At 35.7% G+C, this 288,358-nt stretch overlaps 3 protein-coding genes and 1 long non-coding RNA gene across 6 annotated transcripts; 2 read left to right on the top strand and 2 right to left on the bottom strand.

Moving 5' to 3' along the window:
• Positions 1-24,084: 24,084 nt before the first annotated feature.
• On the bottom strand, positions 24,085-74,527 carry LOC145665776 (uncharacterized). The gene is made up of 3 exons (XM_081732900.1): positions 74,432-74,527; positions 34,328-34,516; positions 24,085-24,618 (listed from the first exon to the last, which is right to left on the bottom strand). The coding sequence occupies exons 2-3, from the start codon at positions 34,458-34,460 to the stop codon at positions 24,134-24,136; spliced, it is 618 nt and encodes a 205-aa protein (XP_081589026.1). The 5' UTR covers positions 34,461-34,516; positions 74,432-74,527; the 3' UTR covers positions 24,085-24,133.
• Positions 47,843-58,853, top strand: LOC145665775 (uncharacterized). The gene is made up of 4 exons (XR_014127643.1): positions 47,843-48,420; positions 51,613-51,772; positions 53,195-53,313; positions 56,674-58,853. It is a non-coding gene; the product is annotated as an uncharacterized LOC145665775 (long non-coding RNA).
• Positions 74,528-87,581: 13,054 nt separating the features above from the next.
• Elp1 (elongator complex protein 1) lies at positions 87,582-250,668 on the bottom strand. Of its 3 annotated transcripts, none has more exons than XM_081734001.1 (26): positions 250,651-250,668; positions 242,037-242,223; positions 233,471-233,620; positions 226,310-226,472; positions 220,223-220,408; positions 212,334-212,548; positions 207,798-208,009; positions 202,620-202,735; positions 196,290-196,526; positions 191,379-191,661; positions 186,460-186,634; positions 170,427-170,610; positions 169,324-169,507; positions 168,024-168,182; positions 165,139-165,250; positions 158,605-158,716; positions 156,617-156,765; positions 142,553-142,774; positions 136,469-136,632; positions 128,158-128,351; positions 126,276-126,419; positions 123,863-123,962; positions 120,177-120,313; positions 101,986-102,146; positions 97,188-97,272; positions 87,582-89,150 (listed from the first exon to the last, which is right to left on the bottom strand). In XM_081734001.1, exons 2-26 carry the CDS (start codon positions 242,181-242,183, stop codon positions 89,083-89,085), a joined length of 4,059 nt encoding a protein of 1,352 aa, XP_081590127.1. In that variant the 5' UTR covers positions 242,184-242,223; positions 250,651-250,668; the 3' UTR covers positions 87,582-89,082. The 3 variants fall into 3 exon arrangements, with proteins under 3 accessions (XP_081590127.1, XP_081590125.1, XP_081590126.1); XM_081733999.1 differs by lacking the exon at positions 250,651-250,668 and adding an exon at positions 250,420-250,552; XM_081734000.1 differs by lacking the exon at positions 250,651-250,668 and adding an exon at positions 250,340-250,443.
• Positions 250,669-250,751: 83 nt separating this feature from the next.
• dbe (KRR1 small subunit processome component homolog dbe) lies at positions 250,752-272,097 on the top strand. Its single transcript, XM_081734002.1, has 2 exons — positions 250,752-250,910; positions 270,966-272,097. Exon 2 carries the CDS (start codon positions 270,972-270,974, stop codon positions 271,998-272,000), a length of 1,029 nt encoding a protein of 342 aa, XP_081590128.1. The 5' UTR covers positions 250,752-250,910; positions 270,966-270,971; the 3' UTR covers positions 272,001-272,097.
• Positions 272,098-288,358: the final 16,261 nt, after the last annotated feature.

Here is a 288,358-nt window from a genome sequence, read left to right as displayed (position 1 = left end):
ATTTCTTCAGAAATATTATGTAAAACAATTGAGAACACATCGCACGGTTTGCACGTTGGAATTTTACGAATACCTGGATTTGTTCTAGTATTTCTTTCTTCTGTGTTTATCTGTACTTTCAATTCATAAGCCTTTATACTTAGATGTCCAACATATTTGACTATATCGCAGAAAACAACACCGGAGATTCTATACTTGTGTTAATTTAACATACGGTACAGGCTGTGTGTCATTTTAACTTCCAGCATTTGGCACAACTCCAAATGGAGAGTGAGTTGTTCTAACTACCTGTTTGTGTTATATTTTAACACAATCGTGTTAACATATAGGCATGTCGTTGAAATAACAAAACAATTTTTTAAAGTGTGAGTCTAAAACACTTAAAAAAAGTTAAAAAGTGCCCATATGGACATGAACCACCCACTTTATGATTGCGAACCGCGTGTTCTTCCGACTTCGCCACGGAGACGATGAAGAAAACATCGCTTGTAGAGAGATAAATCGTTGATTCGTTTTAATTTGTTTAGTCAGAGTGCTCCTTTAACTGTGCATATTCGTTGATGACCGTTTGGGATCATATCAAATGCATTCGCCATGTAATTTTATAACAAAATGGCACACGTCTGTTTACTTTATTTCATAGTTCACCCATATTCACTTTATAATAATCGGTGACAGTCACAGTTGCCATGTAAAGTCATACAATTATATGCATTCGTCTCAAGATTTTTCATGTCATGATGTAGAGGTAGGTGCTACTCTTGACTTCTGGAGCTTACTTTACGAACAAATCGTCTGGGAAAAATAATATATAATAATAAACGCATACACATGACTGGCGATAGTGTGTGTTGGTCCCTTCGCGATTCTCTGCGACGAATCGAAGGAGCGCGGACCAAAATGAAGTCCTTGCTGCTACTCGGTAATAACTTCAACACCCCGACTTCGTTTTGACTCGAAGAATCCCTGCCCCTAGTGGCATACTAGCAGTAATCCTTCGACTGTCACTATATCGACGATCGATATTTACCGGCAAATATGCCACTAGGTGTTGACGACGTTTACGGCACCTTCGACACTGTCTTCCGCCATCTTGAAATGGCTGGAATTTTTTTAAAAATGGGAACCTATCCTGTTATATATCAAATAGGATTGAAATATTTCCAGAAAGCCAGTAGTGAAATGTTTTTGGCTCTAAGACCAACCGTTCCAAAGTTTTAACCGATTTCGTGCACTTACCTGGATATAACACTGCGGGCAATGCGTGGCCCACTTTACAGCAATTGTTCAATATGCTGTCCCTCCTGAGCAATTGTTAAATGAAATGAAATGAAATATTTGAGTTTTACGTCCCGCGATTATGCAATTGTTAAATGTATCAATTGTTGCCAGTCATCCATCACTCTGCTCAGGATGTCCTCAGGAGTGCTAGCACACGCGTCAATAATCCTGCGTTGAAGGTGGTTAATGTGCCTGATGTTGAAAGCATACACAACGGATTTCACAACGGGGATAGCCCCACAGAAAAAAAATCCAGTGGAATTAGGTCTGGGGAACTTGGTGCCCATTCCACAGGTCCTCGCCGGCTATCCATCTCTGTGGGAATTGCTCATTGAAGTATTCACGAACACATAATTCGAAATGAGTAGGTGCCCCTCATGTTGATAGAACAAAGGGATAGAGCCATCCTCTAATGCGACGGACGGCAGGATCTCCTCAATCATGTTATGGTAGGTAATTGCATTTAAATTTCTCTCGATGAAGAATGGACCCATTACACGGGTACCTCACACACCACATCACACCATCACTTTGTGAGAACGAACGACCCGAGAATCGTCGTACCAGTGTGGATTGTTGTCGCACCAATATCGGTGATTTTGCTTCTTCACCTCGCCCGACACACACACACACACACAAAATTGGTCTCGTCCGAGAACAGCACGTCATATGCGAGTCGAGGATTCTGTCTGATTTGTTCCGCGGCCCACTCACAGAACTCGACTCGGCGGTCTGGATCATCCTCGGTTAGATATTGGAATAGCTGTATCTTGTACGGGTGCCACTTATGCACAGATACAATTCGCAGGATGGACGTACTGGATACACTACATTGTTGGGCTAGGCGAGGGGTACTGCGGATGGGACTTTTTACGTGAATGATGGTAACACAGCAGTGGATGTAGCTTCGTAGCTTCGTCAGCAGCTGTGCGAGGCCTCCCTGATTTTGGTTTGTTTTTCACCAACCAGATTTCTGTAAATTTCGCTGTAACTTTCCACACTGCGCTATGGGAAATGGGTTCCCGTTCTGGGTGACGAGCGTTGAAATCGTCTGCGATCGGTGTGCTGCTGTACTCTCCTGAGATCAACACGATCTCTATAAGCTCATATCTTGTTAGTGCCATTCCATGTTACACCATTTGAAACAAAAGAAAATCAGTTAAAACTCTACAACGGTTGGTCGCAGAGCCAAAAACATTTCACCACTGACTTCCTGGAAAAAAAATCAGTCCTATTTGATATTTCACACGACAGGGTTCCCATTTTAAAAATTTCCCGCCATTTCAAGATGGTGGATTTCATGACGGCGGCCGATGGTGCCATTATGTCTCAAAAGCCTTTTCCCTCTTGTCTGTTATCATTACTTTTCCCTTTTTTTTCCAATTCTGAACGGTTTGAATTTTATTTGGATCTTTCCATACTCTTGTACCATGTTGTAGTATTAAATTTCTAAATTCTATCTTGCGAGCCATCTAGTGACTGAGGTATGACCTACTGCTAATTTGGAATAATTTGTCGATTTTTGCTTACTTTTCATACTTGGTTACGATTTTTTTTTCAAAAACTCGACGTTTCTTAAGTTTCGACGTATGGAAAAAGAGCCCTGGATCGATCTATTTAAGTAAGTTGAGGGCTTTTGGGATAGAAAATCTTTTGTTCCCCATTTGCCATTAAGACTTTTAAGCAAATTCTAATGATTATACGCTGTTCACACTATAAACAAAGACTGAGAACCCTAGGTATACTGTGAACCGCTGGTATACTGTGAACAGCTTTCTCTTGTTCTTACAGTTTTAAAAGTATTAAGAATAATAAGTCAGATTAATGCAACGTATGGTTTTTAATATTTTTTTCGACCAAAATAAAAAATTACAAATTTATCGTATGTATTTTCAGGTTAACATTCTGATATGACAGAAACGAAACTAATTTGTTTGTTTCTTTCTTTCTTTCTTTTCTTCTTTTTTAAAGTTCCTAATGTGCCTAATGTAACAAAATAATCCTTCAAATTATCTGTGACTATGGTTTGCTCCTCTTTCATGCTAACGCTCGTATCTTTATCAATATCGTCCCATCTTCTGCTTGAGATTGTCTTCTAAAGTTCATTTCATTTTTTAAAAATAATTACTTCTCCATTGCCTGGGCTTTCACAAGTGTTTACAATGTGTTCAACAATGCATTCACAATAACATCTTCTTCAAATACAATAAATTAAATAGAAGCTTTGAATGCTTCTTTACATACAAAGTAGAACAATCGATTAATACAATGTATATCAACATCCACGTGTGATGGCCAATTCATGCAGAAGTAACGTTTTAATTCATTTCTGATTAACCTAATTGAATAATTTCTGAGACGATGATTGATCATTCTCCACTTCATTCGTTAACTAATTCTCCACCAGACCATCATATTACTATTATTTCAGGTAAGCCGAAATGATATGATGTAGGTTAGTTCAAGATAGTTTTCCTCCTAAACTTCTTTTTGTGTGCCAAGGCTCGGCAACTACAAGTCAAATTTTTCTTTCTTTTTTTTAAAGGTGCCAAAAGGATTTTTAGTGCAATAAGGATTGAAGTATCAGGGAAATTAACTCCTCCTTAGTTTCGGCATTGCTGTTACGTGGCCAAAAATGTTCCCTGTTGTAGGCGTCTGTAGTTCGCGTAGACGGCTCTAAATATATCTGCAGACTTTCCCTTTATTCACTACTGTTGAAGCAGCAACACAGTAACTTTTTCCACCAAGTTCTCGTTGGTGCTTGTGACTTTCCTGAACTATCTATGCTGACTTTGAGAAGGAGTCTGTCCAACTCGGACTCTGAAATGTCTCGGATGTCATGTTCAGATATTTCGCTTCGAAGGTCGTCTTCACCCCTCCACGAAGATCTCTTTGGCGCTTGTGATTGTGCTACACTTCCTGTGCTGCTGCTAATGAAGATTCGGTCTAATTCAGACTCTGTTATGTCTTCAAGGATAACATGTTCTGATAGTTCATAATCGGATCCAACAGTGGTGCAGGAGTTGTGTGTATGCATTCCTTTAAGCAACTGGTCTTCTACGTCGAAAATATCAACTTCTTCCTCTTCTTTTCCTGTGCTTTGGCAACAAGAGCGACTTGATTTATTACTGTCTTCGCTATCGAGAGAATTCAGGTAGTCTTCTAAAGCTTGTAATTGGAGTGATGGATCCTTATGAATCTCTCTAAAGCGGCGTAGATCAGTTCTCACACTGACATAAGGAAGTAATCCTTTCAGACGTCTTTCCTCTAGCGAGTACCAAAACACAGCAAATGCTTCTAAGGTATAAATGAAAGCTGTTGTCACTACTTCTTCATCAAACCTGTATGTATAGACAATATTACCATTCGCATCACAACTCTGATACTCCCGACACCTCCGTTCACAACTAATTGTAATTGACGGATCATCTATATAGGGAAACATCTGCTTATATTTATGTAGAAACGACGTCTTTTCCCACTTTTTCCATTTTCCACGTGAGGTCATTTTTTTGTGTTTAAAGAGCATTTTTTATCAAGAGCAAAGTATCAACACGTCTTATCTTCAACCCTTTTTCGCTGCACTGAATTTTCCAGCTCTTAGTAACGACAACAGTGAGTTCAAGAATAGAAACTTTTAATTATCTAACAATGATTTACAATAGTTTGTATTAAGCATAATATATAAAGAATAGACTAACAACATTGACATACTGAAGACAGATCAGCACAACATTGTTGACCTTAATGAATGTACGTATATGTTTGCATATGAGTGTTCTGCTAGAGAATTTTTTTTTATAACATTTGCCGAGTAGGATCAGGTGGGCCATTAGGAAAGTACAGAATGGCTAATGTAGTACTGTTTGTTTCACAGTAATTTGGTTCTGTGAGAAAGTAGAAGTTAGTAGTCAAGGGATAGCCTAGAAATTAGAATCAGGGTTTCCATGTATATAGAAACTGAGAAATAATGAGTATTTTACCCTTTTCTTTTAAATTATTGTGTGTATGGGGAAGGGCAGTGCCGGATTTACGTATAAGCTAAACAAGCTATAGCTTAGGGCCCCATACCCTTGGAGGCCCAAAAATTCAAGGAAAAAATTGAATGCACATTTCCAAAATATAAGAAAAACAATAAATAAAGTAAAATCTACATATAGCAACAGTGCTTCGTTTGTGTAGGCCCCTGTGATGTAAGTAATGGGGTCCCTTCTGTTAGCCTGCTTCCTAAAATATCACTGGTTTCTTCATTTCTGTATATAGGGTCCTACGTTCATCTGGACACGTATTAAAGGGTCCCATTATCTTCAGTAGCTTAGGGCCCCACTAAACCTAAATCCTGCTCTGTTTTCGGGTCCCCTAAGTTGATTGTTGACACTGTCTATACCATTTAAGTCTCTAGGTTTTGCTTCCATTAGTACCCTGGGTTGGTGGGAACGGTTGGCATCAGGCCCGTGCTGGCCCACCGGGACACCGGGACGTGTCCCGGTGCGCCCTCCGAAATATCAAAGTATAAATAAAGGTAAAAGTTTTACTAATAAATTCTCAGAGTTTTATCGGTAAAGAATCCGTGAAAGATGCAGAGCGCCCTTTACATTAGGCGCCCTTCCGAGACCACATCAAAGATGAACGATTTTATTTACTCTTCTGTATAGCACAGTTCCGTACAATAAATACACACAGTTAGTGTTGGCGAAGAACCGTGAAAAGTACAGTGCGCCCTTTACATAAGGCGCCCTACGAAACATCACATTATAGATAAGTGGTTTTAATTATCTTGTGTACCAGCTTTGTTTAATAAATTCAAATACTGACTGTTAGTACAGAACCTGTGAAGAATACAAGGCGCCCTTTATATAAAATGCCCTGCGAAATATCACATTTTTTAAAATTTTATTCTTCTGTATTTCAGTTTTGTATTACAAATTCATACAGTTGCTATTGGCAGAGAACAGGTAAACAGTATAATCACTTACAAAAATATTATAAAGTTATATAGCTATAAAACGAAACAATGTGATACATCAAGAATAGTTCCGACAGTCAAACGTACGATGCATTTATGTAATACTACACTGACACTAGTCTCTAATTTACGATTTTTACGGCATCGAAGCTTTCACAGTCTTAATATGCATCCATATATCCGAGCATATAGATTGTTCCTGTGTGTTTTAAAGCAGTGTTCGGATAATCAGTACCTGTTGTATTTCTGAAATATAGCTGTATTAATTTCCGTAAAATGTGGTCTTCCTGTCACCACGGCACGGCGCGTCCTCAGGTTGTGGATCGAGGAGAAGGCCTCTGGGATATAGAGGTTAGCTGAAAATATACTGAGTAAGCAGTCGCGGACAGACAAGGGGTGATAATCCAGCTTGAGAATTTGGTGTGAGGCTAACAGCATCATCTTGTAAAAAAAAAAAAAAAAAAAAAAAAAAAAAAGGATTGTTCAGATAAGTTCGCAGAATCCTCGGATCAGAACTGATAACTTGGCACGAACTCCGCAAAGTAAAATCGACATGAGATTTGGAACATGAAATATAAGACAGGAGCGTTAAAATTTGTAAAAAATGAGTTTAGAAATTGAGATTGGAGCTAGTGGGATATCAGAAAGTTAGATGAGAAGGAAATGGAGGAGTCAAGTCGGGAAATTTTACGTTCTTTTACGGGGAACAAATTAAAAATACCAACAAGAAACAGGGCTTTCCGTTCACAAACGAATACGTAATATCAGCAATTACATAGGTTGAATTTATTAATGGTAGATTTTCTTTTACTTCTCTTAAGAGTCGGAGGTGAAATATTATTGTTTTAGATGTACATGCCCCAACAGAAAATAAGGATGGCGATTTTAAAAATACAGTTTTTACGAAAGAATAGAACGGGTATTTGATCATCTCCTGCAATACCATATGAAAATTCTGTTAGGCTGTTTCAATGCGAAGGTAGGACCAGAGAGTATTTTCAAACCGATTATAGGGAACAAATATTTACATAAGGAAGGTTGTGACAACGGCGTTAGACTCGTGAACTGTACAATATCCAGAAACCTTATCGTGAAGATTACAAAATTCCAATATCGCGACATTCATAAATGTACTTGGACTTCATTAGATGGAAAAACACATATTCAAATTGATCATGTTTTAATAGACAGAAAAGAACACTCTAGCACAACTGTTTTTCGGTCGTTCAGAGGAGTTGATTGTGATAGTAAGAGAGACTATTGTAGAATAAATGAAATATTCAATATCTGAAAACGGAGCGGTTTATTCTTTTTTAAATAGAGGAGAGTCAGGTGAGAGGGGAGCCAGATTGAAGTGTCGAATAGATTTTCGGTTTTAGAAGGTTCGGAGTGCACTAGTGTTCAAGATACTTGGTTGAAATTAGAGATAACATTAAAATTTCAGCAAAAGAAATATTGGAGCATGCAGAAATTCGTAGGAACAAACCTGGAACGTACTAAAGTAGCAGAGAAGAGAAAACAGAAGAAACTGCGTTGGCTACAAAATCCGAACAAAATAACTACATAAAATTTCATTGTCATCTGGCAGAAAACCTCTAAAACTTTTAGAACAAAGAAACGCGACTTTTGAAATAATAGTGATAACAATAGATAATAGTGAAAACAAAACATTCGGGACATGTATAAATGCATCAATGAACTTAAGAAACGCTATCAACTTCGTGCTTATATATTAAAGAAACCTAAAGGATCAGTTCTCACTGATACACATAGCATCTTAAATAGATGGAAAGGTTTCTTTGGCGATTTGCTTAACATATAGCCAAAAACTAATGCGCGTGGAGAAAGTAAAATGCATGCAGCATAACCGTATATCCCAAAACCTAACCAGACATAGAAATCGCTATTTAAAAAATTTAAACACACATCTCCGGGTGTAGACGAAATTCTGGTTGACTTAATTTTAGCTGGAGGGGAAAAATTGTAGAGCAAGATACACAAACTCATTCTCATTATCTGGAACAAGGAGGAATTATCACAAGGGTGAAGAGAATCAATCATTGTTCCAGTTCAGAAGAAAAACAACAAAACAGCTTTAACAATAATTATCGAAGCATTTCTCTTCTGTCAACATCCAATAAATCCTTTTAAACATTGTATTAGCAAGATTGACTTCATACGCAGATGAAATTATTGGAGATTATCAGAACGGATTTAGGTAAAATCGATCAACTATCCACCAGATATTTACCTTTTGACTAATACTTGAAAAGAAATTAGAGAATACAACATCCTGGCACATTAATTATTAACTTTAGACTCTGGTAGGAGGGAAACATTGTACAACATGCTTACAGAATTTGCAATACCGAAAAAGGTAGATTAATAAAGATATGTTTAAATGAATCCTAAAGTAAGGTTCGAATAGAAAAATTCTTGTTCACGAGCTTTTACGTTGAGAATGACCTGAAACAAGGAGATGCGTTGTTGTCATTATTATTTAACTTTGTTCTGGAGAACACGATAAGGAAAATCAAAGACAGCAATCAGGTCCTAGAGCTGAATTGTATTTGCCAGGTTATGGCGTATGCTGATGATGTAATAATAGAAAGGAATGCAGAAATCTTAATTAACGCTTCCAGGGATATAGGCTTAAAAGTAAATGCAAAGAAAACTAAATAAATGGAAGTTTGTCGAGATCGTAATACTGCATTTTATGGATGCGTTAAAATATCAAATAATATTTTCTTTCAACAAAGTGGATATTTTCAAATATCTAGGTTCATTATTAACAGACCAAAACCATAATGACTAAAAAAGTTGATGTCAACTGAAAGCAGGGATTTCGTGATATTATTCAGTTAAAAATCTTTTGTCGTCGCTAATTCTATTGAGGAATTGTAGCTCAAAATATAAAACGATAATCATGCCTGTTGTGCTGTATGGTTGCGAAACATGGTCACTGACTGAGGGAAAATCGCAGACTGAAAGTATTCTTAAACCAGTCTTAAGAAAACAAGATTTTTAAACCAATATTCGAACTCCAAAAGGAACGGGAATGGGGAAAGGCGGAAACTTCATAAGGAGGAACTGCATAATTTTATACCGTTTACCAAACATTGTTAGGGTCATCAAATCTAGGAGGCTCAAATGGTCAGGTTATGTAGCCAGAATGGAAGAAATTAGAAACGCTTTCGAAGTTGTAACTGGAAGTTCAAATAGGAAAATGACCGTTAGGAAGACTGAGGCGCAGACGGGAGGACAATATTAAAATGGTTCTCGCAGAGATTGATATATAAAGTAGAAACTGGGTTCAGTTTTCTAGGGACAGAAATCAATGGAGAGCTTTTGTAAACGCGGCAACAAGCCTCCTGTGTCCATAGGCGTGCTATATTAAGTTGTTGATACATTTAACTTCTTTTTATTTGACAGAAATGTTATTACAGGAACTAAAAAGTTGTTCTTTAGTAAAGAGGATTTCGATTCGAGGTTAGCTATTTACGCTAATACTAACGTAAAACAAATTTGGTGTTGATTTTGATATAAAATGGCACCCATACTTTCTTTCAAAGTCTCTCTCTCTCTCTCTCTCTCTCTCTCTATATATATATATATATATATATATATATATATATATATATATATATATATATATATATATATATATATATTCCCATTTGTATGGGCGCCCTTTTAGTAGACTTGTCCACCGCCCTCATTAGTATCCCAGCACGGCCCTGGTTGGCATGTAAAAACAATAAGAGGCGACTGATATTAGTGTCGAATCCATAGTTCTTAATATCGCAGAGATTAATAATTACAATGTCAATAGTGTTAAAGTACAAGATCAACTCTCATCGGTAAGGGGACAAGAAGGGTTGAGAAATAAAATGTCTCAAATGACTGTGATTAGTGTCGAATTCATAGTTTGGATTCGTTAAACTATTAAATTACAATCGCATTGACATTTCATGCCGCATTTAGGATTTTAGCTGGATTGGGAATTGATACGGCAGCATCGAAGGTGTTGGTCGGACAGCTATAGATATTTGGATGTATTTATATAAAGATCCAGTATAACTCCGGAATACCTGGAAAAACTTCGACCGAATTTGATACACATGGCACTTTCAAACTGGGAAAAAATGCTGTGGTAGTAAGATAGGGATGAGACTTGGAAGGAATGACATGTAAAAATAAAGCATAACGATTGATACTAGTGTGCAACCCATAGTTCTCTCGGTCGCTGAAATTAATAGTGCCGCTTTCAATGCTATTTCAGTCCTAGTTCATTCTCATCACCATATGATGAGGGGATGGAGAGCTGAAAAATAAAACGTCAAAAATTACTGATTTTTTTTTTTTTGTCGAATTCATAGTTTTTTTTTTTTTTTTTTTTTTTTTTTGGTCGGGAAAAGGTTTGACGTGTTTCTAATAACTTTTGGACGGTAGCTTGTACCATTTGAATCTGAGCTTTTGGGTTGAATCAATTTCTTAAAGGCGTATTTTTTGGCGGTGTAGGATCTTTCAATTTTTATGTCAAAGGTAGAGTATCTTTTTCAATAAACTCTTATTGAAATCAATATTCTAACAGGAAGAAGAGTCAAATATTTCCCATAAAGGTTTTCTCACCGTAGCAAAACCCATCATTTCACCTATCATACAGGGTGTTTCTAAACAACACCGACAACATTTGGAAGGTGATTCCTGACACCAAGATAAGGCGAAAAGTATAAACCAACCTGGTTGTATAAATGCCTCTTTTCGGAGTTAAAGGCTCCCGAAAACATGAAAAAATGAATTTATAAAGATCCATAGGTCCTAAACTATGGGACCTACCGTAGTCGAATCAAGACCACTAAGGAACTAATATGTGCCCTATCCAAAAATGCATGTTTCAGAATCCTAAGGTGCTCACGCAACAATTTTTGTAGAGACTGTTTGCCTACGGGCATACAGTTTGAAGTAATCACCAACTAAATCTAAAAATTGTAGCGAAAGTACCACGGATTATGAAACATGGATGTTGAATAGAGCACAAACTAGTTCTTAAATAAAGTCTTTGACGCGACTACGCTATCTCCCATAGTATTAGAGCTATGGACCTTTAAAGTTCATTATTTCACGTTTTCAGCAACCTATAACTCCGAAAGGAAGCATTTATGCACTCAGATTGGTCTATACTTTTCGTCTTATCTTGGTGTCAGGATTCACCTCCCAAACGCTGTCGGTGTTGTTTTGAAACACATTGTATATGCGAAAGTTTATTCAAGAATGCAAGTGTTTATTGATGGCTGTGGGGACTATTTTGATAAATATTATGAAAGGTATTATGTAAGATCTAGTTTTTTAAGGAGTCTGTAAAAACTTTTGGCATGTCCCTCGCATATAGTTATGTCGGTATTATCACCAATCTCCTTTCATGCTGATTAATTAATTATTGACTCTTTAGCGTATCTGTGAGTTCCTGACGATGATTGCTATAGATTGTGGTAAACTAGCTCCGAACCATTATGTTAAAATTAAGACTCCTACGAACTTTGAATGTGGGCCCACGCTCATTGTAAAAGAGCGCAAGAACTATTTAATTTGGTTTACCTAGAGCCCTTCTCCGCTCTTTCCATGTTATTTATTTATGTATGTCATCGTGAGTGTCACAAGAGCTAAAACTTAACAATAAATGGAGTCACTGAAACAATATCTGAAATAGTTTCTAACCATCGGCGCAAATCTGTCTTCAACATTGGGGGGGACGGGTAAGATGTTCCCATATATATATATATATATATATATATATATATATATATATATATATATATATATATATATATAAGCGATGTTCAAAATATTTATGAAGTTAAAAAAAAAACAATGCTGTGAAGGATCAGGGGAGCTGAATTGTCTTCAGTGGCGTATTTAGAAGGCTATCGGGATCAAGCTCCCTCCTAAATAAATTTGTTAGTTTTTCGCATTCCGCGTACAACAATAATCCTTCCTACCTTTTCTAAGAATTTCATTGACTTTCCATTTTCTTATGCTCTTTGTTCAGAAATAATACTGTATTTGTCAAATTTCATTCTATGTAAGAAGAACTGCGTCCTTAATTGTTCTTTCTTTCACCCTTTCTACTTTTCTGTTTTTTTTTCTTGACGTTACTACTTTCATTTCGCCTATCATACTTTATCGACCGTTGTCAGTTGTGATTCAAGTTGGCCATCATCAGTAACACCAAAACTAAGAGGAATTGATAAGCAAAACTGGTGTTTCACAATAACTTGCGCGGATATCACATGACAGGACTTTAGTTATTATAACAAGGAAAAATTATATCGTTTAGTCATTTTTAAATGAATGAAATGTTTGAATTAAAGAAAATCAAAACGGGGGAATAATTAGCCCGGGAAATTAGGAAGGCCAAGAGGATGCTTCCTTTTTCTTGTATGAATAGAATAAAGGGTTAGATTCACTCCTTATTTTTTGTATCATATCACATAGGATTTATCGGTCTGTAATTCTTGCCATTATAACTTCAATTTATGCATAAATTAAAATATATTTAATTCGCGAACTTAGGTGGGCAATTGCCCACTTCCTTCCTTGTGTTGGGCATAGCCCCTCGAAACAAAATCCTAAATACGCCATTGGTTGTCTTCAACATTGGGAGGTGGCCAGATTTGAGGCTTATTCTAGAGAAGGGAGATGAAACTCATATTACGGTAGATGAATCTGGTCAACTGTTGTAGAGCATATTATATATTACGCGATGTAGATTAAGTAGTAGTACATATCAGTATTACAAATCACTGCCATGAACACATTCTGAAATCTGAATACATGCATATTTATAATTGGTATGTTTCTAATTAGGCATCTACAAAGATCCACGCTAAAATTGTTTTATAATAATATAATAATATAAATAATGACTTCCCCAAAACTATAAAGAAAGAATATCAATTATGTATGACGTAACAATACTCTTTGAGCAAAATGAGTATAATCTCAATAACATTACAGGAATCGGTGAGAAATCTGACGCATGTCATACTCTTCACTTAACAGATGTAACCTTAAGATTATGGAGGAAAATATTCCAGCAATTGAATTCTTTTCTTTGCTTACGAAACATCCTCTCTCAAAAGAAAAATTTGGACACGCGGAAATACGTAGGAACAAATCATGGTTCGAACTAGCAGTAAAGAGATAACAGGCAGTGAAGAGAAAATTACGTTGGCTACAAACTCCGAATGAAATAACTACACAAAATTTCGTAGACATCAGACGGGAAACTTCCAAAACTCTTAGAACAAAGAAACGCGATATTTTGAACTAAAATTTAGGAACTTGAAGATAGTAGTAAAAATAAAAACATTCGGGACATGTATAAAGGGATCAAGGAATTTAAGAAAGGCTATCAACCTCGTGCTTATACTAAAGAAAGCTGATGGAACAGTTCTCACTGAAACAGATAGCATTTTAAATAGATGGAAAGATTTCTTTGACGATTTGCTTAACACGCAGCCAAAAACTAATGTGTGTGGAGAAAGGGAGATACACACCGCAGAACCGTATATTCCAGAACCCAACCGAATAGAAGTAGAAATCGCTATAAAGAAATTAAAGAAACACAAATCTCCGGGTGTAAACGAAATTCCGGTTGAGTTAATTTTAGCTGGAGGCAAAAAATTGTGGAACAAGATACACAAACTCATTCTCCTTATCTACAACAAGGAAGAATTGCCATAAGAGTGGAAAGAATCAATCATTGTTCCAATCCACAAGAAAGGCGACACAACTGACTGTAATAATTATGGAGGCATTTCCCTTCTGCCAACATCCTATAAAAAATTGCAAACATTCTATTAGCAAGATTGACCTCATACGCAGATGAAATTATTGGAGATCATCAGTGTAGATTTAGACGAAATCGATCAACTATCGACCAAATATTTACCATTCGCCAAATACTCGAAAACAAGTGGGAATACAGTAGCCCGGTACATCAACTATTTATTGATTTTAGAAAGGCTTACAACTCGGTTAGGAAAGAAACATTGTACAACGTTCTTACAGAATTTGGAATACCGAAAAAGCTCATTAGATTGATTAAGGAATATTTAAATGAATCCCAAAGTAAAGCCCGGGTGGAAGAATTTTTGTCCACGAGCTTTCACGTCAAGAATGGTCTGAAACAAGGAGATGCGTTGTCGCCATTATTATTCAACTTTGCCCTGGAATACGCTATAAGGAAAATCAAAGATAGCAATCAGGGCTTAGAGCTGAACGGTGTTCACCAGGTTATGCGTACGCTGATGATGTAAATTTAATAGGGGTTGATAGGAGAAAAATAGAAAGAAATGCAGAGGTCTTATTAAACGCTTGCATGGACATGGGTTTGGAAGTAAATATAGAGAAAACTAAATACATGGAAGTGCGTCGGGACCGTAATACGATAAATTATGGATGCGTTAAAATATTAAATAATACTTTTGATAAAATGGGTACTGTCAAATATCTAGGATCAATATTAACAGACGAAAATCATATTCACGAAGAAATTAAATGTCGACTAAAAACAGGGAATTCGTGTTATTATTCAATTCAAAATCTCTTGTCGCGAATTCTGTCGAGGAATTTGAAGCTTAAAATATATAAGACGATAATCATGCCTGTTGTTCTTTATGGTTTCGAAACATGGTCGCTTACTGAGTGAAGAGCATAGACTGAAAGTATTTGAGAACAAGATCCCGAAAGAAATATTTGGACCCTAGAGGAACGGGAATGGGGAATTGCGGAAACTTCATAACGAGGAAATACGTAAATTATACGGCTTACCAAACATTGTTAGGGTCTTCAAGTCTAGGAGGCTTAGGTGGCCAGGATATGTAGCGAGGATGGAAGAAAGTAGGAACGCTTTCAAAGTGTTAGCGGTAAGATCAATCGGAAAACGACCATTAGGAAGGGCTAGGCGCAGATGGAAAGACAATATTAAGATGGATCTCGCAGAGATAGGAATACAAAGTAGAAACTGGATCCACTTGGCTAAGGATGGAAGTCAGTGGAGAGCTTTTGTGAACGCGGCATTGAACCTGCGGGTTCCATACAGGCCCGTAGTCACGGGGGGGCTAGGGCGGGCTCAGCCCCCCCTAAATTTTTTGCAGCCCCCCTAACTAAAATCATAGTTCGAATTAACGGGGGATGCCGGGGAAATTCCCCTTCGGTAAAAATTTATGTCCGGCTCGTATCACAGAAGTAACAAATTTTCGCCTTCTACATTTACAGCAAGAATACATAAGCATCCCCCTCTCGTTCGAAAATTTAATTCGAACACTGACTGAAATGTTGGAAGAAATGTTATTTCCAAATGTACTTTAGAGTGCTAAATTAAAATTTACTTTTATTATCCTCATTTAAAGTATTGGCCTATTTATGCGCTACGCTTCTTTGAGTTGCTATTATTTCTTTGAATGTGAGATTTTTTTTTAATGTTTCATGTGTAAACGACCCTCGCTGCAGGAGAAAAATAATTTATGGTTATTCTATCGGCAAACATGTATTTGTGTTCAGAAACAACATACTTTTACCTTAATCTGCGGACGAAGAGTTTACTTCTTCCTTTTTTTTTTTTTTTTTTTAAATAATAATTTGCAACTGAAAACATCCTTTTGCTGTGAGTCATTGGCTTTCGGTGAATATGCGAAAGATTGAAAAGACAGCATCCCTCAACAGGGGGTCACAACTGCTTCGCTCTAATAATCACACAGGTGTATGGGTTTGTTTTGTGTATATTGGACATGGATAGAGAGAGGGGTGGGGGATTTTGACTACGTTTTATGACACGTGATAATGGAGTAAGAAAAGTTTCCTTTTCTGAATTGTATTTACTCTTGTTGTGTTGTGAATTGAACATGGTTGTAATTGAAAGTTGGTCGATGCTGGTTTCTGAAGATGCACCGAAGTTCACTTGAAGAATGAGAATTGTAGTGTAGCAGCAACTTGACTGTTTGTTAAATAACTTAGAATAATATATCTTTAAACTAAAGATAAGTTCGATTCACTTAATCCTTATCGGGGGTGAATAATTAGATACTTATATTAAAATAATTTAATAATTGTTGCCAATTTTTGGTGCCAGAATCAAATGTTCAAGCAGATCATTAGACGTAAGCCTAATCATGCAAAGTTACTATTTTGTAAATGAATACCTTGCAATCTTCTGGTATGTAAACAAAAAATGCAGCGGACTAAACGGAGGTAGTAGTTGCACTTATAGGAAAAACAGAATTTTCAATAAAAATTGAACCTTATTGGATGATACTATGTATAATGCTTTATAAATTTGAAGTTTCACCTTTGACTTAAAACAGGGTGCGTTGGGGAGTTTAGCGTCCCTCTTCAGCAGGGAGGCTATAAAGAAAAGGGACCTATAGCTTAAAGTAACATCCAAATCACTATCGGTTTGAATCCGAGGACTCCCAGTACGATTTGCACCCGAAACCAGACGCGCCGAAGGCGAGCGCTGTACCCATGAGGCTACGGGGTAGCCCACAATAGTAACAATTTGTTAATGTAGTTTCATTTTGAAGAAGAGATATCTTCAATAGAAATAAGTAAATAGCTGTTTAAATAATTAGTTCTTAACTTAAACATTTTAGTACCTACAAAAGCAACTGATCTCGAATTCTTATTTGTACAATGTAAAGAAGAATTTCATGTATACTTTGATATGAATTGTACTATACAAAGAAAATTTAATGAACTGTTACTTCTCTTATCAATTTCGTCTCGAGAAAGAAGGTAACTGCGCTAGAACAGGGAACTTTTTTTGGAGTTATTTCTTATTTGAATGCTCGAGTACCAGATCATAACAGATTATTTTTACTTAAACATGACTTTAGTAGCAATCATCCTAAATGATTGTTGATAGTATGTTCCAAAGAGTCTAGAGCAGTGGTTCTCAAACTGGAGTCCGCGGACCCTAGGGGTCCGCGTGACCTGGCTACGGGGTCCACGTCTAAAAATTGAAATGTGTTGTGATAAAATGGAACTCACAGCTGTTATGCAAAAAGTATTTTTTCAGTTACTAAAAAGAAAGCAATTAGAAATTATACGTTTGTAAATTTGAATATTTTCTTTATCTGCCCTGAAGCCGGTCAACCGTTATATAGCACTAATTCAAGTGAGAGGAATTCCTTCTTTGTTAGGGTATTTTTTCAAACGGAGTTGTACATTAACTGCACCGTGCCGATCTTGTTTTGTTGAGTTACAACAAGGACATCACCAGAAACCTCGATCTGGACACAATTGTTTTAAGATTGGCAGCATCCAAAACAAGGAGACTTATACTGTGATTGTGTTGTTAGTGATTCTTCAAATGTTCAACTTGTTTCTACTATAGTGTTCCAACATGAGGAGTGTATATATGCGTGTTGTGTTTGTGTTTCTTAATCTTATGAAATTTATAAATTTGTAGATAGCAAAAACCCATAAACATATCACTATTTCTTTCGAACATCACCATAAAAAAAAAAAAGATCAAAAAATGTTTAGAAGTACAAATGTAAAATAAAGCGCGTGATATTTAAAGAAATATAAAGTTTCATATCTAAGGAGATGTAAATAATAATACAGGTAAAATGTTAATTTCATTTTTCCAATATGCATATATTTGTTTAGGCCACATGTATTTCAAAATATTGATTTATGATTCTGAGACCCTTCTCTGTAGAATCTCTTTGAAGATAGTACTAAATCTCATTACTCTCTATAAGTTTTCAAGTTTCACAAATATTTTTTCAGTCATCAAAAATTAAAAAACGTATTTCCTGTACTAATTCTTTGGAAATTTTAATGATTGGTTCGTTCGGCCAACTATTTTTTTTTAACATTTTTTTTATTTCCTTGAAGATGAGAAAACGGAAGAAATATTTTGTTGCCATAACAAATAAAATAAAAAGGAGACACATAGTGTTCTAGCTTTCAGGTACAGTTGAACTAACGCTATAGGGGAAAATTTTAATAATAATCCCTTCACGCTGTAATTTTAGTTTTAAGAGCATAAGAAATTATTCATCATCATATAGGCCTATATATATATATATATTGTATAATGTCTGTGTCTCTCTCTGTGTGTGCCCACCCTAATTTACATTTAGCCCCCCCTAAATTTGGAGGCTGGCTACGGGCCTGGTTCCATAGGCTATAGAGTTAGTTAGCTCACGAAGCATGAGTAGATGCCTAGGCTGATACTACAAATAGATTAAATGCGCATTTACTGAAAATATGAGTTCTACTGACATTGGATAGTCTATATACTCTTCGTGTGCTAGGGCCTAGGGGAGGGGATGAGATAAGATTTTATATCAGGTTACGTCACGCACAGGCGCACGCCTTTATTTTCATTAAAAATGGAAAAGCCAAGAGATCCAAATTTCATCTCACTTTCCTTTGTGGCAGTCGGACACAAATCATCACATTTATCTGCAAAAAGCACTTTTCAAATCCGATTATTGGGAGAGCCTCCAGTTCCAATGTTGGGGGACATGTCTCTCCATTTCCCCGGAATTTGTGCCCCTACCTACAGCTGAGACAACTTTCCAGCATGAGGAAAGGGCCATATCCTCCTCTGGCATTTATTGCAATTTGTGCTCAAGCTGCGGAGGTGGAATTAACACATATTGATGAGACTACTAAACGCACTACAGCACGAAGTTCAGTTTGAAATACTACAGAATACGATTCTTTTTAAAAAATGGAAAAGCCAAGAGAAATCAATTTCATCTTACATTCCTTTGTGGCAGTCGGACACAAATCATCACATTTATCCCAAAAAGCACATTTTAAGTCAGATTATTGGGGGGGACAGTCCCCCCAGGTCAAACATTGGGGGGACATGTCCCCCTCGGCCCCCCGGGATTTGCGCCAGTGTTTCTAACTAACTACTTTCACTGAGATGTAACAGCGTGATCGTGAGTCCTTAATGAAAAAATAGAACTCTATTCAGCTTTAGCGTCGCTAAATTTTAATCGATAATCAAGGTCACTGAACTGAATTCTTATTTTTTTTCTTTGTCTTTCAGTTAGGTGCTATGATAAATTCTTGAACTGGAGAAAACTAACCAAACGGAAAAGACCTGCTAGTACCAGAGTGATCATATTAAAAGTGAAGTCACGAATTAAGGTAGTGAGACAGTCATGTCTCACACTAAACCAAAACACAGAAAACACCATCTGTAGTGTTCCTCATTATCCATTTTCTAACGAGTGTTGGGTTTGATATCTGGTAGGGATACAAGTGTTTCCAAGTTAAACTGATTATCCTAAACGTAGAAGTTCAAAACTTCTTCTGAACAGAACACCCGTCAACATCTAATTATTCGCACAGTAAATTCCTATGCTAAGCATTGCGTTGTTTCCTTAATTCAAATTTTCGAGCACCCGTATTGGTTATTTTCTCTTACACGGTAGAAATGCATTTACTTCAGTAATTATCAACCAGAATGCGATCACACATTAGTGAGTCTCGATGACTGATCAAAGCCACGAATCTAAAGAAATCGTCGGTAGTCTATTGATCTCACATGAGCACACCCTTGAGAATTCTCGATGTGCAGTAAACGTTTCTACCATGCAAATGGTTCTTACAACTATTGGCAAAATCTGGGATATCTTGACCATTATACTGCTTTTGAGACTACTTCTCTCTTACAAGGTGCGGTAATTCCCCTCAGGATTACTTTTGAGAGTGAAAGGTAAGGGTGTTTCCTGGAATATTATGTGATATGTGCATATATATCATCATATAAAATATCAGTCAAGGTGACAGGCAGCGGATAATACCAATTCCGAGACGTTAGCTACTAGACTGCATGATCAGGATAATATGGTTTCACGTTTTAATGTATATACGATTGGGAACCGGTCAAAACCCCCAAAGCCAAAACCCCCACACTCAAGAAATGTCAAAACGCCCACACAAACGGTCATAACCCCCACACAAATGGACAAATCTCCCAAATACACGAACGGTCATAACCCCCACAGCCAAAACCCCCACACTGGTAGTCGGTCATAACCTCCAACGGTCATAACTCCCACACAAATGCACAAAACAGCCACACATAACAACGGTCACAATCCCCACATAAATGGACAAAACCCCCACACAAATGGACAAAACTCCCACATGCAGAAATAGTCACAACTGCCACACAAATTGACAAAACCCCCATACTCATGTATTGCCCTTGTATTTTTTAATAACACATTTTATTCCACTTAAACTGATGTTGCAACTATTCTTCTTGGGCGTCATAAAGATCCGCAACAAAGACGTGAAATGACGATCATTTTAGAGTGTGGGGGATTTGTCCGATTTTGTGGGAGTTTTGTCCATTTATGTGGGGATTATGACCGTTGCTATGTGTGGCTGTTTTGTCCATTTGTGTGGGGGTTATGACCGATTGTGTGGGCGTTTTGACTTTTCTTGAGTGTGGGGGTTTCGGCTGTGGGGGTTTTGACCGTTCGTGCGTTTGGGAGATTTGTCCATTTGTGTGGGGGTTATGACCGATCGTGTGGGCGTTTTGACATTTCTTGAGTGTGAGGGTTTTGGCTGTGGGGGTTTTGACCGTTCGTGCGTTTGGGAGATTTGTCTATTTGTGTGGGGGTTATGACCGTTTGTGTGGATGTTTTGACATTTCTTAAGTGTGGGGGTTTTGGCTGTGGGGGTTTTGACCTAGACCCATACGATTTATTCCAGTTTCAACATTTCTGTAAATGTGAGATTTTTTCTAGTGGGTGATTGTAACTTTGTTACATATTTGTTTCAGTGACACAGAATCATGCAATTTTAAGACTGTTGAACTATTTACACTTAACCGGAATCGTAGAATTTGCATTTAATTTGTAAGTCCTTTAGGCAAGTTTGGCTCAGGCCGGCCGGATAATGAAGAAATGAATCAGTGGAATGAAGAGAGTTGGCGAGAACGGAAAGACCGCGAGAAAAGCAACTCACGCGCTATCCAGAAGCCCAATGAAAATGCGCTTGGACCAACAGTTTGTCTTTCTCGATGTTATGTAGAGAGTACACATCTGGTCGTGACTATCAACTACTTCCTTGTCCTTATTGTAGAACTGGTTGATTTCTTCTTTCCCACTTTTATAATTTCTTTCACTATCTGGATGCATCGTAGACAAAAAGATTATCTTTTTGTTTCGGTTTGGTGTAATTGGCAGAAGGATAAAACCACTTGCATTATCAAATGCGTACTGCACTTTCCCTTCTTCTGACCTTTCGAGAAAGGATAGCAGTATGCATCTCTTGTTTTCTTCCATGTTTACAACTAGTATGAGGCCTCTGACTTGAGTTTTTTGCCACAGGGATTGACATGTTTTAATTGTCCGTTATAATGTTCCGATTTGATTCCGCAACTACTCCTATCAACTCGAATATAGCTTGAGTACGGACTGGCAAGTCAGGATCTTGAGTACCTTTGCCGATGTATACTTTGGAATACAACGAATAGAAAGTCGTGCTGTCACCTACCACGTAAACTTTTATCTTGTATTTACGAGACTTCTTTGGAATATACAATCTTCATACCAATGTAAAGTGAAAGTTTCAAAGTTTTTTGCAATACATTATAAATGTTCAATGTGTTCACCGTCTGCTGCACGGCAAACATCTATGCGGTAGCTGAACTCGTCTCACACACGTGCAAATGTATCTACTGTTACTGAGTGCACGGCAGCTGTGATACGGTTCCTCTGATCGTCCAGAGTTATTGGTAGAGGTGGGACGTAAACACCTTCCTTAACATAACTCTATAAGAACTAGTCACATGGGGTGAGATCAGGAGATCTCGGTGGCAGAAAACCTTGTGCTCCACGGTAGCCATCTCACTTACAACTGATAGGGAAACGAATGGGGGCCAATTGCCGCGCGAACTCTACCAGCCGCTTCGGGAACCATCATTACCTACCGAATCTTTCAACCTTCCTCTTTCCATTGGTATAAAGATTGTTCATTTTGGATTTGTACTTTAATTACTACGAATTTTTAAAAATGGGTCCATCATTTATAATAGCCCTGTATTGTTTGAAGTTGAATCTGCCACAGAACTCCAACGCAGTACACCCATTCCCAGGCTTGTAGTTCACCTGGCAGGCTCCCACAAACATCTCAAAAACTTCTCTGATTGGTGACAATTTATCGGCAGCTCTGTGCTGGTCTCGCGTGGTTCTGTTATGCACTCTCAAGCAATAGAGGAGAAACAAAAACCACTTCTGTCTCATGACAGCAAAGCAGAGCTATTTTCCAGTGCCGTCCATTGTCCAAATGCTTGGTGCACTTTACTTTGAACTTTTGGTTACACCAAGAAAGAGCCAAAAGAGCTTTCCGTTCTTCCTCGTTTGTGTCGTAGGTGAATCCACATTTACCCTTGTACTTGCTTCTCACTCATTTCGAAATCACAGACATCATTGGGAAAGACATGAATAATTCATATGCTTTAAGGGAACATCAGCTTCACTTCCAGCTCCTATAGGACCTGTTTTTCCACTTGCCAAGTTTCTCGCTGGTCTTCTCGATCATTTTAATTTTGCTGCCCTCACGTATCTATTCTTTAAAAGTGCCTTCCCATTACCGTTTTCTTCCTCTGACTCAGACCTGCTTGCACTTTTCTCATCCTCAGAATCAACCACTTCGTTAACATTATCGTCATTCTCATCCTAGCTCAAAGTGTCCTGATATATTGTCTTCCTTGTCATTGTTTAGCTCGTTCAATATGCTAGCATTTCCTTTATAAATAACTTATCACTACTAGCCATTATTTCGATTTCTTGACAACTGCTTGGAAACAATGTGTCTACTGCTACTAGCGTCGCCAACCCTAGAGGTTGAAATGTTACCAACCCTGGCGAAAAATTATCTCATATTCCACGAAAATATACTAGACACAAGTGAGTATAACATAGTAAATAATAAATTATTATTATTATTATCTCTATGATATACTTCAGTATAAGTATGTGATACACAAAGCATACCTAAGAATTTTAATTTAATAGGTAACATTGAACAGAAAAGTACCATGAAACCTATCGTAGGCAGGTCAAGACATCACTGAGAGACTGGTATGTGAACTATCCAAATATCCATCTTTCAGAACCTACGGTATTTGCACAATCAATTTAGAGAGGCTGTTAGGGAGTACTTGATCACTCTTCACCTACCTCTCTAAAAATTGGTATGCAAGTATACTGGATCATTCTTAAACATGGATATTTGGATAGTTCACATACCAGTTTCTCAATGATATTTTGACCCGACTACGATAGGTTCATACTAGTAGAGCTATGAACTTTTAAAGTTCGTCTAGTATTTTAAGTTCCCGGGACCCTATAACTTCGAAACTATCCACTTTTGAGCACATGCTTATTGTGAACTTCTTTTCTTATTTTGATATGATGAATCTGTTCCCAAAATATTGTGACACATATATGTAACACCCTGTATATTTTCATAAAGAAAAAGTCTAGCAAAATTTAAGAAAGTCCAAATTTTTTAACTTGTCTTAGTCTGCTAACAAATTGGTCTTAGCTTTTTTTTTTTTTTTTTTTTTGCAATATTTATTTCTTTGTCATGTTATGATTTAGCAGGCTGTAGATATGCTCAATAGTAGCGACAATTTTCACCTAATATTAGTGACTCATAATGATTGTTTCTCACGTCAATTGATATTGACTGTCTTGAAATGTATAAGAATCAGTTCTATAAAAATCGTGCAAACTCAGCTCTGTGCATAATATAATATATAAAAGGATAAGAAAGTAAACACGTTTTTACATAGTTTATACATTTATAAACAAAACAATTCGACAACATTCATCACACTAGTTCACAAGCATGACTCTGTACTTTTTGAATTTTACGTTTATTTCCAAAGTTACTGCAACATTGTCCCGCATTTGTACTCTGCTTTCGCTCACTGTTTGCCTTCACGACCACCGACAAAGTAGTGGTTGTAGTTCTTGACTGAGACACAGCACCATCAACTGCCGCGATGGTAGTGGTGGTTGAATTAGAGACGTCACTTGCATCAACAGCTTTAGTTGTCGGGGATAAAGTGTTCGAAAAAGTAGGTGTAGAATTTTCTTTGGAGTTGTTGCAGTAGTCCTCAGTTCTGGCTTCCTCGTTTCCAAATTTACGATCCCAAATGGGTGCCCGATCACACAGCTGGATTGGAGGTGTTGGTGCCCGCATCGGTAGCTCCTCACGTTGTTCCTTGATCTTTCGTTGGGTCTGTTTTGAGAGGGCACAACCAGTAAAGTAGGTTATGTTCCGATTACCATCAACAGAGTTTGATCTTGAATCTGCAAGAGATTATAGTTATTGCCAAAATGTCAAAAATACAAAATAATTTGACATAGAGACATACAGTGCGCTAATCTTCCGATAAAATTTCTTGTACCAAGAACATTTGAAACGATGAACAGATAGTAGTATGTTAAGTGAGAAAAAATTGCATGTCTAACAGTGTGGAGTTTCTCATCTGTAAAAAGTACTTAGAACGCAGAAGTAAATGGGAATAGTTGCCGTGCTAAAAATGAAGATGTACCTGAAGGCAAAAGTTAACCGCACGTTGAGGTCTGAGCTACAAATATTTATTTACAAATGCTTATCACTCATATTAAAAAATGTACCTTGTTCACTACAAGGTAATACCTCACACGATCCTGCTAATCATTATATTTATGTACTCTTTCAATCTTTCCATTTAAACTATTCCTTTGTCACGGTTGTTTTGCGGATGTTTTTCAGGCAAGAAGACAGACTTTGTTATGGTTGCATTTTCCTTAACTCTGAACAGTTTTGCTGCAACATTAAAAGAACCCACAATATGATGCCAGTATTTATGTAACAATAAAGTTCATTCTGAACATATTGTGAAGACTGGTCAAGAATTTGACTTAATATTTACAAAGATCTCATGAAACAACACATTGAAATTTTGTAATAGTCATCAATTGCTACCACGCGATTGGCTTAGAACTATGTACATTCTCGCTTGTATATTGTTGGCAAGGGCGCAAATCCCAGGGGGGACGAGGGGGACATGTCCCCCCCAATCTTGGATCTGAGGGGGACTGTCCCCCCAATAATCTGACTTAAAAAGTGCTTTTTGGGATAAGTATGATGATTTGTGTCCAACTGCCACAAAGGAATGTGAGATGAAATTGATTTATCTTGGCTTGTCCATTTTTTTTAAAAGAATCGTATTCTGTAGTATTTCAAACTGACTTCGTGCTGTAGTGCGTTTAGTACTCTCATCAATATGTATTACTTTCACTTCCGCTACTTGGGCACAAACTGCAGTAAATGCCAGAGGAGGATATGTCCCACTCCTCATGCTGGAAAGTTGTCCCAGCTGTAGGTACGGGCACAAATTCCGGGAAAAATGGGGAGACATGTCCCCTCCTACATTGGAACTGGAGGCTCTCTCAATAATCCGATTTGAAAAGTGCTTTTTGCAGATAAGTGTGATGATTTGTGTTCGACTGCCACAAAGGAAAGTGAGATGAAATTTGTTTCTCTTGGTTTTTCCATTTTTAATGAAAATGAAGGCGGGCTACTGTGCGTGACGTAACCTGATATCAAATCTTATCTCTTCCTCCCCATAGGCCCTAGCACATGAAGAGTATATAGATTACCCAATGTCAGTAGAAACCATGTTTTCAGTAAATGCGCATTTAATCTATTTGTAGCATCAGCCTAGACATCTATTCATGCTTCGTAAGCTAACTAATTCTATAGCCTATGGAACCCGGAGGTTCAATGCCGCGTTCACAAAAGCTCTCCACTGACTTCTATCCTTAGCCAACTGGATCCAGTTTCTACTTTGTATTCCTATTTTTGTGAGATCCATCTTAATATTGTCTTCCCAACTGCGCCTAGGTCTTCCTAATGGTCGTTTTCCGATTGGTCTTACCGCTAACATTTTGAAAGCGTTCCTACTTTCTTCCATCCTGGCTATATGTCCTGCTCACCTAAGCCTCCTAGACTTGATGAACATAACAATGTTTGGGAAGCCGTATAATTTATGTAGTTCCTCGTTATGAAGTTTCCGCCATTCTCCATTCCCGTTCCTCTTGGGTCCGGATATTCGTCTGAGCATCATGTTCTCAAATACTTTCAGTCTATGTTCTTCCCTCAGAGTAAGCGACCATGTTTCGAAACCTTATAGAACAACAGGTATGATTATGGTTTTATATATTTTAAGCTTCAAATTCCTCGACAGAATTCGCGACGCCAAGAGATTTTGAACTGAATAATAACACGAATTCCGTATCTAGTCGACATTTAATTTCTTCGTGAATATGATTTTCGAAGAAAATCTGTCTGTTAATATTGATCCTAGATATTTGAAGTATCCACTTTATCAAAAGTATTATTTAATATTTTAACGCATTCATAATTTACCGTATTACGGTCCCGGCGCACTTCCATGTATTTAGTTTTCTCTGCATTTATTTCTAAACCCTTGCCCCTGCAAGCGTTTAATAAGATCTCTGCATTTCTTTCTATTGTTCTCCTGTCATCATCTATTAAATTTACATCATCAGCATATGCCATAACCTGGTGGACACCGTTCAACTGTAGGCCCTGGTTGCAGTCTTTGATTTTCCTTATAGTGTATTCCAGGACAAAGTTGAATAATAATGGCGACAACGCATCTCCTTGTTTCAGGCCATTCTCGACGTGAAAGCTCGTGGCCAAAAATTTTCCTACCCGGACTTTACTTTGGGATTCATTTTAACATTCCTTAATTGATCTAATTAGCTTTTTCGGTATTCCAAATTCTGTAAGAACGTTGTACAATGTTTCTCTCCTAACCGAGTCGTAAGCCTTTCTAAAATGAATAAATAGTTGATTTATGGGGCTACTATATTCCCACTTCTTTTCGAGTATTTGGCGGATGCTAAATATTTGGTCAATTGTTGATGGATTTTGTCTACATTCACACTGATAATGTCCAATAATTTCATCTGCGCATGGGGTCAATGTTGCTAATAGAATGTTTGAAAGGATTTTATAGGATGTTGACAGAAGAGAGATGCCTCGATAATTATTACGGTCATTTTTGTCGCCTTTCTTGTGAATTGATTGATTCTTTCCACTCTTGTGGCAATTCTTTCTTATTCCAGATAAGGATAATGAGTTTGTGTATCTTGTTCCACAATTTTTCGCCTCCAGCCGGAATTTCGTTTACACCCGGAGATTTGTGTTTCTTTAATTTCTTTATAGCGATTTCTACTTCTATTCGGTTGGGTTCTGGAATATACGGTTCTGCGGTGTGTATCTCCCTTTCTCCACGCACATTAGTTTTTGGCTCCGTGTTAAGCAAATCGTCAAAGAAATCTTTCCTTCTATTTAAAATGCTATCTGTATCAGTGAGAACTGTTCCATCAGCTTTCTTTAATATAAGCACGTCGTTGATAACCTTTCTTAAAATTGTTGATTCTTTTATACATGTCCCGAATGTTTTTATTTTTACTATTATCTTCAAGTTCCTAAATTTTAGCTTTCAAAAAATCGCGTCTCCTTGTTCTAGAGTTTTGAAAGTTTCTCGCCTGATGTCTACGAAATTTTCCGTAGTTATTTCATTCGGATTTTGTAGCCAACGTAATTTCGCCTGTTTTCTCTTCTCTGCTAGTTCGAACCATGGTTTGTTCCTACGTATTTCCGCGTGTCCCAATTTTTCTTTTGAGAGAGGATACTTCGTAAGGAAAGAAAAGAATTCAATTGTTGGAATATTTTTCTCCATAATCTTAAGGTTACAGCAGTTAACTAAAGAGTAATTATATGACATGCGTCAGATTTCTGTAACGATTCCTGTAATGTTATTGAGATTATCATCAGTTTGCTCAAAGAGTATTGTTACGTCATACATAATTGATATACTTTCTTCATAGTCTTGGGGAAGTCATTATTTAAATTATTATAAAACAATTTTAACGTGGATCTTTGTGGATGCCTAATTAGAAACATACCAATTATAAATATGCACGTATTCAGATTTCAGAATGTGTTCATGGCAATGATTTGTAATACTGATATATACTACTACTTCATCTACTAATATATAATATACATCGCCTAATATATAATATACTCTACAGTTGATCAGATTCATCTACCGTAATATGAGTTTCTTCTCCCTTCTGTAGAATGAACCTCAAATCTGCCCACCTCCCAATGTTGAAGACAACCAATGGCGTATTTACAATTTTGTTTCGACGGGCTATGCCCAACACAAGGAAGGAAGTGGGCAATTGCCCACCTGAGCTTGAGAATTAAATATATTTTAATTTATGCATAAATTGAAGTTATAATGGCAAGAATTGCTGACCCATAAATCCTATATATGATACAAAAATTTAGGAGTGAATTTAACCCTTTATTCTATTCATACAAGAAAAAGGAAGCATCCTCTTGGCCTTCCTAATTTCCCGGGCTAATTATTCTCCCGTTTTGATTTTCTTTAATTCGAACATTTCCTTCTTTTAAAAATAACTAAACGATATATTTTTTCCTTTGTTATAATAACTAAAGTCCTGTCATGTTGATATCCGCGCAAGTTGGTGTGAAACACTAGTTTCGCTTATCAACTCCTCTTAGTTTTGGTGTTACTGATGACGGCCGACTTGAATCACAACTGGCAACGGCCGATAAAGTATGATAGGCGAAATGAAAGAAAGTAACGTCAAGAAAAAGAAACAGAAAAGTAGAAAGGACGAAAGAAAGAACAAAAGGACGCAGTTCTTACATGGAATGAAATTTGACAAATACAGTATTATTTCTGAACAAAGAGCATAAGAAAATGGAAAGTCAATGACATTCTTAGAAATGGTAAGAAGGATTATTGTTGTACGTGGAATGCGAAAAACTAACAAATTTATTTCGGGGGGAGCTTGAGCCCAATAGCCTCCTAAATACGCCATTGAAGACAATTCTGCTCCCCTGATCCTTCACAGCATTGTTTTTCAACTTCATAAATATTTTGAACATCGCTTATATCTATATCTATATCTATATCTATCTATCTATCTATCTATCTATCTATCTATCTATCTATCTATCTATCTATCTATCTATCTATCTATCTATCTATATCTATCTATCTATCTATCTATCTATCTATCTATCTATATATATATATATATATATATATATATATATATATATATATATATATATATATATATATATATATATATATATATATATATAAATAAAATATGGGAACGGGCTTACCCGTCCCCCCCAATGTTGAAGACAGATTTGCGCCTATGATTGTTGGTAAGGTATGATAACTGGTTAAGGTGCACTTGAATAGTGCTGGATAGAAGTGTTTTATTTACTTATGATCTTTCCCACTTTGTGTTCCAATATGATCTTTCCCACTTTGAACTCGTATAAGTCAGAAAAGGGGATAGATAGAAAGGTAAACTTTATGACTTAATGTTCACACAGTCTTAAAGATTTGTTCTATAGCAACAGGTCCAATAAATCTTTCTTCTCTAATTTCTTTTGTATTTGTCCTTACAAATGAGGCGTTCCAGGAGATGACCTTCCAGGAGATGGCACAGTATATGAAATAGTTGATAGAGATCAAATCTGCCACCCAGGTCCAGCAGAACCGCCGGACGCGTTACAGACGCACAGCCTCATTACGTCCAACCATCGATAATGATAAACAAGGTTCAAAGAAACCGGCAGTGTCATCATGAAGAGGATGAGTTCTGGACGTCCGATCACGAATGAAGTAGATGTGGAACGGCTGCACTAGACATATCTCCGGAGTCCAACTAAATCAGTCCGTCAAGCGTCTCGATAGTTGCAGCTACCATTGACACGGTGCACAGGGTGCTACACAACGGACTGAAGATGCATGCTTATAAGGTACAGCTGCTGTATTCGCTTCAAGCTGATGATAGGCCATCGTTTCCATTTAGATGCTGAATCGCATCGACGAGAACCCAGATTTTCAAAGGTGAAGTTTTCGGACGAAGCGTGTTTTTGTGTGTCCTGGAAAGTAAACCAAAACATTGTCCGGACAAGAACTCCCGCGTAAGCCTGGAAATCGTCGTGTGGTGTGTTTCATGAAAATTTGGTGGGACCTTTTTTCTTTGCAGAGGCGTCAATCCCTCGACTGTTTACCTGGACATGTTGGAACAGTTTCCATTTCCACAGGTCGAACACCTGCAGCCTGTCATTCTGCTGCTGCAGAACAATGCCCCTCCTCACTGGGCTTCGATCATTAGGAGAGCTTTGGACGACATATTTTCAGGTTGTTGGATTGGTAGAAGAGAACTCATTGCCTGGCCCCCAGATTTCTGGACATCACCCTACTAGACTTTTTCTTTGGAACTTTGTGAAGGATATGGTCTAAAAGATCCCAGTGCAGGACCAGCAGGAACTGCGAGCTCGTATCGGCTCAGCACTTGAACGCGTTACGGAGAACGTACAAGGCCGAACTGGGTGGAACTGGAATATCGCTTATATATCTTGCATACTTCAGGAGGCATATACATTGAACTCTGTTAAACAAAGAGTAAAACTTTAGGTATGTGTAAACATTATGCCCGTTTCTGACTTATACGTAATAAAATTTAGAAAGATCATTTTGGAACACCCTGTATATCACTAATTTACTTTCGTTCTTATGTGACCATTCAGCGTGTGCTTTTAGATTTTTGTTTCCAGTAAGTATGTTGTAGGGATTTGAATATGCGTTCCAGAAACGAACTTTGAAGTTTAGAATAAATAGATTATATAACATTATTGGAACGTCAGTAAGACATATTTTGATAAAATATGTGTTTAAACTCCAGATTGTGGATTGGTAAACCTAAACTAGCTGTATGTTGTTCTTATACATTAGTCAGACAATTTCATTAATATTTTGGTTGTTTTATTGTGCAATATGTTGATGATAGAGTTATGATGTTAAGACTTAAAAAAAAAAAGGATCTAGTAGTGATGCAGACATATGCATCGACGACTTCGCATACAATCGAAGAAGCAGAGGAAAAGTATGAGAAAAAAGAAGAAATTATAGACAGAGAGAAGAGAAGTGCATGTGTAATGGTAATGGATGATTTCAGTGCAGTTGTGGGAGAAAATCAAGAAGGAAATGTCGTAGGCAAATACGGTTTAGGTGAAAGAAATGAAAAAGGATAGGGACTGGTCAATTTCTGTAGACAAAATTCACTAGTAATTGGGAACACTTGGTTCAATCAGAACAAGAGAAGAAAATATACATGGAAATCCCCAATAAACGGCGGAAAATATCAGTTATACTATGTTATGAGTCAAGACAGGTATGGAATAGCATGAGAACGCGAAGACCCTTCCCGGGCCCGACATTTTGTGTGATCATAACATTGTGCTGGCTGGAAGTGGATATTCAGCTGAAAAATGTAGGCGAAAGAAAAATAGGCAACAAGATGCGGAATACTGAAAAGTTATAAAACGAGGAAGTTAGAAATGTTTTCGTATTGACCTGCCAATACTGACAGAATACCTATGATGATGATGATGATATTCTGCAATTGAGAATTTCAAAACATATTTTTAACTATTTACATAGAAATAAAAATTCCCAATACTCCAAGAGAATTTCAAAACATATTTTTAACTATTTACATAGAAATAAAAATTCCCAATACTTCAAGAGAATTTCAAAACATATTTTTAACTATTTACATAGAAATAAAAATTCCCAATACTCCAATACTCCTAAGGAAATACAACCCCATTTCGCATTACTTTCAATCAGTTGTATATATATTGTATATTTATACCAGCGTTCATCTCATAATTCTTTAATTCTACCAGAATGCGTTTCTTAATACTAATTTATGGTAATTGGATCTAAGATTTTTTATAAGTAACTGTTAAAGTTTAACATTATCTTTTTCTTTCAAGCTTATATCTGACAAGGAACGGACATGAACGTGTCATCCGGACATCAGAAACGAATCTAATCCATTCGATAAACATAACAAAGATATGTTCATGCACAAAAAATTAGGTGCCATGAACAACAGAGTAAGTCCCTGGGGCCCATTAACTCTGTTAGTAAAAAGAAAATCATAGACTCGCAGTGAAATAGCTATTGCATCAACATTGTTCATGGGAAGCTCATGGTTTATAGTTCATTCTCTTCAGCATGAAACAAACTTTCAAGAGATGCTATGTGTTGGGGTCCATAACGTACTTGAACAGGGAAAACTGGCAGGATGTCCCCTTACCAATACACGCTTTCCCCTCATACCTATTCTGTCTATCAGTACAAAACTTGGTACACGCATTTCTTATCCTCTATAGTATTTTTCGAGATACGTTTGGATTGTGTCCGAGGCCACTCCAGAGGGGTCCAAAGTTGATGGGAGAGATTTATGGAGGGAATTTCCCCGACATTCTCCCAATTTTCCCTGTTTATGTATGTTTTTGGTCCCAATACGTAGTACCTCTGGAAAGCTTGTTTTATGCTGAAGAGAATGAACTGTAAATCATGACTTTTCAATGAACAGTGTTGATACAATTTCACTGCGAGTCTACGATTTTCTTTTTACTAATAGGGTCAATAGGCCCCAGGGACTTACTCCGTTGTCCATGGCACCTAATATTTTGTGCTTGAACATAACTTTGTTATGTTTATCGAATGAACTAAAGAGTGACAAACATTTGGTATTTCAGCTAAACGAATAAAACGCAAGCTCTGAAGCGACGTTGCCGAGTAAGAAAGAGGCGTAGCTAAGCAGCCGAACTACAGCGCAATCAGGTGGCAGGGGATGAATGTATACAAAATAAACGTGACAATACTGCAGCTCTCTCATTTGCTAGCAGCATTTAAAGGGAACTTGGAGCTCCGCCTTCAAATGCCAAGATGTTTGTCACACCCGTCATAGGTTTGATTCGGATGTCCGGATGACGCGTTCAGGTCCGTTTCTTGTGAGAACGAAGATAGTTCTTTATTTGTAAGGGCGGACTTTCATGCAAGCGTCAGTTGCTTTCGTTGCTTGCGATTTCTACGTGTAGCCAACAGAAAGTTCTCTTACATGTAAAACCGTACTTAAACAACTTTCTCAATTGTCTATTGAGCCACATCGCAAGCAAAGAACGCAATGGACGCTTGCATGAAAATCCGCCTTAATTGTGAAAGGCAAACTCTTTGTCAAGAACAGCTCTTTAACTTGATCAATATTTACATTCGCTTGAATTGACAATTTAGAAGAGTTTATGTATTATGTTAGAAGAGGTAGTGTGCTTTATTTTCTTGTGACCATATAACAAAACGCAATATTGAAATGTAAAGAGTAGCTTCATACAGCACAGAAAACCTATTGTATTTTAAAAGACTAATATTTTCTTTTTTAGATGAGTTACTTTTAAGCTGGGAAAGCTACACCATATTTCTCAAATGAAAAATAACATGTCAAGAAATTTTACCTTTCTATCATATTTCACTGAATTTCCTATTTTCCCAATATTAATCTTGCGTTTTTAGGAATTACACGTGCGATAATTCTTAGCAAAAACTGTATGTCAAATCATAACATTGCTACATGAATATTATCTATTTTACATATTTTGATTATCTAATTTAGTTGGTGCTGTTTTGCATAAACTCAATTACAGTGTGTACTGAAACAGTTAGATGTGAGTTGTTAAGGGCTCTTGATGTGTATAATAACACAAGCCTAGCTAATAAAGCAAGTTTCAAAATCAACACAAGTAAACAGCACAAAAACTATATCAATATTATAACGATTTAGATGTAAGTTTATTCAATGTCGGTTTGTTTGCCGCTAATTTCTATATTTCTGATCTAAATAATATTGAAATACATTTGAATAAAATATCAGTAACATGAAAGCATTAAAATTCTAGTTGGTTTGAAAGAAAGTAGAAAGAATAATTCCCTTTATAAGTTAATGGGTTAACAAAGATGGCGTAGATATAATAATTAGAGAAGGTTAGAGAAGATGAATGTATGAAGACAAAATGTTTTACCTTTCCTGATGGGAGAATTTCCAATCGATCGTCGTGCTACGTCGTGGAATGTGACTGGCGAGTAGACCCTGCGACTGAGGGCGTCCACTCCTTCCTCGTTGTGCCTGGGAGAAATTGCCTTCAGAGGAAGCATATTGGTCAGCGGTGTCCTGTTCTCCCGAGACAAAAGCCAGTAAGTCTTCACAGCACCTATGCAAATAGAATAAGATATTTATAATCGAATGTATAAGAATTTTTAAAAAGAGTCTTGAAATTAAGGTTTTGGAGTTCCTTTAATTGTATTTTTCACACCCTTCTACATGTGTATACCGTTATATAGCCTAAAAGATTAAAAATGACCTACTTATCATCAATTGCTAAGAAATACCACCGTGGCGTTCGCTGAATTTAAGCAGAGGGCGGAATTCAAGTAGTTAATCTCGTATTCCTTGACGTCAAACACTTAGCCTATATATGCCGAGTTTCATTTTCCTTTTCAGCTTGGAGGATTTGTAAGATACTCTGCTACTGGTAAAAGATAAGACTGCCTTCCTTTGAGAAAGGTATTTTTTTAAAAAAATCCTTTCCTATCCTCTGAGTTCGTGACAAAGAGAACATTCTTTTCTAGTTATAGTGGTTTACACAAGACGAGGATTAGGCTAGGCCAATTTTTAGCAATTTTGGAATTTCGATTTGGAATTGTCGGGAAAAGTTTCCTTTCGGTGAGACAAGAAAAATATTTATTTTCAATTTTTTCATAAAATTTCATCTACCACTCTCTACTGGAGCTTGAAAGTTTCAAAATTTTGGAAATATTTTATTTTGGAGATTTCATTTGGAATGGGGTGGATGGGTTTTCTTTTGCTGAGACAAAGAAAATATTTATTTTCAAGTTTTTTTTTTTTGGAGTTTCAGCTTCCACTCTCTACTGGAGGTTGAAATCCTCAAAAATCACGAAATATTAAAATGTTAGAACTTTCATCTGGAATAAGATGGAAAAGCTTCCACCTAGTGAGACAAAGAAAACATTCATTCTGAAGCCCCTCGTAGAATCCCATTATCCACCCCCACCTGGGGCTCAAAAATTCGAAAGCCTTGAAAAATCCAAACCATGGAACCCCGATATGCAATAGGGTGGAAATTTTTTCTTCTAGGGACAAAAATTATTTATATTCAATTTCTTCACAGTATCCCATCTCCCATCTTCCACCGGGGTTGACAATTTTAATATGTTGAAAAATTTAAATTTTTGATTTTTGAATGGAATTGAGTGTTATTTAGTGAGACAATGAAAATATATAGTTTTTTTTTCATAAAAATGCATCTTTTAATACATTCAAGGATTTAGCAAAATCAGAAGGTTTTTAATTTTTTCAAGTAGGTACTACTACGAGCAAAATAAATGACGCGTCTCTTTATTTTGAAGTTTTTTGAAAATATCTCCGTTTTCTTTATATGTTCTAAATTTCGGAAGGTTTACCCAACAGGACAGGTTAATAACAAACCCGTTTTTAATATTTGTATTAGATATTAGATTAAAATAAATAAATTAGAAGCAAAAAACATTAAATCGACAGAAATCTCGAAAATTACCAACTCTGCTAAAGTAAGAAATTTTGAAGAACGCGAGGGAATTCTGCAGTTCAAAACGAAGCAGCGACATCTATATCATTGAGAGAAACGTGGATTAGATCTACAGACGAAACTTTTAACGACACATTTCTAATATGTCTTACTACATGCATTATCAGCGAAGCAAATAGTGGAAATTACCTATGGAAAAAGACGAATTCTTAGCACAATCGTAATGAAAATTTCTCTTTAACGCAGAACAGGTTCATTTCACGTTAGAAAACAATTAGCTCAGGCAGTTAAAGCAACTAGTCTCTATGCCGAAGGTAGTGGGTTCGAATCTTCCTCGAAGTGCCGTTGTCATTTTTATTAGTATGGTTATTTATTTTTACTTTTTATGTGGGAAAGATTCAAATTGTAAAATATGTGTAAAACTCATGACTCAACCCAAAAAAGAGAAAATGTTGTGGCACTTGCATTAGTGTTTCTAATTTTTGTTTGCAAACAGTTTCGTAATTATTTCCCCTGTGCTCACTGCTCACTACATGCTCAATGGTGCATAACGAATGTTTTCCAGTAAATGGTAATTCTAATTTGGAGAATTTTTATAAAGATTCACAATGTTTCTCACTTCATAGTCTTCTATCTACTTTTTTGGACACTTTGATAACAGATTTCCCTATATATATTTAATTACGGAAAAGTTTTACAATGTATTTGTCTAAAATTGAAATTGTTTTAAATTTACCACATGAGGTAAGTAGCCCGAAGGAGGAGAACTGAAGTAACTGATATTCTACGTAAAAGCAACCTGTTGTAGAATGATTATGCTTCTTACCTTCAGAACATAATCTTTACGTTAGAGAGTCATACAGAGAAAAATCCTGTTTTTTCCTCTCCTATGACCACTCATCTTAAAGCTCTACATGTAATAATTCGTGTCACATAATTTCGGCTCTCCGAAGACATTCATATTTATTATTATTATTATTATTATTATTGCTGAATATGCCACCCTTACATAATGTAGTAACTTTAAACATCTTAGTTTAAAGTGCTTTCTTGAGTAATAATTTGAGCAACCACGTAACAAAATTTAAGATGTATGAAGAGGCACGACGTTTTATTTCCCCCCTCTCTTTTCAGCACCGTCCCAACAGAAAGTATATAATTTCTGACAAGCAGGGCAGACAAAATGAATAAGAAATATATTTAGAGTATCCTTTCCTTCTTCGTGAATGAAATATCACGTAGCATTTTTTATTCTACCGAAGACGACTCTAGGCCGTTATGGTTAGGTAACAAAAGAAATACCTAATATATTTATAGCGCCCCTTATCTGTAATATTACCTCTTCTTTATTTGTTCGAGGCCGCCCTACACAACCAAGGGTGACAAAAAGAATAGGAAAAGTGTGTAAAGATTACAAAGCACTTTATATTTTGTCAGAAACAAGGAAGTGTATACACAGCATTGCTTTCGTTAACAAGTGTTTCACCCTTGAGTCGCTTATAAAATTAGGCAGAATAAACTTTTGCCGATCATTGTTATAGAGGAATTTGTCCAGGATGGTTTGGCGTCGGGTTAATAACGACGAATATCCGGTATGTTTATTTACATCGCCGTTAAAGAAATAGCAAACTTTCTGAAAGGAACTTACTTAGGAAACATCAGATCCTCCTTCTACTTAATTTCATCTAGCGTTCTGAGTGAAAGTTCTATGGGACTATTGGAAAAATATATATTCCCGTTTCCACGCTGATTGTAGAATTTCTTAAGCAGTTATTGAATTACGTTCGAAGCATAGGCGTAAATACCACCCCCGCAACCCTGTGGCGTGGGGACCGCACAAGCTGCAAGGCCAAAAAATATACAGAAAGTACGCAGTGGCGGACCAGGCCAAATTTTCACCAGGGCAAAGTGACTTTTTGGCGCCCTCCCCCTGGTACTAGCCTATATTTTACATTTTACCATAGTGTTTTAAATATTTTAAACCCATTTTTGAAAAAGACATTCATTACCTAGGAAAACTTCACAAAGGATATGGCCCGCTATAAACAATACGAACTCCGGCCCCCCGTTTGGTCTTGTGGCTAGCACGCCTGCCTTCTGTGGTACCGGGTCCAATTCCCGGTGGATTACTGTTGAATGATAAAAGTTGTTCGGATTCCACTATAATTAGTATCCACATCTCCTTTGGCCTAACATCGTGTGCATGGGTTTTCCCGTTTCCTCCCACTTTCTTCATTCCACCATTTCATTCATTACTCATCATCATTGTCTCCTTTAGCCTAACCGGCATAACCTTGGGACGTAAAACTCAAAGATTTCATTTTTTCTCCTTTAGCCATTAAGGCATAACCGTGGAACGCTGAACTCAAGCAAACAAACAAACAATGCTTACTCCCCCGCCACTCTTTATTCTACATGCCATCTCTCCATTTTTCGATACAGCCCCCTTACTACTATGAAAATCTCCTCTTCCATGGTTATGTAATTGCCACTACTTTACAAGAATATAAACCAAAAAAGTCAGTAGAAAACACGCTATAAAATTTACTTTTTGAGGCTCGTTTTGGCGCCCCTCTTTCTCTGGCGCCCCGGGAAGTCGCCCGGCCCGTGGTACGCATAACTAAGGACTGCGGAGGAGAGGTTAACCTTCATGTTATGCCACTGGTTTGACGTGTTTGAAATGTTCAGTGACTGATCGGTTAGTGAAATAATTTCGACGGTTACTGATGTTTAAAGTTTAGCTAAGACAAAGTTACCTAACCAAATACATTTGATATCGCGATGTCACAATTTGATTTTCCTCACATAAAAAAGATAAAAACAATAGTAATAAAAACCCTTACTCGTACTGGGCTCTAACTACCAACCTAATTCGTACAGACTAGTTGCTCTGACCAACTGAGTTTCGATTTCTTACGCGAAAGAAGTCTGTTATATTACGAAGCATGCTTTTCATTCTCAAAACTGTTCGAAGTAATACAAACATGGCTTAAGAACAGGGACGTAACTGAATTACCACTCGATTGACCTTGAGGGCAAATCACCAAAAGGTAGCTATAAACGTAAGTTCAGTATGCATTTCTGTGGAGTTCTGTTCAGTATTCCTATCTGCCAATCACGCTTGTTCGTTGGAATAATATTTTACAAACGTAACCTTTCGATAGAGCACAATGGCAGACCAAAGAGAAGGAATTCTTGACCTTGTGAACGTTGGATACCACAATGTGCAATAAAATTGTCGCGTCTCCTTGAAGTGATATTTTATTGAAAATAACTGTTTTCCTTTATATATCCGAAGTTTTTGAGGGTTTCAAAAGGAGGAAACGTTACTGTCAAACAAGGACACATTTAGGGGTGGGTCCAGGGGGTCCGGGCCCCCCTCTGAAATCCCAAATTTTCTGTAAATTTAGCCTAGTTTTGGGGATTATTTCTTAAAATTTTATTATAATTTATCCTAATATTGAGGTCGGACCCCTCCCGAAATAAATTACTGCATACGTACCTGCTGACAATTTTCAATATATTCGTTAAATAATAAAGTAAAGTAATTAAATTAGGAGCAAAAAGCTTCAACACGAGCTAACTTTTGTCCACTGCCAATATTTTTAGAAGGAATATTAATAGCAAAAACTACTAGTCAATGCTGAACCTTGGAACTTTACCCCGAACAGCAAGTCTATTATTGAGAACTACGTATGAAACATTTTATCAAAACTTATCTAGTTTTTATCTGGCATGTAATTATGTCTCGTCATTGGTATGCCGTTAGTCATTGTAAAACCTTTCAATTGGAAGTGAAATGACACAAACTAAAACAGTTTTAAATCAATAAATGTCTATGTGTAAAAGTAGGTGTCTCTTATCTGTAGTTCTGAGTTCCTTTTACTTTGATCATGTGGTTCGAATTCCACGTTAATCAGTAGGTCCACGTCTCATATAGCCTCGCTGCTGAAAGGGACGCTAAACTAAAATCAACTCAACTCCTTTTACTTTGAAGTGACAAATGAGAGAAGAAAGTATGGTGTTCGAAAAAAATCAAATTTGAGATTTCAACGAATTTACACGTATTATAGCCCCTAACACCGAAAAAGTTATTTTTCGATACATGTCCATCTGGGGTTCGTCCGTCCGTTCCCTACACTTTTCTGTGCACTCGTCTAGAGGCCATACCGTTCAACTTATCTGCACCAAATTTTAGTTTAAGATTTTCATAGTATTACCTATAGTTTCTTTTATTTCCCTCCTACTCCCGACACAAGGATAGTTTCCTGTACGATGAAAATAGAACAAAATATATTTTCTCATAACAGGCTCTAACGATCTTGTTTTCTTTCTTTTCTTATAAATCAATATTTAATTAGCAACCCTACTTTGTGGTATAAGGCATTTATCTGAGAAAAATCTACAAGGGGTAGTTTATACTTAAGGGTGAGTTTTTTCTAAGTGATTTTCTCAAAATGGACTCAAGTGTTTTCGATCATATTTCATAAATAAATACTTCATTAATAACTTAACAATATGGCATAACTCGTTTGTCCAAAAAAAATGCGAGGGGTAGTTTATTCTTGGTGGAGTGTGTTGTCTGGGCGATTTTCTCAAAAACGACTCAAAAGAGTTTATTCATATTTCAAAAATATATATTTCGTTAATAACCTAACAATATGGCAAAACTCGTTTGTCCTGAAAAAAATACGCGAGGGGTAGTTTACTCTTGGGGGTGTTTTCCCTCCACGGTTTTCTCAAAAATGAGTCAAGCAATTTTGTTCGTACTCAGAAATAAATATTTCATTAAAAACCTAATAATATTGAATAACTCGCTTACCCTGAAAAAATCCTCAAGAGATAGTTTATTTGGGGAGTTATTTTTCCCTCACGATATTGTCAAAAATTACTCGGACAATTTTATTGGTAATTCATAAATAAGTATTTCATTAATAACCCTATATTTTAGTATAAGTCATTTCTATGAAAAACAATTACGACGGATAGTTTATTTTGGGGGTCAAGGTTTTTCCCGACAATTTTCTCGAACGACAGGCGATTTTGTTCAAATTTCGCAAATAAATATTTCATTAATAACCAAAAGTATATCTTAACTCATTGTTCGAAACAATTCACAAGAGGTAGGTTGCTCCTAACGTGTTATTTTTGAACGACTTTCTCAAAAATGCCTAATTTGATTTTTTTCATATTTCATAAACAATTATTGCGTTAATTGTTCTATTATATGTGTAATGAAAATATGCTCAAAGTGTGACTTAGTTTTGTAGTGTGGAATATTTATTTATGAAGTCAATGGAAGTTTTTTATTCGATAATCTGACATTCGATGTATTTGAATAATACGACAATTTTATTCGTATTATCCAAATACACACTTCAGTAACAACTGCGGCCTAACACAGTTAAGAAATTGAATTGAAAAAGTTTAGTGCGGTGGCCCTGTAATTGAATATTTTTTGGTAAACTTCCTAGTTTTTTGTGGTAAACTCAGGCTTTTCTTTTTCGAGAGACAAAAGAGAGAAGAAAATATGGTGATTGTGAAAATAGTATATCAAATTCAGATTTCAATAGATTTACATACTTCATAGCGTCTACATACCGAAAATGTGATTTTTCGATACCCGTCCTTCCGGTTCGTCCGTTCGGTACACTTTTCTGTGTACTCGCCTAGAGGCCATACCGTTCAACGTATCTACACCAAATTTTAAACTTAGGGTTTACACAGTATTTCTACAGGAGATTTTCCAATTTTTTTCCTACCGCCTAAAATAAGTGTGATTTACTAACAGCCGAAAATCGAAAAAAAAGCTATTTTCTCCAAAATGGTTTTAACAATTTTGTTTATTTTTCATTAATCAATATTTAATTAACAACTCTATATTGCAGTATCAGATATTTCTCTTAGAAAAATTTACGAGGGGTAGTTTATTCTTGGAGGTGACTTTTCCTCGACGATTTTCTGAAAAAAGACACTGGCAAATTTTGTACACACTTCATAAATAAATATTTAACCTTGCAACATGGTATAAGTCAATTGACTTGAAAAATATATGAGTAGTAGTTTATTCTTGGCGTTGAATTTATTTCCTTAATTTTAAGGCAGAGAGCTATTTTTGAGAGAATAGATCTTGAAAAATAATTTTAAAACTTAGACTTTTGTTTTCGAGACATTCCAGACAAGACGAGACATTTTAAAAGCTATCTCATGTCCAAAACATTTGTCACGTCTCATTTTGGATGTCACAAAGCGCGTCTCTTCTCTTCCTCGAGACATGTCTTATCTCGTGCGCATTCGTTAACACTTGGAAAGGATTATCTTTCTACTCAAAGAATTGTTTTTATAATGGTTGCATATTTATGATAATTGCCGTCAACATAAATTACAGTCCTTTCAGTTGAATTAATTGTTTATTATTATTATTGAAATTAAAATTAAATGGAATATCTAGTTGCACGATTATGCACCTACGCTAAGGAAGAATGATGATGAATGAAATGGTGAAATGAAGAAAGTTTGAGAAAAATGGAAAATCCCAAGAAAACCTATACCCATGCACACGGTATTTGTCCACCTCAAATTTCACTTGGCGCGAAGTGGAATCGAGCCGCGGACCCCATGCACCAAAGATGAATGCTCTATTATTATTACTATTATTATTATTATTAACAATAATAATAATTGAAGTGAGCTTAACGAGTTTCAACCGTCCGACTCAACCAATGTTTGGGTGCCTGTTCGTTTGTCTGCTCCATGACAAACTCTCATAAAAGACATTTCATTTTAATGAATCTATGTAGCAAGTGCCTTCTTTTAGCTTTGAGAAGTAACTATTGCTTGGAATTTGAATCTGCAAAATATAAGAGGTAAAATTAACCAAATAGTGCAAGTTTCCACTCATGTATACAAAACAATTTTGCAATATCAACTACGAGAATCTTGTCCCATAAGGAAGCCGAAACCCTTACACTGGAGAGCCCTCCGAGATTTGATCATTGTCCACACGGACTGAAATTGTCATTTGTAACCAACACTTTAATACGAAGCCCAACATTTCTTTAAAATAGACCAAAAATTCGAAAGTTATAAACATTTTAATATTTTTGCCTTTTCTCATAAGGGGGCCGTATTAGCCTACACTGAAGAGCCCCACGGGATTTGATCATTGACCACTTGGACTGAAATTCTCATTTGAAACCAAAACTTTAATATGAAGCCAAAAATTAAACTTTTACATCAATTTAAACTGACTGGGTTCCGGTTCACCCCACTATTATGTTTAGTTTAGTTAAGTGGTAATTTGTGACAGCTTTACATCATCAAAAGAATCTTTCACCCCCCCCCCAGAACTTTGTGCTGGATCCACCACTGGAATCAATAGGCACTTTTCCTATTCTTTTTGCCACTCTTGTAGGGGCTCTCTCGTACAAATAAAGAAGCGGTAATATTACAATCAAGGGGCGCTATATATTAGGTATTTCTTTAGTTACCTACCCCTAACCGCACAGGGCCATCTTTGGTAGAATAAAAAATGCTACGTGATATTCAATCATGCAAGGGGAGATGATGCTGTAAATATATTACTTATTAATTTTGTCTGCCCTGCTTATCAGAAATTACTTTCTGTTGGAAGGATACTAAAACGAGAGGGGCAAAATAAAACGTCGTACCCCCTCCTACATGGTTGCTCAAATAATTACTAAAGAAATCATTTTAAACTAAGATATCTAAGATTTAAACTAAGAAATTAAGATATCCTTACATTATGTAAGGATGGCATATTCAGGATTATTATTATTATTATTATTATTATTATTATTATTATTATTATTATTATTATTATTATTATTATTATTATTATTATTATTATTATTATATAAATGTTTTTGAAGCACCGAAATTTTGTGAGACGAACAGAGGAATGTAGAGGTTTAAAATGGGTGGTCATAGAGAGGAAAAACCAGGATTTTTTTTTCTGTCTGACTCTCTAACGTAAAGATTATGTGCTGAAGGTAAGAAGTATCATCATTCCACAATAGGTTGCTTTTACGTAGAATATCAATTACTTGAGTTTTCCTCCTTCGAGCTACTTATCTCATGTGGTAAATTCAAAACAATTTCAATTTAATACAAATACATTGTAAAACTTTTCCGTAATTAAACATCTAGGGGAAATTAAACATTTAATAGGAAAATCTTTTATCAAAATATCAAAACAAGTAGATAGAAGACTATCTAGTGAGAAATATTGTGAAACTTGATAAAATTCAGGGGCGGACTGGCAACCATAGGGCCCATCCTGCTAAACTGAAATGAGGGCCCACTGTATAAAAATGTAAAAAATGTACTTGGCATTCTTCATATGTATTACATATAAAAGTCCATCTTCGAATCCATAAATAGTATCCCATATATTCATACAAAAACAAAACATTAATTACAAAAAATCTGAAGTAGGAACATTTTAATAGTAACTCATACAGTGTGTAATTGGCATTATCATTTTTTATTGTAAACACACACAATACCGGAATTGGTGCTTTCAGTTATTTATATAGTGCTGTTGTTTTTTATGTAATGAATTTAAACCAGTTATTTAAACAAATGAATGAATGTCATGTTTTAGAAAACCCAAAATATATACATGTGTAATTTTGACATGATTTTACCCATGTCTGTTGGAAATTCCAAAATAAAGACTGGTGTTTCAGGAAATGCCATCAGATTAAAAAAGAAAAGCAGTAGAGGAGATATAGACATTTGGGAAACGTTAATTAATTTTGAGGCAATTTTTATTGCGTTTTCATGTAAAATAGCATATCTGGAACTTTTTTTTAAGTAACCAAACCTGTAACCTCCCTACTTAACGAAGATCCGTATTTTGTCATAGCTTATCTGGGGCTCCCCTCCTCCTTGATACGTAAAAATATCACTTACTTCAGTCGGGAGTCTGCTCGCGAATGTGCTGCAAAATCTCTCTGTACCTGTCTTTTTGGCGAGAAGAAAATGTTGTAACCCACATACACAAACTCGTATAAATATTGCTGTATAATCTCGAGGAAGTACGCCCCGCTCTTAGCAGACAACTCCCTCCCCCCAAGCGTGTCAGGTGAGACAACAGACATGGCGTCAGTGTTGGAAACTTGAAAAGGCTGTAACTTTGTGGCCTCAATGCACCACAAAGAATGCGATTGGAGGTAAATTTGCGATAGATTTCGAAACGCAAAATTTTCCTTGACATAAGTAAGTCATAATATCATATCTTCATGTCGCAGGAAGATTAGATATTGTCTATCGTCTAGTGTAGTCCGCCCATTCCTCGGCTGGCCCCAACTTCTCTTTTCATATGAATACCTACTTTGCACATCACAAATAATTTTTACATTTTACTACACTTTTATTTTAAATTAACTTTAAATAACTAAAGGGAAGTTTACATTTACACGATATACACACTTTGACTAACAGCATAAGTATTCAGCACTTTTAGAAGTTACACCAACGCTTACTGAGCCCAGTGCCGGCAGCTAGTGCTCTCAAACGGGTCAGGTCAGGCTTCGTCGGGTCAGGGCTCGAGTCGAACCTCCTTGGGTCACAGGTCGGGTCAGGGCTGCTCTAGCCACGGGTCGGCTTGGGTCAACTTTCTTATGTGCTGTTTCGGCTAAATCTTTCTCGGGTCGAGAGGGTCGCGTCGACTTGACCCGACCCTCTCGACCCGAGAAAGATTTAGCCGAAACAGCACATAAGAAAGTTGACCCAAGCCGACCCGTGGCTAGAGCAGCCCTGACCCTAGCGTAGGTGACCTGACCCGACCCGTGTCTCAAGCAGGCTTGACTCGACTCCTGACCCATGAAAGCCTGGTCTGACCCGTTTGAAAGCACTACGCGGCTGCAAACAATTCAGTTAATTTCGTGTTCGCCTGTTAAAGTTGTGTATTTTCAAGTAAAAATAGCCATAAAAGATAAGCCACAATTGATTGAAATCATCCAAAGACGTGGTGTATACATTACAATTTATAAAAACCTTAGACAGAAAAAAAAAACAAACAAAAAAACCTGGCAACTGTCCTGCAGTACTCGAATGAGTCACATCACACTCACTTATTTCTTGAGGCTTCACATTTTCAAATAGCCTACGTTGTTTTGGGTCAGGTGCAGCTTTTTGTAAATCACATCTTCCTTTGTGTTCTCGCTTTTTAGCACCACTTTTATATATTTTTTTTACAGTAATCTTACAATCACTCCTACCATCCATACTGACACAACCACATCTGTCTTCCACGACAAACGACACGTAACTGGTGTTCCAATTATTGAATTGCTGCTATCGGATTTCTCTTCGATGTAATATACAAATAAAACACGAGCCGAGGGCAGCAACTTCATAGTAATTGTTTGAGGTTTGTATAAAACAATCGTTGATAGTGGCGACTAATTTCTTTTCGCTTTACCGCACTGAAAAAGCAAAAACAAAACAAAAAAAAAAACCAACGAAGCTTGATCCGATTTCTTTCTTCGAAGCTTGGTCTGAGGACAATGCAGTTCAAAAGCGTTCCGGCTCCACCTCCACTTTTCACAATAACAATATCTACGAAACTATTGTTTTTTTAAAACATCGCCACTCGCCGGCTTGTAAAAGGACCGGAGTAGGCAATGGTATCCAAATCTAATAACAGCCTGAAATCTACTGTGTTTCTTATATTTTAAAAAGTAGTAATTAACGTGCTCGTTTTTAACAGGTGCTGTATCACAAACCCCGCAACGTTTTAGGGCCTGATCGTCTCATAGACGGAACCTTTTCAAATCGATAAACGTGAAAAAGAATAAGGTCTGTTCATGAAAGTTTAACTTTACGTCTTTTTTATGCAAAACACAAGTTTGCGGAAGTTAACCCTGCCATATTTTTTATGCTGGTAGGTTTAATTGAGCACATCTTTTTAAAATTGGTGGAGGGGGAACACCTGTTTGGGGGCCCTCCCTGCATTTGCAGGGTAGCAGGGTGGGCCAGTCCGCCCCTGATAAAATTCTCCAAATTAGAATTAACATTTACTGGGAAACGTTCGTTATGCGCCAGCGAGCATAACGTATAGTGAGCAGTGAGCACAGGGGAAATAATTACGAAACTGTTTGCAAATAAAATTAGGGACGCTAATGCAAGTGAAACGACTTTTTTTTTTGGTATCGTCATGAGTTTTACACATATGTTACAATTTGATTCTTTCCCACATAAAAAAAAAATAAAAATAAATAACCATACTAATAAAAATGACAACGGCAATTCGAGGAAGATTCGAACCCACTACGTTCGGCATAGAGACTCGTTGCTTTAACTAACGTGAACTGAGCCTGTTCTACGGTAAAGACGACTTTTCATTACGGTCGCGCTACCATCTCGTCCTTTTCCATAGATAATTTCCACTTTTTGCTCTATCTTTACGTTAATACTTGGCATATATTCATATATTTGGAGTTTGCAGATAATGCACGTAATAAGACATATTAGAAATATTTCGTTAAAAGTTTCGTCTATAGATTTAATCCATATTTCTCTCAATAACATAGATGTCGCTGCTTCGTGTTGTCCCTCGCGTTCTTCAAAATTTCCCACTTTAGCAGAGTTGGTAATTCTCGAGATTTCTGTCGATTTAATGTTTTTTGCTTCTAATTTATTTATTTTAATCTAATATCTAACACAAATATTAAAAACGGGTTTGTTATTAACCTGTCCTGCTGGGAAAACCTTCCGAAATTTCGAACATATAAAGAAAACAGAGATATTTTCAAAAAAGTTCAAAATAAAGAGACGCGTCATTTATTTTGCTCATAGTAGTACTTACGCCGTCGCTTTCAACGTTCTCTCACCAACACTCTGCCACCTGTCGGTCATTAAGTGCAACTTAAGGCATATTACTGCTACATATCGAAGCAATTATCCAACTTTTCGGCATTTGATTGCATTTTTAGGGCTTTTATTTGATCCTTCCTCGTAGTACTATTGAAGTACGAAAATGCGTTAGTATTGAATGCCGTAAGAGTCGCTGAAAACCAGTGGGCCACTGGCAGGGAAATGGTCGATTCGTCGCCACAGCGACGTATCGAAGAGTATCGCCAGTGGGCCGCTGGCAGCGGAGTTCCGACAAGTCGGATAGAGATATGAAGCAGCGGCATAGTGACGGTGCCACCACGTGACAGTGTGTACTTCGTTGCAGTCCGAGCTTCTTCGATTCGCCGAGGAAGGAACGCGTCAACATCGCCGCGTGCATGCGGAAGGAGGACTTCATTTGTTGTTTACATGCGGGTCTCAAGTGTGGCGGCAAGTGGCAAGATGTGCAAATTATTTTTGTTTTATTTATAAGGAAGAAGATACATTAGCTACTATACCAAACTGTTGGATATCTGAACACGAAGGAAAAGAAATTGCAAGATGGCCATCATATGCTGGAACAAAACGACGAAGACATATTATATTCCATGAAGAACCAGATGAGGGAACATGGGATACCTACGAAGTGGCAGTAAAATACACTGATGGTAAGATTTTTAAATTTACTTGCTATACTCGCTAGAGCAAATTGAGGAAAATTGTAAACTTTGCGTAGAATAGGGTTTAGAAATGTACTAAATTGTTTGCAACGTACTAGTAAGACACTAAAAAAAGTATAGCCTCGAAATAAAAATATGCACATACCTCCTGTATATTGTGAATCAAATAAAGGCGAAGGGTGTAGATGCCCGACCCCCATATAGGCTACATAGTACTGGCTTTAGGTTAGGTAAATTTTAAAAAGTTTGGTTTACAAATGATAAAATGAACTCCTTTATGGTTTGAAGATCATTATCGTAACACATTTAGGATCTTGTACTTCGAAAACTAATAGAATTCGTACTCGTGCATATATGGGGTCAGTTTATTTTACACCCTTGTCAAATAAAAGTGTGGTCAATGTTCCATTAAGGGGGTCCAGTGTCTTTGACACCGCTTCTTTCTATTGATTTTCGTTTGATTGCATAATACAACGTTATATTAGGTTAGGTTAGGTTAGCTTAGCTTAGTTTAAGGGGGTCCAGTGTAGTTCTGGACCCCCTTAACGGAACATGGACCATAAAAGTTAGTTAAAGCTGTTCTAGAACGCAGACCACATATTATAAACTCATGAAAGGTTATAATTGTGGTTCGCTTGTCTTACGCAGGAGCGTTGACCAATTGGACCTGTGTCTTTCTGTATGCAAGGACTATGAGAGTTCCAAAAAAGGTGCTAAACCAAGTGAAACGTGAGTGAAAGGAGAGGATGGAGAGTGTAATTCCCTCCTGTTGCAGCAACCCTTAAAGGGAAGGGGCATTACTCGAGCAGACGCCTCTATCAAATTTTCACACTTTTATTGCATTTTGCGATTTCTTCTTGCAGAGCATGCACTAAATGAGGAGCTAATGCTTAAACCATGAACAAACTTGTGCTAGGTGGCCACTAAAAGTACGAATGCCATCTAACCGAGTCAGTGCAGGAGCGCAGCAGGGCGGCCCGATGGGTACGTCTGCAGGGAGCAGGCGCGTCAGCGAAGGGGGGCATACGCGTAAACAAGAATGGAAAAATACTTAAAATGTCCGCAATAATTTTCACCTTCAAAAACACTTAAATAATCGAAATAACTCTTACTTTCAAAACGGCTTCACTGGTTTCCCGGGTACAAATGGCCCCCTGCGAGAAGTAATTCGTCTGTTTTGAATTTTTACGTCTTTTCCACACTTCGCATAGTTGATTTCACGTTTCAACATACCATGACGCTGCAAAAACTTTATAATATGGTGCTCTTTATCACACAATTCTTTGTAATAAAATAGTATGTTTGCACTATATTCATCGCAAATTGACCATTGCTAACACGAACAGAACATTCCCGCCGTTTATTTCCACCTTTTTCGCATTCTTGTATTCTTCCGCTTCATTAAATAGTTACACTTATAATACGTTCACTCCCATTCAAAATGTATTTCAATATGATATCTAATGGCAGAAATTACTTATATTCACACTCTACTTCGTTTACGAAAAGTGTTTGACATCGTATTTTACCTATAAATTTTGTTTTTGGTAGAGCCGTCTGCTCGAGCGAACCCACGGAATGTTCTAGATCACTGGTCCGCAACACCGTCACAAAATTGCAGCCCGTGCAGTCTTCGTTGAAACTGCTTAAAGTTACCTTTTGGACCTGTAATTTCTACTGTTTTGTTTCGAGTTTTTTTTTTTTTACTTCTTTCTTTCTTCTTGGAACTCTTAATTTTGAATTTCAACATAATGGTGAGTTGCCACAATGTTGTATCTTCATTAATAACCGATAGATTTTTAAAAAATACGTTAGCCATTTCCTTAACTTATGTCCGGAGACAGGTAATATCCTCGGATCGTTCTGTAAGAATTCTAGCTTGAAAACAGTTAAAATTAGGTTCGTTTGCTTTAGTAATCGTAAAATACAGTTTCTTATAATGCGAAAAATGGGATTTATGCCCTTGTACTTAAAAATGCAAAGACTGTTACAAAATATAGGTGATGGTAAACGCTGTACTAAGCTGCAAACTTAACGTTCAAAAAATTATATCTTATTTGTTAATAATGGTACAAAATAATGGCAACTCACACGTTATGTGGAGGGTGCAAATTAAGATTTCCAAGTAAAAAAAAAACCCCTCAAAACAGTAAAAATTACAGGTCCAAAAGGTCCCCTTGAAACTCTCAGAGCCCTGGTAAAACTCTAGAAGAACTCCTCTAGTTCTACCATGAAGAAAATGCATGAAATACCGCATTTTCAAAATGTAGGTTCCTTCCCACTACCATCAGGTTTAAAAATTAGGGTTCACTTTACCAGACGGTCTACTAAATAGAAAATTTGTTACAACTTTAATTACACTTGCATATGTACCCAGATAGGGACTCATTCGGACACGAGTGCAGAAATGTTTTGTTTAGCCATGATAATGTTATCAGACAAGAATGGTTTTTATATTACTGGATTGGCCTTGAAAAGTGCAATTCACAGCAGTCAATACCGGACAGCAATTGTTCGGAATACAGACATGCGTATCGGGCTAATAATATATATTTTTTTTTTTTTCGTCAGCAGGCAACAGTGTCCAAATGATGGATATTAGTTTTCAACATACGTTGTGTATACATCAGTGGATGTATTGTAAAGTGGGTTTCCTCGTAGTCTGATACTTAGCGCGATTGCCTTCAGTGCGCGTGGTCGCGAGTTGGATTCCCGCTGGGAGCTCACCGTGAATGGAGTGGTTCGAAACCCACTTTAAACTGTAGGTTCACGTCTTATATGGCTCTCGCTGCGAAAAAGGGGCGAAATTTTTAGCGTTGCACTTGCGTAGCTGATTCCACTATAAGAAGTACACATTCCTCAAAAACTTCATTAATATTTTTGTTCCAGATTTTTGTAAGTAAATAGTCATTATTTGCATATCTCGTTTATAGAGTTAAACCTTTTTTTTTTTTTTTTTTTGCGTCTGCACAGTCTATTTAGTTATTAAGGATTTGGAATTGATACATTAAGTCCTCAATGAGTCTTCCTTGTCCTAGGATTAAAAAAATTTATGTGTTTCTCGGCTATTTGCTGAGTTAAATTTGTGTTTATAACCTTTCTCTAACATAAGTCAGAAAGTTTATCTGTACCTTACCAGTTTGAATACTTACACAAAAACGTTGTTCGCTTGTGTTTCAGATTCGGTTGTTGACCGCAGTGGGTGGAGAAAATGTGGAACAGTGTGCAAGAAATGCTCTGAGGAAATTGATGACAGGCGAAGCAGCTCTGAGAGTTAACATAACTGGCAGTAACGCCAAGTTTTCCTTTGGAAAATCTTTGTTGGCTGAGATTCTTCGAGGTAAGCAAAAAAAAAAAAAGTCTTAAACCATTGTCACATTTTACTATTAATTACGTCTAGTGTATGTTAGCAGGTCCTAGTGTTGATGGAAGGTAACAAAGAGATTTTTAACTAGCTTCTGCTCTCTCGTACAACAGGAGGGGGGGGTGAAACTCCCTGTAGAGGGGTAAAAATATAGAAAAACGAGCATTTTTATTAAAAACTACTTTAATGGATTGTTCTCTGTTATAAGAGCCTTATAAATGTGCAAATATAAATTGAAGATTCCGGGATATTGGTTGGGAAGGAAGGGGGGGGGGGTATCGGACAAGATGAAGGCAGAAAATGAAAGGGAGTTGCTAGAACAATGGATTTTGATGAATCTGAACGACACTTTCAAAGGTTTATCGCGAGGTCTACTTTTCGAAGAACCTTAATACTAGTAATAGTAACTCGTGTAACGGAATGAGCTTAGAAGCCTACTTCAGTGCTAGCTGTTAGCAACTATAAGGTCAACACTGCGTGTCACTGTCTGATGGCAAGCGAGCGTACCCATGATAGTGTTTACAGTCGGGGGAAAATGGGAATTCTCTGAATATACAAGAAAATTCGGGAGAATGGTTTATTACTGGTTTAGGCTATGAAAAATTACTTTTTGATGTTGAATGAAGAGTTCGTGGTTGGCAATATATAAATTATTTCCAGAAAAGGTGCATTGCATTTCCTAACACAATACCTGTAGATTGGTACCAATTCTCTTTCTTGTACGTTGTGTTTCGGATACCCTTTATTAGAATACATGGATGAAAGTTTGTAATTGTTTGTGTGTTTTCACATAAGACATAAAATAACTACTATAAAGGTTCTTCGAACAGTAGACCTCATGATAAACCTCTTATGACATAAAAAAATCCATTTAAATCGTTTTTAATATTTTTTCTTTTTTCCGCATGTTTGCCTCATAGTTTTTTTTGTTTTTTTACCCCCTTCTCCTTGTCCGATTTTCTTCTCCAACGAACTTGTACCTAACATAGTTTTGTGAGCATTGATGAAAATATCCTGCAGTATTTTCGAGATTTTACTTTAGCTTTAGTTCCCTTTCAGGGACATTTTCGAGGAGAAAAATAGTAATTGGTTTCTCGAGTTCAAGAAGTACAGCATGGGTAAAAGCATTAAAAGAGCTTTGAAATATGCTTCATCTACCTATTGTACCTATATTAAATCTCTCCTTGATAGTCATCGGTAAGTTCTTTGGACCACTTTTAGCCAATTGCATTTCTGGTGTTATTTTGTCTGAAAAGCTCAATGGAAAGAGAACGAAAATAAAAATGAATACTACAAGGGGATTATCTTTTACTGTTAGTTAGTCAATACTAATATTTTACAGTGCGCCATTTTTGCTCTACTTTTGTACTCCTAAATCAAATTCTCTGCATTTTCCAGATGTTGTCGCCGCAAACCTCCCAGGATATAATGTCACAACACACCGAATTATACACATTACACAAAGGTGGTTAAAAGGTGCGGTGGACAGGAACGGAGGAAGGGAAAGAAGACGTCAGGTATACTTAAGCAGTATATTTTCTAACTCTTTAGGCTGTAAAACATGCATAGCTCAGAGCAGTAAAATTAGTTACGGGCCTAGTATTTTTAAAACTAGTAACATTTGTCTTATTTTATTCACCGTTTGACTCTAAGCTTAGAGTTCTTGTTCACGCTGTATCACATTTAAGCTCTCTGTTCAAATGTTTGTATATAGGAAAAGAGTACTTACGAATATACACACGAAGATATTGGAGCAAGCTTTCGGTATAAGAAACCAGAATCACGCAGACGAAAACCCTTAGGACGTAGAGCCTCCACCGGGAATGGAACACATGTCGCTCGATTAGCAGTCGGTCACTTTACCGACTAGATTACATGTTAGCCCAAGGTCAGAAAACAGAGATTATAAATTGCTTTATTATTATTTTTTTAAAATAAAGAAGCTTTTTTGGGGAAGAATTTAAATGTTGGTAACTTAATTTTTTCCTTTGCAAATTTACTGGCTTATAATGTCAATCTTTTTTTTTTTTCAAAAACTGCTCTATTCAAAGACAAAAAAAAAAAACAGCTTTTGGCACAAGGCCGCAAAGGATAGGTAAATTTCTTTCTAGCATGTATTTTATTGATGCGCGACCTATTGCACGGACTTCTCTTGATAGATTGAAATATACAAATACTGAGAAAATATCTTCTTCCCTCGCGTCACAGTTTCCCGAGTGGAGAAACCTCGGTGGTCGTGTGGTTAGACGCGTTCGGTTGCTTTTCCCTGGCTGTGGGGCTCGTGGGTTCGATTCTCGTCTTGGGCTTGGGTGTTGCCTAGTGTCGTGGTTGTTCTTGTGGAATGTATTAAGCGGAAATCAGTAATCGGTAATCACAAATCAGTATATGTGGTATGAGTGTGCAAGAAATTATATTAAAAAAAAAAGTGGTCTAAGGCATAGGTTGAGTAATGCAAGGGTCACTAGTTCGATCCTCGTCCACGGAAAAATCGCTTTTTCTTTTTTTAATTTTGCTTCTTTGAACGGCCACCACTTTCTAACGGTTCGTTCTGATTTTCACACACATCTAGTATATTGTTAACCTCGACATTTTGTTCAAATATGGTGCAGATCGGTTCATAATTGTAAAAATTATGAATTTTTCGAAAGTTCAAATGGCCGCCGTTTTCAAATGTTTCATCCGATCATTGTGGCTAACGAACTCATTAATACGACCAATTTTTGTGCCAAGTTTGGTTTCAATCCGTGAAAAATTACGGCAGCTAGAGCATTTACAATAAACGTTATATATATATATATATATATATATATATATATATATATATATATATTGGAACTAAGGGTGGTTTTAGTGTCAGGGAGTCATGATCGGCAAAATATATAGAAATTTTCCGGAAGTGCCGACATGAGAGTCTCTGCAATAGGCAATTTATAAGAAACTACCTAAAAATCAGGGGAGGGGAGGGGGGTACAAAGAAAACTTTCCCTAGTACAAACTAAGAAATTCTTCAAATATCTTTGTTCATGTGTCTCAGACTTTCTAGAACATGCTTAAGGAAGCTCATGTGCACAATTTCTCCTAGTGTGTACTAAGAAAAGCTTTCTTTTCATCTTCCTGAAAAGTTTCGTTTTTGGGCAATGGTTATTACTATTATTATTTTAATGCTACGTCCTGGAGGAAGGAGTTACGTAAATGATTAAAATATTATGATGATGATATGATGCTGATACCGAAAGGTAGCTACATTTTCTTTGCGAGCATATTCATAAAAGCTATTTCCCCTATTTGATTTACCAATTTGCCTTTAGACACCTTTCGTTTTTCTGTATGTACATATATGCAATTTTAGAAACAGTTTAAAATTTTCCTGTGGTAATAATTGTCCAGCAGTTAGTAAGCGCAGACAACAAAGAAGTATGTATTAAATGAGTCAACGAGACAGATGCACGGGTTTGTATCATTTTTTCACAGAATATCTTCTAATTTTTCAATACCGTAGGGATAGTCTGAATCCTGGTTAGCCCTCTGTAGTTCAATGTATTGTTGGTGTTCGTGACCAATCATGCAGGATGTAGAAGAAAGATAGATTAACTCTGTATCTGTCATCACTATTTATATGTACTGGGGTATTTCCCTAAGAATAACATAATTTTAATTCGGTGTATAATAATAAATCACAGCCATATTCGATCCACTACTGGATGAGGCCTCTCCCCAGAGGGAGGAATTGGTTTACTGCTCCCACGCTGGGACCAGACGGGTTGGGAGAGGAGAGCCGAAGCTTTCACTGTGATCGTCACTATCTTCATTCATAACAGTTCCCCAATTGCGTTACGATGCTGGGTGGGCATCGTTCCAGACCCACGCCTTGGAAACCATCGCAGCGCCTGGTATCGAACCCGGGAACCCTAAGTCCGTAGTCAGCGACGCTAACCACTAGACCACCGGGACGGTCTCTCTCTCTCTCTTTCTGAGAGAAAAAGAGAGATTCTCACCATTCGGTTTATTTGATAATATATTTTTAGTAGTTTTACTGCTTAAGCACCAGGTTGTAATTGAAAACTAAAAATGTACTGTTTCCTGAGAAAATGGCTTCTAATCTTGCTAAATGTCTAAGTTTCTCAGAGCTTTACTTAGTTTTACCAAATCAGTGTTAAAACACTATCTTTACAATTTTTTTCTTAACACTACATTCTTAATCATTGCAGAGGAAAAATAGCCTTTTCTGAAGTTCCCGTGCACGATAGAACTGTACAAACCTCAGTCGTGTTCTTAAAGGTTGTAAAGCAATTTCAGAAATGTCCAACAAACATTTAATAATACTATTTTAGCCCTAACTACTTTCCAATACTTAAAATTGTAACAATACATTTCTGATACAAAAATGACAATTTGATTGCGAAAATAAGACAAGTAAATTCAGCATTGTTAATAAAATTAACTTTTGCAGCAACTCCAGTAAAATCTTATGATTTAGCACCAGTGACACCATGATTTGAAAGGGCCCATGATGTAACAAATGAGGGCATTTATCCAATTTGCCAACTCTTTTTAACATTATTTTTCATTTCTTCGTGATTGAGATTTTACAAGTGTTAGTTTTTATCCCGATGTGAACTCCCATCTTTCCGTATACGTATACGTCCATGTAACGGCATTCTGTCCTATTTGTTCTAGAGTCTGCAGCACTTGCTGCTGGCTTAAGTGTGGGTTTCAGACTTGTTTGGATCAACTTTTATTCCCTTAGATGATTTAAAGAAAAAGTTCTAATACACAGAAATTACAAATAACTGGTCTTGCACGAAATTTGTTGCTAAACTATACTTAATGAAATCTAGAGTTAATGTGTAATAGAAGCATTTATATTTCTTTTACAGAAAAAAAACTCCTATTGAGTACAGATGCCTAAAAGTCAACACCGTGTTTTATCTTCAACTGCATACAAAAGAATAAAGAGAGAGGTCAACCGACAGTTTGAAGATATAGTGGCAAATGTTGAACTCTCTAGGAATAATGAATCAGACAGTACCATTGTTTGTGACAAAGATGATTTTCATTCCGTACAAGAAAACAGCACATGTACATCAGCACGTGAAGTTAGTGTTAGTGACATCGTGAAGTCGTCTTATTTTGGCATATTTAAAGTAAGAGAGCTTTCAAAACTTCCAGTGTTTCAGGTTGAGAATAATGTAAAGAAATGTGTTCTTTTGCCTACAGACTGCGACAACTTTGTATGCATTCCAATGTGTCATGAAATGTAAATGTAAAGGTATTATTGACAATTGGACTTTAAGGTGTTGTCATCATTGCGTAACGCAAACAAAAATAGCTTAATTGTACTTAAATACTATAGTGGATGGATGTACTTTGCTCACAATATGTACAGATTTACGTGTCTAGAATGCGCATTTTTTCTAAGATAGCGAGATGCGTGCTATATACAGAGTGATTCGAACAGCGTTGTCCTAACGCGTTTTTTTTTTCTACATTCCATATGTTTAACATGCAGATTTCGACATGTTTCACTACAGATGACATGTACCATTGGTTTAGATCTGCTTTTGTCTCGACGTTTGCTTAAAATTATGTTTAATTCCGGTTAATACTAAATCTTAACATTATTCAATTTCGTGTGGGGTTATTTCTCTTTCTCGCGTTCGTACACTACTCTGAACATCGTTTTTAACATTTGGACTATAGTTTTGAATTTTGGCATTACACAGGAAATTACAAAAAGCATTATACGTTCTTAAAACAAATGGAAAGCACTGGTATTTTAAACAATGCTGCGCGATATATATTCAAGATACAATTTGTTTTTCCGACTTTACCGTAGCACAGCCAGATAGGCATATGCATGCACATGCACGTTCTACACCCGTAAATCTTGTATTATTTTTTCAGTCGTAAAGGGCCCTGCCCTTTTCTTATGGAAAATGGATCTCGGTCAATTTGTTATTTCTAACTGTGCCACTGTTCCCACCCACCTGGAAAACCGGGAAAAGTCAGGGAATTCACCTTATTCGTGAAAAGTCCTGGAAAAGTCAGGGAATTCCATGAAAATCTGACAAAACCTGAAAAAGTCAGGGAATTTCAATATGAGTTTATAACTTTCAAATCTAATTTTTAACGTTTTATAATGCTAAGCAGGAATTCCTTCTGGTTCATCGCAAGACGAGCCAGTAGTTTAACATTTTTTTAAATGATGTTACGGCGTTTAAACGACGAATATAAATGTGCATGCATAGTATACCTCTGGTCCGAAGAAATAAAGTTCCTTTTTTACATTATCTGTAACCCTGGAAATTTATAAATTGCGTCCTGGAAAACCTGCAAAAGTCAGGGAATTCGTGCTTGCCAAATCAGTGGAAACCCTGTATGCACAAACGAAAGGTCTTGATGTGTAGATAAAAAGTCTCTATGGGCACAAATCTCTAACAATTATATTTCTCGAGTTATGTGGGTTTAAAGTCACGCGATGTCATGAAAACCGCGTGATACATTATTCGTCAAAAAACTACTTCGGAGGATACAGAGCCAGTTAGTCAATGACATCAAAGCTAGCAGAAACTCATAATGGCATTGGCTAACTGGCTTTCGATCCCCTCGAAACTGCATTTTCGCGAATAATGCATCACGCGGATTGTCGAAGTAGCTTGTAGTTCACGATGCGATCCCAGACGTTGCGCAGTCCCTCATCTGTGGCCGTATTGTGAACTACAAGCACTTAGACAAGGTCAGTCCACTCATGGGCACATTGCAGTTTTATTTCACGCGGTTTTTATGACATCACGTAACTGTAAACCCATATTACTCGAGAAATATAATATTTAGAAATTCGTGCCCATGAAGTCTTTTTATCTACACTTCAAGGCCTTTCGTTTGCGCATACTTAGAAATAATTTGACCGAGAGCCATTTTCCATAAGAAAAGGGCGGGATCCTTAGAATTATATTTTTCTTGTGATATAGCTTGAAAATAATGACCATTTGCACTTTTCTTTAGATTTCCTCTTGTTTTGTGTTTATAAATAAGCGTTTGTTTGAATAAAGTGAGATTTTAGTTGTAATTACTTTCTTTGGTTCTTTCCAGATCTTATGCCTTCGTATATTTACTTTAAAATTCATTATTAACTTCTGTAACACTCGCAGTGATGCACAATCAATGCATTATTTTCTAATAAGGCTAGTTCAATTTGCCACACAAATGGAGGTGAGAACTCGTGGTTCGTAAGTGCAGGATCTCTCATAATTTATATTTACAGTTTGTGCACTTTAGTCTCTACAGTCAAACATTCCAGCAGGTAATAGCTTACCAACATGTATATCTTAAATCTAAAATCGAATGATGTGTGTCACGATTGAAAAGGGTTTATTTTTTAACTCTGCTTGGCAACACGTCTTAATTCTTATCTCCTTGATTTATTTTTTACACTTATTTGTTGCTTCAACCAAGATCAGTTCAAGAAGTTTAATTGTTGAAACTTTGCATTCAAAAATAAGAGAGCAGAAGTAAAAAAAAAAAAAAAAAATTAATAAAAAAAATGAAACATCAGACAATGAAAGCAAAATATAACCTTGTGGAATTCACCATGTCTGACAATTTTAGCATTCTCAGTTGACATTTTTATCGACAGCGACGAATTATATTTTAGAGTAAAAAATACATTCGGGAGATAGAAAGATGCAAGAGCGACGGAGGAACGCCTATATAAGTTCATTTTTGTCTTTATTGGATCTTTTTAATTGGTGTCCAACAATTCCCCAATATCCTGAATAGTATAAATAATAATTGAATTATATTTTGCTTCAAATTATGTGAAATTCTTTGTTTATCGTTAATAATTGTCAAAACTCCTTCGTCAGTTTGTTGTCCACGTCCTCGTCCCACTTGCCATTTGTCCGCCTCCTTAATTTTCCACCAATTAGCAGATCCTTTTTCTGCCAACATGGAACACCGTATTTAGTAGCCCAAAAATTGCCTGATGTGATTGAATTATTGTAACCATAGCTTAAAATAAAAAGAAGTAATTGCTTGTTCTTGAAGTAATGGGTATTCAAATGCACTTTCTCCCATTTTTATTCATAGAGATTTTGACTCAAAATCTGCAGAAACGGAATGAAGCAATTGATATTCCTGCAGATTTTGAGCCAAGGCTGTGAAACCTCTATAAATAAAAATGAGAGAAAATGCATTTGAATACCCATTACTTCAAGAACAAGCAATTACTTCTTTTTATTCTAAGCTATGGTTACAATAATTCAATCACATCAGGCAATTTTTGGGCTACTAAATACGGTGTTCCATGTTGGCAGAAAAAGGATCTGCTAATTGGTGGAACACAGACGTTTCGTCGCGGCGGGACCGCCGATTTCTGTCACTGATGGGCCACCCAACAGTAAAATTGGAAAAACGGAAACCGGGCCGCCCGCGAGCGTCGCCACTGACCCACCAATTTCTAGCGACGCGTCGCTGGTGGGCCATCCAACTGTAACATAACAAAAATATATAAGCGGGCCGCTGGCGATTATCGCGGCGGGACCACCGATTTCTGTCGCTGGTGGGCCACCCACCAGTAAAATTGGAAAAACGGCCACTGGGTCGTACGCGAGCGTCGCTTCCGGGCCACCACTTCTTAGCGACGTGTCGCAGGCAGCCCATCAGTGGCCCACCGGCGTTTACGGCATGGCCGGTATCCCATTCCGAAATCAAGAACACGCCCAAATCGCTAATTGAGGACCTGCCACATTATCCTCCCTGTAGGGATTGAATTCGCCCCCCGGGCACACCAACTATCCCTCTTGCATGCGTGTTCAAGTACTACGTAGTTTTACCCCCCGAATCCAAGGGTATGACATAGTTGCATTTTTCGGAGACAGAATGTGAGCTTTCAACGAGGAGATGAGAACTGATGGAACATAATGCACCCGTTATACCAATATGATTCTATATGCATTCTTTAAGAGTTGATACGTAGCTGAACGCCATGAATAGTTTGTAATTCCCAAGAAGTTCGCCTTCGATCGTGATGGTGTGAGCGTTTGTGATCACTGCGGCGTATCATTTTTTATTAGGTGTTCATGATGCAAGTTAATGATTTGTTTTGAACATTTCGTGAATGTCGACGATGTCCATTTTGTAAAGTGTAATACATACATCCCATAGTAGGTTGATCTCTGCACCTCTCGAACAGGTACTTTCTGTCGCTCTCCGCTGCACATGGTGAGTCATTAGCAGCTAATATTTTTCCTGTCATCATTGTTCACACTACACTTTCAAAAGAGCCTTACTAGAGATTGCACTTCCGACCTCGCACTCAAGGGGTTTCTTGTCAGATCCAATGCCACTGATTAGTCACTATTTAGATATCCGGTCGAAACCTTTATTCCCCAATAGGTTGTTCTCCAGCCTTAACGTGCAGTCCATAGATAGAAAGCATTACCAGCTGGAAATATGAGAATAATGTGTTTCCATGAACTTCCCAAGTTCTATCCCCCCCCCTGTCAGCACTACAGACACCATAATGCATGTGCCCAGAAACAACTCCTCTTCCTTTCTCAACACAGGTTTGGGACCGGCCATGGAGGGGTTGGAGTTAGGATTTAGATAACCTGGGCATTTGTAGGTCCAGACCGTCAGATTCTCGCGCAGTATCTAGTACGTGCATCGTCGATCCAATTTTCTTCTTTCGCCATTACACTTTGCTTCTGCAACGGTTTATGTTGGAATCAAGTGCGCGTATTTATGTTGGTCAACGCAATCCTTGCAGCACGTGCGCTACTCTGATGTGAATGATTCATGACAGTGGACGCCTGTAGGTCTATCTCTATGGTAAAGATGACGAATACATTGGTAATTACAAATGTCTGTAGGTCCTGAGGTTGAATATCTCATTTGCACTCTTACCTAACTTATGGAGATCTACAGACATTATCTTTCTTCTCCAACTAAAATTAACAAACAGGGGGCAAGTAAAGCACTGTAATCACATATCATATTCTATATCACCTCTAACTGCCATATTCATGGTAACTTTAAGTTGATTACTTATGATTGGGTATGATTTTTTTCAAAAAATTATATCAAATCCAGGGAATGCTGAAAAGTGATTAATCTTATTGTTTTTCTTTTATGTGTAAAGACTGAAGTTTAGTGTAAAACAAACGCATGTACACTAATAGAATTTTCGCTATAGAAATCAACACTTTTTTGCCAACGTGTAATCAGTTTCATAATCACATTATTATAAAAAAAATATTCATCTTGATAACGAAACCACACCCTGACTTCATGCTTCACTGTATTGTTAGACTCAAAATGAAGTCCTCTCAGGTGTTCCTTAACTTTCGGAGAATAATAGAAATCTGATGGAGCCAGATCTGAACTGTATGTAGAATGAGATATGACAGTGAAACCAACAACCTGAATCTTCTCAGTTGCCTTTGTACTAGTGTGAGGGAGAGCATTACCGTGTTAAATTAGTGAATTTCAGTTACCAACAAACTGGTAGATTTCATGCTTTCAGTTTTGTAAAAGTATTACAGGACTGATCAGAATTGCGTACCCATATTCACTATACCATAAAAGTCCCAAAAGACTGTCAGCATAACCTTCCTGCTGGTGACACAGTCTTAAAGTTTTTCGGTGCAAGCGATCCTTTGTGTCAATATTCATGGAGGCGCCAGAGTGGATATGGTATACATAAGTTTCATTATCTGTGATAATATCGTTCAAGAACTCATCACCTTGACGCTGAAGCAACTGTTTGCAAATATTCTGTTTCATGTCAGAAGTCAATTTACGCCGCACCCGCCATTCATAAACTATTTCGTAATCCAGATCTACGATTAATGACCGCATTAAATTCCTTGAGATACCACGTTTATAGCAAGTTCTGCTTACATAATGTACTGATTCTCTCTAATCAGTTCATCAACAATATTGAGATATTGTTCACCCGTTGTACTGTGTAACTTTTCACTTTGTTATTTGTCAACCGAGGCGAGGCTCGATCCCATGCAGTTTTCTGGACAAGCACGAACAGCACAATGTATTGGCGTACTGATATCTTCACAATTCTCCGCGACATCAACTACTATTCTTCGATGCTTGTAAAGAGGGACATACTTCCTGTTTTAAGAAATTCGATCACCACATGCTGCTTCGGCTCCCCCAGCTGTTGGACTCCAGTATGATCAATATGTCAAGACAGAAGTGCAATTAATATAATGCAACAGTACTTTCAATCAAATATTTGCTTACATTCTGAAAAACAAATGAGACATTATTTTTTTAGCATGGCCTCGTACTTTTCTCTACGTTCGGTACGCCGATTTTTATATGATACATAATTTGGAATCAGATTAGTGTTCGTAGTGAAAAGCTGCTTAAAATGGCATCACATGAACCCTTCTACTAAATTGTTGGGCCTGAATCTAAGCTGGTGGGCTTTAAGATGACTGCTATTGTGGTATTATACAGTAATAGATAGTTTTACCTCCATTACCTTTATTCAAGATATGATGCCACCCCTCTAGCCGTTCCAAACTTACAAGGTGCCTTTGCCTCATATTGTATACTGAAAATGCATTCAAAACTTGATGTTGCTTGGGGTATATTATTCAGTTAACCTTTTTCTCCTCAGAGAATACTTTGGTCTGATATGGGACCATTTTAGCGGACGAGACTCGGAAGAAAAAAAAATAAGGATCACTTTAACTATCTATCTATCGATATATATATATATATATATACTGATCACCAGTTGAATTAGAGACACTTACCTAATACCTGGTAGTACCACCTTTCGCTCTGATAACGGCGGCTACCTGCCGCGGCATTGTGGCATATCAATACATATCTACTGTAAAGTCTCCCACAGAGTTCGCAGATTGGTCGGAAGATTGTCCACAGCCCGGAGACGTCATTCCATGGCGTTCCAGACAACGACGCCGACTTTCCTAAATTTATGGGTGCGTATCAATGGCGGGACGTGTTAGCCTATATGTTTTCAGGCAAGTCTCAATATTTGATTGGTTTATTTTTAGTTAAAATCTTTTATGAACACTGTCATGAAGAGCTGTGCTGTGATAAAGTAAAACATGCCGGTACTATTAGGATAAGTTGGGGCTGCCCTACCTCAGTCGGTAACAGGACTGACTTAAACGCAAGAGAAACGGATCCAAACTAAAATTCTTGTGATGCGATGCACCCACAAGATTATTTTTGTTGGTGCCAGAGCCCCGGAGCACCTCTGTAGTCGGCGCGCATGGTTCCGGATGTGTTCGATGGGATTGAGGACCGGTGACTGTAATGGCCAGAAAATTATTACCTGATCAGAGGAGTGCTCATTAAACCAGTCTGCTGCCATCCTAGAGCAGTGGGCCGGCGCATTGACCTGCTGAAAGAAGAGGTCACCACCTGGATGTTGCAACCGAGCGAATGACATCACATGGTCATCTAGAAGCTTGTGGTAGCGTTCACCTATGAGGGACCGTGACCTACGTGTTAAGAGACCCATTTCAGTCCATATAAACGTGTCCCAGTTGAGAATACCACAACCACCGGCCTGCACAGTTCCCTGCTGACATGATTGATTCATTACCTCGTGCGGTTGGCGATGCACCCATATGAGGCCGATGGCTACTATACCACATGACGAGTAGGTGATTCTGAATTGTCTAGCTGCTAACACGGCGTACTTGTTCTGCATTGAACCTCTCGCGATTTGACACATTGTAGCCCGTCTGTCGGCTGCTACGATGCTAGCCAGTCGGTTCCTACCAATGTCGTCGACACGCCTCTCTCTGCAATAATTTGCCCGTGAGAGTGCGGTTTTACCGAAAGCCAGGTACTCGTGATACACCCTTGACAGAGTTGCCTGTGAAAATCCGAGTGCCGCAGCGATTTCCTAAATCGAGCAACCCAGTCGTCTGGTCCCCACGATTTGACCACGGTGAAATGTACACAGGTCCTTCGTCTTGCTCATCACACTCTGCACTGAAACTCATACCGAGTGAGGAAGCACAAGGCAACAGTACACGTGCGATGCATTTCATTCATTTGCACTAGCGGAGCATCCGCAGGGCGGTTTCTGCAACTGTCCTGATGTCTCTAATTAAACTGGTAATCAGTGTATATATAATAGCTAGAATATTGTACGAATCGAATATCAAAAGAGGAAAATCGTTTGACATACTCTGTGATACCACCAAATTCACAATGATATCAACCCTACTAAAATTGATTTTTTTCAAATGGGGCTAGACACATTCTATATTTCAAATCTATACGTTGCATCAATACTTACAATACAATATTTACTATTCAGTGATACAAACTAATAACACTTCAATATCACATTCTTTCAAATTTTGGAGCCTCCTATAACAGTAATAACGCAAGAGAGAAAGACGAAGCAATTCACGTCCAAAGTATCATAATGTCGATACTATGATCATAATGTGACGCATTTGGGGTAAATAGAAACAAAGTTACAAATGATTGAAGATTTGACTTTCTTTCAGTCTTCTTTTTAAAAGCTGCAATGCTTAAAATGACGTATATGGGTATTTTTTTTTTAGTGTGATTATTGCTTTCCTATGTTTATATAACAACATTACACCAAATGCTTTCTGATGTTTGTAATCACAACAAGCTTTCTTAATTACGTAATTTTCTGGCAGCAGTGAAATCGGTGCATTGGCCAACATGATTTCCAGACCTCATGCATCTGGAATTTTACCTGTGGGGGCAAACAAAAGGAAAGGAACATAGAAGTGTGATTCTAGATTTTAAAAAAAAGTTATGGTGTTCTAAATTTCTTTCCATCAATAAAACATAGAAATAAGCCTACATCCGAAACTAAATCTACATATAATTGAATGGAAAGTAGCAAGTATCTACCAATTGAATCAACTAGCACTTATGTCCATCCGTCTGTCTGTTTTATCATAACTCTCTTAAACTCAGTGGCTACGTGTAACATAGTCGCTAACACTCTCGCCTTCGGTGCAAGCGGTCCCAGGTACGATTCCCGGTGGTCGAAAAGTGTAAAATGCTTTTTCAGACCAGCCATCCTGAATGAGGTTTTCGTGAGTTTTCCTCATTCACACCAGGCAAATGCCGGGGTGGTACCTAACATATAGGTCCCAGGCCTCTTTCTTCCTTCTCTTTCCCCGGATAGTGTGCTCCTCGAGGGATGTCATCCCTCAAACGTGACGGGCTAACGTGGCCATAGATGCCGACAGCCCAGAAATCTAAATACTAATCCTAATCTTGTAAACTTATTCGATTTTAATGAAACTTGGTATATGCCTTCCTTAATCTTTAAAAATATCCTTATTGTTTGATGTTTCAAAAATCTATCAAAAATAATTGAATAAAGGGATTAAAATTCTCACCTTGCTGCACGTTTTAACACTCAGGCACACGCGTCTATTTCTTGCCATAACCACACGCGTCTATTTCTTGCCATAACCACACGCGGTACGGGAAATCCCTTACTCTGAAAATAACTGCCCATGGATTTCTACTTTAAAGGCATTTTATTTAGAACTTTTTACTACTATAACCTATGTATCTATTTGTTAGAAACATCAAGAAAGTTTCGTAATTGTTTTCGTGCGAGTGCCAAAAGAATCTTCTGCAAATATGTTGAAAAAACAAGGTAGCTAAAAATCAAGCTATTTTTTTTTTAAAAAAAAAAGCAAGCACACGCGGTGACGTGGATTGCCTGCATTTTAGAAAAAAAAATCTCATTGTAACCTCTAATACTGTTTTACCAAAAACTGTCTTTATTTTTACTTGAAACTACGTATGCAGAAATAGATTATACTAAATGAAAATACATATAAACATTGACTTTTAAGGAAACATTTCAATTCTAAGAACAATTACCAATTATTCATTTGACAATTCACAAAACTTAATGATGAAGGAATGTACCTCTTCCAAAATTTAAGATTGGTGCACAAATATACCTCTGTTTATGAAAGGTAATAAACCCTGTACTCATTCATTTAATCATATAAGATAATAAAGAAGGATCAAAGAAAAGAAAATATATCAATAACCTTCGAAATTTGAATATTTGGCCATTTTTATACCCATAAGAGATAACAAGATAGACACCAAAGCTTACAAGGTGGGGTGCTGACTGCCACAGCCAATTAATGGTGCTGATTGCCACGACTGGCTCTGATTGCCAATATCAAGGTGCTGACTGCCACGATGGCGTGCTGACTGCCACGAGCCTAAGAGAAAGTTGCTAGACGTAACATTACCGGACGCCAAGAAGCATGAAAGATACTAGATGATCCTTAGGATCGTGTTGTTCAGACCAACACCTAACAAAGGTAAACAAGTCTCTGTATGTACACTTATGTCCAAAATTATTGTCACATGATTATAAATATGTTGTTCTAGTAATATAATTTGATAACGAATTCGCCCGGTATTTCTTATAATGTTAGTATGTGTATAATCGGCTAAGACAAGCATGTGGTAAATTTCATGTCAAAAGAGCAGTAAATAAGAACAATAAAACGAAAATAAAATTTTCTTATCCGTTTAGTTACATTTTATTTTATTCATTATGATTTTCGTATTTATAATTCTTTTCCTATGAAATTTATCACAAATATAAATTTCTTGATTATACACATAATATAAGTATTAAAAGTACTCTACAAAATTATCAAATTATATTCTTACAAGAAGATAGTTATAGATATGCGACAATAATTTTGGTCATGAGTGTACTTTCAGTTTTGTCAGAGAGCGGTGCGTATAAAATTGGTACGATTTATGTATTCTCACTTGAACTCCCTATGTCAGCATGAACTGTGTACAGCTGTGCAAATTGTTTCGAGCAGCTCTTGAAAGTTCCATCAAAAAAGCACTGCTGGCTGTACCTCACAAGGGAAGTTCAGGAGAAAGCACTCGCCTGCAAAGAAACTAAGCATGCCATTTGAAGTCCCAATTCATGCTGATTATAACAAGCTAATAAAATTCCTGTAGGTTGAGAATGGTTCGAAATATTCAACTTGGAAGTTTATATGAGAAAATGAGGATATAGGCATTTATACGCGTTAAGTACGACGTAATTAGTAACGAATATTGACATACGAATTGAAAGCTATCGGAAGTAACAGAAAAAAGTGTTTCGCAATAGCTAACGGGTTTGTTAGATACAATTAGTCATTACATTGTTCACAGTAATCATAGGTTAGAGATGAAAATTGATCACTGTTGTTCTTCTGTTTTATGATGAAATGACGCAGGCAAAATACTTCCTTGCATTATGAACATTTTATATGTGCAATTGTGTTGCATCCGTCAAAAGAACAGTTCGCAGGACGAAAGCAAAAAGCAAATTCGACAAGTGATTCAAAAGTTACAGGCCTATAATTTGTTCGTAACCTGTCTTGCAGAACGCAAACTGAAACAATCCAATGTATCGCGGTGATCGGAAGTGATTCGTATGGACACGAACTTTATTTGATTGTTTCGTTGGTACATTATAACGTCCAGATGAAGAAGATTCATACTATGTACACATCTCCTGACATAATCTTTGATTGATCGGAATCATAACACATCAAATGGTTGCACAAATCGTGTGCAATTTTTTGGTATCTTCTCAACCATTTGGTCTTTGCCATCCGTCATGCAACTTGTAATAGACAAATTGTCTGTGAATGGACCCCAGTGATCAAGCAATAGCAAGTTCAAACCATCAGGCTTCGTCATGGGTGAGAATACTTAACGCATTGAAACGTGCATCCACTCATTTTCTCATATAAATTTCCAAGCTGAATATCTGTTCGAGGAGTTTTATTACCTGTTGTAATCAGCATGAATTGGTCTTTCAAATGACATGCTTATTTCTCTGCAGGCGAGTGCTTCTCCCAAACTTCCCTTGTCAGCTGGCTTCAGACACTCATATCCATTAAATAATACAATAAGACAATTAATATAAACAATGAAATGTGCAAATTGTACATAGTACAGAAAAGACAATCCCTTTATAAACATCCAAGTGTATGTCGTTCCACTTAGTGAGCAACTTTGTAACTTATAGGATGCCACATAGATTTGCTGTAATGATTACTAAATTAATCCCTACTAAATTAATTAATAATCATAAATTTAGTATGAGGGATTAATTCCTTTCTTTCCAAATACAGTTTCTCCCAGGTTCGTGGCAGTCAGCACGCCGTCGTGGCAGTCAACACCTTTATATTTGCAATCAACGACAGTCGTGGCAGTCAGCACCAATAATTGGCTGTGGCAGTCAGCACCCGTGGCAGTCAGCACCTATCCTTTGGCATATTATCACGAAGCTTTACCACAATATAGGTCTTAATTTATTTAATTTCGAACTTAGTCAAATTCGGTCCAAAAATTAGCTATTCACAACACTCTATTCTCCAATTCAACTCAGATTAGGTTATTTTCAAAGTAAGTCAAACTATTCTGAACGACTGGTTTGTTTAAATTTCACTACATGTTGGTACAAACATCCAACTGCTTATTAAAATTAACTGAGCTACCCAATCTTAGTTCAGATTTCTTTTTCAAATGAAGTTTAAACTGTTAACTCATTAAAGACACTTTGAACCAAATCCATTCGTTCGTTTAAATTTATTATTATTATTATTATTATTATTATTATTATTATTATTATTATTATTATTATTATTATTATTATTATTATTATTACATTTGTTGCACAACTTATGAACCAATGATTTGAAGCAATCTATGTCGGAAGAGTTTCCATTTACTGGTTCAGAAAATAAACAGATTTGTTTTATTTTAAATTTTCATTTTTCTCAGTGTAAAGATCCGTCGAATTGTATGTTTTTAATACTCATAATTCTTGTATTCATTGAATAAGACATATTTCACTGTAAGAAAGCGTAGTTATAAGGAATTAAGCAGAAAGTAAAAAGAAAAATGTAAACAAACTTGTATGTTATACGAAACTGAAAACAATTAAATATCAATTAATTTCGAAGCTCTAGTAGTAAAAATGACACTAAAATAACACTATTAAGTAAGAAGTTGTGTCAATTATTATATAAATTCTCCTGACACTGATGGACATGCTACTTATAAACATAATAAAACGATTAAGTTGAGTTTGAATTTAACGTCCCTTTCAGCAGCGAGGCTATATGAGACGAGACCTACTGATTAACGTGGAATCCGAACCACATGAGCTCCCACCGGGAAGCGAACCCGGATCTCCCACGCCAAAGACACGCACGCTAACCGTTTAGCCACAGAGGAGCTCAGTAAAATGATTGAGTTGTTCGTGAAAGAAATTATTTAAGTGTCAGATATTCATTGTTATTTAATATTGTGTGGTAATAGACCTTAAGTTAACGTTTATCTGGGAAGAATTGATAGTAACCACACCACAAAAGTTGAGAAATGCTTTAATGGCATACTACAAGTTAACATGAACTATTATGAGTGTAATCCTGTTTCCTGCAAATGGGTGTCATTTCAATTTTGGTGTTAGGTATGTTCTGTTTTGAGTCTACTTAAGCTTTTCAAATAAGTGTTGGCACAGTCTCCATCATGACGAGATATAATAAAATGTTGAAAAATATTCAACATAGCTGGTACCCTGGATTGAACTAGAACTTTTAGGCTGAAAAGCAAGCACACTAAAGCGAGCAGTACAATGATTGTGCTATTTAGACTTAGTATGTGAGCATTAATGGTGAAATAGGATTATTAGGTCTATTAAATTTACATATATGTACAATCTGAGGTGTGAAATAATTCACAAAGAAAGAAACATTAGGCCATGTATTGCGGTTTCTCACATTTTCTTTTTCACGAGTAATGTTAAGATCACGGGGAAAAAAAATAGTGACTTTCTGAACCTATTTTGTTACAAGTTCTTGTAAAATTGAGAAAGTACTTAAAATAACAAGCAGCAGGTGGTCGAAATAGCAAAAAATTTTCACCGAATTTCGATAGTCAAACGCAATTTTTTGCTGTTTTATCAGGCAGATATCGAGATAATATCTTATTGAAGGTCAGGATTATTACTTTTTATTCTTAAATATACCTAACATGTTAGTAAGTACCTGTAGCCTCTATGCTGGTAGTGATTTCTTTCAAAAATATTGTACGGGTAGCGTGGAACAGAACAAAATATCAGAATGCTGAATTTGAACATTATTTGGTGAAGGAGTGTTCTTCATAAGAGTGAAATGTAATTTATCTTTGCTACTGGGGACATTTTTATTCATATTCGACCGGAGAGAACCAAGTGAACGAGAAAGTATGTCTGGAAGTAACATTTTATGTTGGTTGCCAGGGACGTACGCAGGGGGTGGGTCTTGGGGGTCCGGACCCCCCCCCGAAATTTCGACTTTTGTGTAAATTTAGCCTAATTTTAGGGACAATTTTAGGAATTTTAATATAAAATACCCTCATATTGAGTTTGGACAGCTCCCGAAATAAATTCCTGCGTACTCTACTGTTGGTTGCCCTAACCTTCTTTCCCTTCTCTTGCTTTCTCTCTCTTTTCTAAATAGCATGACATTTTTAGTTTAGCGGGAATTGGTCACATGCTATTAAAAGTCATGTTATACTTCTTTTTTTCATATCAGAATATGAGCAACTCTAAAGGTGTGACTTCATTTTTATAACCATCTTGACCTCTCTCTCTGTGTGTATGTGTGTGGGGGGGGGGGGCTAATTGTCAAATATTAAATTTAATGTTAAATTCGTAGTCGAAAGACATCATGTTCGATTGGATTGGGTTTGAATTTAGCGACCTCTCAGACAGCGAGGCTATATGAGAAGTGAGATTTAAACTGCGTGAGCTTCTGCCGAGAATCGAACAGTATGTCCTGCGCCGAGAAGCTTACGCTGATCATATAGCCACGGAGAAGCTCTCATCATTTGGGAATTCTAATTAGAAAGTATTGGATTTAAATACCTTTTCCTCTATGTACTGAAAATTAATTATGAATTTTAATTAGGAAATAATATCTCGTTTTGTACAATAGAAAATATTAATTTAGCCGAAATCATGTATTGTATAGAAAGACTGAAACTAGATTGGAATGAAGATTTCTGGTGAGTCTACCAGCAAACCTCAGCAACGATCCGCGAGGACAACTCAAGAACAGGTTTTCTCTTCTGAAAACAATAAGACCAGGCCAGGGAGAAGGCCGTGGAAAGGGCAAGAGACCACCTGCTGCTCGAAAACCCTTTCATCTGAGCCGTTTTTACGCGCCGTATTTACGCTCGAAGTTAAAAGCAGCCAGACTTTTCAAGCGTATAAAAATTCGGTACGTAAACGTACGCCAGGTCCCATACACTAACGTATTGACAGCTGCTAACAAGACTAACGCATGAAATTTTATGGCTACGGCGGAAAAATACGTCAGTGTATGGTAGGTATAAGTCTACAAAACGTAACCCAATAGGTCTACCATTAAAATTAAAATGTTTGGAGAATGTGATATACTTCTCAGTGCTTTCAGCAATTACAGATACATTGCCAGGTGTGCAACCTAGTTCTTTCACGAATAAATGTGCATCATAGGCAGATAAATTATGGAAGAATACAGGGATAAAATTACTCTGACATTTAATTTGCAAATTACAATTATTGCACACCGTGGCAATATATGTTCCAATTAAATGGTCATGATGTTTAACCTTTCTATTGTTACTCACATATTTACTATCGCAAACAGAGCATTCAGTGGATAGATTATACTCCTGTAACTGAGAACTATTTAATGGTATTATTGGTTTTTGTTAATCTAATATATTTATTATTTTTCTTAATTCATTCTCCATAGCAGACATAAACTTAATCGATACATTTTCTCCACTATAAATAACTAAATCTGATTTTATATATTTGTTACTCCAACACACAATATAACTAAAACTGCATGGTATATGTTCCTGAATTTGTTTTGTATTAGATCCGATTTGTTTATTTATAGGTTTTAATGAACTTTCGAAATCTGCAACTATTATGACATCATTCTGTAATAATTTTAGTTTTCGAAATTTTAAAACATCTTGTTTCGGCATGTTAATTTTGGCTGGAGTGTGTTCTTTACATAATTTCTCATATTCATCTAATTTTGATTTTTTATAAAAAGATACTAAACATCGTCTACAAATAAATGCTTGATGAGTACCTAATTGATGTCTAACTAAACCATTTAAATTTGTAATTACACAATAATGAGAGTTTAAATATAATAAATCAATATGTTTACCTACAGCTGTGTTTTCGCTTATACGTAACGGAAAAATTGTTTCATTATCATAATTAATGCCATATATATTAATAGAAATTTGTTCCTTAGTAAATACGGAATTATACATATGTTCAAATTTGCTTATGTGTGCTACTTCAACGGGGAATTTTATATTCGTTTTTTCAAATAACGGTAATAAAGTATTAATATATTGTATGTAATTATTTACACGATGTGGATGTTCTTTTACTGGATGTAATGCAGCTAGAATGGAATACACAAACATATATTATCGTTATTTTCAATATTTAAAACACATTTTGTGGATAGAATCCATTGAGGCAATTTTATATAAGTTTTTTCTTTATGACTTTTCAATAAGGCATTGAGATTTTTTATAAGACAATAATGACTATTGCAATTTTCTTCACAATATAATAAATCAATATGTTTACCTACAGCTGTTTTCGCTTATACGTAACGGAAAAATTGTTTCATTATCATAATCAATGCCATATATATTAGTAGAAATTTGTTCCTTAGTAAATACGGAATTATACATATGTTCAAATTTGCTTATATGTGCTACTTCAACGGGGAATTTTATATTCGTTTTTTCAAATAACGGTAATAAAGTATTAATATATTGTATGTAATTATTTACACGATGTGGATGTTCTTTTATTGGATGCAATGCAGCTAGAATGCAATACATAAAACATCTATTATCGTTATTTTGAATATTTAAAACACATTTTGTGGATAAAATCCATTGAGGCAATTTTATATAAGATGATGCTGACAGTGGATCATATTTACTGATTTTATTTTCTAAGAGATGGTTAGGTTGAGACCATAAAGACCACCCTGATTTCTTAATTGCTTTGTTTTCTTGTTCAACTAAATTTTATTAAATAGTTTTTCAATTATAGCATTCACATCTGTACTCGGTAAAATAATTTCGTTGCCACTATTTACAAAGAATCTACATGTTTCTAAATCTACTGGTTTTACAAAAGTTGTAGCCAAAGAAAAATTTACTTTAAAAGATGTATTATGTTGTTCCTGTTTTAATATATCTAAACAGTCTTTTCTTTTATTATTTAAAAAGCATCCACTATCCTCATTTAAAACACTATCACATTTTAAAAATATTTTTTTAAAATTATTATTAAATAGAGGAGCAGTTGGTAAATTGATAGTATTTGGTTTAACCTTTTTCGTTGTCATTTTTTAAAATAACGCAACGTTACTATAATAGTTCATAAGTGAGTTTTTTATAATGATGTTATTGTTATTTTTTAAATAACGCAACGTTACTATAATAGTTCACAAGTGAGTTTTTATAATATGATATTATTGTTATAAAATGTCTTACCTATAGACAACTAAAAAACAAAACCACACTAATATAGACAAACACACAAAAAAATCAGAACTTCAATGATAAGATGTTTACACTGTAAACACCAACAGGGAACTGATTAAAAAAGAACTTCTCGATTAGTCTTTTATACCTTTGTAATTGCATTGCGCAATAGGGATGATGTCACCGAGTCACGGTCAGGTTTGAATGACAAGACAGATCGCGAGCGATCAACATATACCTTTGTGATTGCATTGCGTAATATTGCGCAATAGAGATGATATCGAGTCACGGTCGGGGTTTCCCCCTTTTTAAAATCTTATCGTTGAATGACAAGTTATCCCGCGAGCGATCAATACATACTATTAAATCAATATGTCTGTTAAAGAAAAAAAACTAGCACAATGTTTTTAAAATCCGGATGAATGACGTAATGAGAATTATCCACATATGGCGGAAGTTATTATGTAACTGATAATAAAACACGAAAGTTTGCATTCCTTTGCAATCTTTAAATATTGTCTCCTTGTAAAAGAAAATAATCTCTGCTATGTTCAAATAAAGGTTAGAACAAGTTCACTCCTTAAAAGAATCTTTGCTATAGGGGGTTGGAACGAGTACACCCCTGCTATGTTAGTAGTCTTTGCTATTTCTGTTATGTTTAAATAGGGTGGAAAAAAATGAATACACCCCCTGTGCTATGTTACATAGGTATTCATTGTCCGCTATGTTTAAAATATGCTCATAAAAGAGAACGAGTTCACCTCTTAAAATGGACTATGCTTAAATAGGGGTGGAAAAATAGGCCAACTGCTATGTTACATTGGAACGAGTACACCCCTGCTATATTGATAGTCTTTGCTATTTCTGTTATGTTAAAATAGGGGTGGAACGAATACAGTTGTGTGTTCACACCCCCTTTGCTATGTTACATAGGTATTTATTGTCTGGGGTTGAAACGAATACACCTCTGCTATGTCTTCGTAGTCTTATGCTATGTTAAAATAGTGGTTGGAAAATAAGTCATACTCTTTTATTAGTTCTGGTTAAAATAGGGGTTGAATACACCCCTGCTATGTTTCGTAGTCTTATGTATTCTCTGCTAAGTTCGAATAGGGGTTGGAAACGATGCTATGTTCGTTATGTTAAAATAGGGGATGGAAAATGTGCTCATAAAAGAGAACGAGTTCACCCCTAAAATGAACTATGTTTAATCTTCGCTATGTTTCGTAGTCTCTGTTATGTTCAAATAAGGGTGGAAAAAATGAGCCATACTCTGCTATGTTCAAATAGGGGTGGAACGAGTCTTATGTTAAAATAGGGGTTGGAAAATAAGCCATACTCTTGTATCAGATCTGCTATGTTACATAGTCTTATGCTAAGGGGTTGAAAACGAATACACTTCTGATATGTGTTCGTAGTCGTATGCTATGTTAAAATAAGGGTTAAAAAGGGAACGGATTCACCCCTAAAAAGTGCTCATAAAAGGGAACGAGTCTTATGTATTATCTGCTCTGCTGTGTGTTCGTAATTTCTGTTAAGGGGTTGGAAAATATGCTCATAAAAGGGAACGAGTTCACCCATAAAAAGTGCTCATAAAAGAGAACGAATACACCCCCTAAAAAGTGCTTATAAAAGGGAACAAATACACCCCTAAAATGGAGGTCGTAAAAGACCGTGGGTTGACGGTTCACGATGCTCGATTTCCCAGGGGCTCCTGAGTTGGCCAAGTATGGCCTCATATGGCCCAGATCGATCCATTTTCTACTACTACTACTACTACTACCAATAATAATAATAATACTAATAACAGAAGTCAAACAGTGTCCACATAATAATTGATTTAGCAAGTCTATTGGCGTTAATCATTGGTCGTCGAAGCCAAATAGAATTCTACTTGCAGTAGACAGTAGCGAAGAGGCGGGTAATTATGGTGCACTGCACTTCCCTCGCAACCCTCTGTGCATGTGCTCCTCAACACCTTGTCACAATATAAATCTAGATAAAGTTCAACAATCCGATTATTTTATTCCCTTTAATGAAATTCTTACTGTTCAAATATTCAAATTATTACGGGCGAAAATTCATAACGAATTTATTTCATTGTAAACGCATATTGTAAAACTCATCATTTTCTGTAACTATTTCAAACAACAAGAAAAGATCGTGAATTTATAGTAATTAAAGTCTTTCTTCACAACATATGTAAAATGAAAATTCATTAAAATTTATACTAAAACGAAATAAAGGTATGCATAAAATAAGTTTTTCATTATTATTTTCTATTCTGTTAAAAATTTCCCCCATCGGGGAGGGGTAGTAAACCCGCGACTAGGGCAGGCACGGAAAGATCAAGTGTGCCTGTTTCGTCTGATCAGCACCTTTTTTTCTTTCTTTTCTTTCTTTTTTTTTTTTTTTTTTTTTTTTTTTTACAACATATACATACATTGGCATCGAGATACACTGGTAACCTTGTGCGGTGACCGTCACTGCAGTGTCCCCGTACGAAGTCTACAATTTAAAGCAATGCTTTTCCTCGAGTGGTGGACACTGAGAGTTGCCCGAGACAGTTGCGCGAGAGCGGTCGGTGACGGCCACCGTTTTAGTGCAGCAACTGCAGTTACCTCGTACGAACGTAGCAATTTAGAGCAATGCTTCACAAGGAGTGCGCCACTGCAGTGGCTGAATATGAAGGCTCGGTAAGACTTTCATGTTTTGTACTAGTATATTGGTATACAATTGATTAAAGTATGTGTGTTCCTCAAACACTTGGGAAGGCAATAGTCCCCTCCTGCCCCCCTAAATGACGCCCTTGGCATGGATACCTGGAACGTACGAACTCTACTACGCACAGTGGTGGGGAACTTGAAAAAAGCGGACAAAAATAGTTTATTCCGAAACTATGGAAGATGATGGACGTCTCTATCGTTCTATACGTAATTGTCCTTTCTAAATCGATTGCAACTACTGTGAAAGTGATTCGAAAAACCCCTGCTGCAATACGTGCAGTTATATATACAGGGTGGTCCAAAAGTGTGAAAACCCCTCGCATAAATGCCAAATACTGCAAAATATTACCAAAGAAACAATGTAGGGGAGTAATAAAAGTAAGGAGAACTTGGGGAGGACACAGAATAATGAAAGCCACCATCTTGAAATCCACCATTGTGAATCATACATATTGTTTATAAATTGAGAACGTAACATGTTGACGCATTATGTGAATTGGATGTCGCTAGCAAGTACGAAGTGCGGGTATGCATTCAAGAAGCGGTTACATGTTTAATGTGCTCTCCCTCTGATTGTATATGCAGCTAATAAATAGACGTGTAAAACAAATTTGTGTTTGACCTTAGGGTACAAAATTAAAGTTCGCGGTTTTGCACTCGCGCCATCTTCGAAAAAACAGTAATACTTACTGGAATGTAATTTAGTTTAGGATTACGTTATTTCGGTAATATTAAAAGATTCAGCATAGAATCTTGTATACTACTGCACTGACGTGTAATATACAGCAACTCCACATGACTGGTAGTGTATCACTGCAATATACATGATGGCTTTCACTACAACTTTGATTCAGGGATGAAGGGCAATCCAAATTACGTACCTGACAATATGTCTTTTCAATTTTACGGCTCAGATAGCAGATTTTGAGCGCGACCACAACAACATTGCTAATCACGCATTTCTAGTTAGATAGGGCTGAGTCCTCCAGGAGCAATTAGGTGCAGCTATTTCCAATGCTCAACCTTTGCATTATTCATGGACAACTCAATAAACCTTATTTTACAGATAAACAAGGATAAGCTTAGAGTGCAGAGCTAGTAACATCAGCGTATATGTAGCTTGTAGGTAACACTAACAAATATATCATATTAATGATATGACAATAAATAACAAATAAAACTCTTCAATAAACACAAGTATTTGAGTCCGATGTACTATCCAACCTCTTTCATTGACCTCTGAAACGATATAAATGATTAAAACATATATTGTTTGGTTAATATTTTACTGATGTTTCGGGACTTTTATTTCTTCATGTTTACATGCATTTTATAGACAGCGAAAATATACCTATGTCCTGAAATTCCAGATTTGGAAGCAGGAGATATTCTTATAATCAAATATCAATACCAATTTCATAGGAGGCGAAGTCGACAAAATCGATTTTTGACCGCCTTTTCTCAGTTTCGGACCACTGTGCGGGTAAACTTGAGAACTTAAAAATGGAAATGGACAAATGTAAAATGGACATAGTGAGCTTGAGTGAAGTGAAATTATCATGAAAAAGTGAGACAATATCAGGAAATTACAGAATATTCTATTCGGGTGGCGTTAAGGCCGAGAGTGGCGATATGAAGAACGAAGTAGCAAGAAGTGCAACCAAAGTGGAATGCTGCAGTGACCGATTGATATTTGTGAAACTTGCAAAACCGGTGGATATTATTGTGATAATACAAATGTATGCCAACAACCAACCATGATGACAATGAAGTAGAAGTAATGGATGATGAGATTAGTGACATTTTGCATCAGGAAAGAAGAGGTAAGGTAACAGCATAGTAATGGGAGACTTCAACAGCGTCTGCGAATAAGACAGTGGGACCATTTGAACTAGGTAGAAGAAACAAACGGAGTCAAATGCTTATCGATTTTTGCAGGCAACATGATCTGGTGGTTTAAGAAAAGAAAAAACAAGCTATACATGTGGAAAAGTTCAGAAGATAAGAAATTCTACTAAATAGATTAAATTCTTGTGAAGCAACGTATCAGGAATAGTGTACGAGACGTGAAGACATTGCCAGGAGCGGACATTGATTCGGATTACAATCTCCTGGTGGCAGAACTGCAAACCTGGTTAAAGTCGATCAAGAAAAATGGGAGGAGAAACGAAAATGGAACTTAGAGCGACTAAGAAATATCGACAGCGATGCGAAGGAAGAGAATGCAGAAAAATCCTTGCAATGGGTGATATGGACGACAGTGTAGAAAATTGTTGGGGAAAAGTTAAACAGATTCTACTACACACTCTCCACAATAACGTTGGCAGGATGCAGAGAGTACCAAGAAAGCCACGGATAACTGAAGCGACGATGTTTAAAAAGACGGAGGAACGCAAAAAAAAAAAAAAAAAAAAAAACAAACACGGACATCAATGAGTACAGAAGGCTGAATAATGAATTGAGAAGAGAGACGGACAAAGCCAAAGAAAAATACATGAAACAGATATGTGAAGAAATAATGGAACTTCAAAGACGCGGCAGATGTGAACTCATGTATCAGAAAGCACAAGAATTAGGAGGAATACCATCAAGGAATCCTTAGAATTTGGGAGGAATACATAAAAGATCTGTATGATCAGAAGAATCGCCCCAAAGATATTGCGATCGAAGCAGAGGGAGAGGTGGATGATTATGAAAAAGGACCCAGTATATTGAAAAGTGAAGTAATACAAGCAATCAAAGACATGCGGAGAAAAACCACTGGAGACGACGACATACCAGTAGATTTGCTCAAGGGATTAGGAGATAATGCGATGAAAGTACTGACTTCACTTATTAACAAGATTTACTTGAGTGGAGAATGACCAAAGGATTTTCTTGATGTATCAATGATTGCATTGCTTAAGAAAATGCAAGCAAAGAAGTGCAGCGATCACAGAACCATTAGCCTTATTTCCCAAACTGGAAAGATTATTGCACGCATACTGAACAGGCGGCTAGAAAGTAAAATAGATGAGAGGTTAGAAGAAGATCAGTTTGGATTCCGGAAAGGAAAAGGCACCAGAGATACTATTGGGTTGATGAGAATTATATCAGAATTTCTTGATATGAAAGAAGAACTATATTTGTGCTTCATCAACTGGCAAAAAGCTTTCGATCGGGTCAATTAGACGAAACTTTTGAAAATACTTAAAGAAATTGGGGTCAACTGGAGAGACCGACGACTCATTCGAAACTTGTACATAGGACAACGAATGAAGTTACGCTTGAATGAAGGAGAAACCAATAGTGTGGAGATCGAAAGAGGAGTCAGACAAGGGTGGAGTATGTCGCCACAATTATTCAACATCTACAGTGAATGTCTAATGAAGGAAGCATTAATGGGAATTGGAGATTTCAAGATTGGCGGGCAGATCATTAACAAGATTAGGTATGCGGATGATATAGTTATTTTAGCTAGAACCGAAGAAAGGCTACAGGAGATGATTGACAAAATAGTTGACACCGGAAAACTATATGGAATAGAAATCAACATCGAAAAGCCGAAAGCCATGAGAATATCCCGAGGATACGCGCTCTTACAGGTCAGGGTAGAAGAAAGACAACTTGAAGAGGTCGAGAATTTCAAGTGTCTGAGAAGTATTTTGACAAGAGACGCCAAAGAGGCAATTGCCATAACGAAAGAAGCATTAAACAAGAAAAGATCATTCTTAACTAGCAAAATCAATATTGGGCTTAGGAAGAAGTTGGTCAATTCCGTATGGTTCAGATACTTGGACATAACGAAAGTTAGAGAAATGTTTGGAAATATGGTGTTGGAAGGAGATGGAGAAGATAAGATGGACAGAGAGAGCAACAAACGAAGATGTTTTAAAACGGATAGGGGATTAGGGGACATCCTTCGTAGAAAGGCCAATTGGATTGGAAACATCTTGCGAAGAAATTGTCTTCTTCATACCGCCATAGAAGGGAAGATGGAAGGAAAGCGAGGAATAGGAAGAGCACAACTGATCGATGATTTGAAAAATAAAAGAAAATATTGGGAGTTAAAAGAGGAAGCTGAGGATCGAAAAATGTGGAAGAAACATTTCCAGGCCTAAATCTAAAATTAAAAAAATAAAAAAAATCTTTAGTCCCAGGATCTGTCGAAAGGCAGAATAAATAATAATAATAATAATAATGAAATGACAATCAATAAGTGGTTAGACAAAAAGGATGACTTTCACAGCTTCGATGATTTCTCTTTAAATTAAAATTAAAAAATATGGAAAAATCTCAAAAGGACAGTGATTCAGTTGTTTAAAGTATTGCAAAAAATGAAGACAGTCTTCCTGAATTGCTTTCTTGCAATGATAGTGACGGCTCTTCTGAACCAGAGGAGCACAGTTTTCCCAGTTGCTGCACGCAGAGCAAACAAGAAATTAAGTCCAAAAGTTGATAGATGCATTGAAGATACTTGTCTAAGTGAAATATCAAACAACGAAAGGTGCTATTTAGTACAAAATTTCATGGTTTTGTCATTGACAACATAGATTTTTCTTGTACAACCAGAGAAAGAAGGCGATTAACTCACCACAAGTGGTACAAAATTGTTCTAAACGGGGAGAAAACCAACCAGTCCTGGGCCGTGTATTTAAAAAAAGTGAAAATGCTCTCTTTTGCTTTCCCTGTAAGTTATTTTCTGACTCCAAACAAATTGTATATTCGTCTTCTAGTTCCATGTCAAAATTAGTAAGTTCTGGGTTTAATATCTGAAAGGATACCAAATCAAGAAAATTCGATCTTCCATAAGAAGTTTGTTGTGCAACGGAAATTCTACTGAGCTCCCTCAATTTAGACAAAGGAGTGGACAAAGAACTTCAAGAACGCACTTGAACAGAAAAGGAGGAGTGGAAGGAGGTTTTATCGATAATTATTGATACGGTGTTGTTTTTATCAGCAAGTTGCTTATCATTCGTGGTAGTAAGGAAAGGAACATCAGATCTACGTTGGTCTGACCGTTTAGACCTATAAAATGGGAACTTTTAAAGCCTCACTCTTATTCTCGCAAAGCATAATCCTACTTTGCGAGAAAAGGTACAATCTGTCTTTAAAAAGGCCAGGTTTCGTACATTTTGCACAACATTCATTCCTCGGCTTAATAAAGGAAAAAAAAAAAAAAAAAAAAAAAAACTTAATGAAGTAAGGAAGGCTAAATGCTACTCAATAATGTTTGACTGTACCCCTATGCTTAAAAAATTGCGCGTATACTGTAACTCACGATTTTTCACAATTATTCCGTTTTATTTACGTTTATGGGTAAAATTCAGTTATTAGTAAGTGGAGATAATAGAAAGCAATCCATCTAAGGATATATTTCCAAAAAATATAATAAAATAATAAAAATATAAAATATAATAAAAATAACGACGAATTTGGGCCTGAAATGGACATATTCAAAGCTCTTAAAAATCTTTATTATATGTTGCGTGCGTGTAACTTTCCACTTGATTTGATCTACCTTATTCGTAGTTTGTACTCTACAATTACTACCAAAATCTACGTCAATAGTTTCCTTCAAAGTTACAAGGCTGTCCATTATCTAGTCTCTTGTTCACTCTCATGTAGCAACTAGCTAGTTATAATACACATCTTTTACGCCTCTTTCAACGAATTAATCTGCAAACCTATGCCAATGACATCACCATCAGTTTTACGCACAGTTCGCAATTACAAGATATCTTACAAACTATTGATCAATTTTGTGCAAGCGGTATAATTGTTAATTACTCCAAAACAAAAATGAAGATTAGCGGCACCCGGTCTTCGATGTTTCTCTGTTCAACAACATATTTCACTATATCAACTTAAAAATCTTAGGCACGGTTACCACAATCATTTATAATCGATATGATACTGTGTGGTAACACAGCTTTCAAAATATCAAATGTTCTATTGCCAGCCTTACATGGCGCTTATTCCCTTTGATTCAAAGGATATAGTACATCAACTTTTACTTGTGTACTAAATTTTCGTATGTGGTACCAACTTACCCTTCGTCTCAGTATTATGTAAGAATCGGAAACACTGCTTCTGGACGGTTTATCTGGCATGAGTATTATTTTTGCACACATCGTACCATATTACTACTGCCGAGAGGACGCGGAGATCTCGATATCATTGACATTCGTTTTCCAAATGGCAAGTTATTTCATACATACAGCTTATGAGCAGAGTCAGATTATGGCTCAATTACCGACTTGTGGTGTCTGTCCAGTATTTACGTAACAATACACCAGATATATAAGAGCAACAGCCCTCGTTATATACGTCTATTATTTCTTCAGTGGGCTTACCTTTCACAATATGTATCAATCAGGACGAATCGGTCAAAAGTGTTTATTCTTACCTAAGAGGTATAATATTTTACGTCACTATATCTCACGTATTATACAGAATTTATCTCAATTTAACTAGTGTCGTATTTGGCATAATATTCATACATCTGTCCTTTCGATCTCCATTCGTAGTCTCTGATATTCTGTTATACATAATACATTTCCATCTTTCTCCTCACCTTCACCACATTAATCTTTAGTGGATCCAAGATGTTCTTTTTGCCACAAGATTGACACAACTTTTTGTCTTCAGTGTGGTGCTATAAATATAAGGTCAACCGTGAAAACTGAGTGATATTCATTATTAAAGTAGAATTGAAATTGAGTGGAGAATGAAAAGAGTATAATTTTCTCTTTACTTTGTTTTTCAATCACAACTAACAACAAATAAGTTTAAATTTTCAAGTGCAAGGCACGCCGATTTAAATAGTTACTTAAAACCGCATTTCTATAATTATTATCTTTCATTTATACTGATACTTAGTTACAAATTTACTAGCTGTAATTCGAAACGATTTAAAAACAATCGATTGTATTTTTCAACCATTTTGGTGTTATGATTTGGACTGCGAGTCAATACGCAGTTTTTCCATCTACCAAACGCTTTAAAGGAAGCAAGAAATGTTTTTCTTTTAGGTACCCTGAAAACCATGATGTCAAAATGAACACCATTTATGTAATAAATATTCATCCATTTATTTTCCATCTTCCATAATTTAAAACAAACAAACAAACAAACAAACAAAAAACTATACAACACAATTCTCCACATTGATACCATGTTTTTTTTAGTCAAATAACTAAATTTAAAATTATTAAATCGTCCATCGTGTATTTTTATTTGAAAATCAACATAAAAAGTTTTATTTGAAAATCAACATAAAAAAGAAGTAAACATGACTTCGGAATGTCACTCAGTTGCGCGCTCTCTGCATACTGCATTTCACGTTCTGTACACTCCCACTTTCATACTTCCATATATAATATTGTGAGAGAAGTAACAATGAAACGATTTGTGAAACTATATTGTGCTCTCACTTTTGTAATATTTATTAAATTACTAATACTTTCCTCATAATAATAACAATAATAACGGATGAAGTGCAAATTACTTACTGTGATTTTGTTGTTTTAACTCGCTTCCCGATTTATTTTACTCTTTACATACATCAGAGATTATTTTACTTTTCATGTGGTACGCAAACGCGATTCAAAGAATCAGCCTACGGATTGCCATATACCATTGGAAAAATTAAACAGATATAGATCAGAATAAAATAAATTCAAAGAACTGAAAGGAATATCCATATTAAACTTGAATTATAAGGCCATTTCTTTTCATAAACACACTTAAAACGCGACTATAGGTAAGCCTAACTTTAATTTAGACTAAGTTCTAGGTGTTTATACGTCTTGCTCCATTTCTTTTCAGAATAGAGTTGTCTACGTATTTGTTTATTACTTCGATCACTCCCTTAATCATCTTTATTCTCATCATCATAATTTACATCTATTGTATCTGCTAAAAATACGAATCAAATATTATTATTAAAAAGAAGAGTTTTCGTTACAAGAGATTCAAAAAGAAGACACGGACGATACAAATTTAGAACCGTCAAACACCACTACTGATACGAACATTTCTATACTACCTGATGATCGAACTCTTGACCCACAAACCCACTCTATTTACGCCACTGTTACAAAAACAATAACACACGATCCACGCACCAATGTCCATTGCTTGGTTCTTTGTTCAAATGGCAGCGAGTATTTACCTTCCAGCGATGATTTACCGACGCCACCGAGAAGTCCTATGGTGTTTATATTGGCGAGTATCAAGAAAGAATTTCTCTACATTACCGGCGCAAATGGAAAACACTTTGCAAAACCCAACAGCGAATTCGTTTAGAGCGTTATAACGCAGTGAAATCCACAATCAAACAACCTGGTCCACAAACAAATCTTATTTACATGGCAGATTTACCAATCAGTAAACAATAATTTCAATTATAATGTATATTATAATTATACTCACCGTAATGCATCTATCCAGCGGCTTGAAACACTATTAACTTCGAAACTGAACATTCCTTGACTTGGGAGCCGTGTTTCGGATATCATCTCCAGTGTTTCAACATTCTTTCATGTTCAAGTGTTGTCAGTGATTTTATTTTTGGTGATATTTTTCTATTACAGTGTTTTGGTGAAGCATATATATATATATATATATAGTGTTACTATATTTGATGGCGAACTATGGTTATTGTATTTTATTTCAAGTGTTCTAGTGTAGTGTTCCACATTCTATTCACCAATCTTCAAGATGTCAGATGGAAACGATGTTGTATACCTTGCAAGCCGTGTGAATAATATTTTCCGGACATAGCTTCGTAAGCACTTTGCTGCTCAGAGATATTCTTTGGATCAATTGTTCTCTGTTTCAGCGACATGCACAGACTTCGTTATGGCTTTTGAGAATTAATTTATTTCTTTGCAATTCTTTATTTCAGTTTTGCAGTATTTTATTTTAAAATTACTTAATGTGTTGATAAACTTTAATCATATTTGCTTGTGTTGCGAGACACAAGCCAAGGACTGGTAAACTTTATTGGAAGTGGGAACCTGTCATTTCATCCATTGTGAGATGAACAACCGTTGCAGTGGAAGTTAATTACCTTCGTCGGCTATTGACATCGTTCGTTCACTCGTCGCTGACATGATGACATCAAAATTCAACATCTATTAAAGAATTACTTACTGTTTGTTTCAATAAGGAAGTCTTTGTATTTGTCAATAATTTATAATAAATTTTAGTAGTAATTTCCTATTACCTTTGCCCTCACATTACTTTCTACCAGTCTCACACGCATCACCTTTAAGTTTGTTTTTATGATGAGATCAGTCGTCACTTCTCAATGTTTTTGTGTTTTACTGTCCCCTCATTGTCATGTCCTCTAGGCATTGCCGCAGCGTTCATCTGCCTAGTGGTCATCGCCTCAACAAGGAAGTATCGATTAAGGAAAAGTAAGTTCCTTGACTCATACAGGTCTCCCCTTTCCTGGATTTTAATATGTATTTCCAGCAAACGTAACCTTTAGTGGCATACGGAAATGTGGACTTTGTCCGTGTCAAATCTTAAGTAAATGACCACTCTCAGGCGATCTTGTGAGTGTAATTTTCATCGATCAATTCATGACGTCAGAGGTATAGTCGGAACAAAACCCATTGAGAAGGCACGATCGTGGTCATTCTTACATCGATTATTCACCGAGCACTTCTTGGTCACTTTCCAAATAGTAATTTTGACATTTGTCTTCAAAATGTTAGGAAACACGGTAACCTCCTAACATTTGGAACTTCTAGAACGACACCTATCTTCACAACACGAGAGGAGGAGGACGATGGAGCTACATGTTGGTGGTGAGACTGTTCCACAATTAAGTTGCATTACCTAGCTCTACCATCTCATCCCTTATAGACCTTTTGCTACCAAAAGTATTCACTAGAATTGTGTGTTTCATTTCGTGCTCATTTGTCAAAGTTTTTTTTTCTTTCTTTCTTCTGCAGCACGAGTGACGTCAGATTTTCTAGTAGAGGTATCACGGACTACGTTAAACTCATTTATTAAACTTTTGTTCGTGATTGTATTTTTAGTTCATCACTCTTTAAAATGACTTGCAAAGGATAGTGAAAGGAAACTTGGGATATTTCAAACTTATGATTAACTTAAGAATTTTATCTGTAAAAACTGCTCTGTAATTATGTCTTTGAATTTGTTCCCACGTATCGAAGTCAACTACCTTACACAACTCATCGTGTAAGTTCATGCATTGACGAACATGATAATAGAAGGTAGGTACACGTACGTACTATTTCACCACAAGTAAATAAAGTGCATGACCTCAGCACTAGTCAAAAAAACAATACGACTTGGATTCCCGAAGTCGTGGTATTGCAACGATAGTTATACTGGAAGCAAGACTTTATATACAACCGGGGAGCCAATCTGAAGTAGGTCATCTACAAGACTTGAATTAGATAAGTCTCCATCAATAAGTTTAAGAAATGTACTCACTTCATATTTATCAATATATAGTCATGACACGGTACTTGGAACATTTTAACAGACACAAATAAACATAAATTACAGTCATTAAAAATATTCTCCGAAACTCGATTCTTTTATAAACAGAATGTTCATGAATATTAGCATAGGAATTATGGATGTGTAGATTTCTAAGGAAATACTAGTTAATGCTATGAGTACGATACCTCTCGCGTAAGTCTTTTAATATGTTAATCATAGATAACTCATAGCACAACTGCAGTACTTTGTAAATTCCTATTATTTAAAAAATAAAATTAAAAAATCAATATTTTGAAAACAGCATGAAAAGCAAGGGTATATAATGATGTCCCGTTTATATTTGCGATATGTATCTTTCTTCTTTATTTCTTTTAAAATGCAAGTTGCCATACAGAAATGTAACTTATGGAAGTACACAACAAAAATAAACTGAAATTCAGAATATTATTTCGGCCACATTACAGAATGAGTAGAAATATAAAACAATATTACAAAGGTGCAAAGGAAAGATATATTTGCAAACTGATTTGAAATGTTCAATTGTACATACATTATAAATTATCGGGTGTTCTAAAACTGGCGCCCACGTACCACAGAGCACCATTATACAACTGAAAATAAACCATATATATATATATATATATATATATATATATATTTGTATACCTTTCGGGTCCTCGCGAATTGCACTATGTGGCAACGTTGTAGACAAAGAAGCATAGATTAGATCTACCAATCCATCAAATAATTACATTGATTTTTGTCAGATGACAGTTAAAGTCAATAAATGTTGATACTAGCATCACTATTACCTTAACAATCGATATAACTGATTGATAATTTGTAGAGCAATGCTAATGGTTCCAACTTAATATACGATGTTGCCACATAGTGAAATTTGTTTCCTCATAGCAGCTGAAGGAGGCCCCGGAGGGCATTTCATCATATAACATTTTCGCTTTATTTTGACCTGTAGAACTCTGTGGTCCGTGGGCGCCATTTTTAAAACACCAGAATATAATTATATATACACACACAATCATATACAAAACACAATTCATATAGAATTAAGTTATCTCAACGTCATAATTTCAATTACATTCATGATTAAAAGGTTTTTTTTTTTTTTTTTTTTTTTTTTTTTTTTTTTTTTTTTTTAATGTACCAAAAAGCTGAGACTGGAAATATTTCAAATTACCCATTACACAAATTCTTGTTAACAAAAACAACAACTCCTGTTGCCAACTGATTTTCTTATGAATGTTTCACTTTGGTTGCTTTTATTTCTTCTTCATATAACTTCTGTAAAATCTAAAACAAGAATAAATACAGCACTAAAATACGTTATAACAGATCACGATATATATATCACAGATTTAAAAGTTTGTCTCGTTGATAGTATACTTCACTTAATTAGCACTGTGCATTTTAAAAAGTCTTAATGAAGACCTATTTATTAAATCTTCCTTACTTCAAAACTTCTAGTTTCCACTTAGCGTCTTTTGATGTCTGTGGTGGATACCTTAAATGCACATCTGCAAAATAAAACGGATAGTCATACAACTAATAAATTTACAATAAAATTATACACAACATACCATGAGCCAGAGTCGTCTGTACAAGATCTATGCTATTTATATAACAGACAATTTCTATTGCAGACTTCTAAGACCTGTGCTGTAGAGTAAATTTTGAATAGGAACATACGTATCTGAAAACATACCGTTTACCTGTTACATGGAAAATAATAGCAAAGCATAGCAGGACTGAAAGAAATCACATTTTTTTTATTTAAATCTATTTTTTAAAATTTAAATAACTTGTACCTGATTTTTTAAAAACGGAGTACAATTTAAATTATATTGGTTTTTAAATGAAAACCTAGGGGGTTTCAGGTTTCTTTTGTGTGATGTTAGAATAAGAATCAAACCGGAGATCCCTTATATTTATGTAATGTGTTTTCCAAAAGGTGGTTTTCATACGTGACAGTTACTCAGTAGCAGTACATTATTGTTTTCCCAACATATATAGGAATGGGCAGTCACAGTGGTCCTCGGAATTCATTTCACAATAATTGGACGAAAGAAATTATGGTAATCTTAGCACGTATTTCATTTTAAGCATCTTAATCTATAAAGAACGAAAGTAAAACATACACGTGTACAATACGTTACGATTTGCCAGACTGTAAAAATTTTGCATTGCGTTGCACAGCGAGTATATATATATTTTAAAAGTTTTATATACTTTAAAATAGTAAAATTATTCAAGATAAACTTACGTATCATCATGAATTGTATATGCATATAAATATCCTATGTCAAGTTACCTGCACTCAGTGTGACAAAAATAATACCAAAATATGTCAGATATTTTAGTAGTAACGTGTTTCTAATCAAGAATGATTTCTTTTTAAATATATATTTTTATTTTTTTCCTATTTACATTATTAACAACAAGCTGCAATGTCCGTTCGTAGTATAGAAAGCATATGTTTATTTCAAATATATGAAAGGTACAATACAACCCTCTTTTTGAACTCCGCAGGATGCGCATTTGAATCGAAATAAAAAGACAGAAACTCAAATCGACACAAATAATAACTATTTTCTAAAAATTCTTTCAAACGATGCAGCCGTTCTTGTTTGGTAAAAATCTATTCTCTCCAACTTAGAAGACGCCTTTCAATCAAAGTATAGAACTAATTATAATAAGTATTCAGATTAACCCAAGTTGTTTACAAATTCATTTTAAACGGTGCAACCATGTCCTCACTTTCGAATACAAAATAGGGCAAATTTAGATATTACAGAAATGTTCCTCCTTTAGAAGCAGAATTTTCGAAAACCCTTGGACATGTCTCAACTTATTTTCAATGAGGATGTTATATATAAAGTTACATCTGCCTAAATTGAAGGACTTGCGAGATACAAATTTTTGTCATAAATTTTGAACCCGCCTCCCTTTAGGATATCACTTTGGTGAAAGTGACAAGGTACAAATTCTGCTAAAGTCAAGTTCTAACCATGCTTAAAAATTCATTACAAACGGTTCACCATTTTTCCGTGATGATGAAACAAACAACATGAATGTTTATTTATATACTGTTTATTTATATTCATATTTATATACTGAGAATAACATAGAAATTGTTTTCCAAACCTAGAAACGGAATTTTCTATGGCTGGAGCACATGACCACCTATTCATAATAAAGAAGTTATATTCAAAGTTTTATCTTCCGAACATGAGGGGCTGGTGAGATATTCTATTTTTGGAATACATTTTAAGCCTCCCTCTTCCACTTCATTTAGGATACACATTTTAATGAAAGTAACACGATAAAAGTTTACTCGATAAAACTGATAGTTCAAACATTCATTTCAAACGGATCAGCTGTTTTCCTGTGATCATGAGACAAACAACATCGATTTGAACATGGAGGGAAAAAATATAAAAATATTTAACTTCTCCCTTTTGAAGCAGAATTTATGTAAACGTTGGGACATACGAAGGATTACTTTTAATGAGGAGTTTATATATATCAAGTTTTATTTTCCTAACTTGAAAGGCCCCTGAGACAGCCTTTTTTTGCATAAATTTTGATCCCCCCCTCTTCTTCGTTAGAATATGTATTTTAATCAAATTGACACGATAAAAAAAATGTTTCCCTGTCTTAATTGAGATCTTGAAATTAAACTTTTTATGTCGCCCTATTAAACGAATAAACAAAAAAAGTGGCGTTAAATCAGGCGAGCTCGTAGACTGCGTAATTGCGGGACCTCAGCATTGGTTGAGATGGTCATGGACAGCACAAGCAAATGTAGTGATGCAACAAAATGTTCAAATTACATTTGTTGGCGAAAGTTCAATGTCCCAAATAAGTTGGGCAATACGTCCTGCAGGAAGATCATGTATCTGCCACCTATTGGGTTGGCTAGTTGCTGTTAGCCATAGGACTGACTGGCATGAGGGTTTTGTAACCCCAAATATGTCTGTTGCGGAAATGGAAAACAATTTCTTGACAACGACAGGTAGGAGGAATACAAGACATTTAACATCAGGTAATCCTCATCGTGTGACGTCAGTATTCAACCCCTTTGGAACGTACAGTGCATACAATACCCAGATACATCCACATCGTGTATTCATTTTAGGTTTGTCTTCTTTTATTTTCCATGGAGCAAGCAAATAGATGTTTCCGGACATGAGTTTTATTCAAAATTTAATTTACTTCGTACTCACTACACCCCTAGAACTATACGTCATATCGTGATCATAGTGCCCGATATGAAACTCTTTTGTGTGCATTGCTCCGTCCATCTCAGTTACGTTATTACTGTTGTAGAAGTTTTTTAAATTTGGATTTTTGTGATACTGTAGTGTCCTTAGTTTCGTAACATTGAATAATAAATGCTATATTGTAGTTTTCATTTAAAATGCAATGTAATAATCTGATGTAATGCCCTTTGAAAAATTACACAATTATGTTAATTGGCAATACTGTTAATCCGGAGATATTGCAGATTATGTCAACAACTCCCTTCTGCCAATTTTTGAATCGTTCATCATCCTGTTTTTTTTTAATCAATTAGTTCAAAAGTTACAAAAGTATTTTAAGACTAGTCCAGCATGTATATATATAATCTACAGGGTGGGCACAAAGTTCCATTACTCCTTGATAAATGGCCTTAATTGATACCCGTCGACTATGCAAAAGCACATGAAACAAAACTTAGGCCTGCACCCATATCGACCTACCCCCGTGTAAGAATTACCGGATGCAAACATGGATCCGAGAGTGAAGGCATTTGCGGCACTCTTTCAGACGTTCGACACAATACCAAAGTATTCTTTACCGATCAGTGTGCAATTTACAGAAGTTTTCGCGCACCCAATGTGGTCTTTTGGTCCAAAGACAATCAACACTTTTATGAAGATTTGGAACAGAATTCCCCACATGTGATAATATGGGCAGGCGTGGACACCAGACGCGTGTTTGGGCCGTTCTTTTTCGACGATGTTGTGAATCACCAGCGATACCTGGACATGTTGCAGAACTGGTTTATTCCTCTCTTGGAGAAGCACGGAAACAAAAAAGACATCTTAGTCTCAGCATGATGGGGCACCTGCCCATTGTGCCCTCGCCGTACGCGAATATTTTACAGAAGTCTTCCTTTCCTGGGCGATGGATTGGTTGTGGTAGTCCGGATTTGCCAACACTAGTTGCCTGGCCACCACAAAGCCCAGACCTCATCTCCTGTGATAAAGTTCTATGGGAGTTCATAAAAGGCATCGTTACACAAAATCAATACGACACCACTGCTGAACTGACAGAATCTGTAAAACAAGCTTTCACTCAAGTTACACCTGCAATGCTCCGCAAAATGTCGCACAGAACCTGGCAGTGTATTATCATTTGTCATGAGAATGATGGTCCACAGACTGTTCCTTTGGACACTTAATGTTTCCTATCCCAATAAAACTTCTTAACGGACTTTGTGACCATACAAAGAGAAGTGACTCATTCATCATCGCTCAGACCATACTACTGTAAGTAGAAACGTGGAATTTGGATAGAATACTCCTTTTGTCAAGGAAGCGAGAGATAGAAAAGGAATTTTTTAAAACATATATCCTACGAAGGGTACAGGCGGATTAAATTTTCTGCCAAGAATTGTGTATCTCATGAATCCCTGAAGTTAGAAAGATGAAACTCAACATATAAACTCTTCAATAAAAATAAAGGACAACGTGTATCAGCGTTTTCTAAAATACAGCTCCTGACCAGGGAAAGGGGTAATTTTTATAATTGTCATATTTCCTTTATTCAGAAAGTGCCGAATGTGAGATTTTTGTTGAGTTTGAAGTGTGAAATTCGGTATATAAACTCATAATTAGGGACAAAGAAATACATATTTAAGCTTTTATTATTATTATTATTATTATTATTATTATTATTATTATTATTATTATTATTATTATTATTATTATTATTATTATTATTATTATTATTATTCAGAAAGTGCCCAATGTCGGGATTCGCCTAAGTTCGGTGCACAACCTCTTCATTAAAAATGACCGAACATGTGTTTCAGTATTTTGAAAATTCCGTTTCTATAGAGTAAAGGAGGTAGGGCTCCCACATTTCTAGACCCAGATACCCTATGAATATCTTCATACGTAGTTATGTATCTGCTCCTTGCCGAAATAACCTTCAGGACAGCGGATTGGATAACGTAAATCCGGGACTGTCCTGGCTAAACCGGAACATCTTGGAGCCCTAAAACGGGAGCAATTTCTACGATTTTCGAATTTCCAGTTTTATACTTGTTACATCCAAGGACACTAAAATGATAAACAGTGCAATTCCTCGACGTATGACGTGTGCCGGCAATGGATCTGGAAAACCAACCCGTGACAGGCCAGAGCGTCACAATTCAGTAGTGACAGAGTACTGGCTTAGTATAAATGTTTCTGGATGGTCGCGCAATGCCTCGTCATCGCATGCGGCAACATTTAAAGCAGCTTTTCGCTTAACCACGGTTGAATTGTGGCGTATCAAAACTGTGGATTATTCTTCCGTAAGAATTGTATCCATGTTGGACGGAATGTTGCTATAATGACACGACGGGTTCATTCGGGACAAAGCATTTCTGTGAAGTCTCATACAAAAGTACAAGAATTTGGTGTATCTTTTAAACAAAGTCTTTACCTTTTATACAACATTTCACATTTTAATATCAAAGTTGGTTTGCGTATTGTAAAAAAAAAAAATAACGAAGCGAAGCTGTGTTTTAAATTGATTAAACCGAGGAAGAGTCAACAAGTTCTTTCTTGTTATTGTATTTGACTATTCTGAGGATTTTCTCGTGAAAGTAGAGGAACAAAATACAATGAATAGATGCTTTACTCTAAGATTCCGGAAAAAGAAAATAGTTTCTCCTCAAAGGGGAAAAGTACTACAAAGGAACACATCTTACACCTTATACGCACATATCCATTGCAGCCAACATTAGACTAGAATTCGAGCGCAATAAATACGTGGTCATTTCCCGCTTATCGTAGGTTTTGAAAATAGGTATTAAACCATAAAAGCAGACATGCTCCTATCATCTCATAAGACACACAGAGGATTTCGACTGCTGTCTACCTATAGTCAATTATTACACGAAAAAGTAATGTAATTTAAATTTCTTCCCTTACACGTTAAATCTATGGCATTTACTGACCAACCGGTAGGCTAATTTTGCTTTGATTTATAGAACAACGTCTAAAATAAATTCGTAGTTTTTCAACATTTTGTCTTCACAGTTGATGTATTGAGGAAATAATGATTTTATACCACATCAATTCATCTATACGTGCGAATTCACTGATATACAAAGAGTGAGAGAATGAACGACTGGATCAATAATCGAATCCACGTCTGCGATGTGTTAACCACAGCCATACACTCTTCCACTCTTGATATGTTTTACACCTATAGAGGAACTGTGGTGTGATATAAAATTGTCATTTCCTCAATTTATGAACTTTATTATAAATTCAACTGTCAGATGTTTCTTTAATGTAGACTCAGAATTGTGGTACAATCCATATGGTCTAGAGAGGTTTAGCACTGATAAAAAGGATGAAAGAATATATGGTTGTTCAGACCAGCGTAATGGTTATTAATCATCGGCAGGGTAACCCGAAGACGAGTTTGAATCCGGTCCAGGAGTGCATTTTTCACTCTTTGCATATTATATTTTCTTCAAATAAAAATAAGTAATAGGAGTTTTGTAACATTTGGATAAGTGGAGGGAATGTTTATAACTAAACATGTTTAATAGTTAAGTATTAGTCAAAAACTGAATAGCGATTATATAAATAAAATCAAAACAAAATCAAATCAAATCAAATCAAATCAAAACAATCCTCATTCAGCCTGGACTTAATCTAGTCGAAATCTCCTTTCTTCTCCGCAGCAACATATGTGTTTCTGCAAATGTTATACGTACAGGGTGTTTCACCCAAAAAGCCGTGATTTCAAGCCGCTTCAAAATTTATTTAAATAATAGTATAATAGTATATATGTAAATTCAGAGCAAACAAAGTATAAATTTTATTTTACATTTTTTTTTTTTTTTTTTTTTAATTTTGCATAGCTTAGCAATGGAGGACCGTAGACTTACGTTGCAGCAGAAAATCTCCTTGGTGAATTGGTTCATTGAATCACGCTCCCTTGTTGGCGTCCAACGACGATTCCGACTGGAGAATCATTGTGCATGTGCACCATCCACGAAGTCCATATAACGCTATTTTAATCAGTTCAATAAGACTGGTAATGTTACAGGACTTCAAAGAGAGGGATCTACCAAACTGTGTGTACAGTACAACGTATTGCAGTAGTGATTCTGCAACAGCATCTGTTGTGAATAGCCCGACTAAAAAATCTTTGCGACTTTTGTAGGCGGAAACGCAATATTCGTAACATCATGTTGGCGTATTCTGCGGAAAGACCTGCAAATGTTCACCTACAAAATGCAGATGCTTCAAAAATTAAGAGACATTGCAAAAAGAAGGCGTCTGCATTTTGCAAATCATTCAGTGCGTTAATTGCTGATAACCCAGACATTATTGAAAACTTGTGGTGTACAGACGAATGGTGCAGAGGTGAGTGTACTTTTATCTGTCAGGTGAAGGAAACAAACAAAATATAAGATTTTGGGCAACAGAAAATCCACATGAAATGGTACACTCACCTCTGCATCCGGAAAAGGTTTTGATTTGGTATGCTGTATCAAAACGTGGCATAATTGGACCTTTCTTCTTTGATGGCTATATCACATCAGAAAATTATTTGGAAATGCTTGAGCATTACTTCTATCCTGGTCTTCGGCATAAAAGGTGTCCACTTCGTCGCCAAAGAATCCAGCAGGATCGAAATAAGCCGTATACAACAGAACCTGTCCTTAATTTCCTTCACAGAAAATTCGGCAATCGTGTGATCTCTAATCGCTATCCATTGTTCTTTTGAACAGGTTTAGAGTGGCCGCCATGCAACCCAGGCATTAACACTTGTGAGTTTTTATGGGGTTACCTCAAGCAGGAGGTATTCAAGCATAAACCCGATCTTTAGATAAATTAAGAGCAAACATTGAGCAGTGTACAGCAGCAGTTAGTTACGTCACCCTTGGTAAGATTTTTGATAACATGTGAATCAGGGTCAGGGAAGTGTCCAATCGTCAGGGTGGAAACTTCGATCATGTGTTACGCTAAACTTTACTGTTACATTAAACTTAAGTATTTCACTCACCATACCATGTAAATTTCTCTTACTATAGTCATCAATAAAATACGTTGTTGCACTTCAAAATCATGGCTTTTTCACTGAAACACCCTGTATTTTGAAATATATTTTTTTGTCTTCTACAGTTAAAACTTACAACACTTCAGTAATATATTTAATACTTTTTCACTCATTCTTATGTATGATTTCATATTTTCATAACAAACCATTTTATACCTTTGCACAACACTTTAAATTCATTATCTGGTCTGGCTGATATTTCATTTCTAAATACTTACCCAAACCTGACAAAGATAACGCTTCTCTATTTCGTGTCTGCATTGATGCAATTATTGAATTTGTAGTGGTGTGCGGGCCAAACGTCTGGAATTAGAAGGGAATCTTCGTTAACAATTATATTAGAACTGGACACCTTTCTTAATTACTTCTAACTTTTATGCAAAATCACTATCATTATCATATAGATATGGCACTTATAACGGTTTTATATGGGATTCGAACCCTTAAACAGCACTTATACCACTGACGCTGTTTTTATAGTAATTTACCTGATTTTGTTGGGTAATGCATCAAACGCAATAATAGAATTACGATGTATAAATAGACCAAATAATATTGAATCTGGGTAACTATTATTCAAAAGAGATTGCGACGACGACGGACACGTTTCGACGGCAATTAACTCGTATCGGACATTAATGGGCTACATTATAACTAAAACATATGTAAGATATATGACACTATTGTAGATTTCATTTCTAATGTAAGAAAATTATAATAATAATTATTATTACGTATCCCCTTCTTAATTGAAAGGATTTAGGGTTTACCACGATACGTGCCTGTAATCACTCTACAATGATCACTTAATATGATAAGGTGAGTTTTATTTACAAAACGGAAAAGAACACGAATAAAAAAAAATAAATAAAAAAAAAATGCAATCAAACATTTAATTTTGCACTATTAGTAATTAAGTAAACATCTCATTAACAGGTTAGAAAAAAAAGCATTTTATTATTAGCGGTGTAGTGAAATATGTATGAGTAGATCTTTTTGTCAATGAAGTTACATTATTCTAATGAAAATTACATTATAGATTTCATACTTTTACGTTCTACGGATCTTTACACGTTTATCAGCTAGTAGATATGCCAGATACATTTTGCTGAAATTGGTGAAGACTTATCAACATATTTCTCAATAAGAATTCTAAGCAACCACTCTTACTGGACAAGTCTTGCTTTCTGCATCACGCAAAGAACTAAGCGTGTGATACTATACTACTAATAATGATACAGTGTAGTATTCGTAGCATTCAAGACGCGTTTTTACACAGTAAAAAACGTTCCTCTCCATTCTACATTAAGAAGCAAGCGCGACCAATGCGTGCTAATCACGGGATCGTTAATACGGCGGCAAATTCTTCTTATTTAGGTGTATTGCAACTATCTTGATCAACAGAGAAGAATTAAATGAACAAAAGCGAACACAGAACAGAATTAAATATGTAAAAGAAAAGTTTTCTCTCGTTTTTTTTAACAAAAATATAACTGAAATTGCTCACAACACACTAAGCACATTTAAAACAATTTTAAATTATCGCCAGATTTAGAAATCGTCAGATATTGAATTTTTACATCTCTTGGAGAGTAAAGGTTGTTCAACTCAAATCTCAAATTCTGGAAGCTTACTGAAGTTTCGTAGATTTTATCCACATCTTAATATAAATATTAATTCATATTGGGGTTCAATTATTCATCTTTACAATTTAAAACATTATTTTCATCGTCTCTTACCATACTAATTAGTTTTATTATTATTATTACTTATATTGTTCGAAGGAGGAGATACAAAGTCAGATGGTTTAAGATTTGGTGAATTTGTAACAAAATCAAAAATAATATGGTAACAAAGTCAAAAAAATATCGTAGCCTAGAAAAGAATATACCTTATTACTTTTCAAAAGTTATAAGATAACAAGGGAAAAGGAACTGATTACCTTATCCCTGCTGCCAGTGAATAAAGATCATTCGTTAGGTGAATCGGCTATATTCTGCACTCAGGCAAATACTCAGACAAGACAAAACCATACAGAAACTTCACGATTCTGAAATTATTACATCACAGATCCATTCATGCATTTCTAGACTGTAAGAAAACTAGATTTAGATTTACCATTTATAAACCCATGTTGATTTACATCCAACTGATCACGTACGGCATTATACAAGTTGTTGTACATTATTTTTTCAAAAATTTTGGGAATAACATTCATTATAGATATTGGTCTATAATCGTTAATTTTGTCACCTTTAGTCTTAGGTATTGGTGTTACGGCTACAATTTTCCAGGCTTCAGGATAAATATTTTCATTTAAACTCCAATTAAACAAAGATGTTAACACTGGTGAGATTACTTCAGCTACACCTTTTATAATAAAAACAGGTATTCCATCTATACCTGACGCAGATTTAGTCTTTAAGGATTTAATAGCATCTCTTACATTTCTAGTTGTAATAGGATGTATTTTCGTTTCACAAAAAGTTTCTGATGATGTTGAACAATTATTTGTATTGCTAATATTTGAAAATGTCTGGTAGACTGATGCGAAGTACTCTGCAAACAAATTTGCCAACAACTCGCAGTCGGTAACCAAAGAATCGTTAACTACTACTCCAGTTGCAGTCTTGTTATTACCCTTAGATACATATCTCCAAAATTTCTCAGGATTACTTTTTAATTGATTTTCCATTTTAATATAGTGAATACGTTTATCATCTTTTAACTGAGTCTTAAAAGCCTTGCGGTAGTTAGCAAATAATAAATAGTCTTCATGTTTTAATGTATTTTTATACTTTTTATGAGCCAAATTCTTTGCTTTTAATAAAGAAACAGATTTTTTTGGAGTACCAACACGGATATTTAGATATTCTTGGCCTAGATTTCGGAATATTGGTTTCCATAGCTAATATAATTGCTTTTTCAAAATCGACAACAGCTTCATTTATATCTGGTTTTAACAAGATATTATACCAATCTATATTAGCCAGTTGTTGATATAATGCATAATAATCACCTCTAACAAATTGAAAACGTTCAGAAAACTTATTTATTTTACAACCTTTAGGTAGAAACACAATGATTTCAATCGGATAATGAAAAATATCAGGATAGACCATACACTGATTGGTTTTTCTTGACATAGAAGTAGCATTTGTGATAACAAGATCAAGAGCAGAAACTGAAGGTTCAACACACAGGTTAGTATTTTCCAAAAAAAAAAACAGACAATTGCTGAAACTTCAATTTGGAGTAATAATGTATTCCTGGAAGCTGTTCATTATTTAACCAATCAACTTTGGATATGTTGAAATCTCCAAGAATCAGTATATCATTATCCAAAGGATTTAACCTACTAGAAATATGGTTCAAATAATTTTCAAAATTCACAGGGGAAAAAGTTGGTTGAAAATAAACACACGATATTAAGAGATTCTTTCCAGTATTACATTTTAATTCAATCCACACACATTCACTTATAAGTTCAAGATCAGGTCTGCGATTCACCATAAAGTTTTTCTTTATTGCTATCAAAGATCCACCACCTCTTTGACATGATTCTTCACTATATAATCTGTCGGCTCTAAAGCATGTATAGGTATCTGGGAAATAATCATAGTCTCTATGAATATCGGATAACCATGTTTCTGTTACTGCAATTATATCATATTCACAGTCAGAAATTGAAGAGAAAAAATCACTACTTTTAGTTCTAAGTCCACGAACATTTTGATACCAAATTTTAAGGTTTAGGTTCATCATGCTTAGTAGGAGAATTTCGATTAGTAACTTCGCCATAATTCCGCAATCTACCATAGAAAGGACCTATGAGAATACCTGTAGGACACACTATAGGATCATTAATTCGGGAAAAATCTGATTCATTCACCTCTATATGAAAGGAGGAATAGGAATTATGTTTAGTCTTCAATCTGGTACAAACCACTTCTTTCACATTGAGTTCCTTAACAATTCCTTCAACTTCTTCACTAGTAACTAACGGGTTAAGTCTTGTTACAAACAGTGCTTTTCTTCTTGATTTGGATACCAGGTTTGAATTACCTGCGCCACAGCCAACGGTGAGTTTCCTTGGTTCTCTCCTAGAATCTGAAATCGGCAAATTGTTAGCTCTCAGAGCTTGAAATGGTTTATTATTTTTGGATATTACTTGAGACCAGAGGGAAGGTGTAGATTTAGAGGATATTTGCTCATCTTTTCCAGTTTCACTATTATCCGTTAAATGTGGGAAATGATTTTGATCATTGATATTTGGAGTCGGTGTAAAGTCTTGTTCAAAGTCCTGATTAGAAGTTGAGATCTTACGGGTGTAGACTTGTTCTCCAATTAACAAACTTCTCAACAAAGAGTTTTCTTTCCTCAAACTTACAATTTCATTTTTAAGTTCAAAAAGTTCATGTAAAAGTTCACTCTTGATCTTGTTTACACTAAATTCAAGTAATTTTGATATCATTTCAAAGTCCATAGAAGAACCCTTACAACAAGATAACTGGTCATCTTGTCTCTTTTCATTTTCAGAGATGCGTAGTTGCCTACCACTAGTTGAACTACCACAAACAAAAAAAATATCTTTTTGAACACAAGCACTACATTTAAATTCACTTAATTGGATATGTTCCTTTTTACTAATTTGTTCAAAACAAGCTGTGTGACATTTTCTCTGACAAGTATTACATTTGACAGTTTTCTGCTTTCCATATATACATTGATTACATTGTGGACAATCATCTGCTAGAGGTGCCATTTCATATAAACATAATAATACTAAAAAAAAAAGGAAAAAAGAAAAAAATAAATACAATAAACGCACACACAGACGTACAAAGACTTCAAACGGCCAAAAAGGAATCTGTTCACAAATTAAATAATAATAATAATAATAATAATAATAATAATAATAATAATAATAATAATAATAATAATAATAATAATAATAATAATAATAATAATACGGGAGATAGAATCGTAACTAAGTATTAAATGTCTTTAACTTACTAGGTCACTTTCCATTACATTTGTCATTGTCTCAGGCGGCCATATTTCATCTTTACTCGTCTCCATAATACTAAGAGTACTTTCGAACAAACACTGAAGCTGTGAAGCCTCCTCGTCTTGACCAAATTCAACGAGAGCTTTGCACAGCCCGTGTACTTCATCTGAAATAAATAAGAAATGCATATGTATTAGTTTAGTTTAGTATGTGACATTTAAAAATTTATATATATATATATATATATATATATATACAATGGACTTTCTCTTAACCTATTTCTTTTTAACAGTCCGTCGGTTTAATCGCTCACTTTCCAAGAAATAAGTAATTTTCGTTATCAAATAGGCCTACGTCATTGTTTCACAACAACATATAACCACAAATTATACAGTTTTTAAGTAGAGTTTTATATTTTTAAGCCCAAATGAGTTTTCTTTGTTTAGTAAATGTGTTTATAAAATACAATACTGTACACTCGAAGAAATGAATATTTTCCATCTCAAAAACGTTTGGCAAAACTGAATGCACCCAAGGGTAAGAGCTTCAGAAGATACTGCAAGAAAGGTGACGTATTGCTTGTAGCTTTATGTATTTACCTTCTAGCAAGGCTATATACACAACGACCTATCTCTCTGTTCTGGCTGCGTTTGCCAATGTATTGTTGTTTGTTTTCCATGTTCTGCACTGGATTTGTCATATTAGACAATAATCAAAGAACTAACTTCTTCAAATGGATACAAAGTACGTTAATACGGAAAATATATCTAGTTAGCAAATGATATAAAGAAATAACGCTGCTCTTTTCTTGTATGATTGAAGGTGGATGCTTTCGAGTTCCATATATTGATAATTCTAGATGCAATCCTCGTTGAAAATTCTGATTTGCTATCTTCTAAATTTTCTGTCTGTCTTATTTATCTAAGGTGAATAATAATATTAATCAAATTTAGTTAATTAACTATTAGCTAATCAACCAGAATATACGTTGTTTTCTTTTCACTATGTCTATTTGGTAAACTAAATAGATAAACGCTGTTCTTTGAGACCTGATAACCTGAAAGCTTTTAAACTTATAATTGACAAGATTAATTCTACGTATGTAAATTAGACACATTTCATGATAGCAAGGGAGGAACAAGAAAGATAAAACACAAACGCAATCTACAATGGATACAGAAAAGTATTTGCAGAACTGATCTACAATCTCATGTGTACGGAATCGGCTATGTGCGCTCATTCAACAGGAACATAATTCGAAACTTTTAGAATCACTGAATTATATTTCTACTCTATTGATTTCTTTTAATGATACACACACACACACACACACATTATATATGTAATTGAAACATCTAGAGTCGGAAACAAGTTAGAAGTCTGAGCTAGCAACTGTCAGGCTGTGTAAGGTATAAAAAAAAAAAAAAACTTATTTCTATATTACTATTATGACGACTAGATTATGATTATTATTATTTATTTATGATTATGCTCTCCTTCTGATCGCTACGGATCTGATCGCTTTATCTCAATTTGAAAATATGTTCCTAATCGATATTCTTTATCTCACCACTCTTACGAGTCTGCCATTTTTACCTTACAACAAAAAAGAAAGAAATTCCAAAGAAATAATTCGTCCGCTCGCTGTTGTCTAGGTAACAGGTTCAAAAATACGATTGAGTTAAAAATAACACGTCAAAAGATTTACGGAGAATAACTAGATTTATTAAGCTTAATGTTTCTCTAATTTAGGTAAGGTGAGTGACTAGAAATCTGAGATTCAAAGGACGTTACTTCGCCCTTGTAAAATTAATCCTTAATATTTTGCTCGACTTTCCAAAAACTCATCATGAGAGTTCAAGGAGCACACACTCTAATTTAAATATCACTAAAAACATAAAAATAAAAGACTTCTCTAATAATTCTTTGGGAACTGCGGTAATATGGAAACTAGTACTCTCTCTACTCTAGGTCCATATTCCTTACTTTCAAGGACTGCTTAACTTCATTTAGTAACAGTCCGGCCTACACCTGGTTTGGACTCTCAACACTCTGAGAAATCCAGAAAAAGGAAACTAGCTAAAATTTTAGGGATAGGTAACTTAGGGAATTAGGAGTAGCAGCCGTCACTCATGGCCCAGCTATATTACGTCTTCCATTCAAGACTCTAGGTTAAAAGGTGAACACACACTCTAATACTTTCAAACCCGAAAGTCGCAGTGTGAAAACAACAAACACCAGCCAAGCCTCACTACTGCCTGACTGTACGGGAAACGAAACCAAATCGCAACTTGGATTCTATTTTAATGGGAAAAACCTCCAGCACCTGGAGAGTTTCAAAACCTAAGTGCCCTGGGTTCACTCTCTCCCTAGGGTCACCCCAAGAGCAAATTACTTTTCACTCCTTCTAACCTTTAACTAGAGCCCAGTTAAGTCATTACTCTGACGTAGAGCTCAAAAATCCTACTTCATTCTTTAATTCCAATTCCTAACTCTGGAATTCACCTAAGTTACGGCCAGAGACCACTTTCTCTAGCGGGACTGGAAGCCACGGACTAACATATCCACTGGACAACCAGTAACTAATCTAAAGGACAAAACTCCCAGGAAAAAGCTCTCTTGCTAATTCCCTTCGGACTGAACTGCCACCAGCATAGCCCTCTACTCTACAGGCCTCCTTAGCTGAAACAGCGAAAGCCATAAAAAAATTCGCCTTTTTATATGTTTTGCCGGGGACAGAAAAAATGAAGAAAAAATTTAAGTATTAACGGTTCTAGAAGCTTCTACAGCAGTGGAAAATTACTGGAAAAGTATGAAAGAAAAGTGAAATCTTCAAAAAACTAGCCTCTCTACCAGGTTTACAATAAAATGGGAGCGAGAGTAATACTCGATCTACCTAACTGAATTTTAATCTTTAAAAAAAATTGGCTTATATAAATGATTGGGATAATGCATTAATTGATATTTACATACATTTACATATATTAAACATAGTAATATTATATATTACGCTATACTTATTAAACAGATAGAACCAAATAAATGCGTAAGATAAATACGTGTCAGGCCTGACTTATTATTAATACACACAACTTAATTATGTATAGATAGATTTAATATTAAAAATATAACCTGAAATATCAAAGCAAGGTAACGAAGTGCCCCTTGCAGCTGTTGGTGGTAGTACGGTAATCTTCTGGGCAAAAATGTTTTTAAATCTGGCACAAGCCACGAAGGAATAAAAAGAAGAAGAAAATATAATAGTTATATGGATTTGCTTGTTTTTTTTATGATATAAAATAGATTATTGCTGTTGTTTACTAATCACTCAGACAACGGTTTTCTTTTTTTAATGGTTGCTGTAGTGATGACTTCGTTATAATTGATTCGTAAAGAGATAAGCATATACAACGAATAGAATGTAGAATTATAATGACTTATATAATTTGTAAAAGCCAAATAAAAACTTCCAAAAATATATAAATTTAAAAGTCACTTTATTCTGTGTGGTATCATTTGGACATTTATTGTGTGAATTACGTTTTAAGTAGTTTAATAATTCTATTTTAATGAACTTAGAGCAAATATATAACTGACTACAAAATTTAAGGTTATAAAATTCATTTACATTTGCGTTAGGATCGATGGCTGATCACTAGACTTCGGATCGATATGCACTAAAAAACGGCAAAATATGCATGCAAAATGCACTAAAAATCACGAAAATATGCACTGAAAATATGCAAATATGCACTAAAAATAGTAAATATGCAGCAATCAAAAGATAACGTTAAATGAGGAATTTTATCTTTGGAGAAAAAAGCTGTATTACTTGAACTGCATATATTTGTGTATAACTATGATGTATTCATGTTACAATAAACAACTATGTAGTTTTCGGTGTTTTCTAGCGAAAACTTGCATTTATCAGTTAAAACATTACTGTACATCGAAAATGTTCCTTCCGTGTCACGGGTCGTTACGGGACAGTATTTCAAAGAAGCAATGTTACTTGCTGTTAAATCTGAAATTCGTGCGTCGTTGTTCCCAGGAACACTTTATTCACATTAGACAAGAATTTTATGCCAGAAGTTTTCGCTTCTATTGCATGTGTGTTTCGAAGAAATGCTTGTCCGATTGGTCTTGGGGGCGTCTGCTTTGTTATTGAATCAAACAGCTCAAATGCACTTTAAAGTCCTAATCATCGCTCTTCTAATCTCGTTATGAACTGAAATGAGTACTGATAAACGCAGGTCGCTTTTATTGTTTTCAGCTCCGCAAGTGTCCAAGGCTTCTTAAATAAATTTGGTTACTTCGGGTTCAAATAGCTCACAACAGTCAGAATGTGAAATTAAAATACCTCTACTTATATATATATATATATATATATATATATATATATATATATATATATATATATATATATATACAGGGGCCCCCTTGACGCTCAGGTACAAATATTACAGTATTTATTTATGCTACGAATTAATACACATAAAACTTACAGTGAACAAAAAAAGAGTCTACATATGGTTTCAAAGGCCAAGACAAAAAGTAGTTGCTATTCCCTTTTCAGCGCTCCTCCCTCTAGTTTTGGCTCCCTTTTGATCTATTATGTATATTATGCTCCTTGTTCCTGTCTCTAGAACAGCTAGAGAACGATTGGTATTTGGAGATAACTATGTAAATTACACTTCGTACAAAAAGGCGCACAGTATCTAGGGCCCAGCGCCGTAACTTAGATTTTTTCTGGGGGGGGGGCAAGAATTAATACGCGTATTTGGGTCCTAGAAGAAGTTGTTTTTCTAATTCTTGGGCCCCCTCTTTCCATTTTTCTTTTACTCTTTATGGGCCCCGGAGTCTGTGGGCCCTCCCGCGTAAGGTCTGCGGGGCCGTTAGTTAAGCCCCTGGGCCCGTTCCATAATAAATTAGTTAAGTGGACAACATTGACAAATCCCAAAGCCATACGAATAAATATTATTTCTAGGGCCCCTAATTGTAGACATTTCTTATTGAAATGTGCCCACGACTCATTTTTGTTTTATTTACCTTTAGTGTGTTGTTTTGTTTATGTAATGTAGTGATCATGTTTGATGCTTCATTTATAATTTAATGTTCGTATCGTATATGGAGTAAGAAAATTTTGTCTCAAAATGGGCCCCTCGAACTGCTGGGAACTTTCCTGGAAGGGCAGTTGCCCCCCTGCCTCCCCATAAGTTACGGCCCTGCTAGGGCCTTACATGGTGGTGGACTAAAGAGTAAATGTGTAGGGCAACAAGTAAACGAAGACCTTTACAGACAACATAGTTCATAAACCTAACCTCTCACAGAATGCCTAAATTTTTTTAAACACTGCATTACGGAACTTGATTTCCATTCAAAAGTGTATTTTAACATCCGTTGTTCGCAACACAGGTTTCGCCTAATCAAGAGAATTTAACACATTTTATTTTATCTTTAAATTCATGGAATTCTTTAAATTCGTGAAATATTTCCGTTTAAAATAAATTTGTTTAAAAAGGGGTCTTTTAGGAAAATTTTACTGTATTAAAAGCCTATATTAAAAACCCTTATGTTCTTGTTTAAAAGAAAATAAATCCACCTGAAATTATTTTTTGTATCCAATTTTCTCCTACCGTAACACTGTCCGTTTCAAACAGCAATAATTTACAATGTATAATATTGATACTTTAAATGGAATAAAGTGATTTGAGCAAGGAATAAATGGGAAGAAGGTGAAGTTATCGAAAACATAACAGAAGACTTAGTAGGGAATTTACGTTTCGAGAGACAGAACTGTGTATGAAAGCAACACAAGCTTACATTTAAATACTCATATTTAGAGCTAATTTTAAAAAGGTGGTTTATTTCTTCCCGAAATACATTTTTCTACGGTTTCTTTGGGATAAACTCTGTCAAGTATGCAAAAAGAAAGCTACATCTAGACTGTTTCATAGTTGCATAACTTCTTACCAGACTTGAAACTGAAAATATAAGAAGGCAAAAAAGCTGAAGTTTGAGCTTTTGCTGTCGAACAAAATAGAAATGTCATTTTCTGAAAACAAACTTACTTTGAAAGTTTTACTTGTTTAGCATACACTTTGCAAAATATATTTTCATCTTGAATTGTTAACGTCTGTCAACTTCAATTCATTGCTTCAGAAGATAACTTCTAGAAGATTTTTCGGGCTCATTTAGTTGTAGTGTGACATCTTTGTTCATTTTTTTGTCAATTTTTGTCCACACAAGAAAACAATTGTACCATTTAAATTAACAAAGGAAGGCCATTTAAAAGTTTCAACCACTTCGATCACCTGTAGTGAGACATCTTCAAAATTGAATTTTAACTAGCTAACAAGGAACGGACATGAACGTGCCATCCGGACATCCGAATCAAATCTAGTCTATTCGATAAACATAAAGATATGTTCGTGCACAAAAAATTAGGTGCCATGAACAACGGAGTAAGTCCCTGTGGCCCATTAACCCTGTTGGTGTAAAGAAAATCGCAATAAAATAGCTATTGCATCAACACTATTCATTGGAAAACGGTTTATAGTTAATTCTCTTCAGCATAAGACAAACTTTCCAGAGGTGCTATGTATTGGGGTCCATAATGCATTTGAACAGGTGAGAAAATGTTGGGAAAATTCCCTCCAGAAATCCCTCCCATCGACTTTGGACCCCTCTGGAGTGGCCCCGGGTAAAAGTAGACTATCTAAATGTATCTCGGAAAATAGTACAGGGGATAAGAAATGTGTGTTCCAAGTTTTGTATTGACAGAGAGAATAGGTATGAGGGAGAAGTGTGTATTGTTATACCTGTATACTTCTATACTTCGATCACACGTAGTGCGACATTTTCAAATTTGAATTTTAACTAGCTCAGAATTTTGTCCACCCAAGAAAAAATTGTACCATTCAAGTAAACGAGGGAGGTCCATTTCAAAATTTCAGCCACTTTCATTACCCGTAGTGCGACATTTTCAAATTTGAATTTTAATTAGCTCAGAATTTTGCCCAATTTCCTTACATATTTGTACTATAAAAAATTGTATCTTCAAATTAACAAAAGAAGGTAATTTCAAAACTTTGGCCACTTCAATCACCAGTAGAGTCACATCTTTAAATTCGAATTCTAACTAGTTTAGAATTTTCCCTATTTTTTGCAGATTTTTGTACCATCGAGATAGCTGAAATTCGAATTTGAAAATGTCTCACTGCAAGTCATTTCAGTGGCCGAATTTTAAATGACCGTCCCTGGTTTATTTCAATGGTTCAGAATTTATTCTTGGTGATACAAAAATGTTTTAAAATTCGACAAAATTCTGAGCTAATTAAAATTCCAATTTTAAGATGCCACACTACAGGTGATTGAAGTGGCCGAAATTTTGAAATGGTCCTCCCTCGTTTATTTGATTGGTACAATTTTTTTTCTTGGGTGGACAAAAAAGGACAAAAAATTGGACAAAATTCTGAGATAGTTAAAATTCAAGTTTTAAGATGCCGCACTACAAATGATTGATGAGGACAAATTTTAAAATGGCCTTCCCTCGTTTATTTGAATGGTACAAATTTTTTTCTTGGGTGAACAAAAATTGGACAATATTCTGAGCTAGTTAAAATTCGAATTTGAAAATGTCGCACTACAACTAAATGGACCCAGATTTTTCTTTTGGCATTCTTATACTGCCACAAGACCACATAATTTCAAATCCCCTCCCACACACACACACACACAAACAACAGTAGCAACTTTAACTTCTGAGATGTACGACGTAGAAATTTTTTTGTAGGTGATTTGACACTGTTATTTATATCTTCTTCCAAAAAGGTGACAGTCACGCATCATTGCCGGGAGGATGAATCACTCACCCTTTTGTTATTCTCCTTTCACATGACCTTGGAAGATGTTCTAAACCGAGAACAATAAACCATTTTAAGATCTTGACTCTAATTTATATTAGGAACTTGATATTCCATTTATGAGGAAAGTTGTTGGACGTTAAAAACTATCAATTTGATCGTTCCTTTAGATATGCATTTATATGCAGTAACGACATAAACATGCACTAACCTCCGAAATATGCAAATATATGCACTATAAAACTCTGCTATTTTACCCCAAAACACTTGAAACGGATTTCTGTTTAAAGAGCATATCAATATCACATCAGGAAAAAAACATGCAAATATGCAAAAATCCGAAGTCTACTGATCACACATCACTGAACTAAAAGCAATCTAGTAAACCTAGAAGTTGGGAAACTAAAATCATTCTCGTAGGCTTAGAAAACCAGTAACAACCCCATTGGAGTCAATTTGCTGACCTAGGTCTAGAAACTCAGTAACAAACGCGTTTGGGTCAATGCAGTGACTCATAAAACTCAACAAAATGCTATCTCGTTAGTCTAAAAATCCAGTAAAAATCGTGTTGGCAGTCGATGTACTCACCACACATCACTCAGCTGAAAATCGTTTCTAAGGCCACAGTTTGGGGCTGTAATGTCAGGGAATTTATAATTATTATTGGTAAGTGAAGTACAGCGAGCTGGTTTTACGAATTGCATGCTGAAAAAGGACCCGAAACTTTAAATTAACGAACCTACTAATGACCTCCCACGGGGAGTCGAAACCAGGAGCAAGCCACGAGCCTGGTCTCCAAACTGCCACGAACGCATGCATTTTCATGTTGATTCCGTTAGCAATATTGGTCACTAACTGGTACACAAAGATTCGGATCGCTACCCATGTTATAGAGAAAGGTGTTTATAGCAGTTTCCTTACACATTTTTTTTAAAATAATGAGAGCTATCCTTTCTTCCCTTCGCAATTCTGCCTGAGTAGTGCGTTCTCAGGCAGAAAATGTCTTTAAACATGCTTATTATTATTATTATTATTATTATTATTATTATTATTATTATTATTATTATTATACTACTACTACTACTACTACTACTACTACTACTACTACTACTACTACTACTACTACTACTACTACTACTACTACTACTACTACTACTACTACTACTACTACTACTACTACTACTACTACTACTACTACTACTACTACTACTACTACTACTACTACTACTACTACTACTACTACTACTACTACTACTACTACTACTACTACTACTACTACTACTACTACTACTACTACTACTACTACTACTACTACTACTACTACTACTACTACTACTACTACTACTACTTCTTCTTCTTCTTGTGCTTTAAAACACTCTTCACTTCTTGGCCTTCTGTTTGTTTGCGTTCGAAGCTCGTGCATGGTTCGTGCGCTGGGCAAGAGAAGGTGCAGGAGACGTCATCCGCACAGAAGCGGTGTTGCCAATAGTAGATTTACTATACTGAGCAGATATGCTTAGGCCAAAGGGAAAATTATAAATTCCGTCAGTGTATTTCATTCAATATTTTAGGGTCAATCGTAAATAAGAGTGTGGTTCGTGTGATAGTCTACTGTATAAGCGTGTAGCACTTCGTTCAACTAAGTATCACTGAAGAAGCTTGTGGTCAAAACTTTTGATTTTGGTAACTTAAATTAATTAAACTATAATACAGTAAGCTTTCTTAACCATTATAGAGTTGAACAATTTAGGAGCTATTAAATAGTGATTTTCGTTTTAATCATTTTTGCGTTATCCGACCAGGGACTAGTCTCGTGGTGGTCGATTAACAAGGAGTCTACTGTATATATCAACAATAATCATACTCGGGCTGGTTATCATAGTGTCGATAGTATTATCGTGACAAAAATAGTACAAATATATACAAAAGAGATCGGCTACAAAGTGAAAAATATTAACGGAATGGTCAAAAGTTATTTAAAACAAATTACAATTAACGCGCTAATTTTGATCAAGTGTTGTATGACAACTAAATTTATGGCTAAAATCTCTATTACATTAAACTAAAACCAGTAAAGACATGGCATTTTCTATTTTCTTTTTGTATCGTCTAGCGATAGTTGATCATGCTTGTTTATATATTCTCAATTATTAGTAATGTTGAACCAAAATATTAACCTGAAGCAAATACTGCAATATCTATAATGTAGATGAGTTTATTTATTATTTGCAGGCAAGTAAATTATTTAATATTAGTAAACGAACGAATAGGATTCGAAGGTCAGTGTTTGTAGACATATTTGATTAGTAGAGTCTTAGATATGGTTTTACAAATTTTTGAAATTTTAAATTTTATTACCTTTATTGATACCATGGTCCGAATAAACTTTTTTGTTGTTTTTAAATCTAGAATTAGCGTTTATTCGTTTTTTTTTTTTTTTTTTTTTTTTTTTTTTTTTTTTTTTTAAGTATCTCTCAGAACCTAACTTTAAAACCCTGCTGATGGTATTCGTGATAAACAGGTTGAAAATCTGAATGATCACAACTTAGACGGAAATCAAAGGTTTGTCTACAAATACAAAAATTAGTTGGTCGGTTATTAGAAATCTTACTAACATTAAATAACACATCACTAACAGTAAATATAACATAAGGATATTTATAAATGCATAAAAAAGACGTCGGAAACTTTCACTACATGCATACTCTTGTGCCATTCATATTATTATTATATTTAAACTATTATCTTATAAACATGAATATCTTACAAGGTATCAATGAATAATCTTTAAAACATATTTCATAGTTATGCACAATAAAGATCTGAAAATCATATTAATGTTGAGCTTCATATGGATTTAATATGAGTAACAAAAGAGCTCATATTTAACAAGATTACATGTTTCGAGAGGCTAATTATTCTATATCATGTAATTTATAACCAATCTACTACTTCCTTATTCTTCCTGTAAACCTAACCCAACCGAAAGTTGTAGCTAATGGCCAAAAATTATGTTGAACATTCTCCTCAAAAAAACGTTTAAAAGTGAGTATTACCTTTACAAACATTAAAAAAAAATCATTAAATTTTGTCCTATTATCTACCATGACCATATTTTTCATTCAGTATTATTTCACCACACTGACGAGTGAATAAACGAGGAAGACATTTTAAAAAAATCAGCAACGTGCAATTGTTTTCTAATCTGCATTTTAAAATTATTGTTATTAATATTATTTTCAGTAATCATCATATTGTATGTGAATGCTTGAAGATAAGAAATTATCATTCACTAATTTTTCGTACACACAATCCGTTAGGGAATTGTAATACTTGACAGCTTACCTTCATTAACTTCATCTACACGATTACGCGCAAGTTTTTGTTTTACTTTGGCAATATATTTTACAAATAAATTTAGATACAAGACAAACTGAAATAAAATATGTATCACCAAAATTATTAATTTAGAACATTCTGGTAAATTTAAAAAATGAAAAAAATTCTATGCCTAACATTGCAATTTAGTTGTTTTGCAGAGACGATCTGGAATTTCTGAAGGACAAAATTCTGTTATTTATTAACATTACACAAAGGTTTGGAAGTATCAAACAAATCTCTTTTAATAATCAGTTAATCACACAATTTCAAAAACAGATAACAGGGGACACTGTGGCTCACATGTACACCACTTATCCATAGTGCAAAGAGTCAATGGTTCGATCCCAGGCCATGGGCAATAACATACAAATTCGAATGACATGGTTACAATTCTTTAATTTGAGTTTTAGCAAACGTCCAAAACACATATAACTTAGTAATAAAAATTATATTTAGCACGTCTTAATTATCAAGGATAAAGACGTCACTAGTCATCCCGTTATTAAATCACCTTACCTTAATAATAAAATAAAAAAAAAAAAAAAAAAAAAAAAGGTATAACTATTCTTCTCGTTACAAAATTCAAAACTGCGAATTGCCATGAAAGATAAATGCACTACCATACGTGTTTTTATTCTCTTTCACTATATTTGTCATTACACTATATGACTAATATTTAATTAAACCTCTGATGCAAGGAGTCGCTGGTTCGATCCATTTCATGTGACTATGATGAACAACATCGTGTCCGTAGGTTTTCTCGTTTCTTTACCCGTTTTCATTCCGTCAATTTCTTTCATAATTATTCACTTTCATTAATCGCCCGTCTCCTTTAGCCAAGAGTGTGAAACCGGGGGCGTAAAAATGGAAGCTTTTTTCCTTTTTCTTTCTTTGTTCAATTAAGTACTTTTAAGACTCAAGGCTTTGTGTATTTACAGTCTTGTAAAAATGAACGCCACTAATGTCCCTTTTAAAAAAAAAAAATCTCACTTAATGTATTTTAATATTTTGGCTGAAAATAAATATTTCAAACGGCTAATAGGGATTCATATTTGTTTGATTTCATGCTTACAAATAGAAGTATAATAGGATTTATAAAACCTGTAAACAGTACGGTCTTACTATCATTAAACCAATTTTAAGCTTTTCTTCCTTGATTCCTTGTGGCGGTCAACCGGAATGAATGAATGAACCGTACGTTTATAACCTATTATGAAATTTTTTGAGGAAACATGCAATGTTTTGTACATGGAACTGCCTGTAAAAGCCTGGCAGATTTTGACAGGCATTATACAGGCGACTGTTTCGGCGAAAACACATGTAAAGAAAATATAACAGGCTCATTGTCTTCAGGTGATATGCATATCGAAAAAGTATTAAACTTCTGTTGGAAATTTTGCACGGAAACACGCATTGTACAGAGCCTGTACATTAAAATGACAATATGCAATGTGCACGTAGTCACTCACATGCAAGTAAATGGAGGGAATATATGCATGTAAAGTACCTTGAATGGATTGTTGATAACATTCGCAATACAGTAAGAATAAAAAGTACACGGAACGTGCCTATTTATCAACATGTAATATACATGTGTGACGTTCGTATTACATGTAAATACCATGTATTAGTGTATAGCATGGAAAACGCATGATGTAGAATATGTTATTTTACATTTATCATTTTCGTGTATATGTGAAGTGTGTAACTCCCCTACGTGCAGTGTACAGGCAATGTATAGATGAACGGAAACATGCAATGATCTTGATTGTCAATAAATGAATTAAACAGATACGTGTGGTGAACAAGGTGGATTGGAGCTAAACATTCACGTTATAGGCATAGGAGACATGCAATATTCAGGCACAAGTCTTCAATTCGACATTCGCTATGCAAGGCCTTGACACATGTATAATACATGGGATTACAACTGAATACATTGCCTGTATTATCTCCGTGTATATGCGAAGTGTGAACCCACCTATATGCAATGTACAGGCAATACGCAGGTAAACGGAAAATGCAATGATCAATAAACAGGTGCATGCAATGAACAAGGTTGATTGGGGTGAATCATTAATGTTACAGGAGTAGGAAACACAATATTTAGGCACCAAGTCTCCAGTTTGTCATGCACATATGCAAGGTTCTGACCCATGCGATGTACTTTACATGTATATTCCGCTAACACGCCCACTAATTCGCTGACACCTGTATTTAACATGTCAATTACATTTTTATCAAATGAAAAGCAGCTGTCGTCAGAACCTCATGAGGTAACGTATATGTCAACTACATGAAATATGCCGGTTACGCACATTTCTTTCCACTCTCTACATGTTGTTTACACGCATTTTTCACGTGGCAAGTTTGCAAACCTATCAACATGGAAACTACCTGTTTCCGTGAAATGAACATGCAATGATCGTGAAAAAAATCGATACCTGTCTCATGCGTTTAAAAGTGTTCCATTTTCAGGCGCATGTACAGGCGCCTGTAAAAAATGCCTGTTTATGCATGTTTCACAGGCGCCTGTAAACCACCTGCATTTTCTGTCTGAGACCTCATACGGGCCAGAGGGGCTTTCTAGCATATCTACTACTTTGCTAGCGTCTTGTAGTATTGTTTTGGGATTTGTTTGATGTTGTATCTTCTCTATATTCTCATGCTGGTAGCTTCCTCTGGATGTGGTTCATTAGGCAAGTCTTGACTAGTAAAGCTTTTTTGTGTGCATTCTTGCAGTCCGTTTCATCGTGGTACCGATCACTTCACTCACGTCCCCAATGAAATTTAAACACTATCACTGTATAGTAGCCGAGTTTTTTGAATGTAGTGATGAACTATGAAAATGAAATGAAATGAAATCTTTCTGAGTTTTACGTCCCACGATTATGCCGGTTAGGCTAAAGGAGACGGTGATTATGAGAAATGAATGAAATGGTGGAATGAAGAAAGTGGGAGGAAACGGGAGAACCCCGAGAAAACCCACGCACACGGTGTTTGTCCACCACAAAGTTCACTTGACGGGGGCTAGGATCGAACCAGGAATCCCATGCACCAGAGGTGAACTCTCTACCACTGAGCCACTGAGGCCCCGTGATGAACTATGGTTTACTCTACTTAAGAGAGTTATAAATGTCTCTGCGGCCATGTCTTCTATGAGCGGTTCCTGTTGGTTTTTGTTTTGTTCAGAGGTAATTAGCTGCACATGCCTGCAGCTATATGTATATGAGAAGCGTTAGACACCATCCCTTCAGATATATTAGCTGAAGGATATCTTTGTGTAAGGAATGTTCAAAAAGAAACGAGCCGGAGGCCGAGGAATAGCAACTCTTACCTGCACGTTAGAAGTATGGCCCTGGCAGTTGAGGCACTTGTCCCACTGCGGCACAAGGCGGTGAATGGTTGTCTCGTACAATTCCCTGGGTTGCGTTGCAAACCAGTTCCGAACGTACTGCTGCACATCGTCGTTTGAGGCGAATCGTTTGCCCCTCAGAGCCTTTTTAAGGGGACCAAAAATGGCGTAATCGCAGGGAGAGAGGTCTGAACTGCATGGAGGGTGACAGAGAACCTCCCACTTGAATTTCTGCACGACTGCCCTATGTTGGCCGTATGAGGTCGGGCATTGTCATGTAGCAAAATGGCCCCACGGGTAAGCTTGCCTGGTCGTTTCGATTTGATCGCTTGGCGAAAGTTGGTGAATGTTTGCGCGTAACGCTGGGCATTCACTTTTGTCCATGCTGCAGGAAGTCTATCAGAAGGGGGTCATCCTGGTGAAAGAACGTCAGCATAACCTTTCTTACACTTGTGTGGATGGTCTTGGAATTTTTTTGGTGGTGGTCACCCTGGATGCTTCCACTGGAGACTTTGTCGTTTCGATTCTGGTTCGAAGTGATGACACCAAGACTCATCTCCAGCCACCACTGTGCCAGAAACTCATTCCCTTCCCTGGCATAAAGCTGAAGATGATAAAGACAGTGGGCCATTCGACATCCTGTTGTGGTTGAAGACTGTGGGGCACGCATTGCGCGCACTTTGCGCCAGTTCAGTCTTTCCGTCATGATGGGTGCACATTTTCGACGCTCAAGTTGACCTCGGCGGCTACAGCTTTCACTGTAAATATGCGGTCCTAGGTAACGAGTGCAATTCAGATTCATTCAGATTTTCGACCTGTTTATCATGAATACCATCAGCAGGGTTTAAAGTTAGGTTCTGAGAGATACTTAAAAAAAGAAAATAATAATGAATCAATCAGCTGGACGTCACTGGTAATGCGGTGTGGTGTTTCAGACGTGCATCATCTGCTAACGACACCCGTCCTTCCCTAAAGCGCTTGTGCCACTCTTTGACCCTTGCAATGAACATGCAGTGTTCACCGTACGCTTGTGACCTTCTTCGATGAATGTTCGTTCCCCCTACTCCTTCCGCCGTCAGAAAACGAACATCACCTCTTTGCTCTTCCTTTAACGCCTCTGTTTCACTGTTGCACTGCTCACAACTCAACTGACCGCGCTGGACGATTGACGTCTGCTTCTGCTGGCTTTATAAGTCACGTGGCTTGCACACGTAACCCTCTAGCGGCGGGTTGTTAACTTCCGCGCTTTTGTCAGAACGCCTAATTATTGCACACGGAACAATATTACCATTCTATCACCAGTGCTTATTATAGCCTTCGGCTCGTTTCTTTTTGAACGCTCCTTATATATCTGTGGTGTTTAATTTGTGGGTTATTTGCTGTCTGTTTTTTGAGGTTGCAGATTGTGTTTCTTGTTATGGACATGTATATGTTTTGTTGTTTATTTCTTGTGCAATATGTATGTGCCTCCTTGTGTGGTGGATATAATGTTTAGGTGTGCGTGGAGCATTTGTTTAGATGTTTTGTGTGTTGCAGAAGTGAGTACTCTTTGCTGCAGGGAGGGAGAGGAGGAGCAGGAGCATTATCAGGATGGAAGCTACCCATTTCTTTGTTTTTATCTTGCTGCCTCTATGAAGTGTTTATCTTCTATCTGGCGGGAATTAGCTTGGTCTGGAATTTGCTGGTTTTTCTAAACGCCTGGGTGTTGAGTGATATTTGTGGTGGGAAGAATGACGGTCGGAATTTTTCTCAACTTAGTAATGTTTTGCTGTATTGTTTTGGGGCAGGAGTTGCTACCAGTGCGACTATCTAATATCTTGAAAGTGCACAGTTTTTATTCAGCGGCTTGTTACACTTCAGTTTGTGAGATTCGCCACGGAAGTTTTTATTTAGCGGCTTGATACACTTCTGTTTGAGAGATTCACCACATCTGAAAGAACAATTTGTTGATGGCGCATGTGTGTGTGGAGTGGTTATACTGGTAGCAGTTCTAGCACGGTAGTGGGCAAAGTGTGGAGCGGGAGATTTTTACATGATGGTGTTTGTTGTGGATACAGATTTCCTCCGTTATTAGCTTGTTGATTTCCTCAGGATTCAAAGAGAACAGTCTGATGAGTCGGAGGGAGCTGTGGTCAGACTTCAGGTGTATGGAATTGGAAAGGTGCAGATGTTGATGTCTCTGTTGATGCTACTGATGGACTATTCCATGTTCGCTCCTCTTACGAAATGTATGCAGATGAGAAGTTTCTTCCTTGGTTTGTGTTGTGGCATTCTCTATATTTGTTCTTAGTAGATTCATTTTGGAGAGGGTGGGGTTGGCTTTGATGGGACGCCTGTGACATTTTCATCTGGGTGCGGCTGCTTCTCTTCTTTTTGCTCGGCTGCATTTTCATCTTCATTTTAAAGTTTCTACGTCTGCCATTTTTTTTTTTTTCATCTGTTACCCAGAAGGGGTAGGTATTGTTTCCGAACTCCGTAGACGAGAAAGATGGGAACTAAATCACAGCCTGCAAAAATAAAGTACCCTTGATCCTTGGTGAAGTTGCTTTCAATTGTTCTTTCTCTGGTACCTAGTTTTTATCTTATTTTGTTTCTCAGCTTTTGGAGGTAGAGGCTGAGAAGGAAGATTTGGAATTCTCAGAGTTTTGCGAGGGTTGGAGACATTTCTTCTTGAGCATCAGCGGGGTTTGTTGTTCGTGGCAGTAGCGGGGGACCTTTAATCTTTCCTTAACAAAGGTGAATAGCGGCTGGTCCTAATAAGGGCCAGGAGCTTAAACAGTGGACGCTGTGGTTTTCCCGTAAGCTTCGTGTGTATACAAAACAATCTACACTTGGGGAAACGGTTCCTTTGCAGCGGACTTTCGGTAAAACTGTACAATGAGAGGCTGAGCTGTGTCCTGACATCTCATAAGGGTCTCGCTACAAGGAATGGTTTCATCACGCCAAGGTCTGCCTTCCAGAGTGTTTTAATTGCTGCGTGTGTACACACCGCAAATAACGTCGTTTGTGTTGTGTGAGATGCCTCAAAAATACACTCTGCTCTGTCTTCTTCTGCTTGTCCTTCTTCTGTCAACTGATTGAAAACGCACTGCTATCTTCAATTTAGTTTACAGTACAAACTCGTGCTCTGTAATAAACTTTTTGTTTTGAGGAAACGTTTTTTCCTCGTCGGATACTCAGCAATCAATCAATCTTATTCCGCTGGCAGACGTGGAATAAGATCCGTCTCTCTCTCTGGTTAGGAACTATTGGCTCATCTGCCGGTCAATCAGAAAAAATTACAGACATATATATATATATATATATATATATATATATATATATATATATATATATATATATATATACCTTCAAATTATTTTTTTTAGATGTACCAGGTTTGATCTTTTAGCTCGATTATCTTTGGGTAGGTGTCATATAAGCCAAAGAATAAAATAGAGATAGAAGGAACTCCCATAAAATTGTTTTTCCAAATTATGTCTGAAATGGTTATGTCAATAGGGCGATTAATAATGAAAGAAAAATAATGAGGTTTTACGCTTAAATAGGATCATACCACAATAAATTTTCTTAAATTGCTGTTATTGACACTAACCTCTCAGCTTATCTGTGAGAATAATCATCTCATGTAAAGCATTAATTAGTGCCAGATCTTCATACGGATTTCCCTCTTTCAGACTAAGCTTCTTGCGCTCTTGCTTCCGACGGTTTTTGCTTGACCGATATGTCCGCCTGAAATAAACGACAGGCTTGAGAAAAGAGATAAATCACTATATTAATACATGAATATTGCACATGTACAACACAAATGAACTTTTTCTTTTTTTACTTAGTTGCAACTATGTAAACAAATCAGGTTTCAATATTTACTAAGACCTTCTAGTTAACAACTCAAAATGGATGATGGTATTACAATGGTACGCTGAATTCATTAAACATAAAGCAAATATTTACCTGCAGTCTCTCTACACAAAGTGGAACACAGCAGCAACTATAATATATTTCGATATGCGAGAGAAACCAAAGTCACTAACTGAAGAAAGATTAGTAATTGTTCCACTTTTTAACAAAACTGCAGATTGCCAGTTACAGTCATTCGATTAATATATCACGCTAATATTAGGTACCAATAGAGGAGTGTAAATAATGCTAACAACTCTCTAATTTTCGCTTTGAGCTTCTAAACATACTGCGCTCACGACTGTTTGTCCTGGAAATAAGCAACTAAAATATCTTTTCTTCACACAATTATAGTCGTGAAATTTGTATCATTCTAACTTCAAGAATACGACCAACTTTACAGCTAAATTAAGAGTCAAAAAGACGAGTAGTTTCCAAATAAAATAATAAACATTTAAGGCTTATATATACGACGTCTGACTAAATATACTGCCACAAATCTACAAGTTATTCGTGGTTCCATTCACATAATCCCCACCCCATCAATATACCTTTCAATATGAATCTTTCATGTTTGAAGCGGAAGCAGTGTTACTTGCTTGACCATTAGAGCTGTTCTCTATTTTATTTTTTAAACAGTGAAAATCAATTCCACTTAAGGTGAGTTTCAACTTCGGAAAAAGGGGGAAAATGCATTTGCTAACTCCGGCAAATAAGGTAGGTATTCCAGTAATAGAATCTTACCTGCCAACAACTGCTTCAGGGACAAAGCGCTATGTAAAGAAGCACTGTCGTGATCCACAATTCATTTATTGATCTGCAACAAATCGGATCTATTCTTATTCACGCATTCTGCCAGTTTCGTCAAAAACTGCAACTAATACTTCTAATTTACTGTTTGACCTAGCGGTACTCATCCAAGTACGAATTCGACATTGATTATAATTATTAAAGAACATAATGAGCACTATTTTCACCTTTGATTTGTTCATATGTGCCTTTTATATCCGCGGTAATGAGGGGAAAATAAAAATGAAATGGAATTTCGTTTCACGTTCCACGCTTATGCCCTTTAGGCTAAATGAGACGGATGATTAATGAAAGTAGATGATAGTTAGAGATACGATTTTGTGGCAAATAAAAATTCATAATTTCGTTATAAAAATATGCGTAAAGCGGGATAAAATCGCTGAATAAAAATTCAATGTAAGAACACTATTTTCCTTGACAATTATCATTAGTTATCTTTTATTTCACCTTATCTCCACTCATTACTCATCATGACATGAACTCATGCATGACTACCTTAAACAATATTTGATTTTTAAAAGATAACTATAGGCATCCTCATTCAATAAAAGTATAAGCATCCTCATTGAATGAATAAAAGTATAATTTCAAAAAAACACCGCAGAGAGATCATTAACAGAAAAAAAAAAAGAACTTTCGTGTTCACAGCTTACTTATGCAAATAACAGAAGCACTGTTTCAATGTTTTCTGGTGTTAAATTTGTTATTTTATCGGTAAGTATGTCATTGTAACAAGAGCGAGCCTTCTCCACATCGACATTCGAAACAGATACATATACTAGTTGGAGACATTTTCAAGCGATTTCTGAATGCTCATCTAACGTACCTCGGAACACACTTTCCACACTATCCACTTCACCAGTAGATACCGTTTGGAGCTCATTTTGTAATTGCATGTAAAATTTCAAAAATTCATTGTGGTCTATTTCCTTAAAAATTGGAATTTTCATCACATTGCTACAAAACTTACCATCAGGTTTTGAAGTTTGAACTGAGAAGAAGGAAATAATGATGTCAATGTCTTGAAGATCTCACCAGCTGGATCCTTTTCAAGCATGTCAGCCAGTTTGTTGCTGAATGCCACCTCAACTTTCTTGAACTTCTTTTCGGCACTCTTCTGTCTTTCTTTACTCAAATTCCCTATTTTTTTTGTTTGTTTGTTTGTTTGTTTGTTTCTTCCTTAAATATAAGTTGTGCCACAAGTTTATATTCGGACATCAGTTCATTTACTCTTGGTATAACATTATGGCCAAAAGGATGTTGGAATTTTGGAAGCACGTTATTAAGTCAGAAGTGGAAACACAATGTTCTCTGACAAATGTAGCCTCGTTGCAACCAACAGAACAGACAAACTGAGGGAGGACTGGCGCCAGACATCCAGCAGTCCCATATTTCATTGTGATAGACAAATGACGAACTAGTAGCGTTTACTTAGGTCAAGTATGCAGAAGGAAGAAATAATGGTAATGAATAAATAGTAAAAGCGTCGAAAAATTGTCACTTTTGCATAAATTTCGTGGAATATCGAAACTTGTTGCAAATTTCGCTAATTCGACAGAATTTCGCATTTAATCGCGAGCGTTATATGGTAAAAATAGTAAAAAAATATATATATATATTTTAGGTACACAACATTTTCGTACAAAACTGATATATTTCGCGTTTCCGAGTGTTACCAAAAAATCGTTTCTTTAATGATAGTACATAATTGGTGGAATGAGAATATGGAAAAAACGAGAGAACTCAAGGGCACCATATTGTTCATCACACAGTCACATATCCTACGAGTGAATCAAGGACTCACTGCAACTCTGTCACTAAGTCAGCTTGCTTCCTGCAATGATGTGAGAAGTGTATAGATTGTCCTGTTACTAGACCATACTGAAATATCTACGTCTTGTCGCTAGTAACGACTCTGTCTAGTAAGTTCGGTTCTGCTCTCAGGCGTTCCCTTGTCATTCCACACATGTTTATTTAGTTTAGCGTCCCTTTTACCAGCGAAGCTATATGAGACGTGGACCTACAGCTTAACGTGAGATCCGAACTACATGATCTGCCGCCGGGAATTGAACCCGAGTACCCCATGCCAAAGGCGCGTACGCTAACTAGTTAGCCATAAGTGAGCTCTCCATATGTATTTAGCGAAGTAATTTTGCTCTTGGGTGAAATTTTCTGATACCATTTTCCGCATGTTCAAGTAGTTGTGTAAAGGTTGTCAGACTGACGCTTTATCAATATTCTCAATCGTTCCGAACTATGATGTTAATTTTTCCCACAATTTCTTCTGCTGTTACTGGGAGAGGATGGCTCATTCTTTCGTCATTTTCAATACTGTCACATCTTGCGGCGAAGAGTCTGTGATACCCAAATATACGTGCACATGACCATTATTACCTTACACTCCACCTGCATCAATTTTACACACACTCGGTGACTCCTTCAATTTCGCTATGATTTTCAGATTAACGCGCTGCTCGAGTTTCTCATTTGCTGTTCTCCTGAGACAAGATTGCTTCTTTAGTAAGTTATGTTTTGAAAAAGTCAGTAAATTTTTTTTCACATATTACTTACCCTGAAACTTGAGAACTAACTCTAGTACTGCACTGAGAATCTGTGATGCTGCTTGTATCAGAAAACAAATCGCTATCAGGAATGTCTCCATCATCTTTTCCTATACAGTAAAAGACAAATAGTCGTATAAAATATTTGTTCGAAACAGTGTTATTGGTTTCTTAAGTCATTTTTATTCCAACATACTATAGTTTAACTTCATGAATGGATGTAGTTGCAACAGCGAAAGTAGAATTTCATGAAAATTAGATTCTGAATATATACCGGTATGGAAAATTTTTGGAGTGGCAAGTTTGACTATTTTCCTCCTCCTTTGATTTTTCTAAAAAAGAATCAGTATCAGAAGAATAGTATATATCGTAAGCAATCGATGAAAAACTCATCCGACCTTGACTAAAATTGAGACGGTGATAGAATGTAACAAGTTTAGTACACACATGAAATACTTTGCTGCGCAGGCTTTTAGTTCCTAAGTTACTGATAATCGAAGTTGAGTTACTAGAACGTGTGCTATGGATAACACTAATCAGATCTTGACCCAAATTGGTGATGACAGACCATCATGAGCTTACTACCCATATGCAACATTATGTCGCGCAGATCTCTTGCCCTGAGTTATTTGCCATCGAAGTTGAAGTTTGAACTTACTTGAATTTAAACTTCGAATTCGATAGCAATGACTCAAGAACCAAGTGCCTTCAACCACGGTATTTCTCACGGATATTAAAGTTATTAAGGTCTAACATAATTTCAAACTCTGTCAAGTGACACCCGTTGTTACACCCGAGTTATTGACCACCAAATTTGGGACTTGTACTTAAACAAACATGTAACATGAAGTAAGCGCAGTATATAATCAAGATTTGCTAAAATTCAATGAAGGGTGATTTTTTTTTTTTCTGCTGTAGGGAAATTTATGATGACAAGCTACTTCTAACCAAACTATTTGAAGAGTTCAATGACCATATCACTGATTTCGACTATGGTCTGACTTCGAATAGATGTATTTTTTTTTTTATCGAAATGTTTTCTAGCAAGTCGAGATGCGTAATATAAGCAGAAATTTTTTCTTGAAATAATTTTTACTGAAAAATTAATCCTTATCATGATTCTTAAGTTCCTTATTTCTCTTTACATTTCTGTTGAAGAATAAATATAAATAAGAATAAAGGATTAATTTTCTTAAGTGTTAGTAAAACATATTGTATGCTCACTCCTATTTTGTATTTATTTTATTTATTATTTTGTTTCTTTTGTTTGCTATTTCTACACATATTTAAGTTATTCTTCATTGAAACTTCTAATTTTTATATTACCATCAAGTTTAGTTTTAATTTACGTGTACTAGCCCTATGTAGCATAATCACTAACGCTCTCACCTTTGGTGTGAGCGATCCATGGTTCGATTCCCGGAGGGGACACTCGGTCGAAAAAGTGTGAAAGCTTTCTCAGGCCAGCTATTCTGAGTGAGGTTTTCTTGGGTTTTCCTCATTCACACTAAGCAAATGCAGGGATGGTACCTAACTATAGGTCCTAGGCCGCTTCCTTCCTTCTCCCAATCCTTGCTTCCTTCCCTTTCCTCGGATAGTATGATCGCCGAGGGACGTCATCCCTCATACGTGACGGACTAACATGGCCTTAGATGCCGAAAGCACAGATATCTAAATCATCAACCTAAATTTACTTGTAATTACGTTCAGAATGTGATATGTAGAAATTTTAGTGATTATAACTCTCAAATTAATTTCACGAATTTGAGAGTGACTAATATGATATCTAAACATTATAACAAAAGGTAGGTTAAAATTTTTAAGTTTTAACATGTCTCTTTACAGAAAAGTTTAACAACACATTGTCCACAAATTTATATTTAGGAATTTCTTTGTCAGTTCATTTTTTATACTACCTGTTTGTCGTATACAAGTGCAGCCTGGATTAGAACCCTGTACATTTATTTATTAATCATGTCTCAGATTCATGTCGCAGATATGGAGCCATTTTAACGGAGTAATATGAGTAAGCGATGAATTTTATGAAGGACTTCTGAAAAAATATATTTAATTTAGATATCATCTCGGCATTTGTTTTATAAGTCTGACGAAAACTCCAAATCTAGATGGCTATTTGTGACATTGGAACCTAGGACCTCTCAGTTACAAAGCGAGAACGTTAATCATCTACCTCTTTGCAACTTTGAGTCAATTATAGGTGAACGTCTTTACCGACTGAATTTCAATGGCTGGAAAGCTACTTACGTAAGTTTCCTGCTGTAATGAACTGTTATTTAAAGTTCGTTAAATAGTTATATTAAATATTTACTGAAAATACTTGGTGTTAGATAACTCTCCAACTTAACGCAAATTTTCGTAACTTTCTTTTTCTTAGACTTTAAAAAGATGAAGAAATACAATACCTTCTGATTCTAGCAGACGTTTCTGCTTCTCTTCTCGCACTAGAGCAAGTCTCGCTTTATGTTTCTGGAAAGTTCCTTTACTTGAAGTCAGATGATTCGTAAGGTATTCATGGTGATCCTTGACACCTGGTTTAATGTGCGTTTCTGAAACAAAATTGAAGATAATAAATATTAGAAAATAGTAAATGGAGAACATCCTTCAATCAATGTACTTCAACACTTGGTAATTAACTTGACTCACTTGCATTATATGCTTTTTGAGTTTTGTCTATTAGTCTGAAGTACTATAAGTAACTGAAACATTCGTTTGTTCAATTGTACTCCATATTAAAATTGACTTACACTATTTAATCCATAATATATAAGTCTTTAAAATATATGTTCTCTTTTTCTTCACCTTTTTACCCAACGTTAGTTTTTTTTAAAAAAAAAATAGAATTATTTAATTAAGGAAAAAAGTGTTGTAACTATGAAAATAAATACAGATATTCTTGTAAGTGTTTTCTAACAAGTATTTTGTTTGTATTACACAGCAATAGAACATAATTAGAAATATCCGAATAGCTTTAGAAATAAGAATATCCACTTTATAATACTTGGTATAAGAGATCAAAATAAATGAATTATAGGCAACATGATAAACAGAAACAAAGTAAAAAGAAACGGGAAACGCATGGATAAAATGCCTTCTTCAATAAATAAATAAATAAATAATCTATCTATCTATATATATATACACAGGAGAGTGAATTTTTTTTCTCTTATTTTTGAAACAAATGTTGTTTCAGTAAATTAGTAAACACAATATTGCACAGCAGAGAAGTCAGTGACAAAGTCAACTTCGTCGTATGAGAATATATATATATTCGTCGTATGAGAATCAAAGGAACGTAACTTGGATTATGAACATAATTCTGAAAGCCCCACTTGGTGTTATTTGAGTATTATTGAAGTTGACTTTGTCACTGACTTCTCTGCTGTGCAATATTGTGTTTACTAATTTACTAAAACAACATTTGTTTTAAAAATAAGAGAAAAAAAAAAATTCACTCTCCTGTAAACCTACAAATATTGAGTTACGTCCCTCTGTTTCTCATACGACGATATATAATCATACCTATATCCTAAACGAGCAAAATTAACACAGAAAATAATAAGAGTGCACGATGTACAACATAAAAATCTGATCACACTGCATGTCAAGATACGTATGTTAAATTATTACAATATTCATAATAAGAATAATTACGTTTCTCATCTTCATGTCGGTTATGTAACAACAAAAGACTACTGATATTTACCGTATTTTACGGGCTTATAAGACACACCTTAATTTTTAAGCATTTTTTTTAAATAACGTAACATTTCTACCATTTTTATTAATAGATTATAATTAGATTTTTATTATTTGGTGGGGAACGATGTTTCGTAAGTGGGTTGGCGCTGCCATCGGTTTTCGAGCGTGACGCCATGTTGTCAACTAGCAGATCGACTTGTTAATTCCGTCGTCGCATGTTAGAGGCGTTACAGTTCGCCTTGTTTCCAGTTTTTTGCAGAGTTTACGGTCTGTATATTCTAGTTTGTGGTTTTGGGTTTGTGACGGCGGGGCGGGAGGGAGACAGTGTTAGCAAGCATGTGAATCCCCGCAACTCATGTTCGTAGCATCGGAGCACTGCTGCTGCCAGTTGAATCCAATGTTGCCAGATAGATAGGTTTCCTGCGGCATCGAACATATGGCAGTTTTTAAGACTGGCGGGAATTTTAAATCAAACACTGGACATTTTTATATTAATTTCGAGAATAAGACGGACAGGAATTTTAGAGGCAATTTTCCGAAAACCTGCGCCTTATAGTCCGTAAAATACGTTATACAAATACTTACCAATAATATCCAGTCGACTGTGTTTATAAGCCACCAATAACGCTTCTTCCCACAAGCGTCCCATTACTAAGGACATAATGCTTTCTTCTTCATTTCTTAGATACTGCTCATATATTATTGCAGCTTCTTGAAACCTTTTTGTATTTTTCAATGTATCTACTAAGCTGTAGCACAATTCTTCTATTTGATTCTGGCTGTAACGAAAATCAATAGTCAACTGAAATCAAAATTCTTAATTTTTTTAATTTTTAAATTTGATGTGTCGTAGATCCAGGGACACAGGACAACTCCGTTATGAATAAAGATACGGAGAAACGGAAAGAGAGATAAGTTTTGAAAATAGGCGGTTTCCAATCTAAAATGGTGGAAATTCCCTAATCATACCATGTATTTGGGCTCCACACTAGTAATGCACTCTATGTTAAATGAAAAAGTACTAATACTAACTGTCCAATAATACTATATTGTTGATATGGTGCTCTTTCATTTAACAAAGGGTGCATTACTAGTGTGAAGCCCAAACGCCTAGTGCGATTGGAAAATTCACATCATTTTAGATTGAAAACCATCTATTTCCAACAATCTCCCTCTTTTTCTACTCTTCTTGTACCTTTACTCCTAATGGAATTGGCCTACGACTCCAGACTTTTGATAACGCGATGGAGTACATACCATGACGATTTTCTTACACTCCGGGCTCTAAGCAGAAGCTTCAACGAAAGTTTACCTAATATACACATGAAATATACAATAGTTTTAATGTCACATACTTCTCTTTTACAACCAAGCACTAGTCCACGCTTACACGCGATGTTCTTAGGTGAAAGAATACTGAAAAGCCAGAAGAGAAAAAAAGATGAACTGAAGGATGACCCGAGGACACAACGCCTCGATAGGAAACCGATAAGACAAGACAGCGGGGTAATATCGGAAAATGAAAAAGCGGGTAAAACCACAACAAAGGACAAAAGCATGGACACATTGGAAGAAAAGATGGCAAAAGAGGAAAATAAAAAGAAAAGAAGTGGTGAGTGGAAGAATAAAACCAGTGAGGATCCTGGATGAAAGAAACTACAAAAGGCATTATAATAAGCGAGAACTAAGGAGACAAACAACTTCAAGATCTTGGACACGTGGTACGCAAGCTATGGCAGCATAAAGCTGTGTTGAAGACCCCACTCACAGACACAGTAGAACTGTGTAAGGAGAAATGTGTCAAATCGTTCGGGAATACTGTCAGTCGGTTTTGTCAACGAAGTGTAAGCCAACTTAAGAGAAAGAAAAGAAATTGCATTTTTGTTTCTCGGTGCGTCAGATGAAGGTTGTCCAAGAACAACAACATTTCTGGTACAGCATTGCTTGAATGGCTTAGCCCCAACCGCAAGAGTGAAAATACAAAGCTGGTCAGGAGACGGACTGAGCTCCTCCGTGGCTAAGCGGTTAGCGTACGCACCTGTGGCGCGGGAGACCCGGGTTCGATTCCCGGCGGGAGCTCATGTGGTTCGGATTCCACGTTAATCAGTAGGTCCACGTCTCATATAGCCCCACTGCTGAACGGGACGTAAAACTCAATCAATCAGGAGACGGACTACGTTGCTTAGTGATCAGCGTATCAGCACGGTATGCCGGAGACCCGGGTTCGATCTTCAATTTACTCGTCTTTATATTTTTCGAGATGTGCCATAATTGCAGGTTTGGAATTTACTATGGTGAAGAAAGGATCTGTTGTATCCTCCTATTCAGGCAAGTATTATTGGAAAAAGAAATCTTTTATAAGAATATCAATTTTTAACTTAATTTTTCACGAATAATTTATTTACTTCTTTGCAATGCTTCTTTCCGCCCTAGATATGAATGTAAACTTATAAAAGAAGACTTTTTTTTTTCGTATGTAATTAAAAGAAATATTCAGTTTATATTTCAAGGTTCGCTGAAGATCCAGTTATGTCTCAAGTTTGGAAATAATGATGTTCTGACATTTAGTGACTAAGATGTAAATATACTTGATGCGATACAGAAAAACCCTCTGTTAGATGCACACTTACCAGCTTCATATACAGTCCGGAAGTGAAACAGTCCACCAGTTATATAGATTATTTAATTAGCGATGGAACATTTCTTATATATTGTTCTATGTAAAAATAAAGTATGTATATTTATTACATATTAATCTATGAACAAATAAAGCACATTTAGTATATTTTAAAAGTTAATTTACGACAGAAGCTTTTAAAAAATAGCTTATCCTACAGGATAAACGAAATAAAACTATTGAGGAAATGAACTACATGACCCTCTTATACCCTTACGGGATTTTTTCTTCTTCAAGTATTGAAGTACGTTATACAACGCTTTAAAATTTATAAACCAGACAATATGAACGAAAATGGTATTCACGCACATACGTATAATAATAATAATAATAATAATAATAAAAAGAGAGAGAAACAGTTAAAAAACAACTAAATACTCTCATACTGATATTACACTTAAATACTGATCTTATTTCTGACCAATCTAATAATATTTTTGAAACGGCATATCATTTCTTATAAGTTATACCTGTAGCGGCCGACCTGTGGCGCCTTCAGGCCACACTAATGTTTTTTGCTTTTCTTATTGTTATTAAATTCATAATTAGTATTTAAAACCGTTTAATTGCTTGATTATCAACTAATTACTGCAGGTATTATTCAATGTTAAATTTCTTTCTTTATATTTTTGTTCTTTCTGTGAAATAACTAAGCCAGACGAATACTTAAAGTTAGCTGTTGTCTCGTAAGAGGAAACTCATATCTTTTTCTCCCCTCTTTGCATCTTGAGAAACAGATCTGAATTGGTAACCTATAACCTTCGATTCGCTGCACGTGCGAGGGAATATCCAACCCTTGTGTCTTATCTGAGAGTCTGATGTTATTTTCTGAATACTCTCATTGTTCTCTGTTTAAGCCCAGATGTTTTCAAAAACATGGTAGACGTATAACTAATATTTTGGCGCCGAAGTTGACACTTCAAAAATACTAAATATGTCTATTTTGACACCGTATAAAATAAGTGTCTTGGGAACACTTGTATTTTTGGTATCATTGTGAGACTATTAAGAAACCTGTAAAATCCTGATAAAGCCTGATTTTCTTTGTAATATCAAATTAACCTTTGACTTTTAATTTGGATATTATGTACTAGATGACGCTAAAGCCTTATACTGTTTGTAATAATGCGCATGCGTGACTATTCTAGTTAACACCCTAAATAGTCGTTTACATTATCAGTATCCAATCTAAACGTAAAGATTAATTTCATTGCACACAAGTATCCGCCCTTTTGGAAAGATACCACCCTACTATACTCCCACGTACGTAACGTGTGAAAAAACTCCCTGAATACAAAATAGCTGTACAAGCTGTTCTCTGACGGGGAAAGTTACTGTGCCGTCTTCGAGGCCCGAGCCTCGTGCTCGTCGCCGGGGGCTCCGGCCCACTCTTCGGGCTCAGACTTCTGCCCTTCGCCCGCCGGACTTGCGTTTCTTCTCTGACTTTGTTAGAGTCATAGAGAGAAGAACTTAGTACATTATCAGAGTGTGTTATTACACTCTGTTAGTGGAGAACTCCGTCATCTCCGTTCTCCTACTAAGGACCATCTCTGCTTTCGTTTCGTGTGTGCAAGACTGTAAGAACTTTGTTACTGTGCTGAACTTTGTTACTAGTAAGTTTACTACTACTACATGCAGGCAGTCGTAATCCGATCTCTTCATTGAACTGCCCTTATTTCTCTTTTATCATTGGTCATATTCTGACCCCTCATATTTTCACGCATACGCCACTGGATTTAACGTCATCTAACGTTACCTCTGCTGTATAACAACTTATTGCTTATCGACTCTTCTGTGCTGTACAAAAGCAACTTACAATAAAACTAATACTACTTTTAACTCGGCGTTCCAGTCATTTAAAACGCCTGTCTAAAGTTTTCAAAGGACGATCTCACCTACTCATACTATCTCAGAAAGTCCTCCGAAGAAGCCGTTCGTCGAAGTCTATTATTACCACATCTCTTTTGTTCTTTGGTTCCTACGTGAACCACTACACCAGTTACGCCTGCTGAGGACTGAACCCTTCACCTTCTGTTGATTGGGAAGTTGGGTGACCCATCAACCTCCTGTGTGTATTCTGCGACTCCAGTACTATTCCTGCATTCGCCGTGAGAATTCCGATTGGAGAAAGGACTTCACTCTCCGTAGGAAGTGGAAGCATCTTGTTGGTTTTACCGCTCGAACCAATACAGACATCTTCTGGTAATTCTTGGTCGCAGCGAACATCTTGTTGCCACGCTAAACTCAACTGAACTTATACAGGACTCGACGACAATTCCAGAGGCCACTTGGAACTCTTTCATCTCCGTAGGTGTTCAACTGCGAAGTGAGTGACTTAAATTGTTTTAGTGATCTTAATTGTGCATCTTGATTCCTCGCATCGACTCAGAATCACGTCTACTTCTGTGTACCCAATATCCGATTTCAATGTTTGTGTTTTTATAAAATGATTCTACAACTAAGGTTGTTAGCGATAACTATCTCTTCCATTTTATTGTTTTATCGATTAAATTGTAACTCGGCTGAATTATTTAAGTATAGCCAAGCCTGACCTTGTCTTCTGAAGTTTATGTATTTGAGGTCCATTAATTGTGTTAATAATCTTGTTTACATTGCATTAGCTTTATTTTAATTCATTGTTGTATAATACGTGCCTAATTATAAGTTATCGTCCCGCTACAAATATTTATTTGTTTGCACGAGTCCTAGTTGTCTATTATTTTGGTGTGCTAATTAATCTCGTTGTTGTGTGGGCTTCACGTTAACTAGTGACCCCCCCTTCGGAGCCGCCACTGCCCTAAAGTGCTGGCAATTACCTGCGGGACATTCATGAATCAAGGCTCCCTTAATCTCGTAAACTCGTGCTTGAACTTTGTGATTAGTTATTGTCAGACATAGGCACTCATCCTGTTCTCTCTCTCTCCCTATCAAATCACCTGGCCGACAGCCTTGTTGGTCGGACATTGTTTGAACAGGACGGACCTCCTCTTTACATTACTAATTAACTGTTGAGCTAAGAGACTGCTCAGCTCCATTACATTTTTAATGTCAGGCAACTCTCTAAGTCAGTGATATTCTTGAGACCTTCCGTGGTCCTTTATTAATTATTCTTTTAGTTTGATTCGGGCAACCTTCGGTAGAGATAGCATCGTTAATAATCTCTTTTTATGTTCGTGACCTGTGGTGGGACGCCCTCACAAGTGGCCGCAAAAGTTCTGATCGCCTCCTGCCACCGGCCCCGACATACCCAAATATATACATAAAATATCGAATTATCTAAATAGAGAAAGTAGAAAACGTTTTGAAATTATCTGTTTACTAAGCTCTCCATATGCAGTAAGGGAAGTCTGGTTTAATCTTTACTTATTGTGCTGCAACGAAGTGTACCTTGTTCCAAATGTAAATCAGCGTAGCTTCGTAGAGACATATAGCATGTTTAGATAGTATCACTTGTAGGAGAAAAACCATATTCAACTGATAACTAGAGTGCGGATTTTGCATATTTATTCCGGTCCTCCAATTAATATGCAACCGGGTTCTAAACTTCTTTCATACTATTACCAACCGAAGTAAAGGAGTTTTATAGTGCATATAAATGCATATTACATAGGGCATAATTAAGTTGAGGACTATTCACAGTTATTTGTCTCCTAGGTTAATGTTTCGTCCCTGGAGTGTTTCTGAGTAAAATTTTCAAACACAGGTGCATCTCCTCCCCTGCCTTCTTCCTTGGCCTATATGATATCACAGATTTTCCAATGTGACTGTCTACAGACTAAACCACAGATTCGTGTGGTCGATATGTCGCTAATGTAGTCGTTGGAAAGCTCAGTCAAAGTGAACCAGGAACACCGCATTTGATTTTGACGAAATCTTTGGAACAAACAAATCATTCAACTATAGCAAGAGCAGTTCGTAAATACGATTTTCGATTGTACTCTCATTTGTAGTCCCTCTCCTTCATAAAATTACTTAATTTTCTCGATTTCAAAAATAATTTTAATGAATGTAATTCCTGATTTGCAGGCCTTTAATTTTCAATACAATTAACACATTTTCCCGATATATATATATATTTTTTTAAATTGACAGGACCCTTTACTTTTTTTTTGGGGGGGGGGGGGGGATAACATTTTCAGAACTTAAGTTATTTGGCTCGATTTCGTGGAACTTAGTCTGTTTCTTTTACCAATATTATTTCTTAATTCGTGTATATCTTATTTTCAGAAATTGTATGGCCGACTGAAGATAGAGAAGACAAGTTCCTAATCTTTCTCACAGATTCAACACCTTATATGTTTAAAGTAGGAAAAGCATTACAAGTTTTCTGTTCAAAGATGACCCATTTAACGTGCGTTGTACATGGTCTTCATAGAGTTGCGGAAGAAATTCGTGCACAGTTTCCAGTTGTAAATAATGTGATCTCTGCTGTGAAAGAAGTATATCTGAAAGCACCTTATAGAGTGAGGATTTTCAAAGCAATGATTCCCGACACACCCCTGCCCCTTGAATCGATATTAACAAAGTACGGCACATGGACTCAGGCGTCACTGTATTACAGTAGGCATCTCCAAGACATTGAACAGGCGAGTAGTTTTATATATATATATATATATATATATATATATATATATAAAAGAACGATGGTAACTGAACTATATATACTTTCGTAACAATGGTAGAGTACTGTCGGTGTTAATATATACATATTTTATATTTCAGGTACTGCTCGCACTAGATCCAAAGGAAGCAAAGTGCATTTCAGAAGCGCTAGATGCATGCCAGAAAGAAACTGTAGATTAGCTTTTATAAGTGCACATTTTGCATCCCTTTGGGAAAATTTCAATAGAGAAATTGTGTCCGTTTCAAAATCAATGGGGAAAATTGTTGCAGAAAAAGTAGACAAAGTGGCTTCCAAGAACCCAGATTTGAATTTTATGTGCACAGTGAAATTTGTGCTACAAGGTGAATCAAGAGAAGTAATACGAGATCACACGCCAGAGGACATAGCTGCATTTAAATATTGTCCAGTGACAAGTCGTAGTGTGGAGCGTACCTTTTCATTATACAAGGACATACTATCGGATAAACGAAAAAAATTTACACTAACAAATGTTGTAGTGCACTGAAATTTAATTAAGTTCAAAACTAGTTAACGGTTTTTATAAGATTGTGCTTAACAACTAGAGATTGTGAATTCGATTCTAGATTTTGCAAGCTAACTTGACATGGAAGCTATTGTTATTTCATCCTTATCTTCAATTATGTAGTGGTTTGAAAAAATATAGATATTTCAAGTAATTCTTTTGTGCATATATATATATTTCCTTTAGTTCATATTTTGCATATTTTACTTGTTTTTAGTGCATAATTGCATGCATATTTTCCACATTTTTAGTGCATATTGATCCGCACTCCACTGATAACAAATATATGCATCTACGAGTATACAACAATCAATTTCTGATTAAATAAGACAATTTCACACAGAGATAAACCACCACAAAATGATGACATAAGAAATGAAGTCAAGAATTAAGTATCGTATATGCAACTATGTAAGACTCATCCTATTTTCTCTATTCAATTTTGAGGAAAAAATATTTTCATTGGATATTATTAAGATTTTAAAAATATTAAAGTGGTATTTGTAACAAGAAACATATATGGAGATACCAATGCTTAACTAAATGTACAGTCGTACGTGCTGGGAATGTCTACAACGCATGCAGTCCTGAGAAAAGCATATCACTGTGAAATGGTAAATAGAGTGATTGTATCCAAACTGTTTTTACTGAATCACTGAACTGTATGTAGCTACAATGCTGTTGCATATCTTAAGGGAAGAAGGAAGTCATCAAGTAATACAGAATCAAGAAAACTCGCTAAACTAAAATAATCCAATTCCTTGTACCGGTGTATAAGACGCATTCCATCACAGCTTTTGTTCTCTGTAAGATCCATTTGACGTGACCATGGAATTCTGTGACAAGAACAGAGTGCTTAGAAGAGAGTAACCATTTGAGCTTTTCTAGTTATGAACCTATAACTAACGATACTAGACACTTTATAATATACAAAAGCAAAATCTATCTGTTGTTAAAGTGTTTTAATAAGGGTGACAATGTACCGAATTCACAACATATTCTTCGAGAAACTTGCTTTTTCATTAACAATATGTCACATATTGCTTATATAAATAAATAATTAAAAAAGTACCTGTATTTTAATATAGAAGCACATATTATTGCTTGCCGCCAATTTCCAGTTTTTTTGAACGCTTCTACAGCTAGCAAATAGTTACCACCTCGTTTAAACATCAATCCAGATTCTTCATACAATCTCTTGCTTAGTAAGTATTGTCCGTATTCTTCACAGATTTTCTGAAACAATAATATACTGTGTTTATATTTTCTATGAAATAATTACGAGTGGCTTAAGTTACGCATCAAGTATTTTTGAACAAAGGCACATTAAATATACAAGATTACATCGCACTTCTTTATTTTGATTTAAATGAGATACATACATATACCTACTCTGAAAACTATCAATCAGAATTATTAGAATTTAAAAAAAAATATTGAAGCACTAGTGTCGCCGCATATTGACATAAAACGCACATGAATTCTAGAAATGAGTGATTTTATATTAAGTTAATATTAGCTGGAACAAATTCTCAATGTTGCCCGTTAAATGTTCATTATGATTTTCAGATACATTCCTCTAATTTCGTTACTTCATATGGACTCCTTATTAGTTGAATGTTTAGCATTTTCGTCTTTGGTTCCAGGCTTCATTTCTCAAGTAATGTCTAGTATGCCAACTTACAGCACAAACGTCGAACTTAAAAACGAACATAAATAAATAATATTCAAATATAACACCTTTCTTTTCTTTTCCAAGAAGACAATTACCCATTACAAAATTAAGGAAAGTTTTTAGTTAGAATTTTTCAAAGAAGGAATTAACAATAACTGTTCAACAGTTCTTCGTAGTTAAATCTATATTTGCAGTTTAAACTCTTAAATTTGTGATATTGTGTTTCTTTTAAGTGCTTTGAGTGAACAATAAATGGAACAGAACAAAAGATGCGTTGATAGTAAAAACTACTATGAAGAGTTAGCGACCTCCTTTTGTTTGATAAATGTGACACTCACAACTAGGTCATTTAGAATTCTTACTAAATGATGACTATAACAAGACCTGGTCAATATTCAGATTGTTCTGCATGCATGGCTGTTTACAAAGATGAGAGTCCAACATTTACCGAAAGTATCCTTATGAATAAATGTGTTCACATGTGCACGAAGTCCCGGGTTTTACTCCCAGTGGGAAAACTTTTAAATCTGAATGCATTACGATAGTCCGGATTCCATATCAAATTGTTGGCCTACCTCTCATATAGCCTCGGTGCTGAAAAGGGAAGTTTCAAACAAACACCAACAAGTGTGTTCACATGGATGATTAAGTTGACTTTTCTTATTATTACGTATTTCCCCATGACAAAAATAGCCCATCTTAAACCACTAACCTTGCTACTAAATCCCCTTTCTTCACCGATTGTGTTCGATGTGATAGCAATGGGCCCGAACGATTGAACGGCAGCGTAGTTTCCACTGCAGCAAACTCCTGCATAGAATAGGGGGCGGGGGGGGGGGGGGTAGTCTCGCCACACAGTTTTGGCAACTCTCCTACACTCTGCAAGATCGAATGATCGAGCGATATGGCTGGAGACCTAGTCCATGTGAATCCATACATTTGTGGTCTCGTCACCGTACAGGCAGGGGATGTGTAGTCAGAGAGTCCATCATGTTCACCTGGCTTCGGTGTTGGCACTTCAACGAACAGCAGCGTTCCACAACTGCAATATCCCGCCACCACAAAAAATCTTGTTGGAAAACTTTTCCTTGCACTGCAGTACAAAGCTAGAATGGCTCTTGTGGTCTGTTCGACAGTAGAAAATGGATCGAATTCTGTCGGTTTAATCTACGTAGAGCTACCCCTAATTCAGGATACACTAATCCCCTACGAGGTATGTTTCATATAGTTTTCTGGCGTTTATGAATCCTTCTTTGATGTGGTGCTGTGAGGCCGTGTCTGCGGGATTTGTGACGCACTTCCAATGCGAGGTTTTTCTGGATGATGTTAGAAACAGTGTCTTTTGAAATACTGTGTTGAATGCTGAAACTTCTCTGCGTTGAGATTGTTCTGTGTCACTCTCTCTTTAATAGCACGCACAATATTGAAGGTTGGATCGGGCTGAGGTGGTGCTCTCTTTACAATTTCTATGTAGAGCAGCGTCTGTTGAGCACATCGTCGGATGATGAGACCATACCAGCTCTGCTGGCGATTAAATTCCATTCTTTGCACCGTTTTATTATTCCTGAGTGACTATAATGGGTGGCGGAAAGTTTCCCTCCCTGAAAGCTGTTACTTTTACCTTAATCATTTTCTAATTAAGAGGGATAACTAATACTGTTATCAAGTACGGCTCCACTGTAGCCAGTAATGTATCCGGACATAACAGTGGTTAAATGCATCGTTCGGGAGGGTCAGTGAATCGACTATTTTTATCATGGGTAACCTTTGGTATTTGATATGCATCCTATTGTTATGCTAAGTAATGGTTGTTTATATTCATTCAATAAAAACAAAAACGGTATTTACCATCTTCCCTTTATTCGTAATTTTTAATATTACGTTTCCATTTCAGAAGAAAGTCTTCTTCTGGTAAAGGAAAATACATAGAAAGGCATATATAACGACAAGTAAAAGCATTTATTTCTAAGTGTAAAAGTTCCTGAATGGATTCAATAATTTCTACAATAATTACAGATAGGATAAGACTATTTTCAGGAACTATCGGGTGCATCCTATGTGTAATAATCACACTACATTTCAATCAGTTTCAATTAGGACAAGGCATAATTATATTTGTAGTTGTTCTCCCACCTATGCATTTTCCTTAACATTAGAAGTGCCATTGGGTCATTTTGAACTTCTATCGAATTCCAATGTTTTATCTTAACATACAATGGACCATCGAAGTTGATATTTATTGACTTTTCCTACTATGCTTCCAAGTATATTATAACTAATTTTCATGTTCATATGTTCATTATTAAAATAAATAATCATAGAAATACCTAGGGGTCATACTGAACTTCATAAAAGAACTGACCAATTTTCAAGTGGATAACAGTTCTTGAAGTAGTTGTTACCTCGGTATGTTAAAAAAACGCACCTCTTATCGTGATAACTCTGACGAAAAAAGAAAACATCAGGTGGTCTTGATTCGGTGAGCCAAATGCCAGCAATTTCCGGAACAGGTTCGTGCAACTTTCGACCAATGTGCTAGCATCATTCTGTGTATGAAAGCATTGCACTTCTGGAGCAGTTAGAATCAGATAACAACGGTCGAATAACATCGATGAAGATTACTGTATTGCTAATATGAACTTACAGAATGCGTCGTCTAGTGAAAAGAGTAACACAGTTATACCGAAGGAAATACCGCAATGTGACTTTTCTTGGTATGTGCGGAAAAGAATTCGGGTATTGTCATAGTAAGAACGAGGTCACAATATGTCCACTCATTCTGTTGGTAGTAGTGATAATAAGTACAGAACATCGGTGGTATTGTTTGAAGCTTTCTCCACAGGTCGCACACCAGCTCGCAATATTGTAACAATTGCAAGTGGACAAACACATTTTCCTAACGTTGGGACAAATCCTGCTTCAGTCTGATGTTAAGATGGTTATAACAAATCAAGGTTAAACACATTCAAACATTAACTCTTGCCGAAGCACGACGTTGTCTTGGAGATGACAGCAAATGAAATGTTACTTTGGAGGAATTTGCTGCATTTCCTGCTCTTCTGCATGCCCATGGTTCAATAGGTCATTTAAAACTATGTGCAGGAGATTTGTGGAACAAGAATTGGGAACCAACTGGTTAAAAAAAAAAAAAAAAAAAAAAAAAAAAAAAAAAAAATCAATCGGTTCCATGAAATCATGCCGTATCTCAGATTTGACATCCGAAACAACAGATCTGAGCGCCTGGCCACTGACAAATTTGCTATCGTTTCTGAAACCTGGTACAATCCGCGGCAAAAAACCTGCAACATGACCATATAAGTTTATTGTGAAATAACGAAGTCCTTTGCTCCAAAATAAGTGTGTATGGGAGGAGGCCGAGGTTCATCCTGGCGTGATTCGTTCCACTTAGACGTTATGTTCATACCCTGTGCTGTTAGGCGTAGTTTCACAATAAACTTATATCCTCATGTTGCAGGTTTTTTGCCGCGTATTGTACAAGCTGATGAAGAACCATTATAGCTATTGTTTGTGCTATAGCCTTGGACCAGAAATAACCGTTGATGAGGAATTGTTGCTATGTAAATCAAAAAGCAGAATTATGCAATATATGGCAAACAAGTCGGACAAGTTTGGCATTAAGTTCTGATTAAATGTGTCTTGAATCTATCCGTATTTGGGCATAGAAGAGCAACCAAGTGGTATATACAACTTAGACAGAGTGTGGTGGTGCTCAAATTACTGCAGTCATATCTAAATTCCGGACGTAACGTTACTATTGACAACCTTTTTACTTCTGCGACGCTTACAGATTAGCTTTCTGCGAAGAAAACCACAATTGTAGGAACGGAGCGTCTCAACAAGCGAGAATCACCTTCTATTGCACGTAACACTTCAACCCCATGATAGTCATCTATTGCACCAAGAAAGTGAAACAACACTCACGAGATGTAAGTGCAAGAGTGGAAACAAGATCGTAAATCACAGCACTGTGCACTCCAATACGCATATGGACGACAGAGCAATGAGAAAGCAGAATACTGTTACTTACTATAATGGCACTAAAGATGGTGTATATGCTGAGAAACTACAGTGCAAGATATAGAACTCGCAGTTGGTGTGTTCACGTGTTTTACAACGTTTTTGTTAAACTCAATGCTTGGACATATTTTAAGGAATCCTAGGGTTCTATAATTTGACATTGAGAATTTATTCTTGCGCTCGTGGAAGAGTTAGTGCTGTGCTTTGCGCAACAGATGCCATCCAATTGTTCCAGTACACACAGCAAACTAAAACAAAATGAAGTGCTTTCCAACTGTGCAAGGAACAGAGTAAGACTTCTGACAGCTATGAGGAATGCCGGAAACCAATTTGTGGAAAATGTGTTGCTATGAGAGTCAATCGTGGATATTGGTCAACTTGTGCTGAAGTCTAACGAACTTTAGAGCAAATTATGTGTTCATTTGTAGTTTAATACTGTGTGTAACCTCATTTTAAAACATGTTGTATGCTGATTTGTAATATGCAATGTTTTTTTTCCTTACAATTAGCACACATGCGAAATCACATTGTATATATTATCATAAAATCTTATATATTCTCATTTCAGAATCATTTACAATAAAAAAAAAAAAAAAAAAAGTAAGTCATTTACTCTTACTAGGGCTTGAATTTCTTATGAGGGTCAAATTGATCCCCAACAGCGGTTTTAGGTTTTAGGTAAAATTTGGCTGTTCTAGTGTTAACGGTATCTGCGCCATCTTTATTTTCTATCCCATTGATTTATAACGGGGATTTTTTTTTTTTATTTATTTATTCTTTGAAATGATTTGTAATTTTAATGACATGACCTTGCTTCTTCAAAATGGGTTTGCAGTTTATATACATTTATTACTTAAGTTAGATCTGATTATTAAACATTAAAATTATATAAATAAAAATTAATTTTAAGAAGAGACATTTATATAGATTTGAAGAGGTCAGTAATATTAACGATTAAAATTCCTATCCATTTCAAATAAAATAGAAAAATATTTCCCCACATACATCAGTAGGGTAAAAAGCAAATAGCGCATGTACTCAATACCATTAACCTACCAGAAGACGAGTTCCGCCTGAACTTGAAACGTGGTATTGACGACTTCGAATGACCGTAGAGGAAGTACTATTTTCTGTTACCTGATCAATACCTGAACACACCTATCAGACCCGGAAAGGTGCTATAGTACTGTTTCTTCCTGATCAATTGAAAGAAAATTTACTTTTAATCATCGTTATGAATTTAAATTAAGTGTAAGTATAATTTTCATCAAAATACTGAACGTATCATGAAAGCAATGGAATAAATTTCAAAGTTACGTCATGTACATACTTAGAAAATTAAACGAAAAATCTATTTACGAAAATTCGTATTGCTGAAAAAAAACCTGTAAAAGAAAAAAAAAAGAGAATTGTTACTTTTCCAGTGCTACATTATATAGTTACCTGGTGTTCTTTTGAAGTACTGTCAAAAATTTTGAGCGCGTCGGAATATAAATTTTGTGATTTAACAAGTGTGAGGCATTCCTCTAGATGCTCCTCGCCAGCTTGAGAGATGTTTCGTAAGGCAGATTTGTAATTCTTCAGATATTTATCAATTGTGTATCGTTGATAGTACTTCTCCAGTTTGCGAAGATCATTCAAAAAGGGTAAATACTCCTTTGGATCCTATAAATTAAATTGTAAATGAATATTACCACAATATATCAGTAACTCATAAATAATTTGGCAGGAGAATGAATTCTAGGTGTAATTCTTACCCAAGTTTATCAACTTGTGATAAATTGAAAGTCCGAGCAAAATGTTAGACTGTAAACTTATATGGTTTCTGAAGCTTTTCAAAGAACGAATTTTAAAAATACTTTTCCTTAAATTTCGTTTGAATTTAAAGAATAAATCACGATTTTGAGGTCTATCTAGAGAAGAATTGAGTGTTCAAACGATCTTTGTATTTAACTATTCAACAACCGTTTTCTAGTCAAGAGTTTAAAAAAACAGCTTCGTGACGTTTTGGTACGCCAAAACCATACAACGTAACTAAAGGTTTCAATGTAGCATGGGATTTGCAATACAAATGATGTATCAAAAAGGTAAGCACGTTTTTCTTTCTATTTTACCTCAGTATGTCACAACCCACTAAAATATGTACCTTAGTAATAAGCTCAAAAGATACTCACTCACTTTTGCTTTTTCAAATTATTATACATTGTTTAAAAAAAAAAAAAAAATACAAATCCATCGTATATTAAACGTCACATTTTTTATAACAGTTATCACCATTGTCAAGTAAATGGGAGGAAATGTATTTAGATAGGATAGGTTGTATGGTAATTGAATATTTACACTCATAAATCAAAACACCTTGCTGCTCCACAGAATGCACATCTTAAATCTGATATCTTCATCTTCAGTGCTTGGTGACGACAGCGAAGAATTTCAATTTTTGTCCGAAGTCACTATGTCTAAATTTAATTTTGATTCTGTCGTTCGAATGGAAAAAGTCTCGTATGCCTATCTTTCCATGAGTGATCAAGATTTTTCTGACCAATTTCTGAGTTAAATGAACTATTTGCTTCATTTTAATATTTTAATCATTTAAGACCAGCGTTCTTTCTCTGCAAGTGTATTTCTAAAATAACGTAGTTTGCAGTAATACATACAAAACCTGTATTATCTGTCAGGAAAGTAAATGTACACCTATTTTTCGAGTCTGGCATTCCTGCGCTCCATCCGTGGAGAGTATGAAAATTACATCAATCAAATGTTTACTGAGGTGCTAAAAGAAAAGTTTAATCTGAATAAGACATTGCAGAGGGGAACAAGCTGTGAATACGAATAGTGCATAGTGTAAATAAAGGACGATACCGAAAGAGAAAGCCAGAAACAGTTGTTAAACTTAGAAAAAAAGAGTAAAAATTGTCTAAGTGGGAACATGAAACACAAATACAACAAATACGCCGACAACTAAACGTTCACCATGTCATGATTTTGGTGTAGTGGTTAAGGTGCTGGTTTACAAATGCAAAGGTCACCAGTTCGAATCTTCGGTGAGGACATTTTTAAAATTTTTTGTTAATAATACATGCAGCTCATGAGAGATGGTAAAAGATGTCATATTTAGTTTTTCGTAGCAATTATTATTGGTAATGTTTAGTACTGATAATACTTTTTGTCTTTGCGTATTGCTTTTATTCTTTTCTTCATTTCAAAAGAGAGAAATATCTGAACAAATGCCACAAAAATTCCTCATATTTTGAATGCAAACGCCATTTGCAATTAGTAAAGAATAAAAATTGAACGTTCCGATGTAGCTGCAAAAAGTAAAAAGAAAAACATGGAAGTGGACCATACTCATGGTTATTAAAATTGGTTATTAAAATACAATTTCTAAATGCCTTACACCTCCCGAACACGTTTCTACGTTAGCAAGTAAGAGGTTTGTGTTTAGGTTAAGCTGGTCAATACGTTTTGCAAAGGGGCCCGGTTTAGCTCTGACGCACTACAGGTGCGAGAAGGGAGCAAAACACTTTTTCTCTCTCCCTATGTGTGTCTATTTATCTATCTATCTGTATATGTATAACGCTATTTGTCAATGCTATAACCACCCTAATTTTCAGCGGATTGAGACGAAACTTGGCACAAACATTAATTATTGAATATATTGATGAGTTCGTTAACGAGAATAATCAGATGAAAATGTTCAAAATGGCGGCTCTTCAAACTCTTAAAAACTTTCAAGGGAACCAAATTTCGCCCATAAATAGGTATTCAGAAAGTTTGAATAACTTTTCCTCTTTTACTGAAATATTTGTGTGCAGAGACTTATTGAAATATTGGACCCGATTAATCGCATAAAGAAGGTTCACGCCCTTTCGCTACGGTCAGTTTTTTTTTTTTTTTTTTTTTTTTTTTTTTTTGCAGGAGGGGTTATTTTGGTATCGAAACAAAATGATTGTTAGTGATGATATGAAATTACCCATTGAAAGTGAAGTAACTTGTGAAACGTGTTATTTGAAAAAATAATATAATAAATGTGCTTTCCCCTAATACAGAGAACTGTAAATCATGTATTTCGAGTTCGGGAGCATGAATGGCGAGGAGTGTTATTTGATTTGCTTTTTAGTAACACATTGCATTGCAAATAAAGGTAGGCAACATTAGTGGTAAGTAAAATAATAATAATAACAATAATAATAATAATAATAATAATAATAATAATAATAATAATAATAATAATAATAATAATAATAATAATAATAATAATAGGTGTTGTTTGTGGCAAGGCAATATCTTCCTCAATTCTTCTTCAAACGTAATAATTGTAACGCCATATCTCCCTTACAAACAAAATATTAGCAATTTATATCGAGAGAACGGGAAACTGTTGAGTGATGGGAGCAACGTTGGACAGTATGCACTCATAGTATTCAGAAAAATAAGCGATTTCAATGCAGAATGAACGAAGAGTCATTGTCATGGGTAGTCATGGATCCACGGCAGAGCCCTCTTTAGGCAAAATTTCGATAACTTATATCGAGAGAACAGGAGGTGATAGTGAGATGGGACCAACGTTGGACACCGTGGACCCATAAGACGCATCGAAAAAAATTAGGGGGGGAGGCGCAAGCCAGCCTTACTTATTTCCACATAATAATATAAAATTATATTGTCGAAATGCACACACGAGTTAGCTACTAATATTTCATATTATTATTATTATTATTATTATTATTATTATTATTATTATTATTATTATCGACAGCGTCTTTTTATTACGTGTGCATTAGGGATATGACTTTTTAACTTTTTACAAAATTTTAGTTTTCCTGATGATGTATATAATGAACTTTTGCCTATACGTTACTTCTCTGCTGTTATTTTCGTTCGGGGTTGGAAAAAGGTCCCGCACCTAATCTATTGTCATATGCGAGGTAAGTGAAAAAAACGATATATGATAAGAATTTTTGATTCGCAAAACATGATACTGAAAAGAAGTCTGGCATCTAGGAAAGGTTTAATAGACATGGGTATAATATAAATTGTGGTAATGTAATCTATTTATCGTATATTTACAATCAAAATGTACAGATCTTTGTCTGCACATCAACCCATAAGGCACGCAGAAATTCAAAGTTTCCTATGTAAATAACACATTGTGTTTTGCTGTAAGTTATAAGTAAGCAACACAGATACAAGTTATTTTCCAAATTTTAATTCATACTATGCACATTAAACTTTTACAAATCAGTTTTATTGGTGTTACGAGCCTAGTAGGTTGATTTGCCGGTGATAAAACTTAAGTATTCTTTGCTTTTATACGTATTTGCAACAGTGCTTCTCTCAATTGTCTTTCTAATTGCGATCTCTTCTATTTTTAGATTAAAAATGTCATTCAAAACCAAAAGATCAAAATCAGCTGTTGAATTAGCTGGAAAAAGTGGACACAGAACTTAGCGATATGTAGAAAACACCGTCCCAGCATACCAGAAATGAAAACGGGCATGAGTGAAACGTGTAAAATGCCTATAAACAGAGACGTAGTTGGTAGATATTTGGAGTTGTACGATGAACTGAAAGGGCAGTCGGATAGAATAAAGATAATCTCTTAAGAACTGTGTAGACTTTGGGGGAAGCTGAATTTTCCTTTGCTTACTATGCAGCAAATTTCAGCAAAAGTTGCCAAGCCGATACAGTTGTCCGTAAAATATAGAAAAATGAGGAATGAGGTATTTGAAAAATCTCTCACTAGTGTCTTCGATATTACAAAAGAAAAAGGAAACTGGCTTTGCAGTGAAGACAAAGAATTGTATAGAAAAGAACTTGAATCTGGTGGCCGAGTCGGATACACTACAGAGAAAGTTGTTTCTATATCAACGATCCATCCTTCAAAAAGGCGAAGTAGCTCAATTGGTCCGTGTACAAGCCAAGTGCAACATGTGAGTATCACTGATACTGAAGAAGGTAAGGTCAGTAGTGACTCTGAATTTTCAGAAGAGCCTCCCCCTATGAAACGTATGTATCAAGCAACAAAATCTGCAGCCAAACTCGTGTCAAAACTGTCTCTGTCTACAAAAAAAGCAGCGAAACTTCTTCAGAACTTGGCTGAGGAAGAAATAAATGTACCCACACCTTCACAATCGGGGATTTTCCGTCGTGTGATCAAGGAAGCTGAAACAATGAAGAACCAGCTTAAAGAAATTTTCCGTGAACAGGAATTCTGCTTGCATTTTGATGGGACGAGAATAGGAAGAAAAGATTATCAAGTGCAGAATTGTGAAAGGAGTCTTCGCCTTGGAGCTTTGGTTTGTGAAAGCAGATCCGCCGAGAACATCTATATCTTACTGCAAGCCTTGTTGGATGAGTATAATGCGTGGAGGAGTATTACAATGATCATTTCTGACATCACAGCATTGAATATAGGGCACGGAAGTTGTTGTTGTTGTTTAGATTCCAGAGAGATTTTAAACAAATGCGTTTCGATGAGCCTCAGTTTATAGGATTTCAGCACCATATTCTTGACCTGGTTTTGTGACACTGGATGGATTCAGTATTCCCAATAAAATCACGGTCATCCAGCTTCAACTATCAATTCATTGAAGATGTTTTGGCTGGGTATGAGGACTTACAAGAAAACTATTCTGGCACAGGAAAGGTATCACCACGTGAAAAACCAGGGTGGAGAAATGTTTCCGGTTTTTATTTGAGCTTTGTGAAGGATATAATTTGTACCGGAAGAAGAACAATTGGCATCAGTTGAACTGGCAGAAGCGACTTTCCCTTAACAATGCTAGATGGAATTCACGTGTAATCTATGCATGGTTGCCTTTTTTTCTCCTTCCAAAATGGAGAGATCAGCTACAACGTACTTGCGACTTCATCGCAACTAGATGGACAAAGTTATGATTTGCAATTCAGCACTATACAAAGGACACATCAAATGAATTGCATGCTGCTATCTCCGACCTAAAGTGTTCTAAAGCTTTAAAGTGTTTTTCCGCTCACTGGGTAAAAGAACGTTCTGTGCTAGATGTGCCTGGCTCAAATATGGTCGCCGAGCGAGCTGTGAAAGTGATGCAAGAGCATCACGACACTTGCAAAAGTGACAAATATCTCAACAGCAAGTTCATTAACAGTAATTCACAAATTTACAACCATTTTACTAACGTACTGTATAAAATATTCAATGCCAAATGTTGACTGTGTAAGTACACGAATTTTCTTTTAATGCTAAAACAGCATCAAGGTAGGTGCGGGAGCTTTTTTTACAATTAAACAAAATCAAAGACATTTTTTAAAGTTTGCAGCCAAATGTTCATTGTTTGCCATCCCAGACTTTTCAATTTGAAAAAAGTCATATACCTAGTGTGCATGTTTGGCATGAAGCCAAAGAGAAGATCCATCATTCGTAGAAAGAATAAGAATAGTCAGTTACTTTACTGTGAACGACAGCGAAAAATACGAAAAGAGTGCATACCTGTAGAGAAAAGAAACAACACTTTCTCTCAAATAGAAAAAAAAATCAAGCCGAGATAGATTCGAACTCATATGGATGGCGCGAACAACCAGTTCATTGTCCACATTTTTTTTAACTGACTCACCGAACGTGTTTTAGTAACTTACTTATTGCTAATTTTACTTGCTTCACTCGTTTGACTTGCTTTCTCTAACAACTTATAACGATAGGATACGAACACAGAAACATAAGGAACAGTTAAAAATCATAGATGCTCTCCCGCCAGGAATCGAACCCAGGAAACCATACACCAAAGGCGCACGTGCTAGCCACTAGACCAGCGGGGAGGGCACCGCTCACTCCCTGTGTCGTTAGGGATTACGACCACTGTATTGCCAGCTATCACTTCTGTGCGTTGTATATTATGATCACATCTTTCTTCTTTGCTGAAAGAGTTAAACCTACATTCTATGTAATACATGAGGTATTTAGACCTACATGCTCTTCATATAATGTAATAAAAGGGTCATGCTGGGAATAAGAAAAAGAACATTCCTTGGACAAAACGGAAACTATTGGCATCAGAAATATTTATCTACGAGGCATGCGCAGTAGTATATTTCAGAATAGTTACTGTTTAGTTCAGTAAACGAAGAAAGGGGTATAAAAAAGCAAATATGTCGCGTCAACGAGATCGACCAAAGTTGACAGAGGCGGAAGCAGATGTGTAATAATACAACAACTTGGTTAAATTGATAATTGGTTCTTTATTCTGTAGTAAATCGTATCACAACTTTACGGGAGAGCAGAGAAAGACTTACTAACGCTGTCATATAGTAAGCTTTAGTAACACGATCATATAGACACAAATGGATGTAACTGTGAGTACTACAACTTGGATTTAACGAAAGCCGTTTAGATATTCAGTGTTTTGCAGGGTTGTATAAGACACAAAAAGATAAGACACAATACAATTCTTCATACCTCAGCTTCCAGTAACTAGATACATGCAATTTCTGGATAGATACTGAAACTGCTGTCGGATTTTAATACATGACGTAATGCAGAATACAAAATGCTTTGCATTACTTATTTGTTTGTAGACAGCTACTAGCTTAGTGTTCTGAAAGGTTGTGTATAAACTAAGGATAGCCAATTCCGGAATTATTACTTTCCGGACTCCCGAAATAAAACCGGACAAATTCCGGAATTCGAAAAATTCCGATTTTGGAAAATTCCGGAATTCGGAAAAATCCGGAATTTAGAAATTTCTGATTTCGTTAACATTCCGGAATTCGGAAAATTCCGATTTTTTTTCGAAATCCGGAGTTTTTCTCAATTCCGGATTTTTTCTAAATTCCGGATTGTTTCCGAGTTCCAAAATTCTTCTGAATTCCTGAGTTTAACTGAATTCCATAATTTTCCGAAATCCGGAAAGTGAAAGTTCCGCTTCCAAAAATGAATTTATTTTGGTTAATATGAATCGTGGCGGAAATAAGTCTTTGACCAGGTAATGGCGACTGCTTTGCAAGAAATGGGGTGTATGAGAATTCAATCTGTCATATTTGTAGTTTCGTGTGGAGAAAAAACAAACTTGTGAACCAGCTTTTTAAGAACAACTCAAGTTATTAATGTAAACTTTTCCGACTTCATAAAAGAAATACGAAAGACATTTTGTATCGAAGAAATATAACATACAAGTTTGCAAGCGGAGACAAAGAAACTTAACGTAACCAGACTAAAAACGAATCTTTTACCGCGTAGCGATCGCGGTTCAGTGGTCAAGGTGCTTGTTCCAATGCATATTGTAATTTTTTCTTAGTTTAGGATTTTTGATGGCGATTGATCGGCGATAACATACGTTTTATTATATTCAGAAATTTGAATACTCGAATGTTTCAATACTTGAACTATCAAATCTTCAGGAATAATAATAGTAATAATAATAAACTAATAATTATTATTATTATCTCGTAGAAGATTAAAAGCTAGGAGCTAACTATCGCTCAGGTCATACCATTACAAGCAGAAACGTGACATTTGGAAAGAATATTTCGGTTTGGCTTAATGTTGCTCACGAGAAGAGGAGTTTCTCATCTCGTTTCTAAAACAAACAAAATAACATGAGAATAAACATTTTACATTCGAGACGAGTCAAGGCTAACTCAAAATTTTCGTCTCTCTTTGGAGATGACAACCGAGACGAGACGAAAAGTATGGTAAACATTTCCCGTCTTGTCTCGATTCTTGAAATAGTCTATGTCCATTCTTTAAGTAACAATTGCTCTGTAGACTGAATTTCATGGACTATTTCGTTACATTATATTTCAGAGCTCATTGAATTATGCTCTGCGTAGGTATTTTGTAGTAAAGCTTTTATATTTACCTCTGCATATCCTAAAAATTAGTTTATTATATGCCTTACTGTTGCGTGATATTCAGTTATATTAATTACAGTTATTTTCCTTAAAACATACAGTAGAATACTTTCTACATGAAACTTCAATTTAACGTTGTAGTTTAAAATGTTGGTAGTTGCAGAGGTGTGTCTTGAAGGTACGGAACCCTTTCCGCGAAATCTCTACTTTTAAGTAAGTTTTGCCAAATTTCAACGGCAACTTTAAAACTTTTATTATTATTATTATTATTACTATTATTATTATTATTATTATTATTATTATTAATAATAATAATAATAATAATATTATATCAACACCGTGTATAATTAAAATATATACGGTTTGTATCTGAATAGTAAAACTAATTGACTGTCGATCTCGGTCGTCGAGAAGTCTTCAGGAGGGAAGGACATCGGTCACGTTCTGGGTTTGAGTTCCGAAGGGGCAAGTATTCGGGCTCGAGCTAAAAATTGTTAAAAGTTATAGGCTTCAGCCAAACATGTTCAAAACAGCTGGGACCGGGTTTAGGGTTCTCAACGGCTCGAGCGGCTCGGCTTACAGCTCATTCACTATCGAACCGAACCGAGAAGTGAGCCGAGCCAACAGCTCACCCAACCGAGCCGATTTGAGCCATCGGCTTAGTTGAGCTGAATCGAAACGTGCCGATGGATTAGTTTCAACTTAGCTGGCTTGAACCGGTTCACATGAGCCGAGTAAGGGACCCGTCCCAACCGAGAAAGCTCGAGCCATCGGGTCAATTGAACTGAGTCGATGGGTCGTTCCAACTAAGCCGGCTCGGGTCATCGTCTCATCCCTACTGAGCCGACTCGAGCTGTTCGCTCAGTTGATACGAACCGAGCAGGTTGATATCACTACCCGAGTTGGTCTTCTGCTTGGGCTCAATAATTCGACAGTGCAGGTCTCAGCCTTGATTTTAAGAACTATAGTATATACTTCTATTGGTGATTACGACATTTGAGGCTGTCTCGTAATAATAATAAAAAAACTTGTCTTCTCGTTATCTAGACGAGACGAGATACACTAAAATTGCCCCACGAGATGCACTAAAATTACGAGACGAGACGCACTCCTGCCGTGAACAACACTAAAAGTATTCCACATTACTGCTTACATTTCTCATGGCTTTCGCTTTCCAGTCTAATCAGGCCATTATTTCAAAACGAGTTAAAACAAGCTGAACGACCAAGCGAGCCATTATCAAAGTCGACTCAACTCGAAACTCGCCCTCGAAAACAGCTTGACCTTGATCGCTACGCAGTAAACGATTCGTCTTTAGTATGGTTACGTTAGGTTTCTTTGTCTTCGCTTGCAAACTTGTATATTTCTTCGATTCAAAATGTCTTTCGTATTTCTTTTATGATGTCGGCAAAGTTTACATTAATAACTTGAGTTTTAATTAAACTGTTGGTTCACAAGTTTAATTTTTCTCCACACGAAAATACAAATATGACAAATTGAATTCTCATACTCTCTATTTCTTTCAAAGCAGTCGCCATTACCTGGTCAAAGACTTATTTCCACCACGATTCATATTAACCAAAATAAATTCATTTTTCGGATCGGGACTTTCACTTTCCGGATTTTGGAAATTTATGGAATTCAGTTATACTCCCTAATTCAGAAGAATTCCGGAACTCGGGAAGAATTCCGGAATTTAGAAAATTCCGGAATTGAGAAAAACTCCGGACTTCGAAAACATCCGGATTGTTCCGAATTCCGGAATGTTAACGAAATCAGAAATTTCTAAATTCCGGCAATTGTCCAGTTTTGCCTTCGGGAGTCCGGAAAGTAATAATTCCGGAATTGGCTATCCCTAGTTTATACACAACCTTTCAGAACACTAAGCTAGTAGCTGTCTACAAACAAACAAGTAATGCAAAGCATTTTGTATCCTGCAATACGTCATGTATTAAAATCCGACAGCAGTTTCAGTATCTATCCAGAAATTGCATGTATCTAGTTACTGGAAGCTGAGGTATGAAGAATTGTATTGTGTCTTATCTTTTTGTGTCTTATACAACCCTGCAAAACACTGAATATCTAAACGGCTTTCGTTAAATCCAAGTTGTAGTACTCACAGTTACATCCATTTGTGTCTGTATGATCGTGTTACTAAAGCTTACAATATGACAGCGTTAGTAAGTCTTTCTCTGCTCTCCCGTAAAGTTGTGATAAGATCTACTACAGAATAAAGAACCAATTATCAATTTAACCAAGTTGTTGTATTATTACACATCTGCTTCCTCCTCTGTCAACTTTGGTCGATCTCGTTGACGCGACATATTTGCTTTTTTATACCCCTTTCTTCGTTTACTGAACTAAACAGTAACTATTCTGAAATATACTACTGCGCATGCCTCGTAGATAAATATTTCTGATGCCAATAGTTTCCGTTTTGTCCAAGGAATGTTCTTTTTCTTATTCCCAGCATGACCCTTTTATTACATTATATGAAGAGCATGTAGGTCTAAATACCTCATGTATTACATAGAATGTAGGTTTAACTCTTTCAGCAAAGAAGAAACATGTGATCATAATATACAACGCACAGAAGTGATAGCTGGCAATACAGTGGTCGTAATCCCTAACGACACAGAGAGTGAGCGGTGCCCTCCCCGCTGGTCTAGTGGCTAGCACGTGCGCCTTTGGTGTATGGTGTTCCGGGTTCGATTCCCGGCGGGAGAGCACCTATGATTTTTAACTGTCCTCGATGTTTCTGTGTTCGTATCCTATCGTTATAAGTTGTTAGAAAAAGCAAGTTAAACGAGTGAAGCAAGTAAAATTAGCAATAAGTAAGTTACTAAAACACGTTCGGTGAGTCAGTTTAAAAAGATGTGGACAATGAACTGGTTGTTTGCGCCGTCCATGCGAGTTCGAATATATCTCGGCTTAATTTTTTACCCATTTGAGAGAAAGTATTGTTTCTTTTCTCTACAGGTATGCACTCTTTTCGTATTTTTCGCCGTCGTTCACAGTTAAAGTAACCGGCTATTCTTATTCTTTTTACGAATGATGGATCTTTTCTTTGGCTTCATGTCAAACATGCACACGTAATAAAAAGACGCTGTCGATAATAATAATAATAATAATAATAATAATAATAATATGAAATATTACTAGCTAACTAGTGTGTGTATTTCGACAATATAATTTTATATTATTATGTGGAAATAAGTTAGGCTGGCTGGCGCCTCCCCCCCTAATTATTTCGATGAGCCTTATGGGTCCACGGTGTCCAACGTTGGTCCCATCTCACTATCACCTCCTGTTCTCTCGATATAAGTTATCGAAATTTTGCCTAAAGAGGGCTCTGCCGTGGATCCATGACTACCCATGACAATGACTCTTCGTTCATTCTGCATTGAAATCGCTTATTTTTCTGAATACTATGAGTGCATACTGTCCAACGTTGCTCCCATCACTCAACAGTTTCCCGTTCTCTCGATATAAATTGCTAATATTTTGTTTGTAAGGGAGATATGGCGTTATAATCATTACGTTTGAAGAAGAATTGAGGAAGATATTGCCTTGCCACAAACAACACCTATTATTATTATTATTATAATTATTATTATTATTATTATTGTTATTATTATTATTTTACTTACCACTAATGTTGCCTACCTTTATTTGCAATGCAATGTGTTACTAAAAAGCAAATCAAATAACACTCCTCGCCATTCACGCTCCCGAACTCGAAATACATGATCTACAGTTCTCTGTGTTAGAGGAAAGCACATTTATTATATTATTCTTTCAAATAACACGTTTCACAAGTTACTTCACTTTCAATGGGTAATTTCATATCATCACTAACAATCATCTTGTTCCGATACCAAAATAACCCCCTCCTGCACAAAAAAAAAAAAAAAAAAAAAAAAAAAAACTGACCGTAGCGAAAAGGGCGTGAACCTTCTTTATGCGATTAATCGGGTCCAATATTTCAATAAGTCTTTGCACACAAATATTTCAGTAAAAGAGGAAAAGTTATTCAAACTTTCTGAATACCTATTTATGGGCGAAATTTGGTTCCCTTGAAAGTTTTTAAGAGTTTGAAGGGCCGCCATTTTGAACATTTTCATTTGATTATTCTGGTTAACGAACTCAAGATATTTCAACAATTAATGTTTGTGCCAAGTTTCGTCTCAATCCGCTGAAAATTAGGGTGGTTATGACATTGACAAATAGCGTTATATATATACAGATAGATAGATAAATAGACACACATAGGGAGAGAGAAAAAGTGTTTTGCTCCCTTCTCGCACCTGTGGTGCGTCAGAGCTAAACCGGGCTCCTTTGCAAAACGTATTGACCAGCCTAACCTAAACACAAACCTCTTACTTGCTAACGTAGAAACGTGGTCGGGAGGTGTAAGGCATTTAGAAATTATATTTTTAATAACCATGAGTATGGTCCACTTCCATGTTTTTCTTTTTACTTTTTGCAGCTACATCGGAACGTTGAATTTTTATTCTTTACTAATTGCAAATGGTGTTTACATTCAAAATATGAGGAATTTTTGTGGCATTTGTTCGGATATTCTTCTCTTTTGAAATGAAGAAAAGAATAAAAGCAATACGCAAAGACAAAAAGTATTATCAGTACTAAACATTACCAATAATAATTGCTACGAAAAACTAAATACGACCTCTTTTACCATATCTCATGAGCTGCATGTATTATTAACAAAAATTTTTAAAAATGTCCTCACCGAAGATTCGAACTCTCGACCTTTACATTTGTAAGCCATCACCTTAACCAGTACACCAAGATCATGACATGGTGAACTCTTAGTTGTCGGCGTATTTGTTGTGTTTGTGTTTTATGTTCCCACTTCAACAATTTTTACTCTTTTTTCTAAGTTTAACAACTGTTTCTGGCTTTCTCTTTCGGTGTCGTCCTTTATTTACACTATGCACTATTCGTATTCACAGCTTGTTCCCCTCTGCAATGTCTTATTCAGATTAAACTTTTTTTTTTGCCCCTCAGTAAACATTTGATTGATTTAATTCTCATACTCTCCACGGATGGAGCGCAGGAATGCCAGACTCGAAAAATAGGTGTACATTTACTTTCCTGACAGATAATACATAATATCGTACTCCCTAGTGTTCAGCTACTTTTAACCCATGAGAGGAAATCTTTCACACAAAATGTGTATACAGTGATTTGTATATTGAAAGGAACTGAGAACCATGTATAGTATTCACAATTATTATTGATCGCTCATCGTATTGTCTAATTGGATTCCACCCATACTTATGGACAAGGCAAAAAACTACGCATGTACAGTCCGCAACAAAAATCCTGCAACATGAGCATTTAAGTTTATTGCGAAACGACGAAGTCTTTTGCTCCAAAATAAGTGTGCAGGGGAGGACGCCGAGGTTTCTCCATGCTTGATACGTGCCACTTAAAAGTCATGTTGATTCCCTGCGCTGTTAAGCGTAGTTTCACAATAAACTTACATGCTCATGTTGCAGGTTTTTTTTTTTTTTTTTTTTTTTTTTTGCTGCGGACTGTACAATTTGAACGTTTATATCGAGAAGAGGAGAACGATAGTAACACTACGGTATAACTGTTAAACATGCATGATGAAAAGTTTAGGTACTCCATGTTTTTCACATATAGACTTACTTTTTGAGATTTGGCTGCTACCATTAGAACCAAATCAAAATCATATGTACTCAAAGCAACATCGTAGAGCTCATTGACATCCACTAAGTAGAGTAGATATTTCAATGCCTCATCTGACGAAACTACCGGTTTTCGTGTAGATTCCATTTCTAAAATAAACAAGAGCGTATTTTGTGCAGAAGAAAGCATAATAACAAACATTTTCTTTTTATTTCCTAAGTATATTATCTCTATCAAGAATCTGACTTTTTGACGTTATAAGTAATCCTTATATTCGAGACACACGAGCATACGTGTTCAAATGAACGTATGTATGCCTAATGACGCAATCATAATTCACATCAAGTATACGTAGTAACCTAATCTTAGTTCTAAATGTACTTCTTCATTTGTTCTCTAATTTCTTATTATAGTTATACTCTTTTGACCCACGCATAAGAAGCTACCCCGATCTACTTACTTAAAGGCAAGCCTTGTTACATTAGGTAAATAGGAGAGAACCTTTTCTTCAACAAAATAAAATGTGACCAAAGCTAACACCTGCATTTGAAAAACTCATGTTACAGTTTCGAGGGATGAAGGCAATGATATATTGCTAAAACCGTAACACAGTTTATTAAAATATAGGTATCTGCTTTGCTCAGATTTTATTTTTATCTAATGTATACGAAGACAGAACTCTGAAACAAAACACGATGTTATACTTATATGAAAATTGAACAAAGGAAACCTGAAGCATAATGATAAAAAAAAGTTTCCAAGAATAAGACAAATTATCATACAAACATACCAATTTAAAAACTATCTGAGAGTACTACTCGAAGTTGGTAACAGCTTTCCCTGCTTAATTTTCAATGATCAGGAGTCAGGACTTGCACCGATGACAGAGCTTTTTAGTTAGAAGTAAGAAAGACTCCTTTAATTTACCAGATCAAGGAAATGAAAAACTATTTATTAAATCTACAAATAACTCGATTCAACTTACCACCTTTTGTGGTTTATTCTTACACTTATTAGCCATTTATTCTTGTAACTCTATCATGAAACTCTAACTGAGGCTTTGTGCCTACACCCGTGCGATGCATATCGAAAGCACGTCTTTTAGTCATTTCAATACGAACAGATAGTATGACTAAAGAAAAACTAACAACTAACGCCATATCAGTTGAAACTAAATCAAAATTCTAAATTATAATAAAGCCAGCATAAGGAACTGCATTTATGAGATGAAGTCACCAATTGTTTTCTTCAGACACAATAGCATAAATATTTAAGTCCACAGGTTTATATATATATTATTCTATATTCTTAAATATTTACACTAATTATTTATTAATTGGTATCTCTAGTTTCTACAGTAATAAGGTCGTTACTATGATAGATTCCATAATCAACAGGCAGATCAAGAAATGATGACTCTAATGATCGTGTGGAATAAACTATAAGCTATGAATATTGACATTTGGATAGGAAATGTAGAAGGACAAACGGCAATCAAACGTCTTATTTAATTATAAGGCGGAACTTAAAATAACATTGAAACTATGCATCCAATTATGTCGCGTAGGCGTTACTAGGACACTACAGGAAGAATTTCAGAATCTACATATTTTAGTCAATTCTACGCGAATATTTACGTCACAATCTTTTGATTATAAATAAAGACTAAGCGCCACTAATTAAGGAAATGTCTAACATTCAGACTTGCAGTATTTATTGTTACGTAAATGAGTAGGTTTACATCAATAACATATTAAGCTCATTTCCGATTTATTTTCATAGGTGCTTACACATTATCTTCATCCCATAAATTCAGTTTCCTACGCTGACATATATCAGCTGTATTTTTCAAGACACTTGACTATATGGTATATTTGTAATGATAAACTGGAAACCTTAATTTAAACATACATTCGCTATTTACTCTAGAGTTCCGAATAATAAGTTAATAATTCAGTTACACTAACTGCACGATAATAAGCATTTACCTTTAATTTCTTTAATCCTTTTCAATGCTTCAGCAATTTGTGGCTTCTTTTTCTTCACAAAACTGGTCAATATAGGGAGCACATATTTTTCTTTATTTACCTCCTCCAAGGCCTATGAGCAAAATAACAAGTAAATTAACGTAATCGTTATATGCACTAAGAATGCAAGAGAATAAAATACTCTTACTTCATACGTTAAAGCTTCCATATTGTTTAGAAGTACATTCAGTGAAATACTGGTGAGGAAAAGACCAAATAACCAACACCTGAATTACTTCTTGATTTACTCTCCGTAAAGTGAGACCTTCCGATGACGCTTGCAAAACTAAAAGCAAATGAATAAAACCAAGCAAATGCGCCCCAAGGTACATGAAATTATTTATTTCCTTATTATATACAATCTTACTTCATTTTATTCTATGGATGTGAGTAAATGTAATTTCTTTTCAATATTTTGACTGAAAATCGTTATCCTTGTTCACAAATGATAGGATAAGGGTGATTTGAAGGTTTGAGGAAAAAAACTGACAATGTAAAAGTGGGTTAGAAATTTAGTGTTTGAAGCTACTGGGCACATTTTTGTGCAAATCATAGTTATCCAACAGTGCTATAGTATAAATATCTTTTACCTAAAATTTTTGTCGAGTGTTTAATCTTACTTCATTTTATTCTATGGATGTGAGTAAATGTAATTTCTTTTCAATATTTTGACTGAAAATCGTTATCCTTGTTCACAAATGATAGGATAAGGGTGATTTGAAGGTTTGAGGAAAAAAATTGACAATGTAAAAGTGGGTTAGAAATTTAGTGTTTGAAGCTACTGGGCACATTTTTGTGCAAATCATAGTTATCCAACAGTGCTATAGTATAAATATCTTTTACCTAAAATTTTTGTCGAGTGTTTAATTTTGGATATTTTGTTTTTAATGAAAATTAATTCTAAAATTTTATTTCTTTCTTTCCATTTTTAATTCAGAATTCTGATTTGAGCAAGAATATAGTTCATCATTCTTAAATATTTAGAAAGTTTTTTTTTTTTCTTCGTTTGATTCTGATTTTAGTTTGCGTTTTAGAATCCCGATATAAAACTCACTAAATTTGTAGACTAATTCACATCATATATACTTCACGATGAGGAAGTAGTTTACTATTCTTGTAAGAGAACTTGTAACCACTTAGTAATTTATCTACAGGGTGGTCCAAAAGTGTGGAAACACCCAAATCTAAACCGTTCAGAATTGGGAAAAGAAGGAAAAAAGTAATGATAACAGACGAGAGGGAAAAACTTTTGAGACATATGGCACTATCGGCAGAAATCTTGAAATCCGCCATCTTGAAATTGTGGAAAGTTTTTTAAATGGGAACTCTACCGTGTGATACATCAGATAGGACTGAAAATTTTCCAGGAATCCAGTGGTGAAATGTTTTTGGCTGTACGACCAACCGTTACAAAGTTTTAACCGATTTTCTTTTGTTTCAGGTGGCGTACCAATGTTTCTTGAATTTAACAATACCAAAAATAAATGATTGAAGGTTTTAGTTGCTTTTGAGTTTATGTAAGTCAAATTGTTAAGTTATTCAAGGGAATATGTGAAATATAATACAATTATCTTTCTCAAGTGTTCTTATGGTTTTTGTAACAGCAAATTCTAGTGTACAGCTCATGAAAGATAACAACAAAATGGTAATTACATTAGACATGTCCTCTGGAAAACTGGAGAGACAAGGAGAGACATAAACTTATTTATTGGTAAATTTTCATTCCTGCGCTTCTTCTCTATAATCCTCAACTAGTACACAAATGTGACTGTAGAGATTAAGTCTGTAATGAACAGTATCATGGTGACTTGATGTGCCAGTCCAGCATTGCATTGCTGGAACTAAGCATATCCACAATCAGATTCACTGGCGCAGGAATAAGCAAAAGGTTTTCCTAGTAACGAGATTTCATTTTATACGTAGCGCAGTCGATACACAGTCTAAACTAAAATCATTACTAAATATTGCTTTCTAAAGGTTCGTAAATTTTTAGTTATCTGATTATTAAAATTCATTATGAGAAAATAATGTGTAACGTTAAAAGAAAAATATCAACATTGATAGTTGCAATACTATCTTCTAATTATTCCTTTTATTGTTACTATATTCGATACTAGTTTCAATCTTAACAATGAAATCAGTTGCTAAATTTCTATTTGCACATGACTATAAGATAAATTAACTGAAGATTTTAAAAAAAGTTCGTGGCGAAGATGGTTTGCTACGAAAAAAGAGAATCTGAGCAGAACGTCTGTCTCATTTTATGTCTAGGAAAAAAACATTTATGCTTATACTAGAGTTTTTATCGCCAAGTAATCTGAACTTCTTTGATATTATAGGCACTTAGGATGAGCATGATACTACCATACAACAAGCAATTGACAGACAAAGACGGAGTTACTACTGGAACTATCGTAGAAACCGAAGAAACTGTGTTCGATACGATGCATCACAGAGAATACGTAGAAGACGTCTCAAAAGACCAGACAATAGCTCAAGAGACAGAAAATCTACAGTTCGTGACAATATTACACGTACCATGAGCACAATGTTGCTAGGCCTTGTAGGCCTCTGACATTAGGATGATTTTCACACAACTAAGCTACTGCATACAGAACAGCGGAAAGATTTTCACCTAAGTAGAAAACATACTGCTAAGAAATCTCACGAAAATCAGACTATATATTTTTTCTCAAACAATTCTAATACAGTGAAACCTCTGAATAAGGGACACAAATGGGATATGAATTTTTGTCCATTATTGAGAGGTTACAAAAATTTAATTTCTCACAACGGTAATTGTATGCAGTAATATACAGTAAATACCTTATGTATGAGCGTAAATACGTAAAATTCAATATGAAAATATTCTATTTAGTACGTGTTTGAAGGGATAAAGGAGAAATTCATTTCTGTTAAATAATATTATTGCTGGGGGATGTGTCAATATATTCGTATACTGCAAAATATAATGCGTGTATAGTGATTTTCTTAAGCAATGTCATCACACTGTAGGCATTTTTCATTTATTTCAAATTCTCAGAGCCTTCTCGAAAGATGCGTTAGGAACCAACTAACAGGCCAAACTCTTTTGTTTAGCGAAAAATGCATGCTTTTTTCTTTTACAAGGGTAATAAAACTCTTTAGCAAGTGTCCACTGAGAGTGCTCAGTACGGTTGCAGAAGAAACATGTATGTATGTTTGTGTATCGCAGAATCGATAATTTCTGTCCGTTATGAAGAGGTAATTGAAATGTTTGAAAAAAAAAAAAAAAAAAAAAAAAAAAAGGACTGTCCGCGTCCGTATCTGAGAGTGTCCTTAAAAGGGAGGGTTTTGTTCCGTAAGAGAATATCTGTTTTTGCCGGGACAAAAAATCTGTCCGTATTATATAGGTGTCCGTTAAGGGAGGTTTCACTGTACTATACATCACAAGGAAAGAATTAGAAAATTACAGACTATTATGAAATAAAGCTTGGGTGGATTACTCTGGTCCCGAAAGCTACTCAATATTCATCTTACATGATATTAAACTACGTAACTTCCAACAAAAGAAGCTAATTTATTTTACAGATATCAGCCTTTTACGGAAACCATTTCTCAAAATACGGATAATACTTCTCTCTCTCTCTCTCTCTCGTTGATAAACTTCGCAGTTAAGTTAATGGTATTAAGTACAAAGTTAAGAAACAGAAGGAACACTTGAAGGTTCTGGAGGAATATTTATATTCTTATTTACGTGTGTATAATGCGTACAATTTCTGAAATAAAAGTAAGTAAGAAAGTAAGTAAGTTAAAAAAAAGTTATACATGAAGTTAGCGAGTAACACCAAGATAAAAACCAACTCCACTTTTATTAAATTATACCTACTCGTTTGCTCGGGAATCATGCTTACTTTTTCAATGCAAATGCAAAACACCATACATTCGATACCTATTTGACTTTCCAAGATTTCATTACAAAAACAACATGTACCTTTCACCATTTTGATAGCATGATTCTTTCCACCTCATTTACATCCTTAAATTAATCCACAGTACTTTTCTGTTAATACACAAAGAATGACCAGGAATGGAATCTGGGCGACCGGTTTTCCGTGCCCATGAACTAATCATTGTGCTACTTAATCCAGTTCATAAACACACACATATTCTCACCCTTGAAGTCGGTTTGATAAATATCAGTAAATAAGTATTAGAAATGAAAAGAACAATACAAAATTAAGAAATAACGCAGTAATAATAATAATAATAATAATAATAATAATAATAATAATAATAATAATAATAATAATAATAATAATAAGAAGAAGAAGAAGAAGAAGAAGAAGAAGAACAAAAATAAGAATTATATAAAATGTATTAAATTTAAAGAAACAGTAAAAATAGTAATAGGTATAAAAGTACCGGAGGGAGTACCATAGGATAAATAGCTACAGACGAGGATCGAAGTTCGTAGATGAGACGAGAATGTGTATTTCGGTCTTTTCTGAAGAACATGAAAGATCTGGGTAAAGAATTTTGAGACTACTTAGGCGGAGGATTTAATCGATGGCACTGTTCTGATGGGCTGCGTGTTCTCGGACGTGAGAATGAAGAATCCTAAGTGTTTTAGGGACATTGGTGACTAAATTTCAAGACCAATTCAAGTACCGAATCATGGTGAATAGGTTAATGAAATGAGGGTTTCTAAGATACTGATCGAAACAAGAGCTTCGTAATATAAAAGGCTGGGCAGCGAGTGCACTTAAGGCTGTAAATGAAATTCGAACGAACGTAACTACTGGTATCACGAAGTGCACGTGTCTGTGTATCTTTGTAGTAGGATGTTGGAAAATTAGACTGGTATACGGTACAATATGCATTCACATTTGGATTTCTGACACTTCTTCGATGGACATTTTGAGTATTTAAGTGGACTAGTTCTCATAATAAGGATACAATAGTAAAACTGAATAATAAAATTTAAAATGTTCAAAAATGATACATAATATTCAATTTCAACTGGCAAGAATACTACAAAAGGTAGAAGTACCGATTATGAAATTCCCAGTTTTAAGTCCCACAATTATGCCCTGTAGGTTAAAGAAGATGGATTAATTACAGTGAACGAGTATGAGAAGTGATGGAATGAAAGTGTAAGGAAAAACCGGAACCTCCAGAAAACCCACAGACACGATGCTGACCATCACAAACTTACATGGTCTCAGATCATAGTGTCACGGATAAACGCGTTCTACTACTCAGTCACTGTGTCCCGCTATTGAAATTAAGTTTCTCATGTAAGTCTTTCAGTAACATATTCATTATTCACAGAAGTTCAAAATTCACTAAAAATCGCCCAGCTATCAATGACGAAAGGTAAACAGTAAACTAAAAGGTTTACAAGAATGGAGTATCCATGATAAAGGATTATTAAAAATGTTTTATCGCCCTATACTATCACTTTCACAGATGTACGGACGTGTGTTGAAAATGAATTGAATCCTTGTGTCCAAATAGTCATTCTCATCGTTTTACTGTATGTTTTCGTCTTTGATAATGATGGATGCTTCCCACTAAAATATTGGATCTTAGATACTGAATAACCTCCTGGAAGCGATTGTTATTAACGTTATATCGATAGTTCTGCTTGTATCTTTGAATAATTCCACACTAAAAATCGATTCTTAGCTCGTTTGCCAGTTCGAGTTGCATTGACTTGGTATGTTCTTTTCGTGAGCGTGGATATCCTGCGCTTCACTTGTTTTTTTTTATTATTATTCTCCAAATTATCTCAATGGTGTTGAATATTTCTAATAGGCAGAATTATGGAGTGTAAAACTAAAATGTTAATTTATTCTTCATCGAGTAAAAATATTTTTTTCTTAATCAATGATTTTAACCGTTTCATGTCTTCAAGCCAAACCAAATAATCATCACAAACAAAAGCACGATTTAAAACTAAGTAGTATGGTTGTTAACTGAAGATAAGATCAAATACAAAACTTGGCTTATCTACAAAGAGAACTTTCAGTAAACAGCAAAAGCTTCTGCAATACAGAAAATGTATCTGGCACGTATTGTCGGTTCTTGAAATATCTTTACAGTCGATTTTTGAACTATTTCGGAATAAGATTATAAATGTCTTCATATCAATTGATAGAGAACTGAAAAACGTATTGAACCTCCTATCGTCTCATGTTTTCAGTTTCGGGTTCGGCGAGTCAAAAAAAAAAAAAAAAAAAAAAAAAAAAAGTATGGATTTTCATCACCATACTGAGTGATGACTCAGTTTTGAGTTATTTTTCTTTAACTATAGTGAGTTATTAAAACAAAACATTAAATTTTCGAAAGATGATTTTCTACAAATTATTAAAATAATCAAATATCATACGGTAGTCAGCCCTACAGCGCTTTATTAATAGTTTATATGTAATAGACTCAAACAGTACTGCAATAATCTTTAACACTTATTTTATTAGGGTTGCCCTTACAGATAGAGAATTCTCTACTAACCTGTCTCACAGTTTCACACACTGTGTCTATTTTATTCTCCAGTGTCGGTCTGTTTGGTCGATGAATTTGCGCATAGTAATTCTGGTACATACTTTCTGATACGTCATCCTCCCTGAAATAAAACGAAAAAATGTATGGATTTTCATCACCATTCTGAATGATGACTCAGTTTTGAGTTATTTTTCTTTAAATATGGTGAGTTATTAAAACAAAACATTAAACTACCGAAAGATGTTTTTCTACCAATTATTAAAACAATCAAATACCATAGGGTAGTCACCCCTACAGCGCTTTGTTAATGGTTTCGAGCTTGCATTTGGTCATAAGAAAATCCTGTACTGCTTTAGACCCGAATGAAACAGAAAATTTCATATTATCACACTAAGGAGTACACATTATACTTAAGTTATCACGAGTAATATTCAATCAACTTGTACATACGAGGAAGGATCAAAAAGTAATGCCTCCCTCATTTTTTTTTATTGCAGCTACTGACTTATCTATGCATAACGTTATAGAGGTAGCCTTCCTCCACTAATGTAGTTGTTCTTTTTCAGATTGATTTATTAGAACCATGGATCTGAAGCTAAAAGAAAGAGTCGTCATCGAATTTTTGGCGAAAGAAGGTTGTCCACCTAAGGAAATCCATATGCGCTTGAAGAATGTTTATGGGGATGCGGTAATGGACATTAGCAATGTACGGCGTTGGGTGAAGAAGTTTAGCAACGGAGAAACAGAAATCGCTGATAAATCAAGAAGCGGCCGGCCGACAACATCGATCACAGATGCAAATTGAGAACGTGCTGAGGGATTGATTCGAGGAGACAGGCGCATTACAATTCAGAATGTTGCTGATGCATTGAACATCTCGTATGGCTCTGCCCAAGGAATAATTGCTGACTTGGGATATCACAAAGTGTGTGCTAAGTGGGTACCTAAGCAATTGACTGTTGATAATCGGAGGAGGCGAGTGGACATTTGTCAAGAGCTCCTGGACGTATTTGCAGCTGAAAATCAAGACTATTTCAAAAATGTGGTCACTGGAGATGAGACGTGGACATACCTGTATGACCCTGAGAGATGACTTTTATCTGTTTGGCCCTTTAAAAGAACACATACGTGGTTGCCTATTCAATGATTTGGATGAAGTTAAAATAGTTGTAAAATCATGGGTCAAAAAACAACTTCCTGAATTTTTCCAAAAAGGTTTCGACGCCTGGGTTCAAAGATGGCGTAAATGTGTTCAAATTCATGGAGACTATGTTGAAGGGTAGGATTCTGTACAGGACAGTTCAGGTTATGCTCTGCAATAGCTTGTCTTGTTCTATGTTCATTAATACATTTTTTGTGACATAGGAGGCATTACTTTATGATCCACCCTCGTATTTGCTGTCAAATTTTCACCAGCGAAGGATGTCAATCTTAGGACGAGAAAAAACATATATTGGCAGAGTTAGCGAGGGCCGAAAGCGTGGAAGCAGTAAGTTCGAAGCATCAGATATCGACATGCAGAATTCGTCAGGCATATCACAGGAGATATTCAAAGTGTTTGCCATGGACAGCAATACATGCATGACAACGCCGATCGTCGATTAATAAACTCGTTCGAAACATGCGTGAAAACAAACAAACACACAGTAAGTATATATATATCGGTGCTAATAATATTTATAAAAATTATGATTACTTTGGCAGATAAGTGCATTAGATTTAGGATCTAATAATGGATATAGATATTTGAGGAATAGAAAAATACTATTAAATAGTGACTTAAGTTTTATCAACATTTATTTTGATTCTTTAAGTGGCATATTAATTTTGTTTCAGTGGTAAGATGTCCTTCGGTTTCCATTGTATCTGGTTGATATTTATAATTGAAGTTGGGGGATCAAAAATTGAAAAACGATTTATCACCTTTTTTTAATGTTCTGTAGATCTTTATATTTTGACAATAATTTTTATTACGGAAAATAATCAGAAGACTGAGAGATGTTCCTACTAATTAATCCATTCAGTTTCATGTCAGTGTAATGCACTTTAAAATTATGTGTATCGGATAGTAGAAACAAGGTAGACATGCCAGGCATTTCGCATGCCTACCTTGTTTCTACTATCCGATACACATAATTTTAAAATGCGCTACACTGACATGAAAGTGGGAATTTGTTATATATTGCAAGTCTAGGCGCGAAAGAGTTAAAATATCTTCTTTTAGATTGAATATCTCCTGGATATGAACTTGACTAGAAAATTCCAGATTATTTTTTTTAAAACATCTGTTGTTTCCCTCTGTCCAGGTTGGGTGAAAAACGCTCATCAGAAGTTTCACAAAAGTTATGTTAGGCTATATTTCTTAAATTGTGTTAATGTATCAAAGATGATTTAAAATAAAAGTCTACATATGTAACGTTGTAGAATTTCAAATATCTTTTACCCTTTAATTTCAATTACTTAATTCCAAATTAGCGCGTTTAGTGCGCGTGTCTCTAACAACACTAGGAAATTTTGAAGATTACTCTACAGTAATTCATAAAATAGACCTGAATTTTATGCGTTTCTTTAGGATTGGTCACATTACTATTATTATATTATTGCATTTAGTTACGACCAACAAACACATGCAATAGTTAAGCATTAATGCAATGACTAAAGGGTTTTGTGGATGAAGAAATCGTGTTTACAATAAATCTGCTTTATTTTTATCTTTGTATCTACGTATCCTGCATTGTACATATTATTCTGTTTTTTTTTAAGATAAAGTGAGACTATGTGCCTCATATTGCTGTCTTACATAATATCACCATTTACTACAAAATACAATTTCCACGGAAATGTTCCATAATTCCTTCATCCACGAAACACTTCAGTTGTTGAATATCACTTACTGTAGTTCTGAAAGGAATAAACTGAGCCATGATGGATTGTTGACTTCAAGAATAAAATTCTTGATATTTGACAAAAAGGACTGGGGATCATGGTCAAATATTACGTTCAGGTTTATACGCTGCTTTCTCATAAGATCAAACGCCTCAAAATACTGTCCCCTGAAAGATTATAAAAACAAATATATATTATTTGAAAGGAATTATTTTTTTTTTTTTTTACAAACGTAACATGTGAAATAAGTCTACTTTTATAATTATGTTTTATATGAAAAGAATATAAGACAATTCACTTTCTTAAAGATTTGTGCTATTTCTCTGTTTGTAAAGGCAGACAATAAACACAAAGCTTTAAATACCGTATTTGCGCGAATATAGGCCGCACTTTTCCCCTAAATTTTGGCTTGAAAAATCATGGTGCGGCCTACAGGCGAGATTTCCCCCCTCAGATCATAAACTGTCAATTTCAAAATGACACTGTACACATATCTTGTGGATTGAAATTAATACCAGTTACAGCAGTTACGTTTGTAAACCATCAAAGACTTAAGAAGAAAATAGCAGAAAAACATACCTTGTTCACAAAAATTGTCACTTTCATTGGGTACCGGTAACACCTTACAATGGCACAAGAAACACTTGTAAACTTTTAGTTTTACTAACTGGAATATATATCTGTTATACAGTATATATAATATATACGGAATATTTATATATAGTAGCTGTTCTTGAAAAAAAGAAAAGCAACTTTATTTCGCAAACCGTGTCAGCTTGTTTGTGCCTACCCAAATCACGCACAATTACTTCCACCATTTCAGCATCGGCAGCGTCTGATTCTGCACCTCCGCTCGATGATCCAGAATGCCTCTCAGTCACTATCACAAAGAAGGCCATCTTCATGAGTCACTCTTAGTTATGCGAGAGTTAAAGAAGGAGAGAGATACATTTGAAAGTACTGTCTTAATTGAACTTTCTCGTAAATTTAGTATCGCGGCCTACATTCGAGATTTCCTTTTTTCCATAATCTCGTGTCAAAAGTTTAGGTGCGGCCTACATTCACGCAAATACGGTAATTAAACCTATATTTGCGCAAATATGATAATTAAAATATTCTCTGACCGTCAATTACAAGACATTCCACAATGAGAAACATATATTTTACGTACTTTTACAGAAATCCATAAGCCTCTGACAGGAATCGGGGGCGACATTATATATGTAGCATTTCTTTAGTTGTGCATTATACACTATTTCGCCATAACCACAGTAAAAATCCCGTTCGAAGTTTATTACATCTACTTACTTGTTCAAGTAACCACTAATTACATGCAACGAAAGAGGTCGGGGTTGAACGCTCTCCAAATTTCCACGAGGCATTTGAAGTACAACACTTGTGCCTTTCTGCACAACAGTCACAATTTGAGCCCCTCGTTCTATTCGCCTAATGTTTTCCTTCGTAACTTCCACATTTTTGGTCACCAATAAATCTTTGAAAATAAATAAAATAAAATAAATTAACTCAAGTACATTTTCTTTCTAACATAACATACAGTGGTACATTTTAAAAAAAATACCCATCTATATATACACATCAAACTTATCTTTCAAATTATTAATATATTCACGGCGTTTCGGAAAGCGATATATCCCATCGGCAGATGAAAGAATAAAAGGGGGGAGTTAAAAGGTAATAGTAAACGAGAATTTAAATAATAATAATAATAATAATAATAATAATAATAATAATAATAGAAGAAGAAGAAGTATAATTCCAACTTCAAACGCGTCAATTATATTATCTTCTGTGCACCAGTCCGTGTTCTATCCCCCTCCAAATTTTCCGAATATACTCAGACAAAAGGCGGACACCAAATCTATACGGTACACAGTGTAGACAGAACCTGGCAACTCTGTGCAAGAACAACGGCTGATTGGTGTAAACCAAGAAGCAAATAATTGACAAGGGTCGTTCGGTTGGACTTACAATTGTTCCTTAAATCCTTAAGACCTAGGTTGTTTTCTTTCACTATTTCTTTTAATTTTGTTTTTCTGTTTAATCCTTTCATCTGCCCACAGTGCCCGCTGTCCTCTGACACATCGTCATGTGCGTAAGTTTTGCCAACTTAAATAGTAAATTGAAATGTTATCAATTTCCTCTGAAATTTTTAAAAGCAAACGGTTATCCACTTCTATCTACTATTATAATGACATACTTTAAAATTTGTCACAGAAATTACATAAAACCACACCACAACAGTCACAAAACAGAATAATTACAAGTAACAGTTATTTACGTTTACAACCAACTGGAAAGAATCTAATACTAATATTAATCCTGTAAACTTTTTAAGAGATACTGATACATGCATACGGCTCCCATTAATTTTCAAAACTAACTGCACTTACCAATATTTCTCTTGTCAAGTAAACAACACAACAATGTATGTTTAAGAGTAGTTAAAAGTAGAAATTCAGAATGAAGACAAAATGAAGTGATGTTGTTTGCTACTTCTTGATTATTGATGAAAAATCTGTGTCTGCTGGTCAAGCCAAACATATAATGATCATTATCCACTCTGCACATTTGAATCTGAAAGTGAAAAGCGAAGACGTAAATTATTTCGTATAAAGATGAAACTTTAATCTTAAATAGAAATTATGTAAAATAATGTAAAGCATGAATAACACAAGTTTACATACAATGAACGACAATCGTATACTATGTATTTGATACTCAATGGTAATAGCAGCATTCACCCCGTACATGTCTTTTTTTTATTAACTTAAAAATGATTTAGTCAATGAGAGTTCGATTTTCACTAAGGCGTAACTAATTCATTCGTTTTAAGTTATTTGAGAAACAACAGATGTAGGTGGCAATGCACTTTTGCTGGCGACTGTACAAGAAATATTTCTTAAAATTAGAAAGCAGACTTAGTGTTGTTGCTTTTCGTGCGAAAGACCTGGTTTAATACTTAGTGGGAGCATATTAGGTTCAGATTACACGTTAAACTTTAGATTCAAGTTCAATACTGAAAAGGGATGTCATCAGGCAATAACAACAATGTTGGCGAACATTGTATATTTCTTGAAACTTCTATCGATAATTATTTGATGGCAAAAGTAATAATTTATTATCACCATCACTGATAATACTCAAATCAGGTACAGGAGAATGAGAATGTAATTTATTTGTTGGAAATTATCCTTAATTTTTATTCCTCTTTGGATAATCAAAGCTTCCTAATATTTTCAAGCCTTTCAAATTAACCTATAAAAAGTGCAGATCGATGTTGCTTTATGGCCTTATCCAAAATCAAGACAACAAACAAGTTTTACCGTTCATATAGTAGACTCCGAACCACGTCATAATTTGAATCTGGTACAGCTTCCAGCTGCTCAGATTACCATACAAGATTACTCCAACAGAACGGACCATTTCCAAACACTATATCTTGCCTCTAAGAGACTTGGATTACAACACAACGTTACACATCTCGCACAGTAAAGTATACAAGTAACAACATTAAGGATGCTCCCACAACCAATTATACAGGCTTAGTACAAAAGATAAACACTTTTAAGAAAGTATACAAACGAAACTATTTTAGATACAGACAAACAATTTACATGTTTTTGTAGGAATATATCGAAGTTCGCATGATCGCATGAGTAAGTTCAGGATGTTGGTCCATGTACTATTCGTAACAGCCCAAACATCAATAATTACATTCGAATTTGCTCTGAATTTATCGGAATGTATAGATGTTAATATAGTAATACCCCACTTATGCGATCTCGGAGTTATGAGGCTCTTGACTTGTTTCGTTTGGCAACATTGCCACCCACTAATTTTTTTCATTTAGCAACAATGCTGCCCGTTATCTTCAGTGTTTTCTCTGCTGTGATAGGTAATGGACGCATTTCGGGCAAACTCTACATGCAAGATTACGACTCTATGATCCACGAAAGTTAAAGTTGTTTCTCTATATTTTTAAAGCCCATAAAAAGCTATGTCGTCCAAACGAAGTAAATCCGATTTCCCTGCAGAAGAAAAGGATTATCCCCCCTAGTAAAAGGAAAACAATATGTTCAGAAGGTAAACTTAGCATTATCAAGAATTTTGATAGCAGAATGAAAATTTATAAATTGGTAAACAAGTTTGGGTTTCCGGAATCAAGAACAATCATGAAAGATAAAGAAAGAAATATCGATGTAGTGAAAAAATTTTTGAACTCAAGTCTAATTCGCAAATGTCGTAGCATTATTGCTGAGGTTGAAACAATGCTGAAATTATAATGTGATAATCAAGTAAAAGTGAAGAATTGTCCAATCGATTAGAACACTGCTATTAAGCTAAGTTGATTTTTGAAGTTGAAAGAAGAAGTTAGGAAAGTGGACGAAGATGAAAACTTTGTACCTAGTAAATGTTGGTTCAACCGATTTAATACTCGCTCTAATTCACATAGAATCGCAGCGAGTGCCAATACAGAAGCTGCAATTTTTTCCTGAGATATTCAAGGATATGATAGAAAGTGGCTATATGATTTTCAAAGACCGATTGACAGTGATGGTTGGCGGAAATGCTGGTTATCAACTGCAAGTTGCAACTTCAATTTATTTATCGCTCTGAATTCCCCAGATCATAAATATGTGTACCTAAAATTAGATTACCAGTGATTTGAAAGACAAATCACTTATCTTGGGGGACAGCTTCCATTTTTGAGGACTGGTTTGGTCACCACTTCCTACCCGAAGTCGAATGTTACTGCAAGCCTAAATAAACCTAAATAGATTCTATTTGAAATTATGCTTCTTATTGACAATACACTCAGTCACCCTCCCCCCATTTTAATTGATTTCGACCAACAACCAGTTTGCTTCAATCAATGGACAAGGAGTCATCAAAAACTTCAAGGCTTGCTAAACGACACATTTGTTTGCACATTTGAATCAAGATGTGTGGCTAAACAGTGAGAAATCTGTTAAAGATTTTTGGAAACAATTCAATGTTTTAGATGGCGTAATAATTACTGGAAAATCATAGGATGGAATTTCAAAATATCTCAAGGACCACTGAATGGTACTTGGAAGGAACTTTGTCTTTTTTCTTCTTTCTTTCTTCTTTCCAGAAACGAGAGGGGAAACAACACCAGAAACTGATCATGTCGCTCATGTGTTAGAAGTTGTTAATTTTGCCAGGCACCTAGAGTTGGAAGTCAAAGATGGTGATGACACCGAACTGTTGGATTTACATGCTCACGGACTGACAATCGATAACTTATAGAGATGCGTGAGCAAAACATCATTGAAGTGCCCGACACTTCAGACCCATTTTTACCAGAAATCACACAACAATTGGAAGTTTGACAGAAGGCTTAAGCTCAATTGAAAACGGCTTTAAAATTTTAGAAAATATCCACTCCAGTGAAGACCGTATTGTAATTTCAAAGCAAGAATAAAGAAATAAAATCAATAGCATGCAACGAAAAAATTTTCCGTGAAAGAAGAAAAGAAGGCACTGTGTCGTTAGACGAATATGTAAGATTTCAGCATCCCATCGACATCGAAGACTTTCTTACGTAACTCTCATACTTTTTAAATATTTTTATGTACGTATAAAGAACTTCAACTTTATTAACAAGTGTTTTTGTTAGTCCTTGGTGTCAATTAAATAAAACTTGAAAGTATTTATATGTAAAGTTGTACTCGACTTACGCGAACTCGAATTAAGAGATTTTCGTCGGGCCTACCTATCATAAACTTCGGGGTATAATGAAATTTGTCACTGTAATCTAGATAGACCATTTCTCGGTAAAGGAGTAACACTTTCAGAACTTTTAATGGTTAGAAGTACGAGAATATTCTATTCTCATTATTCTTTTTAGCTTAGTTTTAAAATACGTGATTAGGACAGTATAGGATAGTAGCACAGGACAAAATTAATCACTGAATCTTACTTGTACCTGGAAACGATAAAGATATGCGAAGAACACAGTATAGGATCAATAAAAAAAAAAAAAACGCGAGTAACTTGTCCTCAGCATCTAGGAAAATTCGTCTTCAGAACTGAGATAAGACGAAATGCATGGTGACAAACCGAGAACGGATATTCAGAGAAATCTTATTTAAAAAAAAAATATAAATCTAGGAGATGAATAAAAGAATTGGCGTAGTGCTAACAAACAGGTAAAAAGTCAACGAGGGGAAACAAGTAGATTATTGGCGGATACATAAATATTTTATCTTTGTGGTTAATATCAAACAAATTAAAAATAAAATTTACATATTACAGAAGGACAGTTCTGTCAGTCGTATTTCATGAATATGACAACTGATAGTAGGGGCGCAGTTGTAAGGAAAATCGCTTTCGTGTGCAATTTGATGATACAAATATGCCGTTTGGTGCATTCAATTATTCTCACGTTCCTGACGAACAATTACCATGGTGTCACTCTTTCCAGCTCTCAGGGCGTGTGTGGTTTCGTCATAAATATGGCTGCCACTTCAAACTACTTAACACGTATTATCGTGAAAACCGCTCAACCGATTTTTATTGTGTTTGAGTGAAATGAAAACTTTAATTTCAAGCTAAAAATTATGTTCAGTAACATTTTTTCATACATCCGATAATTAAAAATGTACGAGGGACTTAATATATTTTCCGAAATCAAAATTTGTATTTTTTCCAACTTACAAAGAAACTGTTACGTTTACGAAAATATGTAACAGAACATAAATTTGAGTGTAATTTAAGACCTTTAATTTGATGTAAAGAAAATGCAAATCGGACTATTAGTTCTCGAGATATGGAATAAGTCAATTGGTAGAGGCCAAGTTGTAAGTTTGCATGCAAGTTGATGACGGAAACATGCCGTTTGCGGCATTCGATTATTCGCGTGTTCCTCATGAATAATTAACATAACATGGTGTTACTTTTCTCCTCCCTTGGAATACGTGTGGTGACGTCATAAATATGACCACCACTTCACGCTACTTTTTCAGCTACTTCACGCATTATCTTGAAAGCCACTTAACCAACTTTTATTTTGTTTGTGTCAAATAAAAGTTTTAGTTTAATGCTAAAAATTACGTTCAGTAACATTTTCTCATAAGCTGATAATTAAAAATGTACGAGGGACTTTATATATTTTATGAAATCTTTTTTTTTTTTTTTTTTGGCAAATTACAAAGAAACTGTTAGGTTAACGAAACCATGTTACAAGATGTAAATTTTAGTGTAATTCGAGGCCTTTAATTTGTTGCAAAGAAAATCAAAATCGGTTTATTAGTTCTCGACGTATGAACATAAGTGTAGAATCCTCTGAGAAGACGGAAAGAAAGAAGAAAGGGCGGTAATTTTGGATGATCGAGTTTTTTTTTTTCTTCTTTCTTGAGACAGGAGGACAAAGAAAAGAGGCCTGTAGTTTTTTGTTAAGGACTAAAATATATCTGAAAGGGATGCAGTTTTAGTTTACAGTTGGTTGTAAAGTTCTGTTGTTCGAAGTTAATTGGGAAATAAAACCATACAGAACATATGTGAATCTTATTGAAGTGGAATAGAGTGCTCTCACAGTAGTATAGTGTTTATAGGTATTGAGTACGTTTTCAGTCGTAACATTTCTGGCGCCACAGCGTGGAGCAGTGAATTGTAGTTTGTGAGAGCACAAGAGTTCAGTTTTAGTTTGTTCGAATTAGTTGCAAATAATGGATACAATGAACAAGTTAATTATTGGAAGGAAACCTGTAAGAGTTTCATTAATAAGAACTTGTGAACTATTAATCGGTGAGTTTGAAAAGGACGATCCAGATGAAGAAACACTACAACTAAACGTTACGAAATTAGAAAGGTTGTTTACCGAACTTCCCACTTTCGATAAAAAGATTTTAGGTGAAATTCTTTGTGATACAGGTGCGGACTGTGATATCCGGTACGAAGTAGAATACAGGTCAATAGAAGAGTACCGAACTAAAGTGGATGAAGTGCGCGTGAAATACGACAAATTTCTAAGGCGCGAAACGGACAAAAGCAGTAATAGTGGTAGCCAGGCAGGTTCTACTGCAGGACGCAGAAAGCTGAAGTTGCCAAAGTTAGAACTAAAGAGTTTTGGTGGTGAAATTAATGAATGGTTAAGTTTTTGGAGCCAGTTTAAACGTATACATGACGACGAAGAGCTAGAGAAAGAGGACAAGTTTCAATACCTTCGTCAGGCAATCGTAACAGGTACAAGGGCCTGGGACGTTGTAGCCAGTTACCCGCCTACCGGTGAAAACTATGATAAAGTGATTGAAAGTTTAAAAACACGGTTCAGAAGGGAAGAACTTTTAACGGAGTACTACGTGCGCGAGTTACTCGGACTAGTTATCCAGAACGTGTCGGCGCCAAAGGACAGTGGAAGTTCGCCGTTATTTTCGTTATATGATAAACTGGAATCACACCTGCGGTCCTTAGAAACAATAGGAGTGACTAGTGATAAGTGCGCAGCGATGCTGTTTCCTCTGGTAGAGTCGTGTTTACCAAAGGATGTGTTACGTGTTTGGTTAAGACACACCGGAAGTGACAATGCAAATGAAAATGGATCCAATATTTACAGTGAGAAAATGAACCAGTTGTTGGTGTTTTTAAGAAATGAAGTGGAAGGTGAGGAAAGAATCAGATTGGCACAAGCAGGATTTAAGCTAGCAGGCAGTGGTAGTACGGTTAGAAGTAAAAAGAGTTCTACAGAAAACAAATTTCCAACTGCAAACAACTTGTTTTCCGGCCATCAACAAGAAGTACCGGTCAGAAAAAGGTGTGTGTTCTGTGAAGAAATGCATGCGGAATAAAATTGCGTGAAAGCGCGAGACTTAACACTGGAAGAAAAGAAAAAGTTGTTGATAAAGAACGAACGTTGTTTTTCGTGTTTCAAGCCAAAACACTACGCGCGCGAGTGTGAATTGAACATTAAATGTTTCAAGTGCAAGGGGAAACATTTTGCGATTATGTGCAATAAATTATCGGTACAAAGTAATAAGAAAATTGGGGATGGTAAAGAATCTGCCACATGTACCTTAACAAATCAAAATTCTAGCGAACAGTACCTATTACAGACGATTAAGGTTAGCGTACTGGTAAATGGAACAGTACGTGAGGTAAGGGCGTTGATTGACACGGGAATCACAGCGTTCGTATATTTTAGAAAGAACCGCGCGTGAAATTGGTCTTGTTCCACAAGGGGAGGAAACATTAGTACATATACTGTTTGGGGGTGTTCATTCAAACAAAAAAAAAAAAGCACAAACGTTATGAAATCCGTGTGGGTGCCGTCTGTGGAACTTTTACCACAAAACTAGAAGTGTTGGAGAGACCGATTATTTGCAACAATATTCAAAGTCTAAAAAGGGGTCCGTGGTTAAAGGAAATAAAAGCGAAGATCTGGTTAACAGACTTTGGTGGGGATGACAGTGAAATTGAACTACTTATTGGAGCTGATATGGCCGGACAATTGTTAATAATGTGCATAAACTAGATTCAGGTCTTGTTGCTGTGGAAACGAAGCTAGGGTGGGTCGTGATGGGGAAAATCCCTGCCCACAAGGAAGACTACCAAGGGGTATCAGCAATGTGCGTTACTTCACTGTTGACACAGAACGTAACAACAGCTGATCTGTGGAGGTTAGATACATTAGGAATCACAGACCCGGTGCAGAGTGTAACACGTAAAGAACGGGAACAGGAAGTTATCGAGCACTTCGAGGAAACCGTGAGGATCAATGAAGAACGGAGGTACGAAGTGAGTTTGCCGTGGAGTGAATATCATCAATCGCTTCCTGATATTTAAGCATTGCGGAAAAGAGATGTCTGACGGTGTCGGAGAGAATAGTTCAACAGAGGAAGTATGAAGAGTACGATGCAGTTTTTCAAGAATGGGAAAGGGACAGCATTATAGAAGAGGTGCATAAAAATGAAGTTTTGGTTCCAGGTTACTATTTACCACATCGTGCTGTGTTTAAGGAGAATTCGACAACTAAAATCAGACCAGTGTTTGATGCTTCTTGTAAAGTGAAAGGTGCGCCTTCAATAAATGATTGTTTGGAAGAAGGCCCAAATCTAGTCGAACTTATACCAGCTTTATTATTGAGATTTAGAGAGAAAAAGATTGGGGTTGTCTCCGACATAAAGAAAGCTTTTTTGCAAATAGTGGTAAACGAAAGAGATCGTGATTTTTTAAGATTCCTATGGTGGGAGGACTTCTCCAACAAGAAACAGAAATTATACAGACACAATCGGGTTGTGTTCGGTTTGAATTGTAGTCCATTTCTCCTGGGAGCTGTGTTGAACCACCTTTTAACCAATGCACCTCCGATGTATAAGGAAATTGCGGACAGACTGAAGCAGTCGTTTTACGTAGATAATTGTGTAACTTCCGTTAGTAGTGAGGCAGAACTGGCTATCTTTATCGAACATTCTACTAAGTTGTTAGCTGAAGCAAAGTTTGACCTGCGAGGATGGGAGCATACAGTTTTACAAGCAGGAAATCAGGAAGAAAGGGTTATTCCGGTACTAGGCGTAGCTTGGGAAAAGTGCAAAGATGTTTTGAGCTGTGATCTACACTGTTTCAACGAAACTGAAGAGACCGTTACCAGAAGGTCCATTCTTTCTGCGGCGCACAAGATTTTTGATCCGATTGGATTCTTGTCACCTATGACACTAATCCCTAAACTACTAATACAAGAAAGTTATAACGCGAAAGCTAGTTGGGATGAGGTAGTTCCAGAAGACATTGCGCGGAAGTTCCGGAAGTGGTCTAAAAACATCACAGTGTTACAGGAGATAAAAGTTCCCAGACGCTTCACGATTGATCCGTGTAGAAAGTCGTGGAGTTTGCATGTTTTTTGTGACGCTTGTCAATACGCTTATGCGTGTGTAATATTTTTAAGAAGTGAAAGTGCTGGAAAGGTTTGAAGTTCAGTTACTAGCGAGTAAATCTAGAGCTGCACCACTGAAGAAGGTTACAATACCACGACTCGAGCTAATGGCATGTTGTATCGGTGCACGACTTGCTCGAACAGTTATTGATAGTTTGGAATTGGACATTCCTGTTTGTTATTGGACGGATTCAACTACTGCTCTGAGTTGGATCAAACGAGATGAACCTTGGGGCGTGTTTGTTGCAAACCGAGTTCAAGAAATAAGATCGATATCTGACATCTCGTGTTGGAGACACATCCCTGGTGAATTCAACCCAGCAGATCTCCCAAGCAGAGGCTGTGATGCTACTACTTTGTTGAATTCCAGATGGTGGGAGGGTCCAGGTTGGTTGAAAATGGAAGAATCCGATTGGCCAGTGAAGGATGCAACAGTGAACGAATTTGAAGTTAGCAGTGAAATGAAGAAGAGATTTAGAGACAGATTCAGGACTGAATATTTGGGACTATTAGTGCAGCGACAACGAGAGAAAGGGCATGCTAAGGACATAAAGTTGGGTGACGTCGTCTTGGTTGAAACTGAAGAAAAACGTAGGATTAAGTGTTGTTGATTTCTTCCCGGGTCAAGATGATCATGTTAGAGTGGTGAAAGTGAAAACAGAAAACGGGATCCTTGTTCGTCCGGTGCAGAGACTGTATCCACTAGAGGTATCGATGCCTGGGGATTTGGTTAACGACGCAGAACATCCTGTGGTGGAACCAATGGAGTCAGAACATGCTCTGGTGGAACCAATGGAGTCAGAACATGCTGTGGCGGAATCAGTGGAGTCACAATCTCCTGTGGTGAAGAGCAGCCGAGTTGGTGATTTATCTACGAGGTGTGGTCGGAAAGTGAAAGTTCCGTCAAGATACTTAGAGTAATTTGTTTTGATGGTCATCAAAAGGTGGGAGTGATGTAGAATCCTCTGAGAAGACGGAAAGAAAGAAGAAAGGACGGTAATTTTGGATGATCGAGTTTTTTTTTTTTTTTTTTTTTTTTTTTTCTTGAGACAGGAGGACAAAGAAAAGAGGCCTGTAGTTTTTTGTTAAGGACTAAAATATATCTGAAAGGGATGCAGTTTTAGTTTACAGTTGGTTGTAAAGTTCTGTTGTTCGAAGTTAATTGGGAAATAAAACCATACAGAACATATGTGAATCTTATTGAAGTGGAATAGAGTGCTCTCACAGTAGTATAGTGTTTATAGGTATTGAGTACGTTTTCAGTCGTAACAATAAGAATAAATCAATAAAATACTTTATAAGTGCTCGTTACTACCCAGTTGCCTTTGTTACGAAGAAGACTCCACGCTGAAGATGGTCACATCATTAGGATAGATAAAATAAAGATATACGTAGGTGCTGATACCATAAAGTTGCAACTAATTTGGTTACCTACAATAGGTACTGCTTCAATAAAGCCGTAGATGAGACTACCCGCAAACGCCATCTTGTTCTTTCACAACGAGATCCAGATCTTAAGTTATGGCTACTGTTCCATGATAATTGTATTGTATTTTACAAAGCGATCCCCAAAGGGCGACCATCTCAAACTGATCACGCGACTGTAACCGAAATATGGAATTGAATAGCTAATTTAAATGCCGCAGCCTACGGCGGTAAGGCCGAATATTTCCAATACGCCATCAAATGTGATATACTTACTGTGTCCATTCAAGATATCATGAAAGATACGAATTGCTGAATTTTGGTAAAATTTACTTAAAATATCTGTCGAATTATAGCATACCGTAAGTGTTAATATCAAATGAACTGTAAATAAACTTATACTTATTTTCGTTTCAACCCTCCATACAAACAAACAATTGAGTCAAAGAGCAGTTAGTGGGGCTCTCAGTTACAACGTTTTCATATATCCTGCACACAAAGAAAGTATATAACAGAAGAAATAACTTTCATTCTTCACACCTGGTAACGTGGTACCTTTTTATTTTAGAAGAAATACTACCACTCAAAAATGAAACCACTAGACACATTGCATGGCCAACCTAAGGCACCACTCTTAATTTATTGACTAAACTCATCGCCGCTAACATCGTCAGCTAGATATGAAGGGTAAGGGGAAAATACAAGGAATGTCCATGTATGTGCTTTTTCAGGTCTTTGCCCTATCTGTTGGTGACTCTTGGTTCTATTTGACTGCACATGCCATGCATGCGTAGATGTAGAAATGTCCATATAAAATGGGCAAAAGATTTAACTAACCCTATTCTTCTTATGCGGTTTGCAATATTAAAACGCCGTTTTCTCGAAAATGCAGTTTTGTGACATTCCTTCTTTTTTCCCCCTTACCCTTCATATGAGAATTCACTCCTAAATTTATTATAACACAATAATTCATTTACAATACTCTCACACATTTCAGGACAGAGAATTTTATTTGCTGAACATTTGCACGGAAGATTGCACTTATTTCTAGTTTATGAGCAATGCACTAACTTTAAAATAGAATCTGGCGCACAAGGTAATTTACAGTACACAGACGCAATATAAAGGTAACCAAAATTTTGTTGCTTCTTCACCCACCACCTTCGAACATCGGTATGTCATCTAAGACTACCTGGAAGATCAAAAATTGTCTCCAACATCATCGACGACCTGTCAACGTTCTGGAAGGCAATGGATTCCATCGCGGTAGAACTTGGTGGGCCGTGAAGCGAAGAAGATATCAAGTGCATTTTGCACTCTACTAGAGATTTGAACTAGCGTCCTCGAAGGTGATTGTTCAAGGAATGGAACAGGTGATAATCAGACGGTGCAATGTCCGGGGAGTATGGCGGATGCAAATGTTTCCCATCCAAGGCGTAGAATGGTGTCCCGGGTCATCCTAGCCACGTCGAGCTTAGCGTTGTCCTGTAACAGGAGGACTGCTTTGCGATTCAGAAGTGTTCCTCCAGAGTGTCAACTTTTTCTTGAACACGGCTTAACTGCTGACAGTACACAGCTGTATTGATGTTCTGACCAGCTAGTAGCAGTTCCCGATGCACGATGCTGCGAGCAGTCCACCAAACACACATGAGGACCTTGTTCTGGTGCAGTGCTGGTTTCGGCTGTTTTAGAACCGGTTCATGGGATGCTAACCAATGATGACGGCGCCGTGGAGTTTCATACAGGACCCACTTCTCATCACATGTCAACACCCTGTTCAGAAATGGATCCTTCCTCAGACACAGGTGTCTACTCGCGTTGCCTTCTGGCCCGAAGTCAAATCATGTGGGACCCATCGACCCAACTTGTAGTGCTTCCCAAGTTGATGGAAGTGCTGCCGAATGGTTTCTCCACTCACACTGAATTGTAGTCCCAGTTCCTCAAGTGTCTGGAAGCTGTTCGCCTCAATTGCTGCCTGAAGGTCTTCATTTTGTACATGTGTTGGTCTTCCGGCACGTGGTACGTCTTCGAGTGTTTCGTCACCGAACTTAAACATGCTAAACCTGTTCGCGTAGTCATGACACCCTCACTACAGGCCTGGCATATCTGTAACGGCGTTTGATCCCAGTTTGAACTCGTACAGCATATACACCCTGTGGACACTCTGTGGAGGTTCCATGTTCACTCTGTCCTTACGCAAGTTCACGGTGTAACTGAACTACTACAACCAGGTATTATGTTGGATATATCCACATCAACAACTGACCTTCGTTTTACCTCCATTCGCATTCAACTCACGGTGTAAGGACCAATTGAACACAGGCCTCTACGAAAAGAAACACCTTTATATCTCCATTTTCTTCACACCAACTATGGCCAACTGATAATGATATAAAAGGTTTAACTTTAACATCTTGATTCCATACAATCATTTGGTATTTTGCTCTCTGGAAAGCGGGTATGAGTGTGTTTCGAGTTGGAGGTAGTTTCTCCCAATTTGTCTGCATTTTGCTGAACATATTCCAACGAAATTCTGCAAGAGAAGTAATTTTTGTTTCTGGTTGATAAATTTGACAGATGAATGCTTCTAGCTAATCTATTAGTGTAGCAGAAAGTAGTTCTTGCCTTCCAAGATTCTGTAATGCAAAGGGGGTCTCCTCATTAGTTTTCAAATGCCTTCCAATAATGTGTTTTTCCTTTGCCGAATAAACATCCAGTACTGTCACATCCAGAGAGGGCATGTAACGCTGGAAGTGCAGATAGCACCTAGGATGTGGTAAATATCTGACAAAGCTACGCAATACTGTGGGGATGGTCTAGAGTAGGAGTTTGTGGGTTGGGTAACGCCTTAATGCTAAAACTAAGATATCGGTATCTTGAGCAAATATACAAAGCTTTGTGGCAATACTTTGTGCTGCATCTGTAGAGTGAAGTAACCAAATTATCTCGGTATCTGCTTCCTCCTGATGCTACTTAGGTATTCCAAATTGCTTTGAGTTGCAACTACATTTGTACGCCATGTAGCTACAGGCTTTTTTCTGAAAGCATTAGCATATGAAATTATTTACTGTGATAAATAAAATAATAACTTATCTTTAGTGCTTACGTGCGAAAGAAGTTTTTTCATGTGGTGTTTGCTATCATCGTACTGTCTACAATTATATATTAAACTGGAGTCATGCCTTGAAGTCTTTTCTACCTCACTTGATTCTTAATGGATTTCTGTTCATACCTATCAAATATAGGATAAATTTCGTGGAAACCCCAGTATTTTTAATAATTACTTTTGTGAACTATTCTGCTAAATCACGTCTTCACGTCTGGCCCTTTACTTGGAGCCTGTAGCTCCGAAATCCCAACAACTATAGCAACTGAGAAGTCCCTTTTGCATAGGATTGTTTTTAGTTCTTTTCTTTAGTCAGTCGAGTTTAGTGCCACTTGCATTTCTCCTGGAGATTTTGGTAGTGTCTTCAAAATTTCAACTAACTTGCTTTTGTTACTGCACAGCTGCATCTTTCCATCTTAATTAAAAAGAGAACTGACACAACTGAAAACTCATAACGTCCCAGCATATCACGTAAATCCATCTGGCGCTGTTATGTTAGTTGCAATGTTATGGTACCAGCACCTACGTATATTTTTATTTTGGTTATCCTAATGATGTGACCATCTTAAACATGGTGTCTTCTTCATGACATCTGTAACCGAGTAGTAACGAGCATTTATAAAGTATTCTACTGACTTATTCTTATGTCCATACCTCGAGAACTAATAGGCCGATTTTGATTTTCCTTACAACAAATAAAAATTACACTAAAATTTACATCTAGTAATATGTTTTAGTAAACCTAACAGTTTCTTTGTAATTTTCCAAAAAACACAAATTTTTATTTCGGAAAATCTATACAGTTCTTCGTACACTTTTAATTATCGGTTGTATGAAAAAATGTTTCTGGACATAATTTTTAGCTTTAAACTAAAACTTTCATTTGACACAAACAAAATAAAAAATGGTTAAGTGGTTCTCAAGATAATACGTGTTAAGTAGTTTGAAGTGGCGGCCATATTGATGACATCACGACACGAGTCCTAAGGGAAGAAAAAAGTGACATCATGTTAATTATTCATTAGGAACACGAGAATAATCGAATGTCGAAAACGGCGTGTTTTTGTCATTAACTTGCATGCAAACTTACAACTGCGCCCCTACTAATTGACTTCTTATGTCCATATCTCGAGAACTAATAGTCCGATTTTCATTTACCTTACAGCAAATTAAAGGTCCTAATAACACTAAAATTTATCACCTGTAGGATGTTTTCGTAAACTTGACAATTTGTTTCTAATTTGAAAAAAAAAAAAAAAATGATTTCGGAAAATATATAAAGCTCCTCGTACATTTTTAATTATTGCTTATATGGAAAAATGTTACTGAACATAATTTTTAGCTTGAAATTACTTTTCATTTAACGCAAACACAATAAAAATCGGCTGACTGGTTCTCAAGATAATACGTGTTAAGCAGTTTGAAGTGGCGACTATATTGATGACGTCACCACACGCGTCCTAAGGACTGGAAAGAGTGACACCATGGTAATTGTTCGTCAGGAACGTGAGAATAATCGAATGTCGCAAACGGGATGTTTGTATCAGCTTGCATACGAACTTACAACTGCACCCCTACTATGACCTTTGATATTCATACAAGAAAAGTTTAGAGAACAACAAGCATCGGGAATAGAGAAGTCCAAACAGTGACTTCTAAAATAATACAACGCGAACTTCATACGATGCCTAATATAATATGGTAAATAAAATCGATACATCTAAAATGTGCGTGGCACTTTGCTCATATGACAAATATACATACTGTTTATAGAATTCTAGTCAGGAAGTCTGGGTAAAACTGACCTTTAGGAGAACAAGATGAGGTTGGAGATGATCTTAGGAAGAAGAGAAACTATTTAGACTATACTGCCTCGGCACAGGACAGGACCCATAGTGAGGTTTTGTTTCTGCGACGATACAACTTTTAAGTCTTCATTCCATAGTGTTGGGTAACAGCTTCCGTGGGATTCGAACCACACGAGCTTCCGCCGGCGACTGAACCCGGGTCTTCCGCGCCAAAGACGCTATACACTAAATGGTTATTCAGGTTCGTTGTTGTATACTTTTAAACGGTTAACTGAACCCAAATTATCAAAACGTCACTAATTTCTGCTGTTTATGCAATTCCAATTCTGCAATTCTCGTATTTAGTTCCAATGTTTTGACATCTCCCTGAACATTATTTAATTGTAATTAAAAGACACGAAAGTATTGAAAATGTTTGCCAATCATTTTATAATTTTTCCGTCACTGGTATGGGCTACTAAAGACTTAACGCACAGGTTTGTAACAGGCAATGCCCATTGAACCGGGCTCAAAAACTAGTGATGTCAAACGGCTCGGCTCGAGCCCGAGCCATCGGCTCGAGTCGGCTCCCTTGGGGTGAGCCATCGGCTTGGCTTGGTTCGGCCCAACTGAGCCGAAGGCTCGAGTCGGTTCAGTTGGGTGGTGACTGAGCCGTGAGCCGAGCCGCTCGAGCTATTGACAACACTAGATTGAAGTGCTAACTACATGCTACGAAATGTTAAAACAAAAGCTCAATTTTCGAAGTTGGATGTTTTATGTTTGAGTTTGTAGTAACTGATTTGTTAATTAATCTCTTAAATCATTGGACACTAGTTTGATCTCTGTTGTAAATATCATTCAAAAAATTAATGAAATAATAGTACAAATATGTAAAAGTTCGAGTACGCCTACAACTATTATTGTTAAGGTCGTGTAACAGCATCTATGTAATTTTTTTAAAAGGCATTCTTTGTGTTTATCTAAACTTGTTTTGTTTTATTATTTCCATCTATTTATCAAAACTGAAAAAATATTTCTAAGCGAACTTGTATTTTTTTTTTTTTAACCAGGACGATGTTGCGCCCAACCGGCTCGGCTCGGTTGCAATGAGCACCGGCTCGGCTCGGTGGTGACTGAGTCGTGAGCCGAGCCGCTCGAGCCGTTGAAAACACTATCAAAAACAAAGAAAGTCATTACGTAAACACATGTCTAACCTTTTGGCATGGTTGCATCATGGTAACAGGATTTCCATGTAAATCAGTCCAATCGACTAAAAATTCGTCTCCTAAAGTGTACTTAAGCATTCTTCCATCATCGAGCTGGATTACAGTAATTCTATCATCAACTGGTATCAGTGATAAAACACAGCCATCTATTGGTACAGTGTCTCTGAAAAGATGAAACAGCGTTTACTCATTGATATAACACTTAGAAAGAAATGACGACTAATTAAGCGAAATAAAAATTAATATATACCTAGCGAGTAAAAAAAAATACCCCCTCCTCCCCCCCCAAAAAAAAACTTTCTAACCTAACATACATTTGTACACTTCCTCAATAAAATTATACTTGTTAAACAGGGAACTGATTGATGTGGCATGAAAATTTGATCTTCATCCGTACTCTTTCTCTTATAAAAAACATCTAGTTCTATCATTTCTTTTTTCTGAAAATTACGTGGAAGTATTTTACAATTACTTATCGTCTTTTCGGGTGAAGTAATACCTAGGGCTTGTAGCATTGGACTCTCCCCACAACAAAAATGTCTTGAGTGCGCGACTGCTCCTAACAGTAACAAACATACTACTTGTAGCATGTTGCTGAATTGAGGGAATAATCAATTTTACTTCAGATCAATTCCTCTTTGGGTGCGAATTTAATGATACACAAAGATTAAAAAAAAGCACGACTGAAGCGGGAATGGAACTCGGAGTCCTTGCTATGTCAATGTGTTAATCACTACGTTACCCAATTCGTCCCTATCCACTTGTAGTACAGTCTATATGGTTCGAATGGCTGAACACTGACTTCAAGAGCGATAGAATGTAGAATGTATGGCTACTGAGAAAGCGGACTGGGTAGCGTAGTGATTATTAAATCACCGCAGTAAGCCGGAAACTCGGGTTCGAATCTCGCTCAAGTTCTGCATTTTTTTTCACTCTTTGTGTATTACTGAATTCCATTTAAAAAGGAACTGGTGTGATATAAAATCAGTTATTTCTTCCATCTATCAACATAAAAATCATCAACTAAAATTTAAAGAACTCATTATATTTCGTGTAGACTCTTGCATTATACGGATCTGAAAGATGAACAATACGGAAAAGACAAAAGTTTAAAATGTTCGTGGAGAACATCTGTGACACGTATAATACCTGGACAATATGCAAAAGCAAAGTTGGAAAAAATCGAGAAAAGAAGAATATTGGATATAGTGGAAAGTGGGAAAGAGAAATTTGTTTGCCTATTGTCACAAAAGACATTGGAAAAAAAAAAAAAAAGAAAGAAAGAAAGAAAAAGCAACATAATGTATTATACAAAAGGTAAGCAGAAAAGCGAAGACGATTGGAGTTGATGGATGTAGATAATTTATACGTCATAATGAAGACATTATCGGAGAATAATAAAGCATGAACGCTTCCCAATTTGCAGAATTTCCGCTGTGGTAGAATAATTATGATGACGCTAATCACAATGATGAGGATGTGAAAATGAAAAATTTTGAATTTAAAATTAAACAATTAAACTCAATTCTCCGCAAAACATAGCACTGGTTGGTCCAAAAATGAAAATTTACATACGTTTGCCAAAAAATCTGCAATTCCGTTAACTAATTTCTAACTTACGATCACACTGTATCGTCACTTCAGTTTAATTAAGCATGTTGCTTTTCTTCATCTATATGTGCACTTGACATGCTTAGTCGCACATCACGCATAATATATATCACGTACTAATAATGATAAAACATCATTACTCGCTCAGATTTAAAAACTTATATTGTTATTACAATATATATATATATATATCAATCCTACAAATGTAACTTTCTAAATCGTACTAAAATCTATTTCTTATTCTCACCTAATCTCGCCGTACAACACGTTTCCATCGTCATCTCAAAACAAAAAGCAGCGTAATACTTGCAATATTACACACAGCTGAGAAACGGAAAACGACTTATAGTCACGTTAACGGTTTCATCACAGTTTTAGCAGAAATCACATAACCTTTTTGCACTATTATAGGATAAATTTAAGAATAAGTAATACCATTATATTAACGATACAAACCCTAATGAGAAGGGAATAATTAAATTTTTAAAATAAATACATTTAAATGTACGCCTCATGTAACGGGGTAATTCACATTCATAAGCAGTACCATGGTGCCATGTTATGAAACTAGAATATCATGCACGCTGAAAATATGTTACTACTATGGATATTTATGTTATGTTATCGGTGCAGTTTAATTAGACGGTCGCCGTTATGTACTGGTTACTTACCAGTTTTGCTCTCCACCAACAAACATGGTCTGCAGGTATCGAATATACGGGCTAATGATGACAACATGTATATTGTAGCTAGACAATTGCAGTGCAAAATATCTATTAGGTATCATTACCGAATTAATTTAAACTAAAGCCTACCAAAAATTGTATTAATATTTATCTAGCTTATTTGGGATTTTGAGTCACAAAGTCAGCATCGATCTTATATGCCATAACAAACTTCTAGGGAAAGTAACGTATCCCTATGTTTACGGCACAGATAAAAAATAGGTATACAATAATAATACAATCGTAACATTATTGAACACTAAATAAAAAGAGGTTATCAATGATAAGTTCATACGAAACTCAATAATAATAGATTGAACGTAACTTAACACAACCTAAGACACAAATTCAAACCACGTGTAGATCAAACCTACAATGTATCGTTACCGGTAGAATCGGTACGTTACAGATGATGATGATCAGTGACAAACAGATACTAATTGCCGAATATATCATAAAGAATAATGGTCAAATGCAGTGATAATATACAGATGCATTACATCGTTTCATTACAGATGCTTGTTACTTTCATACAGTGTGGATATATATATATATACAGGGTGGGCCATTTTAATCAATCCACGGAAATATCTGAAAAATGATAAAACATAGAAGAAATGTTTGAAGTACACGTTATATATTGCTAAGGGGAAAAAGCAATTCCGCCAATAGTACCCCTTTCTGCCCCCCGTAAATGGGGGTAACGGGGGGTAACTTTGAAATGTCAAATGGGAAAATGGGTCGAGTAATACCTCGTTCGAAAGGTCTTGGAAAACTAAGTAACGCTGTGCCAAAAGATGTTTCATATGGAGCACCAGTTTCAAAATGGCTGCCATGGTATGGTTCGAAAACTCCAGTACCCGTAGTATGAAAACTACGGAAGGTAAATGAATGGAACAAAATTGAAATACGTAAATATCATAGGGCATATCGAATGATGTAATTCCTGTGATCCCAGCGGCCTCCCTGAAGGGGTCTTGTGGGCTAACTTGAAGATTTCAATGTCCGACCGGACAATGGTTCGGGCATACGCTTCACCTACCCAATGCTATTTGGAAGGCCGACTTCATGGATAGAGAATTGGTGCACTGAGTTAATGCGGATGGCCACATTTACATTTTGATTAACTATTAGCACTCATGTCATATTGTGAGCTTGAGGGACGAAACGGTGTGTACGTATATCCTTGAAATGCTTTCCGAATAACCAGCACGCATTGCATAAAAGTTTCTGTAGCGATGGAGATTAGCAAATTCACACGTTTGTAAGTTCCAGCAAGTGCATTATTCGACAACTTCTTTCGTATAACGTTCCTTCTGTTTTCGCATCAAATCATACTCAGCCATACAGATATGCGTTACAATTCAAATAAAATTTCACCTTTTTTTAGTCACTACAGCGTCATTCTTACAAACAAATGTTTCAACCTCACCATACCTATTTGTAGCGTAGCCTTAATTAGCGAAGTAAAGTAGAGTTCTCATTTGAACTTTCACAGTTACTTTCCACCCCACTCACATACAGAGCGCAGGAAAATATTATTTTGCAGGACTTGGATTTCTCTCTATACATTATGGCAATTTTACTCTAACATTTTTATTTCTGTTGTATAATTCTCGAGCCTTGGAATGCCTCCGTGGTTTTCCTATTTAATTTTCGTTATTTTCATTTATCTCTAACCGTATTCATACTATGGGCACTAGACTTTTTCTTAGACAGTCACCATGTCTTGGCGATCATTTTGAAAACGGTGTCTCATGCCGAAAATATTCTTACAGAAGCTGTTTGATATTCATTTGTCTATGTAACGTGATGTTACTCGCTTCAAGTTGCAATTTGAAATTTTCAAGTTGGCCCCGGATACCTTTCACTTGGCCCTTGGAGTCACCCCGACAACACCTCTCGATGTGCCTTACGTCAGTTACCTACTCCAGTTTTTCTTCTGTTGGTTTATCTTCAATCGCTTTCATACTATGGGTACTAAACCTTTTCTCTGACAAGGATACTATGTTTCGGCGGCCTTTTGAGAACACTGCCATTTCACCTCAATCGTTTTCTCTTGCAAGATGTTTGATTTTGCAAGATTTATCGAACGAGGTACCACTCGACTCATGTTACTATTTGAAATTTTGAAGTTAGCCCCCAAGACCCCTTCAGGGAGGCCACTGGGATCACAGGGATTACACCATTCGATATGCCCTATGATATTTACGTATTTTAATTTTGTTCCATTCATTTACCTTCCATGGTTTTCACACTACGGGTACTGGAGTTTCCGAACCATATCATGGCGGCCATTTTGAAACTGGTGCTCCATATGAAACATATTTCGGTACAGCGTTACTTAGTTTTCCAAGACCTTTCGAACGAGGTATTACTCGACCCATTTTCCCATTTGACATTTCAAAGTTACCCCCATTTACGGGGGGCGGGGAGGGGTACTTTTGGCGGAATTGGTTTTCCCCCTTAGCAATATATAACGTGTACTTCAAACATTTCTTCTATGTTTTATCATTTTTCAGATATTTCCGTGGATTGATTAAAATGGCCCACCCTGTATACAGTACATACCTTACAACAAACCGTCCATTTTCCGGCTCCACTGATTCCATAGCCACAATACACAGGCAAGATGTACCCGATGAAGTACTGCACACACAGAGAAATGTATTTGTAGACATCCACAACCAATGATGTAAATTTAAATTCACTGTCGGTGGTTCATCGCACTCCCACTCTATTTTATACACACCCAAAGCAGAATGACAAGTTGTTTTGATTATAAATCCATTTCCTCCAGCACCAGTAACCTTCACAAATGGGCAAATACTCTGGCCAGCTTCATACTTAGGGGCTGCAATAAAACATGTAAGTTACAAGTCCACTCTTACATTTAAATAAATAAATGAATGAAAAATAACTAAATACATAAAAATGAATAAATATAAAATAAAATTGCTACTCTAGCACGTTCAAACTTACAAATTTGTCCTCTGGAAGTGTAATACAGTTCATGTGCATGTTCAAAATTATGTGAACACCGCCATTTTGGTTTATGGCGAACTAGTATTTAATAGTATGTAACCTATTAAATGAAATAAAGAATACCAATTTAGGTTCTTTTTCTTTGTTCAGAGGATGTCATTATAAATACTTATCTCTCTCTCTCTCTTCTACCGTTTCCGTACTTATTAATATCTAAGCATCATTTACGTTACCTATATTCCAATAGTCTAATAAAATTTATATTCTTAGATTAAGTAGACTGTATGGAAATACGCCGAGTCGTTAAATGTGACTAAAGCCTAATTTTATGAAGTATCAACGGGAGAAGTGTCAATACTTAACGTCTCCTTTTAAGACAAAAAAAACTTCAAGTTTTACCTTCTCGCACTTATGCCTTATAGGCTAAAGGAGACAGATTATTAATGAAAATAAACTGACGGAATAAACATGTGGAAGGAAACGGGAGAACCCCGAGAAAACTCCAAGGCTCACATGGCCTAAGATCGAGCTAGGAACCCTCGCATCAATTGAGCGCTTTACCACTGAGCCAGTGTGTTCACCAATCCTTCTTTTAAGAGCTAAGACATAGATATGAAAATAAAGCTTGGTTAATTCAAATGTATTAAAATCGGCAAATGAATTTATTTTAAAAAGTAATGAAGAAAATAAAGTATTATTCAACGAAGTAAATTTCAAGGTAACTTAATCCCGTTAAATATAACAAATATCTCGGAAATTTTATTCAAAAGCGTTCAATATTATATGAAGAACTGGAAGATCTATCTCATTCATTACAATACGAAGGGAAGGCAGAAAGTTCTTATCCTCACCATCACAGACATGTACTAGCAATGTAAAAATGTGTACACTGATAGGTTGACATCTCACTACCTAGTAATACAGAGTGCAAAATTTTCGGCCGCCGTTGGCGACTAGAAATTTAGAGCTGGCGACCAGTATTCAGTAGGAATAGTTCTGCGTAAACTCACAGGGTTGCGCAGTTTCTGTTTCGTACGAAAATAATTGTCACTGAGTGAGAAAATAATTGCTATCCTGAATCGAATTGCCTGGTTTTGAAATTTTGTGCCCTGATGTAATTTCTTATTTTGTCAAACCAAAGACTGGGGGGGGGGGACCTCTTATAATTTGTACATAAGAGATACTGGCGACCGTCCTTTTTGGATTGGCGAGTGCGTCTGACTTTGAAATTTTGCGCCCTGCATTAATATGTGTGCTTATTTGTGTCTAATTTGTATTGCTATATGTTCTGTTAAACTAATATTACAGTCAGAAAACCAGTCGGTGGCAGAATGTTCGACAAAATCTAATACACATTGTGATTAGGTTCCTCTATCTTCAAGGAAAATTAGCACAATCAATACATGAAGAGATGGCAGATTGTAAGGTATGACCATCTTATGGCACAGTGAAAAGCTGGAAAAGAGAATTTAAATGTGGAAGCACAAGTTAATACGAGAAGCTTTATTATTAACGTCTACAGGCGTTGTGACAAAATTCACTACCTAATGCTTTAAGATAGACATGTGACTATTAATTGTTTAACTAAGGAGGTGAACATTAGTAGAGGAACGGGGCGTTCATACCATATTACATCAGCAACGTGAGTTCCCCAATTGTTAACATCTTTTCAAAAACATCAACGCATCCAATGTGCACAAAGCATTTTGGACCTATACCAAGATGCTTTTGTAAACAGATTAGTGACTATAGATGAATGATGGGTATATCTCTTTGACCTTGAAACAAAAGAAAAAAATATCAACATAGAAACGTACCTCATCCCCACCCCCACCCTACCCTGAAAAAGACTAAAATAGAGGACAAGTTATATGTTTTTAGGAAAGGTTATGCCACAACATTCATCGAACAAGGTCATGTTATCCTTGTTTTGAAACCATAAAGATGTTATCTTGATTGATTACTTACAAAAAGGAGCTACAATCATGAGAACATATTACAGCAACTTGCCGGAAAAACTGCAGAATGCTATAAAAACAAAGAGATGGGATTTGCTCTAAAAAGATTTGTTGCTGCTAGCGGACAATGCATCAGGACATCTAAAGTAGCAAGAAGTTTGTGTGCCAATGTGCTATGAATCTTTGCCCCATCCACCACATCCACCCAATCCGGCTTCATTTGATTATTTGCTCTTCCCATATGAAGGAACATTTCAGGGTAGCGTTTTGTGGATGATGAGGAGGTTATTAATGCAGCGGAAACATAGCTTGGCTGCAATTTCGCTAACTTTTATGCAGATGGTATTAACGAACTGATTTATAGATGTGAAAAATGTAAGGCAATATGAAGAGAATATATGTAGAGAAGGACGTATACGTGAACAAACAGAAGGTCCCAAATTCATGTTGAGGGTAAGAACTTTCTAGCCCCTCCCTTGTAGCTGCAATAAGGGCATCTTTCAAACATAAAGAGTTAGGTTTTAAAATCCTCTCCCCTTCGCACTCACACTGGCAAGGGTATAAAATAGATAAATTACATACTTTCTCTGATATAGCCACTACGATTAGCTGGCTACAAAGTGGTTCCTTTCAAACGTACGCAGATCTCCATATACAGCAAAATGTCAAATTCTGTTGCTATTATAAGCTGGGATATTCCGAGTTGCTTTAGTTTCTAACACTATTAGTATACACGCTGGAAAGAGAAACGAGTAAAGAAATCTCAGCTAAGTTGTGAAGACGTACTGATAAATTATTAGGACATTGAATAAAGAAGTTGATCGAATAAATTGTTTGGATAATTAATTGAAAAAAAAGGGATGTATATAACTTTCATATATTCTATATTACTTCCAAATAAAGTAAAACATACTAAAGTGCTAGTTTCTATTATACATTACCATTTGTTATACTCTGTATGCTTTCTTTGTGTACAGTTTCAGAACCTCTAAAGTTGAACTCTCTTTCCTCAAACAGCTCTTAAATCATGACAATCATCCAATCCTTCTACCGACACACCCTATTTGTCAATGCGTTTTTCGACATTGCTCATGCCTGAACTTTCCTGAAGTAACTGATAATCATTTTATCTCTCTATATAAAAGAAGTTATGATTGACTGACTGACTGATCGAAGTCCAGGTCAAACCGCTTAAGATAGAAACTTGGAATCTGTACAGGGAATGGGATTTGTGATGTAAGGTTTCATTAGGGAAGGATTTTTGGAAGTTCGAAGGCTGAAGAAGGAGGTGGTGAGGGGGGAAGGGAAGAGTGGCAATTATTATCTTGAAAAGACTGATGTAAGGTTTCATTAGGGAAGGATTTTTGGAAGTTCGAAGGCTGAAGGAGGTGGTGGTGAGGGGGGAAGGGAAGAGTGGCAATTATTATCTTGAAAAGACTATCTCAAAATCTCTGAATGTTAAGACATGAAATTCGGTATATAGACTTCTCATTTTAAATAATTAGACACGTTTTCCAGGATATTTTTTTTTTTTTTTTTAATATTTGACCTAGAAGAGAACAGGGGTGAGAAGGAAAAGGGTGGGGTGGGAATTACAATTATTAAATCTCTAAATCTCTTAAGGTTAGAGACAGGAAATTCAATATTTGGAACTCTCATTTAAAATAATGAGACACGTCTTTCATCGTATTTTGATATTTTCCCAAGAAAGACAAAAAAAAGGGGGATGACAATTGTTATAATTGAATGGCCATATCTTGAAATTTGTTAAGATTAGAAACATGAAAATTGGCGTTCAGGTTTTTAATATAAAATAAACACATGTTTCAGCACTTTTTGATATTACCCTTAGCAAGGTAGAAAAAGGCAAGAAGAAAAAAGAGTCGGGGTTGTAAACCAACATGCCACACCTCAAAATTCTTTAAGAGTAAAGACATATTAATTAGAGACGTGTTTCAGCGTTTTCTGATGTTTCCATTAAAAGGGAAGAAAAGAGGATGGGGGTTGCCATATCTTGAAATCCCTTATGATTGAAGATATGTTAGGGATATTAAAGGCAGTAGATCAAGCAAACGTCCCCAGCAAGTTTAAAAATTTCAATATAATTTATTCTCAAATTGAATTTAATCTCCCCAAATGCCTTTGACCCTTCCGAAATAAATTCCTGCGTACATACTTATATTTCAATTATCTTTTACGAAAATGCCGTTTCACACAAATGTGTAGGGTTTCAAGTCTGAACAATAGGAGCTAATTGTGCTCATTAATATTATTATTATTATTATTATTATTATTATTAAACTGAAAGGTATGCAATCAACTTAACTATTGTGAACGTGAGGTCCAGCGTACTAGCACATTTATTATTAGAAAACACTACATAAATAAGCCCCACGGTGAGTTTAGTGATTCTAAGCCACCTATGCTGCGGCCACACTGACAGCAACTGTATACGAGGAAAGTGTTCAAATGGACAATTAGAAGTTCTGACATTGTTTTATATTCTTAATCAAAAAACAAACAAAAAAAGAAAACTTACTCTGCACAAACAAAACAATGGTTTGATCATTCAGTATGACACACAGGTTATTTGGATTGTTTCCAGGAGAATCCTTGGGTCCTGAAACTTCTGTTGCTGTAGAATTGTCATCAGTTTTCTGATAACTTACACCAGGGGCAAAGGCAATTTCACTGATACCAGTCGGAAGATGAATTTCGTATGCACTTATTGGTGGTGGCACAATTACTTGTCGAAACGGCGTCATTAAAACCTTAGCTGAAAGAGACAGAAAAAGTAATTACGTTATTACTAATCACTTTAATCGTTTCTGATAAATATTCAAGGTTTTGTGAATCTCTCTCTGTCAAGAAAATATTTAGGAAAAGATCTTTCCAAAATGTATGAACTCTCATCTCATATTCACTCTCGGTTAAATAACACGTTTTTCTTTCCTTTTTAATGTTTTATTTTAATTCGATAAATAAGATTTTTAAATTTTATAACACAACTTCAAATCTCTCAGTTTTAATAGCAAGCTATACATATGTTGTTTTCCTTACAATGTTATAATATCTTTCGAATTACATGGAAAATTGCGTACAAGGTTTTCCCTCTATGAAATTTTGGCAGGCACATTCTGTCGAATTGGGTGAAAAACTGTATGTTAAAGATGATCATTTATTATTTTTCTTTGAAACGAAACATTTCGAACATTCACTCAAAAAACCTTCTTAAAACCTCGGTGATACAGAAATTTCTTTTTCCTCGTGCCGCTCTTTCACATAGAATGACCACAGTGTGCCTAGATTTACCAACGGAAAGAACACATACGCATGGTCAAAAATATGGGCAACGTGCCACTCCATATATACTCTTTAAAAGATAGTCTTTCACTATCTATCTATAAATAAATATCTACATTTAAGCAGAACATTCATGGAATCCATGTCTACTCCAACCATCATTCAGATATACTGTTGTATATGGATATAAGACAGTTTTTCCACGTGTTTTTTTCTTTCATGAAAGATGAATGTGGCTTTTACGTACCACGACTTCTTTTCGAAGAAAAGAAATATATTATATGAATATTTGCTAAGTTTGTAAACTTAACAACCAATAACTTACAACAAGACGTAAGTTAAAAAACAAGGCGAACATTCTTAAAGTTCCGACAGAACTTGGTCAAGACCAGAGTCTCTCTTAAGATTATTCAAACATTCGCTTGCGTAACTATGGTAAATATTATCATGCTTCTGTCAATAGCTTTCTTGATTAGATCCTATAAGAAAATCATATAATTCTGTACTTCAAGAATTCATCAATAAAGACCACGATATATCATATAGCAGACACGATATATTATATAGCAGACACACTAACAAAAATTGAAGTGCTTCACAAAACAAAATTTTCTCAAACAATATTAATTACGTACTAAATTTCCAAGCAGACTTGGAATGATTGTTTTCTAATGTTCAATCCATCTTATGAAACATTAAAATTAATCGATGGGGAAATAAAACGTCATTGGATTCTATCTTGTGTCAAGCCAATCCGAAAATAAATAAATAAAATGAAATCTTAAATTTAGCGTCCCACAATTATGCCTCTTAGGGTAAAGGAGACAGATAGAGGGGTCTAATATATGCATTTTGAGATAGGAAACCGAAGGTCGAAAACTGCTAGTTCAAGCGTCATACATTTTGAAGTTACAGCAATTTGTGGAAACAAGTTCGAAGTTTCAATAACAAGTATGTTTATCTAGTCAATGTAACCTGCTTTATTGTGCAAAACACTACATCTGAGTATGTAAGGTTTAGTACAAACAACCTACTGCTGCATTGTACGTACCAACTGGCGATTCATACCCTAAAGACTTGATGTGTCCTCAAAGGAAAAAGCCAAGAGTGTTGAGATCCTGGGAGTGAGGGACCTCCTCTTTCAATTCAACGATTCCGGAAGGTTGCATCCGAATAATGGCGAACATTCACATCGAAAAGCAGGTACGCCATCATGTTGAACCCACATTTTTGCGCGGACATCTAGAAGTAGAATCTCCAACAGTTCAGGCAGTACATCACGAAGGAAGGAAGGTCCCTGGTGATGAATTGCCAGCAGAATCCGAGGAGGCCTTGATTGCAATAGTTTTAACTGCCTACTTGATTATGCAAGAGACGTCGCGAATATTTGAGCGAGTGAGAAAACATTTCCTTAAGCGTTGTGCTACTAAGTCGAGCTTGGTGGTCGTCACTTTGTACAGTTACTGAGAGTTTTTGGTACGTACAGTGCAGCAGTAGTGTGTTTTGTATTAAACCTTACATAGTGAGGTGTGGTGTTATGCACAATAAAGCAAGTTACATCGCTTGACAAACAAATTTGTTATTGCAACGACGTACTTGTTCCCACAGATTGCTGCAACTTCAAGATAGCGTGGCGCTTGAACTAGCAGTGTTCGACCTTCGGTTTCCTATCTCAAAATGCGTATATTGGACGCCTCTATCTCCTGTTTAAATTTGACCCAAAAGGTTATGGACATCATATATATATATATATATATATATATATATATATATTTACGTTACTTCGTTAACATATTTACCACCAATGGAATTAAACTGAAATATAACTTCCAGCTTCAACAGCGTAGTAGGAGAAGGAGCTGTGAATAAAGTAGTGGGACCATTTGGACTAGGTAGAATAAACGAACGAGGCCAAATGCTTATCGATTTTTGTAAACAACATGATCTGGTGGTGATGAACAGGTGGTTTAAGAAAAGAAAAACCAAGCTGTACACATGGAAAAGTCCAGGAGATAAGAAACGTTACCAAATCGATTACATTCTTGTGAAGCAACGTTTCAGGAATAGCGTACGAGACGTGAAGACATTGCTAGGAGCGGACATTGATTCGGATCACAATCTACTGGTAGCAGAAGTGCAAACCTGGTTAAAGTCGATCAAGAAAAATGGGAGGAGAAATCGAAAATGGAACTTAGAGCGACCAAGAAATATCGACGATGATGTGAAAGAAGAGGTCGAAGAAAAATTCTGTGCAATGGGCGATAAGGTTGACAATATAGATAATAGTTGGGGAAAAGTTAAACAGATTCTACTTGACACACTCCACAATAACATTGGCAGGATGGAAAGAGCACCGAGAAAACCATGGATAACTGAAGCAATGGTTAAAAATATGGAAGAACGCAGGGGCGTAAAACACGGACAAAAAAGAATACAGAAGGCTGAATAATGAATTGAGAAGAGAAACGTACAAAGCCAAAGAAAGATGCATGGAGCAAATATGTGAAGAAATAATGGACCTTCAACGGCGCGATATGATCTGATGTACCAGAAAGCACAAGAATTAGGAGGGAAAGCTAGCAAAAGCATACGAACGCTCGGCATCGAAGATCAACAAGGTAATGTAACCACTGACCATCAAAGAATCCTTAGAATTTTGGAGGAATACATAAAAGATCTGTATGATCAGAAGAACTACCCCAAAGATATTGCGATCGAAGCAGAGGAAGCGGTGGATGATGGTGAAAAAGGACCCAGCATATTGAGAAGTGAAGTAGAACAAGCAATCAAAGACATGCGAAGGAGAAAGGCCACTGGAAACGACGACATACCAATAGATTTGCTCAAGGAATTAGGAGACAACGCAATGGAAGTACTGACTTCACTTATTAACAAGGTCTACCTGAGTGGAGAATGGCCAAAGGATTTTCTTGATGTTCAATGACTGCATTGCCCAAGAAAATGCAGCGATCACAGAACTATTAGCCTGATTTTCCACACTGGAAAGATCATTGCACACATACTGAACAGGCGGCTGGAAAGTAAGATAGATGAGAGGTTAGAAGAAGATCAATTTGGATTCCGGAAAGGAAAAGGCACCAGAGATGCTATTGGATAAGAATTATATCAGAAAGAATTCTTGATAGGAAGAGTTGTGTTTGTGCTTCATTGACTGGCGAAAAGCTTTCGACCGAGTCAATTGGAGAGATGGACGACTCATTCAAAACCTGTACATAGGACAACGAGTGAAGTTGCGCTTGAATGAAGGAGAAACCAATAGTGTGGGGGATTGGAAGAGGAATCAGACAAGGATGTAGTTTGTCGCCCCAATTATTTACAGTGAACATTTACAGTGAATGTTTAATGAAGGAATCATTAATGAGAACTGGAGATTTCAAGATTGGAGAGCAGATCATTAACAAGATCAGGTATGCAGATGATACGGTTATGATAGCTAAAACCGAAGGAGGACTACAACAGATGATTGACAAATAGTTGACACTGGAATAACATCGAAAAGTCGAAAGTCATGAGAATATCGCATGGAAACACGCCCTTACGGATCAGAGTAAAGAGAACTTGAAGAGGTCGATAATTTCAACTGATCTGGGAGGTATTTTGACGACAGACGCTTACTGCATCAAAGAGATTAGGTCAAGAATTGCCATAGCTAAAGGAGCATTTAACAAGAAAAGACCACTCTTAACTAACAGGCTCAATATTGGACTTAAGAACAAGTTGGTCAAGTGCTATATATGGAGGATTGGACTGTATGGTTCAAAGACTTGGACATTACGGAAGTTAGAGAAGAAATATTTAGAAAGCTTCGAAATGTGGTGTTGGAGGAAAATGGAGAAGATAAAATGACAGAGAAAGCAAGAAACGAAGATGTTTTAAAACGGATAGGAGAGAAGAGGACACTTCTAGCCACCATCCTTTGTAGAAAGGCCAATTGGATTGGACACATCTTGCGAAGAAATTATCTTCTTTATACCGCCATTGAAGGAAACATGGAAGGGAAGCGAAGAATAGGAAGAAGAAAAAGACAGCTAATTGATGATTTGAAAGATAGGAGAAAATATTGGGAGTTTAAAGAAGCTGAAGATCAACATTTCCAGGCCCAAATCTAAAGTTGAAAAAAAATCCTCTTTAGTCCCAGGACCTGGCGAAAGGCAGAATATTTATTATTATTATTATTATTATTATTATTATTATTATTATTATTATTATTATTATTATTAATAATAATAATAATAATAATAATAATAATAATAATAATAATAATAATAACTTCCAATCTAACAAAAAAGTAAGAGAATTTTCACAAATGGTATTTTAGTACTAAAATGTTTTCCTGTATTGCTGTAATAAAATTTGTTTCTGTCACTTATTAGAGTGTCAAGTATTTTAATGCATTAAGTATAAGTCTTGTTAATTTACTTTGAAGAGTCATTTCTGAAAATAAATTACATAATCATAGCAAACAACAACTAACAAGTTCTACAAAATGGCTGAAGTCGTCTATGATATATAGGAAAAATAAAGTGCATAACACATCAGTTTCCATGTTAGGTGTTTATAGTACAAAAGACATTAATGAAAAATTGTGTAGTTGATGATGAAGTTAAATTTTATAGTAGTCAATACTTATCAAACTCTACCGCAATTCACTGAGACTTGACTGTCGTTTTATTTCCAACGAGGTATTAATAAATCGAGTAGAGAAAAGAGGAGGTTAAATTTTTAATTGCTCGGTTCAAGAAGTAAAATTTAAAATTTAAGCTTGTTTTTTTGTACTGGATACTTGTTTGTAAGAAGATTCAGAATCATAGCGTCAAGCAACGGAACTTTATTCTTATTTAAAGCAGTCTATATTCATTTAACCAAATTAACAACCTACTCTAGCATTGTCTCAGAAGCCTGTAGTAATTAAAAATTTAGCCAGCTATTTTGTGTATCTTTTTTTTAGAAACTTCTAAACGAAAACTTTTTAGTACGCATTTCTTTAATATATAGGTGATATGTTTTATTTAAATAAAGAAAAAGCATTTATTTTAAAATGTGGTGATGTGGGCCTACTTTTGTTTGTTCCGTCTTTAAGAGATTTCCTGAACAGTATCAAAATGACGATTCGCAATTTATTAACGTAAAAAGAAAATTGGCATGAATTTTCAGTGTATAAAATAGTTTCCTGCTCGCATTGATGTTCTATATTATGTAACATTATCTTCAAGAAATCAAAAAGTAGTGTTTAAGGGTGGCTCCACATACTCTATGTCTGTTGAAGATTATTAAATCTCTAGTACTGTCTAGATGCTTAAATACATGGAAAAGTTAACATTTTTTATTTTTATTTTATTTTATTTTTATATAAAGGTTATTCACAATACCTGGACATGAATCTTTTATGCTCTGTAAGGAGATTCAGATAGAAATTTTAAAAATGAAATATGTCACAAATGACCGAAAATGGATTTGATTTCCTTGTGCACTGAATGTGTCATAACCATACATTTCAGTACAATACAATACAGTACATATGGAATTATTATTAAAATAGACTTACATCCATCAACAACTGCTACATAGGCATCATCTTTCTCATTTCTTCCACGACTACAGTCAACATTCCACTTCCATTCGAACTGCATATACAACGCTTCCGTACAGAACAAATGTAACCTAGCAAGGAAGAAAAACAGAACGCTTTCAAAACCGTTTACAATAGAGAAACGTATTGAACCACATATCTTAATACATAACAAAAGCAAGAAACCATTTACGTGCAAAGACTTGTTTACATATCGCAATTAGTTGGGATACAGACAATTACCAAAATAATGAAAATACCTGAAGAAAATGAACTTATTTGTTTAATACGGCGTGGGACCATCGTAAGTGTACAACAACGCTGATTCGTAGTAGAATGGAAGTGTAAGGTCAGAGAAATACTGTGCTATTCCTCGTGCAGTACAGTACTCAGTTCCATCACGAGGATGGAGGAGAATATCTGCTCTCGAGTCTTGAGCTTCAGAACTGACCACAGCAATTCAGTAGTGCTGAAGTTTGGAGACTGAGCGGACCAAGGTAGGTGTTAGTTAACAATACCTCAACAGCTCTAGCAGTGTGAACTGACCCATTGTCATCTTCGAAAATTGCGTCATTGGTCAAACATCTGGACAAATAGGATGTACGTCACCTAGAATGTCTACATAATCACTGGTAGTAATGCGTCCTGCGAGCGGAATCACTGAACTCATGGAACAGAAAGAAATTGAGGTCCACAGCGTTACAGAACAGAAGCCATGCTTAAGGGTAAATAGAAGACAGTTCAACGGTAGGGCTCTCTGGGCGCCCGTAATACATGAACACTGCCCGTTGTTGAAAATAATAATATGAAAGAAAGTCAAATCGGTAACAGTTAAACTTTTATCGCTTCAAACCAAGGAATATAAACTTCTCTAATGTATTAATTCTTGCATACAATTAAAACATTAGATAAGCCTCCGTCCCTTAATTTGAAGTAATAATAGTTTAACATTTTCAGGTATGTTTTGCCTTAAGAGCCCTCACTGCTCGATTCGATTTTCTTCGTGCTGAAGCATGATGGCGGTGATCAGCGATTTGGAAACTGCAACTGTACTGCGGATGTTCAAGTCTTGCAACTCGCATTGCACGGTGATTATCCTAATAGGGTGTTCCAGCTGCAGATTGAATTTCACACTCACTTTTAATGCATTCGCTCTGTAGTTCTTGGTGACAATCCTTTTCAATGCTCGGCAATCCCTCTCATTGGGGCTTTTTTTTTTTTCGCCGAGTTATCCTTCGCTGATGTTGTTTTGCCATTAATTCTATAGACCACCACTTTAGCCTCTTTGAAACTCATCGAGGTCTCCCATTTTCCATCAGCACTATCTGCTCACTTCAACACAAGCTTACGTTCTACTCCGTTTGACGTACTACAAATAATAATCTCATAAACCACTAACAACCACAAGGTACTGCACATACATACTCAGTCCTATCATCTATCACATGTTACATACAGACGTTTCCAATATTTTGATGACACCTGTATCTGCGGCCTATTTTCTATATAAAAGAGCCCATTTTCTTACCACACTTCTTCCTAAATGTCAATTTTCGAAAGTGATAATTATGCTCTTTCGTCTTTTCTTCTCATATTTATATATACATATTTTTTTTTCTTAATTCTGCAATTTTCAGGTTGTGTTTATCGAAAACAAAAGAACATATCGAGAAACTGCAGAGATCATTTGTTCTGAGTCTGAATGTTCAGTGATCCTTTCCCTTTATGGTAACAGTCATGCAATTAGGACCCCCTTTCACTGCAAAGTACTTCGGCATGATGTACTTGCTTAATTTGCAGCAAAACTAAGTTTAGATTTAGTATGTGTCGATGTATATTGCAAGATAGGAAAAAGAAGCTGAAGTAATAACGTAAAGGAAGTAATGGGCTCCAAGACAATTAATGGTTAGCCACGCTGCTGCGTATCAGTATTGTGTAATTCGTAAACGAATTTATCTTTTTACTGAGCTAGTTCGGATTACAGGAGGTAAATTCACCTAAGGTGGCCAATTTTCCAGAGCTGATGACGAACAGAACGTAGAAGAAGGAACCAGAAGTCAGTAGCCCGTGAACCACATACAACGCTGTGTGGAAGTTGCTGTGGTGAACAGCTATTATGTCTGTTAAAGTGACACCTTATTGGGAAGGGTATATATGTGCACTTTCTGATGCACAATTCAATGTGTCAGTGATTGAGAAAATGTGTGCGGCAAAGGGCAGCAATTTCAGCGGGCGTACAGTAGCAAGGGTAGGCCAGCGCTGTAAAAACACCGGCCCTAAATATCAAGATCAAGCCATGAGAGTGAAAAGGAAACGGGCATGTCCAGCCAGGACACCACGCGTTGTGAGAAACATCAGGGCATCAGATGTGAAGGAGAACCCATCCACCTAAAGCAACCTTGCCACCTCATGCAGGATATCACAGAGTACAGTGTGTCGTATCATAAAGGACATTTTGGGACTAAAAAACGTCATAAGGCGATGGGGCATAAGTTATCACTAAGGCACATTCAAGAAAGATTCACGAACACAATCAAGTTGTCTGAACAGTACCTCTCAGGTGACAAATGGCAATGGATTGTCACTTTGGATGAAGCCTGGATCTACCTTGATGACACCAATAAGCCCACGGCCTTTTTTATTCACCACGTGATGCGAAGGGCCGTGGCGAGTTCGTCCGTGAATGTCGCGAGAAGTTTTCGAAAGGTTTCATAGTGGTGGCAGTTTCTGCGCCAGTAGGAAGGTGCCAATGCATCATGTGGATGCGAAGGCCAAGATGAATGCAGTCTACTTTCAAACGAACACCATGGGAACCTTATACGCAAAGCACATCCCACAGTTGTATGGCAGGGCCCACCAACATAGCGGGGCTCTGGAAAGCTTGTCAAGCGGTGTGGTGTACAATTCCCCTCACACACCTTCGACGTGCACTGCTTCAGTGGAAATTGCGTTGTAGGGCGATAGTCCAGGCTCGTGGCTACCACATCGAGCAAAACCGTTGGTGGAGGAAGGAACTGTCATGAGCAGGTGGGCGCACAAACTTTGGCCATCTTAGGTGAATTGACTTTATGTATATCATATGACCAAGGGTTCTGGTTTTTGGCGAACTAAATATATGCACATTTCAAGTATTATTGCAGAAACAACTTCAAGATGATCAGTTCGAAACGAACTGAAAGGTCAAGTTTACTAACACGACATGAATCATCTAGAATAATCTGGGACAGTTATTTTCAAAATTTTTCTCACTATAATTGTGTAATTTAACACCCTACGATACGTCGCTTTTCTTTTTATCATAGGTTACTTTGTATTTTTGATTACAAAGAAACACCTAAGGAGCTGCACCTGCCTGACTATCAAATAAAAAAAAGTAGTTATTATTACCATTTTGAAATAAATAAATAATGGACTTTTCTATTTTCTATTTTATAATGAAGTGTGCATTTTATTCTGTAATATCCTAACCTTCTCCCATCACGTCACATTCTTTGAAAATGGCTGCTATCCTAAGAAACACTACAGAAAACCAACCTAACTAAAAACTATTGTGATTACACCCTTTTGAGGGTCACAGAGAATGACAGCTGGACCACTCAACGCAGTAAAGAAATGATGTGTGTAGAGTAGTTTGGGAGGTAAATGTGAAAGAGAGAGAGACTTTGAAAAGAAATTTAACCCCCTCTTGAACGCATGTCACAAATTCGCGACATACTACTAATGCGTAGTTCTGCGAGAGCAGTGGTTGATGCCTATTACAACAAATTCGCGACGAACCCTCTCAACTCAACCTTCCTTACTCTGCCATCCTATTGACGATTTTGCCTAGTTCTGTGAGCGTAAGAATTTTGGCGGCAACAGAACAACATATTACTGCGATTCTACTGGCTTCACGTTTTGTTTCAACGGAAAACAGTGCTTATAACTTAAAAAAGGAAATCTCTTATACATTTTAATGATTCTAGGGTTCAGGACCACGATGCTGCCCATTTTGGACCAAACGTTTTCTCGAGAATGTGGTTAATAGCTTTATCGCTACAATTAGAAATACATAGTAATAAAGTGTGTTTCACATATTTTTTAATTGATCCAATTTTAGTAACTTTAATTCATGTAGAACATATAACAATATTTTTTTCAAACTGTTTTGCGTGATTCCAGCGTTAAGGAGTTCACACGTTTTCCAGTTATTGCATATCACTTGCCTTGTCTATGAATTTTTATTGTTACAGACGTTTCTTAGTGGTGATGAATGTGTCGATTAAGAAAATTAAAAATATTGAAAGAGAATATCTCCGAACCGATTGACCCACCTATTTATACATATGGACAATGTAGATTTGCCATGAAGCGATTATCATAAGAAAACGTAGGAAAACGTAAATAGACAAGCAGGCCTACATGCGACAAGCTGATACTGAACTAACGGAAATATCGTACTACATAATAATGAAGAGATGAAAGTGCTGTTACCAAATAAAAACGGAGTCAACGAAACAAAGAAAGATACAAGTCAACGAAGAGAGTAAATGCATAATACTATTCCCTATCAGAGATGTTCAACTCGTAAGTTCCAAACTCAATAGGCCTTGAGGTCAATCAATAACAAGTCTCATTTGATCATGAGTCCTATAAATGCACAGCAAAGACCGATACAAACTTCTTATTATATGAGACTCCGGTCCTCTGTGATTACAAATCTTGAGAATTTGATAACTCGAACAAAGTCAGCAAGTTAATCTTGGTAACTTTATTATCACGTTAAATTGGCACAGAGTATTTCAAATTTGTTGATTCTCAGATATAAGTATTGTACAGGGGCCGCGGTAGCTCAGTAGTACAACGTTCACCTCTGGTCCTTGGTTCGATTTCAGCTCGCGCTAAGTGAGCTTTGTGGTACACAAACACTGTGTGCGTGGGTTTTCTCGGGGTTCTCCCGTTTCCTCCCACTTTCTCCATTCCTTCATTTCATTCATTTCTCATCATTACCGTCTCCTTTAGCCTAACAGGCATAACCGTTGGACGTAAAACTTGGAAGATTTTATTTCACTTCCTTTTCAAAAGTACTGTAAATTGATAAAGACTTATAGTTAACCTGAGAAAGTGAACACATACTAATAATGGAAATTTATTTAAGGAACATAGACAACTAACCTATTCGTTCTCTGTACATCCCATGAAAAATGCAACAACTTTCTTTCTTCAGTAAATTCTATACTCTTCTTTAAGTACCAATGGTAGTTATTTACACTCCACAACTGTAAAGAGCATTTGAACGCTTGCTCGTCTTTTCTGTCTTTATCTACAATACTTTCACATAACACAGCAAGAAGCGTTGAATCTGGATTCCACAACAGTTTCTTCACCTAAGAAAGAAGAAAGAAAAAAAAAACATTTTAAACACACAAATACACCAGCTGAAATTAAATTATATTTAGAAGGTTTACTTAGACATCCAATTTTAAGTCCTAAAAAATAAATTCCAAGGATTAGATGAGAAATTCGAAAGGTAGACTTGGAATAAGATATACTTACTAATGGATGCTACAGGTACATATTCTAACGCCCAAAGCAGTGTTGTCGTTTGACGAACCTTCAAAAAATGAATCTTTTAAAGTAATTTTGAGACGTACAAGAGGCACTTTTTAACCTTTAAGAATAACTCCGAAAACGCCGATACACAAATTTTGATTCTGACATTTCTTTTTTAAGTATTCCAGATTCTGCTCTTTAACGCCTTCCTTGTTTCCTTACAGTAGGCAGCTATGTACGGTTTCTGTGATTCAGTAAATATAGTTAAGACACAGCGCGTTATTACAGTTTCTGAGTATGTATGCTTTCTCTGGAGGCATATCTTAACTATATATACAACTACATGAACTGACATAAATTAAAGGGGTACTTCCACTTGACGTGGAAAGTTGAAATTTGGCATGATTGTAGCTTTCCCGCACTAACCGACAGGAAAATTACCAAAAGTGAATATTTTTGATTTTTAGACGGTCTAAAGGAGGAATAAAGAATTTCCCCACGTTATTTAAATGAGTCTTTTTTGGACCTATATTCTCATGTTTTAGGTAGTTGGAATTGGAATAGAAACTTGAAATTCAGTATGCTTGTACGTTTTTGTTAGCATTACATAAGTAAATCAGTAAAAATAAAAATTTCCAACTTTAGAGTGGTTTTATGGGAAACTGAAAAATTTTTCCCGTTATTTATATGAGACACCTTTTACACCCCCAAATTATTGGGCACTTCCTGTAGGGCTATAATGATTAAATTTGACAGGATTGTAACTTTTCGGGACTAACCGACAGAAAACTACAAAAGTGAATATTTTTAATTTTTAGGAACTCTAAAGGGGAGATGAAGAAATTTCCCATGTTATTTGAATGGGCCATTCTTTGAATGGGCCATTTTTTGAAGCTTTAATCTCATATTTTAGATACTTCTAATTGGAATACAAACTTGAAATTTGGTATGTTTGTACGTTTTCGTTAGCATTACCTAAGCAAGACAATAAAAATACAAAATTTCAACTTTAGAGTGAGCTGAAAAATCTTTCAAATGTTATTTATATGGGACATCATCTACCCCTAAAATGTTTAGGTACTCCCGGCAGGATTAGAATGATTAAATTTGGCATGATTGTAGCCTTCCGGGACTAACTGACAGGAAAATTGACAAAAGTACATATTTTTAATTTTTAAATGTTCTAAAGGGGGATGGAGAAATTATTATGCTATTTAACCCTTTATGACCCGAATTAAATATTAATTTGAATTTTAATATATTTTTTTCGTATTTCGGTTCTAAATGCGTACAAGTAACCATTAAATCAATCGATTTGATGATTATCATCATGGGCCACGTGTTTACACTTAAGGGACTTTAAAGTCCCGTCAAGCAGAAATGAGTTAACAATAATTGTAATATATTTTTAGTTCGGATGTCTTTATAATCATAAATTTTACTGTCTTAGGGATACAATTAGAAGCAATTGTTAATACTATGATCATGATTTATTGTTTGTACCTTTACATACAATTTCTGATTTTTCTTTTTCATACTCTCATCAATACATTGGTACTGATCTGGCAACCTTAGTTTTTGGAAATTTGCATTCAATGATGTAATTAATGGTCTAAGTTTGTATAATTTGTCTTTGCTATCAGATGGAATAGCCAAATTGTCGTTCACGTGCATATTGGACAGTATTTGTTTGTATCTTTCTGTTGTCATTGTCTGAGACACAATCGGCACTGTTAGATCTTGGTCGGTACTCCAATAATGACACGTTTGCGGTGACCTGTGATAGCCAAACAAAAACTGAAGACCAATAAAACCATACATTTCTTCTTCTGTGATTGGTTTCACTTTCCTGTTGCGTTGTTGAATGTACAAGTTGCTTTGAAAAACAACATTATTAACAATTTTGCTTGAAAAAATGTTCAGAAAAACGTCTTTTGGAGAAAATTCCGGCAAAAAGTAGTTACGAACTACGCCCCGAGATAACGAAAATATTGGAACAGCCGTTACACTATCCTGTTTTTGAAAGTTTCTTACTGTCTTTGCACTTGTCACATCAACATCACCACCATCATCACTATTTTCACCTTCTGTAGATGGAACTGTCGGAGGCAACACTGAAGAACCTGAATTGTCTGATACAGTTTCCAAGGAATTGACAGTTTCCTCCTCTACCTCATCACTGCTACTGTCTTCAAATGGAGTGTCTATTTCAAGATCTGATGGAATATCCTCTAGAAGAATATCTTCTATTTCCTTATCTTCGAGTATTCTAGACATTATTCCTACAAAGGATCCGAAAAACATAGTTACGCAATACCCGCACTTGTAATATTTTCCAACATTGAAAAAAACACTAAACGCAACGCGACACCACGTGATACAAGGGGCTTGCATACCCGTCCTAGCATATTCGAGGCAACGAAATGAGGAATATTAAGTATTTACAAAACATTTTTCTTATTTAGATATTACCGAAAACAAATTTCACTGCAAATAGAGCACACTATTTATAGCCCGAAAAGGTAAATCCTGATGCCGCCTCTGCCTACAAGCCTGACGGGACTTCTGGGTCCACCTGTAATTTTACCCCATAATACGCACAATAATACAAAAACTGTTAAAATTTATAGTTGTATTATTTATACTATACCTGATCAAGTAACAAAAAAATCCACGAACGTCTGAAGCTCCAAATACTACACAAAAACTAGACTAAATCAGAACACACTCGACTACGACTCACAAATAAACAGCGTGCTTCAAACGCGCGAATTTGTATTTGTCATACATATACAGCAACGCTCATAAACAGCTTGTACCATCTTGTGAGCGTTCCTTGAAATGTTTGAAGAAAGACTTGTTAGTCCCGACGGGTTGCTGGCAACACAAGGGCCATTACGTAATAGGAAACGTAACCTTGAAACACCGGGACTTACAAGTCCCGACAGTCGATAAAGGGTTAAATGTGTGTTTTCTTGAGATACAAAATCTTATCTTTTAGATAGTCGAAACAGGAAAGGGAACTTGAAATTCGGTAGAATTGTGGTTTTACGAGCTAGGCCGAGCAAAGGCGCGGGTATGGGGGGAAGTTCCCAGCTGGGCTAATTCAGGAAATATGAAGAGCAAATGCACGAAATTCACTGTTGATGCAAAGGCTGATACATAAGAGATGCGAGGCCATAGGCCGAGCAAACGCGGGGTTGGGGGGCGGAGCCCTCAGCTAGCCAAAGGCTAGTAAACATCCCTATTATTGCAATGCAAGTGTTTCTCCCTAAAAACTGAACATAGAAAATGGGGTGCAACCTGTATGCCGGCAATTACAATGCGTAATAATGTGTACTACGAAATTTATGATAAAGAAAATATATTCATGGATCTTCTGAATAAATTAGTCACAATAGAACAATACTGCATTTCAAAATCTTAATCTCTCATGAAAATATCTATATATAAATTACCTTCTCACCCTGCGCAATAACATAGGCAGTAATACACCAAAATTAGAATAAGTAAGTACAAATAAATAACAAATAATAAGAATTCAGATTAATTACAATTGAAGGGTAAGGGGAAAAAACAAGGAATGTCCATGTGTGTACTTTATGGGGTTCTTTGTCCTATCTGTTGGTGTCTCTTGGTACTATTTGACTGTATATACCATGCATGCGTAGATGTAGAAATGTCCAAGGAAAAGGGCAAAATATTTGACTAACCCAATTCATTTTATACGCAGTTTTCAATATTAAAACGCTGTTTTCTCGAAAATGCAGTTTTGTGACATTCCTTCTTTTTTTCCCCTTACCCTTCAATTTTGGGTGAAATCAGTATTATTGTTAACACCGATTAATTGTAATCATATGAGATTACCACGGTAAAATTGGGTGTTAAGGAAATGATGGTACACAGTTTCGAGTCTCCAAAACAATAGAATCTTCCCTTTGGCTTAAAGGTTAGCGTTTCCTTCAAGACACCCGCTCGGAATACAAGTGGATTGGACGTCAGGTTATAAAGTGTCTAGTGTTGGGAAAGAATATTACACTCTTATTAAACAAAATGAAAAAGAACAATCTGCTTTTTAATAACTCTGTTGCACACACAAATGGTATGTCAAAACGAAAAATGTAAGGCAATATTTCAATCTCACATGATAAATATTACCTTCATTTCCTTCGGTTTAAATGGAAGAACGAACTGTTCATGGCGAAGCCCATTTTTTTCGAAGAAAATCACTTGATGTTTGTTGGGTAAGTGCTGTGATGTTGCAATAATACCGCCAGACGGTTTCCACGAAATCCCTTGCTCAAGTCCGTTCACATCTTCACTTGTATATTGAAGTACACCCTCTCTGTCAAATATTCGTAAATAACGCGCACCTGTAAATATAACAATGTAGTTCTGATTAAAATAATAATAATAATAATAATAATAATAATAATAATAATAATAATAATAATAATAATAATAATAATAATAATAAACTTTAAACCCTAATCAATTTATGGGTTTAGGATCATTGACAACAAAACAACTCCTTTAGACTGAACCTTTAATACTAGTACACTTATTTAGATTCTATTGTTATCCAGTCGCATTACTTCGATTTATTCAAATAATTCTGGTGTGCACAAATACCCGTTTTATACATATATATTGAATTCAATATATATTAAATAATAAAATGGTTAAAAAAAATAGAAAAATAGAACCTCCTGTCCCACTGACGCCCGTGTCTAGCGGCTGTCATACGAAACTATCCCACGCCCTTTTGCATGGTTTTAGTTACATTTGTTTTGAACTCTTGACTGCAAAGATATTACGTTTTGAAATAGAATTCATTTGCTGAGCAAAATTGAACTTTACTGAAAATGGATTTGGATCCATTGTGCTCTGAACGCCCCAAATATTACCTTTCTTCAATAAATTATTGACTCAAACAACAAACAATTACATAGGGTTGCAGAAAATATTCTAAAGTTAGCACAACATGAAGTGTGCTTCAAACATTACTTTTCGAAAATTGATTATTTTAAAATAATTTTATTAGCATCAGTGTTCTGAAATAGTAATCAAATTTTGCAACAAAAATCTCACCCACCTCCACAAAACACGAGCTTAGCTCCTAAAGGTATAGCTAGAAAACTTTCAGAAGCGGTCATTCCAAAATGACTTGCTTTAGGGCTAAAATAACCACACAACCGTATGTCTGGTACAATTCTAGCCTTAAAAACATGGAACATGACTCCCTTTGCATTTGAAATTTCGAATACTAATCAAAGATGTCCGCCATGATGAATGATAGTACCATCTGATGTGTCAGACCACTTCCAAGTTTCATCATTCTCCCTCAATCCGTTCTCAATACACAAGGATGGTGAGGACTTTTGTTTTGCCATGTATATTGATAGATTGTGTGAAATCTCTACAGTAGGTAATTTTAAAATCTACCTAAAAAGCTTATTACAACCAAGAAAGTATTTACGAGAGTCACTGGCAAGAGGGTGTAATAAAAGGGGGTCGTGATATGAAATAAGTTAAGAATTACTAATCTATACTGAAATATTCTGTAGCCACACAATGTAATCTTAACGAGAATAAAATAAATGAAAAGATCGGTTGCAATAGCAAAAAATTCTTAATAAATACGTTATTACACGACTTTAAAATATGTTTAAAATCTTGTTTTAAACTATTCAAAATGTTTAAAACATGTTTTCTTTTTCCTTTTTTTTTTTCGTGTGTGTTTTAAAACATTTTGAACACCTCTTTTAATGTTTTAAACACATGTATTTTTTTTTTCTTTCTTTAAAACTAGTACTTTTCCAACATTGATAACTAATATTTAGAATAACACATGGCTCATTTAGACTGCGAGAATCAGTACATTAATTTTCAATTGGACACAGAAGCTGTAGTATCAGCTATTAATACAATACATTTTAATAAATATTTCATCAATAAAGAGATAAGGGGCTATATGGTGAAAATTTAAGAAACGTAGATCGATCTGCGATTAGTATAAAAGGTCAGATTATCATCAATGGATTTAATATGAAATGAAATATTTAAGTTTTACGTCCCATGGTTATGCCGGTTAGGCTAAAGGAGACGGTGGTGATGAGTAATGAATGAAGTGGTGGAATGAAGAAGTGAGAGGAAACTGAAGAACCCTGAGAAAACCCACGAGTACGGTGTCTGTCCACCACAAAGTCCACACGACGCAAGCTGAGATCGAACCAGGGACCCCAAGTACCGGAGGTGAACGCTCTACCACTGAGCCACCGTGCCCCCCAGGATTCATATTTTGTTTGCCAATGGCAATAGTAGAGGGAACTTTGTCATACTCTATTTTAGGCAGACAATGGTTCGAGACAATTCTGCCAGAATGGAGGAGTATATTGAAATACAATAAATAATAATTAGCAGCTGCACTAAAGGTGTTATAAAGATCTAGACTATTAGTCTTGCTTTAAAATACTTATTTTCTGTCAGAAACCGGTGGGGGCCATTTGAACAGTTTTCAATATATAAGTAAGTATACTGTACAGTATATTACTACTTTGTACATTGACCCCTCTTGTGCGAATTATGCATCATATGTGGAATCCAAGCACGTAACATACACAGTTTATTTGCAGCAGCACAGGGGCTATATGTGAATTCGCCAAGTATGTTAAATGGATTTACACCGTGGTAGGTACGTCCGCCAACAATTTATTCCAAAAATACGAATCTTTCAATAGGATGAAAGGATTGAATCTCATAAAAGAACCGGGTTGACTTTGGTGGAATCAAAAGACGGATTCACTCAGTGTTATTGACGGATTGCGTCAGTAGATTCAGCTGATAGAACTAGATGACAGAACCAAAGAACAGAAGAATAGAAGCAACAAAGCCAATACTTTACAACAGGGAGACACTCCATGACAAAGTAGTTTATACTGAACTTACTACTGCATGTGTCTTAAAACATGGCTTCTCCTTATACACTTCTACCTATTCTTCCTTTCCTAACCCCTCTAAAAACCAAAACTGCAATAGCTTCTTAGCTGATAAAAGTGATTTGACTAGTTTGGTTGAAAGGAAATATCATATTGGAGAACCACACGGAAACTCGGAATTTCTGTTTAGCTCAGTAAACGAAACAGCAGAGACACTCACAAATACACTATTGTTAGATTTTAATCTAGTTTATTTAAAAGGTATTGATAAACCGGTTTCACAGTAGAAGGTTTTTATTTCGATGAGAAAGGACGCCTACCTATATTTAGAAAAAGCACACGACGTTCCTTACGCACTGATGGATAAAGTGATTGGACATTTTGTGTGGGATGAATGTTCTGGAGAAGGTTCAGCATTCGGACTGGGTGACGCAGATGATGGTAATCAGGAAAAAGGACGGCAATCTTTGATTGTGCTCCGAGTTTAAGAGAACCATTAATAGATTAACGGAGAAGATGACATATCCCTTCCAAGAATTAAGGATATATTAAATAGACAGCATATCCCCTTCTAAGAATTACGGATATATTAAATAAATTAACAGGAGCAAAATTCTTCGTATTGCTTGACTTAAGGCAAGTCTATTTACAGAGATAGTCGAAAAATCTCAACAATACTTGGTCATCAATACTCCGTGGGGACTGTTCAAGCAAAAGAGATTACCTTTCGGACTGAATTGTGCTTTACAGATATTCTAAAAATTTACAGATTATATGTTAGCTGATTGTGAAAGAACTGCGGCATATTTTGATGATGAGATTATACAGAAAGCTAATTTACAACAATGGTAGAATTGAACTAAAGCCGTTTTAGAACAATTTAAACAGTGTAATCTCTGAATAAATAGAGAGAAGAGTGTATTTTTTTTAAGGATTCGATAATATATTTGGGATATGAAATTAGCGTGTCGGGTATTTCTTCTTTGCAGGATAAATTAAATTAAAACCAATTATGGAAGCAACGCCTCCTAAATCAGTACTGCAATTGTAATCTTTTCTTGGTAAGGTAAATTGTAACCACATTTACACAATCACTTACCTTCAACTTCATTGAAAACACCTTCTCTATTTCAATTGTTTTACAAGGGAGTAAAATGGGAATGGACTACTCAACACTAGGAAGAATTCCGAAGGACTAAGCCATCAAAGAAGCGGAATATTCCATTCTTTCAATGAGAAGGCCGACGTGTTCGTGGTGACCGATGCGTCACTGACAGGAGTACGAGCGGTATTGTTTAATAGGATTAATGGCAAATTTCAACTAGTAGAATGCGTATCTGCAACGTTATCGAAAGCAGAAAGAAATTAACCACAATTTGAAAGAGATGCACTGCAGTTATTTTCGCTGTGTGTCAGGTTTTTATACGGTCGAAAGTTCAAAATGTTAAGACACGCAACCAATCCGTTGGATTTTTGGAGTAAATTCACCTCCCGTCAACGCCCTAACTGCAGCGATGGTTTCTACACCTCGCTAATTACGACGTTCAATTTATCTACACCAAAAAAAGTGAAATTAGCGGACTTTTTAAATACGTTTTCCGCAGAGTAATAGGAGAAGAAATTACTTCGCAGAACTATGTAACACAAATTAATTCATACTTGAATAGCCAAGATGAGATTAAACAAGAAATGAACAAGGATGTTTGGGTATAAAAAGTGATCAAGTGGATAGAGAAAGCTTGGCAAAAAAAAAAAAAAAATCTAAAGGTTTGGACACAAAGGAGCAGATTTTTTTTTTTTTTTTTTTTTCGTAACAGATACCTACAGGAATGGTCTGAAGGTTTATTGTTTTTTAAAGGGTGAGTGTTTATTCCAAGAGGGTAGAGGAGTAAATACTTAGCTAGATTACATGGTGATTATTTGAAATTAAAGAGAATGAATAACATCGCAAAGTCAGAAGTGTGTTGGCCAGAAATGATTTCCAATACACATGAATGGGTGGAAAAATGTGATATTTGTGTGGTCATGCCCAATAATAATCCAAAGAGAGAATATATATCGTGGAGAACCGAACCACAACCATGGGGTAGAATTCATTTAGATCATTTTACATATTTGGATACACTATGTTATTAATGGTCGATGCTTGTACTCGCTGGATCAGTTTTTCTGGTAGTTGCTACTAATTGTTCTGAAACAGTTTATCATCTTGAAAATGTGTTCTAGTTTTTGGGTTTCCCAATACATCGTAACGGACAATGGTCTGCCTTTCAGGATGATGTATTTATGCAATATTTCAAACTTCTCTAAGAAACAATCGATTGGTGTATACACCTCCTTACAATGCAGAGAACAACGGGATTGCCGAAAGCGTGGTACAATCAATCAATTAAAAAAAAAAAAAAAAAATATGTGTAGGAAGTACTTACAGGAGAGAAAGTTTGTTTCCAAAACCGTACTAAAAGAATGGTTGAACATGTTAAATGATACCTTGTGCCATACACACTCTTCTTAAGAATGGGAAATTAGCAGCCAGCCACTTCTTAAACTTTGAGCATAGATCTTGGTTCCCAGTAGATAAAAAGAATAGCCGAAGAGTACATAACTAGAGTCTCGTCCCAAGTGTGAAGGATGATGCCTCACGCATAGGAAAAGTCGTATGGGTAAAGAATCATGGAAGAAGTACCCCAAATTTATCAAGGGTATTATGAGAAGACACAGTTATAACACTTTCGAAATCTTGGTGAATGGTAGCCCTCATGAAAACTTTTGAGAAAACAGGCAATGTACAGTGCCTGTTTTTGCATGTTTTGCTCATGTGCTACAGGTGTTACGTGTAAAGTAAATGGTTTGGAACAGAAACAGGCACTTATCCGCGAAATAACACCTGTTTTTGAATGTAATAACTCTTGTCCTGATATGAAATCACATGTGTGCACTGTACATTGACTGATCAGTACCTGTGCGACGCGCATGTACATGCAATGTTTAGAAGAAAATGTTGCGGGCTGCAGACATGTGCAGATCAGCGAATGTAAGTTCATGTGTAGCACGTGGTATTTAGTGAAAACGTGTCTGCATATGTAACGGTACCAACATATACACTGTACTCCACCGATATTGTAAACATGTACATTTGCGTTCCAGGCCAGCCGGTATTTTAAATGTTGAACGAAAATTTTCTGCACATTACATGTGTGTTCCGTTTTTTAACGTGATTTTCAGCTATGCTGAATTTCAAAAGAAATCTGCTGTGAACATGAGCTGTTTTTTCCCTGTATTCGAATGTTCATGCAGGTTCCAGAGAATTGTTCATCTAGCAGGAGTTTGTCGTTTACATGTCTGGTACATGGTATGTTTTTAATACGGAAAATAGGATTTCCAGGAGGTTTGTTTTAGCAGAAAAGGGTTGTATAAACATGAACTGTACATGGTATGTAGTGACAGCATGTATTTGCAGGTTACAGAGAAACAGTACACTGTTTGAAATATACAAGAAACATGCCCGGTAGACAGAATGTTTTAAATCCGAGAAAAGGCCATTTTCAGATGGGTTTCTCATAAAAAAAAAAAAAAAAAAAAAGGAAGCTGTTTCGTTATTAGGTGTATGTTGCTTGTATCAACATCATGTACATGCAGTGTCTAGCTACATGTTGCTTTCGAATGAATTCTTGAATTTCCAGCAAAACAGACTAATCTCGACAATATTGGAAGGCTCACTGTGTGGGTAGAAATTTGCAGGTGGGAATTTATATTTTCCTGGACCAGCAGCAGATACTGGTATGTTTAGAAACACTGTGTTGCTGGAAATTCAGTCTTGATTCTTATTCCTTCAGCAAAATTTCGAACTCAAGTTTCATTCAACAGTGTACACATTTTATAATTATCACAAAATGGAAAATAGCTAATAGTGTTCGTATCGTCTGAACCGCCTATTTCAAGTTCCCCTTTCACTGCATGTTTGCGATCCCTGTACATTGTAAGTTCAGTGCTCTCGAACAATATTAGAATAGCACTGGTCTTCTTCCTTTTACATGCAATGTTCAGCGGATGATCAGCCTGCTGTTGAAGAGAAAACACGTTAAAATCAGTTGCAAAACATGCAGTCTACAAATGTTGCGTTCGGTTATAGATACAAAACATGTGTTTTCCAGGTACAAACCAGGTGTTCACTTCTTCCTTGTTTACCTGTGTTTTTCCGTTTCCAGGGACTGAACACGCAATGTTTTTAAAAAACAAGAGCACATGATCAGGCGTAAAACAGTGTTCCAATTTCAAGGGTTTTCCAGGCGCATGTTGTACATGCGCATGTACGGTACGTGTTTTTTTCTGCTGGGAGATGTACGAGTCGTGTACATCAAATAAAGGTTTAACCAAAAATTGGATGGTAGCAGAGAATAAACGTACAGGTGATGGTAAACAGAGTTGCAAATCAACCATCTCTACTGAAGTAAACCAGCGATTGCAAATGGAAACGCCAAAGTTCAAACACAAATCTGGCAAATACTCTACTTCGTTCATCCAGAGATAGAAGATCCTCAAACAAATAGGTGTATTTTTGTGATTTTGCAAAAGGGGGAGAGGAAGTGTTGGATCATAAGTGTTCAATACATAACAAGCTATATATGAGTGTGAAGAACAGGATATTCTTATCCAAAATCAGGAATTACAATGTGATTATTAACATGTGTATGTGGATAAATATGTCAATTAAATAACTGAGTTTTGAAATATATAGATTGGATCCACTAGTGCGTACTTTGTTCTGTCGACAGTTATAACTGATACCTAGAATAACAGTTTTCGGAACTTTTTAAGTCATCAAATAGATTTTAAGGGCATTGTTTATTTTTATTTTCTCATACAGGGAACGTTCCTGTGATGTTGGTACACAAGCCTGAATCACCCTAATACAAAATGATGATAAAACAACAATGCAAATGCTTTTGCTGACACTAGACATACCTAGGAAGAAGTACAGACACGAAGTGATTTCTAATTCACGTCTCAATGTTAGGTTTAAAATGGAGCAAGATAAGAATTCCTGTGGCGGGATGGTCAGTTAGAAAACACATACATACAAAAAATATGTAAGAACCTGTGACTTACTTGTCTCTGGATTTATAGTACTAATAGCAAACAATTTTCCATCTCCTCTCCAGCTAATACGAGGTACACCATCATCCCAATGAAACGCAGGCTGTACTGGTTCGACCTTAACTTTGGCACTCATTTTACCTTCTGAACCATGAAATTGAGTTTCTTTCTTACCCCAGCCAACAGTTATAAACTGTTCTATAAACACAGAAAGTAAATAAATAAATAAATAAATAAATAAGCAAAATAAATTTAAAAAATTAAACAATAAAAAGGTTTCAACTATAAATTCGAAATTGAATAATAAAATAGTTACTAATAAAATGTATGGAATTCATTTTTCAAAGTAACAACTGTACTAATTTTCTAGTATTCCTAGAAGGCTGAAAGAATTTCAGATGTTTCAAATACATTTAGCAAGTATCCATTTTCAACAACAACAGTGTCTCAAATCATATTATGTCATAAGATCTTCACATGCTTTGTGCTTCAACGTCATTGGAAATTTTTCACTTTGGTGTATTAATACGAAATAACGTATTTTTGAAAAAAGAAAAAAGAAACTAACAATTGTATTGTGGCACATCATACTCTATAGTTCCTCCACACAATTATATTTATATAAGTGTAACAAATTCACTTATTAATTTCTACCGAATTCTACATTTGTTGTTTTCGCTAAATGTAACCGAAATATCGGAAATTATTTCAGCCTACTAGCAATACTAAAAGTGTGCTAGTAGTACAATAAAATAGTTATTTATGTGAAATGCGTAATTTATTTATGAACCCACATTTAGTACTAGACAAGACAAAAAAAATCCAATTTAGGTACGACAGCATTGGATCCTGAAATATACGAACAAACAATAGCCACTTCGTATTTTTTTTTCAATGTTGTAACACTTGCCGTTTCAAGATTTGATGCTTAAGCTGTACAATTACTCTGTATTCCAATATAAATATCGTTTTCCATAAATTAAGAAGAAATCAGAAACATGTGAAAAAAAAAAAAAAAAAAAGGTAGTCAGTAATATTCTGGAAAACCTGTCTATTTTCATGTATACCTATAAATACCTTTTTACTTGTTTTTAAAAACATATTTCTTGAACAACATTGAGGAAACCCGATTAAAAGTCTCGTAATGTCGTTAATTTAACTGTAAAATTATCGTTAAAGGATACTATATGTCCAAATGACACGAGTTTCATTGCTGGCCTATATTTTGTATCGCCTAATGTGACCAAAAATCTTGAGGAAGTTAATAAAACATTGATCGTGGAGGTTATTTAGAAAGTGCAACAGTTCCAATATGTAGGGAACATAGACACGTAGTTGTTTGAAAAGGGATTTCAGTACACAATTTATATATTGTAAACATAGAAAAAGAGAATCTATTGAGGGCCCCATTGCTTTTATCGTCGCTAAGGGTTACAGATGTGAAAACCGAACTGTATGAAAATATGAGTGGCTTCATGCTTTATAAGAAGGCATAAGAATAATCCTTAAGAAATGAAAAACTGTTTCAGCTAACGTTCATACACATACTGTGACGCTGTTTAAGTACGCTCCAATGATGTTTGCACAAGTGGGGATCGTTTTCAAACGTCTGTCTGACTCAAACGAAACTTAAAAGTTAAAAATATGAGCCGTCTTATGTCATGTGCAATCAATGACTTATTTTTTCATGACTGCCAAGGAATATTGTACAAAGACATGTCATAAGTAGATGGGCACCTTGTAATATAATAAATGTAATTATTTTAAGATTATTAATGGTCTAATCTGTATGTTATTCTAGCTGTGGACAATCTGAAGATTCCACAAGATTCAACGATACCGCGAACAAAGGAGCCAAAGAGTTGTGATTTCGAATGTGGTCGGATAGCGAGACAATGTGACCTCGGTGCAAACCAAAGACGAATTTCACGAAACCTTCAGATTCCACTGTCCACCATCAATGTTATTGTCCTGTTTGCAAGACATAAAAAGGAATGTGAGTTCATGTTTTAGCTGACCAGGATCATCGCAACGCCAGTTGAGAGCTATCAAATGGTGTGTGAAACAAAATCCCAAGTCCAAGGTTACAGACGTGCCAGAACACCTAAAAGTGAGCAGGATTATAGCTATCATAGATCTGCATCAACTAAACTATCATAGGAGAGCTGCATGACATAAATCCTTGCTTAGCACAGCCAATATTGCTAAGCGGAAACAATCGGCAACAAACATGATGCGGCACGATGTTAGCTTTTGATGCCAGGTAATTTTCTCTGGTGAGTCCATATTTTCCCGATTTTCATCCAGTGGACCACATGGGTCTGGAGTCAATCCCTTCCAGAACTCCACTTGGACTACTCACAATCGACGGTCAAAGATGGAGGGTTTTACTGATGGTGTGAGGAATCATTTGGAGCTCTATACATTCCAAGTTGCTAGAATATGTTCGTACGCTCAATAGTGCTGGGTACACTGTCTATTTTGCAAAGCGGTGTGCTAGAGGTATTTTTTACTGAATCGTTTCCAAACAACACCTCTGTTTATGGAAGATAAGCCCCTTATCATACTGCCAAAAACACCAAATCTGACAGACACAAAATGACATCCAAAAATGGTATGGGTCAGCCCAGCTGAACGTGTCCGGGCTATTTTAGATCATGCAATCAGACGGCGTCCCCAAAAACCAACTTCCGGTGGGAGAACTTCTCCAATGTTTGCGTGAAGGATGAGCAAAAATCTCCCAGGCCAAAATCACATAATTTAATGATTCCATGCCCCAACGGGTTAAGAGTTTGTTTCACACTAAAGGTCTACCAACAAGGTCTATATCATTTGATCTTCACTTGGTCTCCGTATCAAGTGAGTCAGTTCAATAAGGAGAAAAGTTTTTAAATAGAGATGTCTATTACCTTACTGGATTCAATTCCATTACATGAAGTGAATATTCACGTACGTATTCAGATATGTTGTCCTAATTAACCATGATTTACAGATGTATTTCATTTAGTTGCAAACCGTTCAGTAAAATATCATTTTCCATGCATATCACATGTTTAATATATTATCGTAAGATCTTAATCTTGTTATGAAGGTGCCTATATTTCATAACCTCTAATATCATTCTGCCTCCCTATTTTGAATTTTTAGTGTCTAATATTAAACTCTAACGATTACACACACAAATCTAATATTACTGTTTCCACATAGGTGACGCTTTGAAGTTATTATTATTATTATTATTATTATTATTATTATTTTGGAAAACAGCTTTGAATCTTCTTTCATCTTCCACCACTTCTTTTACAGATCGAATTTAATTTGCCTTCTCTTATCCTCTTTTTACCTTTACTGAACCCTTCTTTATTATTATTTCCTTGTTTTATTAAAATAATACCTTTATACCTTTGTGCTTAACCTTGATGCTTTGGCTTTTTTTCCCCACTTTATCTACTCCACCAATAACTAAAACTTTATCATATACTTGTTTAAGAGTAATATATCTTTCTACTTCTAACCAGTGGCGGCTCTTGAGGAAAACATCAGTAAAAGATAAAATTTTATCGCTACAAACTGAGAAGAGAAGTTACCTACTATACTTAAGTAACGTATACATTAGAAAAATTCCTCCCTTGGTAGTTATAAAATTTTAATTTTTAACGCATATGCCTTCCCTCAAGAGTCGCCTGTTCTTCACCAATAACTGCCAGTTCAAGAACAAAACATTTTTCCATATACAATCTCCATATGACAAGATAGTATAAAGTTTGATAATGTATCACAACTGTTTGTAATGTTCTTTTCTTTGACGTGTATGGAGATAGAATTATAGACCGCCCCCACACGCAAATTTTTTTCTTTCTTTTCACTTGATCATCCTTCTGTACGTATTGTCAAACTTCATTGTGTTGATTGATAGCTTTTTCCAAGATCCTGAATCAAATCGACAGACGCTTGAACACAAAGACTTCTCTACTAAACATACTTTGCCTTCAAGAAAGTTCACGAACTTATATCTCACTGGAAACGTCTTAAGTGTGTCAGAAAATTTCACACAGCATTTGATAAACTGGAATTAAATTCCTTTGAGAAACGGTTTTCAATTTTCTCAGTTCTTTTTCTCTCGGAAAACACAGTTCCTGATTTTTTTAAAAAGATTTTCCGATTTGTGGAAACCTTGTATGCAGGGCGAGAATATACAGTATTCAAATATGCAATACCACAGAGAACTGAATAAGGATCAGATAATGGTTGTTAAAGGAATTGTCAATGGAATATTTATGAACTGGCATATGCCCAACATGCGTCCCATAAAATCACCTTATGCACTGCGAAAAGTTCCGTATCATCTATAACTTAAGGTGCAAGGAGATCATTAGTACAAAATTTCAAGACGCTACCCGTAATAGTTTCAGAGACCTCGCGAACAGCAAAATATCATTCAATTCCCCTTATAATCTTAGGTGACGCAATTCAAAATATCCCATCTACAGCCTAAACGCAAGGAAACATTTCTGGGAAATTTCACGAATCTACGCCTAATAATTTCGGAGATCTCTCTCTCCCTCTCTCTCACACACACACACACAAAAAAAAATGCTTTGTTTCGCAAAGTAGTGTTTTATGTGCACCTTAGAAGTGCAAGGGGAACGTTTGTACAAAATTCTTTGTGCAAGATTCTATGCTTAATAGTTTGTGATGTGGCTCACAAAAATCAAGCCTAATTATCTTCTTTTACAGACCATGCTCTCCATTTCAAAAACTTCTGTCTTACCTTCAGCATAGACTACAGGGAGAATATTATACAAAATTCAAAATTCTACGCCTAATAGTTTTGGAGATCTGAAGAATGAAATAATAATAATAATAATAATAATAATAATAATAATAATAATAATAATAATAATAATAATAATAATAATAATAATAATAATTAAAACCCTCTTAGGTACAGCATTTCGAAAAACCCCGTTTTATCTACACCCTAGAGCCAAGGAGAACATTTGTACAAAATTTCACAGTTCTAAGCCTAACATTTTCGGAGATATGTTGATGAGAGAATCAGTCAGTGGATTTACTCTTTCACATCGTCACATGAGAACCAGAGGAACGTAACTCCATTTTCGTAGGTTTACAGGCGAGAGGACAAAAATATTTTCTTAGAAAGATGTGTTTTTAATAAGACGGTAATTGAGCTACATTATGAAAGATGATTGACAAGCAGAACAGATGGTGTTATGTTCTATTTACGTAGGCTTTTAAAATTATGTCCAAACGTAAAGAAAACGAAAGCCGCATTTTGGGAGTTACGTTCCTCTGGTTCTTATGCGACGATAGGAGGACTTCATTTCGGAATTTTTTATTCCAAAGTTTCTTTTTAGAAAAATGCAGTAGTATTTTATTCCGTTGTACTGAATACTGAACTGAAAATTAAAATATACGTGGCATGAAAATAAATCGAGTTTGAGAATGAACTATATTGACAGCGAAACAAAAGAATGTATATCAAATAATTCGAAGAAAAGTACAAAATTCAGGTAAAGTATTCGAGTGAAGTTGAATAATTTAGTGTCTTTCTGCACAGATGAATAATAATCTGTCGACGTTTATTTACTTTAAGTCTAGATACTGGAAATAGAAGACAACTTAGGCTATAAAGCAGAGAAAACTAAAAAACAAAGTCATTATCAACTCACAACCATTACTTGTATAGCAAAGATGATCTGTCACAAAAAAAAAAAAAAAAAAAAAAAAAAAAGTTATTCGAGTCAGGTTAAAAAACACTGACGACAAACGAGAATTTATCGTTGAAACTGTTTACGAATGGTTTTCACTCGAAAGGTTTACGTGAGTATTGAACTTTTATTACACTGACATGCATTATCTTTAAAGTTTGCTGCAAAAATACGATATTATACCTTAAAATATCAACTCGTGTATGTTCCTTCGCTCCTTAGCATATAAGAATGAAGTTATGAAGCAAAATACGTCAATATATGAATTATTTCGTACACAACAATATCTATTTACTAATAAACAAAACTGAGAAGGCTGCTGAAATGAAATGAATTATTTTTCAAGAATTCTGTTAAAAGCACTTACTCTGTCCGAAGTCTGCCTGATGAAGAAACACTTCGGTTACGGGACTGAATGATTCTGTCATCACTAACACATTATCTTCTCCAGTAATAAGAACAAACACTTCTTCATCTGGGCTCCATTCCATACCTTTTATTCCGCTTTCAATGCATCCAACACTTTGTACCTGAAACGTCAATTTACAAAGATTATTAACAGTCTGCAGTATAAATACCAAGACACTTAAAAAGGAGAACAATTCATTTTTATAATTCATCTTCAAAAGTGAACGTCCTCCTACAGCTATTTTCACAGAATTTCAGTATAATTTTCTTTTGACTGAAAACGAATAGATTACTTTAAGATAGTAAAACCAGTCTTTAATTGTTCAACTCTTTCAGAAATTATTAACCACTAGCAGACTCGCTTCGCTGCGGTCACCCCGGAACGCAATAAACTTTGTTACTTAGATAATTTTTACTTTTTCGCTTTCAAGTGATATGATAAAAACCATAGAAGATTGCAGTAAATGTTAACATTATATCGCCTGTCATTTATGTTAACCCGCCCCGCTTCGCTGCGGTCACCCCGGAACGCAATAAACTTTGTTACTTAGATAATTTTTACTTTTTCGCTTTCAAGTGATATGATAAAAACCATAGTAGATTGCACTAATGTTAACATTATATCGCCTGTCATTTATGTTAACCCGCCGAGTGACACGGTCATGCGGGTTGCATATAAATACGTTTATTTTTACCTATGATGAACTAACAAAGGATTTGTACGTTATGGACACTTGAATGGTCAATTATCTCAAGACACTGGTAATTAAAAATTAAAGTGATATGATAAAAACCATCTAGGGTCCAAATCCTAATAACCCCCCAAAAATGAAAGAAATTGGTTCAGCCGTATTAGCGTGATGAGGGAACAAAGGATTTGTGCGTTCTCTTTTATATATAAGATAAAAATTCAGAATATTTAAACAATTCAAACAAAGTAACTATTTCTTATTTACTACTACTGTTCTTCGCACGGGAAGAATAGATTTAGGGAAAATATTTGAATGATAAATTTGAATTCCCTTACGATGCTTATTTAAATCGAAATGAAACTATAAAAAACAACCTCGACCTAAGTGCTAGCTATGTTCCAAAATTCATTTCAAACGATTTACCTGTTTTCTCATGATGATGAGATAGACAACGTCGACGTCATTTTTATGTACTGAAAAAAACATTACAGAAATTCCCCCCGTTAAAAAGCTGAATTTGCGAAAATGTTATGGCACGTGTTCACTTGTTTTCACTGAGTTTATAGATCAACCTCTCTAACATAAAGGGGTCGTGAGATATAGCATAGTTGCATACAATATCTCACACTATTCCCTCTCTCTTAGGATATGAAAGTAAAATTACAGAAACCCGGTTTGTGGACAGTATTAACTATAGTCAAGAATTGATTTCAAACTATTCAGTCGTTTTTCCGTAATGCGATCACAAACAAGATCACTTTCGGTTCTATACTGATGGCGATAACATATACATACCTATAAATGATAACAGTGCAGGCTAACAGTGAACATCTTTTGAAAGCGTAGTTTGAAGCTTGAGTTTCGTTAAGAGCACAGAAGTTTTATCTAGTACCCACATAATATTCCTTACTCACTAACTTTTCAGAATACCAGAAGTAGCCAGCGAAATATTAAGTAAGGTAATCAAACAATATTTTGTCCCATCAATACTCGGAATCAAGTGGGTCTGTGTCAATTATTGCAAAATTTCAATTTAACTGAAAACGCTATAAATTTTGTGTGTGTGTTAGTGTCTACGCACATTTTAATAATAATAATAATAATAATAATAATAATAATAATAATAATAATAATAATAATAATAATAATAATATCATAATAATTATAATAAAGATATTTGTCTTGCATGAAGCTTCTGAGCGTATCTGATAGTTATATTATTCTAAATTTTGTTTAGGTAAATCTGGTCCAAATATAGTGTAGGTTTCTTTAGAGGAAAGTGACATGCTTTAAAAGCAGATTTTCCAATTTGTGTCTTAGAATTATGTAATCTTGTACTTTCACAACAACTGTTACTTCTCTAGTAGATATTTTGGCAACACTGAGATTTGGATTCTTTGACATGCTTCTTAATTCCAATTCGTATATCATCATCTTTGCCATTTCTATGCATTCAGTGACAGCTCTTTCGAGAAACATGTTTCATGTATTGCATTTCATTTGTTAAGCATTCAGAATTACTGTGGAAATGCTGAACGTCTGAAGTCGGTTTGTGTACTCTTTGATATTGAGTTTATTACCACTCCTCTAGATTTTAAATCTAATAAGTTTATTCTCCCTTGGTCTTCTTTTTCTACTGTGAGCGAAAGGCCTACTCTATGTGTTATTTAACTACTCAGTTTGTAACTACTATAATTGGTATATTGTATACATATATATATATATATATGTATATAAAAAAACATATTATGTACAAGGTCTCTGGAATGGGATAGACGGTTTTTCAGTGTGTGGTTTTAATACGGTAAGAGACAGAGAAAAAAATAAAACTTGTATTTTCAAGGAAAACTCAGTCTTTTTCGTATTACTTTCAAGTCATTGCAACTCAGTACAACTCCATAATAAGTTCCATTCGTTTATGACTCGGGTAATATCCAGCATGAATTCAATATCTCTCCACGTATTTTGTAACACCTGAGGTCTGACAGAAGCAATCGCATTCCGAATACGGTTCATTAGTTAATCAAGATTAAGAATCTTTTCACATAGATACACAATGTCTTTCACATATTCCCATAGGAAAATGTCCAGATAAGTTATATTAGGTGAGTGTGGTGACCAGGAAATTGTCCAACTTCGGACTGTCCACGTTCAAGAAATTCTGTATCAAGATGCTCGTCACTCGTAGGCTCTAAAGTGATGACGCAACATCCAACTGGAATATCACTTGACGTTATAAAAGATGTAACTGGGGAACTGTAAACTTTTGAAGCATGTCTTAAAATACATTTTCTATTACGGTTTGCTCCATGAAAAAGAAAGGGACCTGTATTAACGAGTACCAACATTCAATTTGGAACGGTCTCCACAATGTTTTACATACGCATGCGCATTAATACAGCCAGACAAGTGAAAAGTTAATTTATCTGAGAAAACAATGTTCGATAAAAAATTGTGCTCATTATCAATCTTGTACGGAATTTCATTAGCATTTGCAACTCTTTTGGGTTAGTCGTTTGGCTTAATTTCTTGCAACAATTTCATCTTATATGCGTGCAGATATATCGTTTATGTATCATCACGTCGTGCACATTTGATCTTGGAACTTCAGCTGCGTGCTCGCACGCGCAAATTTACTTCCTCAGAATAGTGTGAAACAATCTCTTATTGTCTGTACCTGCTCGTCTCATATACGCGACTACTATGAGGGTTCGTTACACTCCTTGTAGATAAAAACTGTTCCTTCCATGCCTAAATATTGTTGCGTGACAGAGGATTCTTGTGGTAAACATGGTGAAACGGCGGAGTTTTGTTGTACTTGAAGAACACTTTTTTGTTCCTGCAAACCACCAAATACATTGAGTTTTCTCAGGTGTCGACGCCATTCTCCGTTTTGACGATACTAGTGCAATCACCGGAAATCGTACAAACATGAAAATTAGCCGAAAAACCTTTTTGAGTTTTCCTTCAAAATGCATGTTTTCCTTTTCCTCTATCTCCTCTTATATTAACATCACATACTTCTAAAAGCCATCAGTCTCAAGCCGGACACCCTGTATTGTAGATGTAGAGATGTCAGTATGCTGAACTTGCAATGGTTTATTACTATGCTGGAGAATAAAGATGAAAACCCACTATAGTGAGGCCATCAGTTTTTTTCACAGAATTTTCCTTTAAACTGGAAGCAATTTGATTGCAGATCTATTTCTAAAATTTTTGCAAATCCATATATTTCTAAATCACTGAACTTCTTACATTTTAACAAAATTTGAGTTCAATGAATGGTTAAAATAAACAATGTAGGAATACATATTCTTTCTAATACTTATGTAAATGGGACAGGAAGTTTCATGGTACCAATCTGGTATATAAAAGGCCTCATTTACTTTTATATTTAGTTATATTAACCTTCAAAATATTTTGTTAACGTCACTTTGCCACGAGGCCCTTTGCTCAGGTATCATCTTGTGCTCACTTTTCTTAGTCATTTTTTTTTTAAAGTGTTTTATAATATTGAGTATTACAGAGAATATTAATGGTAAAGAGTAGTTCAAAGAATACGATTTATATATTACTATTTCTTATCTATATTACTATTACTTATATATTACTATCTCTTATATATTACGAGTTTCAAGTGATTTCTACGTATTACCTGCTGTTGAAAGAACAGAACAGGGTTGCCTTGTTATTCAACTGTACAGAGAAAAAAATAATTTTTTACTTGTTAACAAATATTTCGTTGTTTTTCAAATTTCGTATTATAATTTACACGATGTACACTTATTTAGACCCGTGCTGGCTTCAGTCCAATTTTAAAAATTTACTAGAGGCATTGCACGCTACATAATATAAATTTAAAGCTGCTAAATCCAAAGTTTATCAAGAAGGCAAGCGCCAAATACAGCTGTCTTCTTGATGATATATCGTGTGAGAAGGAAAAAAAAATAGTGAGCACTCTAAACTTTCTTGTACGAGTAGAAAATGAGTGAATATAATTTAATTTCATTTGAGTCTGATGATGATGATTTTGATAATAATACTGATAGTTATGAGAGTAACAAAAATGAGTTTAATCAGTGTTAGTATGGAAAATGAAGTTGGTATGAGTTACCCAAATACACGAGTTTCAAGTGGTTTCTATTGTGCTGAATCAAATGCTCAAGTATTAAGGGAACAATATTGTGCTGAACAAAATGAGCAAGTAGCAAGAGAACCATTTTGTTCTGAACAAACTACACAAGCTCCAAGGGAGCCGTTTCACAGTGAATATTTTCCACAAACAATTAGGTACCCATGTCCACGTTATGTAAATTTTAACGGCGCAAGTGAACCTTATGTAGGCCAATCAACGGTATCTTGGACCAAGGTTCCGATGCGAAGTGGTGAGTATGTACCGTCTGTAGGTAAAAGTAATCTTGGGCAAGGCCCAGATGTACACTCATGTCCAAAATTATTGTCGCATGTCTATAAATATGTTGTTGTAGGAATATAATTTGATAACGAATTCGCCCAGTATTTCTTATAATGTTAGTACGTGTATAATCAGCAAAGATATGTATGTGGAAAATTTCATGTCAAAAGAGCAGTAAATAACAATAAAACGAAAATCAAATTTTCTTGTCCATTTAGCAACATATTATTTTACTCATTCTAATTTTCGTATTTATACTTCTTTTTCTATAAAATTTACTACAAATATACATTTCCCGATTATACACATAGTATCAGTATTAAAAGTACCCTATTAACTCATTATCAAATCATATTCTTACAAGAAGACAGTTATAGTTATGCGACAATAATTTTGGACATGAGTGTACATCAACGTAACATTTATTTTTCAAAATATAAGAATCGATTGCACGCTACACCTTGTTCACCAGTCCTTTCTCCCCTTGATTTCTTTTTCTGGGGCATCTGAAAGAGAAAGTTTACTCGATGAAGATTAGAAATTTAAACCATCTAACAGAACGCATTACCAGTCAGTGTGCTGAAATCGACGGCAATTCAAACCTATTCCATCGAGTTCACCTTAATCTTACAAAGCGCATCAAATTATGCATTGAACAGCATGGAAATCATGTTGAAAATATTATTCATTGACTAAAATGTGCTTTTTCCCATGTACCCATACTTTATGGACATCCTGTACTGGTAAATTTCTATGGATACCATGTACTAATAAATTTCAATCACTGCGAGTTTCGATAGAACGTTGCAGGTGTTTCCTTGAGACGCTGAAATAATTTTTATAAAAAACTTGACGCTATCTCTTACCGTTTATGTGTATCTTTCATAGCGATAAACATGGAAACCGGAAATGGTTGATTTCTATCACTGCCGGTTTGAATACAGGGTAAACGGAGGAGATGGAACCTATTCTTGGGACGTTGAATCGATTGCAAGAAACCGCTTCTCGATATATTTTATCGTTTTTGCTCCACAGAAATCAGTATTGAAACCGAAGTACAAGTGTATTTCAATTACTTCCGGTTTTAGTAGAGTGTTGCGGAAGGTGATATGTTTCTTTGAGATGCTGAATCGATTGCAAAAACTCCTTGTCGTAATCTAGTACCGTTTTCGTTCTACGGCGAAAAATGTTGAAACCGGAAAGGACTAATGTCAGCCAGTTTTGGTTAGGATCTATTCTTGGGACGCTGTTTGTTTTGATACCTGTCGACAAACAGGCAGACGGATGGACATAGCCGTTTTATAAGACTTCAACACTTACCATAGCATAGTTTGGAAGTCTAATAATTGTAACATTCACTCATTTTCTTCCTTTCTACGCCAAATATATATATTTAAAAGAGGTTTAAAAGGCATTTCAATACCTAAAAGAGGTTTAAAAGGCAAGTCTAAATACCAAATTTAATGTCTCAAAAATTGAGGGATTTCGAAATATGAACATCTTATTATAGTAACTGCAACGCCAATTGCACCCCAATCCACGTCAAATTTTCAAAAATTCTTCCTTCATGGCACCTTTCGTCGCAAATCCTTTGTACTGTACGAATTTCAAGTGTCTTACTTTTGGACTGAGCGTTGAGCAGTATGTCAGGACTTCTTCTTTCACGTATAAAGAGAGGTGACTGTAATGACGAATTTAATGTTAAATAAAAAAAAGAACACTGAATCATTTTATATTTTCTTCGTCGCATTTATCCAACATACGAATATGAAAAGTGTAGATAGATGCTAATTGTTAGCATTCTAGATTTAGTAACATGTTTTTTTCAAGCATAACAAGCTTGCAAAGTAATCAAATTAAAATGTAAAAGAGAGCAATAAGTTAATAAAAATAATAATAATATAACCTCTAACCATTCTAAAAATATCATGAGAAAGAACCATTATTTATAAATTTCTTTATAAGTTTCTAAACAAAATTGTAAAACAAACAATAATATAAAGCTTTTCCTTACCTCACCAGAAGACAAATCACATGTCAATATTTCTCCCTGTTTTATTGCCAAACATAGTGAATGCAGCGCAGAAAGAAAGTGCATCTGAATAATTCCCTGCAGCTGGTTCACTCTATATCCTTTCTCGATGAGATCCACACATGGAATAACCTTTCAAAATAAATTAGTAAATAATGAAGAAGAAATGTTAATGCAGCACATAGCAAAAAACAATATGTGAACTTATCTACACAGTAACGTAATGAAAATCACAAGGAAGTGGATCATGTTCCTGTTAAACAGCGTTTCTCAAATTGTGGTCCGCAGAGTCGAAGTGGTCTTCGAAGTTTGCTTGTGGTCCTGTGGTCCTCTTAGTTCAGCATTAGCCACACAAAAAGACGAAAAATAAAATCTCAAAATTTTCATATCACAAGCAAACTCAGAGTTTAGAAATTGCATAAACAAGAATTTTCACTTTCTCCACCAGGACTGATATTTTATAAAATTTGTTACCCTATTTACTATATAAAATATTCTTGGGAGCCTTTTACTATGAAAAGAAACTGATGTGTAATTTATTTGATTAACACATAATTAAGGGAATTTTAATTAATACATAAATTTATATTAGTTTGTTTTAAAAATTTAAACTACATTGGTATTATTAGCATATGAACATTGAGGTCTGTAAAACATTATAACTAATAGAAGTGGTCTTCACTTGAAACCAATTGAGAAACGCCCTTGTAAAACCCACAAAAATAACCCATAAAATGCCTGTAATAAAACCGACCTTAATTCTACTAAATTTTTTTTTTTTTTTAAATATGTACGTTCCATTAATCATCACATACAATCTTCTACAAAATTATGGACAAACTAGGGAGCTGCGTGTCACTCGAAAATTTTGTGAAACAACGGAACATGTCTTACTTCAACTAAGCAGTTTAAAGCCATGACTGGGGCGAAATATTGAAATTATATTACTTTCCAGCTATCTGATAAAGATTTCGGAAATATAATGTAAAACGACACTAATGAATTCATGAAACATCTGTCCAAAGTGGTGATAGTACATTTTAAACACAAAGTACCTCCTGATTATATGGTTAACGTACGCGTTATCAGCGCAGGAGAATCAGGTTCGATTCCCGGTTGGAACTCATGAAGTTCGGACACCATGTTAAGTCGTAGGGCCACGTTTCATATAGCCTCGTTGCTGGAAAGTACCCTAAAATCCAATCTAATCATTCGATATATTGAAAACGTACATTTTCATTTATCATGCTCATTTATGTTCATTTATCAAAGTAGTTGTATCTTTATTTTTTTCTGTCAAGACAGAACATTAATGCAGATGTCAACTTAAAGAGCACACATAGGAAGTTGAAAAATATCGCTGGGTATTTTACCGTTAGCAATCTATAAAGGAAATTATGTGGGTGGTGAGTCGGAAAGTCCTGGAACATCCTTCTTTTCCCATATGGAGGAGGCATCAGCAGTTTCAAATTCACCATTGTACAAGGGGATAAAAACACTAAGTTTTAGCACACTCCAGGTTTGTGGTACCTTCTTGAAATCCGTAATATTGGATTGAGCATTTTTCAAGAGGAAAGGGGGGTTAATGTGGATATCAAATAACACTTGAAAGTTCCCCTGCATACACTAATCAGATTTTCCATACGTGTTTCATTTGAGTGTTACGAACACTGACACTCAATGTATCTTGCATTGGTGTACTACGTTCACAATTACAGGATTTGTTGTCCGTCATACATAACACATATTTGCAGATGTTTGATCTAATCAATGTAGTTACACGCGATCTTTTCTTTGGGGTGGGCAGGGGAGGTCTATTGCAACTAACTCGTTAAAGAAATGTATCCATTCTGTATCTGGCTCTGATAACTAAGTAGACGAGCCAACAATGTTGCCATTTCGTCTGGCCCTAACCACACACTGTAAGAACAAGAAAGAAAGATACAGAATAAACAGAAAAGATGTCAAATCCAACCACGCATTGAAGCTGATAGATAGTATCAAGTTATGTTTTTCGACTTCCAAACTATGCTACACATAAATGTCTTAAGTCTTACAGAACGGCTTTGTCTGTCCATCTGTCGACAAGTATCACAGCAAAAACGATAAGAGATATCAAAAAGTGTTCTTTTGCAATCGATTTAGAGTCTCATGTATTGATTACACCTTCTCCGTTAATACTCTATTCAAATAGAAAGTGGTTCAAATCAGTCATTTCCAGTTTCAATGTTTATCGCCGTAGAACAAAAATGGTTACAGATAGCGAGAAGCTGTTTTTGCAAATGATTCAGCGTCCCAGGCAACATACCACTCTACTTACACCACTCGACCAAAACCGGAAGTGGTTCAAATTCACTACTACTTCTGGTTTCAATACTCATTCTCATAGATCTAAAATTGTAAGAGAGATTGAGATGCAGTTTTTTCCTCAAACGATTCATTGTCCCAAGAGTAGATTCCATCATCTCCGTTAACCCTCTATTTAATCCGGAAGCGATTGAAATTATTAATTTCCGGTTCCGACACATCATCATAGAAAGAAAGTGCTAATAGGCAGCCACAAGCGCTTTTCTGCAATCGAGTCAAAGTCTCAATAAAGCATATAATCACAAACCACAACACTCCATCAAAACCGGAAATGGTTCAAATTTGCTACTAGTTCCGGTTTCAATACTGATTTTCGTAGAGCAAAAAGTGTAAGAGATATCGAGATGCGGTTTCATGCAATAGACTCAGCTTTCCAAGTGTACGTTCTATCTCCTTTCTTAGCTCGCTATGCAAACTGGAAGTGTTCAAATTAACGATTTCCGGTTTAAACTTTTATCGCCATAGAAAAAAAAAGAGTAAGGGATAGCGAGTAATGGATTTTTGATATGGATTCATCCTCCGAGAAACATGTTCTATCTTTGACCTTTTTAATCTATTGCAACCAGTAGTTATACACCAAGTCTGAGTATTGAATTTGAATAGTTTGAAAGTCAGCCGCAGTTTCATACTGAAACGAAACCCTTTTGTTCTTTATTGCAAAGATATCTGGGTCAGACTTAAACAACTGAAATATTTATACACGTACACAGATTGAGGTGACATACAACGCACTTCAACTGGATTAAACCCAGGTTTCACTACAATGGATATCTTACCAGCTTATGGCCCCACCACCACTCATCTACAACACCACCCTTTCCTACGCTTGTTTTAATTTCTTCCGATTGGAACTCAAAGCACTGAGAAGTCAACCGATAGAGTGAGTAATCAGCATATGGACGATACGCGGAGAGCAAGTCCTCGTACTGGTTCACCAGTACCCACCAATCCCAGCAGTATTATTCTCTTTACTTGAACAGAACAAATTCGAATTATTTCACATCTCGTCATCAGAACACTGGACAAAAATCTGTACAAGGCTGAAATAAATATTGAGTGGGTATAGAAAACATTAGTGATTTTGCTTCACAAATCGCGTAGTATCAGGTTTGAATCCGGTTGTCGGTCTGAACAGGTTTTCAATCTGTTCCACCAGCTGAATGCTAAGATGTATCTGTTAATATAGGCTCCTGATGGCATCCTTTCCTATTATTATTATTATTATTATTATTATTATTATTTGGTTGAATTTTAATAATTCAAGTGTAAATTGGTCTGCAGGTTGTATTTGTAGTTAAACAAATAAAATACTTTCACTGCCTTACTGGAAAGCACGGAATTTTGTTTAAGTGAAGTAGAAAATTCCACATCAAATCAATGGGGCTACGACACTCATAATCGAAGTTTGTTGAAACTTACAAAAAATCTTCTTTATATAGAGGTCAGTAGCAATATACAATATTTCCCCCCACTGTATATCAACTGATTACAACTGAACAGGGTTTTATACTTCCAGACATATTTCGACTGTCACTTCTTCTAAAATGTTTTAGGACCACGGTGGCTAATCTCACTCCCCTTTGGAACCAATGGTTTATGGTTTGATCCCTGACTACTTGCGTTTGTAGTGGATAACATTGTGTTCGTGGGTTTCCTTAAGTTGCTTTTGTTTCCTCCAACATCCTCATTCCATTAATTCCTTCATAATCATGCACTTTCATTAATTGTCCGACTCCTTTATCCTACAGGATATATTCGTGGAGCGTTAAACTGAAATATTTCATCTTAGGCTAAAGGCGACGGTGATAATGAGAAATGAGTGAAATGGTGGAATGCAGAAAGTAGGAGGAAACGGGATAACCCCGAGAAAACCCACGAGCACGGTGTTTGTCCACCACAAGGCCCACACGGCGCGAGCTGGGATCGAACCAGGGACCCCATGCACCGGAGGTGAACGCTCTACCACTGAGCCACCGCGCCCCCACTAAAATCGCAGAAGAATTCGTGAGTATAGTGCAAGTACAAACTCCGGGTATTACTCTCGTTTTGTTGCCTGGAACTGAATTCGACAACTTCCGGAAGAAAAAAAGGGACAGTTTGCGACCAGTAACTGGTATTCAACGAAGTCATCTTTGGCTTTCGGAAAATGGCTAAGTTTTTATGGCAGTAACGGGCTACCAGGAACTAACTTCATGCTTCCCCCAAAATCGAACTTCTGCAATTCAAAGTGTAGATTTAAGAAATCTGCAAAAAGGAACTTTTGTTACATACATATATATATATATATGATAACCAGTGATGCGTAGCAGAAATATTATGAATAAATCATGAATTACGTGAAGTTGAAGTGCTGTTTATGCTTCCACATGGACCTTCAGCATTTGTGACTATCGACAATGTGCTACACAGGGGCGGATCCAGGACGGACTTCTGGAAGGGGGAGGTAATACTGCTACTTAGAGCTACTTTTAAGACCTCCAAACTCTGAGATCGGTTTTATTTATATATAAAATAAAATAGTTTCTTCCCCCTAGATCCACTCCTGGACGAGTTGTGAGTGAGCCAACACCTATTGGAGCATCTGCATGGTTACATGCTATTAGCGAAGAAGACACCAACCAAGCAAATGATTGGTCCATGTAAAATAGTAATAATAATAATAATAATAATAATAATAATAATAATAATAATAATAATAATAATAATAATAATAATCAGTGAAATTTTGTTTCCGAAGACCATTTTAAGCAAGTGAACTTGAAATTTGTGCGTTTCGTAATCGTAATTTCCACCTCAGATTATTTCGGTTCAAGGAAACGGAGGAGTAGGGGGGAGGCTCATTTTACTATTTCAGAGAGCCTTCTTGATCAAAATAATGAAAAAAACAGTCAAGAAAACCTTTTATTCTTCATTTAATGAATGTGAACCACAAACATCATCAAATCATTGCACTTTTATTGTTCCCAGTGTTGCTAACTGTGACATCAAAGTTAACGAAACTTCGCTAATTTTAAAAGGCTGCAGGTAATTCATGAAGCATTGGTCGAGAATGGTATTTGGTGTGTTTATTATTCATGTAAAGTTGAACCATCTGACAAAATTTCAGAATTTTAAAAGATGGTGTTTTCGAGAAAATGGCGCCCAAAAATGGCGATTTTTGAAAATTTTACAATTTCTCGAATGTTTTGCGACAAAACGGTTGCACACAGAAGCGATACATTTTTTTTTTCGGAAAGCGGGTAGCTAGGTCTTACCAACCGCGAAAACAGAATTTTAAAATTCGAACCGGAAGTGCTCGAAAAAAATTCGCAAACTTCGACTTTTCAGATAAATTGACGTTCATTTGTTAATTTGTGTACAAAAAGATACGCATGCGCAAACCAAACTATAATAAAATATAGTTTATTTATATCCCTATGTACATACCACAACAAGAATTATAACTGTACCTGTCTCCATAGCCGAATGGTGAGGCTCCGAAGTTGACCATTTTCCATGTCTTCTACAATTCATAAATTGTACTCCCCGTCTTTGATGGCCCATTACTTGGCGGGAAAATTATTTTCGACAAAACAAAAAAATATGGGTCTCTTAAAAACATGTCTAGTTGCTATAAAAAAAAAGTTTCAACAATATCTGAGATGGTGATGGTACAATTTTATACTTTTTTTGCCTGAGTTGAAATGGAAGGCACCTATACGACCCTGATTTAAACTTTACGAGCGAGATTCAAAATGGCAGACAGCAAGATGGCGGCTGTTTACCTGACATGCACATAAAAGTTCTTCCTTGCCTAACGTGTCTCCATAATTACCGATTTCGGCTATTTACACTAGTGTTCATTTTTTAAGAGGTGGTGAAGAACTTTTGACTCACTACGTACAATAGAAGAGTGAAGTCAAGGTATGATAGTATGTTACTCTCAGCGGTGGTACGTAGACACCATAGTAAGTAGATGAACGATGTACAGTCCAGAGCACAGAGTTCGAGTCAGATCTAAGCACTACACGCTAAAAATAGATTCTAATTATACACAACTCAACATAAATATTGTTGCTTTGTGTGAGCACTACTTTAAATACAACGAAATAGAAAGAACAAACTAAATATACTTTTATGCCTAAATTTCAACTTATAGCATTATGTTATATTGTGTATATTATGTAATTTGAAAAAGATACGTAAAACTCATACTTTTATACTTTAATTCACATCACTTCAGAATTACCACACAATACACTAGACACCTTACATTATACCGAAATATAAATTTTTGCACAACAATTTGATTGGCTTTTGTCATAATAACATTTTAATTATAATAAGACCAAAACTTACGTCCTGTATATTACTCTCGGAAAACGCGGTAGACTCTTCCATTCGTGATATTTCATTTTCTACAAATAACATGAATTCCTTGTCACTTTAGACCATACATCCTTATTTTAGTGAGTATGATGATTATAACAATGTATCACTTTATGTTGTACGTAATCGTTTAGTATCTAATATCACTCCTTTTGTAACTAGATAATTATTGTTTACGGATTTTTTCTCACAATTATCAGCACTATTCATACATCTTGCTGTTAACTTTGAAACTAGAGTGTTGTAATTAGTTTTAGCTTTAACGCCTACTTTAGGGACGAAATCTATAGCGCTACATTACAAACTCATTGTTGGTAGAACGGGCGCTGCAGATCGACTTCTTCCAGTTTGGCGGTTCAAGTGGGCGGAACGAAGAAGAGAGAGAATTGCAAAAAATTAATTTGTTCTTTCTACTGAGAGAAAAGTGATAATGACACCAAGATGTTATTTTTATCATCAATTACTATCTCATTATTAGTTATTTAATATAATCAATAAGAACCGAGAAACTGAAGATTTAACTAAAAGGAAATTTCCGTCTCAGCTGACAACGTGTGCTGATTAACTGAATCACTAATATAATTGTTAAATTTAAATATGATTTCACCAGTAAAGAGGCGTTGTTAAAATTCTTTCTTTCTGTACCATCAAATAAGAAGCAGAGTCAAGAACAATATTGGGTGAAGCCAACAGCTCTTTATTGTCAAAAGTAACTTGAACAAGGCTAGTAAGGTGACCTTGAGTAGAAGTTAGGTCATGCACACTTGCTACTCCGTTGGCAGGGGACCCACTGAAGAGGTAGTACCCGCCAGATCGTCGAGGCGAGCGTACAGCTAGAGGTGGCATTGGTTCTGTGGTGTCCTTTTCTTCGTGTCGACGATGGATATTAATCAACAGATGGAACAATGAATCAACATAAAATTTTTGATGAAACTAGGCAAAAGCTCTAGGATAATTCATGAAATTGGGCTGTTTATGGCTTTTTATGCAAATGACACACCGAAAAAAAAAACAGCCCTTTTCAAGTTGATCGAGCGTTTTCATGAGGGCTGTGAAGACTGCGAGGATGAGGCAAGGCCAGAATCAGTGACTGTCCGCGTGTTTCTGACCCGTAATTCGATCACAACTCTAGATCACCCTCCCCCTACTCACCATACTTAGCACCTGTGATTCCTTTTTGTTTTCGAAATGTAAAATGGTCATGCGGGGCGGTACTGGGACGTGGAGTTGATAAAACGTGAAATGATAACGCACCTGAAGAGCTTGATTTTTGGAGATTTCCAGGGATGTTTTCGACAATGGACACGAAGATGGGACAAGTGTATTACTACAGACGGGGAGTATTTTGAAGAGGAAAAGATTGATGTACCCTAATTTTGTAAAACACAATGTTTATGACATCTGTTTGAATATTTATTGGATTAACCACTTATATACATACATTTGAAAAGGGCAAATTTGCAGGAGTTTTTTCATACAAGGGTTCACCCAAAAATTTTGAAATGGATGTATACAGTAGTGTTCTTGTAATTTATGTTTATCAGGCTAATTATTTCGACGCTTAAAAAAATGTATTTATCAAAATACATGTCTCTTACAAGTGGATGAAGATGATCACCTACATTCCAGTAGGCAACTTAATCTTCTTCTAGGAGACATGTGTTTTGATAAAGACAACCAGGGTTTTTTTTTCTTTTCTTTAAGAAATGGTGTTGAAACAATTAGCCTGATACACATAAATTACAACACGCACGCTAAGTTGACTTAATTTTTTATTGTACAATAAACAAGAATTACAATTCTGGATGCTTACCTCTTCCGTACTTGGTAGAAATTTAATTACTTTCCCATTACAATAAATATATAACGTGTCCGCAAACGCATCAACACAGAAAGCTTCAACTTCTCCAACAACTGGAATGTGAGACCACAAATGACGAAACAAATGAAGATTTTTCATGATCAGGTGCCGGTTACAAACCAACGCTCACAAAGGAAATCTGTAAATATAAAACAAGACAATGTAAAAGTATTATCTCTATCAGAGGATATTCAACTGAATAATATAAAGCATACTAATACAAGTTGTTATAGATTATTAACTCCAGAGTAGATTGGTTCCTCAGGCTGCAACTGGAAGTTTGCTAAACAATTAAATATAAAAGAAGGTGCCTTCCATTTCAATTCAGGCAGAGCATGTATCATCACCATCTCAGATATTGTTGAAACTTTTCTTATAGCAACTAGACATGTTTTTAAGAGACCCATATTTTTTTGTTTTGTAGAAAAAAATTTCCCGCCAAGTAATGGGCCATCAAAGACGAGGAGTACAATTTATGAATTGTAGAAGACATGGAAACTGGTCGACTTCGGAGCCTCACCATTCGGCTATGGAGACAGGTACAGTTATAATTCTTGTTGTGGTATGTACATAGGGATATAAATAAACTATATTTTATTATAGTCTGGTTTGCGCATGCGTATCTTTTTGTACATAAATTAACAAATGAACGTCAATTTATCTGAAAAGTCGAAGTTTGCGAATTTTTTTCGAGCACTTCCGGTTCGAATTTTATAATTCTGTTTCCGCAGTTGGTAATACCTGGTTACCCGCTTTCCGAAAAAAAATTTTTTGTCGCTTGTGTGTGCAACCATTTTGTCGCAAAAAATCGAGAAATTGTAAAATTTTCAAAAATCTCCATTTTCTCAAAAACACTATCTTTTAAAATTCTGAAATTTTGTCAGATGGTTCAACTTTACATGAATAATAAACACACCAAATACCATTCTCGACCAATGCTTCATGAATTAACTGCAGCCTTTTAAAGTTAGCGAAGTTTCGTTAACTTTGATGTCGCAGTTAGCAACAATGGGAACAATAAAAGTGCAATGATTTGATGATGTTTGTGGTTCACATTCATTAAATGAAGAATAAAAGGTTTTCTTGACTGTTTTTTTCATTATTTTGATCAAGAAGGCTCTCTGAAATAGTAAAATGAGCCTCCCCCTACTCCTCCGTCTTCTTAAACCGAAATAATCTGAGGTGGAAATTACGATTACGAAACGCACAAATTTTAAGTTTACTTGAAATGGCCATCCAATAAATTCTGATGATCTACAAAAAGCCTGAACTATTACCTCAGTGATGATTTGGAATGCTCCAGACAAAGTCTCAATTAAGTGCGATGTCATTACAGTGATCGAAAAAGGACAAAAAGTTAAAAAAAAAAAATCGAAACGTTTTCTTACGCGTTCCAAAGAAATTTACTGACTTTTTTTTAACAGAACAACCCCAGCATAAGAATGGGTAACTCGGAATTTTACAGTATTCGACTAAAGTTGGTCAGTCCGCAACCTGCGAGGGAAGTGTGTATGTGTGTTGTGCAAATTTTAAGTTAGCTGCTACTGCGTTGCTACAAATCAAAGGTGCAGCCTGTATTGAAGCTGTCATGAGTGACCTATTTCCTTTAGTAGTATGATCCGTAGAAAATGACAACTGTCTTCTTCAAGAATGTGGTGAATGTCCTGGAGTGGGAAGAATATGTGTGGAGTCTTTAATTATTGATCCTGATGAAAATGAAAGTGTTACGTATGCCATATGGGAAAACAATAATCTCGTTAAAAAAACTGTGCCACTTTCTGTTTTCGTATCGTACATTGCTGGTTTAACTGTAAGAATTGTAATTCATGACTACATCAAGAAAAACCAAAGAGAATTAATTGCTACCGAAAAGCACCGTATAAAATTTTAAGATACAAATCCTATTTTACTTCATGTGAACTTCGCTGAAAACTCGACTGTTATTCTGCAAAGTGAAATTCAGAGTTATCACCGGAATATGAAACAACTGAATGTTTTGTTGTAATAAACGACGATAAAACACACGATTCGGCTCATGTACTCATAGCCATAGACAAGATTCTAAAAATACTCGAAGAAAAGCGAAAATATATTTTATAGAAAAAGGTTTGAATACGAGAAAATTACTGTATACAATTTCCCAAACCGTGTCAGTGATTTCTGATGGTGCTGCATCCCAGTTTAAAAATCGCTTTCAGATGTTCGAGATGCAGACAGGTCCGATACAGCAGTGGTTTTGCAGTGAAACCGGCCATGCAAGGGTTTCTGCGACGGTATTGAGGGGGGAGGTGTAAAGAATGTGGCAACGCGGCATAGCCTTAAGCAAAAACAGATACACAGTATTAAAACCACAGAACAAAAAAATGAAATGAAATCTTTCAGTTTTACGCCCCACGCTTATGCTGGTTAGGCTAAAGAAGACGGTGATTATGAGAAATGAATGAAATGGTGGAATGCAGAAAGTGGGAGGAAACGGGATAACCCGAGAAAACCCACGAGCACGGTGTTTGTCCACCACAAAGCCCACACGGCACGAGCTAGGATCGAACCAGGGACCCCATGCACCGGAGGTGAACGCTCTACCATTGAGCCACCGCGCCCCCACTAAAACCACAGAAGAATTCGTGAGTATAGTGCAAGTACAAACTCCGGGTATTACTCTCGTTTTGTTGCCTGGAACTGAATTTTGACAACTTCCGGAAGAAAAAAAGGGACAGTTTGCGACCAGTAACTGGTATTCAACGAAGTCATCTTTGGCTTTCGGAAAATGGCGAAGTTTTTATGGCAGTAACGGGTCACCATGAACTGACTTCATGCTTCCCCCAAAATCGAACTTCTGCAATTCAAAGTGTAGATTTAAGAAATCTGCAAAAAAGAACTTTTGCAACATACATATATGTACGATAACCAGTGGTGCGTAGCAGAAATATTATGAATAAATCATGAATTACGTGAAGTTGAAGTGCTGTTTATGCTTCCACATGGACCTTCAGCATTTGTGACTATCGACAATGTGCTACACAGGGGCGGATCCAGGACGGACTTCTGGAAGGGGGGAGGTAATACTGCTACTTAGAGCTACTTTTAAGACCTCCAAACTCTGAGATCGGTTTTATTTATATATAAAATAAAATAGTTTCTTCCCCCTAGATCCACTCCTGGACGAGTTGTGAGTGAGTCAACACCTATTAGAGCACCTGCACGGTTATATGCTATTAGCGAAGAAGACACCAACCAAGCAAATGATTGGTCTATGTAAAATAATAATAATAATAATAATAATAATAATAAATCAGTAAAATTTTGTTTCCGAAGACCATTTTAAGTAAGTGAACTTGAAATTTGTGCGTTTCGTAATCATAATTTCCACCTCAGATTATATCGGTTTAAGAAAACGGAGGAGTAGGGGGAGGCTCATTTTACTATTTCAGAGAGCCTTCTTGATCAAAATAATGAAAAAAACAGTCAAGAAAACCTTTGTTCCCAGTGTTGCTAACTGCGACATCAAAGTTAACAAAACTTCGCTAACTTTAAAAGGCTGCAGTTAATTCATGAAACATTGGTCGAGAATGGTATTTGGTGTATTTATTATTCATGTAAAGTTGAACCATCTGACAAAATTTCAGAATTTTAAAAGATGTTGTTTTTCAGAAAATGGCGATTTTTGAAAATTTTACAATTTCTCGAATTTTTTGCGACAAAACGGTTGCACACACAAGTGATACATTTTTTTTTCCGGAAAGCGGGTGGCTAGGTCCTACCAACCGCGAAAACAGAATTTTAAAATTCGAACCGGAAGTGCTCGAAAAAAATTCGCAAACTTCGACTTTTCAGATAAATTGACGTTCATTTGTTAATTTATGTACAAAAAGATACGCATGCGCAAACCAAACTATAATAAAATATAGTTTATTTACGGTACGTGACGTTTGGGCGCCGCCGTTTGGGCGCGGACGTTTGGGCACTGGACGTTTGGGCGCGAAGCCATTTGGGCGCCAGACGTTTGGGCGCGAGTTAAAAAGTCGTTATGTTATGCGCTGAGTACTAAGTTCGAATCAAGATATCACAAGGTGTCTACTGTAGTGGAAGTCCTTGAATTATACTGGATTTTGTTTTACACACTAGAAATACTGGAATTTCAAAATTATAAAAACTGAATTAACAATTAAATTTTGTAAATTTAAGTTTCAACGAAAGTTAAATGTGCTTTTTATTTGATAACTTTTCAAGCCAAATGTAAGTCGACCAGACTACATATGATTGACTGCATTACATACATAGTGAGCCTATTCCATTAAAAAACTTAAAGCAGGCCTTCTACTGTAGTTACGCAATAAGTGTGAATGTCAAACACATTTCTAGTGGCTAAATGACCAATATATGTACACTTAACTATTATTTTTCACTTTGAAATCGTTGTTTTTTTTCTTTCGCCACTTTCTTTAATGCAGATTAAATGCTTACAATGGGACGAAAAAAATGTGTGTTAAGTTTTGATTTTTATATTGGAATGTTAATAAAAAAAAGTGATACCAGAAATACGGCATACTACAGTTCCTAAACTCAATGTGTTAGACATCCAGTATGCAAAATATGTCTTACACACCATGTATGCAAAATATCTTTCCCTCAACTCGATTAGGATATAGGATTTTTAGATCTCTGGGCTCTCGGCATCTAAGGCCATTTAGCCCGTCACGTTTGAGGGAGCACACTATCCGGGGAAAGGGAAGGAAGGAAGCGGCCTGGACCTATAAATTAGGTACCACCCCGGCATTTGCCTGATGTGAATGAAGAAAACCCAGGAAAACCTCATTCAGGGTGGCTGGCCTGAAAGAGCGTGTTACACTTTTTCGACCGAGTGCCCCCACCGGGAATCGAACCCGGGACCGATCGCACCGAAGGCGAGAGTGTTAGCGACTACGCTGCAATCTTTTATTGGTAGTTCTTTATTGGACTTAAGGAAGAGAAGAGTTTGGCAAACGTAATACGAAAGAAAACAAATTTTAATATTCATAAATATGTAATTATTAACTTTCTTTAAAAAAATACAAAAATTAAATCAATATGTTTTAATTAACATTAAGAAAATTAACAGTTCGTCTGATTCCTTTATTTCCTAGCTTTCTTATATAATACAAAAATTAGATCAGAAGTACAAGAATCGTGAACAAGCGAAAAATCAATCCATGACGAGGTTAGGCAACAAATGCCACAAACGCATTAAACTATTTAATTTAGATGAATAAATAAGATAGAGATAGAAAATATACAGATAAATGAGGTGAGATAAAGATAGAAGTGTAGGAAATGTATATATCTTGATTCGCGCTTAGTTTTCAGTGCCTAGCTTACTTTATATGTCGTAAATTGTGATTTTTACTATGTACCTCGCGCCCAAACGTCTGGCGCCTAAACGGCTTTGCGCCCAAACGTCCGGCGCCCAAACGGCAGCGCCAAAACGTCCGCACCCAAATGGCGGCGCCCAAACGTCCTGTCCCGTTTATTTATATCCCTATGTACATACCACAACAAGAATTATAACTGTACCTGTCTCCATAGCCGAATGGTGAGGCTCCGAAGTTGACCATTTTCCATGTCTTCTACAATTCATAAATTGTACTCCTCGTCTTTGATGGCCCATTACTTGGCGGGAAAATTTTTTTCGACAAAACAAAAAAATATGGGTCTCTTAAAAACATGTCTAGTTGCTATAAAAAAAGTTTCAACAATATCTGAAAAATGAAATGAAATCTTTGAGTTTTACGTCCCACGATTATGCCGGTTAGGCTAAAGGAGATGGTGATGATGAGAGATGTGTGAAATGGTGGAATGAAGAAAGTGGGAGGAAACGGGACCCACGAGCACGTGTTTGTCCACCACAAAGCTCACTTTGCGGGAACTGGGATCGAACCCGGGACCCCAAGCACCAGAGGTGAACGCTCTACCACTGAGCCACCGCGCCCCCCTTCAACAATATCTGAGATGGTGATGGTACAATTTTATATTTTTTTGCCTGAGTTGAAATGGAAGGCACCAGAAAGTGATATTGTGAGAATCGAATCACGGGAAAGTGGCTGAACCGTTTGAAAACAAATTTTCGGATACAGTTATCAATTACCTTGAACTGGGTTTTTATTACGTTATTTCAATTAAAATACTCCTACGAACGAAGTGGAGAGAGAAGAGAGTCATGCGAAAAGTTGAGTATCTCACGAGATCGTCCATGTAGGATGATGAAGATTTGATTATATTAGATTTTCAGTTTAGTGTCCCTTTCCAGCAGCGAGGCTATATGAGACATGGACCTACAGCGTATCGTGGCTCCGGCCGAGAATCGAACCCGGGTAAACATGATGAAATTCAGTATATAAAACCGCCTAACAGAATTTTCATATGGTATAACCGTCACCAGGTTATAGAAGTATTTTTTGTAGACGATCTGTATATTTTGTAAAAACAGTAATTATTTTCGATTTATACTTTATTCTGCGACGCAAATAAGTTCTTTCTTCGATGGTAACTGTTTTTCTTAACCCGCAACAGGACAAAGGAATCTTACATCGTTTAATATCTGAAACGTTGCTTTGTGGTGAGAATGGAAATACTGCGACCCAGAGCATACCAGGTGAATGAGTGCCAGAACGACAACAGCCACATCGCTTTACCAGTTCGTTATCTAAACGTTCCCACACTCAAGTTATCGCAATGTCTTTTGCGTCATCGCCAGTGGACTAAAATTAACGTTATTTCTTTTTTATATTCGATTTGCATGTACATACAGGTGAGTTAACCTGAGTGCTTTTTTTGAATGAACTGCCAACACTGACCAGTTGATCAGTGCAGCTCGTATCTCGAACCTCTGAGTTCGAGGAGTGTTACTCCGTATTTTGAGGCAGCAACCACGTACGTTGCATCGGGCATCAAGCATAATGTTGTGTTAGGGGGAGAATCCTTGAGCCTACTCCATGGCTACGTCCTTGATAGTTAATTAACCCAATTGCGTTAATACAGAAATGAAGTATTGAAAAGATATTTATTCTGTTATTGGAGCATTTCTTGAACTGAATAGGAATAAAGAAACGTTATTGAATTCTACTGAAGTTTCTTTAGTTTGTACTAAACTATCATATGGATAAGAATTAAGTAATAGCAGATCTTTGTCAGTTTTCCGAGATAAAATCTCTTCTCACAGAGGGTTGGAGAGAGTTCCCATTGAATAATCCTAGACGATGTTTCACATTACCGGTAATTTTACTTACGTGACACCTGATCATTAAAATATCTGAATTAATATCAAATTAAAAAAAAAAAAAATCATTTACCATCATAACGTGAATTCCTTGAATTTTGTTGATTTGTCGTCCCGGCGCCCCATTGGTCGCGGCAATCGCGACGGCCCTGTTGTCAGCCCCCACCAAATCCCCAAGCTGGAGGATCACCCTTTCGCGTGTATCCGCGACTGTTTATTCAATATATTTGCAGCTAACCTGCATATCTAGAGACCTTCTCCTCGATCCACAACCTGAGACGCGCCATGCCGTGGTGACAGGAAGACCACATTTCACGGAAATTAATATAGCTATATTTTAGAAATACAATAGGCACTGATTATCCGAACACTGCTTTAAAACACACAGGAACAATCAATATGCTCGGATGTATATTAAGACTGTGTAAACTATATGCAGTAAAAATCGTAAATTAGAGACTACTGTCAATGTAGTATTTAATGAATGTATCGTATGTTTGACTATTCGAGCTATTCTTGATGTATCACATTATTTCGTTCTATAGCTACATAACTTTATATTTTTGTAAGTAGTTATACTCTTTACTTGTTCTCTGCCAATAGCAACTGTACGAATTTATAATACAATGTGATGTTTCAGAGGGCGCACCGGGAGACGTCCCGGTGTCCCAGCACAGGCCTACATCCGGAAGCCATATTTATACACAAATCGGAAAAGAATTGTAATTTTTCAAGAATTATCTCTGGTGGCTCCCTTAAATTTTATCTATGGCAAGTGAGATACTTGTCGCCCGGCGGGAATATTTTAGGAGACAATATGAAGGAAATTAGTGTTACAAATTTTCAACAATTATTTTTAGTGGTCCGCCAAAACTACACCTGCACGACGAAAGTACGAAATTATATAATTATTTCGAATACAGTTTAACTGACTGGTAAAATGTGATTATTTGTATCTCCAACGTGCAGAATGAACATAATATAGCAGATACAGCATATTTACTTTTGTTCAACATGCACTTTCTCCGTTTTCTTCTTATAGTACACCCAAGAAAACAAATGCGTATATATCTTCGTACTTACATATTGTCTTCGCTTAGTTTACTTATTTTTACACATACATAAAATACACACTACAGAAAGACATGACAGACCACGCGAATTGCAGAACACTTAAGTTTCTGTCATTTGTTTTTTGGCATGTTGCCAGGTACAGCATTTTGTACTTTAAGAAAATATATCATAATTTAACTTGAAATAAAATCTCACAAAGTCATTCGTGTACTTATATTATTTCTAAAGAACTTCTCAAACCTGATTAAACCTTATTATGTGAATTAATCTTAAAATGAAATCATTCTTGTAAGGAATACGTAAATAATGCAACTACATATCTGAAGCAAGGAGTATAACACTAGAAACAATAGCAATGCAAGAAGCGGGGCCTTGAGAGAAGTAACGAGAAGCAGTTGCTTGATTTGTGTGTTGCACATTGCGATAATATAAATATATCTTTTTGTTAAATCTCGAAGTAACCATTTTGTTTATATTAATTGGAAACATAATAATTTGAGGTAAATATGGTGAACCTGTTTGTTATTAATTTTATGTTTTTATTCTTGTTTGATCTGGTGGCATTTTGAAGAATTAGGGAATATAGTTGACGTAAGTCAGCATCAGTTCCAGAAGGAGCTGGACGCTCATACTTTTAGGGATTATTCATTGAGTATCTACGAACTATGCTTTATATAACGTATCTTCAACTCCTGTTTGACCTAAGTATAAGGGCAAAGCAAACCACCTACAGTGGCTTACTAGCAAAAATGGGTAAACTTTACAATACACGCTCCAACCGCGCATCGATAAGTAGAACCGCTTTAAAAGGGTATAATAGGTTAAGATAAGGCAGAGTGGAGTAAGGTAGGCATAGTTGGGTATGGTTAGCTTGGAGTTGGGAAAGTTTTGACCCCTTTTCTTAAAATTAATAGAGTATAATTTCTAGTTTGGATATAGTATACATGAAGCTGCATCAGTTCCCAAAGGAGCAGGATGCTCATACTTTTAGGGATTATTCATTGAGTATGTATGAACTTACAAAGGGGGTAACAAAGCGACTTTTATTTACTTATCGACTGATACGAAAATAAAAAGGAACGTACCTGTACTTCATATCTGCATGTGTAGTGCCCTTGTAGGTAACTCTTTACTTCGGGCAAGGCAGTGATATCCCGTCACTGTTAGTATTATTCACAGGTGTCATTGGTTCCTTTCTGTTGCTAGGGATTATTCATAGACTATGTACGACCTTAAAAAGGCAGTAATAAGGGGACTTTAATTTACTACAATATTGCCCTTGTACTTAATGCAATCAGTTCCTGTCACTGCCTTGCCTAAACTAAAGATTTGCCCCCTTGTACTTTATCTATGACTATGCGTGTGGAGGGAGGGGGATTTAACGCATGTCGCATGTCTTGTGCACATGGATACTTCTTACTATTGCACTACGTAGAAAATTTATGGTATTTCATGTAGAAGTGGTAATAGAACACAGAAGAAACACAGATCAGGGGGTTCTCATGTATACTATTACCGCCTAGTGTAAAACTATTGCTTAGTGCTCTACGACTGTTAAAATAATTCAGTTAATGTAAAAGATGACTGTGTTAGATGCTATTTCCGCCGGCGGAGTATTTCTTCAGTGTACAAAAGCTGCACTAAATGTGCACAATTGTAGTATTAAGAATGTGAATCCATTACAAGTGCTATAGAAATTCATATCATTGCGAAAACCCAAGTGTTTTCGGTACTTTAGCTACGCGCATACCCGCCGCTGCTTACGCTCCTGCTTTCAGATGCACCCCAGCGTAGACCTTCAATGACTCGGTTAGTTACCACTCGTGCTTTCAGTGGGCATCTAGCACACGTTGATTTGAGTTTTACTGTATTTTATCCTGTATGACCAGACGCTGCATTTATACGCAAATCTGAAAGAATTTGCATTTTTCAACTATTTCCTATGGGAGGAAATTCGAGAAAGAATTATAATTGTTTACCAATTATTTCGAGATATATATCTAAATTTGAGTTGCATAAATAAGGGTATCGAACACTATACTAAGCGATTCTTGTGTGCAGATTTATAGTATGTCGTCAAATTAAAAAAAAAAAAACTTTCGTCCTTTGGACATTTGTGCTGTATCGCGGACCACACACAAACAAAAAACACCAAAATGTATTAAATTTGCTTACATTTAGTTAGATTACGGTAGTTTACATTAAATTAGCCTAAAATAGGTTCGAAACAGAGGCTTCTATGATATGAAATAGAAAATTCCTATTGCGTATAAATCCGGCGTCCGAATGAATGACATAAAAGCTACAGTACAAAAAAATATAAACCAGACGCCTTATTAAGTGGCCACTGAAAAGCACGAATGCTATCTAACCGAGTCATGGCAGGGCGAAGGTTATGTTAATGCGCGTGAGCAAGTGTAATAAAAACAGGTGGATTTTGGCTGGTTTCATACTAGTAACGCTTGATTGTAAACAGTACACCGTGTGAATCACACAGTTTCAACAACTTATGCTCCTTATTTTTGTATAATTTTATGAAACCCAAAACACGACATGTCACAGTCTTGACATATACGTGTCATTTCCACACTGCCTTTCCCGCCACTACATCATAAGTGTACGTCACTGTGATATAGTCCTTTCCGCCTCCATATACAGTGTCACTGACATCAGAAGCAGCCTAAAACAACCACTTTCTTAACTTCAGCTATTCCTCTCACCTGACTTTCATCCAGTTTTCCTTATAAACCAAAATAAATTCTCCAATCCACCCAGTAAATTTCAATTGTGCTAAGGATGTACCGATACCACTTTTTCACCAATACCCGATAACGATACCTTTTGAACACATTTCTTATATATTATCAGGAATTTTCAGAATAATGAAATGATCAATATTATAATAGCGTATATTAGATAAAAGGCCAAAATTTGACATACATAGACAAAGAGTAGAATTTCATATTAGGTCCCACACAAAAAAATACATTTCCTGTAAACTCGATCCAGCTCTCATAAAATGAACTAAAAAGCAGCAAATTCTTATATAGTGTAAACTTAATTCTGAGTCAGTGACTGATATTTAAAGTGATAATGTACGTTGATACTTACATTGTATTTACTACTCTCTATTACGTACATATAATGCAAACGGATACTACGGTTACAAATTTTTATTGTTTACAATATTATGTTTGCTGAACCAGGTGTTGCTGTGTATACAGGGTTTTAAAAAATCACGAAATTTTTTTAAATAAATCATTTTTGTTGATTTTTTAATTTAAATCACTAGTACTCGGTTTTTTTAAAAAAATTAGTAAAATTCAAATGTTCATTTTTGTTATTTTGTTTTATTGATAAGTTCGGAGTTTCCCAGTTTCTTTTAGTTAGACTGAAAAGCAAAATTCGGGGTTTCCCGATACTTATGGTGTGTTTTCTGAAAGGTGTTTCTCATACGTGACAATTAATCAAGAGCAGTACATCACTATTCTCTTAACTTGTAACAGTGGGTGGTCACCTTGATCTCGGGAGTTCAAATCTGAATGATTGAACGAAAGAAAGATAACGTATAGGTTTATTATTATTATTATTTTATTTTATTTATTTATTTTTTCAATCCGAATTCCAACTGCAAACGAGAAAGGATTTCATTCAAAATTCAAGGTATGTGACTCAGAAATGCAAGATCTTGTTATTTAGCTGAGAAAACATTTAGAAGTGTTCAAAGCAGAACAACTAGCGGAAGATTCTGGGGTGTGACGAGAGTGACATTAAAAATTGGCCAATTTTGTTTAATGTATGTGAAGAATCGATCAAAAACAGACAAAACGGTACAACAGAAAGTGAAAAATGTAAATATTAAAAGAAATGTAGGACACGTGGTCCAAACTCTCAAGCCGATTTTTGTTGCATTGGACAGAATTCAAAGAAATGAAACAACGTTATCTGACGCTGTAGGAATATGGAGGTGTCTTCATGAAGAGTTAAAAGACGCACTCCAAGACGAGGAAATATAAAATAAATATGAAAACAGGTATATAGAAGCATTAACGCCTCCCTATTTCTTGGCCTACCTTCTCGATCCGAAACAGCGAAAATTCAAATTAACTGCCGAAGGAAACGATTTAGTTTTGAAATTTGCAGAAGCTTATGGTGGCACTTCTCTACTGCCCATCTAATTAAATTTCAAGCGAAGTCTCTTCCTTTCTCTAGCGTCATTTTCACCGACTAAGTTCTACAAGGTGTAACAGCCATTGAATGGTGGAAATCAAAAGCAATTCTGCTTGACATGGAAGTATGGAGCCAATTATGCAGGTGTTTACAGCTTTTGTTTCATCTGCAGGAGTTGAAATAGGGTGTCCACTAAAATTTCAAAATGAAATTTCGTGACTTGCGTGACCTTTTCTTTACCAAACCATAAAATTTCGTAACATTCTCAAGAGCGAATTAGGCCGAATTTTCATGCAAGCGATAGAAGTGTGCTTTGCTTGGGATTTGGTAGCATCTATAAGGCCGACATCGACATTTTTGGTGGTGAATTTTGACCTTTTATACAACAAAATTTTTCAGTCGGTACTTATATTTGTGCAGGTGCAAAGAATCGTAACCCAAAAGCTAAATTTCTTGACTTTCGTGATCGATAGACACACTGAAAAAATTTTTCTTCTTTTGATTTTGTACAATCTAAAAGACGAAATCGTTTAGGCACTGATAAAGCCTCTAAGTTAGTTTTTCTTTTTAAGCAACTTAATCAGAAAAGAATTTAAATATGCTTGTGTAGAAAAATTTGCATTGCACTGCAGAGTGAGTATATGGCCTATTTTATATTTTTGTTTATAAAATGAATATTTTTTTACACTTCAATTTTTACTATATCGTAATATATATATTTTAAAATAGTGTTAATCAGTGTCGTTTTATATAATGCCATATGTTTATATTTCTTGTACGCACTTACACTTACCTATGGAAGAGGAATAATCACTAGATGTATTGTATAGGCAAATATATAATTTTATTTTGTTACATATCACTATCTTTCGCTTAAAAACTGTAAATGTATTCAAGGTAAACTTGTATATCAACATTATGTATATATATATATATATATATATATATATATATATATATAGGGTTTTCATAAAATATGCACGGATTTAATTCGCTTATAATTTACATAAAAATGCTCATATTGAAATGAAATAAAGTGCAAATGGTAGCGAAAGGATTAAATTTTTACCTGTAATCTGCACCAGCTCAGTTCATTCACCGCCACACCTCCAACTGGGCGCCATTTACGTCCACACATTCGCGTAGGCGTGGGCTGTTGATGATGCTTTCCCTTACCCTGCTCACTGTTGCAGGCGATATTGGCGGCCTCCCACTTCGAGGACGGTCCAGGACGCTTCCTGTCTCCAAGAACTTAACATGCCACTTTCAGCTTACAACTTACTTTTAACAGTCAACATTGAAACAACAATGGATGGAATTTGGTAAGAAACTGACCCTTGCCCTCCCTCTCCCTCTCTCAACGTGTTCAGAGTTGCCGCTTATCTAACAGTGTTGCCAACTAAAAATTTAATCCTTCCGCTACCGTTTGCACTTTATTTGATTTCATTATGAGCATTTTTATAAAAATTATAAGCAAATTAAATCCGTCCAGACTTTATGAAAACCCTGTATATACACAGTGTGTGTGTATTTTATGTTATACGTTCATAAATAATTTCAAGTTATCTACACTGAGTATGACCAACATAATACAACACTATGTAAGATGGTTTAGTAGTTAATAAAAAGTAGTTTAGCACAGGACGTAGACACTGCCATAAATGAACAGTTTGCAGTTTCTAATCAAAAATTCCCTTTTTTAAAAATATATTTTTCAATGTTCTTATTAATAAGTTTGCAGTTACGATAAAAAAGAAAGTTTGTCATATATATATATATATATATAGCGTGTTTCAAAAGTCGGGGAACACTTTTAATATTTTATTAATAGTAGCATTGGAAAGTAACGAATTGCATGATTATAAAGGGTAAACTGTAAAGTTTGTTTTGAACAATGCTTATTTCACAGACACTCTATGTGGGAACCACGTGCGACCCTACAAATGTCTACGCGACAATCCAACTCTTGCCACACACGAGCCAACATGTCGTCCGAGACTGTTGCTGTTGCTTGCTCAATTTTCCTTTTCAATTCCCTAACATCACCTGTCAAAGGAGGGACGTATACAAGGTCCTTCACGTACCCTTCCAAAAAGAAATCGCAAGGGGTGATATCTGGAGACATAGGAGGCCATTTGAGCACACATTGGTCTTTTGATCTACCACGACCAATCCAACGATTTGGTAGCTCTGAGTTCAGATATGACCTAACTGGGTGAAAATGGGGGTGGGGGAAAGGAACCATCCAACTGAAGGACAAAGTTCTCTGATTCAGTCTGCAACAATGGCAATTACCAGTCCTGCAACATGTGAAGGAAGGACTCTCCATTAATAGTTTGTTCTTCAAAGAAGAAAGGCCCATACAGTTTCTTGTGGGACATGGCACAGAAAACATTTACCTTTGGAGAATCTTGCTCGTGTTCCAAAATTTCATAAGGGTTTTGTGTTCACCAAATTCTACAGTTGTGCCTGCTCACTTTTCCACTTGTATGAAATGTTGCCTCGTCTGAAAAAATGATTGAATTCACAAAAGCATCCTCTTGTCCTGCAATGCACAACAAAATGTAAATAATACCAGGACCCTGGAAATTTGTTCCACGTACTCTTAGAGGTCTTCGAATCTCCAGTTGGGAAATGGTCTAAGACATTCTGAATTATTATTTTCCCGGTGATTGCTCAAACAATTGTGTACAGATTGATAATATACGTGCAAACTGATATGTTATTAAACCGATTATTCACCTTTAAAACATGTACCGATATGTGCTAGGGTAGAGTAAAATAGGTAGAAAGGAGGCTTCTTTCCTTCTCCCTTAATGTCTAAACTACTTTGGTACTTCCACTTGGCACAGACGTGATGTAGTTTGTAATTTTTTAAAAAGTCAAACGTGTTAAAAATCTACACATTATATATATTAATTTGTTCTTTAAATATCCCAAATTAAAATTTCCTTCTCATTCATTCAATAAGGCCTATTCAGAATTAGGATTAGATTTCTGGGTTTTCGGTATCTATGGCCATGTTAGCCTGTCATGTATGAGGGATGACGTCCCTTGGCGAACACATTGCCCGGGAAATTTGGGAGGAAGAAAGGAAGCAAGCGGCCTAGGACCGTTACGTTACATACCATCCCGGCATTTGCGTTGTGCGAATGAGGAAAATCCAAGAAAATTCTCACTCAGGATCACTGGTATGGAAGAACAGTTACATCGTTCCGATCGAGTGTCCTCATCTAAAATCGAGTCCGAGAATCTAAAATCTCGCACCAAGGGCAAGAGCGTCTGCGACTACGCTATACGGGATCACAATCCAGGATTTCACAGTGATCTTAGAATAGAGATGCAAAAAAGCCGGCTTTTTTGAATCGATGGGTTTTTTCACATAAAAAGCCGGCTTTTTTGGGAAAAAAACGAGAATTTTGGAAATTTTGGCTTTTTTCAACTTCATGATTTTTCTATCTAAATAGCTTTCTTATAGTATATTCTATAGTTAGATAAAATTCCATGACCTGAATGTGATATTTCGCACTGAAATTCACCATCACGATGGATGGAGCACATGTTTTACGAATTAAAGCTAACATGAAGAATGTAGTATTTGAGGGTAATTTTAGAGGCTATTTAACTTTATTTTAACTTTTGAGTTATCGACATCTTTTTTCTTCTCTAGTTTGTCATCCGTGTTTCATTTCTAAGAGCTTTTAGTACTCTAGCTTCTAGCGCAAAAGTTAAACTTGCCCGTTTTTCTATTTATCCGTCAAAGCGTACGTTTTTCAATATATCCGTCAAACCGTACTTCCACATTTCTGTTATACTGTAGCTGTGAAGTGATTTAGCAATAATTTTCCGGACACAACCTTGAATACCAATTTATACAAATAATCAGTAGCGGATTTAGAAAAGTACTTTAGGAGGGTTTTTTCTGATTGTTTCGTTTCCTAAAAAGTCCTAATTTTATTTGGGAAGTGCTTGAAGTTTATGAGTACAGGCATAACTAATATTTCGTTTCGTTTATACGTTTAGCAATAATCTTCCGGATACAACTTTAAAAATCATTTTATACTGAGAATCAGTGGCGGATTTAGAAAAGTATTTGGGGAAGGGTTTCTTACTAATGTTTAGTTTTTTTAAACATTCGTAATTTTTATTTGACGGGAGCTTAAAGTTTATGAGTAAAGGCATAAATAATAGATATTTCGTTTGTTGCAGACATTCCGTAACTTTGGGGAACGGGCTTCAGTCCGAAAGACCGCTCCCCTAACCTTCGCAAAACCGTCACTGCTGGTAATTAGTAATAATAACGATTTAAAAACAATAAAAAAGGAAGTCGCCCAACTCACAGTACACGCACTATTTCTACATTCACAGATGGAATGAAGAAAAGCTTTGTCAGAATGGTCGAATGCTGGTTGAATCCCGGACTTCCCGATAGAAGCGCAAAAGCTAATCACTCAGTCATGTTTGTTGTGCAGTTGTATTTAGCTTAACTTAAATATATTCCGTAGTCTTTTTTTTTGGGAAGGGGGGAGTTCCGTAATGATATGTTGAATCCCTCTTGTTAAAAATTCAGAAAACTTGAGGATTGGGTAAACTGTGATGGTGGTTCTATAAAACTTAACTGTAGAATTTCAAGAATATACAGAACCAAAAGCTGTAGATGTGCAGCCTTTATGTGTATCATATAAATCTAAGTATTTCTCTTATGTTTTATTTTAATTTTATTTTGTTTCAAAAAGAGGGTATGGAATATTTTGAAGTAAAAATACTACATACTACTTTGCTAGTTATTTGTGTATTCTTTAAAAAGAAGTGTTTACTTTTAGGGTTGGCTGATTTACACCAACTTTTTTTTTTAATAACTGGTTTAAACCACAAAAATAAAAAGAATGAAAAATGCGAATCGTGTGAACTTCATGGTAACGTTTCCAGACATCAAACCACCTGCAATAGTTTTATTTCCCTTTCACCTTTTAATCAAGGTGTCCCATGTTCAATTCTCGGTCGAACCACAATCCTTCTTTCATGCGTAACCCAAGTAGCGGTTCGGATGTCAGTTTAAGCAAAAGTCTTCTCCTTGATAACCTCGGTATTTCGTAAGGATGTTAAGCCTAAATATACGAAACAAACCAAATTGTATATTTCTACATGCCTAAATGCGTGTTGTTTTATAAAGAAGCCAATATTGCTTAAATATATTGATAGAAATTGGTAAAATTTATCGATTGCCTACGTAGCTTCCAACATTAGCTTGGATTGGACTCTCAATGATATCTACGTACCGGTAATAAATTTGTAATTTAATACCTCAGTTTTAGCGTACTGATTATGGTACGTTGACCTTTAAATTTTACATGCAAAGCAATAACAGGATTTTCCCGTTATTGTCTTACATTTCAAGTAATGACGGGATTTTCCCAATGGCTAGGGCGGGAGATTCTCAACTTAAGAAATTTACTGACCGCACTTCTTTAAGCTTAAAGGAGTTCTTCCGGCATAACCCCGCTGTTGCATAATAACATCAAGGGGAAAGAAACTTAGGCTATTTCTGTGAATATGTAATATAAATACATAAAGAAAAAATCTAAGTCAAAAAAGCCTGGTTTAAACCAAAAAAGCCTGGTTTAAACATCCCCCAAAAAACGGGTTTTTGGCATATTCAAAAACAACCACGGTTCTTGCCAACTCTGCTTACTTTTGTATATAGGAGGTTAAAAAATTCTTATTATATACATTGGTTAATCCTGTGGAATTCATAATGTAAATATGTTGAAGAAAAATTGTTTGAAATATTTTTTCGAAATTCATAGTTTATTTTTGATGTTTTATATTATTATCAGCATCAACCACTAATTAAATGATTTTTTGTGTTATAAAGAAGCGATACAAAGTCTGTTTTATCAATTTAAAGCAGTATTTTGAAAAAAGCCCAAAATTTCCGAAGCAAAAAAGCAAAGCAGAAAAAACCGAGTTTTTTTCCAAAAAAGCCGGTTTTTTTCCGAGCCCTTGCATCTCTATCTTAGAATAAAAGTATTTTTTAAATGTTGCACGAATTGTATGTGTATCTTAATATATGGAGGTGTCTGATTCACTTAATCTCATAGTTCACAATTTTGTAAGAAAAACAATGTGATACAGCATAATTTTACGAATGATACTCAAAAACCCAAGTGTTTTTTTCGGGTTAGGCCTACATGGGCAAACGCTGCGTTTTAGTAGTTTCTTTCGTTAACTTGTTCATGTTACAAGGAAATTCAATATCATGGTTATTTTTGGTATCATTAATCGATGTGTATTATTTCCCTCATTGCACTAAACATAATTTGATGCTCAGTTAACACATACTTCGAGATAGTGTGATTTATTTTGATTCACATTGAGTTCGTGGTTTTACCGCGCTTCAGTTGTAATTCATGGTCTTTAGAATTGAGATTGTTAGGTGACGTAATTGTGTGGTGGCCCTTCGGTGACGTGTGTATTGGTAGCAGTGATGTCAATCCGTTGGAAAAATTCCATTTGGTGGAATCTTTCGAAATTAATTTTTTCGAGTTAAAGGAAATTTTTGCCGAAATTGGCATCATATATTGGATTTTTCGTACTTACAAAATTCTCTTGGAGTGAAAAATAGATATAATAAGTGATCAAAGAATGTAAAATTACTGTTATTTTTTTAAATTTTAACCGGAACCTTTTTATCTCGAAAATTCGTGAGGAAATAGTTTGTGGAGTGTGTGGTAATCACAAATCAACCACCAAAAATTGTGCTCTGGAGAAATAATATAAGAAACGAATGAATGAATGTATAAATGAAAGATCTTAAAATGAAATATTTCAGTTTAACATCCCATGATTACGCACTTTAAGCTGAGGAAAACAGATGATTAAGGCAGATGAATGATGATGGAAGAATTGATGGAATGAGGAATGTGGGTACCCCGAGGAAATCAAGGACACAGGGTTGTCCACCACAAACTTACTTGGGCGGGAATCGAATCAGGCACCCCACCCACCAGAGGTAAGCACTTTCCCACTGAGCCACAAAAAAGAAAGAAAGGAAAATATCAAACGAGAAACAAGCAACTTCAAAAATTTTCTACACAAAATCTGTGGAAATCGAATTTTTTTGTAGTATCGTCAGACTCAGCACGAGATGATGCCACAAAGGCGTAATAGAGACATTGCATTTCTGAAACAAAAAATACTTGTTTTCGATTAAGGAATACTTACTCACAAGCTATGTTATGTTCGTGGAGGATCAAATAGTTAAATTTCACTTTATTATTATTATTATTATTATCATCTTGGAATTAATTACATGTAGTATAACGTGGGAAGTTCAAAAGGAAAAAAATGAAACTTTTTGATTCTAGAGATGAGTTTTTATAACTTTTCAGGTTGTCTTCACTCATTGAGAATACGTTTTTTTCTTTCTTCTTTCGAACGTCGGAGGAATATGTTAATTGTCGATGTTTTATTTGTAACATGCATGAATAAAAATGACTTATTTAAATGTTGAAATAGTGGTATTTTATTTGTATGTTTGGAAGGAGATCGATAAAGATGAAAGGGAAAGATGTATTTTCCTTTTACAACCTTGTGCACTCCGTGACTTGATATTAGTGTATTGCTTTCTTAATGGGTTTTCTTTCTCTCTCCTTTAATTTGGTGATTTTCGTTCAAAAATACAATTTAATCATCACTTTACTCATTTACCTGATTTCAAGTTACCAACTAACAAACTTCATCTCAGTAGACGAGAGTAGGTTAATAGAGCAAGGTAGCGTTAGGTTAGTAGAGTAAGATAGGTTAATTTATTGCTTGTGTGTTGTATTTACAAGTACTTTAATGTTTTTCTCAGTGATATGAGTTTCTATATACTTATAGAGCTTCCCTATACCGTGCAGAAATACTTCACCTGTGGCTTGATGCAGATTAAGAATAGGGGTTATCTCTGAAAATTTACAAGTGAAATTTAATTATTGAGGAAGGAGAAAATTATTTATTTCGTAACAAACTTGTGTAAGTCATGTGTGAGCATACAACAGCAACATAATGACAGTAATACAGTTATAACCCGAAGCTCATTTTTAGTGACCATCTAGCATGAGTACTTGTACTTTCCTGTCATGTGCACACACACCGTCGCTAACACTCCTGGTCCCTACGAATACACATCTGTGCTGTACCTTTTGCCGTGCAGCCTCATAACCTCATACTTATCTGAACCAAAATAGATGTCGTGCTAGCTTGTAGTGACCACCTAAGAGAAGTAATCGTTTTAATGGAGTTCTGCATGCAATTGATGGCCAAACAACAAAAATGTAGAGTGTTTAGAAGGCATTAGGAGATCATAATTAGTGAAAGAATTGTAATTTTCGAACTGTCATTTCTAATGATGTTCCAAGTGGGGTATCGGGAAGCGCCAACAAAAGAAAGAGTATGGAAAACATCAGGATATTTCCACGAAAAAATGTGAGTTTCATTATAATGTAAATTCGTACCCTACTCCTCATTGTAAAAATGAAAACGTTGGATCCAGGCGGATCTTTCGATTATTACCATGATCATGATTTACACATCACATTCTTGCTTATAGTAATGAGTACAGAAACATAAAGAATTAATTACTGGAAAAATTTTGAATTTTCGGTTATTTTCTGGTGCTTCTTCTTAACATGACCTGTTGTGAAGTGGGATATATGCTCACGCACTGACAAGGTAAAAAGTGTACAAGGTATTACGATATTTTCACAAAATAAGGTATTAGGATATTTACACAAAGAAATGAAAGTCTAAGTGTTGTTTGAGGACAGGCAGGCCTATAACGGAGGGTTAAGGCGGTATTTTTAGTTGCCGTCACGTATAGTAGAGTAGTACAGGAAAATAATATTTTTCAAAACTTTGACAGCGAGGTTCTTAATCAGCACCTTCTCTCATCTCGAAACATAAGTGTTGCTTTTACTATGTAATGAATTCAGTCTACGAACACAGTGTAATTAAAGTTCTCGTCAACCTGAATAGGAGTTTGTAAAATTTACAACAGAAATGTCGTATAACCTCCTGAAACCGAGGAAAATTCAACTATATGAAGTATGCGCAATTTTATGATAAATATTGTATAATATTAATGTTTACCGCCGTTTGATTAGTAAATGAAAATACTTGGTGAACATTTTTGCGCGCATTCGCAGTAACACCATGTAAAGCCATCTGTACACTCGGAGTCAACGATTAAAACGTAGAACATAAATGGTTTTAAAACATTGTTTCTTGTTGTTACATTATCATACGAAAAATAAGTTGTTCTAAATTGCATAATTATTACTTTTATATATTTTCCATACACAAATATCATGACTGTTAATGACATATCTGATAACTATACATATTTTTTAAACAATATTACATTAGAAAATACTACGTTACAATATTACACTAAAATATAGTACTCTTTCTTGAAATGTTTCCTCATGTTCATTTCTATTTTTGTTCGTAACCACATTTTCATTAGTCCTTTACTGCTTTTTGTGAAAGGTGAAGAAGCAATTTCGATTGGCCTGTACACACAAGAATACTTGACATTTTATGCATCGCACCCTCGAAAATTGTTTGTAGCCTGGCTATCTGCAACGCACATAATTCTTGAGATCAACGACTTGTGAAAGATGTGCTGCATGTGCATATCTTGATTAAGAACATGGTGTTGGAATAGGTGTTTTGTTTGACTTTTTTGAAGAAGGTTCTGCTTCATCTGAATCATCGTCTTGGTTTCCGTCATTTCCTTACTAGATTAATATTCCAGCCAGACAACCTTGTCACACGTTCAATTAGTGGCCTCACTTTCCAAAATATATCCTTCTCTTCCCCTTCCTCAGGAATTTTATCATCGAACACTATTTTCAGGTTATTTCGGATGATCATTTAGCGATCACGGGTCATATTACTTGCAATAATGGGAACTTTTGTGTCATTTTCCCAGTAGATTCTCATACTTGGATAATGAAAATAAAATAAATACATGATTACAGTTTGTTTTAAATTAATGCAACCACAATTCTCGAACTGAAGCTTCCTTGATCTCATACATGAAAAAGTGTGAGATAATACTGACAGTTGTGAAGGGAAAACTTTTGCTATTTTTTGAAAAGATTTGGTAATGCTACTGATAATTAGTGCATTAATTTCCCAGATGGCTATTATTTTTCACGCAGTTTAGAATCGAAATGCAAGCGGAGTCCAAGAAGCCGCACAATAAAGAGTGAACTAGACTATCACAGTTAGGAATATTTGTGATTAAAAATCAGACATTAAAAGAGGTGTGCACTTGTGGCAAGCGGTTGCGTACGCTTTTAAAATAAACCGCTGGGAATTCTTTCTCGTCAATTGTCCTCCAAGTACCAAAGGCCTGTTGTCCAAAATTCCCTACAATTCTATTATGCATCTATCTCAGTGTTCCTTGGAGTTTTTTCATAGCCATTTGTATATGTGATATTTATTTATATATTATGGAAATCAAAATATGTTATTGGCAAAACAAACGTCATCAAACTACAAGAAAACAGACCTACATAGTGTATTTCGAATATTAAATATTTTTTTGTCTTTATCACAATGTGCATGCATGAAAACCGAGTGTAGAGACTTCTCTACACACACACACACACACACACACACAAAAAAAAAAAAAAAAAAATGCTGCGTGCCAGTAACTACAAAGGAAAGTAAATCCGAAATAACACAAAGAATTTACATTATTTCATACACCTACAAACAAGGTTTGAACACACTAAATTAGATTTTGAATAGCAATCAAAATAAATTACTTGCTGACTGCGTGACTTTGACTTATGTACTGCTGGACGCCATCTTGTCTCTTTCACAGATGGATTAGTTCTCGGACTTTCCCTGCTATCTATGAACCAGAGCAGAATTTCAACTGTAGAGAATGATATACATCCTGCTTTAACGCAGCGCAACACGAGATTGTTGAGTAAACGGGCATTGAAATAACGTCATATTTTGTAGAGCCCTCTCTACGCCAGGCATCAGGAGGATAAGATGAGGTCTTATTTCAATCCTTCCTTAGAGTTCACAAAATAGTATTTTAAATATCACAAAACTAGGATATTAACAATCCACTAGACTCCGTATGTAAAATTGGTGTCCAAAATTTTTATAAAAAACACTTCTTTAAATAAATAAAAACAAAAAGCTGTAAACATTTACACAACAGGAAAAAAAAAAAACTTCAAATTAACTTGAAAAGCAGGGAAATGGGTCTCCTTCCTACTTTGGTCAGGACTTCCGTACAGAATGCAAAAAATTCTAACAGGGTTCAAAAGTTATAATGTAGAAGCAAAAGTAAACTCTAGCATTTAATAGGTCATGTGTACCTTTAACCAAGCCTGCATAGGTATTGAAGTCAGAAAGATCATATCAAAGACTCTAAGATCAAGATACAAGTAGTTTCAGGATTAACAGAACACCTAAATAAATCTAAGCATTCCATTAAATAAACCACATTTTGCACAAAACTTTGCTTGTAGGAAGAGAAGTTTATAAATCGATCATCAGGTTCAAGGACTTAAAATTAAACCTGGATAAAGCTACCTTAGACAAGCAATGGGATGAAATCATAATTTACATCAATCAACAAAACCTTACATAAAACCTACCGTCACTGCACTGAAATTTCTACGGCATGTGATTCAGCACACTGCACCGAAATTTCCTCAGCATTTGATTCAGCACGCTTCACTAAATGTCCACCTAGTTCAGTGTTAATGGATATGGAAACGTTGTTTCTTTCAAGGCAAATGGAAGTTATGTGAAGAGTTTTCCAATTCCTTAGGGGGGGGGGGGGGACTGATACTACCTACTAAATTTCCACCTTAAATGCTGAAGTTATTCTTTCTACCAAACACGAGAAGAAGAAAGGTAAAAAATGAATTAAGCTGCTGTTCAAGAAGTAGGGGTTTATCAGATATATACAGTCTTGGGAAGTAACATAACGGAAGTAACGCGTTACTTTTTAAGTAACGTTTCCTAGTAACGCGTTACATTTTTTTCAAAGTAACTGGGACGGTAACGCGTTACAAATATTTAAGTAATGTACCTAGTTTGCGTTACTTTTCGGATGAGTAATTACAATATATGTATATTTTTTTCGAAAACAATGTTTCTTTCCTGTAAGCGAATTTCTCAGAATGAAACAATGGAGCATGAACTACGTATGTCAGTGACCGACAGTCACCAACACACAGAGAACACAGATAAGATCATAGAGCTACTTGCTATTTTTGGAAGATGAGCACATCCTCAGGAAAATCACGTGTACTGATTGCAAGCACCTGGAAGATTTTGTTATAGATTATGACAGCTCCAAACCAATACATTTAGTGAGTGAACTACGAGTGCAATGGTACCGGTAGTCTATTTTACTTTGATTGGTGTTGTTTTTATAAAGATGGAGAACGAAAATATCTTACCGTTTGAACATTTGAAAAAATACTTTTTTCTTAAAAACTGAGGATGATAGTGGACAGAATTTAAAAGTAAAGTTCTTAAGTGGCCGGTGGAAAATATTTATCAACAACTAAGATGCTATAATTAATGATATACAGTAAGGGGTTAATATGAATAAACTGTGTTTTGATGAGCAGGCGTACTTTATTATTAGAAAATAGTTTGTTGATGGTATGTAATATTAGAATTCTTTCAGATCAGTTTGCGTATCCTAGAGTCCCGTTAATTATAGAGTTTGGAACAACTATCTTTATAAAGTATGTATCGATTTTAGAGTTACTTGCAAGTTTTGATTCACCCCTAGTTCATATGTTCTCATTTTCTTAGTTGTAGTGTAATGCTTCTCTATATTATGTATTTTCATTTTACATGACAACATTGTTATTATTATATAATTAGTTTACAGAATAATAATAAGCAGCCATTTTTTCTAACGCATAGGTATGGGCACGAGTCAAAGGTAATTTTTTCGAGTCAAGTTCCGAGCCGATTCACTGTTTTTGACGTCGAGTTTCTAATCGAGTCAAGTTTGAGAAATGGCTCGCTTGTTCATCTCGTTTTAACTCGTTTTGAAATCATGACCTAATTACACTGGAAAGCCATGAGAAATGTAAGCAGTAATATAGAATACTCTTAGTGTTGCTCACTGTTTAGACACTGCTCGCATCTCGTCTCATCTCGATAACGAGACCACAAGAGAATTTTTAAACGAGCTTAGTTCGGCTAGACTCAATGCTTGGGGTGAACCATCGGCTCGAGCCTGTTTGGTTGGGATGAGCCATCTGTTCGGTTCGGCTCAACTGAGCCGAGGGCTCTAGCCGGATCAATTGGGTGAGTTGGTGGCTCGGTTCGGCTCGACAGTGAATGGGTTGTGAGCCGATCTGCTCAAGTCCTTGACTATTCTAAATCCGGGGCAAGGAGTTTTGAACATATTTGGCCAGCGCCCTATAACTTTTAACAATGTTTGGCTCGAGCCCGAATACTCAACGTAGACCCTCAACCCAAATTCTGAAGCTCGTGAACAATGTCGTTGAATCCTAGACTTCACGATTACCGAGGTTGGTAATCAACTATTGTTTTTAGTATTCAGATACAAATCGCCTATCTTTCATGTTTATACAGTGTTGTTATAATAATAATAATAATAATAATAATAATAATAATAATAATAATAATAATAATAATAATATAATAGAGGTGGTAGTAGTGATGGTACGGAAAATTGAAGTAATAAGTTTTTTTTTTTTTTTTTTTTTTTTTCATATATTCAAAGTATCGGACCTAAAAGTAACGCGTTAATTTCGAAGTAGTGTAACAGTTACTTTTGTGGGGCAAGTAACGCGGTACATTTTAAGGGACAGTAAAGTAACTTGTAGCTCGTTACATTTTTACAAGTAACTTACTCAACACTGGATATATAACTAATAAAAAAAATAAGCCTTGAGCAACACACAGGTAACAATATTCGCTCTTTTATATAAATTAGTGTGTTAGTAATCATACATTCATGATGATTTGTATTTCTCTGTGAAATTTCTTAGGCCGAAAATCTACCTTTGTACCAAAAACGTTCAAAATCAGTCGGAGAGTGTTTGCATGATACTGTTGAATTTGAACTTTAAGCCTCCTCGGTTTTGTACCTTCTTTGTTGTACCTTCTTAATGAATACTTACATAAAATATTTGAATTTTACCAGACACATTCCTATTCTGCCACGCGTGTTCCACACGAAAATAAATATGTGTAAATTTTCCAAAATTGAAGAACAAATCTTCTGACAAGAATGCCCTAAATTGCATATATAAAAAATAACATTCCAAGGCGTAATCTTGTGCTAAGACTATCCAGATCGATAATTCCTACATTCTTGGCCGCTGTTTCCGAAATTTTACTATTGCCCTTGCCTTAATTTTTAATTTTATTTATTATTTTTTTAGTGCAAAATTGTATAAGTTACTGCAAATATAAGTAAACATAATTCATACATTAATTTGTTCTTTAATTATCTCAAACTAAGGTTAGAATTTATATCCATTGATTATATAAATATCCATAGGGATATTTAGAATCACGATGGTATTAGTCTTGATATATCTTAATAATGTATCAAAGTGTCTAATTCACCCAAAGAAGTCTAAAATCTCGTTAAAAAATGCAGTATCTGGAGGTAATATAGTATGTAGTTAATGATTATTAATGAATTATAAATTGTACTAATTTTTTCAAGTGTTGATAGGTTGGTTAAGTTAGTAGGAATTAATAAATGGTGAAGTCACGTCCATTAGTAAATAGTAGGGATTAAATTGAAGTTCTGAAAGTTTTAGCATTCGAATAGTGAAAATCTTGATTAGCGTTTTCCAATCCTTAGAAAATGTAATTTAACTTTTGCACACATTATTATTTTACAGTAAAAGTGACTTAAAGATAATAGTCATAATTCAGTAGTCTTTTTTTTTTTTTTTGGACGCATATTTAAATATTTAAAACTCACCTATAAGCATCCTATAATGTTGATAGCGACATACAACCTTTATGTAGGGAGTTTTTTGTGGTTTATGTAACCGTCGTTTCCTTCAAAAATAAATATTTTCTGGCAAGTTCAAATCTGATTACATAGTATTTTTTTCTTTAGTTCAACCAAGCTAGAATATAGCCATTTCACCTATATTCAAGGACTTCATTCATTCTATCTGTATATACTTTTCCAATATTCACGTCTTAGACTTAACTTCGTAACGTGAAGTGTTCAGTGGCTTAAGTTTTTTGTCTTCAGTGTTCATTTACGAAGACGAAGGTGGTTCGTTAAAACGGTTTGACGGGGTCAGCAACATTATACATGAATGTTTTAAATGCTTTATAATAAATTTATATTTTCCATTTTGTTTGAAATTAGGTAGAAAATGAACTTCTGGATTTTCTGCAAAATTGCAGACATAGTTTGAACATCAAAACTCATTTCTTTCAGATTTTAACGTACATAATTACATAATATATGCAACCAATTTTTGGTGAGCAGAGCGCATTATGAGAATGTATCATCCATCTCTCCGCTTTAATTATGTTAAAAAGAAATGTAGTCTTGATTGTCATCGTATCATGACCGAACGAACCGATGACAGTAATTTGTAAATATAGTTAGTATCTACCTCCAACTTAGTTTTTATCATACAGTAAGATAGGTAGCGGGAGTTCAGAATTTATGATTAAGAAAATATATATTTTACCGTGGATTTGTGGATTATTACATTAAAATATAATCCGTTCTTCATTGTTACACGATATAAGATATTTTTGACAAGAGAGCTTATCGAATATAATCGGAAATCAGTGGAGAGACGAGTAATAAATTTTACTAATTTTAGATAATGTTTGGTACAATCTGTCTTTCTCTTTATTTATATACACATATTTATTTACATTTATTAACATCTAGCTTGTTTCGCTACACGAACACTGTGCACTAGGCTGACGGAGCGTTGATCTCAAAATATGCAAAGACAAACGTTCCTCAACATAGCATGGAGTGACAGATTAGTTGCATAAAGTTCCCTGGATATAGATCTGCATGTTATCACTGTTAATGGCTTGCTTGTCCATCTTAAAGCTTATTGCTTAAAGCGGATAATTATGCTGCACAGTTCTGTTAAAGAGTAAGTTTCACTGGTATTGTTTTCTACTGTTTTAAATAAACTAAATGCTTACTGATGGAATCTATAGGATGCCAAAGAAGCCACATTGAAAAAGGGGCGAGAAAACTTTGAAAAACAGTTTGTGTTAAAAAATCTACAATGATGTAAGATGTCTTTTGTGTTTTAAATAAATAAATTGTTATGTTTTGTAATTAATAATTATACCTTTTTCAGTTAAAAATGGAGGACTCTGATAGCGAGGCACAGGAGCAGAAAGTGACTGGACCTGTTGACGACGCGTGGGCGTTAAAAGTTCCTGAGTTCAAGAAAGAAGATATGCGTCATCCACTTCTAGAAGAGAGTTCCTTTGCAACACTGTTTCCTCGATATAGGGAACATTACTTGCGTGAATGCTGGCCTTTAGTGCAGAAAACTTTAGATGAACATGGAATTAAAGCTGACTTGGATGTAATAGAGGGCAGCATGACAGTGCGAACGACTCGCAAAACGTGGGATCCGTATATCATAATTAAAGCGCGGGATATGATCAAACTTCTGGCGCGTAGTGTTCCGTACGAACAAGCGATTCGTGTTTTGCAAGATGATGTTAGTTCTGATATTATTAAAATTGGTTCATTGGTGCGTAATAGAGAGAAATTTGTGAAAAGAAGGCAAAGATTAGTGGGACCAAATGGTTGTACCCTAAAATCCATTGAATTGTTAACAAACTGTTATGTTTTAGTACAAGGGAGAACTGTAGCTGCATTAGGTCCATACAAGGGCTTAATGGAAGTCAGAAGAATTGTTGAAGACACAATGCGAAATATTCACCCTATATATAATATCAAAGCGTTGATGATTAAGCGTGAATTGGCAAAAGATCCAAAATTGAAAAACGAAAATTGGGAGCGTTTTCTGCCAAAGTTCAAGACAAAGACGTTAAGCAAACGAAAGCAACCAAAGAAGAAGAAGGTGAAAAAGGAATACACACCGTTCCCGCCGCCGCAGCCTGAAAGTAAATTGGACAAGGAATTGGCTTCCGGAGAATACTTCCTGAAAGAATCCCAAAGGAAAGCTCGAAAACGTCAAGAGAAGGAGGAGAAGCATGCAGCCGCTGCTAAATTACGAGAAGAACGAAGACAGAAACCGTTTATACCCCCTGAAGAACCTGCATATAAAAGTGAATCGGTTAGTAATAAAATGGATGTTGATATAGCTGCTTTGAAAGAGAAAGTGAAAAAGTCACAAAAGAAGAAATCTGTAAAATAGATAAATTGTTCTTTTTCGTGTTCATATTGTTAAGAAAGTGGATTTTTGTGAAAATAACCTCTGGTTCGTGGTACAAGTGTCCTCTTTTCTAATTAGAAAGGAATACTATTTTTATAAGAATTTAAAATATATATATATATATATATATATATATATATATATATATATATATATATATATATATATATACCAAATAATAAAAGAAATGTTATTGTAATTTCGGTTTATTGGGATCAGTTGTACATATGTGTTTAATACTCGTATTATCTCAGTATGTGGATTTAGCATTTTGTGACTAATCCTTTACGTTTCGATTGAACTCAATGTTTCGCCTTTAATTCACAAATATATTGTAGTAATGAAAGAAGAGTAAAAGGCTATGCATATTCATTAAGTAACTTCCATGGTAAGAATTTTTTATGTAAACTTTCAAAAAATTGTTGGTCTTACATAATTGTTGGTTAATCGAGTTTTAGCCTAGTAGATGCAAAGATTTGGCTTATAAGATTATAGTAAAAAATTCAAGTAAATAACACCACTGATTTTCGTAATTCCCCGTTATACAGTTAAATGAGGATTATGGTATTTTTGAACATTAGTTTTAAAATGAACTTCGTTACTTAATATTTGTGTAGTGTATAATGCATTAAATTTTTGAATCACTGTACACTAATCCTCGTTGATTGCATATAATACCTCATGGGTCAAAATTTTCCGAACAGATAAAAAATGCAGTGAAATATTAAGTTAGACTTGTAATACAATCCAATTTTGAACATTATACTTGATACACAATGGTAGCTTTGACATCAGAATAATATACTGAGTGTTACAAAACGAGAAAAAAAGACAGATTGTTCAAATATTCTTCTCGTCAAACAAACCACTCTTCGTCGTTATCACACGTTGCATTAGCTGAGGCATGCGGTTTGCAAGTTTTTGCTAATATTCCTCCAATTATTCCATGTGATCTGCAGAATGTCAAACATAGCAGATGTTGGACAGTCTTCGTACACTTCTGTCCAGCTCTTCCCACAAAAGTTCGATTGGGTTGAGATCTGGAGACTGGCGAGGCCATTTAACGATACTTCTTTTAAGGGTAGGTAGAACGAAGTTTGGACACGTGCTTCAGATAGTTATCCTAGTGAGGAGTGAATCCGCGACCAATCAAATGTATTCTGAAGGAATAGCATGCCTGCTTAAAATAGAATAATAACCATTTTTATCCAGGTTTCCTGTGAAGCGAACTAATTCCAGAATTTGCAAAACACCCCCAAACCGTCACAGTCTTTTCCATGTTTAATAGTCGAGGCTACATAGTCAGGATACATTTCTTTGGACGTTGTTGACTAAAACGTTGAAATTTTGACTCGTCCGTCTATAACACATGTTTCCACTGCTCCATTGTCCAATTTTTGTGCTTCTAGGGCCACTGAAGTCTTCTGTTTGTTTCCGCGTCGCAGTAGTGGTTTCCACACATCGACTCTTCCCCAGAGTCCAGCTACCCTTAATTGTCCATTTACATAGTACAAACTGAAACTTTCGTAGGTGACAACGTTTAAACTCCGATTGGAGTTCCGGTGCAGTAAGCTTAATATTTTTCTTTATTTGAATAGTACGATCTTCCGCGCGTAACGTAATACGAGGCCTTCCAAGTCTGTTTCTGTTCTTGTTCTTTCCAGTTTGGTGAAAATATTTGATAGTGTCACCAGCAGTAGATAGAACCAGTTTTAATTCGGAAGTCATTTGACGAATAGAAAAGCCCATTATGAAGCAAAACTTCTCCAGCACGTCTCTTTGCACTTAAGATCTTACTTCTTCCCCCAATTTTCTAACAATCACAGCACCAATAAACACTCAAAAAAAAAAAAAAAAAACGCAAATAATCCACACAAACACTGTTCAACATATCACCCCATTGTATTATATAATACTGTTCACTACAAATATAAACTCTTAACTACAATATGTCTAATAAGGTACTCTGCTACAGTTATCTTCTAGGAGCTACTATGAAAGGGAATTAATTGCTAACGTTTAACACACTTCGATCGGGAAAAGTTATTTGTTGATCTTGATTACGTTATTTCTATTTAAAAAATTGCCGACATTATAATAATTCAGTAGTCTCTTTTCTATTAGATGTAAATATTAGTTACAAAAACAAGAGGCATCTGTTATCCTCCTATTACATTTAAGTGCCTATTCGGAAAATTTTGACCGGCATTGTGTATATATATATATATATATATATATATAACATGCTTGGTAGCATAAGAATTTCTCGTGCAGTTGTGAAGAATAAACGAAGATTTAAATTTTATTTTCCTTTTAAGATCCACAAAACAGTTATTTTGTTTTCTTCTTCCGAATTCAATAAAAGTTTTGTTTGTTTTCTCTTTTTTCGATACTCTTGTTTACTGATTTGTTAATTTTCGATGTTTATTCAAATTTTTCATTAATGTTCAAGCCATTGGATTTGTCGTTGATATAACTTTGAACATATTTTTCTTCTAGACTGTTTAATTCACCGAGAAGCAACCTAAATTTGTTAATTGTAGAGTATACGATATGATTTCTGGTGAGGTTACATCTAATTTGCTCTTGATGACGGCTGATAATTTTGTTATTAGGTCTGTGTGTATATATATCTTCTTAACGTAATTGAATATGGTGTAATGATATCTTGAAATCTTTAACATTTTCTGTTTACGAAAATTTTGTAGTTCAAATAAGAAATGTCATTAATAGAATATGTTCCAGTGTTATATCGTTGGAAGCTGAGCATCTTGGTCTGAATGAATTACAAATAGATCATGATTTCAATTGTGTTAGTGAATTGTCATTGATATTATTGGACTTAATGGGTTCCGTAGGTGTTTTTTGTTAATACTAGGCGCAAGTGAAGACTATCCAAAAATCAATAATCTCTTGAATTTCAAGTATTTCTCACAAAAACGAATTGTTTTAGTTATAAAATGGGATATGTAATATTGCCCTAAACCGAGTATGTCTCTTACGAGACTGTGGCATATTTTCGCTTTGCTGTTGCTTTTCTTTTGTTTTATATATAATATTTATGTTGCAGTCCTTGAAAGTCTTATTGTACTTTCGAGAGTAAAGCAGGATAATTAAAATCTCTGAAGAGACTTGAAATTTTAAAAGTTTTTGACTATCTTCTGAAACCACGAGTTGTAATCGTGAGTTGATAATAAATTCAATCCTTCACGTTTGACTTAGTTGCATTTTTAATATTCAATTGTAGCCTCTGAAGAATGAATTATCATATAGTATTTTATGGTGGATTTTCTGCTTGGCGAAGCTTGTACAGTCCGCAGCGAAAAACCTGCAATATGAGCATATAGGTTTATTGTGAAACGACGATGTCTTTTGCTCCAAAATAAGTGTGCAGGGGAGGACGCCGAGGTTTCTCCATGCTTGATACGTGCCACTTAGACGTTATGTTGATTCCCTGCGCTGTTAGGCGTAGTTTCACAATAAACTTACATACTCATGTTGCAGTTTTTTTTTTTTTTTTTTTTTTTTTTTTTTTTGCTGCGGACTGTACCACTTTAATTACATGTTAATAATCTTTTTTATTATAATTCCTGACTCATGAATAAATTTCAGTGACTGTAATTGAAGTAAGAGCTTATGAGTTTTTTTTTTTTTTTTTTAATTCACGCATTATTGATGAATTACGACTAGAATTAACATTATACACGTGTACATGCTGAAATATGATTAAATATGAGTTCATTTTAAATAATTACTAATTTTAATAAGTTCTTAGTAGAATTTTATGTCACTAATGGAATGTAAATAAACAAGGTTTTTCAAACTTGAGGAGGAGTTGCTATGTTTTCTACGAATGACAATTTTTTCCAAGTTACCCAAGGTACTTTAATTATGAGATTGTATGATTGATTCAAATTTGAAACTTATACTTCAAAAAAATTAATAGTGTAAGTGCCTCAGACGTCCCGATTTAGCCAGGACGATCACAAATTAACATTACTTGTCCCCCTATCCTAAAGGACTTTTCCTACAAAACAAGTTAATATTGTTCGTACGACTCTTAAAACAATCTCCTTTTATTAGTGATCGATACTGAACTGATACTTTCTGTCATTCAACGAGATTGTGCATCTGAACATCTCTGCAATGTGTATTAGATTTCTATTCTTTAGACGCTTCCAGCACTACTTCCATTTTATTCTTCTTCTTGACAATAATAATAATAATAATAATAATAATAATAATAATAATAATAATAATAATAATAATAATAATAATAATAATAAAATAAAAAAAATAAAATAAAATAAAGTTTTTAAAAATCAGTAAATCAAACAGTCCAAGCGACAGTTACTACCCTCAAATATGAATAATGTGACAAGCAAAATTGTAAGTGATAAAATTGATGAATTCGTAGATGAGAGAGTATCCCGGTCTTTTAGTTCAGAAATGTGTTATCCCTAAACAAGAGTCATAGTTTAAAAATTCTTAGTATTAATCACAACTATAGTGGGGTGAAAGATTCTAGAAAAATAGTAGAAGAAATATGTGAAATAAAAATATCTTCGTAAGTTTGTGTGTTCCACTCATAATTTATTTTCTTATCTAGTTTTCTCTTTTCTGTCTTAAGGTAAAATGCAAGTTTCTTTCAACGAAAGATTTTTTTTTCTTTCTTCGAATAGTAAGGGCGAACTCAACATATGCTTGTTTTCTGAATATAACCTTCTATTTATTTTGAAAATACTTTCTCAAGGGAAAGAGGAAGGGCTTTCAAAAACTATATCTATAGGCACGACAACTGGTTGCCACAGAGCACGTTTTGTATGAATATTCGAACACAAATGTAACTTCCGAACGTTCAGATTTGCACGTAACTTTCGTTGAGTTTGCCTTTATTACCTAAAACGCCTCATATATTCGTTAATTTTGCATTCGCCTATATTCATCGAATATAATTAATTTTCATCGTTCACATTTTTTTTTTTTTTTTAATGGTAATGTGCATTATAGTATGCAAAATTCCAAAATATGAGCTCATAATTGTCTAATCTATTGAATATATATTTGTGAATTAGAGAACAAATTACATATATTTGCTGTAACCATTATAGTGTAAGCCATTTGAAAGCAATCTTATCAATAAGCTAAAAAGATATCTACCTTGCTCTTAGGTAAGAAAAGGTTTTAGTGAGGAATAGAATATATGGGTACGATAAAGAATTAAATATATATATTAGTAAATAAAAACTTAATGCTGCGAAGCAGCGAGTGAGCTTGTGCCGTTGGACTAAACCGGCATTTCTGTATCGGTCCATCTGTCTGATCTTCGATAACTCTTGTAAAACTTGAGATTTTAATGAAATTTTGTATGTACCTTTTTCCAATTTTCGAAATAATTCTTTGTTTCGGATTGGAATTCATTAAGAATAAGAAGGTATATTTCACCACATGCTACAAGTTCACATTTATATATAATAATGAAAGAAAACTACTATTATTATTATTATTATTATTATTATTATTATTATTATTATTATTATTATTATTATTATATGTATTGTGCCATTATTGGCAAGTCAGTTACCGCAACTGAGAAGCTTTGATGCTTCATGGCCTTCTGTTAACCTCTTCATCTTTACTTATGATTTTTCTGTTTTGATATCAACCACTAATTGTCTCCTTCGCCCTCTCCCTCTCTTTCCTGCCACAATACCCTTTAGCACGTCCCTCATGATACAGTTCCTTCTTAGCCAATGTCCCAACTAGTTTTTCTTCCTCTTCTTAATAATATTCTCTCCCCCGCTATTTCTAAGATCGTCTCATTTGTTTTGCGCTCGATCTAGCTAATTCTCTCCATTCTTCTCCATACCCACATTTGAAAAGCTTGCAGTCGTTTTTAATCATTTTTGCGTAATGTCCATGTTTCTGACCCATAGAGTATACTACAACCACCGTAAAAATGATTCGATTTGGATAAAACATTCTATAGTTCAGTTTCTTAAGAGCATTGCGTCCATTCCCATTAGTTGTGATTGAAATTGAACAAGGATAAGCTGATAAAGGGGGATAAGGTCTTCCAAATTTCAGTTCAGCATATAAATAATATAAGAAAGTAGCTTTACTTAATAAGTTTCAGTAGAATGATTTGATTGTGACATACTATGATGAATATTTTCCTTGAGCCTTGTCAATTATTCCCCTGCATGAAGTTAAAATCAATAAAAAATGAAGGATAGAATTTACCTCCGATATAAAAAGAAGTTACGTCATACGTAAAAAAAATAACTAGAACTAATCTTTTTAAGGTTCCCTGGGAATCCTAATCGAATTGTTACTTTTCTGGTATGATATCGTCAACCAATTCCTTTGTCATCGGCAGCTAGACACTAATTAAAGGATCAATTCGACTTAGAAATACATTTTTTACAAATTATTTCCATTTGTAGAGTTGAAAGTTATAAAGGAAATGGTTTGTTTTATCGCGATACGTTCAGTCGTTAGCGAGTAACAGAGGAGTGGTTAAGCAGCGAGAGCAGGCTTCCATACACAGTGCCAAGCATTTCGTTTGTGAGAGGTGCGGTGGTAAGTGCGATTTCCTTTTCCAGAACTGATTGCAAAGGTTTAGAAATGTCATCTTTGTAGAAAATGATAAATGTGGGCTGCACAAAAGTTTTTATAATATTATAAAACTTAGTTTTTCCTACAAAGCATAACTTCAGCGTTTCACAAAAGAAACTAAAATTTTGAAACCAATACCATGTAAATAGATGCGGACGAAATTGCTACAACACCTAAATATCTTTTCTTTAATCATGCTTCCAATTCCCAAACATAAGTATGTTCATTTTCACGTTTTGTTGCAATTATTAACGCTGAGCTTATAATTTTGTGCTTCAAGGTATGTACAGGAGCGCGACATGTGTGTCAAAAAATGAAATAACATCTGTAAAGTTTGTCAGAATACGAAAAATACTTTACTGTTCAAATTTGTTTCATTCGCATCGCTCTCCGCGGAACAACTCTCGTCACTCGATTCATCATTGTCGCTTGATACAGAAAAATTAAACGAAATCATTGTCCTGAGGAACACTCATCGTCACTGATTCCTTCTTCGAGCCGCTATATTTTACTCCCCAATTCACATTGTATAGCAGTTGTATTTACATTTATTTCTAAAGCTGTACCGTCACAATCATGAGTGACACAGTTGCTATTTCCCTCTAATGTCTCGTCTCGACTACAACCGTCAATGCGTCTTGTACGATATTTTCACGATGATAACTGGACATAGTTCGGCGCTTATTCAGTGACTCGAATTCCAAACCTTTCAATAATATACCTGGAACAGCATTCTTTCTCAGTTTGCTTGTAAATAATTCTTCTGGCATTACATTTTCTTTCAGTAAACATGACTGCTCGAAGTCGGACTCTCCAAGATGTTTGGAACAAACACGAGTTTTTTCATTTGGCACAAAATTTTTCCTATCGATTTAATTGAGCCATAATTTATATCGATCTGGTGATTTGCGACGACTTGAAAACGTAAAAAAAAAAAAAAAAAAAAAAAAAAAAAAAAAAAAAAAAAAAAAACCTTATGTTCTTAGCTTTAATCGCACCGACAATTACAACTGAAAACAGCACGTGTTAGGCATTTCTACCTCAATTCACAGACTTGGCACGCGCTGTTCTAAGACGTGTTTTCTACTTCGCACCAGTGTTTCTTTCAGAAAAAATGTCCAGAGAGGGGCACAGTATTTTCACACAGTACTATTATATTTATTATATTATAGACGTATTATTTTGGTATCTTCTGTGGGACACTCTCAGAACTCCGGGAAACAATACCACCACCAAAAACCTGTCTGGAAGAAACACTGCTTCGCACAATACTACGTAATTTCTGGTCTCTCTCTCCTGTTTTGTATACTAATGCTGTAGGAAAAACAACTAACAAATACGTCCCTCAAGAATTCAACACAAAGCAAGACTGCTAACGAACCCAAAACACAATCTATTAAATCCACTCCACTATTAAAGGTTTATCAGCTGCGTACAAGAGAGTGGTTGCTGACTCTCATTGAATTCTTCGCGTAGCCCATGAGTGAACGTCAGCATTTGCAATTCATCAAAAACAAATGCCTATACAAGCTGAGCGAGACGGCGTATCAAGATTTAAAAAAATAAGGGTCTCTTATTTTTGTTACTCTTTCTATTGCACCAAACTTGTTTTTAACTTGAACTGCTCCTTTAATGAACGTTGGATTTTGATACAATGTGTTGTTTTCTTTGAGGCTTTGTTGTTTGGTTGTTGTTACTATTCTTCTTCTTCTTCTTCTTCTTCTTCTTATTATTATTATTATTATTATTATTATTATTATTATTATTATTATTATTCCCACTGCACCGAGTTAAAATCAGTGAAGAACCAAGTCATTCACACTGACCTTGAAAGTCAGGAAAATGCTTCAAAATCTGCCGAAAGTCCGGTATATTTCACAGAAGAGTCAAGAAGTTTTTTCAGCTGTCACAGAAGATGTGAAGAATACTTGAAAGAATCAAAACAGATCCAGAAAGCAGAAAAGAAAATATAAAAAATAAAGAAAGAAAGAAGCTTGAAGAGTGCCGAAATGTATTAAAACTTCAGGCTTTCAAAGAACAAACTTGATAAATATTCAAATGCTACAGAAGAGAAAAATAAGGTTTGTTGGGTTTAGATAATCAAAGAGGTATGCCAAATTATGATATATGTTTACTTCTTTGAATGTTGTCAGCATTCCGGGATATTAAAAACATTGTTTTATGTTTTCCAAATACAGAAAATTTGACTAGGTATTTACAGAAAGAAAGTAAACTTACACTATACTTGAAAAGTAAAAAAAGAGCATTCAGGGTAGTGGAATTCACTTAGTCATGGGAATTCATGGAAATCAATACGAGAATTTTAATGTGAGTCCTGTTACCTTACTATGCGAATGATTTACCTATGTCTTTCCAGCGATTCACGGGACACAATGGCTTAGTAATAGAACGCTTACCTCTGGTGCGTGGGTTCCTTGGTTCGATCCTCAGACATGGAAAACATCGTGTCCTTGGGTTTTTTCGGGGTACATCCATTTCGTTCCACATTCGAACTCCACCAATTCTTGCATCGTTCACTTGCCTTAATCATCCGTTTCCCTTGGTTTAAAGGTTATGATCATCAGACAAACTGAAGATTTCTTTCTACCGATTCAAAAAGTAGGTTCGACGATATCAAAAATATATTCTGTTTTTGTATAATATAGCATTTCTGAGGCTTCCAATCATCCTACTGTTTGGAGTTGAGATCGGTGAATAATGAGGTAATGTTTTTAGCCCATTCCTAATTTAGCCTTCCGACGGACGCAGCACACTGTACGGCATGTAAAAATATAATCTAAGTTCCAGATACTTGTTTCTTTATACATGGGAAGCTTTTATAACAGAAGAAATTATTTTTTATACTTTCACATTTAAATTATTATCTCAATTGCCAAAATGTACAACTAAGGTCAAGAGTCTTTCGTGAAAACCACATAAAACAGTAATGCCGCAGCCAGTGCGGCAGCGACCTCCCTCGTGCGTCTTTGGTATGGGAGACCTGGATTCGATTCCCAGTCGCTCATGTGATTCGGATCCCATGTTAAGCTGTAGATCTGCGTCTTATATAGCCTAGCTGCTGAAAGGAACGCTAGACTGTAAATCAAATGAAATCATTGCGCCAGGGCACCCACAAGAAGATTAAAAGAAGTTCCTTGAAAATATTGTGAAAACTTCGATTTCTATGAAATGAAATTATTTTTGTTTGAAAGTAGAAATTTATTCTTACTGTTTAGGATTGAAATTAGAGAGAAGGCAAATTATCACCAGCTTATGAATACATATTTAAGATAGATTTTCTATGAATTATAAAAATGAAACATTGTGTGTACTCCAAGAGATGAACTAGTGCTAGTATAATATATTTGTAGGCACCTCTAGAAGAGTTTAAGTTAGTGTTTTTTAAGAGAAGAGATAGTGTTTTTTAAAAAACAAATATCAATCATTTATTAATTAAATGAGTAGGAAGTTCTCCTTCCCATCTTTAAAATCCGTGAAACATGGTTTCTCAAAGTTCTTGCTCAATGAGAAAAATAATAATAGCGCTAGAAAGGAAAACGAGCGGAATATAATTTAAGCGATATAACACATGATTCATATGATTTAACGCTTTTAAGTTGAATATCACCCTGACTAGGGGCGATGGTTGATACGTAGAATTAACACATTTGAAATATGCCTTAAAATAATAATAAGAAAGTGATGGGTTTTATCATTTCTCAATAATACAGTTGTTTTGAGAATAATGGAATACTATATTGTATATCCCACACATGGCTCTGTTTACTAACCAACCAACACATGCTCATATTTATAAACATGAACCATGTGTGTCTAGAGATGGGCGACGGGAAAAAAACCAATGGGAGAGAAGATATATTTTGGGTTTAAATCCGGGCTTGTTCCCAAATTGTATTTCCTCACCCAAAAATGGGTTTTTATTAACTTTTTTATATTATATCGTATATTTTATGTGATAGTGTAGTATCTTCATTATTCTATTAAAAAGGCACCAATAAAGCTTTTTACTCTGTTTTTTTTTTTTTTTTTTTTTTTTTTTCAAGCATGGAGACATTGTAGAACATGTTACGTACGTTTTCACGCATTCCTGCTTCGAGACATAGGTTGTGATGACGTCATAACTTAAAACAAAGGAATTTTTGTTAGTCTTATTTTTATTATTTTCGGCGGGCTTACTTTTGCACCTAGAAGATTGAAATTTTGCACACGCAATCAGTACACCCCGTAGTGTTTTTCAGATTTGTTTCAAATCTCTTAACACAGGGGGTCCAGAGAGGCAAATGGTGGGTATATATATATTTCTAACAAAAAAAATCGAAATTTTCCCGCCTCAGATACATGATGGAGACATGTAAAAGATGTCGTTTGTAGGATGTTCTATTCTGAAGAGAATGAGGTACGAACCATGCTCCTAGGATAAATAGGAATGTCTAAGGAAATTTTTACCTGAGATTCTGTTTTATACGGGATCTTGGGAATTGTGGGATATTCTTAGCATATTGGTAAAGATTTTTTAAGTTACTTTTCAAAATAGAAGCCTGGAATTTTGTACACACTTTCAGTATACCCCTTAGTATTTTTCAATTGATTTTGAGATCAGTGCGTTGACAAGAAGGAATCCAGAGGGACCCAATTGCGTCTTGTACGATATTTTTACGTTGGTAACTGGACATAGTTCGGCGCTTATTCAATATGACTCGGATTCTAAACCTTTCAATACTATACCTGGAACAGCATTCTTTCTCAGTTTGCTTGTAAATAATTCTTCTGGCATTACCTTTTCTTTGAGTAAACATGACTGCTCGAAGTCGGACTCTCCAAGATCTTTGGAACAAACACGAGTGTTTTCATTTGGCACAAAATTTTTCCTATCGATTTTCTTGAGCCATAATTTATATCGATCTGGTGATTTGTGACGACTTGAAAACGTTAAAAAAGAAAGAAAGAAAGAAAAGGACTTATGTTCTCAGCTTTAATCGCACCGACAATTACAACTGAAAACAGCACGTGTTAGGCATTTCTACCTCAATTCACAGACTTGGCACGCGCTGTTCTAAGACATGTTTTCTGCTTCGCACCAGTGTTTCTTTCAGAAAAAAATGTTCCAGGGAGGGGCACAATATTTTCACACAGTACTATTATATTTATTATATTATAGACGTATTATTTTGATATCTTTCGTGGGACACTCTCAGAGCTCCGGGGAACAGTGCCACCACCAAAAACATGTCTGGAAGAAACACTGCTTCGCACAATACTACGTAATTTCTGGTCTCTCTTTCCTGTTTTGTATACTAATGCTGTAGGAAAAGCACTAACAAATACATCTTTCAAGAATTCAACACAAAGCAAGACTGCTAACGAACCCAAAACACAATCTATTAAATCCACTCCACTATTAAAGGTTTATCAGCTGCATGCAAGGGAGTGGTTGCTGACTCACATTGAATTCGCGTAGCCCATGAGTGACGTTAGCATTTGCGATTCATCAAAAGCAAATGCCTATTCAAGCTGAGCGAGACGGCCTATCAAGATTTAAAAAAATATGGGTCTCTTATTTTTGTTACTCTTTCTATTGCACCAAACTTGTTTTTTACTCGAACTGCTCCTTTAAAGAACGTTGGATTTTGATACAATGTGTCGTTTTCTTTGAAGCTTTGTTGTTTGGTTGTTGTTACTATTCTTCTTCTTCTTCTTATTATTATTATTATTATTATTATTATTATTATTATTATTATTATTATTATTATTATTATTATTCCCACTGCTCCGAGTTAAAATCAGTGAAGAATTAAGTCGTTCACACTGACCTTGAAAGTCAGAAAAATGCTTCAAAATATGCCGAAAGTCCTGGAAGTCTGGTATATTTCAAAGGAGAGTCAAGAAGTTTTTTCAGCTGTCACAGAAGATGTCAAGAATATTTGAAAGAATCAAAACAGATCCAGAAAGCAGAAAAGAAAATATAAAAAATAAAGAAAGAAAGAAGCTTGATGAGTGCCGAAATGTATTAAAATTTCAGGCTTCCAAAGAACAAACTTGATAAATATTCAAATGCTACAGAAGAAAAAAAAAAGTAAGGTTTGTTGGGTTTAGATAATCAAAAAGGTAGGCCAAACTATGATATATGTTTACTTCTTTGAATGTTGTCAGCATTCCGGGATATTAAAAACATTGTTTTATGTTTTCCAAATACAGAAAATTTGACTAGGTATTTACAGAAAGAAAGTAAACTTACACTATATTTGAAAAGTAAAAAAAGAGCATTCAGGATAGTGGAGTTCACTTAGTCATGGGAATTCATGGAAATCAATACGAGAATTTTAATGTGAGTCCTGTTACCTTACTATGCGAATGAATTACCCGTGTCTTTCCACCGATTCACGGGACACAATGGCTTAGTAATAGAACGCTTACCTCTGGTGCGTGGGTTCCTTGGTTCGATCCTCAGACATGGAAAACATCGTGTCCTTGGGTTTTTTCGGGGTACATCCATTTCGTTCCACATTCGAACTCCACCAATTCTTGCATCGTTCACTTGCCTTAATCATCCGTTTCCCTTGGTTTAAAGGTTATGATCATCGGACAAACTGAAGATTTCTTTCTACCGATTCAAAAAGTAGGTTCGACGATATCAAAAATATATTCTGTTTTTGTATAATATAGCACTTCTGAGGCTTCCAATCATCCTGCTGTTTGGAGTTGAGATCGGTGAATAATGAGGTAATGTTTTTAGCCCATTCCTAATTTAGCCTACCGACGGACGCAGCACACTGTACGGCATGTAAAAATATATCTAAGTTCCAGATACTTGTTTCTTTATACATGGAAAGCTTTTATAACAGAAGAAATTATTTTTTATACTTTCACATTTAAATTATTATCTCAATTGCCAAAATGTACAACTAAGGTCAAGAGTCTTTCGTGAAAACCACATAAAACAGTAATGCCGCAGCCAGTGCGGCAGCGACCTCCCTCGTGCGTCTTTGGTATGGGAGACCTGGATTCAATTCCCGGTCGCTCATGTGATTCGGATCCCATGTTAAGCTGTAGATCTGCGTCTTATATAACCTAGCTGCTGAAAGGAACGCTAAACTGTAAATCAAATGAAATCATTGCGCCAGGGCACCCACAAGAAGATTAAAAGAAGTTCCTCGAAAATATTGTGAAAACTCCGATTTCTATGAAATGAAATTATTTTTGTTTGAAAGTAGAAATTTATTCTTACTGTTTAGGATTGAAATTAGAGAGAAGGCAAATTAGCATCAGCTTATGAATACATATTTAAGATAGATTTTCTATGAATTATAAAAATGAAACATTGTGTGTACTCCAAGAGATGAACTAGTGCTAGTATAATATATTTGTAGGCACCTCTAGAAGAGTTTAAGTTAGTGTTTTTTAAGAGAAGAGATAGTGTTTTTTAAAAAACAAATATCAATCATTTATTAATTAAATGAGTAGGAAGTTCTCCTTCCCATCTTTAAAATCCGTGAAACATGGTTTCTCAAAGTTCTTGCTCAATGAGAAAAATAATAATAGCGCTAGAAAGGAAAACGAGCGGAATATAATTTAAGCGATATAACACATGATTCATATGATTTAACGCTTTTAAGTTGAATATCACCCTGACTAGGGGCGATGGTTGATACGTAGAATTAACACATTTGAAATATGCCTTAAAATAATAATAAGAAAGTGATGGGTTTTATCATTTCTCAATAATACAGTTGTTTTGAGAATAATGGAATACTATATTGTATATCCCACACATGGCTCTGTTTACTAACCAACCAACACATGCTCATATTTATAAACATGAACCATGTGTGTCTAGAGATGGGCGACGGGAAAAAAACCAATGGGAGAGAAGATATATTTTGGGTTTAAATCCGGGCTTGTTCCCAAATTGTATTTCCTCACCCAAAAATGGGTTTTTATTAACTTTTTTATATTATATCGTATATTTTATGTGATAGTGTAGTATCTTCATTATTCTATTAAAAAGGCACCAATAAAGCTTTTTACTCTGTTTTTTTTTTTTTTTTTTTTTTTTTTTTTTCAAGCATGGAGACATTGTAGAACATGTTACGTACGTTTTCACGCATTCCTGCTTCGAGACATAGGTTGTGATGACGTCATAACTTAAAACAAAGGAATTTTTGTTAGTCTTATTTTTATTATTTTCGGCGGGCTTACTTTTGCACCTAGAAGATTGAAATTTTGCACACGCAATCAGTACACCCCGTAGTGTTTTTCAGATTTGTTTCAAATCTCTTAACACAGGGGGTCCAGAGAGGCAAATGGTGGGTATATATATATTTCTAACAAAAAAAAAATCGAAATTTTCCCGCCTCAGATACATGATGGAGACATGTAAAAGATGTCGTTTGTAGGATGTTCTATTCTGAAGAGAATGAGGTACGAACCATGCTCCTAGGATAAATAGGAATGTCTAAGGAAAATTTTACCTGAGATTCTGTTTTATATGGGATCTTGGGAATTGTGGGATATTCGTAGCATATTGGTAAAGATTTTTTAAGTTACTTTTCAAAATAGAAGCCTGGAATTTTGTACACACTTTCAGTATACCCCTTAGTATTTTTCAATTGATTTTGAGATCAGTGCGTTGACAAAAAGGAATCCAGAGGGACCCAAACTTAGAAAAAAGGGATTTTTTCACCAAAAATCCGTATTTCTCTCAAACGTTCCCTCATTGGGGACATAATAGGCTTATGTGAGTGGTACTATTTGAAAGACTATTATATTCTGAAGAGAATGAGGTACAAAACATGACCCTATGATAAATAGAGATGTCTCAGGAAATTTTTATATTACATTCGGGTCATTTGGGGTTATCTGGAGAATTGTGGGGATGTTTTTAGCTCATTGCTAAATATTTTCCCGCCCTTACTATTCAAGATAGAAGCTTCAAATTTAATACACCCCTTAGTAGTTTTCAGTTGATTTTGAGATCTGTGCGTTAACACAGGAAGGGTCCAGAGGGGCTCAATTTTTTTTTTAAGAAAACAGAAAAACTCCTGATTTCTTTCAAAATTTCCCGCCTCAGTACATGATAGGGAAATGTAAATAATACCGTTTGAAAGGTTGTTCTATTCTGGAGAGAATGAGGTACGAACCATGATCCTAGGATAGCTGCTTGACCGAAAGTCTATAATTTACCTTTAAAAAAGGCATTCTTTAAAAAGATTAATAAAGCAAAAATGCGTTATTTTTAGTTGATGTTTATTGATTTTAAATTTCAGAATCTTTCCCAGTGTAACCTAAGTCAATTTTAGTCACTTAACTTCTTTGGAATCTGGTGGCACTGGAAACGTTATTCATTTACGGAAGAGGCGAAAGTTCGACTGTGTAGTCAGTGGCATTTCTATTTCTGATATTTGATAAATGGTTAGCTGTAAGAATGGGACGGAGTAAAGGCGATATCTGGAAAGCGTATACAGAGAAAGGAAATAAATCAGTAGAATGTAAATTCTGCCAAAAGACCTACAGAGTTCCAACTGTGGAGAAAATGTCAACTCACATATTAAAGTGCTACAGGTGTCCACAAGATGTAAAGAGAAAGCCCTTCTAAACAAGCCAGAAGCGCACATCTCTATTTAGCAGATGCGTCATTTAGTGGGGGCAGGAGGGGGCAATTACTCCCCAAAGAGTTTGAGGAATACATATACTTTAATAGATTG

The sequence above is a fragment of the Thermobia domestica genome, chromosome 12 (assembly GCF_964235325.1).
Source record: "Thermobia domestica chromosome 12, izTheDome1.hap1.1, whole genome shotgun sequence".
NCBI classification, from domain to species: Eukaryota; Metazoa; Arthropoda; class Insecta; order Zygentoma; family Lepismatidae; genus Thermobia; species Thermobia domestica.
Note: the sequence above shows the minus strand (reverse complement) of the source record. Positions and strands in the feature narration are given on the sequence as shown.

Coding starts and splice junctions, on each gene's coding strand:
- Elp1 (XM_081734001.1), bottom strand. CDS start 242,183: ATGAAAAATCTTCATTTGTTTCGTCATTTGTGGTCTCACATTCCAGTT. Junction 196,527..202,619: donor TGTAGCAGTTGTTGATGGAT/GTAAGTCTATTT, acceptor TGTCTCTTTCAG/CTAAGGTTTTAATGACGCCG. Junction 165,251..168,023: donor TTATTCCTTTCAGAACTACA/GTAAGTGATATT, acceptor GTTTTATTTCAG/GGAGGATGACGTATCAGAAA.
- dbe (XM_081734002.1), top strand. CDS start 270,972: ATGGAGGACTCTGATAGCGAGGCACAGGAGCAGAAAGTGACTGGACCT.
- LOC145665776 (XM_081732900.1), bottom strand. CDS start 34,460: ATGCTTCCTCTGAAGGCAATTTCTCCCAGGCACAACGAGGAAGGAGTG. Junction 24,619..34,327: donor AAATTCTCCCATCAGGAAAG/GTAAAACATTTT, acceptor AATCTCTTGCAG/ATTCAAGATCAAACTCTGTT.